At 40.4% G+C, this 288,358-nt stretch overlaps 3 protein-coding genes across 7 annotated transcripts; 1 reads left to right on the forward strand and 2 right to left on the reverse strand.

The window, feature by feature from the left end:
* Window positions 1-37,258: 37,258 nt before the first annotated feature.
* Stxbp4 (syntaxin binding protein 4) lies at window positions 37,259-189,770 on the reverse strand. 4 transcript variants are annotated; one of them, XM_027426265.2, is made up of 19 exons: window positions 189,635-189,719; window positions 170,524-170,623; window positions 169,439-169,520; window positions 168,893-169,020; window positions 166,734-166,866; window positions 158,680-158,786; window positions 158,317-158,536; window positions 157,024-157,102; window positions 151,282-151,379; window positions 146,759-146,855; window positions 144,395-144,486; window positions 135,588-135,677; window positions 131,293-131,358; window positions 108,727-108,903; window positions 98,627-98,743; window positions 97,152-97,201; window positions 94,536-94,669; window positions 58,000-58,057; window positions 37,259-41,561 (listed from the first exon to the last, which is right to left on the reverse strand). In XM_027426265.2, the coding sequence occupies exons 4-19, from the start codon at window positions 168,937-168,939 to the stop codon at window positions 41,447-41,449; spliced, it is 1,680 nt and encodes a 559-aa protein (XP_027282066.1). In that variant the 5' UTR covers window positions 168,940-169,020; window positions 169,439-169,520; window positions 170,524-170,623; window positions 189,635-189,719; the 3' UTR covers window positions 37,259-41,446. The 4 variants fall into 4 exon arrangements, 3 of the variants coding, with proteins under 3 accessions (XP_027282066.1, XP_027282065.1, XP_035303301.1); XR_004770715.1 differs by lacking the exon at window positions 170,524-170,623 and adding an exon at window positions 77,686-77,798 and having other exon boundaries at window positions 41,514-41,561; window positions 189,635-189,770; XM_027426264.2 differs by lacking the exon at window positions 170,524-170,623 and having other exon boundaries at window positions 189,635-189,768.
* Window positions 189,752-197,428, forward strand: LOC100763079 (cytochrome c oxidase assembly protein COX11, mitochondrial). The gene is made up of 4 exons (XM_027426269.2): window positions 189,752-190,108; window positions 191,792-191,947; window positions 193,520-193,645; window positions 194,307-197,428. The coding sequence occupies exons 1-4, from the start codon at window positions 189,788-189,790 to the stop codon at window positions 194,487-194,489; spliced, it is 786 nt and encodes a 261-aa protein (XP_027282070.1). The 5' UTR covers window positions 189,752-189,787; the 3' UTR covers window positions 194,490-197,428.
* On the reverse strand, window positions 196,786-241,516 carry Tom1l1 (target of myb1 like 1 membrane trafficking protein). 2 transcript variants are annotated; one of them, XM_027426267.2, is made up of 15 exons: window positions 241,459-241,516; window positions 238,506-238,590; window positions 236,267-236,345; window positions 229,188-229,337; window positions 228,210-228,332; window positions 227,254-227,358; window positions 225,774-225,890; window positions 214,780-214,913; window positions 211,305-211,365; window positions 210,869-210,986; window positions 209,264-209,363; window positions 203,388-203,439; window positions 201,224-201,329; window positions 200,600-200,675; window positions 196,786-196,849 (listed from the first exon to the last, which is right to left on the reverse strand). In XM_027426267.2, the coding sequence occupies exons 1-15, from the start codon at window positions 241,514-241,516 to the stop codon at window positions 196,786-196,788; spliced, it is 1,428 nt and encodes a 475-aa protein (XP_027282068.1). The 2 variants fall into 2 exon arrangements, with proteins under 2 accessions (XP_027282068.1, XP_035303302.1); XM_035447411.1 differs by lacking the exons at window positions 227,254-227,358; window positions 228,210-228,332.
* Between the last annotated feature and the right edge of the window lie 46,842 nt (window positions 241,517-288,358).

Genomic DNA, 288,358 nt, shown 5'->3' on the forward strand with positions numbered 1-288,358 from the left:
GATGTGTGTCTGGGGTAGATAGTCTCTTTCCCCAGCTATGGGCTCGGGAAACTAGAACTGCTGGCTTCCATCTTACTGGTTCTGAGCAGAACAGAAGTGGACATTGTAAGAACAAAACACCTGGATGACCCTAACCCCGCCCCCTAACAACCCGGGCACTCACCCACCATGCCTTTCGACCTTTGCCCTACTGCGCATATGCAACCTTCCCTTTAAAAGGTCCTGCCCCACACCCCTCGCTCTCTCTTCCTTTCAGCAACCCTAGGGTTGGCTGACTGCCCATCCCCCCTTTCCCCTCTTCTGGTAAATAAACTCCACGTGGGTTGCTTATCCGTTGTTCCTTTCTTTATTAGCAGCTGCAGCTTAAACAAAAGAATAACAGACATACATGTGGTGACTTCTGTGGATGACGGGAAATCTGAAGTGTATCTATTACAGGTGAATGCTGGATTGAGTAGACATTTTTTTCCTGTATCAGGAAGACTGAAGACTGGATAGTTATTAAATTGAGCTACAGAAAGTTTGCAAAATTATGTTTTTTTGTGTCTATGAATTTTGTGGTCAGATAATTAGTGCCTATTGTTTATGTTATAGTTTCTCAGTGCCAAATAAGTAAAATAACTACGCAGTAACTCCTGGTTTGACTTAAGCTCCCTTCTTAGCAAAGGGTATTTGCTTTGTTTTTTGTTTGTTTGGGACTCCTGCATGCCAGGCAAGCAAGTACTCTTCCATTGAGTTAAGCCACAGTCTACCTCGAGGTTTCCAGCTGATGTAGATGGTGTGATTATAACTTACAGAGAAAGCAAGTTGATAACATTAAGGAACCACCCACAGGCTGACTGGTTTGACATCTGCTGCTGTCTGTACTCTCTTTGATTAATTAATTAGCTGAATTCCAGTTTTCCAATGCATTTAACTCCCTTTATGATTTATTTATTATTGTATAAACAGTATAATTTGAAGAAATCTTCACTAGAATACTGAACATCTGTATTTGAAAGCAGCTTACACTGTTTTTCCTCTGCTTCTACATCTCCATTTAGGAGGGAACACTCTTTCCTGCCTTTTTGGTTGAATTCTGAGGCACACATGATGCTTCAAGTGTCTTTCAGATCATTAAGAAGTCTTCAGGTCACATTAGACATCGAAACATTCTCAGCCTAGTCTAAAGTCAGAACTTTGATTGAACTGAAAGTACCTTCATCTGCTGGGGTTTCTGTCCCTCTGCTCTTTAGAGCCCAAAGACTGGGGACAGGAGAGGGAGTGGGTGCTGTCAGGGGACAGAAAATGTCCTATTGCATTGGTACTGTTCAGTACCAATGTACAAAGCCTGTTGGAGGACTCTGGAGCTGCTCTGTGGAGCTTCTAGTTCTGAGGACAGGGTGAACTCTTTAGACAGCTAGCCAAACTCTTTCCTCAGTGACAGTCGGTAGAGCATGAGACTCATAATCTCAGGGTCGTGGGTTTGGGCCCCACATTGGGCGCCAACTAAAGATTATAGTGTACAGTGTGCACTCAAAGATAAATTAGTCCATGACGGTAAGATCTCTTTATTCAAGAAAGCACCAGGACAAAACACAGGCCAGAGCGAGGTCACAGGAACCCAGGTAGGGTGGCCAGAAAGAAGGGCTAGGGTCTCCACGTGCAGCCTTTAAGAAGCTTCCCTTACGTCACCCCGGCTTTCCTTCACCATGCCCTTATGGGTGAATCCCGGGTCCACGTGGCACCTGTCCCAGGACTATTGGGTGGGGCTAGGGTGTCTCCCTACACCTCAGTGCCCGAGTGTCATGCCACCCACCTCCAGCATCCTTCGTCAAATCTTCTTGTACTACTAGATGGTCCAGCTAATCAGAGAATCCTTCCATTTTACATACCAACCCCATTTCCCCACCCTCCCCTTCTCTCACCTCCCCTACCTCCCTCCATCCCATCCCCATCTACTCCCCAGAGGGGCTATGGCCTCCCTTGGGGAGTCAACAAAGTCTGGCACACCAATGTGAGGCAGGGCCAAGCCCTTTGCCCCTGTATCACAGCTGAGCAAGGCATCGTTCCATAGGGAGTAGGCTCCAAAAATCTAGTTCATGTACCTGGGATAAGTCCTGGTCCCACAGTAAGCCCCTCCCCAACAGATTAAGCCACATAACTGTCACCCACATTCAGAGGGCCAAGTTTGGTTCCCTGCAGGTTCCCCAGCTGTCAGTCCATAGTCCCTGAGCTCCCAGTAGCTTGTGTTGTCTGTCTCTGTGGTTTTCTCAATCATGCTCTTGACCTCCCTTGTTCATATGATCCCTCTTTAACTCTTCTCCTGAACTCCAGTGCTTGGCTGTGGAGCTCTGCATTTGCTTCCATCAGTTAGTGGATGTAGGTTCTATGATGACAATTAGGGTAGTCACTAATTTGATTAAATAGGAAGGCCAGTTCAGGCACTCTCCACTATTTCTAAGAGTCTTAGCTGGGATCATTCTTGTAGATTCCTGGAAATTTCCCTAGTACCAGGTTTCTCCCTAACCCCATAATGGCTCCCTTTATCAAGATCTCTCTTTAATTGCTCTCCCTCTCTGTCCTTCCCTCAACTTGGCCATCTTGACCCCTCATGTTCCCATTCCCTCATCCCCCCTTTTGCTCCCCCTCACAGTCTACCCAGGAGATCTTAACTATTTCCCCTTCCTGGGAGCCTCCATGGAGACACTGTTTCTTTTAAATCATAACCAAGAGCTCCCAATTTCAGTTCTTCGTTCTCATGTGCATGAAATATAGATTAGATTCCATACAGCTGGGTCCCCACCTCCAGGGTACACTCTCGGTGTCCAGGCAAAGCCTCTTCTAGAGTATGGATGGCAGCATCCATCCCTTTCTCCATTGTGTATGTAGAAGGTGAGGCAGGCTGGGATGGGATGCAGAGTGAGGTCCGATATCTCCTCTAAAAAGTTTCTAGTGTCCAGACAGACTCCATTCCACCCAGCCATAACCTTCCTGGGAGTCATGGTGACAAGCTCCGTGGATGTGGGGTGCATCTCCCAATAAGAGCTGCAAAGGGTTCAGAATGTGCATCACTCTGAATGTAAACACTCCACTAATGAGAGTTTAAAGAGATGTCTGGTGTCAAAATTATATTTGAAGCCAGCTACAATGGCCTGCACTTTTAATCCCAGCACTCATGGAGGCCGAGACAGGTGGGTCTCTGGGAGTTCAAGACCAGACTGGTCTAAAGTTCCAGCACAGCCAGAGAAATCCTGTTTCAGAAAAATATATATATATATATATATTTGAGTAGTGTCTCCTCCTCATGAAATGGTAAAAATGGGCATCATCTCTGCAGACAGTGAGAAGGAACTCTCAAGTTAATGATGATTTACGACTAGCTGAGGATGGGATGTTATTTAGACATAGAACATTGGTTTTCACAGAATATGTTCAGTGGCAAAAAGCAAAGGTAACAATATAAGATTAGTTGGAAGTAGCAAAATAGAAATTTATGCATTGTATATGATATCAATTTTATAACATGCATGCCTATTTGTGAGTTTCTATGTTTATATCTTCATAAAATCATTAGAAAGACACAAACCTGGCATATGTCTACTCTTATTTTCAGTGGGCAAAGTCTGCCCATCAGAAATCAATGTCTTCATCTTTCTGATTTTGCCATCTGATGAAACCATTATAAATTGGCAGCAAGTGGGACCACTTGCTTGTTTTGGGGTTTGTTTTGTTCTCTTTTAAGCTGTATCAAGAGTGATGCTACCAGCCTTTTAGATGGCAACTTGCCAGCACTGCAAATCAGGATTTTAATGAATTCCCTCCTTCTGAGGCCTAATTTAAGCCCAATTTAAAGTGAACAAAACAAACATATTAGCCCATAAAGGGGAATGAGAGCTCCTTTGTTGTCCTGGCTTTGAATCTTGGATCTCTTTAGAACAAGAAAAATAGAACAACAAAAAAATGAGCTTAATAAGCCCGACTCCTCTTCTGTTCAGGCTCTTCTCATTAAGGAGGAATGCCATAAAGTGACATTTTAAAATGCAGCTTTATTAAGTATGTATTTGATTCGGTTTCTTTGCCTGAAATTTGAGAAGGGGAAATAGTCTAGATTAGCAATTCTCTACCTGTGGGTCCTGACCCCTCTATGTGGGGGGGTGGTGGTTGAAAGACCCTTTCACAAGGGTTGCTTAAGACCACTGGAAGACACAGATAATTACATTTTATGATTCATGATAGTAGCAAAATTACAGTTATAAAGTAGCAATGAAAATAATCTTATGGTTGGGGGTCACCACAGCATGAGGAACTGTATTAAGGGGATGCAGTGTTCGTAAGGTTTCAAGCTTGTTCTAGATATAAAGTTTAGGCACGCTTGGGAGATATTTTGTTCTTAATCATTTTTATCTGGCATCTTCCCCCCACACCCACTAAGTGTCATGAAAGGAGAGGAATGGAGAACCACCAAAAGGAATAAGGAAGAATGTGTAGCCCAGGTTGGCAAACATAAACATTCATGAATGCATACAGGCACAAATTCTCTCTGTGTGTCTCTCTCATGCACACATGCTGCCTTCCTTCTTTCTGTATGTATATGAACATACTCTGTACTAGTCTGTCTTCTAGATGCTCTGAGTCGCACAGAATGATCAACTGTGACTGACCCCAAGAGAGGAAACTCCTCAGAAGAGGCAAGTGAATAGCAAGATGGAAAGCCACCATGTCTGGAGGCTACATCTATCTTTCAACAGAATGTGACCAACAGAACCACAGTGATAAGATGTCCACCCTGTCAACATCAGACAAGAAACTGCACTAACTGCTTGATCGTGGGACAGAGTCTGTTATCTCTCCACTCGGGACAGATGAGATGCTGTTTAAAAACAGTGATCAGAGACTCTAAAGATGTGTGGCTTCCACATAGTTTCCCAATTGTTCACAATAGAGCTAGTTATTCTCATTTGTAATAGATGCATGAGAAAAGGTGGGTACCACCAGTCTTTAATATGACTCCCCAGCGTGGGACCTTCCCACCAGCTCTCAACAGAGAGGACAGGATGAGGTGACCTTTGGCTTATCTAAGCTGAACATGGAGTCTCTGCTGCCTCCCAGCATCCTTTGGCACAAACTCCTGTCAAGGGTCTGATCTCTCTGCTCTCTTCTCCTCCCAGACAGATGAGTAGTCTGCGTTCCAAGGTCATTGTGTCTTCCATCTGTCTTCAGTCTCCTTACACACTCATTGTCTGTATGAGTTGAAAACAAGTGGGATCATTTCCTTTCAAGCCTCAGACTCTTCCTTGCATCTTTTCTTCCTTATAGCTGGTTGTGGTGGGGCACGCCGGTAGGATTTGCTGAAGGAGGAAAAGGCAGGAGGATCATGAGTTCGAGGCCAACCTGGGCCACACATTCTTCCTTATTCCTTTTGGTGGTTCTCCATTCCTCTCCTTTCATGACACTTGACATTGTTAACTTTCAATAATGGCACTCATTTATTTAAACATGCCCTTTCTCCTGGGTCTACTTTATTTTCAAGATTTTTAATGGTATAAAAATTAGTTGATTATTTAAATATCTGCATACAGAACACATAGATATGTCCTACCTCTGTTCTTCCCCCCTTCCCTCATCTATCCTTTCCCCCTCTGGCTCTTCCTCCAGCTGAGTGAACCATACAATCATCTTTGCCCCCAACAGTTGTGAGGGTCCTGAGGAGCTTCTACTCTCACACTCAGAAGTGTCCTGGTTCAACTGGTAAGTTGTGTAGTCAGTAGCTACAGCAGCGTGTAAAACATCTAGTAGAAATCTACACAGGACTCTGTTGACTGCTCCACAAGCAATGGGGAAGCTCACTGTCTGCAATCAAACCAACAGTCCTGAGTGTTCATTACCCATTACCTAGCTAAGCACTGCGAAGGATGAGAAAACACTGTAGAATTGTCATGGATCCTTGAGAGGCATGGGACACAGGTTTCCAAGCTCAGCACTCACTAGAATGTTCGTCAAGCTGGGCAAATAATTTGACCCCTTCTTATGACGAAGGTGCAACCGTAGAGCTGTGGGTACCATCAAAATGGATAATATTAGTAAAACATGCAGCCTGGTGTTTTCCAACTTATAAATGGCTGATGATATCAGTGCAACCAAACCCCAGCTTGTAGGGAGACACTGTAGCTCCGCCTCCTATTAGCCTGGACACGCCCGTGAGGGCGTGGTGAGGGGAAGTCTAAGGTGATGCAGGTTCTTAAGGGACCACGCACACGTGGAGACTCTCTCTGCTCTTCTCCCTTCTCCCTACTCTCTGGCCTGGCTGCCTTGCTGCTCCTGGCACGCTTTGGCTTGCGCCTGGCTGGTGTTATCTGAATAAAGAAACCTTAGCCATACGGACTGCGGATTGATCTCTTCACCAGCTCACAGACATTCCTGTGAAATCTCCTTTTGCATGAAGGGACCCAGTTGTAGTCATCAACCAGGAAGAGATGAAAGGAAAGATGAATGAAAGAAAGACCACTTCTTCTCTACCACCTCCAATGCTGGTTCCCAAACTATGCTTATGCATGTGCTGGGAAGAGGGGAAGAGATTTTCAGTGAAAAGTGAAATAGAAATTTAATTTGGACTAACTAGTTCTTAATGCTTCAGGGTGGCCCAAAAGGAAGCTATCTGTGTGAGGAAGTAGTATGTGAGTAGGGGGTGACTTGGAAGTGTGTACAGCTTGGTTATTGAGTTCAACGCTCAACTTATCCAGCACACACACACACACACACACACACACACACACACACACACACACACACACAGAGAGAGAGAGAGAGAGAGAGAGAGAGAGGGAAAGAGAGAGAATTTGCAAGGGTAGACATTTTAAAACTATCATACTATATTTTTATTGCACATTTATGCATGAATATATATGCATTGTTTGTGTGTGCTATGTGCACAGGTGTGTGCAAGTATAAAGAGGCCAGACAAAGAACTTGGGTGTTCTGCTGTATCATACTCCACCTAATTCCTTTGAGATAGGTTTTACTCACCAGCCCTAGTGGTTTGCCCTCCTCTTTCTGTTCTCTGCAGAGCTCAGGTTACCAGTGTGTGAAGCCATACTGGCTTTGTACATGGGTGCTGAGGATCTAAGCCCAGGTCCTTATGCTTATATAGCAGACATTCTTATCTTTGGAACTATCTACCCTAAAATTTCTTAGTACTTACTTACTTTAAAAAACAAGTGGCCGGGTGTTGGTGGCACCACGCCTTTAATCCTAGCACTCGGGAGGCAGAGGCAGGTGGATCTCTGTGAGTTTGAGACCAGCCTGGTCTACAAGAGCTAGTTCCAGCCTCCAAAGCCACAGAGAAACCCTGTCTCAACCCCCCCAAAAAACCCCAAAAACCCAAACCCCCCAAAAAACAAAAAAACAAGTGAAGATATTATAAAGTGATACTTATAGATACATCCTGTATTTTAATAGATGCATAATGTTATTTAATATATGTACCAGCAGCTAATCCTTCTTTGGAACTATAAGGTAATTTATAATTTTATGCTAATAGAGGTAACGCTTTAATATATCTTTTTATCCAAGTACCAAAAAATTTAAGAGACCCTCTTATAAGATAGTATACTTAGTTTAAGTTTGTTCAATTTATTTCTGTAAAACTTGTATCAATTTACCTTACAAGTGTGTATAAGAACTTCTTTATGTCTTTATACCCTTGTTAAGAACTTCAATAAATATTTGTTCTTGGAGGTTAGCAAATTCTTGTTGGGCTGGAGAGATGGCTCAGGTTAAGAGTATTGCCTGCTCTTTCTGAGGACCCCGGTTTGATTCCTGGCACCCCAGGATGGCTCACAAACATTGGAATGCCTTCTTCTGACCTCTGCAGGCACCAGGCGTGCCTGTGGTGGACAGACAGACATGCAGGCAAAACACCTAGACACATAAAAATAATAAAAGAGTTAAAGCAACGAGAAAAAAAACAATTAACTTAAAAGCCTGATTGCTATTTTTCAGATCATTTACTGTCATGAAGTTGAGCATTTGAGTGGGTTTATTGCCTACTTTCCCTTTTATAAAACTGTTTACCTGTTCTACCTTTTGACTGGACAATGTGTTTTACCTTTTCTGGACTTGTGTAAGTGTTCTCTCTCCATCTTCGCTTCCCTCTCCATAGCTGGTAAATGTATGTGCTATGGTTCTTTCCAGTCTGTTGCTTGTTTATCGCTTAATACTACTTATAGCACTTACTTACGATTTTTCTTTTCTTTTCTTTTTGGAGTCCATACAGATTAGCGCTTCGTTATTACATTTCACACACTATGTTATTATCCTTTGTTCAGGCCCCCAAACATTCTACATTCCTTTTTCTTCTCTTCCCTTTGGTCTGCTCCCTAGCTCCAAACAGTCCTCTTCCATGTCACACCCATGTACAGTTAGGTCCTGATTATGACAGAGAACATGATTGTCTTTTGTCTCTCCCATTACTTTATCTTACTATTCCCTTCCTCTTTCTTTAGAGCCCTAGCTCCCCTACCATAGACCCTTTTTACTTTAATACTATATATAAATATGTGTATATACATGTGTATATATATAGTAGTATGGATATATAATCTAGTTTTCACATGTGAGAAAAGACATACTTACATTTATCTTTTTGATATTCTTTTTGTTAATAATTTTTTACTTAGCATACAAGATAATAATGGGTGTCTGGTGACATTTTCACTCATATATGTAACCCTACTGTGCTCACACATGCTCCCCCACCCCTCTTTCTCTTTTGTCCCCCTCATCCAGTTCCTTTGCCTTCTCCAAATGCCATATATTTATGCATATATTTATACTAGACATAGGTCTATGTATAGTTAAATATCGATTTCTCCTATGTGAGGAAATGTGTGGTATTTTGTTTCTTCCCCACATTACCTTCTATTGTTTACTCTTTTTCCTTTAGACCCTCTCTTCCTTCTCAAAGGCCCCATTTTCCTGCCACGTATTTATCTGTATGACAATTTGTATATTAAAAAGTAGATTCCATGTGCGAGAGAAAATATGACAATATGTGTCTCTTTGAGTCTGCATTTTATGCAAAAGATTAATTTGATTCTTCTTTATGACAGACTACAAGTCCATTGTGCATATATACTATGCCTTATGTGTCCATCTGTCTATTGATGAGCATCTACGCTGGTTTTATATCTTGGCTTTTGTAATGCTCATGATGCCTTTGGTCCTCTTAAGATTTCATTTAATGTAGATATGTTTGTTATTTGCTTTTCTTGTGTGCTTTGCAAGGCTGGAGGTAAACCCAGAGCTTTGCCTGTGCCAGTCAAGGGCTCCATCAGTGAGCTGCATCCCCAGGCCTTGTCCTTCGGTTTCACAATGTGCACAGACCTGTAAGAGTTTATTATCTTAATGTAACTAAAGGTTTCGATCTTTAATTCAGCTGACATTCATTTTGTTTTGTGTGTAATATTTCTTTCATATATAATATGTAACAAGTACGCATGAGCAAAATTTTTTGGTTTTTCCTGTTATATGGATCTATTTTTTCATTCCTCCTTAACTTTTAACATTTTACCTAATTTCATGAGTAAGCTGGGATGTAATTTGCAATTTTAATGACATATAATATTTCATTAAAAGAGGACATTAGTGTTTATATATCTAGTACAAATTGATGGACTCATGAGTTTAAATCATCCTGTCATAAAATTTCGTAATGAGTCAACCAGTACAAATTGCTTACTCTTATACTTTATTTAGTATTCATTAAATATCTCTTAAATACAAATGTAAATTATTGTACTTTATTAGGATTTTACAGTCCTCTTAATGCCATTATGCAGATTCAGAAGAAGCTCAAAGTGTTTACTTGTGTGAAATTGCTGTAAAATGTTCCTAAAACTATAGAGAACAATGTGGGGGCATACGTCTTCCCTGACTATTACTGTCTCTCACAAAACAGGAAGTCTCTTTTGAATCCTTGCCTTCTCTACTTTTCTTGTTTCCATTGTCCTGACTCAAGCCATTGTTACCTTCGGCACAAACCATTTCAAGAGTTTCCTTTGTTATCCTTGTCTTCAGGGTTCCCCTAACAAGATATATATTTCACATGAGCTGAGGGCAGAGAGACTGAAGCTGCTAGGTCCACGGCAGTAGGAGTGGGAGGCTATTTGTTCACATCTCTGTGGATAAGAAAGATGAGAATGAACCCCGGCTGAGACTAGGGTGAGTGCTCGACCCAGTAACTTACTTCCTCCAGCTATACCTCATCTGCTAAAGATTCTCCACCCTCCCAAAACAGTGCCACTAGCTGGGAACCATTTTTTTTTTTTTAAAGAAAGATTTTAATGGTGAATTAAATGCAATGCTATGAGTGTTACATGAAACTTATAAAAAGGTTTACATATCCATAGTGATAGAAAATCAAAAGTAGAGAAAAATTTCTGAAAACAATAGAGTATGGGGAAGGAAATGAAGATAAAAATAACTCAATAAAATATGATACATATGAATTACAACAATTAATTATTTCAACGAAAATTCCAGTTCCGACAAGTGATGGGGCATTTGAATTTCTTGTTTGATGTATACAAAGAACAGTGTAATGTTCGACTGTGGTGACATATTATGAAAATATCTCTGGAGCAAATTTTTAAACACATGACTTATTGGAGGACATTTCACATTCAAACTCTAACAAGATTCCAGGAAGTTAGAGACCCAGGGATGTGGGCTGTTAGTCAAGGAAAGCCATGAGCAATGAATGAAGCCAGTCCATAAAAATGGCTATATGGTTTTCAGACAGAGAGGCCAGAAGGTACAAACTGTTTAACCCGGCTGGAGCTCACATCATACTGTTGATGCCGTGGATTCCAGATCTATACTTTCAGGACTGACTGTTTATTCTTCTGGGTTTTCTTTGTGCTTTGGTCCAGTACTTCTTTGATCATCTCCTATTCTTCCCTTTTGAAATTAGAATGTCTGCTCCACACCATTGTACTTTGATACTTAGCAAGATTTCTGAAGAGACTTTGGACTTTAACTTTTGAGCAGTCTTGGAACAGTTGAGACTTTGAAGACATGAAGATATATTGTATTCACTTTTCATTATAAGATTGATGAGAGCAGGAACAGAGTGTTGTGTTTTAATATATTGCTACTATTTTTAAAGCAGAGTCTTGCTATCTGGTCCAGGTTAGACTCAAACTTAGAATCTTGTTGCCAAAGTCATTCAAATGCTGGGATTAAAGTTGTCTGTCACCATCCTTGACTTTGTATGTTTGGTTTGTATATGAAATGTTCCCTGATATGTTTTAAAGACAAATCTCTCTTCTCTGTCTCTGTCTCTGTCTCTGTCTCTGTCTCTCTCTGTCTCTCTCTGTCTCTCTCTCTCTCTCTCTCTCTGTGTGTGTGTGTGTGTGTGTGTGTGTGTGTAACTGTAAAGCATTAGGGAGCTGCCAAGGAAACAAATGTTTGAATAAAGAAAGCTCATAGAGTTGAGCACAGTTATTGTCACTTGGTTACTAAAAATATAATCAAATTTTTCTTTTTATTTCTACAGGGGAGATAAAGGTTCAACCCCAACAAAGAGGACTGGACCTGGTAAATAAATACTCCAGGCTTTCTTTTCAGATTCTTGAAGAACTGCAAGTTGGAAGTAGGTATAAAAATGTAGAAAGCCCAGCTGTAAAGGCTTAATCAGGGTTATATTCTATTATGACTGTTGTCACAAGCAAAATCAATTTTTTTAAAAAAAAATTCAAGACAGGGTTTCCCTGATTATGGCAAGTACAAAGTTAGACATAATTTTTCAAACACTGTATTTAGACTTCAACAAAACAAAAACAGGTATGCAAAATCATGAGGCTTAACCAAACACCACACACACATATATATGTGTGCACGTGTGTGTGTGTGTGTGTGTGTGTGTGTGTGTGTGTGTGTGTGTGTGTGTATCAGATCACAGACATAAACCCAAAGGTAACTAGAGTTTGTAAGACTTGAATTTTATGTGTTGAGAAGATTAGATGACAAAATGGAGAATTTTAGTAGAGTATTGGAGTCTAAGACAAGGAATAAATAACAGCAACAAGAAAACCACATTGAACTAATCAAATACCAGAACTGAAATTAAGCTAAGCTGTTTCATAACAAATTAGCCAAAGCTAAAGAGGAAATCAGTAGATTGGAAGATCAGAAGAAAATATCCAGAACAATACAAGATCAACATTAAGAGTGGGCAGGCGTGGCAGAACTGGTGGGTGTGCATGTAACCAGAGTCTTGAAAAGAAGGGGAAGGGGAATGGGGCTAAGGAGTATTGTGTAGAGACAGTGGCTAAGATTTCCCAGACATGATTTTAGAAAATGAAGTCATATTTTCAAGTAGTGCTATAGGCTTTATAATATGTATCAAAACCCTACACCTATACACAACAGAGTAAAACTGCTAAAGAGGCAGAGAGAGAAAGAGAGGGGGGATAGAGGGAGAGAGAGAGAGAATCTTGAAGCAGTAAAAGAAGACATAAAGGAGGCTCCTTCCAAAGACATCCCTAGGTCTGCTGGCATATTACAAATAGAAATAGGAGAGGCTGGAAGATGACACGATGTCATCAAGAGTCTCACATATACACTCTAGCAGCTTCTCCTTGAACAGCTGTCATCAGGTATGAGAAAAGCAGCTCCATTTGGATCTGTATATAATTCACAGAAGCTAATTCTTACTATATATTATATAATAGTATATTAAGATGTGTCTGTGTGTTTGGTTTTAATACGTACTGGTTCCAGTTTTTTTTCTTCTTCTCACGAGCACCTCATAGAACATGGAGCTAATTTTCCTGTGTGTATGGAAGGTCATTTTTCAATGTTTTTGAGTTTGAAACATTCAAAGTCAACTTCAGTTCTCTACAACCCACCTGTTCTCCAAACACTCAATGGCTTCTATGTACCAGTTACTTTCCTAAGTGCTGTTAATACAGTAACTGTGACATATTCATTTTCTGTGACAAGCTCTTCATGAAAGGGGTGGAAAGGTGGTGCTGGTGACTTAGTCCTGTGTGCTGATGTGAGTTATACAACATAAGAAACTGTAGTATATGGCAAGGTCATCCAACTCAACTGGGAAGAAGACCCAGTTCTTACAGGAGTGACAAGTGGGATCTGACCAAGACTCAACTGTGTTTTGAAAAAAATTATTACTTATTATTTATGGGTGTTTTCCCCGCATATATGTATGTGCATTGTGTATATGGAGTGCCTCTGGAGGACAGAACTCTCTGGGGACTGGAATTACAATTATAAGCCACAATGATGGGAATTGAACCCAGGTCCTTTGGAAGAGCAGCCCATGCTCTTAACTGCTGAGTCATCTCTCCATCCCCATGTTTTCTTTCTTTGGAAGGAAAAGCAGAAGAAGTGTTCCAAGCTTTAAAACAAACTCCTTTTGCAAGAGCAGAAGGAATTAAATAGGGATTCATCTGGCCTACCTTGTTCTCAACAATAGTAGCCAAAGTTCTTCCTGCAGTTCCAATATAGATTCCAGTACCTGGAGAATGACAGTGCTCCAGCTTAGATCGCACAGGGAGAGGATGGAACTTTCTCCTTACTACGTTCCAGAGATGATTACTGGATGGTCTTGCTTGGCTGTGTGCCCATGTTCCTGTAGATGTGCTAGAATATACTTCCAACACTAAACAGTTTGGAAGTCTGTACACACTCGCAAATGCATTATGGGTAGAAAGTGATCAATAATTTCTGCCTCCAGCAGAATCACACACCGTAGTGAAGTGACAGGACCATAATGGATAAAATAGTTATTAGAAATAAATGAGGGCAGGTACACCCTTTCTGTGCTTTTGTAGCTAGTGCCATTTGCAATTCCATTCTGAAGACTTTTTCTGTCTTACTGTAGTGAGAAAATAGGATTTGGCATGTGTGTTTCTGATCTCATCACTTACAAACATTTGCATCATAACCAACAAGTCATTTCAATTTATTTGTCTACAAAATTATGTGTAATGTCACATTGGCTAAATTCTTGAGAAATTAAATGAGATCATCAATACATACCCTCTTACTCCAAGGCACAGTACCTATGTAGAGTAGATTTCTCTTGTTCTTCTTAGACTTTCTGGCACCTAAGTTACCATGTTTGAGGATGATATATACATATATACATATACATATACATATACACATACATACATACATACATATATATATATATATATATATATAATATATATATATATTTCCTGAGATCAGGAGACCCCAGGGGTACCTGGAAGGGGCTAATTTGGTGAGAGTGAAAATCTGAGTCATGATGAAGAAGAGAGTGTGGGCTGGAATAGAGGGAGCTTTCTTTATCTTGTGAGTTGATTCTGGCACCATTTCACCCTCGTGTGTGTGTGTGTGTGTGTGTGTGTGTGTGTGTGTGTGTGTGTGTGTCCACAAATAAAGGATGGGAAAAGAATTTCATGATGCAATTGCAACCCCATCCTTTACGTAAATCAATGACCACTTATGTTAATTGCCCTACAACTTAATGAGAACTCCAAACATCGTTATGAAATATGCCTCAGACTGAGTTTCCTGCAAATTGCATTGACGGCAACAGTTATCTAGGTTCACACTCGCTCAGCCTTGCTGGGTTGTTGCTCTTGCAGCCTGGCTCTCTGTTTTGAACATTCGACTGTGAAAGAAAACTGCTGAGGATGCAAATGCAGACAGAGCAGATGTCCTAGGGAGACTTATCTCGCTCTTCCCTGTCTTTGTGGTGAACCTTTCCTCCTGTGTGACCTTGGCAGTTACATCTTGATTGGATTTCTTCCCTGGAATATGTTCAAATTTCCTAGGCATGCTGAGAGGAGAACTGAGGGCTGATGGGAAAGAGAAATGCTGTAATTACTGAGTATCTTAATATTTAGAAAGGAATTAGATCTTTAAATTTATTTTCATTAATAACAAAAACAGTGGTAGCCTCCTCTTTTACTCTCCATTCCATCTTGTCTATCAGGATCCCTTCCTCCTCTCCCTTTCTCTCCCATCTTCTTCCTCTTTCTTAATTCTAACCTTGATTGAGTGAAGATAAACAACCAAACAATAATTTAAAAAGAGGTGTTTGCTGTTTATATAGAGAATGATACAATCACTGTGTAAAAAGACAAGGAAGCCTCGGCGATTTGAAAACTTGCTCTTGCAATTATCGCTTTAAATACCAGCGTGGCTGTGGAGATGATGGTTGGCTCTGCAACCCCGGCTCACATGCTGCCATGGAAACATCTGGGCTGCAGTGTTAACAGTGAAGCTTGTCAGAAAAAATCAACTCTGGCACGGGGATGTGACAGAAAATAATTTCGACCATGGGGGAACTTCCATTAAGCAAAGCATATGTAAAACCGTCTCTGGAGGCAGAAGAAAATACAGATATGCTCATTCCTTCAACTGTCCTTATTAAGATGGATAGAGCAGCACTCTAGCGAGGGAGGGAGGGAGGGAGAGAGGGAGAGAGAATGAACTTTGTTGACTTCACGGTCCTTTTTAAATAATCGTATTGCTTTTAATATATGCATCACATTTGTTAATTGTTAAACATGAACCCTGAAAACACATTTCCTCTTACAAGCTGACTTCGCTGCACATTCAATCATATTTGAAAGCAAACTGTATTATTTCTCCTTTAGGGTAGATTTCTCCAAAGAAAATCATCTCCAGATTTTGGCAGGAGCTAGTTGCCATCAAGACAGGGAGAATGATGGGACAAGGAGGAAGGCTGGTAGGAAGGACCAGGACATTAGGACCTCCATCAGAGTCCTTCTGCTCCTTAGTAACTGGTGATCTTAGGCCAACCAGAATAGCTAGCAGCTCTGCATTTTGGGTTCATTTTCCCTTTTAAAACAGGAAAGACTGTAGGGTAGGAGTCCAAAGAAGTGCTTTGTGAGTTACAGCCTGGCTGTGATTGCCTGGTTGAAAGTGTTGGCTCTCTTTTTCCAGGGAAGAGAGAACAAGGCTACCTGCTCCCCTCCACCCCCCCCAAAAAAAAGCATGGTGTGGTCACACCCTGAAATGATGAAGCCTTTTCTCATAGAGGTCTAAGAGAAAGGCACTGTGCTAAGAATGAGCCAGGATGAGTCCCAGGAAATTAATTAAGCTCTAATTACCTTTAATGGACAAAATCGAAAGTATGGAAGACAAAATCAAAATCTGACACCCTGGTAAGGGCAACAGAGAGAGGATTGAAATAGGTTAGTGTGTCTGGGTATGGGAGCCAAGGGAAGAGAGGTGCTGCTTAAGATGAGGGCCAGGAGGTGATCGGCTCAAGCAGTGTTATTCTGAGTGAAACAGGAAACCTTCAAAAGGTTGAAAACAGTGGAGGCACATCCACTGCTTTCCTGGGCTATGCTGCAGTCTTTTTTTTTTTTTTTTTTTTTTTTTTTGAGTTCAAATCCTAGTTATTTTTGGAGTACCTTGACACACCCTTTCAAATCAGCTCTGGCTCTCATCACTAAGGGCAATCAATAGATTGGGCTGAGTTCAGTTTACTGTCACCTTCGAAGTTTCCATTAGAGACAGGAGATTTTTTTTTTTTTTTTCTGTTTGAGGAGTCGCTTCAGCTTCCATGTATAGTAGATGGCAAGCTTAGGATGCTGGTGGCTTTTTAGAATTGAGGAACAAGACAGAACAGACTGAGGCTTTCTATCAAGAAACCAAGCACTATGAACAGAAAATCTGAACTTCACTGCATGTGGGGGAAAAGACACTATTGGAAGATTTTGATAATTCTCTGTAATTTTTTTCTAAAACAGCCAAGAGTTTACAGAATAATGTTTTCAGCAAAAAAAAAATGTATAAAACTCTGTTCTATTATGCTTTCTGTTTTAAGATTTTCTTCTGGGCAGAGTCCTGTCACAGAAGGAAAAGAAAAAAAGCTAATTGGACATTTGATTCATCTGGACAGCTGTGAATGGAATTTTTGCTAACCAGCAGCAGATGCCGACCCAAAACAGCACAGCAATGACCATTGGCATGGTTAGGATGCTAGCTGCATACACCATGCTCAGATCCACAAATGTCTCCGGGTCTCTTTATTTTCCTTGAAATTTTTTTAAATTAAATATATCTATAAATTAATTTTAGTATTTTTAAAGGGGCATATCCAGTCCTCCCTCTGGCATGGAGAGACCATGTTTCGGTTTTCACAGTACTCCAGAGAGGGAATCTGTAGAGCCTGGATGGGGAATGCTTGCTTTCCAGTTGGAAACACATGGCAGATGCTGACTGGTGTTAAGAACACTACCTCCATGGGCTTCATGTCCTGGATGGAATATGGTCTACATTGGTCTTTGAACAATATTTTTTAGTTTATTTAGGAATAGATTATTTTGATTTGTTTTGGTTTTGGTTTTTTTTGAGACAGGGTTTCTCTGTGGAGCTTTGGCTATCCTGGAACTCACTCTAGACCATGCTGGACTCAAACTCACAAAGATCTGCCTGCCTGCCTCCCAAGTACTGGGATTAACAGCATGCACCATCAATGCCTCTAGAGACCAGCCACCTCAGAGCTGGAATTCTGGGTGCTGGGAAGATGGGCCTTCTAGTTTATGGTGGATGAATTTGTGAACCAAGTTTGTGTTGGATGCTGGTGGTTTTAAGCAATTGCAGTAAATTTTGAGTGTGCTATGAAAATCACTTGTGCAGCTATAATACAAAACAAAAATACACGGGATCTATCTCTAGTGACTTCCCCACCCCTGCTCACCGAATTTCAACATCTTGATGATTATGAAGCCTTAGTTGAGTCTGTCTTGTCAAAGCTAAGACTGTGGTATATTTCTAAGCCTCACCATTAGTTCAACGTGGTGGGTGTGTATGACCTGTTCAAATCATCAGATATTTCCATGGTTTGGCATCTCCAATCCTGCTTTGCCTTTCCCTACAACGCTCTTCCCTGGCTATGTCTGGAATTTTGAAAGCAAATGAGATGACTTCCCTATTGTACTTTGGTAAAAGCCAGAGGCTTGCATCACGTTGTGAAGGCCGTCCTATCTTCCTCCTGGGCATTGTGAAGCCGAAAACTTTCAGTTGCTGTCCTTTTGAAGGGAACCACATTTTCCTGTGTCCACTTGAATCTCTACAGTGGTTTCCTGGAGGCAGAGTTTCTGAAGAAGACCCCAGAGAAGTTCCCAACCTTGTTTGCTATTCAAATCACACAGTGTTCACTTTTGAAACACCAACTCTTCGCTCCCCACTCCTCAAAAGATTCTTATTTAGTTAGTTGGGATGAGGTGTCTAATTGTTTTAATAGTTTCCTAGGTGACTTAACAGCCAAATTTAAGACCCGACTGGGCCCTAAGCATCTGTTTCATTCTCCACAAGTCTGAAGATTTGGACTATTATATTAAAGATTCAATAAGGAGAATTTAATTTCCATTCAAGTGCTAGTTGGGTTTGTCAGAAACACACTGTAATGCGTGCATGTTCTTCATCATAACATTGTTAGGGCTTTGCTGTTTGCTGTTTATGTTATTCTGAACCAGTTGATTTGCCTAACATCTGTGGGTTTTGACTTCAAACCTCAGAGAATAGTTGTCAAACCTATTTTAGCACCAGATAGAGCTATTCTGTTTTGGGGTTAGGGGAGGCTGTTCTTGTAATACCCACCATCCATCCATCCATCCATCCATCCATCCATCCATCCATCCATCCATCCATCTTTTATTCACTCATTCACAATTACTGAGTACTTCCTATGAGCTAGAACTGGTGGTTGATGCTAGGGAAGTATGTACTTTTAACGAGCTTACAGTCTAGTTGTTGGAAGATGGGTGAACAAATAGTCATGGCATACCATAAAAATTCTATCCACGAGGGCAGGCAGCGTGTCTCTGTAGGTGCTTGCCACCAAGCCTGATGATCTGAGTTCAAATGCTGGGACCCATATGGCAATAGGAGAGAGCCAACTCCTTCCAGTTGTCCTCTGACTTCCACTTGCATGCCATGTTTATGTCATTCATAAGCAAGTCTATGCACACACAAACACAACACACACTCCACATGGAGAAAAAGAGAGAGAAAAAGATCTTAGCAAAAGTAAGATAGTTAGAAGGCTATGAGAATTCTCAATGGCACTCTGTGTAAACTGAATTGAACTTGGAGCATGAGGTGTGTAGGTGGGTGATTGTAATACTAGGTATATCTTGATAAAGGAAGGACTTCCCCATTTAAATAAACATGCTTAATAAGTTTTATGTCATCCCAGAGCCTTCTTAAGGAAATGAAGACCCCAAGAAGATGCACCTGAGTATATTTTAAACGAGATTTGGTAATGGGTAGATCATTTTAGACAAATATAAAAGAAAGACATGAACTGATAGCAACAGATGGGGAAAATTTTAGTCTGTCCCGTTTATTCCAATTCTTCTCTGTATTCTTTCATTCCTTCAGTTTCAGAAACAAGGATGCTCCTTACCTCTGAGTGAAGGAAAGACACTTCCTACATGAGGGTCAGGGTCTCCTCTGGGGAAGGTTATAAACATCCTTCCTACATTTTAGGATGGATTCAAAGAAGAAGGGAAGGGTGAAAGTCAGGGAGACTTCTTGCACTGCTGTCTTCCATCATGTCAAGGTGGTCAAGGTATTTGGGGTCATGTATTCTGAAACCCAACAAAATCCTATTGTTTTAGTCCTTGATGTCTTAGGCTTGTCCCAAACTGACTTGAGTCTCATTTCTGGGAAGGTGATCACAAAACACTAAGCCTGTGGAGCACCTGATGAAGCATGTAATGACTGGCTAGCCACCTGTGAGGGTAACTCTTCTTTGTTTGCTGCATAGGAGGGCAGCATGATAACTCAGTCTTTGCTTAAGGAGGCAAGGCATATTGAAAAAAGTTAAAATGTGAAAAATCCTTGTGTGGCATAAATGAAGTATGCATTTCTGTGTCGTTGGTTGCTGGCACATAACTTCTTAAAAACAAAACAAAACAAAACAAAACAAAACAAAAAACTCTTGGATCTCCAGAGTAGCAGGAATGTCTTCTGTATGCTAATAAATAGACTAGTGGCTGGGGTTCCTAGCCTGGAATGGGGAGAAGAGCTGATGGTGAAGTTCACTCATGATGGTTAATGGTTTGCCCACAGCTATGTGAGAAACCCTCTATTAAACTCTCTAAACATTAGTGTTTAGGGAGCCTCTGTTTGGTGAACACACCAACATTCTGACAGACAGAGGTGTCCTCAGAAGGTACAGGAACTCTGTGCACTAATGTTCTATTCTTCATGTCTATTTAGCCATGACTAGTATGTTTTCTTTATAATTACCTAACAATAGCCAACAGTAGTCAGTAAAATACTGTTTTCTTTAGTTCTAAGAATTTTTTTTAGTAAATGTTTGAATCTGTGGAGATCATGAGAACCCATACTTGGTAACCAGTTAACTGTGTTTATGAGAGGCCCAGGGCTTGTGACTGGTAAAAGAAGTTGGGAGAACCGTGGAGACTAAGCACTTAAACTGTGCAGGTCTATTCTAACAGGGTAATTAGCCTCAGAATTATGCTGATTTGTTGGGTGTACAGTCATTGTCCAGTGAGTCAAAGACTTAGTTGTTATGTTGAAGAAGGCTTCAACTTGTCATTGTGAAGTCAAAGACAGGGTTTGCTGGTCAAACATGGGCAGTGACAGAAAATTAGAGACCAAGACTTGGATAGGGAACATAAGAAACCAAAGTCAGCAAAAGAGCCCTGATAGATACACTGTGACAGAACATCTAGAGTCCAGAAATAGCAAGCAGCTAGAGATAGGTGCTGCCTGAGAAAAAGGCATTGAAGACAACGATGTATTATTTTGAAAAATAGGAAGGATCATCCACTGTCATAATCATTGAAATAATTTCCCCTGAGAAACAGACTAAGATTACCTCTGACTGTGAAGACTGTCCTTTTTCTGGGAACACTGACACCCTAGAGCCAGCAGAGCTGCCTGGAGAAGCAGATTCTCCTGTCTCAGCCTAGCCTCCTGAATCTCATTTTGGATTTTGATTCACAGGTGTCTCATAGGCCCCAATGGTTTGAGAAATCCTGCCCCTGTCTGTTAAGAGAGCGTTAGGGTGAAAACTGGAACACAGTTCCCACCATTTCACCATGCTTCAGGAAGATCACTCTAGAAATAACCTACTCCCACTCCCAAGCATCATCTTCCTCACCCATGCAGTGGGAATGAAAGATTTGTATGTAACACTTGTTTTTAGGATTTGTTGGGAAGAAGCAATAGAATTTTTGTGTAGAGATACTTTGAAGGGGCATGGAGAGTTGGTTCAGTGCGTAAGAGCACTTGTACAAGCACAAAGATTTGAGTTCAAACCCCATTGCACCATTTTTTTTTTAAAAAATAAAGTCAAGTCTGGCTACGTGTGCTTATAACCCCAGTGTAAAGGATGGAGACAGGAGGATCCCAGGAGCTTGTTGGTCAGCCAGCCTAGTCAAAATATCTAGCTTCAACTTTAGTGAAGGACTGGTCTCTATAGGACACCTGGCGTCCACCTTTGGCATCTCTGATTACACATAAACACACATATATACCAGACCCTCATACTCTGACACCAAAATCCCCAAGGCATGAACAAAGATACTTTAAAACTGGCAAGGGCCCTGGATTCAAATAAACCCTCATTGCTTCGTTCATGGTGTTTCGGAGGAGGCAATGACCTTTCCCTGGGCTATCATTTATGGACTTAAATTGACTGCTGTAGTCTTTCTTTGTAGCTCTGAGTAAATCTCAACATGTGTGAAGATGCAAGCGCGTCAGCAGACGAAGCCTTTATTTTTGAACACGTTAATTTCTTCATCAGCTCTATTTCTTTTCTGAGGGCGTCGCTGTATTACATTAATGCTTCAAGTTGTTAACAATACCAGCTGGCACTTCGAGTATCACTTATGTTCACAGTGCAAAAGTTCGGGAGATAGCGTGAAAATTGTCACCTAAACCACAATGTTGGACTACCTCCTGGGTGTGCTTGCTGGCTCCCTTTGGGGACAGAACCACCATTGCCTCATCATTTTTCTTTTTCTTTTCTTTTTTTTTATTGATAATACTATTTGGCAGCAGTACAATTTATTTCATTCGTTTTCTGTGGATTTTGAGTCCTAGGCCAGACAGCAATGTTATGTCTTCTTTTCTATTTATTTTTGAGAGTTTGGTGTATATTAAGAAATAAGAATCACCTGTGAAAGAAATAAAACAGCTGTCTTCTTATTCTTACGTTTTCATCCCTTCTCAGTGTGGATGAACTTTTGTCTCATAAGGCCACCGTTACAGGGAAGAGAAGACACTGGGTACCCATAGGATCCCAGGAAGCCCATTCAAAATGCTACCCACACATGCATATGCATTTTTTTTTCTGTTTTGAGCTTGTAGTCCAGGCTGGTCCCCAACTCACATAGATGAAGATGACCTAGAACTTCTAACCTTCCTACCTCTACTTCCCGAGTTTGGAGTTATAAGCATGGACCAGCCAACATGCCAGGTTTTATGCAGTGTTGATGACTGAACTTAAGGCTTCCGAATGCCAGGCAAGTACTGGACTACATCAGCTGAGCCATAAACCCAGCCCCTGTGTGTGCACAATTAATGAAGGTCTTGATAAGTAGCTTGTGGACCTACTGAGGGTGTAGTGAGTAACCTGTTTTTCTACATATCCCCAGGACTAGGGCTAGCACTTATCATAAAATAGATGTTTAATAACTATTTTTTGATAAAGCCAGTGACTTGAAGGAGATGTCTGAGGATTCTTGCCTCTGTGGTTCCATTCTAAAACTAGCTTATCTCAATGATAAGACTGCTCCTGTTTGAAGTCTGGCCAATTTCTTCCCATTTTGGTAAGTGTCTCTCTTTCAGGCAGTTTTCTGTCGTTGTGACAAATTACACGAGGCAATCAGTCTACAGGGAGAAAGGTTTACTTTGGCTCATGCTCTCAGAGGTTACATTTCATGGTTGGCTGTCTCTATTGATTTTGGACAAATGTTATGGCAGTAGGAACGAGAGGTTGAGAAGGCTGCTCTCTTATGGTGGCCAGGAAACAATGATGGGAAAATGAAGGGGTTGAGGGGTCCAGTATCACTTTCAAGGCCATGTCCACAAAGATTTAACCCCTTCCCTTCCCACTAGGTCACATATCCTGTCTCAACCCTTCCTACATCATCACACCAGATGACCAGGAATTTAGCACATGAGCCTGGGGGAGGAATATTTAAGACCCAAATCATAACACACAGTCAGTTTTTCCCTTTCGGCCCATTGCCCAGTCGAAAAGAGGGTAACAACTGTGTCCCTACCTTAACTGATACATGAGACTTCTTCTTTTCTCCACTCTCCTATACAAGAAAATGATCTGTGACCAGGGTCAAGGAGCCCCTAAGGTACAGGAGAGGATTCCAACTCAGATCAACTCAGTTTGCAGCCACTCCTCCCAGTGGAAGAGACCGTAGGTTCTCTGTGGCATCTATTCCTTGTGGGGAATCTTGTCTGAATTGAGCCATGGAACTGCTAAAAGCTATCGAGGAATGACAATCTTCATTAAGCTCTCTTACTGATTCGTCTTCAACAGAATCATGTGGTAACTGAACCCTCCACTCTTTCACTCTAACCTGTCTCCTCCTAATGAGGACACGAAATTTGACCCTGGACTTTCTGTCCTCTCAGATCCAGGGCAATGATGCTTCTCCATGGTGCCTGTGGATGGGGAGGTTGATCCTTTCACCCATCTGTTGGGACTTTGGTGAGACTTAAAGTAAGCTCTGTTGTAAATGCACTTGGATTTTCAGAAAAAAAAAACAAACAAACAATCTTTTCCCCTCCCAGCTACATTGTCTCTGGCTATTCTGTACACACAGGTTGTTTATGGCACATATTTCATGAAACTTCAAAAGGAAATATGGTCATTACTCTAAATACCATTTGTAGACAGCTTGACAACCTCTATTAAAAATGTATTCATCATACTATATTTTCATTTAGTCTATTAGTTAATGCTTCCCTTCCTACTTTGAAGTGCATTTTTCAGCATGTTTGCCAGGTATCTGTTGGATGGCTACCTGGATTCAGGCTTTCAGTAGAGTAATAAAAAACAAAAATCAAACAAGAAACACATGGGGATGAAATGAACTTTGGCTTATATAGGATTCATTCCCGTTAAGTGTGCCGATGTCTACCCAAGGAACTTGGAGACATAATCTCATAGGAGACAGGCTTCGAGAATCTGGGTAGATGAGTAAGAGTAGGTCTGAGAGCAGATAGCTCAGGAGTAAAGATGAAAAATGGGTAAGGCAGGGTGGGTTAAGGATGGATATAAAAGTCATTTGTGGTCCAGTGAATTCTGACCAATCACTTCTGAATGCCTTTAACGGCAAAAGAGAGCATTCTTTTTGAAAGGAAAGCAAAGGAATGTCTGAAAGTACTCAAGATGATGGTTTTGCTCTGCACACATTGTAACAGCTTTTTCCTGTCATTATGTGGTCATTTTTGGTGGAAAATATCTCTGTATTCCAGTTGCTAGAAAAGAGCCATGGAGCTGAGCAAAGAGAAAAATCCTCTGTGGGTCCTTCCAAGTCAGGAGTGGGCACAGTGTTTTTGACTGAGGCCAATAAGATCATGCGGTGAGTGAGAATGTAAGGTGGCTATGATGAAGGACCATACTGTTTATGGCAGTGCCCTTCCCAGCCAAGCCACAGGGGACTGTGGAGTGGAAGGCTTGTATATTTCCAGTCCCCACGCATCTTTGTTCTAGGGAAAGAGAAGCAATTTCAGGCAGCTGGAGCTTGGACTGAAGTGACAGTGGGAACTCTGGTTTAGACATGACACATGGCTTTGACTTGTTGGCTCACCATATGACTTATTCTTCATATCGTTTCCCCCAAACAACATCTAATCTAGCCCCCTCCTTTCTGATGAAGATAACGAAGCATAGATACACCAAGTAACTTACACCATGTTACATAACGGTTCAGGGCCAGCTCTCTGTTAATCCAGTCATGCTTCTATCTGGCCCGAACAACATGAGCTATCGTTCATTATTATTTGCCGGATGCTCACAGGGGGCTAAATTTCTTCATTGCAGAGGCAACATCCAGCAGTGGTTTTAATGCTCTGTTGTTTGCTCTTCCAGTTGCATGAGATCAAAGGCTCAGTTTCCTCACCTGTCAGGGGACAGTGACAACCATACCCACCACAGACGTCAGAAAGATTGAATAAGATAATGACTGTGGAGCTCTGCACAGCATCTGGCACACTTAATACCGAGGTTGCTCTGATTTAATCTTTCTGGGCTGTTATGTCATAGCCAGCGTCTTTAAATCTTATGCTTGGCTGCTGTAAATATGATAGGAAAGGTTGGTTTCCTCTTTACTGTTTTCTTGCTAAATCCCTCCAAATCCCTGATTGACAGTTCCGGAAGGCTATGATTTATTTTACTTGTACTGCCCTCTTCTGCCCCTTCCTTCAGGTTCTTGACAGCTTCCTCTTAAGGGAATTCCATGTGTTTCATGAAAGCCTCATCACCTTGGGAGGAGGCTTGGGCAATGGCATGACCTGTACTTCCTAAATCCTTCCTGGGAGGACAAGGGGCCAGCTCTTGGATATTAGACCGTCAGTCTCTGAGACCAGCCAGGTGTGTACCAGTTCACAAGATCTGTGACTTGTCATGATCTCTGACAGTCAAAGAAAGGTTTCCATAAAGCTCTGGAATTATTTTTTAAAAACCACACCGCAGCAAGCAGCATCAGCAGACAGCATGCAGGCAGTGCAGCTTAGCATGCTCTTGGCTGCAAGCAACTCTCAGCAGCTCAGTGGCCTCTTTGACTCCTGAAGCCTGACCACCTCTACTGTAAGAAGTCACCCCCTCAGCAAGGTCTCTGTCTGTGCATGCTTGTCTCTAGCCCCTTCCTGTTCATCATCCTCTCTGGGTGTGAGGGTGCTACCTACTTTTGTGAACAGCCAATTGGAAGGCAAGTTCATCACTCTCAGCGTTACAGTGATAGCAATACACTCCCGAGAGAGACAGAAGCTTCACTCAAGGTCTGGAACAAATTGTCAAAGCACTCTATCTACAAAAGGCAATCCTGGTCACCAGTGTATTCCTGCTGTGCCTCACAGAGTCCTTTTGTGGTCTCTTTTGAATTGACGAATGTGCTTTTCTTTTCTTTTGGGTCAGTTTTGAAGTTTCCTGTCTTTTTTTGACAACTGTAAAAATGAGCAGATGAATCTGAGGGAAGAAGAATGAAGAAAAAGAAAAGGGAAGGTGGGGAGATAGTTCTGTGGGTAAAGGGCTTGCTACACAAGCTTGAGGACCTGGGTTCGGATCCCCGGCATTCAGGTAAAAGCTAGACTGTATGTCTGGAATTCTGGCACTGAGAGGTGGGAAGGTGGATCCTATATAGCAATCCAGTCTAGCAGTAACAGTGAACTCGAAAAAAAGCAAGGCAAAGAAGCCACTAAAGGAGACAGTCTGACACCAGCTTATAGCTGCCACTCTTGCCTTCATGGGTAAACGCACACGAGTACCCCTATCTCCACACACCAAAAACTAAAAAGAGAGAAATGAAAATCATAGAATTTGGGCATGTGCAATAGATTCTTGAGATGCTAATGGACAGACACAAGGCAACAAGATGTTGTGACTTCTTCTCCAGGTTTGTATCCAAAAGACACACACTGCCCCACAAATAAAGTGAATTCACCATTTTTTTTCCTCTTCCCAAAGATGAGAATTCATTGTTTAGCCCCAAATCAGTCACTTTGTACCACTTTGGTATTCCTTTGATCTGAGTATCTTAACTCCTTTAAAACTGAGTTATCATAGTGTTAACAAGGAGGTATTTTCGTTGCACACCCCTTCCTTCATGAAACTACATGCTTTCACTTATCAAAGTCACTCAAGTCTATTCTACTATGTTTCATTTTGAAAGTCTTAGTATGCAATGAAACTACTCATTCTTGAAAACTCATTTCCTATATTTATATTAGCTTGAAATGTAGTCTGGCACAGGGGAAATGTTAGGAGATCCACAGGGATGATCCCAACTAAGAATCCAGGTAGTGGTGGAGAGGATGCCGTTGATGGCCTTCCCCAATAATGAGATTGATATCTACCTTGGTTACCACTGCTAGAGCCTTCATCCAGTAGCTGTTAGAAGCAGAAACAGGCACCCTCAGCTAAGCATTGACCCATACTCCTGGAATCCAGTTGTGGAGATGGAGGAGGGATGAACAAAGGAGCCAAGACAGTGCTAGAGAAACCTGCAGAAACAGTTGACCTGACCTACTGAGAGCATGGAGACCCTAATCATAAAGCTGGGGAAAAAGCATTGGACCAAATCAGGCCCTCTGAATGTGGGTGCCAGTTAGGGGGCCAAGGCAGTCTATGGGACCTCTAACAGTGGAGCCAGTGTTTATCTGTAGAGCACAAATGGACTTTGTGAGCCCATTCCCTATGGAGGGATACTGTTGCAGCCTAGATACAACGAAGAGAGCCTAGCCCCCCACCCCATGATATGAGGGACTTTGAAGGTCCCCTGTGGAGATCCTCACTATACCTGGGGAGGAGTTGGGGGATGTTTAGTGGGGAACATGGGAGGATGGGAGGGCAAGGGAATGGGGGGGGATGGATATGTAAATATGAGTGCTAATTAAAGGGATTTAAATTTAAAAAAATGCAGCTAGACCTTTTGTTTCCACACATTCCTTTGTTCTGAAAGTTTATCCATGGTGTCCACTATAAAAAACGAATTTCTCTCCTAACTACTTTCATTCCTTTTTTTTTTTTCTTGGACATTAATTCATTGTTGTTTAAAGGGTGAGCAATTGTTTGAAGAAGCACGTAGATAGATGGTGGCAGTAAAATCTCCATTTATAGCAAATGTGTGGCGAGATGGGCCAGGGTGGACATCTCACCCCACGACCCTAGGAAACTTGGTGCAGTCCAGCCTGACAAGGAGACTTGACAGTTCCCACAGCCATTCCCACTCCAGCAATCTCCTTCTGTGGAGAGGAATGGATACCACCTTTTTGTCTTTCCCAACCAGTACCGATTTAAAAACAGAGTGCTTTTCTCTCATCAAGGCAGGGAATAGGGTGGGAAAGAAGGTTGCAGGTGTGGAGACCTCATTAGCTGCCACACAGCTGGGTACTCATCTTAACTTAGACGACAACTTTGTGCAGTTGGCTTCACGACCACAGGAGAAGGTCCTCGCACAGACATGAGTATTTGGCTCGAGGTAGCATGGCCAATATGTGGAGGGAAGTTCTTCAGTTCTTTCAACCTTATCATTGAACATAGACAGAAGAAAAAAATGGGGTAATCTAGTAAATGAGATGTAAGTTGGAGTCAAGGAAAATAGCATGGGATATCGTGGTGTGGTGGTGGTGGTGTGTCCGGTCTTCTTGCCTCCATATTTGAGTTAATTTGTATCGCTACACAGTTTGATGTGGGAGTCTAGTAAGATGCCCGATGCCCAGAATATGCGATCTTAGCTGATTCTATGATTTTTCTAACAGGCCTAGCCTAAAGGACTAGTAAGAAGCTGTTTGTTCAGCATTTATTTAATTGTATTAAAATACTATTTTATTACTTATTTTATGTATAGGAGTGTTTTGCCTATCTATATGGCCATTGGTCATGTGTGTGCAATGCCTCTAGAGTCCAAAAAAGGGCATTGGTTCTGCTGGAACTGGTCTTACAGATGGTTTTGAGCTGTCATGTATATGCTGGGAATTGAACCCAGATTCTCTGGAAGAGCAGCTAGTGCTCTTAACCACCAAACCACCTCTACTGCCCCATATGTATTTATTTTAGATGGAGGGATCAGCATGCGGTATTCCCCTATCTGAATGAACATTTGACTTTTACCAAGAGTTTTGAGAAAATAGTCTCACTGGTATAACTGTTGCCGTGAACTGCTGAAGATCACACATCCAAAAATATTTGAGCGGCACAAGTAGGCCTTGATAGGGAAAAAAAGCAAACAGACATGAGGTTGTTGAAAAAAAGCAAACAACATTCTCAAAGAACTAATAAAAATTGTCCTAGAGGAAGAAAAATAAGTGTGTCTTTGCTTTCATTGCCATTATACTGATAGTTGATCCAGGTTTTGAGAAAATATGGAAAATGCTTCATAGAATGTCAAGTCATAGTGCCCGTTGATAGTGACATTGTTAACAAAGTGCCCTGTGGTGGAATGGTTAACTTTATGATTTGACTTTGGGGTGCTCAGACATCTCATTAAACCCACATTTTGGGTGTGTCTGTGGAGGAGTTTCTGGCTGAGAGTGGCACTGAATGGGCAGAATTGGTTAAAGGGATTTTCCTTCCAAGTTACAAAGGCCGGATCTACTGACGGCTGGATAGAGGGTGCGGTGGGGTCTGAAAGAGAGCTCTTTCTTGCTGCACTGCTGTTTTTCAGTTGGGACATTCTTCTTCTACACTTTGACTTAGCTTTTCTGTTCTTTGGCTTGCAAATTCCAGATACTAGACCTACCCTAGCAGCATTCAGGGGTCTCCAGCTTGAAGAAAAAGTGTTTGCAGGATCCTCAGCCCCTATAACCACATGTCTTGGTTAGAGTTACTATTGTTGGGATGAAACACCATGACCAAAGCAATGTGGGGAGGAAAGGGTTTATTTGGCTTTTGCTTCCACAACATAGTTCATCATCAAAGGAAGTTAAGACAGGAACTGAAGCAGGGCAGGAACCTGGAGGCAGGAGCTGATAGAGAGGCCACAGAGGAGTGCTGCTTACTGACTTGCTGGTTATGGCTTGCTCTGCTTGCTTTCTTATAGAACTCGGACAAACAGCCTAGGGATGGCACCACTCATAATGGGCCAGGCACTCTCCCACCAATCTCTAATTAAGAAAATGCTCTCTAGGCTTGTCTACAGCCTGATGTGGTGGCACCTTCTCATTTGAGGCTCCTTCCTCTCTGATGATTCTATTCTATGTCAAATTAACATCAAACTAGCCAGTACATCACACAAGTCAATTATTTATAATAAATCTTTGTAAATATTATCTACCTCCTATTTATGATTCTACCCATGTATATATGTATCTATGTGCTTACCTGTCTATCTTCATATTTATTCATACATTCATATATTTATATCCTTATCATCATTATCTGTCTATCACCTATCTACCTAGTTCATCATCCCACTCTATATATACACCTTTCTTTCTTTCTTTCTTTCTTTCTTTCTTTCTTTCTTTCTTTCTTTGTTTTTCTTTTGGTTCTCTGGAGAACTCTGGATAATGCAGCAAGTGATTAATATATAGCAAGCACTAAACCAATGTGCTGCATGTAATCTGTTTTATTCAACCCTGTGCCATCTTAAGATGTTATCTGCCTCCTGCCAATGAAGCTTAGAGCACTTATGTAACTTTGTCAAGCACACATGGCTTTCATGAGGGACAAGCACATGCCCACAAATCACGTGGCTTTGTGTAGGTCAACAAATTTATCATTTGAATTGATCTGTTAAATGGGAATGGTAATGCCCCCCTGAAGGACTGTTGGGTTTAAATGATAGGTGTAAAGTACTTGGAACAGGATTGTATGTATGGTAAGGGACTCAGAAACACTAGGCTTCATCACTTGATTTCCTATTTGTGTTAACAAAATTCAGAGGTTGTACAGCTTGTGGGCTAGATCTGATTCCTCCAACTTAATATATCACTAGCACTAAATTCGATCATTTGTTCATCTCCATTAAGCTCTAGTGATATTTCATGTTATCCTGGGGGGAAATGTGATTACTGTGACATTTAAAATTCTGCACAACCAAGGCAGAGGGAGAAGGCACACTTCTTCAAGCAAGAGGAAACCCTGGTTACACTGTCATCATCCAAATTTGGGCGCCACACTCTAGAGAGCTAGGCAGCTGTAAAGGTCACAAAAGGGGCCTTGTTTCCCAAAAGGTGTTTGATATTTACTTTTTCTCAAGCATGTTTCTTCTGCTCTGATAACCGTTGTCATCTTCCATTACAATAAAAGCTGTCAGAGGGATTTCACAGGCATATGGCATTAATTTAGTTATCCCCTCCGCGGTCATAAGAGGGTTTGCAAAAATGAAAACAAAGCACAACAGATCTCTTCTCAGCTGTGCATCAGTTCATATTGTTGGACGATGATCATACACCACACAGCCAAGAGGACAGGGTAACATTTGGAAAGCGATGGGATGAACACCCTCCTCTAGGGGGACCGGCTCCTGTGTGCTTCATTCTCCAGCTCCTCTCTATGCTTTGGGAAATAGGTCAGAGGATTGCACAGATTTCCATGGAAAATATAAAAGTGTCAGGCACATTTCACTTTTCATTGCAACATTAGATGGAATTGTGACTGTGTTCTGTAGTTGCCAAAGCCTGTTCATGTCCATGAACAGCTTCAGCAATCCATTGGGGCTGACAGTGCAGCTCTGACTCTTCTCATACAGGTAGAAAAAGGCTGAGGCACTTGGCCAAGGCACCATGGCCAGAGAACAGTCTGCAAATCTCCTTGTGCTTTTGTTGCTTGCCCATTGGTCCTTCACATCTGTGAGAAAAGAACAAGGGGCTCTGGAGGTAGCTCAGTTGGTTACTTGCTTGCCGTGTGAGTGTGAGGACATGAGTTCGGATCCTTAGCATCCGTGTTAAAAGCTTCTTGTGGTTGTGCACATATACAGACAGATCTAGAGTTGTAGGGGATGGGGTAGATGGCTCCCCAGGCTCACTGGACAGCCAGTCTATCCAATTGGTGGGTTTTGGATTTATTGAGAGACAGTGTCTCAAAAAATGAGGTCGCAGGTGATGGAGGATGACATTTGACATCAACCTGTGGCTTACACACATGTGCACATGTGCATGCACACACATAGCACATATACACACAAATATGAACAGTACACATGCATGCATCTTATTATGCCATTACCCAGTGCATTATTAATAGTTCTCCTGAGACACAGAACCAGTTCTATATGTATAACTACAGAGATAGAAATATACAGACAGATGAGCTATAGCTAAACATAGATGTAGGCCAGGTAGTAAGCTAAATATTTAGCAAGCTAGATGATAGATAGGTAGGTAGACAGACAGACAGACAGACAGACAGACAGACAGATAGATAGATAGATAGGCAGGCAGACAGACAGACAGACAGACAGACAGACAGACAGAAACCAGGGGATGCTCAGATGATTTTGGAGGCTAAGTTCTCCCACAATATGTTGTTTATAAACCAGAGATCCAGGAAAGCCAGAGTGTAATTCAGTGGATGTCTGTAGTCCTGAGAATCAGGAAGCCAATGGTGAGACTCCGAGGCTGGGGCCAGAACCTGTGAACTTTGGTGTGGGATGGCCTTGATGCGGGGCTTCACCTGAGGCTGAGGTCTCATGAACTGGACCCCTGATGTCTAAGAACAGATGATAAGAGTGCCAGCTCAAGAACAGGCAAAATAATCTCCCTTCTCTCCCTGTTGTTACTGGACTTGGGTACTCAGCATATACAATGATGTTCACTGCACTGGTGAAGGTGAACACCCTTAATTTAGTCTACTGATCTGAATGCTAACATTGTAGAACCACCTTCACAGACATATCCAGAAATATGTTTCCCCTGTTCTGTGAATATATCTCAATGCAGGAAAAGTGACACATAAAACCAACCATGGCACCCAGCTGGAAGTCTTTCCCTGCTTTACCCGTATTTTCAGGACAGTACCCAAGCTTCTCCAGAGTTTCAAGACCATCTGAGGTATGACCTCTGGAACCTTCTCTAAGATTATTTCAAACCATGCTCAATGTCTGTATCCCACCATCCACCTGAAAGCTATGTTCTGGTTATCCTAACCCACACAGTATCACACTCTCTCACTTTTCTGCCGTTACTCCAAAGCATCCTGTAGCTGTGCACTCTTCCATCTGGCTGGATAAAGCTCACAAATGAGTTCCGGGCCATGAACTCTCAAAAGATGAGAACTATGCACATCTTATCCACAAGCAGCACCGGTGTCCCTAAAAGATGTGCAGTAATTACGCATCGATGACGAAATAGATGCTTGGCTCATTTATACTTAGGTTCTCAGTTAATGTCTTCCGGCTTGCAAATCAGAAATCACTGGATTATTCCTTGTCCTGGCTGCTACCCATCTGCACCTTCAGTTTCGTCTGTGATCATCTCCACGTCCTGGAATGAGGCAGAGCCCTGGGGACCAGCTTCCCTGGGAATTCCTGCTATGTGTTTCTGGGAAACATCCAAAGAAGACAGGACAGGAAGGAAAAGAAAGGGTATAAACTCAAAGCTGCCCCCTATCTGTGTGCCCCTTGCATTGATGCTGTAAGTATGGCAGGAAGACTTCTCCACAGCTCAGTTTTCATTGTCTCCCAGAGATGTGTGTATCCATATCCTTCAATCCTCAAAGCGGAAATGGCTTCTACCTCTATTATGGTTAGTAGCTGAGGAGAGTTCTTCACCATCACTTGTTTGTTCTCTGAACCACCACCAACCTACCTATGAGTTGTATCTTCGTTCAGACCATCTGTGATGGATTCTATTTCCTGCTTGGGTTTTGGTACATGTAAAATTATGACTTCCAAGTTCTCTGGGATGGCTTCTGTCAACTTCAGATATTTGAAAGTCAATCTCAAGAGATCCCCAGATTGCTGCTTTATTATACATAGACGAGAGTTTCCAGAAATCTTGCTATAAGATTTCTACTCCCTGCTAAGTTTCAGCATTTCTGCTATGAGCAGCTGTCCTTAGAGCTCAGAAATCACACTCTTCCACACTGGTGTGGTATCTGTACACCTATATAATTCAGCATGGTGGATAATCTCTCCCTATTCTTTGAAATTGCTTCTTGGTGATTTCAAAATTTTCCTCATTTCATTTGACTTATCACTTGACTAGCCTAGTGGTTCATTGGTGGAGGTCACATCCACACCCCACACTTATATAATCCCAGTATGTAACTATGTTAGAATTAGACGTTGACATGCAAGTTGCAGATGTTGTGTGTCTTAGCATCAGTAGTTCTCTTTAAAGATGTATTTTATTATTTTAGGGTTGTTTTTAATTTTAGTGTGTGTGTGTGTGTGTGTGTGTGTGTGTGTGTGTGTGTGTGTGTGTTATGTACATTAGTGCAGATGCCTGAAGAGGTGAGAAGATGTCATCGGATCCCTGCAGCTGGAGTCTGTGTTCCACAGTGCATGAATGAAGGTCAGAAAAGGACAGGCTTACACCACAGGAACTACCATTGCCTACCCCTGGGAATGCCTAAGCTGATGCCAAATGAAATGCATGGGATCTCTCTTGGGAAGACAAGGCTGCTCACTATAAACCAATAGATCTGGCCATAAATGTCCTTTGGTTTGCTATCTTACAGAAAGTCTAGGCCTGGACTGCCCAGATTCCAAGGAAACATTATTATCCGTTCAATTTATATTTTTTTCCTTCTTGAAGAAAAAATGCTGAGAAAGGTGAACTTCCCCACTGTGAACTAGACTGGTCAGGAAATCCAGCGGGGCTAGTTATGTATGGGATGATTTCTGTACTTTCAGGTAACTATGGCAATACACAGCTCCCATGTGCCAAACCAATTCTTCAGGACCATGACTAATTAATTCACAAGAACAGAAGTTGCCTTGAAACACAACAACCTTGTCTTTTGGTCTTAGGGTTTATCATCTTCCCTTGCACACCAAAGTCATTCTGCTGTGACTTTTTGAATCCTTGGGCACATCAACACCGTCTGAGTATGCACTTTAAAACCTGTCACCATAATCAAGCTGTGCGTTTTATGGCCACACACTTCCTTCTTCATCGAAATCCATTATATTCCCACCATTTGTGGGACTAGTTAGTACAGACATGATTAGTTCATTTTCTCTTTTATTCAATTTGTCTTTTCCTGCCAGAGCAGAAAACAGTTCTAAGAGGTTTTGAAAGGTATAACTCACACTTTTACTTCCTTCTGTAAATATCTATTGAGTTTTATCTAGTGTGAGGTTAAAAAACAACAATATATGGACTCTGACTTAAAGATCCAGGGTGCAGAAGATGAGACACATGTTTTGCATTGACAAAATGAATTGCAAATTCAGTGAGATACACTTTTTATTGTTTTTTTTGTTTTTAAAGATGCGGGTTTCTTTGTATAGCCTTGGCATTCCTGGAACTTGCCACCCTGTAGACTCAGTTGGCCTTGAACTCAGAGATAGCCCCCACCCCTGCATCTCCAGCACTGGGATTACAAGCATACAGTGTCTTTTCCACATGGATTCCAGGAGGTTAAAGTTGCTTCCTCTTGACTGAATGTGTCATCTCCACAGCCCTTTACCTGACCTTTTACCATCAACCTCATATTACTTTTACTAATTTTAAGTTTGATTTTTATTCTTCCAGGGCAGGTTGGGCAATCAGATCAGTAGCTGTGTCAAAACCACCCCTGGAGAAAGAGATGTGGTTTCAGCAGTTAAGAGCATATAGCTGCACATAATTGGACCAGAGTTAGGTTCCCAGCTCCACTTGGGGCAGCTCACAACTACCTATAACTCCAGCTCCAGAGAGATTGGATACCTCTTGCCTCTGTGGGTATCTGCACTCACATGACAAAGCCATAATTAAAAATAAAAACATAAATCTTTATGAATAAAATACCTCCCTTGTTCCTAGTCCCTCATCGCCAAATTGCTCTCTGGCCCCTCCCCCACCCCATTTCTTCATCTTATGGTATTCATTGCTTTGTCATAATGTTGTTTTGTTGTCTCCCTTGGAAATGGGAGTAATAATGGACCAAGCTCCATGGGGGACCTATCTTATTCGCCTTCAGAATGCAGCACGGTGCCTGCTACACAGTAGATGTTCAACACGTAGTTGCTCAGTATAATGTACCACCCATAACGAAGACAGTTTCCAGTTTAGCTCCCACCCCATTGTGTTCATTTGTTCGGTGAAACACCAAGTGCCACACACTTGGTTAAGCATTAGGGGTGCAATGCAAGACTCGTGCGACTGTAGCCCTCGAGTGATTTGCATTTTAGGCAAGACATAGACAACTGAAATTAACCAAAGCCTTTTCCACTTATTTCCCTCCTTTATCACATATTTAAATGACTACTCCTTTTAACATTCGTTGCCTCGAGAGAAGATGCGATGTAAGAAAAGAGTGCCAGCACCATAACTAAGTGGGAAGATGGAAATGACATGCTTTCTAAAGCAGACCTGAGGGCACTGTCTAATCAAGACAGGCGTTCCTGTTTGTAGCTAGGAAATAGTTCACCTCACGGGCTGGGAGGAAAAACAGTCATTAGTGGGACTCAGAGAGGGACACCTGGACCTTATCCACCAGGCAAACTTTCAAGGTACCCCACTGATGTCTCTTAAAGGGCAGAGGAAAAGCTGTGTCTCACTGTTTTCTTGGGAACAGTGGCATGGTGTATCTGGGCACATGAAGATCCGGGCAACTTCTTCCATCCCATCCACAGTCCCTTCCAAGAATGGAAGCATTCCTGTCTGTTTGTTTCCAGATCTTTCTCATTTTGTGCCTTTCTTCTACACCATACCTGTCCACATGAACCTACCCCTCACACCTCTCAGAATTACCTTTCTAAAGCACACATTTGATTCTCTTGCCCCCTTGGTCCTCTTCATTATATCCCTGGCACCCTTTACTTAATGAAATCTTGATTTTTCTCTCCAATCTCTTTTTTCATCTACAAAACTCAAATATTCTGCTGTATCTGGAAAGTTCCTCCTGCCTCATTCCTTCATCTAATTCCTCGATGCTTATTGTATATATTCTTTGAAGTACAAGCACACCCATGTGCTGGTACAGAGCCCAGAGGAGAATATAAGGTGTCCTGTTCCATCACTTTCTGCCTTACTTCCTTGAGACAGGGTCTTTTGCTGAATCTGGACCTTTCGGTTTCAGCTAGACTGGCCGGCAAACCAGGGGAATCCTTGCTTAGCATGTAGGCACTCACACCTGGTTTTCTATTTCCAGGATTGTGGCTGCACTGAACTCAGACCATTGTTCTTGTGCAGTAAGCACCCTTCCTACCTAGCCAAATCTACAAGTCTCAGCTTCAGTGGGAGATGAATGTTTCAAAGATTAAGGGGGAGTGTGATCAAGGAAGCCAACACTTGACATCTGTCTCTGGTCTCTACATGCTCATGTACACACACACACACACACACACACACACACACACACACACAAATCCACCCCCCCCACCATGGGGTGAGAGCAGGAGGGAAGAGGACTACATTTAGTATTTATAAAATCGTTTTACTGATACAGTGATATTATATGTGAACAGCTATGGCTAAAACATCTTGGATAGAACATTCCTAAAGTTATGTTCCACAGACATATTCTGTTTAATTCTTTAAATTCCACAGGCATATTCTGTGCTTTTCATCATCTTGAAAATTATACACAAGACTGTGAAAGCTGTATTAATGTTTGTTCAGGTCTTTCTGCATAAGTATCATAAAAATGTCAAGTGTGTTGACCCTTCAAAAGTTACATTTTGCTTACCATAGAGAAATGTCCCATTTCTCCCTAGAAAAAGGCTAATATTTTCTGATTGTGCAAGCACTTTATGAATGTGCTATTTGACTCTCTATTTTGACAGCTGCCTTTCATTTGTTATTGGAGAACCTCTTCCAGCACGTTCCTTCTTACCCTTTTCTAGCCAAGGTAGTGGTGGTGGTGGGGGGGTCAGCAATTTCCATAATTATTCAAATTTAAGGGTTTCTTAAGGAAACAAATTCCTAACTTCTTACCCTATACAGAAAAACAAATCAGTAGTGTGTGTGTGTGTGTGTGTGTGTGTGTGTGTAGAACTATCAGGGCATTGACCGCTTTGCTTTGGGAAACTGTGCTACCCAGAATGCTCCTAACACCTTGGTTGGCCAGGCATCCAGTAGATACTTAGGTGATGCAAGCTGGGACTGTGGGAGCATGAGGAAGTATTGCTACTGTTCCACAGATGGAGAAGTAAAGGCTCTTGTACTGTATGCATAAGAGTGTGTTCTCTCTGCTAATTTAGAAGCGACTCCCCATCATCATTCTATGTAAAGTGGAAAACAATGAGAGCAGTGATATATTTGAAACACCGACTTATTCACTGCTGGACTCTCCTGTACAGAGCAAGTCAGTCTTGGATGCTAAAGAAATGCTACAACCTAATGATTAAAACACCACATTTTTGGATAGGGATGGACAGGCTCTTCTTTTGGGGACAACACGTTGACTGTACTCAGTCACAGTGGCTCACTTATAAAAGTCTCCACACTACAGACAGCAGCATTTTAGTGCAGGGACACTTGAAGAAAGGGTTTTAACGAATACACAAATGCTCAGTATGACACTTGTAGGAAGGAACTTCAAGTAGCCTAAGCTTTCATTAATAAGTTGTTGAACACACAGACAATGAGCATTCTTAGAGGTGGTAGCTTATGCAGATGTTTGAAATACAATGGAAATGCCTATAGTGCTATACAAAGATGGGCCACAATGTACTAACTCAAAGGTGAACTTTTGAGGTGGACATACTTGCCTTTGAGTGAAAATATTCATTGAAATATTGGTGATGGCAGCTTCCAGAAAGTGAGACAGGCTATTTACTCAACCCAATTTATTTCCACAGTACTTTCATTTTTCTGAAAGGAAAATAAATTATTTTTTAAAATTTATAAGCTAAAATATAACTATAATTCTGACTTTCAAAATAATTTTATTTTTAAACCAACCCAAGAGACGGTCAGCTGTTGCCCTACTTTGCCCTGGTACCCAGAGTGCTGGTCACATTGCTAGAGGCACATGAGCATTTTGAGGGAACAAATGAGTGAGGATGGCTAGGCCTTCCCTTGTCACACTAGGAAAATGAGGCTTGTTCCACAACTGATGGCCAATGCCACACTAAAACACGCACTGGGAGGGATGTAATCATATTTTGCTCCTATAGCCCAGAATGTGAGTGGGTGTATCAGTGAAGAAGCATTTCTGATGGGTGACCACGGCAATAGGGCTAATTTAAGTTGAAAACTATCAACTTCCCCATAGGAAATTCAGGGTTCTATCTGCATCAGAAAAGCATTCCTACTGAGCCCTCTTGAGATTCTCCAAGCATCCCGCTTATCTGCTGTGTCTCAGTGGGTGTTCACCTGACTCAGCTAATTCAGGGCCCAGGAGAAGCTCAGATGCACCAGAACCTGTTGGAATGCTTCTTTCTCCCGGGAATTCTTTTCTGTGAACCAGGAAGTCTCTCTGACTGAGTGCTGGAGCCTTGTAGAGCTGATTGAATGCAAGCAACTCTTCCGAATGGTTTACAGGAACCAAAGGCTTGCCTGGAGGTCCAGCGTCAACACATAGGCATGGTGGGATCTTTGGGCCACGACCACTTCTTTCTGAACCTAGGCTTCTACACAAAATGGGGATGGATCCCTATGCTTCTCCACTTATGGGTGGCTTTAAGAAGATATTTGGTGCTGAAATCCCAGTGCTTGGGATGCTGAGGCAGAGGGGTTTCACAGGGAGAAGCTACCTCAAAATAACCTTCCAAAAGAAGATAATAAGCTAATACATGTTCATAGTACACATGAACACATTGCTATGTGTGGTATAGAATGCTCAGTGAAGAGCACTGAGTTTTAGTCCTTTGATTATATATTTGACAGAAACAGGGAGGGATTGGTACATGCAGCAGAGAGGTGTGGAGTGCCACACACACACACATGAACACATGGATTAGAGACTGCATCTTTCAGGATCCCATCTTAGTTCCCCTTACAAACAAGGGAGGAAGCTCTCCAGTGGGCTTGGGGATCTCCTAAAAAGAATCCACCTTTCACAACATAGGTACTCTCTTATAAAAGAGTGTGTGTTCACCTCTTGGAGACTTGAGGAGACAGCTCCCTCTGGGGCTGATCTCAAAACTGTCCCCTCTGAAGCTTCCTAGTTAGTATCCAGACAGCGGGTGACAAGAGGGGTACATTTGCTCCAGCCACTTTGTCTTTCTCAGGGTTAATGACTCCTTGTCAGTCTGCATTTGACTGGCTTTATGTTTGTCCTCAAGACCTAAAGTAGGAATCCTAAGTGTGTTCAACTCAAATCCCCAGTCTTTCATGTACGTAGAGAGGTATAAGTGAGTATGATGCCCATGTGTATTCTCCATATCCATGCCATATACCAGGTGAAACTCAGTAGAAAACTTAGGAGCTAGGAACCGATGCTGACTTAGGTGCTAATCGACTGTAGGAACTCAGTGACTCATGTATAATGTGCCTTTCTTTACGTCAGGGTTCTCACTCTGTGTTCTCGGGAGAGCTAGGCTTGCCTAAGCAATGCTGGGCTGCTTCACTTGGCTCCAGGCCTTCGTTCTGTTACAAGCAGCCTGGCAGGATTTTAAGAGATACCTTTATTGCTATCAGCTCTCCTTAGATGCTCCTACTGGCAAGGGTACCCAAGCATGGCAAACCACTGGCATGATCTTTATTTTAGAAAACATGAGCCATGGGACAAAGCCTGCTGACAAGATACAGAACAGTTGGTGGGTATCCAAGGGTGATGAGGGGGTGGGCCCACAGAAGGAGAGAGTGGGGTTAAGAAGAGGCCATGATTGACTCGGAGGTGTCCTCTGGATTGCGTGGAATGCACAGCTGTGGACCCAGCTGCATCAACAAGGAAGGTGCTCTGCTGGACTACAACCTCTCTCTGTGAGGCCAGTCAGGAGCAGGGCAAAGGGGACTGACTGGACATGGAATCAGAAGATGAGGTGTGAGTCTTAGCCCTGGGCCAGGATGCTCTGTCTCTCTGAAGCACTGTTCGTCCAGCTGAAGTCATGAGTGGAAATGGCCAACAGATCAGCCCTATCCCCATGCTGTCTGGTTTAAATAAGATGAGGGTTGAAAGCATATTATACATGATAGAAGTCTCCTAACAATGCAAGTTAGATTGGGTCTTATGAGTTACAGATACAAACAAAAAACAAAGGTTGTATTCAGCAGCCAATGGGGTAGCCATATAGCACCCTTCCCAAACTTTCTCAGATCACTTTCCTAAACTGTGATTAGAGAGAGGGGATTATCAGAAAAGAAGTAGTTTCCTATGTTCATATAGCTTTCCAATACAAAATTTTGGTATAAAAACCATTGCATCTAATACCAAACAATGAACTACATACTAAGTTACATAGACCTAATTATATAGGAAAAATTAGACACAGACAAAATCTAATTATATATGACTTCAACAAATGCACCTAAATTATTTTCAAAGAACTAGTACAGTGGGCAGCTGGTCTTTAACATGCGCATAGAAATACCACAGTTCCAGGTTGACATCTCGCCTGGCAGAATGTGCTGGATTCCTGTTTCTAAAGCTGTGGCGTCTTGTGTATGGTTGTGCACCTGGACGGCAAAGCCGGAAGACTCTGAAGTGCCATTTCCATCAGCTTTTCTGGTCTGTCAGCTCTCTGGGACAGTCCTCTTCATTCTCCTCTGAGCAGGACAGGTTCAGGACACTCATCACAGGATGGATCCAGGATGTGGTCTGTGTTACATGACTTGAGAAGAATGAAGGGTGCTGATTAGAATGGGAAAGACTCTTTCTACCAGCCAAACAAGTACCAATCCTGGGAACACTGCTTCTACCCGGTTGCCAGCCCTCGGGACAGGAAGCAGTTAGAACCGGATCCAGTGGTGTTAGTAAGTCTTGGAGATGTTTTAGGGGTCTTCAGTAACCATGAATGCAGATGAATGTATCACCTTGAACTGCCTTTTCCTCTCCCGATGTTGTCTGTGAGCATGTCCTACGGCTGTCTAGCTGTGAGCATCATCTCTGAAGTCTGTTTCCTTTTCCAATGTAATGGTCTGGTACGCTGAAATAGCTTCTCTGTCTCAGTTCCATTTCCTTCCTAACTCACTCTCCACTCCAACCCAGAGACCTCCCTAAATGAAAAAGCATACACTGTCATTTACCTGGGAAACTCTCGGTTCTAACCGACTCTGGGTCATACACATTCTACATACGGTATGATTCTGGGCCACATTTCTCCTCCCTGGGGAGTTAGTACACACTAACTTCAAAGAAACAAATTCTCCTTAAGATTCCTCCCATCTGAACCCATTGTCGCCTCTCTAATTTTCCTATATTATAAATGCATGTCTATTGTCAGCCTGCTTGCAGCTTAGGAAGCTCCCTGACAGCAGGAACTAGGAACTGTTTTTTTTTTTTTTTTTTTTCCCCTCTCCATTTGTGGTGCCTGATGCATTCTCAGAACAAATGACTAGGGTCCTGAAGAGCACTGTGGGAAGAAGGAACAGAAGCAGAGGTGGGGAAGAGGCACGAGGGTACGGGACAGTTTAGGGAGTGGCAGAACACCATAAACCACACCCCCACCTGGTGAATGTGTATTTCAGGTTCCCAACTCAGCTTCCAGCTGTATGATTCTTCTATGTCCATTACCATTTGCCTAGCCTGTTGGAGTGAGGGTGGGGTTGGAAGGACATTTTATAAATGTATCTTTCTATAGGAATAGATTGCTAATAGTTTCACAATGGGGTAAAGAACTTCAAGTAGTTCAAGAGTAACTGTGGACAAGGCCCGGGTTATGTATCTTCAAAGTTTCCAGAGTTTGAGTGTACTTGGTGGAGGGGGACAGATAACACTTAAGATCAATGAAAAGCCTATATAGACACCTACTATTGTGGAAGCTTCCTAGAATACATCCAGATATAAAAGCTGATTAATGGTACATGCCAATCCCACATATAATAGACTATCAAATAAAAAGCTCAGTGTCACTTATGGCTTACTTACTTTTGAGTTATGGGGTTCCATAGATTCCCCAAGCCCCAAACATAACAGACTGTAGCCATTGCTCTTATTTTCCTTCCAGACAGTAAGATCCTATTGCTGAAGACACTATATATTTGAGTCATGGGACATGGAGGAATTTAAGCTGATATGGACCCGGAAGGTTCTTCCCTACTGGATAGCTTTCACAGTGCTGAACGCGTTCTATGCATGTTACCAGGGAGAAGTGTCATGAATAGTCTTACCCAGCCACGAACCCTGTGAACTTCAGTGACAGGTCTGGCAAGATACACCCATTGGTGACACCAATATTACAGGAGTAACCAATATTTTCTGAATGGATTCAAAGCTTGTTCCGTAAGATGGAACTCATGCCTGGTACTGTCTATGGGGCTAAAACCCCATGGCTGTCTGGGCCATAGGCTGTAGAGAAGAACCTTTACCTATTATTCTGCTAAATGGACATAGTAATAAAAACTGCCCCCTAAATTCTTTTTTTTATTAGTTTTTCCTATTTTTTTAAAATTATTTTTAGTTTTTTTGAGGCAGGGTTTCTCTGTAGACCAGGCTGGTCTCAAACTCACAGAGATCCGCCTGCCTCTGCCTCCCAAGTGCTGGGATTAAAGGTGTGCACCACCAACGCCTGTCATGCAACACCACTGCTTGGCTAAGTTCTTACCTTCATTCCATATAGATGAGCACATCTCTCAACCCTCATCATGTGACTAATACAGAAATCCACAACTGCTTAACATGCAGACAAGAAGAGACTGTGGGGTGTTCAGCTCTAACTGAGACATCATTTCCCCCAACCCCCCAAAGGTTCAGGGATCATTGAGAAAGAGACGCTAGAAAGAGTCACAGGCAGTGATTGTCTGCAGTGGAAAAGTACTTGCTGGACATGGCAGAGACGCTGCACATATGAACTCCCAGCAGCTGCGACAGCATGCATTGGATCTGTACAAGATCAAGCCAGCCGAAACCCCTGCCTAGACAGGAGCTTTTGGCACCCGACGGCTGTAGGAAAGGGCAGAGTCAGTTTTCATCAGGGATTTGGCCCCTGAGGGGCTACTCATCCTCTAGGGGATTGTCCTACATGTTCTACATGCATGCATGTATATACAGATAGTACTAAGTAGACTCAGTGAGCTTAAAAAAAGAAAAAGAGAGCATGTGAGGTTGTGAGGGAAAAGTCATGGGGGTGGTACAGGAGGAAAGGGAAAGAAGGGAATGGGGAATGGATTAGACCAAAGCACACTGTCCACATGTCTGAAATTATCAAACAATAAACAAGACATTAAAAAGGAACCGTTATTCAGGAACTCTCAGCAGTAATTCCTATGAACACTGTTTTAAAAATGTTTACAGGGATTTCTTATGAAGGTTAAACTTACTGGGGCATCAACTCAGCCTGGACTCAGCTCCTTTCAAGGACCCTTTGTGGCCTCAACTGGGAGGACTGTTAAAGAAATACTAAGGAGAGTAACCAAGAGGGCTGGGACGCCACGGCAAGGTGAGAGGGACAGGCACCATCCTGCACAGAGTTTGCGTTCAAAAGGAATGTGCTGGATAATATTGCTTTGTGGGTCTGACAGTCTCAGAATCCAGAGCATTTGATGCTTACCAGCACAGTTTCAATGTATTGGTGCCGCTCAGAGAGTGTCCTTTAAGTTATTTTAAACACTCATTCCCTTATAACGTTACCCGAATGGGGAGAGTAGGAGGCAATAAAACCCAAAACAAGTATCTACAGGATACATTCAGGTAAGTGCTTTGCTATTTAACTATTTAACAAGTGATAGTCTCATTCTTGAAATATTAACTATGTAACCATATAGACATTGGTAAATCAGGCAGTTAAAGGCTAGATGCCTAAGAAAAACTATAGATACTGACTCTCTACAATTGCTGTTAGAAAGTTCTGCCTAAAATCCGTTCTTGTTAATAACCTCCATCAAGACACCTTTTAAAAATTAAATCTATTCATTTACTTTACATCCCAACTGCAGTTTCCCCTTCCTCCACCTTCCCTCTGTGCTCCCCTCCCACACTCCCCTCTCCAATCCATGAATCCATTCTTCCTGTTTCTGTTCAGAAAGAGGCAGGCCTCCCATGGGTATCAACAAAGCATGGCATATCAAGTTGAGGTAGGACTAAGCTCCTCCCATTATATTAAGCCTTGGCAAGGCAACCCAGTATGAGGAATAGGTTCCCAGAAGCCTGCCAAAGCATCAGAGACAGGCCCTGTTACCACTGCTATGAGTCCCACAAGTAGACCAAGCTATACAACTGTCACACATATGTAGAGGGATAGGTTGTTCTCTTAGCTCTAGAGTCTGTGAGCTCCTATGAACCCAGGCTAGTTGTCTCTGTGGGTTCTCTTGGGATGGCCTTGACCCCCTGGCTTGTACAACCCTTCCTCCCCTTCTTCAACAGGATTCCCAGAGCTTGGCCCAGTGCTTGACTTCGAATCTCTGCATATGCTCCCATCAGTTACTGAATGAATTCGGTCTGATGACAATTAGAGAAGTCACCAATCTGATTATAGGAGATGGCTAGTTCGGGTTACCTATCCATTATTGCTTGGGTCATCCTTGTAGATGGAACAAGAAAAAAATCAACCTGAGTGGGTCACCGAGACCCAGAAAGACAAACATGGTATGTACTCACTCATAAGTGGATATTAGCTATACAGTAAAGGAGAACTATGCCTCAGCCCACAGCCTCAGAGAGTCTAGATAACAAGGAGGGTCCAAAGACAGACTCATGGATTTCCTTGGAAAGGGGAAATAGAAGAGATCTCCTGAGTAAACTGGGTTTGGGTGGGGATGGGAACATGAGGGATTGGGTTGGGGGAGGGATAGAGGGTGAGAGTAACGAAAGAGATGTCTTGATGGGGGCTTATTTTGGGGTCAGGTAGAAACCTGGTGCAAGGGAAACTCCCAAGAATTATCAAAACTTTTTATTGACAAAATGTGACCTCACTCAAAGGTCAGACTGTAACATTTGATTAACCTTATATTCATGGTATACTTTTCTGTAAAGATAAAAGCCTAAGATAATAGCTTGATTTTATTGGTAAAGAAACAAGCACACACAAACACACACACACACACACACACACACACACACACACACACACACACCACCACCACCACCACCACCAACAACAACAACACAACAAAAACCTTACCTGCATACACATCTCTGAATATTAAACGTGTAATTCCAGTAACTGTTTATTAGAAAAATAAAACCAAGGCAATAAGGAACAGTTTTTGGTGTCTCAGAAGCTATAATTGGATCTTTGTAAACAAAATAATACAAAATACTTAGAACCCATGAGACAGAACTTCTGAAGCCCAGGTGGTGTGTGTAAAGGGCCTGGCAAAGAGTAGACATTCAAAAAATGATCATAGCTAGTTTTATTGATAATTAGGGCTTTTTGATTAGTACAAGATCACCTTGGAATTCTGCCTGCAATGCTGGAGTGGAGCCAGTCTTGAGTCTGCCATTCAATTTTATGTCTTAGTGAGCACAGTGGCTAATGCTCTTTGACATAATCAGTATGATGAGATAATCTTAGATTTACTGGCTTGGAGAACATTCTAGTATTAGAAATATTCCCCCTCACCCCAACTTGTGTGTTTGGTAATTCAGCTAAGGATGGAGAATTAATCAGTCCAGCTGACTACTCTGTTTAATTAATAAAGACCTCATGGTTCAAAAAGGGAGATATTGCTGTATGAAATAAAAAATTTAGAGGGCTGGTAAATAATGAAGCTGACTATGAGATGCAAAAAGTTCTCATCTGAACACCCAGTATCCCTGGCAAATGTTTCTGCAGAGAGAAGGCATCTGACTTGATTTGGGGAGTCATCAACAGTGACTCAGGTGCATTTGAAAATCTGAAAGGCCATTTGTTTTTGATTGGTTGCCATATCTGTTGCTGGAAATCGATAGCTATCGAGTAGTAGGTTGCCAGTGTGGTGTGTTTTTAAAAATAATATTAGTAAATTGAAAGACATATTGTAGAGTTTATTTTAAAAAGCCCAAGAGAACATGCTTTATTTTATTGGCAAAGAAATGTTAAGTGAATTATTTAAATCTCATTATAATTACCCTCCTTCTGTTTCTTACCTCTTAGCTAGAGAATCAAAATGTGTTCTTTCAAAAAAAGCAATTTTATTTCTTTCAAAATAAAAATTAAGGAAGGCTCTAGCAAAAAGTGCCTTGAGCACAAAAAGTACAATAATCTATTCTTATCTATCGGTCATGGTGAAAGATGTCCCCTTGTTCATTCTCCATTGCAGACATGGTTCTGCATCACTGTGAGTTGACTTGCCCGGGTTATTTTATCATGCCTAAGACAAAGCTGTAGGATAATGTAAGGTAATAAATTCCCAAAGTAATTTTAGGGGGAAAATATATATATATATATATATATATATATATATTAGTAAAATATATTTATATATATGGTAAAAATAGGCAAAGACTTCTTAATATCATTTGTTTCGAGACCCAGTAATGTTGGAGTACTGGAGAGAAATAATTAAGTGGCTACAAAATGTAAGTATTAATGACACCAAAAGAGCTATACTTAAAAGAACATTTGTTTTAAAGGTAAGAAATTAGAATTTGATTTTTAGACTGTGTTTATGACAATTGTATGAAATATATAACAGATGTCAAATATTAAGATTCAATTAAAGCATCTTTATACCTTAGATATAAAATTGTTTACAAGAATCTAAAGATGTGTGTGTGTGTGTGTGTGTGTGTGTGTGTGTGTGTGTGTGTGTGTGTGTGATATTAGAAAAACTGTTGTCACTGAACTAGTAAAAGATAAATATTGAAAGAAAATTACTGGCAAAAATATTCGCTTTAATGAAGATTTAAGGGAATGAAAGAAAAAGGAAAACCCCAGGAGGTCCATTAGCTTTAAACGTTGGCTGTTTTTGATGATGCCACCTTTACAAGTACAACCAGGTGGGCTAACTGATAGGAGGAAATGACACTGAGCAGGCAGCATAGTTTATTCCTGGCCATAGGGCTGGCACACAACAGAGCCAGTGCCTAGATCCAACTAATGACTTCTGTGAATTTAACCATTCTGTTCAACCCCTCTGTATCCAGGCTGGTTTCCATAGCAATATGTGAAGAGACTCTGGGATACATTAAGTGACCTCCAGAAAGGGGCTCTTCAGCTTTGCAAAATGAAATTAATTAAAGGATTAATTCAATGATCATAGATTATATATGTAAAGCTATTATGTCTTTCAAAAATTCCCTCCTATTGCAATTCATGAAAAAATGTAATGTGAGCAACTGAGAAAATAAAGAGCCTGTGTGAAGCCTGAGCCAGAAGGTCTTCCCAAGCAGTAATACTTTGTTGTCATGTGTCCTATCTGTGTCCACTAGTCTGCTGGCTTCCACAGGGCAGGGCTGTTTCTGTCTTTCCCATCTCTTCCTAGCTGTATCCATGCACCATGGGTGGCATCAGTGCATGCTTGAGGCATGCATCACTGTAGTCACACTACTGGGGACAAATACACAATGGTGGACTAGCTTACTTACAATTGAAGATCAGGTAATTCTCAAATGTGATCATGATGTGGATTTCCCCTAAGTGGCTTAGGTGTGTTTATAGAAATTGAGCATTATCAGGGAAATTAGAATTATCCAAATAAAACCAACATCACCAAATAATTAGCATTGCTATTTCCCTTTACCAATAGTCTTATTTCAATTGACTTGCAAGATCTATTCACTAATTTTGGGGCAAACAATAAAACTGTAGGGATAATTTAAACAATTTGGGCTAGAGTTTATTTTCTAAAAGGCATTAGAATCCCAGACTTTAAGGTTTAATTGTTCATTGTAAATGAATACAATCCTTAGTTTAAAAAAAAAATCTTGTTTTAACCACTGGAGTACAAAATGTTACAACGTTACCAGAGATAACAGTGATGATGAATTGTCTGCCTAAACCTTCTACCACCACACTGGGATTTCTCAGCCTCTGAAATGAGCAAGTAAACCCCATCCATATTTCCAGACCCGAGAGGCCCCCACTGCCAGCCTGAGATTTTCTGAGATAAATGCTGATACACATTAACAAAGTGCAGCTGTGAGCCAAGGAGATGTAGACTTTAAGTCAGCGTGGTGGTGCATCCCTGCCTTCCCAGCACTGGGATTTTGAGACGAGAGGATTGTGAGTTCAAGGCCTGCGGAGGCTACCCAGAAACCTCATCTCACAAAGCAAAACCCCAAACAGATGTCTTCCTGTATGAGGCAGCTGGATGTGACTTTCTGTCCGGTAAGCATTTTCTGGTCTGCAATGTTCTTTGATACTTTTTCCCTATTTACTTTTTATAAAAATCTTATAAACATTACTTTTCTCTGTAATTTCCACAGTTGACACAGTTGAGGCTTACAGGGTTGAAGTGCTCTGCCCAAAGTTACACAGAAGCAGGCCTGGGATTGAGATGTGGGCACCAATCATTCTTTCCTATTGGCCACATCTGTAGACAACTCCAGCTTGCATATTAACAGGGATGCCTGTGCATCTCTGGGAAATTACGTATACCCTGAATTTCAGTTTTTAAACCTCTGTGACATATAACACCTTCCTCAATAGTTTAAGAGATAACGTGTTAGTCCCCTAGATCTAGGCCTGACACATTTCTACATATAGTTAGACAGCCCCTTCTCACCCCTCTCTCACACCCCTGTATGAATTTTCTATTGCAATAATTTATCACCAAAAATCTGATAACTTAAAATGACTTAAATTTACTGATCAGAAGTCTGACTTGGGTCCTACTGCGGTGCACTAAAGACATCAGCAAATGGCTACAATCCCTTCTGGGGCTCAAGGGGAGAATTGTTCCCTTGTTTTTCCAACTTGTGAAGGCCTGACACGTCTTAGGGTCATGGTACCCATCTTCAAAGCCAGTGGCATTTCTTCTTCTCTCATCACATTGGTAATAACTCCTCTATTGGTAAGGACTCACGAGGTCAGACTGGATTGAGTAGGACAAGCCCGGCTTAGGGTCAGCTCATCAGTAACCTACATTCCCTTTTACTAAGTAACCCAACACTGTCACAGGTTCTGGGGCTTTTCCATACCCAGTGTCTCCTCCCTTTCTTTTTCTGCAGAATAGTACCTAAAGGAAAAGACACCATCTAGGAGAACTTTTTGTAACTTGTGTAAAGCTAGGCAAATATTTGCAAGAGTAGATCTGAAGGAAACTAAGTTAAGACAGGTAGGTCTTTGCACAAGCCTATAATCCCAGGTACTTAGAAGGCTAAGGGCAGAGCAGAAGTTCAAGGCCAGCGTGGGCAACACAGTGAGATCGTGTGTCAAACTGACAGGTAAGAGGAACTGGGGATGTAATTCAGTGCTTGCTTCTTGCCATGGAATCTGGGTTCAAGCCTCCGGTGAGGGAAAGGAGTAAATTAAGGGAAAAGTGACCTAGGGACAATGCTATGGCTTACAAAAATTCATTGAAAGCCCTGCTTTTGGAGACTGTATGCAGGATGAGGTAATAAGCATTAGATGAGGTCACAGGGTGTGACTACTGACCTCAAGAGATCTCTGCTCTGGACCCTTGTGATAAGAGAAAGAGATAATAGAGAGCTCTCTCTCTCTCTCTCTCTCTCTCTCTCTCTCAGACAGACAGACAGACAGACAGACAGACAGACAGACACACACACACACACACACACACACACACACACACACACACACACACACACACACAGAGCGCTATGCCATGAAAGGATGGGGTGAGAAGGGCAGCAACTGCCTCACCAGGAAGCAGCCCTGCTGATACTGGACTTTGGCATTCAGAGATGGGAGAACCACTTGTGCTGTGTTTAAGCTCCTTGTCTCTGGTGTGTCCTTATAGCAGCACCAGCAGACTAATTCAGCAACCAAACCTAGTGGAGAAAGTTTTGATGAAAAAATTCAGTATTTGTTAAAAAAAGAAATCTAAAAAAGAGGGCCATGGAGGCAGAGACAGTTCTAAGTCGGACTAAAAGAACAACCCCAGAAAGGTGACGAGTCCAGAGTTGTCACGTGCTCTCAAGGAATGTGACACTGGAAAACATGCTTCAGGAGAAGCTATACCTGTCATCGCCTAAGTGAGGGCAGAACTCGATGATGCTGGGTGTGTAGGTCTAGATGTTTTATTCATTTCAGGGGCTTTGCCATCCTGAATAACCCAAGCCAGCTGGCTGGCCTTTCACTTAAATGACAATTTCTTCTCCAGCGCTTCATATTCCTACACCTCTTTGTAGGTATTTATAGAAAATCCCGGGCAAGCTGTCTTGGGCTTGCGATCAATGCAGCCTTTCTGCTCCCCTCCCGGGGCTGCTGACTGGCCAGAGAGCAGTAGAAATGTAGGTTTTGGCTACCGTTTTCTATTTGCAGCTGCACAAATGTTGTCATTGAACACTCTTTCTCTGGCATGTAGCAGCAGAGTGGGGAAGGCCTGGAAAGCTGACGTCTGTCTGCTTAGCCCTGCTTTGCCAGGGTCTTCATACCTCCGGGTGCATCCAACTCTCAAACACTTGTTGTTTTTAGGTAGGAATCGGGATGACAGAGGGACTGAAATAACCTACCAGGTCACTCTCAAACATGGTGGTATCTATGTTAAAATCCAGGCCTATCAGATACCCTCTTTACCCCTTCAATGGCTTCTCCAACTTGTCAACAATATCCATTCACTTGAGCTTTAGTTGCCAAGCACGCCCTAATCTGTGTCAGGTAACGAATTGCTCCTAACCACTTATCACATAGGTAGCTGGGCCCTGCCATTCAGCTTTGGGTTGAGATGTACTGCCAGACAGCTCAGCATAGGTGGAGGAACCCCCTATCAGGTGCAGTCTCATTTCAGGCCTTACCACTTACTCATCGGAAGAAGTGGTTTGGGAGAGCCATTTGGGAAGGCCAACATTTCCCACTTTAGGTCTCTGTGCACTCTCTACGGTAGTCTTGATTCTTACATACGCAGAAGTCCTCAAGGAGCCTCAACATATTCTCATAAGCCCTGAAGTCAGTGGCATAAAATCTGTCCTGACTTCTCATCAGATGAGCCACAGGATATAATAATCTGTCAGTGGCTACTACGTAAGCCACTGAAAAGGAATCAAAACAGCTCAATTCACGAGGCTTTGGGGTGGGGGAGAGTTCTTGACAATGTCCACTGAAGAGAAGCCGAAATAATCTGCCAAGAATTTACAAAGCAAAAATGAGTAGCTTTTTATTTCCAAACAGAAACCACACTTCCTCTCTTTCCTTCCCTCCATAACCTCCTTAATTTCTACTGGTATTACTAGTACTTAGGATAACAACTATTTGCAAAAGAAAGTTAGAATCTATTATTGAGAATGTTAAATTGTGCATTTTGAGTTTTCTATTCTTTTAAATTCCATAAACAAAGGCCGGTGAGATAGCTCAGTGTGTAAAGGTGTAGGCTGCCAGAAGTATAATTTGCTATTAAGAGCAAGGATCTGATATTAAGATTCCTATATTATTTATTTACATTCCTAGGTCATTGCCTTCTACACTGCACCAGGTTGATCCTTGTGACGGATAGCTTGTAGCAGATGTGATGGCAAAACATTTGCTCTCAGACTGGCTACAGAAGACACTCGGCAGCGTTTGTCTGAGTGCCTCTCATGTCTTGCTCTGGGGAAAGACTGTTGTTATGTTGAGAGTAACCCTTTATCCCTAATGCCTGAGACATGATGGGGAACTGGAGCATCCTCCAATAGTTTGGCACAAGTGTTCTAGGGAGTCCACTAAGCTATGCTTCGTTTCCCAGTCTTTTAAACAGACAGTTTGACAGCTCCATGGGAGATCGAGAGAGAGAGAGAGAGAGAGAGAGAGAGAGAGAGAGAGAGAGAGAGAGCACAGGGGAGGGAGAGGGAGATGAGGGCAAGATTGCCAGAGTAATCTAGTGATGCCATTCTTAACACCCCGGGACTCTAAAACTGATTGAGAAAATAAATATGCTTTGTTTTAACCCTCAAATTTTGGAAAAGGGTTATAATGCAGAAATAGAGAGTTAATGATTGACAAAAGTAAATCCAAATCTTCCAATATGAAGATATAAGCAAGTATAATGAAATCAATTAGTAGCTACATCCAATTTACAGCAAATTCAGTTTTACCAACAGAACTCAATAATTTTGTCATATTACACAATCCATATCAAACGTGTGTGTAGTTCTAACGTAGAATCATACTGAACAATTCCAATAAACTTGTCATAGTACACAACTTCAAGAGAATGAGAAGGGGCTGTGTAGAAGGGCTGGGAGATGGTTCAGTGGATAAGGTTCAGATAAACGTGCCCTCCAACAAGCCTGACAGCCTGAGTTCAGCCCCTGGGACCCACCGTACAGAGCCAGATATAGTGGCTCACACCTGTAATCCCAGTACTCCTAGGGTGAGATGGGAGGAAGAGACAAGAGAACCCTCAGGAAGTTTGCTAAACACAGCTGCACAAACAAGAGGTCTTGCCTCAAGAAAGCTAACTAACTCTGTTGCGGGATATTTGATCACACTGTGTGAAGATGTACCGCTGTTTTACCCCCGCCTGTCTAAGGCACCTTCTGAATGGTTTAATAAAGAGCTGAATGGCCAATAGTTAGGCAGGAGAGGATAGTCGGGACTTCCAGGGGAAGAATCTGAGGGGGGCTGATTTGCCAGCAACCAGCAAGATGCACAGAAGTCAGATGTAAAGAATTGAGGAAAGGTAATGAGCCACATGGCGAATGCAGATGAATATAAATGGGCTAATCTAAGCTTTAAGAGCTAGTTGGGAATGAGCCTAAGCTAAGGCCAAGCTTTCATAATTAATAAAAAGTAGAGACTTTTGCCATTTGGGAGCTGCCAGTCCAAACAAAGACCTGTTACACTACTCCTGGAAAAGTTGTCCTCTAATCTCCATACATGCATGTATGTGCTCACCCTATCCATGGTAAAACAAAATGAAAACAATAAAGAAAAAGTAAGTTAGGTGAAAAAATGACTGTCCATCCAGATAATTTCATTATAGCGTGCTTAAAGTGTTGGTCATTTTATCATTAAGATTAAGGATGCTACAACTTTCTTATAGGAATAAAAAAAACTTTCCCAGAATGCAGTGCTATATTTTATACAAATCGATGTGTGTAGATTTACATATTTATTTATGGGAAGTGAGTATGCCTACATGTATATATGCATACACACAGAAGCACATGTCTGTTAGTTCTATGAAACACAGGCTCTGGTGATGACAACACCAATTATTCGGGTTTACACAGGTCGACAAGAAGCTCTCTTCCCTTTGTTAGAACTTAAGTAGATGACACAGTATTAACAGAAGTGCGATGGTCATGTGGACGGACAGAAATATTCTACAAGGACTATAAGTGCCTGGGCATTCTCTAGGCAGCACTGACAGTCATTCTCTTGCCCGAGGCTTGGCTTCCATCAGATGTAACAGTTCCATTTCTGGGATGACAGTGACAGGTGCCAGTTTCTGTCAGGAGATCTATGTATGCAGACCATCATCTCCCCCAGAGTCTTGGTGGGGTAATTTTAGTCATCCTTTTTAAGTGAAGTTATTTATTGCCTGAAAAGTATCATCTACCTATAAGTGAACCATCCATCCCTCAAAAGATTAACAGGCTGCCCAGGCCTAAAAGTTTGGCTGGGGTGGAATAAAAATTAAAACACCAAAAAAACCATCATATTCCTGAAAATGATATCAGTATGATTGTACTTGCTCTGCTCATCTCTGAACAGCCTTGACTGTGGCTAAAAACCATGCAGACACCCCATCAAAATGTCAGAGAGTGGCATAAACAGGTTAACCTTTATTCGAGGTTAACACATATGTTAAGCAGCTATTCTGTGGAGAGAGCATTGTTAGAATCTAGGTTTCTCTGGATCCAAAGACCATTCTCTCTCTCCTGACATCAGAAGGCCTTCTTTTGCAATCAGAGCCAGCTGCACTGGAATGATGCACTTGACTCACAGAGGACCCCTGCAGACCCATATTTAAAGTTTATTGATGAGCAATTCCAGTAAGTCTGCACATGGCCTTACAATCCCCTTCAAACAAACAACTCGTGGGGGAGAGGATGGCTTCTGCAGAGAAACTAAAGAAAAACTCGGTGAAGACAAAAAGACACATGAGTGATGGGTGGGCACATCCAGGTCAATGAGAGATGCGCTGAGCCTCTGTTCTAGTGAGGAGCCTAATGATCCCCACAAAATCCACTGTATCTGTTTAGTGACGGGTGTTCAGAATGACTTTGTACAATGGGCTCCCTACAAGAAGACAGGGATATAACGGTTAGACTAAATCCATCTTGTTGGCTTTTACACTCTCAGAAAGAGAGACCTAAGTCATAGCAAGCATTCCACTCTTCTAGGAGGCTGGGTCTGGGACAGTGTTAGATTTTCTTATTTTTACTTTTTGACCTTCCAATCTACAGAAGATCACGACTTGTTCTTAGAAACAAGTTCTGCTATTTTAAAATGGACGAAGCATAACATTCTACCTAAGTCAACATCTGCTTAAAATGTCCTTCTTGTCGCCTCTCACCAGATGACCTTAAAACAAGGAAGGCAATGTGATGCAGTCCAATGATGTGACAATGATACCCATCCATGCTCTTTGGAAAAGAAATCTGTCTTCTCTCTTTTTTGCTTTCCTCCTACATCGTGATTAAGGTCAATGAAAAGAGCTGATGAGTTTCCAAAACACACTTTGGGCTGTTTTCTGAGTGCAGCAAAGGAGGGTGGGTAAATGTCCACTCTTTTTACTCCTTCCATAGGAACTAAGCTAGATTTTGGAGTGGCCAGAACTTGCTGGCTTTCCTTTTTGGTCCTCTCCTTATATGCTCTACTCCTTTTTGTAGTGAAAGTCCAGCTTAAAAAACTGTTCCATTTTCCAAGGGCCAGTGGCTCATCCAGTTGGGGACCAGGCAGTGAGACAAACTGATTCACTGGCTGGCCATATCTGGGTCTGTTTTAGCCTGTGTTATGGGAACTCTGCCCTTACTACCCTTTTTTCACAGAGCATTAGTGACATCCTGTCACTCAACTCTGGGTAGGACACACTGACAGACAGCTCAGTTTAGGTGAAAGAACTCTCTACAGGGTGCAGACTTGGACATTTTCAAAGGCCTTTGAATGCAGAATCCCAGTTTTTCTCCTTTGGATCACGACTTTCCTTGTGGGATCTTTTAGGAGGCACAGCTGAGGGAGGGATGAAGCTTGTCATCAGCATGGCACCATGATGACATGATGTCATAAACATGACACCCTGTGGTATTTACCTTTCACATTATTAAGAGGATTAAATAATACAACCTATGGACAATTACATTTAGTGTCCTCCTGGTCACTGAGCATCAGCTGACATCTGATGCAAATTACAATATGGTGTTTCCTTTTTCTACCATCAATACAGCACGGGGTAGAGATTCCCCTAGAAAGCAGACATGATCAATGCAGTGTATCAGACAGTAGGGAAATGTCTCCAGAAGGGAAATGATTCTGGAAGTGAGCAGTGGGCTGCTGAGTGTGATGTACACACAGGATTCCAAGACTTCTCTCTACTTCATGCTATAAACCACATTTCTGCTTTATCACCCACCAAAAAGAACAAGAAAAAAACAAGTCATGAAAACACTGTCAGGTTTATCTACAATTCTTCCTTACATTCTTACAAATATGAAAATTTGAAGTTACGATCTTTTTAGATGACAGTTTGCAGGCTTTGTGCTTTTTCAACATGATAGTCATTCCATAATGAAAAATAATGCTATGTAGTTATTAGTCATTTCCTGGATTCAGGGTGCATGGTCAGTAGTTAACATAGCAACTCTACCATGGCAACATACTCTCCTTGTCTGAAGAGAAACTGAAGTTAAGAGAGATACATGGCTGGGAGGTGATGGCACAAATCTTTAATCCCAGCACTTAGGAGGCAGAGGCAGGCAGATCTCTGTGAGCTGGAGGTCAGTCTGGTCGATCTACAGAGATAGTTTCAGGATAGCCAGAGCTACACACAGAGAAACTGTGTCTCAAAAATTGAGGGAGACTGGTGGGGGAGATAGCCTATGTAGAGACACAAGGTTTGGGGAAGTAAAATCTGCATATTGCTTGGAAAGTATGTGCGTATTTGAAAGGTCAGCAAGGGCATTTCTCTTGTAGTACTTGCCAAAAGGATGTACAGGGGGTTTTCTAGAAATCTCAGCCAGGAGGTGGTTTCCCCTGGCAACTCCCATAACACTGGTTCTGACATCAAAGGGTTTATTCAGAACATGGTAGAAACGTGACAGCCTACTGTATTCAGTGAAAAACATCCAGTCTTGTATAAGAGAGTCTTTTCCTGCTCAGGCATTCAAGGGCTCTGTGAGTGACAGTCTAGTGCAATTGAAAGGTCTTGCCTAGGAGATGTTGTTTCTGATTCTGGTTTGGTAACAGCAGCTGTGGATTTCCTGACAACTCAAGCCTCTGATTTCCTTCATCTACAGATTAAGGAGAATGCTAGGGTGGCACACATACCCAAAAGGTTACTGTTAGCACACTGGATCTAGGCTGTTCAGATACTGTCCTATTTATATCTTAGGTTATTTAGTGTCTGCCATTTCCTATGACCATACAAACTGCATGATATCAGGTATGCAGTCTATATATTTCATGACTAACGTCCAAGAATATTGCTGTCAAACAGAAATGACCAAACATTGTTTTCAGAATGAATGATCTGTGTGTACTGTACAGCATTTAAAGGTAGTGACTGCTGGCTGTTAGCATTGGTTTAGGGCAAGATAAATGGCTTTTTAATTAGATATTGGCTTTTCAAGAATAGTAATGGTATCATTGTGCACGTGAATTCAGACAGGCAACACTCAAGTTCAAAGCACGATTCTGTTCCAGTTTTTGGTTCTTTCCCTAGAAATTGTTGCCAGGGTTTTACCCCCTCCAGTGACATCTGATATCAGCATTTAAATCACATGAAATGAAGATGGTGAGGCTTCATTTCTTGTTTCTAATTTTTGTAACCTCCATGAGGGTTTCTTGGTTTTGCTGATTATTCTGCAACTTCCAGGTTCTCTCCAGATGTGAGCAAAATTGCTTACTTGGTTGAGGGGCGTGGACTTACTTGATGAAGTACTTGATTCCGTCTGCTGTGTAAGCTTCCTCCCACCCGTAAGGTAAGCCTGGAGTGAAAGGAAACCAAAAATACACCTAATAAGATGAGGAAGAGAACTTTATTTTCTGGACACAAACCTCCCCCATGTTGACAATTATCCGAGTGCATTTCTTGCACAAAATTATTTTCTTGAAAGGCAGAATTAAGACAATTCAGATAAGCGCTGCTTCTCAGCATCTTTACAACGAAATAAATAAAGGCTCAAACAGTTAACAATCTGCTTTAGTTGCAATAACCGGATTATGACTTATCATTTACATGTGGTGAACGTTTTTGTCAGCAGGATTCATCCAGAAATTTGTGTTTGCAGCGGACGGCTTTTGCCTGGAGTCAGGAGGATGGACAAGATGGCCTGTGCTTGTCTATTCTGGCTCAAAGTTTCTTTAATTGGCTCCCTTTGCATGCTTTCACTCAGCTCCACAGGGAGTCGGGCATGAGTGCCAGATCAGCAGGGGTTGGAAAGTAGCTTTTGGACAAGACAAGATTCCTTATTAAGTTGGAAAGTTTAGCAAAGTGATTTACAATGGATGGTGGCATTTTACTTTGTTAATTAAGAATTTTGTGCACTAAACACAAAAGGCCAAACAATTTGCTAAACTTAGCTTCCATTTCTGTAATGGGATAGAGAATAGTTAACTAAAAAGAGATATGGAATGAAGTAAGCAGGCAACATAGGGGCATCTCCTATGTAGGAGTTCTGCTCTCTCTCTCTCCGTATTTATTATCCATTTATTGAGGTTTCAACCCACAGCTTATGCATATACTTGTAAGCGCTCTACTATTGAGTTATCACTTCTTCTTTTTAAAGACAAGGTTGGACTAGACTGGCCTTAAACATGAGATTCTTCTACCACACTCTCCTAACTAGTTGAAATCATAGGTCTGTATCAGAGGGCTGGGCTGCCATATTTTCTTACACCCAGATTGTGGGTGGCATCTCTTTAGACTGCAATGGTTCCTACCCATTCTGTTCTATCACTCGACTGTATCTTATATGTTGCTAAGAAATTTTCAATAAGTTCTATGACGCTGGGTTATCACAGCTCTTTTGATATGTGCAAGATACATTAACACACTGAAAAAAAGGTTGCATTGCTCAGATAGCCTAGTGTTGTGGAATGTACTAAGTTAACAATAAATACTTGACTTTTATTCCTCAAAATATCAGCAAAGGGGAGAGTAAACATGTCAGGAAAACTTAATATGGATGAAATAAGACTTGCCCTCATTACCATTTAATTCTTAGAGAATATACTTCTTTGAGAAGAAGCTATTATTCTTTGTGTGTGTGTGTGTGTGTGTGTGTGTGTGTGTGTGTGTGTGTGTGTGTGTGTGTTTAAGAAAATCAACAAAAGATTTTATTTTGATTCCATTCTATAGGCAAATTTTATAGTTATCTCTCCCACACATCAACAGGCTATCTTGGGGTCTCTACCCTCTCTTCATAAATGTATGTTCCTACTTTTAGTAATAGTCAGAGCTTCTGAGAACTCATTATAGGCAAAGCTCTGGAAGTGACATCCTGTGACACAGGAAGTGACACCCTGTGCATGAGTTCTTTCATGTCCACTGCTCATCCATGATACAATATTGCTGCCCTACAAGACTGAGTTGATTTATTTTCTGCCTTTACAATTTCTGCATATTTTTTAATAACAGCTAATTTCATCTGACAGTGATGAGCCCTTTACCTACAGGAAAGCATGATGACTGTAAGGACCTTGCCTACATGACAGAAACACTCTGATTAGCTTTTGGGTAAAATAGCAAAGTCTGGGAAAGTGGAGAGCTGTTGTAATGTGACTAAGGTTTTCGTTTGCTAGGTGAATTGTTCGATTGGCACAATTCCATGTGTTCTCCCAATTCTTCAAGTCACAGGCATTTTTTAATGAAGTAGAAGAAAGAGGTACACTTTAATGATAGTCCTTTTTATTAAAGAGTCTTAGACTTTATCATTGTGTGTGTGTGCAAGATGCATGTGTGGGGGGGCTTGCACACACAGCACATGTTGGGGGTCAGAGGCCATTTTGTGGAATTATCTCCTTCCACCTTTATGTGGGTTCTCGAGGCTGAACTCAGGCTTTTAAACTTGCATGGGAAACTCTTATCCTACATTCTCAGCCCCAACATGGTATCTTTTGAGATCAATTTAAAACTGAGTTGGCCGAGAATTCATTTTCTCAGCCCTAAAGAAGACATTTATACCACCCCATCAAGACTCAAGGAATATTGGAGAAGGGGGGTAGAAACAATGTAAGAGCTGGAAGGTAGGGAGAGAAACAACAGAGAGTCTTTTTCTGGGAAAGACATAATTAGTACAACAAGAAACTCATGGCAGCTGTGGATACTTACACTGGGTCTGCATGAAAAGGTCCATCCACAGTCAGATGGAGGAGGGGCTGGGGAATCCTACCCTTCATTGTTGAGCTATTTGCTAAAGGTGGTCAGTGGGGGAGGACATTGCCTTCTGTTGTATACCCACTGATGACTCCATCTGCTTCTAGTGGATAATTTGAATTCAGTGATAATAAGATGACCCTAGTTAAACAAAGGTCATGATTATAAGAAAGGGACTCTAGGGAATGGGGAGGGGTACTGATAATTTAAGAGGAAAACAGTGAGATAGTGTGGGGAGAGAGAAACCAGAATTCAGTATATACATGTATGGAATTGTCACATAACAGAACCAATAAAAGTAAAACTGATAAATTCTCTGCCCCGAAAAAAAAGTAAGAGCTTATGTTTCAGAAGATCAAAGTTTCTTATTTTTTTTATAGACTTAACATTAGCTGGAAACAGAAGTGGAGACTAAGCTGACAGTGATTAATCTCCCTGTGATATCTCAGTAATAGAGACACAATCACTGTCTAATTTAAAGACAGACATGCAAATAGCCTACTTCATATAAAAGAGCTCTTTTGGTATTCACAAGCATATATGATTATGATATACTTGGTTTTCCAATGGTAATGATTTTATTTCTTCACAATGATGATTTGGAAGTAATTATAACAGAATATAAATACTTTGAAATAATCATTATTGCTACAAATGAGGAAATAGTTGTATAGTTTCAAAATCTTTACATATTTGTAAATATAGAATGCTTCTAATTTTTCCTTTTCATATTTTTTTAAAAAAAAACATTATTGACAACTCAAAGCACCTGCAATTGTTTCTGATTGAAAGTGTTTGTCTCTGAGTTCTCACATAACATTCTTTCCCCAGAGATCATCTGTTTCTAATCAAAAACTTCATGGTGATGACTCCAAATCTGCCTGAGTATCTTGCCAGAGTGAAAGTCTGGAACATATTGAACTTAAAATCCTGGCTGTCACCTAAGACTCAACATATCCAAATTCAAACTCATCATGTTTCCACACAAGATAATTTCTTTTCTGTTTCCCCAGTCTATTCATCACCACACACTCTCTTTGTTATGTCTGCCCCAAGTACCAATTTATCAAACATTTATTCATTATCATGTATTCAGACTTTTGCTCTGGTGTTCAATATATAATGATGAAAAACACAATGGACCTTGATCTCAGAGAGCTTTAAGATAAGGACGGGGATATAGTTCAGTCAGTAGAGTGTTTGCCTAGCACCCACAAACCCTGGCTCTGATCACCATCACTGCACAAATGGGGACTGGGTGTGGTGGTGCACACCTGTAAATCCCAACACTGGGGAGAAAGACACAAGAGAAACAGGAGTTCAAAGTCATGCATGGCAGCAAAGCGAGTTTGAAGAGCCAGCCTGTATGAGACCATGTCTCAAATATAAACAAAAATCCTCTCAAAACAGAAAAGTCACAAAACCCAAACACCCCCTCCCCAGTCAAAAACAAGCACATTAACAAATATAAGTTCAAGTAGCATGAAAAGCACAGGGTAGTGTGAGAGAGTAGCTCAGCATACACAGACCATGCTCAGGCATAGAGGAAGAACTGCAAGCCAGTGAGAAAAGGTCAGCAGGGGTCTCCAAGAGGCTGCAGCTGCAAGCTCAGACCTTGGGAAGAACACTCACTCTAGGAAGCTGGAAGCTGGCCATGAGGCCTTGAGGTGACAGGCTGGCACTCTGAGAACTGAGGGAACCGCTTCCCTCCACACAAGTAAAAAAGATGCTGCTGGAAACATTATTCCACAGATTTGCAGGCTGCAGAGGGATTGGTACCCTTCCTTCCTTTCTCCTCCCGTCTCCCCCCCTTTCCTTTCGAGACAGGGTTTCATAGCCTCAGCTATGCAGAGAAGATGACCTTGTACTGGCAGTTTCCTAACAAGAGATCTGCTTCCATTGAGGATGAAGAAGCTGCAAGGATAAGCTGCTTCATTATACTTGGGAAAAGGACACACAATCAAAAAAAAAAAAAGAAAAGAAAAGAAAAAGAAAAAGAAAAGAAATACACAGAGCCCAAGTGTTTTGTTTTGTTTTGTTTTTATCTGACTGAATTCAAGGAAAGCAAGCCCTGTGAGGAGAGAAGGTGCACACACTCTTTCTTGGCAGAGCACAGAAGAAGAAGTACTGCCAGAAACACAGCCAAGAAAGCAACGGACACTAACCCATTTTAAAGTGTGATGTGATGATCATGGACCATTGCAAGTTAGCATTTCTGGGAGCCCTAAATGCAAGCACAACTGTTTCTTCCTGAAATAGCTCTTGACCCCAAGACTTGACAGGGATGCTGTACCCATGGCATCTCAAAAACAAGACCTGCACAATGATAACACCAGTTGACATGGCAATGTGGGTGGTGGGGATTTCACAAGGCGGAATCTTAGATGAAGAGCTACAGCCAACAGTGTGCGAGCTACCTTTACCTGTGGCTATAAGAGTATGAATTTAGAATACAGCAATGCTCCTGTTTGTTTGTATATACCACGTAGAAGGTGGTGATTTTCATGTGTTGAGGCTTGGAATCCTGTTAAATGGTGTGGCGTAAAGAAAGAAGGCCAAGTGAGCTTAGGGGACTGTGAGGAAGACTGGAATAATGGACCGTAGCCTTTAAATGGAGAGAGAAGACGAGGGGATTGGGAGGTGGTGAGGGTGATCACTGTGTCGTAAGCTGGGACGATGTGAGGTCTGAGTGAGCTAGCAGGGCACTCTTGCTACCAAGATTCATGGTGGGTGTGGAGGGGCTTGGTGAGGAGGGCACCAAAAACACTGACAAAACAAACTGAAGGGCAAAGGTGAAGGATTCAGATGGAGAATGGCAGGAGTGGGACTAGAGTTAAAGGGAGACTGAAATTTGATAAGTGACACTGACCAAGGCCACATTGCACAGGGAGTCTCAGGCCGACCTTAGCACAGCCAGGTACATTTGAAAAGCTCTAGTGTCATCGTCAGCTCATGGAGAGTCAACGGTAGCATAGGACTTCCTAGGATTGGAAGGGCGAGGGGAAGGAGGCAGGGAGAGATCTTGAATTGAGTAGACAAAGCTTTATTAAAGATTATGACATCCATCACATTCAAGGAATTTTCCACCCATTTCGAATCACAACATCTAAATCCACATGCACTACTTTTGATTCTAAGTTGAACAACGTGGTAATAACTGTGCAGGCCCTCAGCCTTCTCGTTTATATGAGTAATGATCATAGCTATCCTGCTAGCTTGTGGCGTTATCATGAGACTTTTATTAGTTAATATATAATGATACAATTATATGCAAAAGGAGGCCATTTTTATTAATAGCAATAAAACAGGAGCTTCTTCCTTGCCCATGATTCTATAGATGTCATGCAGACATCTAACACAGGGAAAACTTAAATACCTATGGGGTGAATTTTATTAAGAGGAAGTCATATTTTTTCCACAGTCCTTTCCTCCGTGTAGGGAACTGCATGGTCTCCACGTCACTGTCATGGTGCTAGCAAATGACACAGTCACTGTCTGATCATGTGTGACCACTGTCTGATCATGTGTGACCTGACACTGGCACTCACTCACTCGAGCATCATTCTGTTTCCACAGCCTCAGCCTCTGCATCTCTAACAGCCCTATCAAAGTGATTAAACAATACTTTTTCCTAACTCACTAGAACACAAAGAGAAACAGAATCCCCAGCGTCCCAATCTATGCTTTGCTGTGCTAAGTAATGATCTTTTAAGAGGAAATGAACTGGATTCTAGGCTTAAAGACAAAATGGTCTATCTTAGAGCTGTTTCTGTTAGATTTTAGGATTGTAGGTCTGAAGTGTGATGCCAATTTTAATATGAAAGAGAAATCTATTATGCTAAGTGATGTCGTGACCTATAAATAACCAGATAATTCAGTAATTCAAGGGCAAAAAAATATTCCTAAGGAAATAACTTCCAAAAGAACCAAAGTTTTGGAATTGTGCTTTAAGTGTTCCTGATTGTTAGACTTGTATAAATGCTTCAACATTTATACAAGGAGGCATGATTTTGTTTCTGTGATTTGGTTACATATTGCCATTGTCTGGGGAGCAGAGAGAAGACATTGCAGCTATAGATATACAATGTAGATGTTACATATTTTAAGTTAGAAGCCACACATCCACCCCCCAAAAAAGACTCTGATACACAAAAGGAAAAATCCTGAAAATAGACTCATAGGCAACCTGGTTGCTTATGGTCCTCCTTAGATAGGTATCACTACTTTTGGGAAATGAATATATTCTGAAATAGTACACAGTTAAGGTGGAGGATGAGAAGGCTATCAAGCATCTTCCACATTTCCCTTTCAATACTTGTAAACCCTGCATTTTCATAGCATGTACTCCCAGTGTCGTTTCTTCTACTGTTCACTCTCATCCCATGACCTCCACTGTAGGTGAAAACATAGATCTTCACTCACAGTTATCTCTGGGCATTTACTCAATGTTAGGGGAGCCACCTGGGGGTTTGGGTTTGCTTTGCTTAAAACCAGTAATATCTAGTAGACTTTATACATTGCCGTTTTCCTGGCTAAGGTATGTGACCTCATTCTGTATAACCACCCTTAAGAGACAGGCTAGGAAAGGGATTCGAAGGTCCTTTCACACTTCTTTGTGTTCTGATAAGTTTTACTTATGACAAGTCAACTCGTCTGACTAGATCAGTGTAAAGAGCAGTAATGGCTAACAGCCCAGAGAGCTGTTCCTACCCATGTCCATAGCTCGATCTGCTGCCTCCTTTAGGGGTTGGCTTAGATATCATTGAGTAGTGGTGTCTTCCCAGTCATTCAACATAAAACAGCCTTCTCTGCCACCTCTGGTACACATAAGCTGCCTTAAACAGCTTCCCCGTCTCCATTTTTGTTCCCTGTCCTACTGCCAGTGGTATAGTGCACACATACGATTCTTAATTGCTATTTGCTGAATTAAGGAATCAATGTTTACTATGCCAAATGTCAAAGGTAATAACACCTACTATTTCATCAGACACCAGATGAGAGGAGAGGATTTTAGAGAAGGGTGTTGAAAGGGTGCTAAATTAAGATGAGAATTTAAAAGTGGTGCTGTAAGGGTGTACTTAATGATTTGCATTCTTTTTCTGAGAAGACAGTTTCTTTACAGGTCACCGAGATGGAGGGAAAGATGGAGGCTTCACCTCATTGTTTTAAAGGCAGGCTTTTTTTTTTTTTTTTTTTTTTTTTGTAATCCAGGTTGGCCTGGAACTTCTTAAATAAAATGGGCTAGTCTTGAACTCAACAGAGATCCATATGTCTCTGTCTCCCGAGTGCTGGGATTATAGGCATTCACCACCATGTCTGGTTCTAAGTCCTAACAAATACAAGCGACATCTCTTTAAAAGTATTGTTTCATTACTATGATAAAGATATGAAGGGGTGAGGGGTTGCTGAACATGAATTAGTGGGTCTACTGATGGGGAGGGGAAGACACCCCGATAACAGTGTATTCTCCTTCCTGTTCCCTTCAGGCAAACTTGTTTGGTGACTAGAGGTTGAATGTTGCTCTTCAGCAAGCTTGACTGTCTCTGTTGAAGAGTGACAACAGCCTAGTGGGTAGTCTGGTGGTGATATTTTGTTTGTGCCTTAACAAATAAAGCTTGCCTGAAGATCAGAATGTAAAGCTAAGCCACTAGTTAGCCACAGAGGCCAGGTAGTGTTGGCACACACCTTTAATCCCAGCACTAGGGAGGCAGAGGCAGGCAGATCTCTGTGAGTTCAAGGCCACCCTGAGCTACATGAGATTAATTCAGTCTAAAACAGAAACAGAGCCAGGCAGTGGTGGCTCACACCTTTAATCCCAGTGCTTGGGAGTAACACACCTTTAATCCCAGTACTAGGGCACTAGAGACAGGAATGATATGGTTGGGAGGAGAGAGGAACATAAGGTGAGAGGAGACAGGAGCTCAGAGCCTTCAGACTGAGATTCCTAGAGACAGGATCACCCATGCAGCCTGAGGATTCGTAGGGACAGGATCGCCCATTTGGCTAAGGATTCAGTAGATGAAAGAACTAGTGACTGGCAGCTCTGTTTCTGTGATCTTTCAGCATTAACCTCTATATCTGATTCCAGGTTGTTTTTATGAAGACCAGTTAGAATTAGCACCACATCTCATCCAAATCAGCCAACAAGTGGACGGAGAGTAAACATGTAGATGTTGACTTACCCAGGAAGAGAGAAGACAGGTTAACTAGTTCAAATGCTAAGAAGACTTTGAGAGTATCTCTCCTGAGTGTCACTGTCTGTTGCCTCACCCTCCACCCGAGAATATACCATATCAGATTCCCCAAACTCAAGAATGAAAAAGAGATAAATAAAAAGCTATTTTGAAAGTAAGTCTTTAAGAAAACATTTTTCCGGTGCACACTTGTTTAGTTTTCCCCTCTTGCACAGCACACTCTCACAAATGTAGCACACATGTATCAGCACAGAGCTCCATGGACAGGATGTTTACTTAAGGCATTTTCAGACAGAAATGAAAATACCACCTGTGGAGACTTTTTTATCTGGATGAACTAGGAAATTACGTGTTTCTAAATTAATTTGTTATGGACAGAATTCAATTTGTAGCTGTAGGACATAAGCTGTCCCCAAACCTGCTTTGTCAGGCCTAGAAGTGGTGACTCCTTCAACCTTCAGATTAGCCTTGTATTTCCAAGGGACTTCCAGGTCTCCAATATCTAGGTTTTAAAAGCTTGTAGAGGTCTGTCCACAAGGAGAGCCTCTTTGTTTCCAGGTTAACTACTTACACACAGGACCCTATCACCGGTGTACTTAGGCTAGTCATTCACGGACTAGCCTGTGCATGTCTGCTTGCCAGGAGCCAGGAATTTGAAGGGCTGCTTTTGAATCCTGTCTATTGAAGTGCTCACATGTTACTTCAGGGGAACCTTCTAACCATCTATGTTTGTCCCTAGGAAGGGACATATCCCCGAGAAAACTATGTGAAAAGCCACATCCAAATAACAACAAAACCTTCATAACTAAGCTCTGCTTTTTTTCTTTAGAGGCATAAAACATTAAAAAAATGTATAATTTAAAAGTCAAAGAATTATGAAACTTCCCACAATAAATCCAGACTATTTAATAAAAGGTTTCTGAGCCGGGCATTAGTGGCAAACGCCTTTAATCCCTGCACTCAGGAGGCAGAGGCAGGTGGGTCTCTGTGAGTTCGAGGCCAGCCTGGTCTCCAGAGCGAGTGCCAGGACAGGCTCCAAAGCTACACAGAGAAACCCTGTCTCGAAAAACCAAATCAATCAATCAATCAATGAATAAAAGATTTCTGTTCCATCTTGTGGTTAGTAGATGAGAGAGGAAGTGATAAAAATGGGAAGAAAATGGGGAGGTAAACAAGGGACTGAAAGGTGAGAAGGCAGGGCAAGACAGATTTAAAACATTTATGGCTCTTAACTGAAGTTTGGTAAAACCTACAGTTGTGTGCATGATTATGGACTGAAGAAGGAAAATAAGTAACTGGAATTGTCAGAAGTTAAGTTTGGGGATAGTACCCTTGGGCAGCTAAAGTGAGTTTGCAAATGGTTGACTGAGTTTCCTGATTTTTACCTCCCAATCAGCTTTGAACTCTTATGCCAGCTATCTCTGGAATACCGGCCAACATTTTCCTGACAAGTCTGTCATGGCAAAACTCTGGTCTAGCCCCTAACCTGTCCAGACACTGGAAATGTCAGAAACTTCATTCAGGATGTATTTTATTGGCATTTGCCAAATGTCTACTATTCAAAGCCTAGGAGACCTATTTTATATCATGGCACCTAATTAACTAGGCTGGTTAGATTTTTCAATGATGACCTGCCCTATAATTTTCCCATAGTATCCTTAGGCCAACACAATATAGTCATGCCAAGTCATGAAACAGTAATAGCATTGTGTTTACAACCACTCACAACACATAATTATCAAGTAAAAGACATCAACAGACATCAAGATGCATTGTATACAGTAGGAGAGTATTGTCTATTAGAACCTAATGACAGAATTCTCATTTTACCCTGTCCTTTTATCTTCCATCATGTTCCTTCCTTCTGTCCCTATGGTCAGGCTGTTCATGTTAGTTATGTTAAGTAGGAATATTCCATCTCAACATTTCAACACCTTCTTCTTTTCTCCTTGCATGGTAGTCCTTAGCAAAGTGGAGCCATATCAAAAGAAATGTAAGTCCCTTCTCCTTCAGACAGTGACAGTTACTGATATTTAGTATAAAAATGCAATGATGAGTAGTTGTGTTTTACATCTGCATACTGATTTGCTTTGTAAGACATAGACAGCCAGCCATTCCAAACCAGTCAGAGGCTAGTCCTGTCAACTCTTTCCTTAACTTTATATTGTCTTTTGAATACTGGGTATTCCTCAGTGCCTGCAATTCATCTGCTTATCTCAACTAATAACTGAAGAAAAACAAAAGTTGTTTGTTGGTGGGTAATCCTAGTGTCAAAGGTCACACAATCTAGATAGCAGGTATTTAGCTAGCCCAGTTTGTAAGAATGAGTTTGTCAATGGGGAACATAAGCAGTCAGTGCAAATGAGCGCAGGGATTCGTATTGAAATAGATATTTAGATATTTTTGAGATGGCAGTTGCTTATGATGGCATAAATAAGACAGGAGTTTCAATCTAGCATGCCTTATCTTGTGTGCTTTTTAAATTATGATGGTTTCACTTCCACTTGACTTTGGCTTTATCACGGCCATTTAAAATGGCTCAGAGCTCAAATCTTCCACGGTTCCTTCTAGATATGCATTTCCCCATTTAAAAATAATTTCCCTCATTATTGCTCTGAGCTATTTTTACTTGGTATCATAGACAATATATTTAATCTATTAAACTTTGCATTATGATTAGTTTTACAATCATTTTCCTAGATTGCTAGTCCCTTCAGGGTTCTAAGTCATCCTCACGCACAGCAGGTTTCAAAAGAGGATTCTTTGTATAGAATAATTAATTCATTTCCTTTTTTTAATTTGGTGACTGTTGTATTGGTTCTTCTGTGTTTGTGTGAAGACATGTATACATGTGTGTGCAAGTACATGTATGTATGTGAACATGTCCTATCCTGACTTCTTTCAATGATGAACTACAATGTGGAGGTGTAAGCCAAATTAACCCTTTCTTCCCCATCTTGCTTTTGGTCATGGTGTTTCATCATAGCACCAGTAACCCTAACTAAGACAGCTTCTGAGGATGAAACTCAGGTCTTAAAAGCACTTTGGCAACTGAGCCATCTTCCTAGCTCTACTACTTCCTTGAGAGGATGCTGTCTTGCCCCAGAGCACACAGTTGGGTAGTCCATCAGAACTGAACTCTAGTTTCTAATGGATACTTCTGAGTTCTCCTTATTACACAGACCGATGGTGCTCTGTGGCAGCCATACAGGGAGGATTTCAGAAGTTTCTTTTTGATTCTGTGTATATTGTTTTTCTTGATTTCTCTTGCCTTTAAAAAAAATAGTAATGGGAATCCAGAACTTCACATTCCTTTGAACACTTGAGATAAAATTTATCCTCATACTGTTTCTGTGAGTCTGAAACATAGTTTCTGGTGCTAGGTATCTAGATATAATAATCAAGACTCATATCCCTGTTTGTTTGTGTCTCTGTCAGGAAGTGGCCTCCTAAGCAACACACATAATAGAACATCATAGAACTATATATAACTATCCACTAATTTCTACCAATCCAGTCTACCTTAAGCATATGATTGAAAAACATGGAGATCCTAAATGTCCCTTTATTCTTCCACATTGGATTATTAGATCACTTTCTATTGTCTTTCTTTTCGGCACCTAGCCATTTCTAGTGATTGATGTGGGGTGACTTGACATCCTACATTCTTCACTGATGTTATATTAGATCTGAAAAATTCACCTTGAAAGTAAAAACAATCAAATGCTAATGACTAAATTACAGAAAACACGGACTGGCACATGAAAGGAGATATTAAACACCACTCCTTCCCATGCCTTCTAAGAATCTTAAGAAAGGCTGAAAACTAATTCTAAAGAGAGTTTCAGGCAATTGGTGGAAGAAAACTTTAAATTCATTTTTTAAAAAAGATTTTTAAAACAATGTTCTGCCTGAATGTATGCCTGCAGCCCAGAAGAGGGCACCAGATCTCATTATAGATGGTTGTGAGCCACCATGTGGTTGCTAGGAATTGAACTCAGGACCTCTGGAAGAGCAGTCAGTGTTCTTAACCTCTGAGCCATCTCTCCAGCCCCCATAAATTCATGTTGTCTACTTGGAAAAAAGCATGCTTTTATTATCTTCAGTGTGATTAGGCCTCCATAATAGAAGGAAGAATATGGTGTTGACTTTATCTAATGACTAGTCACACATACACTTAAAAAGTTAATGTGAAACCGAGGAAAATAAAGAAAAGGCTAGTTTCAGAAATATAATATATATACACTTAGCAAAGTGAAAGTATTCAGGGATGTGCTGTCCTTATTTGAGGTATGACTGTCAAAAGCATAGAAGGAAGAACAATCTAACTTGTAAAATTCCATTTAGTCAATGATGGATGGACCTATGTTTTAGTTTAAATTAAAATGTATAGACAGGTATGTCTGTTGACCATTAGGCCAAAATAATTTTCTTGCTAATTAGACCTCTATCTGGGATCTCTATTGGGTTCTGGATTATTCTTATGGAAGCCACACCCCGAATGCAGCAGCTGTTATTCCTTGTGCTGGCTGCTTTCAAGTGGACTGAGAATTATAACTGGGAAACAAATCTGAAGCAGAATCTAGACTTCTATAATTTTGCTGCATCTTTCCAGATGACTCCCTCACACCCTATCAGTGGCATTGTGTGTGTGTGTGTGTGGGGGGTCATTATTAGAACTGTCTCAAGTTTTCCATTTTTTCTAAACTTTTATTTCATTAACTTAGTAATTATGTAATTAATTCATAGTGAGTGTAACTAACACTTTAACAGGGAGCTGTGGAAAGTTTAATGTAAGTAGTGAGAAGTCTTTTAGATTCAGATAGGAGCCCATGTTCGTATGTTATTGACAGAGAATTGGGGAGGTGCATAGATGGGCAAGTGGGTTAAACATAGAGATTGGTTGCTCCCACTTTTTTTTTTCTTTTTTTTTGAGAAAGTAAAGAGAGGGGTGGGAGGAGAAAGAGAAACATTAATGTCCACGGAGTCTTCAGTACTTATTGAGGAAAAAAAATGACTATCAGATGACTGAAGACAAGTGCAGTTGGAAACATGTTATTTTTCTTGGTTTCCAAAAGACCAACATGTAGTTGCTGGATTGTCCTTCTTTCTGCTAACTCCTTCTTGGTCTAGCACCTTCTTTCTTGTAGACCTCTGCAAATGTTCCCAGTGTTGTTCTACCTGGGTACTCTTTCTCTCTGCTTACACTTCTGTTCTCTGAGAACCCGCCACGGTCATAACTTTAAATATTTCATGTATGTCAAAGAATCTCAATCTGATTTCTCCAATCCAGCCATTTCTTACTCTAGACTGGTAACAGCGACTCTGTGAGAATGCCTCCTCTTAGACACCTTTTAGGCATCCTATACTTCTTTTCCCCAGATAAGTTCAAATGTATATCTCAGATCCTTCTCTCCATCCCACAGTGTCACCACGGGGTCCTCTGGATGAACAGGAGCTCTTTGGCTCAGCCCCAAAGGCTCATGTCCCTAACTTGCCAGAGGTTGGCCTCACGTCTTCTCTGCAGACAGGCCTTCCTCATCCTCTCCATTTCTGTCACAGCAATGAGTTCACCATGCAGACTGCTTTCTCAGGTTCAGATGATAACTTCAGCTTTCTTGTTTACTATTTGTTCTCCCCAACTCTCCCCATAAATTCTATGAGGGTAGGGATGAAATACTCATTCTCAGGTACCATGAATCTGTCCAATTCCCTCTGTCTGGTAGGCCATCGAAAGTGTTTGATGAATAGTGTTTTATTTCTATTTTTAAGAACTTCTTCATGTAGATAAAAATATATTGTCATTATTTTAAGAAGAGAGGACTGAATGTTTAAATATTTCCCATGAAGGAATGTCCCTAAAAGTATTCTTGGTTATACTTAGTTGATTAACTCATCGGCAGTATACCAGAACCATGTACTTGTTTTTCATTAATAAAAGGATTGCTTAGAAACCTTACGCAGACAGCTCCTCTATCTGCTGACACATAGCTTTATTATTGGTGGTAGGAGCACAGAGAGAAGGCATTGGTCTTCTACAGGAAATACTACAGAGATCTGAAATCTAGGTCAGACAACACTGCTCTAAGAGTGCAAACGCCCACTTAGCTGTTGTTGCTGCAATTGCTAAGATAAGAAAATCATGTTTAAACAACAATGAAAAATTACTTGCCCTGCAATTCTATCTGGTTAGCTTACATGAGAATGATCTATTATCATAGCTATCTTTGGACCTTTTACAATTTTAACATGCTACCCAGGTCTGTAAGAAAGCTTGCAGTCAAGTGTCTCCTAAGGGGAACCACTAGATGGAAAGCTAGATAATAGTTATGCCTCTGTGAACAGTTTGATCTGGAAACCCCAACATAGTTTTATATACCAATTAAGTTTCTGTAAAGCTGCCTTGTCACATGTCAAGTCAGTAACTAAACAGGAAAGAGCTGCCTGGGACATTCCATGCCTTCATGGTTTTCTGCATGTGACAGCATGGCACATGCATAGCTGTGTGCTGTGGTCCAGGCACTCACAGCCTTCTGAAACAATGCTAACTGCAGTGCCACTCTCTGATGGCTGCACACCCAGTGCAAATATCCAAAGTAGTGTTTGAGTGCATTTATCGGATTGTTGGGAAGTGGTAATATTTCCTTTGAATGTTTAAACAACTTTGGTAAATGTACATATGCTCATTGGGCTTTTCTGGTCCCGAGACATAAGGGGCTAAGGTACAACCGTAGACATATAAATGATGCAGCAAGGTATTATTATTTCCTAGGGTTTGTATTTATGTCTATACTGGGTTACTAAGTCTGGAAACTTAAACAGACTAAAATCTTTAGCAGTTTAGAAGAGACATGAAGGAAAGTGAAGGTTTTTCTATCATTTCCTACTACAGTTAAATCTAGTCCATGAATCATGTCTGATTAGTCAAATTTAGCTCAGACATGAATCTTGGTTGTAAATTTAAGAACTAGTCTGAGCTTTGGAGGACAGCAGCATCCCTGCATCCTAACACATATTCCTGGGCCACCTTAGCTTTCAGCCCTTGCTCCAGCTCCACTACTGAGAGAATTTTTCCCTGGAATGACTGTCTTTGACTGCCCCTGGCCAGGAGATCCACGTTACATTAGTGATCCTATTTTGCAACGATTTGTCATTACATTTTATAAAAGACCAAAATAATGGTTTCTACTTCCAAAGATAAAAATAAAGGTAGAGTTAAAAATTCAGAAAATGCATGAACAAAATTTGCACTTCTATTTGGGAAGCAGCACAGAATCAGTTCCTTTAAAAGAAAACTTCAAGATGATGAGAGGCAAGATGCCACACACATGTAATTTTTCTCTTAGTCAACACTGAACAAGTGAGAGCGTGCAAAGCATTGTAAAAGTGATTACACGGGCAACATCTTAAGTTTCGTGTTCTTCAAATAGACACCAAGCCACACTTCATCTTGATAGATTTTTCTTATCTTTGGATAACAAAAGAGCTATGTGGTTGGGAGGAGAGGAGGGAGGGGAAACTGTGGTTGGGATGTATTGTATGAGAGAAGGCTATTTTCAATAAAGAAAAATTATGTTCAGTCTATTACATTTATATTTTTTTAAAAGGGTCAATGTGTTTCCTAAGGAAGTCTTTGGGAGGTGATTTACTGCAAGATACTCAGAAAAACCTGCAATGGTTTATTTCCTGAAGTTAATGATAATTTACCATCTACCCAAACAATAAAACGATAGCTTAAAAACAAAACAAAACTGTACAGTTTACAAATACATGCCACAGAACCTTGCCTGTCCCTCACCAATGCAGACAGGTCCAACTTCAAATAACTTACACTGCAATGCCAGGATATAGTAAGCCATTTTCTATAAAGGCGAAGGCCAACAAAACTTTTATTGATACCTCTTACTTTTTATCTGTTGCTTAAAAAATTAGTCTCCCACCCCCAGTAACAAAGGAGAACTATAGACAGGGTACTTTAAATTCTTCAAACCAAGGCTGATTTTGAACAATATATAAAATAGCCCTGCCACACCCTAAGAACCCAGTGTCTTTGATGGACAGAACTTATTTTTGTTTTCAGCCATGAAGCTGAGAAAGGTATCCCATTTTTGATAGCCATGTTCTGCTGTTTAATGCTATCTGACCAGTTGTTTTAACCAAAAGGCCAAAGAGACCATTTCTCTTAAGCTCCCTTTTACTTAAAGACATGGTACTTAAAATAAATGTTAAGCCTTTCGGGAAACAAACAAAGGAGGAAAACTGTTCTCCCACAGAATCATCATCAGTGAAACACGTAGCACTTAGCCTGGTCCCAGAATCAGTTTTATCACTAAGTCTGCACAGAGCACACACACAGAGCAATGTGGATCCCTTAGGGACATATTACTGTTAACGGCCCATCCAGTCATTTGATTATCATTGTATGGTTAATGGCTTTTTAGGATAATAACTCTGATACAGACAATAAAATGCCTTAATTAGTTTATCATCCTTCTTTCTCTGAGAACAGATCCAGGCCACATCTGACTTTATGAGAGGGCACAGTGCGATGAGGCTCTGACACTGGGTCCCTGCTTTCCTGGTTCTAGGAGCCGAGGTGGCTCCCAGTCTAGATTATATTTGCAAATGAGACTTGTTTATAATGATTTTAAAGAAAGAAACATGCCAAACCCATAGGACACCATGGAAGCAAACGATGATAAATAGCAAATGAGATGTAAAACCTTCCAAAATAATAAAGTGGCAAGTAAGGGTAAAACAGGACAGTGAAGTTTGGGAAGGTGGGAAGAAGATGGGAACAGCTTTGTTTTCTTCTTTTAAAGTATTGATTTTTGAGTATGTGAGGTAGGTGTGTGTGTGGGGGGGGGGTAGAGCATGCACTTGCCACAGCATATGTGTGGAGGTCAGGGGTCAACCCTAGGTGTTTGGTCATTTTCTTCCTCCCTGTTTGCGGCAGGATTTTTGCTGCTACACTTTGAACACCAGGCTCAGCTCCTGCAAGTTTCCAGAGGATTCTTTTGTCTCTGCTCCCATCTCACAGTCTGAATGCTATGATTACAGAACGCACGGTCCTGTCTAGATCTCACACAGGCTCCAAGGACCTCAGACTTGCTCAGCCTGCACTTTTACCCATCGAGTCATCTTCCTGGCCTCACAGCTCTGTTTGTATGCTGGCTATTATAACAGGAAAGCTTCCCCATTTTATGGGTGAGAAAACACAGGTAGGGACAAATCAAGAAACTCATTGGAATCATGAAACTCCTAAGAGACAGAGGTAGGATTTGAATGTAGGTTCTTTCAGTCTTGAATTATTAGCCACTATAATTTAAAAACCATACAAATAGCAACAAAAAGCTCAGTAAAAATGTTTTAAAAAGTAGAAATCAATGACCACAGGTCACAAACCATGATTGGCTCTGGAAGTAGGCTATGCCTAAGTTTTCTTAATGGTTCATTCTATTCTGTAATCCTTCAACAAAAAGTCTACTACCATTCATATGTCAGCAGAAGACAAAATAAAAACATTGCTGGCTTAAGCTTTTCCTCCTTATCTTAGCAACTCTCTATTTAGAAGAGGGTGTGAATGCAGGGCATGTCAACTTGTTGACAGCTCTCAGAGCATAGCTCTCAGGAGTCACAGGAATCTGGACAGAGACAGAAATTTGTTAAAAATCAAGTAGTTTTCAACATATGTTATAGAGTCACAGTATAGATCCAGTTGAATCTTCTAAAACTTTCTCTTTTATTTTTCATTGTGTATATTTATGATGTATGACATCCTTTAACACGTACACACATAGTGAAATAAAGTATCTGCCCCTTTTGTAGTGCATGTATATGAAGCCTCTGGAGGCTTCCCCTTTTGTAGTGCATGTGTATGAAGCCTCTGGAGCGCAACTTTGCAATATGCAATATTCTATAGCTCTTTTCTTAGTCCTCTGGAGCGCAACTTTGCAATATGCAATATTCTATAGCTCTTTTCTTAGTCCTATAACTTTTAAACTACAGTTACATAGCTGATATTTATAAATGAGTTCCTAGCAGGTACTGAAATACTTTGTGATCACAGAAGATTAAACTGACATTCAAAACAGCATTGGAGTGAAATGTATTTCTGCCCTTAGCAATCTACAGGAACTTGTCTCTTACAGGTAGGTCAAAGTGCTTATACTCACTGTCAAGCATTTCTCATGCATCTTTTTGACTAACAGCGTTTACCACCGATAATCATTCCTTAGAAATTCTCTCCTCTCTAGTATCCCCAGTCCCCAATGATCAGATCTTCATTTAATTCTGTCAGCTTGAATGCTCCCCATCTGGCCCCTCTACTCTATCTCTCCGAGCTGTCTCAAAGGGCTTCTCCTTCTGTTACATCCTTTCTCTGCAATGTCAAGAATTCAGCAGTCACTAGGGCACAGACATGGACATACCTGGGTCATCTCTCTATCAAGAGCTCTGCACCCTTACCTTGCTCCCAAACCTTCTCTTTACATCTAGCAGCTCCCCAGTGTTTCCACTATTGGTGTTTGTGGTCCCTCTTCCCGAATATGCCTTTTCTGCTGACATCCTCAAGTGGTACAAGTTTTGCAATCTCTTAAGATACCCAGATGAGAAATCCAGTTTCTCTTTCAATTGTTATATACTCGGACACAACCACTTCTATGAAGTTATTGATTATTTATTCACTAATCCTTACTGAATGATGGCTAAGGTACATTCTGGATCTGTAGTAAGGGTGAAGTAGTTCTAATGGGGAGGCAAAGCATTGGGTGGCAAACAAGTCCTGCAGGAGAGCAGATCAAGAATGACTGACTGTGATGGTGGTGATGGTCAAAGTGCCATCAAACCCGACAACTGAATAAAATGAAGGAGTGAGCTTTGTGAAGGAAAGAATTTAATTCTGGGCAGGTGTGGTAGCCAATGCCATAGGTCTGGTTTAGGAGTAGGCTTGGTACAGCTGCAGGACTACAGAAAGATGAATACAGCTAGTAGGTAGAGTCAGAGTGACAGATGAAGATGTCAAATAGCTGTTAAGGCCCCATACCTAATAAAGCCCTTCGGTACTCCAGTGCTGAGCAGACAGAACTTCCTGAAGCAGAAACGCAGCTCCAATTATACTTGCTCCTTGCTCAAAAAGCATCAATGGTTCCTCATTGTCTATTAAAACAAAAATACTTGAAGACATGTTGTCAGGTGTTTATATAGTCCCCGACCAACTCCTAACTTATTTTCAATCACTTCTTTCATATTATTTGTGCTGAAGACTGACACTTGAAAAACCCAGGGACCAAATATGGCCTGTTATCTGCTTTTACAAATAAAGTATTATTAGAACACAACTCAACCATTTCTTATTATCAGTGACTGTTTTCCTGCCACAATGGCAGAACTGAATGATTGCAGGACAGACACAGGGACACTCCTTTAGGTCACAAAACCTAAGAAGTATTTTGCTGAACCAAGTTGTAAGCCAAATGAATTTTAAATTTTTCTTACTTATTTCTCACCATAAATGTTTTAGCCTGTTACTTTGTTATTCCTTTCATTTACAAAGAAATTCCTGTATTCTTCCTTCTACCTTCATGAGCCTACATTCTATCCATCCTTCAAAGATCATCTCCTCCTCATAAGCCTTTCTTCTGTTCCTAAGGCAAGTAGAATAATGTCTTCTTGTGGTTCCCATCCTAATCCACGGAACCTAGGCTACACAATATTAAATGCAAGTAGTTGTCAGCCTGCTCATCATCTCACCTGAAATTACAGAGACTGTGTTTGGTCAACAGAATGACAGGGAGCCTTAAAAGGGGGTGCTGGATGTAGAAGGTTCAGTACTGGAAGGAAGTGATATGGAAAAAGGTGGACTAGCCAGCTGACTTTGACGATGGAAAGGCCAGCGGCCAAGCAATGGGAGTAGCCTAGAGAATCTGTGAGGAAAGAAATGAAAAGAAAAACAAAACAAACAAACAAACAAACAAACAAACAAAAAAAACCCTCAAGAACTCCTAGAAGATCGAGAAGCGTTTTGCTAAACCTCAACTTTAGCCTAGAGAGACCCATTTTGAACTTTTGGCTTTCAGAACTATATGATAATATATTTGTATGGCTTTAAGACACCAAATTTGTGGTAAGTTGTTACAGCATCTATGGGAGACAAAGGTATTTTCCCTCCTTTCAAATCCATGAACATCTGAAACTCTTCTGGGGCCCTTTGATGCTACGGTTGTATCATATTTATACACATTTGATTCTGTCTACAAATGGCTAGCTCCATAAGGGAGGAGTTCATTCTACCCTTGTATCCATTATAATGACAACCACAGTGCCTTGTCTGGAGCAAGAAATCAAGAAATGATAACTAATGAATATTTAACATGTTGGAAAATTTGAAACGCATAATGGACCATATAGGCTAAGGTCAAGACTATCCACATGACCTGAATACTACATCCCTCAACTATTTGGGAGAAATGAGAACTTACTCTTAAAATATCTTAAAAATTTGGAAAATTAAAAAAATGACAATAGTTTTAGTTACCCATGGTCATCAGGTTACTTGTCATCTCACTTTGGAAAATGAATTTTTGAATAAACAAACATCCTAATGAAGAATGAATGACATTATGAGTTAAAATGTTTTTTGCTAGTTTAGCAAAAAAACAATGGCAATTGATTCTGATAGACAGCAAAAGCAACGGCACTTGTTTTTGTCAATTTTCTACTTACAGGTCACATGAGTGAGGCCAAATTTGGGCATATTTTTGTTATCAGTGATGTCCAACAAAGGAATAGGGAATTAAAGAAAGTATCTGTTAAGAATTCACAAATTGCTAATGGTGAGGTATAATGCTTAGGTATTTACTGTGGTGAACAATAGGGGTCTTCAAAGGAGGGCACTGAGAATGAAAATGAATAAAAGATAAAGGCATTTCAGTTATTTCCAGATTATGAAAGGTTTGTGCCTTCATGTGCTGAGAAGACACAGAATAGAGACAGAATAAATGAGCCCATTCTGCCAGCATCATTTGGAACCTGACGAGCTTATGGCATCTACTCACTCTGAAGCCAAAGCTCATATAAAACGAAACACAGCTCTGTAGACCGAAAAGAAATAAAGGGAATTGTGAAATGATTCACTTTCATAGTAGAGGTTTCAAATTCTTCTCATTTACACAAAGCAAACCAATCATTTCTGTATCTTCACAGCTGATCCATTGTTTTTCTGTGTATACGAATAGTTTTTCTCCCCCCCCCCAGGTTATAAGAAGGGGATGTGTCCTTGTAGCTAAAGGTGACTTTTCTCCATTTTTATTCGCTATGGGTGAGATAACTTAATAGGGAGTTCATTCATCAATCACTGAGCATCAACTATGTGTCAAGTGCCATGACAGGTACTGGAGGATTGAGGAATAGAGAGGGTGTTTGTAACTTATGAGTCTGAAATTGGACTCAGAGCTTTAAGAATATAATTTTTGTCTCTGAGTCCAATAGAAAAGAATTCCGTATTCCCATGAAAACTCAGCATTTGCTTAGAAAGGTCATTTCCTCACTAGAGAGTTAGAAGGAAATGACAAGTGTCCTGTGCTATTAATTTTCTTTTGCAGTGTAATCAATTATTACACTCTGCAGCTACTGAAAATAATACCTCTACATGGTCTTCCACATTCTGCAGTGAAGGGGATTGGCAACGGCTCGGCTGGTCCTCTCTATAAGATCTCACAAGGCTCCTATGTGTGGAGCATGAGTTGGGTCTTATCTGTGGCTTGTCTCAGGGAAGATTGTAGGCTTCCGTCAGACAGTTTGTAGATCCTGGCCATGAAAGTCTCCCAACACAGAAATTCAACTCTTTGAAGCATCCCAGGAGCAAGAAAGCCCAGCCTGAAACAGGCATTAAAGTCACGTGCAATATCATTAGGCATATCCTGTCATCTGGAAGGCATTCTACCAGATAAGCCTATACATGTCCTGAACATGTTTCAGGGGAGGAGATCACACCAGAACATTAACACAGGTAGCCCAGGCCATGAGAGCCACCCAGAGTGTACCTAACACATCATTTTAGATATTTTCCCTCTATGCTACATCAGAACTCACCTGTTTTATTACTTCAAATATGCTTATTTTTAATTATGTACAACAGTATGTTAATAATTAAGTTAAACCTGGCTTTAGTATTTTGACACTGTTTTAGTTCTTTATGTAGGTGTTTCTCCACTCATTTTTTGTGCATTTGCTTAAACAAGTTCATCAAAGAACTTTGTGAAGTTGACTGTGTACTACTGTCTTCTTTTGTGAAGACTGTAATTTTATACTCTGGTGTTAACTTTTTAGAATTATTGCATCTACTCCTTTCTATTCTCTAAAATGATACTACTCAATTATTCCAAGTTTGAAGGAAACAAAAAGTTAAAACATCCCTGCTTTCATGGAGTTTGTGGTTTGTAGTCAGATATGTCTATTATTAAATGGCTGCCAGCCAACAGGTTAAGAATGCTGAAGACCCTCATGATTCTGACAGCCTGGCTAGCACTAGTTAGCAAATGACCTGTTTTGAGATTTGTGTACTGGTTGGTCCAAGTCTACTCTTGTTGCTTCAGCATGGTTTCATTGTTTTCTCACTTCCAATGCCACTGTGGTGTATCATCTACTCAAATCCTTGACTTTCTGCTCAGGAGCCTTCCTCTTTCTTACCCTCATTCTGTCAGATCTATGACTTTGAGAACTGGCATAACCTTCCACAGACATGCTGTAACTAGAAAGTCACAGCGTATCCAGTTAGGGATGTATAAATGTAAGAGAGGTACTTTCGTTCTTCCACCGTTTTATCTGAAAAGTAAAATGTTAGTCTCAAGGTTGTTTTTTTTGTTTTTGTTTTTGTTTTTTTTTGGCTCTTTCTGTTTGTTGTTTTGTTTTTCCATTCACTTCACAGAGGAGTAGCTGGATAATGATAGATTATGTAAATCTGTATTAACAGACACCCTTCGCTGCTTTCCAAGGCTTCTAGGTCTCATTAGGGAAAACAAAAAGAGGAGGGAAAGAGAAGGAATTTGTTTAAGACTTACACTGGGCAAGGAGCAATGGAGACTGAGAAGGTATGTATCAAGTCCCAGCTGTTGAGAGATAGTAGCTGGCCACTTCAGATGTGCCATCTCTACTCCTCACCATGAACCTGAGATACTGTTCTCGCCTTCTGCACAGGTAAGGAAATGAGGCTGGCAGAGCTCACAGCACCCCAAAGCACTGGTCTATCTGAGCAGAGCTGGGACCACGTAGCACACTATACTGCCCTGCCTCCCCTCCAAAAAAAATAAAAAAAAAATTATGAAGATGTCATTTAGGAAATCAACAACTAATTTTTATGTCAAATGTAAAAGCAACTGTCATAATTTTTTTTTTTTTATCCCATGATGGTTAGGAAGACAGGTGCACTAATTTAAAAATTTTATAAATGTATAATATCAAGTTTTAGTTATTCATCTAAGGTTATAAATGATCTCCGGGAAGGATATTTTCTCAATTCTGCTTTAACTTTCATTAACATTTGGGGCAATAAAAGAAATGAGCAGCATTAGCACACACATGGTCCTAAGCATGAATGGCTTTTAAGTCCGGCTAGTACAGAGTCATATATTCTCAGCAGACATACCAGAAGAATTCCTTGTGACTCTGCATCCTCTCTCAGTCAGTGAGTATCAGAGAGGCCCTCTCCCCATTCCTTCTATATCAGTGATTCTCAATCTTCCTAATGCAGAGACCCATGAACAGTTCCTCATGTTGTGGTGACCTCAAACATAAAATCATTTTCATTGCTTTTCATAACCGTAATTTTGCTACTGTTATGAATTGTAATGTAAATATCTGTGTTTCCCAATGGTTTTAGGAGACTTCTATGAAAGGGTCAATCAACCCCCAAAGGAGTTGTGACCCACAGGATGAGAACCACTGCTCTATTCACATTCCCTGCATGGGCCCAAAGGCATCTCCTATGTCTTGCAGTGAGGTTTCGATGCTGTTTTAGAATTCTTTTTACCTTAAACAGATGCTTTACAGACATAGTAAATGATTTCTCTTAAGAAAAAGTTCAGAGGTGTCTAAGAAAAACAAAGCAATCTCCCGCTTCTCTTTTCCGAGCAAGCCAATGTCATCACTGAGTGAGACCTTGCATCTGATCTAACACTACAGAAGCATCACAAGCTTCATCACAATGGGTGACTACCCATTGCTACATCCTGCACATTTACGTCTAAGTCATGAAAATTAGACAAACTGTATTTTGTCCCTTGACTTTAATTTAGAAACCTCTCTCTGGCTCAATCTTACAGAGTGCTTGACATTTTGAAAAGCACTTTCATGCCAAGTCCCTTAATCCTCAAGATGACCTGATGAAATGATATCCCTTCTTTGAAGTCAGAAAGCTAGACTACAGAGACAGCTCATAAAGTTTTCCCTGCTCTTCGCTGTCATTGGTTCTAAGGCCATATGGTTTTATACAGTTACAAAAATGAAAATCAAAACAAAACAAAAACAACCCCCCACAACAACAACCATAAATCAAACACACAAAAATCCTGCCAATGAATTGTGACAACTACCCTTGTTACACTCAAAGGACCTACTAGGTATCCTAGATTTAAAACACTGTTCTTTCTAAGCTTGTGATTGAAGTAAACTCTCTAAGCCTTAATCTTTTCATAGTTTTATAGTGTGTGTGTGTGTGTGTGTGTGTGTGTGTGTGTGTGTGCGCGCGCATGTAAGTGTGAGTGTATGTGGTGTAGCACACAAGAGTGTTGTTTGCAGAGACCAGAGGGAGAATTAAGGCATCTTGATCTATCATTCTCTATCTTGCTTCCTTGCTCTCTCACTAAGGGGGTCTCTCACGGGGGTCTCTCACTAAGCCTTGAGCTAGGTTGTGAGCCAGCAACTCCCAGAAACCCTCCTGTCAGTATCTCCTCCTAACCCCCCAGCACCAGGGTTATAGGAATCTACATAGACATGTCTTGGCTTTTTATGTGGGCAGTAGGGATTTGAATTCAGACCCTCATACTTGTTCAGCAAGTGCTCTTAACTCTTATCTTCTAAAATGGAAACAGCACCTATCTCACAGGGTTGCTAACAGGGCGGTATTGAAATAAAACTAGTGCTTAAATTACAAGACTGTAAATTGCAAATGTTAATAAACCTTCTATATTGATGACACACATTTTAAACATAATATCTGTAATGATAATATTAATGTTATGAAGGCAGGGGCTGAACTTTGAGATCTAAATTGAACTGTCTTGTCATATTAAGTAACTAAGAAAGCTGTTACTGCATTTTAATAAGTTGTCACCCTGTTTAGATGAACCATTAATTCTTTGTCCTCATATGAATTCTGGGGAACATCTATTATTATCTCAACAGAATGCCTTTAGTCTGAATGGAGACATTTTCAGGTCTTGGGAAAAACCACTTCTGCCTGACATCATATACAGTCTCTAGCTACAAGATGGAAGGGTGAGTTATACTTTAGGCATTCTATGATTAAAATTAGTTTTATTTTAGTCATAAAACTAATTTTATTATTTACTATTATTACTAGTTACTATTACTAATCACTAGTTTAATTTTCAGCTCAGAGAAGAGTGGTTCTTCTCTGCCTATTGCCATCAACATGGAACCTCTAATGCATTCTGGAATCTTAGGAGCAGTCTTCATTTGCTCTCCCTCTTTGTTAACCCAGTGCACGCTAGAGTCTGTTAGCCACATTCATACTAGGGGTTACAGGTTTTTTAGTTGATAAAACCCTAGACTTTGAACATCCTGCAATCCCCTTGACAACCTTACTCCTGCCTTGAGAGAGAAATGAAATCTCTCTCGCATAGCCATGCCTTCATAACTCGAGGCTACTGATAGCACACACGATTAAAGTAAAGATCTGAGATAAGTTCCTGGAAATGATCTTCTATGAAAACCCATCGTATGTGGTAGCTTTGGGATTGACTCACAGTAGAAATTGGTTTGCATATATTAAATATAAGAAACATGATGATTTCTTGATTTTTATGACTCAAAGGCTGTATATATTTACTTCCTGTGTAGCAACAAAAAATGGTAGGTTGCTGCTATAGATCTGATAGTATTGAATAGTTTCAGCATCCAATTTCTCAGGATTTCTTTATTGAAAAAAATCACAAATTGTCAATTGTTTGATAGATGAATGGATAAATAGGGAGGCACATAGTTGTCTAAGATCCAAGGTGCTAAGAGACAAGTGTTCACTGCTACTGGACTTTATGGCATTCACTAATGTAACCCACATGAATACCAAGCTAAAACATTAATAGTGAATTTCTGGTTTTCTACCATCTAATACATGATGGAGCAGCACCAGTATCTCTTCAAAATAAAGTAGTCTTTGCTGCTCAAAGTGTCCATCATCCCCATCCTCACCACTGTATCCAAATAGTCTTCTTGTTACCTTCATTCTTGTTAGTCTTATGCTTCAGTGTAAGAATTGTCTAAAAGACTTTTCAAATGTAGGTCATATTATTTTATCACTGCTTTAAACCATCAATGGCTTCCTGTGACTCTTAAAAGACAAATTCCTTTGCATGCCATTTAAAAGCTGTACCCGATCTAGCAGTTGCCCTACATCTCCAGCCTTACCACATGGTACTCATCTGCTTGCTCATATCTGGTGGGTACACAGCTTAGTTTTACTGTCCCTCACATATTTCAATGTCATTACTGCAACCGAGCTCTGTGCTGGGCTGGAGAAGCTCTTCCCAGAGGTATTTTCTAGTTGAGTCGGGACTCCAGTCCTACCTCTTCAAAACAACTTTCCTAGCTGATTTTCTGATGTGTATACTATTTACCACTTTCTAGGATTATGATATTTGCTTATTTGATCACTTGTTTATACAGCTTTCCCTGGTACATTTATCTAGGATGTTGGAGAGCAAGGAAATGTGAATAATACTTGAGGCATTCTGTGTTTTATATTGCTATTTTATTGTGTAGGTCAGAGTCTGTCTCTGAGACTTTGATGAGCTCTTTATATACTCTCTAGTACTGGGATTAAAGGTGCGAGCTCTGTTTCTCTTTTAGAGTGATTCACTCTCATGTAGCGCTGGTGGCCTTGAACTCACAGAGATCCATCAGCCTCTGGGATTAAAGGTGTGTGCCACCACTGCCCAGCTATAGCTAACTAGTTTGGCTGGCTGGCTTTGCATTCTGATTTCCATTGGCTTTATTAGATCATAAACAATATATCACCACACATAATGAAATTATTTTTCTTGACGCTAACAATAATTAAATTGTTCAAGATTAAATTCGATGCATTTTCTTGGTAGAAGCATATGGTACTGACCTTTCAATTTGCAATAATACAAGGGAATATATATTTGCCATTTCTCAAATGGTTAGGGTCTATGAATATCAACAGTCTTAAATATCCAACTCCAAAAAATGAAGTCATCAGAGAAGTAACTGACTCTGCAAAAACAGCTTAACTTTTCTCTCTGCTGACACAATCACAGGATAAAGCACTCCCTGACAGACAGAACTCTCCTGCCAGTTCCAAGAGAAGCAGGTGAATAAACCCATGTGACTATTCTGGCACAGACAAATTGCATAATAGCAATTCTGCACAGCATGGCTGACTTCCACTAAAGGAACATGGTTTTTCTCTTACAAATTCAGGCTAATAATTAAAATACACTCTCAGGAGAAATGAAAAAAAAAATAAGATAGGAGTATGAGGCACAGAATGGTGGTAATGAGAACATGTGAAGTATGAACTTTTTTTAGTTGAATTATCTTTTTAGAATTTGTTTTTGATCTTGGAAAGGAAGGCCTGAGACTTGACAAAGGTGTTAGTTACTGTCTCAGAACATAAAGAGAAGACATACTAAACAGGCATCCTACTTTTAAGAGTTAAAATCCTGGGCTCAATGGTTAACAGTTCTGATGGGGAATGTGCTTCTGTGTATGTTCATCTTATTGATTGTTGAATAAAGTACTGTTTGGCCAATGAGTCAGCAAGTTAGGCGTGACTAGGAGTCGAGGAGGATTCTGGGAAATGTAGTAAAATATCCAGGCAGGAAGTAACACAGCAGGCAGACTCAATACATAAGCAAGGACAAGAAGGAAGTAGCCCCTTTTCTCTTGCTCTTCCTCCTGGTCTCTGCTCTGGAGTTGCCACGTGATCTACCAGCCAGAGAGGACGCCAGCGGGAGGCATCCTCAATAAGATAAGTCTTATAAAATATACAGATTTATGATAATTAATACTGAGTTAGCAAGTAAGAAATCCTAGGGATTGGTCAGCAGCATTGTACCTAATATAAATCTCTGTGTGTTACTTGGGACCTTAACGTGGCAGCGGGTGGAACTCAGGCAGCCTGGCAGAAAGTGCTCACATGGTGGTAGGGCTCGGGTGGCTACAGTGGAAAGACTTATTGTTACACAGTTCTACTGCTCTAGCAGAAGAGTGGGTTCAGTTCCCAGCACCATCATGGCAACTCACTAACACCCACGATTGCCGTTCCAGGTGCTCTGATTCCCTCTTCTGGACTCAGTAGGTACTATGCACATGTGGTGCACAGACATACAAGCAAATAAAAACACATATACTTTGTAATACAAGTAAATTTAAAACATGGAGTTAAATTATAGCTAATTAATTATAATTAATTAATTAATGGAGGATGCTTACAGAGACAAGTATATATCATCTATTTTCAGATGGCTAAGTAAAACTTAATTAGTCAACCAATTTGTAACAGTTGGTCCTTCATATTTTTATAAGAAATGCTGTAATCAAAATATTTATACATATATCTCTTATTAATCGCTTTGTAAAAATACCAGTACTTGAGATTAGTGAGTTAAAAATGTGATACTTTAAGACACTTTTAACATCAAAAAACTTTTCAAAGGATCTTTTAAATGATTGTGTGTGTGTGTGTGTGTGTGTGTGTGTATTCTCAAGAATGTTGTGCCAAATTACATTCCCACCTGTAGTCGATGGGAATATTTACTTTCAACTTTAATTAGTGGTAGGCCCAGATGGCTCCTAAATTGTTTCTTTTTTGAAATGCCTAATATATGAGTAATTTAAGGGAGCAGAAAGTGTATTCCTTACAACATGATCCATGCCCTTCGCTTCCTTTTCTGGCATCATTTAGGTCCTTGTGGGTGTAGAAAATTTAGCCCCAGCTGCATCTCAGTTCTGTGAAACGCCAAGCTTAAGACACCAGCTCTGATGTATTCATCTTGTTTCCTATGTAGATACATCTCTCTTCCAGTCTTTTAAAGAGCACACCCAATTGTAAATGCCAATTTAAGCAGACAGGCAGAATTGGAAGGTTTTAGCATAATTGCAATCTTAATTCTCAACTCTCCCAAGTCTTGACCTCTACGTTTTCTTGCTTTAATTGCAGTGGGCCTTTCCATAACCATGTATTCATATGTACCTGTTTCTAAGAGCTTGAATGATATATATGTAACAGAGTTACATATTTCTACTTCTGGCTTTTGACTATTGAAAGGATGTAGGGGCTTCTTGGATATCTACACATATAACCAGGTTGCTGGAGTTGCCCAGCTCAGGATGGGGGTTGGCTTTGTGTGTTTGCACTGTGAACATTAGGATGACACAACAGTATGAATGAGTAGTTGGTAGTAAGATAGGTCCAGAGGTGACTATGTAAAGTCATGTGCACTTGGTGCTAGCTCCTTCCACAGCGATGCCTGGGTAGTCCCATGTGCATTGGATATAAAGCATAGTCTGTGCTTCTCAAAAGATCAACACCCACTTGGTCTTCTACTTGACAAAGAATCTTGGCGAAATCTGCAGTGTTCAAAGAAGCCACCGCCTATCACAATGGAACAGTAAAAAGAGTTTCTCACCCCTCGGGTGTCTTGTACTGTATTCATTACCTTTCCAAGCCAGAACACTCTCCCAAGCTGGTGTACACTCCTGTTCAGTAATTCCTATAATTACCACCATTCAACTGAGGGAGTAACAGGTTAGCCCTTCCTGCTTTCCTACCATGAGGCCCTATCTACCCCACCCTGAAAAGGTATGAGGATTCCTCTGTAATTTTCTCTCTATTTTCATAACCTATTTTTCATTTCTATGAGAATCTTGGAGGCAGGTAGTTAAATGAGTTTTCTTCTTTAGTTGTAAGCCTAGCTTTTAGGAGCTGAGCCACCTCTCCAGCCCTAAACGCTTGTTCTGACACTAATGCACCTGAAACTCAATGAGCTCTCATTTTATTAAAAGTCTCCTATGGGGTAACAGGTAAGAAGTTTTAAAGTTAAATCAGAACTGGGTATTTTTGCTTTTGCTTCATAATAATTCTGTCAATCTATATGCCAATCAAGCATCTGAAGCAGCAGTTAGTTCACATGAAGATTACAATTAAGTTACCATGGAACATTGGCCATGCAGATATTGATGGAGATTGGGAGAGCGTTTCTAGGGTTCCACTGAAGATGTCTCTGTTCCCTCCATGCTGTTTTACTAAACACAGCAGAGCAGACCAAAGATCGTCGTGGTTACCAATAGACAGTTGAAAGATAAGGTGCTGATGAAGACACTTTGCCGTAGTTCCCCATGGTGACCACACTCTCAAAAGCAGTAATGCTAAATGCTTTGTTTTCAGAAGAGCTCTCATCTACCTCCTTTCCAAATGCATCCAAGTTGAATGAAGCTTTAGACAACAACAGACAGAAAGGGAATTTCTATTACTTGCTATACATAATCACCACCTAACACCCGCAGTCACCACAGCAGTAGCATTATCCAGACATGGAACATCTTCAGCTCCTGCTCCGTGGAGCACTTTATATGCATTCCATTGGACCCTCCAATTTTGATGTGAGTCAACAGAGCTGAGGGTTAAGTCATCCCACAGAGTGGATGAACAGCTACAATGCTCCCTCGAGCACTTCTAAGGAAGCTCAGAGACTGCAGAGCTCCAGTCTACTCTACGTGGAATCACATTTATCTTGACATATGCCTTCACAGGCACTCTGACAAGGATCGGATGGCCATGCTTACAGTGCTGTAGAAAGCATTCTGTGCTCCCTGGGATTCTACATCCGGGGATCCTAGCCTAGGTTTCAGGAATGTTCTAAAAATGGATGCAAAATACAATTATTCTTCATTTCTGGAAGTGGGATTCATCAGAGTTCAGAGGAATTGAGAACCTAGAACAAGTTCAGGGTTGTCTTCTGTTGTGGGATATTTGCGAACGGTGAGAAAATAAATTGCTGTGATCGGTGTAATAAAGAGCTGAACAACCGATAGTTAGGCTGGAGGTACAGGCAGGATTTCTGGGGAGAGAAAGGAAGAGAAGGAGAAAGTTTGGCACAAGAGAGATGCCAGGAGATCCGGAGAGGAAACAGGAGGTGCATTATGGAAGAGAAGTAATATCATGTGATAGAGTGTAGATTGATATAAATGGATTAATTTAAGTGATAAGATGTAGTTAGGAACAAGTCTAAGCTATAGGCCGAACTTTCATAATTAATAAGAAGTCTCCTTGTCATTATTTGGTTCCGGTTGGTGGGTTACAGTCTTCTACACAATCTTCTGAGCTTGTCTTCAAGCTATAAGGTCCAAGAGAATATATTCTACACATTTTTCAAGAAAAAAACTTTAGTGTAACATCCCAGAGTATATTTATATTAAAAGAAAGTGGAGTCAATTGCCCAAGTGAATATTTCAAATTATAGCTTGACATATGCAGATAACTAAGGCAAAAGAAATGAGGTTTGGGGTTTTGGCTGACTGAGCTACCTCACTCTAGTAGTTTTCTGTTTCTTATTATATACATGAAAAAAATCAGTGCTTACAGAAAAAGTAAGACTCATTAAACCTAAAGAGTTATGCTTATAAAGTTGAAAAACACTGACAAAACATGCCAACATTAGCAGCTATACTTTACATAAGCAGTCAGTGTAGAAACTGTTTCTCTGGTTTTAAACATCAAAGCACATATAATCTTACAAAGGATAAAAAGTGCACACGTCAGTTTTCTGTTCTCTTACAAAGAAGTTCTGCTGAATTTCAAATATTTTCTTTGAATAATCATGTTTGACAGCGATAATGGTTAATGTTAGGGAGGTAATTAAAATTAATGGCAGCGATGTCCACTGGGCTATGTCTATGCAGGTGTTTCCCTCTCCTGCTCCCACCTAAACATAAAAATGTCTAATACATAGAATTTCGAGTCTACACATATTTATTAGAAGCGATTGGGTTCAGCCCTTCCTAAAACACATAGAGATATCCTCTATATAATGAATTATTATATTTTCTTGACATACAGCTTTATTTTTAAAATGTATTAGGTTACAAAAAATTTAAACACACTCATCATATAAAGTGAGCAGGCACTTTAGAGGCATGGTTTCCAATTTTCAACACTGTATCTGTTAAGTCAAATGTTACCAAAGTGTGTGTGAATGTTAGTTCATCAAGACAAGCAATGCTACTTACTAGGCAAAACTGCACCCACAAGTTAATGTTCTGACAATTAGGAGGACATTATCTCTCTCTTCTTCTCTTTTCCTAGCTACTTATTTGCATTCCCATCTACCTATTTATCTGTCAGTCCTTCCTACCATTGATCATCTACCCATCCATTCAGTCATTCATCCAGCTACCTTTATACATTTGGTTTGTAGCTTAGAGAAGGTCAGGAGAAGGGAATAGGATGGACAGTGGAATGTTGGAGCAAAACAAACAGCAGGTAGTGTATTAAGGGAAGGGACAGAAGCAAAGACCACAGGCTGTTCTGCTAAATGCCACATATTAACAGACACCAAGATGATGTTATGTAGTCATCATGACTAAATTATATCCCATATATTCTAATGTTGAAAATTATATTCTTCAAAGGTGACCACAAAACTAACATCTGTCTACACACTCCTTTAAAATGTAATCGTGGTACCTTTTCATCCAGGGTGGAGCCCTAGCCCCGCCCTGGAATCATCTGTGCGGATGTACAGAATGTAGTGGGTGTACAGAATGCCATGTTGCTTCTGAGGCTCAGTCACAAGGAGATGCAGTGTCCTGCTTGCTCATTTAACCATCCGGGTGGGAGCTTTGTGCCATCATGTGTGTTTAACTACCTAAGGCCCGCTTGCTGGAGAGGGTATAAGAAAAAGGTATTGGAGTTGACATCCCAAGTTGAGTTGCCACCTAGATGTCCAGCCTGGTAGAATTATCAGAAGACTGTAATTTCAGATGTTAGCTAACTTTGATCATATCAGAGTTCCCTACTAAGAACTGTCCAGCCAAACCTAGCTACTCCACAGGATCATGAATACTAAAATGCTATAGTCATCAAGTTTTGGGGTGATTTGTTATAGAGTAATGATTAATAGGATAGTTAATAAAAACATTAGCACTAAGTATAAAGTTTCATTTCATTGTTCTTTCTTCATTGTACCTTTTATGTCTATATATTTAGAGTTGTGAAGAGAGTGCAATTTACAATCCAATCATGTTGCTTGCCAATATTATGTTAGAGAAGTAAGTTCCTCTACAGCAGTGGTTCTCAACCCCTTTGGGAGTCACATATCAAATATTCTGCATGTCAGATATTTACATTACAATTCATAACCATAACAAAATGACAGTTAGGAATAGCAATGAAAGAATTTTATGGTTGGGGGTTCACCACAACATGAGGAACTGTGTTAAAGGGTCCCAGCATTAGGGAGGTTGAGGACCACTGCAAAAATCAGCTATCTGAGGTGGGCGTTGGTGGCGCATGCGTTTAATCCCAGCACTTGGGAAGCTGAGGCAGGTGGATCTCTGTTAGTTCGAGACCAGTCTGATCTATAAGAGCTAGTTCCAGGACAGTCTCCAAAAGCCACAGAGGAAACCCTGTCTTGAAAAACCAAAAAAACAAACAAACAAACAACAAACAAACAAACAAAAACACATGCACAAAAACAGCTATCTGGAACCCTCAACAACCAGACCCTCCAGCTTGAAGGATAAGGGTAATAGAACCTCTGAAATGAGTCTTAGCTGTTAATAAATCCTTGCTTTTCTACTAATTGATGGTGTGACCATAGGCGGACTCGTTAACCTGTTTCTTCAAATTGTAAAAAAGAACAATGGACTGTTAATAGGTGGTTAGGTGACTCTGGGATGATGGATATCTGGGTTTCAGCTGAAGCATGGTACCACACAAGAGCATCTAGAGGAATGCATGAGGCATTATTTATAAGCACACTGTTGGGGTGCACACTGGCATTTGAAGAAAGGCTGTCGGATCCCATCCTAGTCTAACATATAAAATGTATCTGCCTGTCTTGAACATCAAAGAATTATGCTGCCTCATATGACGTTCAAATGTCCGGTAAGAAATTCAGGCTGCTAAAAAATTTTAAGCTGCATGATCCTGGAATGTGATTTTGTTTTTAGATGAACACAATACATTTGCATAATTTAAATATCTCCTTGTACAGGCTTGGTACCACTGAGTAAATTAATAAAACACCGCATTTTCCTTTGTTCAGAACTTCGCTGGGAGTTGCTCACCATTTTAGACAATCATGGCACAGATGCCAGTGAACTTGTGGTACTTAAGCGGAGACCCTCAGGTGGCTGTGTTAATTTACCCTCATGGCTCTCACTTTTGTAGGGACTCTGTGTAGGTCACAGCATTATATTGTCACATCACCTAGTGCTGTTGGGCAAGACTTTAGCTGTTGAGATCAGTCTGTCATGAATCACATTCCTCTCATTTTTTCCTCTGTTTTTCAGGTTGGACATGTTATTATTGATTTTTATAAATGTTAGAAGAATCACCTATAATCTTCATCATAGGAAAATAGATGGTATGTTGAAAATAGTTATTAAAAGTTGAGATTCTCATGAAGAAGCAGATGGGGAGATGATGAGGGAAAGGCAGAAACGTCCAATCACTTGGGTATTCCCCCAAGACTCTGTGATGGGTGTGGGGAGCTGCTTAGAAACTGGTCTGCTTCTCTTGAAACCATAGTGTTGACTTGAGAGATCCTTAGAACTGATTGCACGGCCCCATACTAGTACTGATGCCACAGTTCCCACACAGCGGATTCTCTCGGCCCCCACTTCTGAGGAAATGCCTGATCCAGCAGCGCTGAAGGGCTGGGGACTGCTTCATTAATTACAGACATTTCATTGATTACCTGCTCACTGCCACAGTCTGTTTTCAGTCGTTACTCTGTGTGTGTGTGTGTGTGTGTGTGTGTGTGTGTGTGTGTGTGTGTGTGTGTGTGTGTTGCTTTTCTTTAGTTTGATCTTGGGAGAAAGGTCTTCAATGCTTAGTCTAGGCTGTGTGAGCAATCATTACGTAGCCCAGACTAGCTCAAAATCACAGAAAGCCTCCTGCCTCAGGCTCCCAAGGGCTGAGATTTTAGTTAGAAGCTACCATGGCTGGCTATGTCTCATCAGTCCTTTCTATTTCATTGTTGTTTGGGTGTCTTCTGTTGAAGTTGGTCTGCCTCTGTATTTCAAGTGCTTGTACCATCAGGCCTCATTCAACTTCATGCAATGTTACTATACCTGTTGCACCTTTTTAAAACTTGAAGGGCATTGGTTTGCCCTTCAGGGTTCTAGTGCATTTTATTTGGTATTATTTTCTAATGTCAAAGATACTTAGGAAGAAAATAGAAGACACATATTAATTAGCTCTCTTGAGTTAGACATCATCTTGGGCATTTTAAATGAAGCCAATACTCTCCCACAATTGGCATGTCAGCGTTTTTTAATGAGTAGCTATCAATTTTACTGTAGACAAATGTATTCCACGCAATTAAACTATCAGAACTCAGTTTTTTCTTCTGCTTTGTTTAATAAATTATCAAAAGAGTGCAAAAAAATATGAAGATAACTTACAGTCCATATCAAGTATGGCACGAACGGATCTAACGAGCTCCTTGGATTCCAGAAGCAGGTTTGCTGGGAAGCTGCGCCCATTCTTTCCCAGCAGTGGGAGTGAAGTCTGCGATGAAAACACAGCTCTCCTTTCGCTGCATGGGCAATGAAAAGGCTTTGAGTGTACTGCACAGAAAGCAACACCAGTGCATCTTTGCTAAACCTGAATTGGTGTCCATTATGTTTGTGCAAAAATGTTTCTGATTCTAGGAACATTATATTCATAGAGCCATACAAGAACATAGAATAGGATTTCTGCTTTGACTAGCTTATTCTATAGTAAATAGGCATATTCCCCCATCCCACCCCCTGACAGGGTTTCTCTATATTGTTTTGGAGGCTGTCCTGGAACTTGCTCTGTAGAGCAGGTTGGCCTTGAACTCACAGAGATTCCCCTGCCTCTGCCTCCCAAGTGCTGGGATTAAAGGCGTGTGCCACCAACGCCCAGCAATAAATAGGCATATTTTAAGAAGTACTTTTACTTTATATGTAAGGAGGAAGTAAAGGAAGGATAGCTTACATCTTAAATAATTTGCTGGGTCTTTTTTTTTCATTTTGTAAAATTTCAAACTAAACATATAAACCTTAGTTTATTAAACAGATGTTTTCTATTTTTTATAGTAATATTGAATATAAATTCAATATATATATTTACTTAAGAAATTATCTTTTAAATTCTCCCATTTGTTTTTCCTAATTACAGAACAGCCTAAAGAATATATATATCCTTTATATATATAATATATATATATATATGTATATAATATATATATATATATATGTATATGTATATATATACATATGTATATATATACATATACATATATATATGTATATATACATATATATATATATGTATATAATATATATATGAATATATATATATTATATATATTCATATATATATTATATACATATATATATTATGACATTTGAATTTACTTTTTATTAATACATTTTGTTCCTTGATAATTTCATACCTGTATATAGTACATTCTCGTTATGCTCCTTATCCTTATTTCCCTCCCACCCCGCCAGCCCCCCTTCTCCCTTGTAAATGTCCTTCCCATATTCATTACTTTTTGCTTTGTGTTCCAGAGTTTAACTAAGGCGTCATCTGAAACAAATGCATTATGACACAATTTAAAATGAAACATTTTCCTCAAAAAATTACAGTAATGCTTTTACTTGAAGGAGACAAATGACTTTGTATTGAAAAAAAATTGGTATTTACAGCCCACCTTTTTAAACATGATGACATTAATTCACAAGGATAAACTTAAGAAATTTCCAATTCAAATACATAGCCTTTACTCTGTGTTAAATGACCAAAGCCAACCCATACAGGAGATGTGGTATATTAAGAATGGCCAAGATCTTAACAGTGTTTAACCTACAAGACACAGCAAAAATTGCTTACTGTAGCTTTTAAAGTGGCCTTTTTCTTTTTCCTCCTTCTAAGAAGTGCTTTAGGGTAAGGTTTGGCTTTTGGCTTTTATCTACTTACTTTTAAACCTGGTATTTAATACCAAAAATTTGAATTAGTAAAGGTCAAAATGAGATTGAAGGGGTGGGGCACACTTAATATGTAAAACAGGAATATGGCTACCGAGTGGTTTAAAATCCTTACTAAAACAACATTCATAGAATTCACAGGATTACATTGTAAGCAGCAGAGTTAACAACAAATATGTCTGACTCTTTCATAATAAGAAATGAAACATTAAAATGAACACAAAACTCAGCAACTGTAGACATTACTTCTTTTTTTTTTTTTTTTTTTTAAGAGATGGTCTCAGTGTAGCCACACTGGTTAGTCTTGAATTCAATAGAGATTCTCCTGTCTCAGTCTCCCAAGTGCTGGTATTACAGGCAGAAGCCACTGTGTGTGGCTCTTGTTCTCTCTACTGTACTACTGTTTTGTCAGTAATAGTGGTTTCTGCAAGAGCTGCTGGTGGAGATGCACGCGTATGAACTATGGCAGTCATAGGAAACAAGTACTTTCAATGTAGACCAGCAGGACTGTTTCTTCAGTGTATGCCCGCCCTTCATCCTGTATCAAAGTCAGTGAAGAGCTGGGGCTTGAGACAAACAATCCTTACTTGGATGTTTGTAGCTCTGAGGGGGAATCCTGAAGACAGCAGCATGCTACGAATAATAACAAATCAAGGTGCAGTCTACAAACATCCTTCTTTTATTTATATCGCCGAATGATGCAAATGAAAGAAGCTGATTGTGTGAATATGCTTTGCAAAATTGTATTTGACAGAACGCATCTGCCAGGCTGAGCCGTCTTCAGCCGTGCATCTGCCACCAGCAGCTTCCCCACACACAGACAGGATGTGTGAATCCGAAACCTTAGAGTACAAAGTGACAATGGCTGTCTAAATGCTTCCAGCAGTTTCTTTTAGAGAGATGGAACCTAAACAGTATGTGCTTGCATTTCCTTCCAAAAAGTTAAAAAACGAGCATTCAGTGGGAATCACGCAGCACCCTAAAGCCGACCTAGAGTATCTTAGCCACAATATACACAAAGAAATTAGTGTTCATACGCTGCCGAAAGCAACACATTCTTACCTTAAATTTGAGAAAGGAGCAGAACTATCCAAAAGTACTTCCTGAGCAGCCTAGTGACAAATAAGATGGTAAAGGAGATTCGTAAGCTTGATAGCTTGAAAACAAACTAAAATCTTCGCTTGATTAATTAATATTTATAATGTCCTCCTTCATTGAGTATGCAGATGTTCCTATTATAGTGGGCCAGTCAGTTATGTTAACATGAAATTCTGCTTGGAGATAATTATAAGGTATTTATTTAAAATACTTAAATTTGTGTGTGTGTGTGTGTGTGTGTGTGTGTGTGTGTGTGTGTGCAGATACCTTTCGAGGATAGAAGAGGGTGTTGGGCTCCTTGGAACTGGAGTTTAGGTGATTGTGAGTCACCTGACATGGGTGCTGAGAACTGAATTCACAAGTGCAGGAAGCACTGCTAACTGGTAAGGTAAGTCATCTAGCTAGTACTTCATGATAGCGTGAATAGTTACCAAATTATGTTTACACAGTATGAGGATTTTTAGGAGTGTATTCATTAAAGCGAAGTACACTTTATTATATGTATACTTATTACTAACCATCTATATAATGTTAGCTATTCTTCTTATATACTGAGGCAAATCTGAATCTGACTGTAAGTTAGAATTGCTGTATTGAAACAGAGATGTTTCTGTAGTCTCCAAACCGTGACATTTTTCTGTGACAGTACTTATTCCCTCTCCCTCCCTCCATTCCTCCTCTCTTCCCTCTTTTCCTCTCTCAGTACTGAGGATAGAATTTAGGATCTCAAATGCTAGGCCAGCATTCTACCACAGAAGTATATATCCAACCTTCCTTTTCACTTGTTATTTTGAGACAAGGTCTCATTATAGCCTTGGATTTGCTATTTTTCAGCATCGAGATCCTAAGAAGCTAGGATTACAACCTTGTGCCTTCAGGCCTGGCAAGATTTTTTGAAAAACAATGTAATATAGTTATCCCTCAGTATGTACAGAGGATTGGTTTCAGGGTCCCCGGTTCTATCAAAATCCACAGATGCTCAAGTGGTTTACTATGTATGTATGTGATCTACATTGCCTATGGTTTCTTCACATTGTCTCTAGATGACTTGTAAATAATACAATATAGCTTCTATGCAAATAGTTTTATAGTCTCTAGTATTCAAAATAAGGACAGGACTTTTTCTATACTTGCTTCCTACTGAAGCAATCACCTTAGGCCTGAGCACAAGGTATACAAATGAGAAATGAGATAAATGGCACTCTAGAGAGCACTGGAGAAAGGCAATGGTGACTCTAGTGGGGTATGACTACATATCACTTCATTTGCAGAGATTCAACACAGAGCTTGGCGTGGTTTGTGGGAATCCCTGGAGTTTTTGTTCCTGGTTTGTGGAAATTCCTGGAGTTTTTGTTCCTGGATCTTTTCATCCCATGGTTGGCTGAACTCACTGCTGTGGAATTCAAGGAGACAGAGGGTCAACTTCTGAGAAAACTTACCTCAACAAAATGAAGGAGGCTTTCAGTAGATGCCTTGAAAGTTTTCCGAGCCACTTCTGATTTTCGCAATTGGCAGTCAAGAACTGTGACTCTCTTTCTCAAGTCCTGGATACTTTCCTAGACAAAGATGGCAAAAACAACACTGTCCACATTTCTTCAACTTTCAATAACTTCTTCCTATTTTTAACTTTCATAAACTGCTATCTGATACTACCATTTCATGTATTGTCTCTCTTTTTTACAAATAGGTTCTGATTTTGAGGACAGGTAGAATATAACTGATGAAGTGTTTAAAAGTTAATTTCCACACATATACTTTAAGTTCTATGACATATTTTACAACATGACTTTTATTGATTTTTACATGACTTACATTCAGCTAACATTTTAAAAAAGAACTTGTTTTAACACGGGGTTAACAGAAAGTCCTTCATGGATAGCATAGCCCAAAGTGCTGAGTGTATACACACATATGCACGCATACACATACACACTATTGACTATTCACAACAGAGGAGTAAAAGCATTCTAAGAAGAACAGCAGTAGTGCCCAGTGAACCACAGTGGTAGGGGATGCTGAAGCATCATTTGCTCTGAGGCACATCCTGATCCTGGAGGTCCACACTGTGGGTTTCATCAGACACACATGACATGCTAAATGAGTGATACGGTTTTCATAGAACTCATACTCTGGTCAGTAAAGAGTCTGTTCTGTGTAAGTCCCTACCCAGTAATGCTCAAACAACAACTGCTAGAAAAACAGAGGAGATTTGGGGACTGAGTTTATATTACTTAGATGACATGAAAACCCATAACCTGAAATTCTTACTTAAATTGGTCCTAGGTTAAGAGGAGCAAAAATAAAAATTCTCTGGAAGCTATTTTGTAAATTTCATAGAATTTCCATAATTGTGTGTCAAAAGAACATGAACTTACCATAAAAAATAACTAAAAAATGAAGAAATATCTTTTATGAATTGGCAATTAGATAATCATCAGATCTAAAAGAGTCTATATTAATTAGGTACATAAGCATAATTGTATTTAGTATGTTTAAAACAGAGAATTGAAAATATAATAGGCCAGGTGGCAGCTCAAGCCTTTAACTCCAGCACTCAGGAGACAAAGGAGACAGATCTTTGAGTTCAAGGCCAGTCTGGTCTACAGAGTGAGTTCCAGGACAGCCAGGGCCACACAGAGAAACCTGTCTTGAAAAACTGAATAAATAAACAAACAAATAAACAAAAAACACAATAAAGAAAAAGAAAATATAAGAGGACAAGGATATAAAAAATAGATCCAATGACATAAATAATTTTAAGAATATAGTCATTAAATTAGAACACAACAAATATGTCCAATTCCATACACCTAAAAAGACAATGGAGAAATTAGAAAACAGAACTAGTAAAATTTCTGAGGACTGAATAAAAGGTAAAATTTGAACTACAAATGAAGAAGAGGTAAGAGAACACAAGCGAGTCTCTTGAATTGCACAGAGATTACTAGCATCAAAGGGAAACAGCACTGGGGTTGGAGACATGGCTTATTGCTTGAAATCACATTCTGAGCCGGGTGTTGGTGGCGCACGCCTTTAATCCCAGCACTCGGGAGGCAGAGGCAGGCAGATCCCTGTGAGTTCGAGGCCAGCTTGGTCTCCAGAGCGAGTGCCAGGATAGGCTCCAAAGCTACACAAAGAAACCCATCACTTTCTGTTCTTACATAGGACCTGGGTCCAGTACCCAGAACATACAAGGCAGCTCACAGCTGGCTATAACTCCAGTTCTAGGGATCTGACACCCTTTTCTGACTTTAGTGCACCAGGCACATACACAGTACACATATGTGCAGGTAAAATGCTCATGCACTTAAAATGAATTAGTAAATAAATGTTTTTTTTAAAAGGTGGGCATTGTGGATTGTGTTGCACACCTTTAATCCCACACTTAGAGGCAGAGACAGTGGGATCTGTATGAGTTCAAGGGTAGGCTGGCATACATTGTGAGAACCTGGACAGAGGGAAGACGGAGGGAGACAGAATGAGAGAGAGAGAGAGAGAGAGAGAGAGAGAGAGAGAGAGAGAGAGAGAGAGACAGAGAGAGACACAGAGAGAGACAGAGAGAGACAGAGAGAGAGAGAGAGACAGAGACACACACAGAGAGAGACAGGGTCAGAGACAGAGAACAATCAGGATGAAAGTATAGGACTTTCCAGAAATGGCAAGACAATGATCCTCCGATTAGGAAGTTGAATTAATTCCAAACAGCATAAATTACAATAGATCAGATCAACAAATCACTCACAGAGTTAAAACACTGGTATCAAAGCCAAAGATGTTTTAAAAATCATTTAAAAATCATACAGAAGGAAACACATTACAAATGATTGATAGCTGACATGATAGCATAAAAAAACAATGACAAAGTTATATGACAACACAATATTATAAATGTATCTGAATATAAAAAGTTGAATCAAAATAACTTTCAGAGAAACCAAATGGAGAGTTTCTTATCAACAGATAGTCACTAAATGAATCTGAAGCAACTGTTTCAGGAAGTAAGAAAGCCTGAGATGTAATAAGGAACTATGAACAAAAGGTCTAAGCATAGGGTCTATCCAACTTGGACCACATTAAACAAACTGCAAAAGTGATAAAGTCAAGACAGAACTAAAATTCCACGAGTAATAGAAATTAAGGAGGGAGAGATAATTATGTTTATGTTCAAAAGTGCTTTTAATATGTAGATGGGGGAAACATCACTGATTAATTTCATAACAAGTTCATACAGAATGGCAAACATTCTAGCATAATCATTAAGGAATCAGAGACACAGGGGCTTGAGAGATGGCTTAACAGTCAAAGAGCACTGGCTGCCCTTGCATATGACTCAGTCTTGAGTCCCAGCACCCACATGGTGGATTGTAACAGGATTTTTGCCAAAATAGTGCCCAGAGTGAAGGAAGTTCCTTCCTAAGTTGTGGCCAAAGCACAGGTGTGCTGGAAGGTGTCTACCACACAAAGAAGCAGATCTTCACTCACCACCTTCAGTCAAAGCCCAGGACCCCGTGGCTGCAGAGGAAGTCTAAATACCCTCACAACAGAACCTCCAGGAGAAATGGGATTGCCCACTGTACCAGCATCAAGTTGCCCCAACTGCTGAGCCAGCCAGGAAGAAGACAGAAGATTACTCACTTGTGTTCATTGTGAATGTCAAGTCAGCATTCATCAGATAGGAAAGGCTGTGACATTGATCAAACCTGATGCAGAGAAGGGGATATCCATCTGGCTCCTGATAACAACGCTCTGGATGTTGCAAACAAAATTGGAATCATCTAATCTGAGTCCAGCTGTTAATTCATGTTTATTAACATAAAAATATTGGAGACTGAGACCTAGGACACAAAATTCAGAATGGGCGAGTGACCTGCTTGCCAGTGGAACTGTACCCCTCTCTGGATTCTGTCCCCTGTGACCCTTTCCTCAGGCAAACTCCATCCCAGCTTGTCCTTGGCCCTTCTGCTGTTGGGTCTCCACCAGCAACCCCAGTGGATTTTTGTCACTGAGGTGCAGACCACACCATCTACAACTGCCTCACCAGTAGACAAGCGGCTCTTCCCCCAGAACTCCAGCCGCCTCCATAAGCCGAGAAACATTCCACACCAGTTGGAAGAACAGATGCCACAGGCCCATGCAGAGTCCATGTCAGTCAGGAGAACGGCACTAGTAGCACTACCGGAGGCCAGGCTGGATCTAGAGACCCAAGAAGACTTCAGTTTTCCTGGATGCCAGACCAGATCAAGGGACACAAGGCCCCCAAAACTCCAGCAGAGACATCCTACAGGACCTGAAGACTCACCAGTCACTAGAATCCTTGGCCACTTAGGCCAGAAGACCAGAGAAGAAATAGAAATCAAGAAACAAAACACCCATCCAACAAAGACGAACACAGGACCCCAAATCCACACGACTAAACTCAAGTGTAAGAACATAATAACAGAAAGGGCAATGGTACCACCAAAATCCAGCTATCTTACCACAGCAAAACCTGAACATTCCAGTGCAGCTGAAGCACAGGAAAATGACCTTAAAATAACTTTAGGAAGATGATAGAGGTCTTTAAAGAAACGGAGGAAAAGACAGGCAAAAAAATTGGAGGAAATCAATAATCTATTAAAGAATGTCAGGAAAACCAAGTTGGGGGGGGCAAACAGTTGATGGAAACAAATAGAACTGTTCAAGACCTGAAAATGGAAATAGAAGCAATAAAGAAAATACAAATTTGGGAATATATTCCTCATACTGGAATACCTTGCCCAGCCTAAATACAAGAAGAGTTGCTTAGTCGTACTACAACTCGATATGCTATGTTTTGTTGAAACCCATGGGAGGCCTGCCCCTCTCTAAACAGAAATAGAGGAGGAATTGACTGCAAGGGGTGGGGGTTGTGGGAGGAGAGAAGGGAGGGGGAACTGTAACTGGGATGTAAAATAATATATAGATAAATGAATATTGGAGACTTACATAAGTTTGAAAATAGCAAAGGGAATTACATGTAATTGGGCAGGGGTACCCAGAAGATACAAAACTCAAGTTAAATAACTTGAATACATGGGCAACTACATTTAACAAGCCAGAGGGCAAAGATGAGCCAGGTGCTTTAATAGGTGGAAATCTACAAATGAAAAGTTATTTCCAATTAAAGCTCAATGCTAATACATAAATGTTTTTGTACTTGGAAGGGGAGGTGGTGGTTTCCAACTTCATGTTTGCCACAGACATAACCGAAATAAATAGAAACTTAAAAGTTAAAAGTAAATACATTTTTAAAATATGTAATTAAATATCAACAAAAGTATGTAGTTATTTTAGTGTCAATAGAAAATGGTTGTAAGGGGCAAGATTCACCGATGGAATCCTAGCATTTTCATAAGAGATGGTTGTATAATCCCAAGCCTTAAAGTACCTAAAAACATTGTTTTAAAATACATAAATAAGATTAAAAAAGGGAATTCCAAGAGTGATATTAGTATGTTTCTCCAAATACTGATGGTTTAAGAACATAACAACATTACTATGAACAAAAAGGAACTGAACCCCTGATGTCCTCCACCTTGTTAACTACATGAAAAAGTACATGACATGGCAGATATCTTTTCAAGTTCACGTTGACCACCTGTAAGGATCAAATGCACATAGAGTCAGGAAACAAATCTCAGCAAATGTTGCTGGGTTGTGATCCCATAAGCTAGATTCTTTAGCCACAGACAAGAACCTTTCTGTGCCTCAGTGGCATTCATAAATAAGGGCAAAAAAAAAAAAAATCTTCCCAAGTTAATCTATATATTTGATGATCTTACAGTAAAATTTGCAATCCCAATCTTTTGGTTTTTTTTTTTTTTTTTTTTTTGGTGGTATGGATAAGCAGTATACAGAATATGAAATAAGAGGGCCACATTGCCAATATACTTTTAAATAAAAACAAGTAGATGGCATGATCAGACTATCAAAAAAGACACTGTAAGCAACAAACTGTGTTATCAGTGGTAAAAGGTAGGCTAGTGAAAGAGACTAGAGAGCCACGCCCACATGGAACCTTATAATAGGACAGAGATGACACCAAGCTGAGTTAGCAAATGAGATTTTCACATGAAGGATCAGATAGTGTTATTCATGTGGAATCATGGAAGAATGAAATGATTCTCCACCCCCATGTAGTGCTACAATACCAATCATAGATTTATCAAAACCTCACAATTTCTAGAAGCAAATATAAATAAATATCTTTGTATCATCTAAGACTGAAGGACTTTCAAAAAGATGTAAGAGGGAAACAATCGATAAATGTGGTGGTCTGAATAAGAATGGCCCCATAGGCTCTTATATTTGACTTTTTAGTCCCCAGTTGTAGAACTGTGTGGGAAGGATTAAGAGGTATAGCCTTGTGGTAGAGGAGTGTCACTGGGGGCAGGAGGAATGGAGGCTTTAAAAGTTCAGCACAATCCAAGTAAGCTTTCTGTCGGATGCTCGTGGATCAACATGTAAGCTTTCGGCTACCACTCTAGTGTGATTCCTGCCTATCTGCTGACATGCCCCTTAAAATGATGGTCATGAACTCCAAAACTCTGAGACTATAAGCCTCAGATAAACTCTTCTATAAGTTGCCTTGCTCCTGGTGTCTTAGTAAAGTAATAGAAAAGTAACTAAGACAATAAGTTTCCATGAAAATAAAAGTTCCTTTCTATTTCATTATAGAGTAGAAAAGGCAAGTCACAAGTTTGAGAGGGTAGTTTTATAACATATAAGTCAATAAAGGATTAGTAACCAAGAGAATCACTACATGTCTCTAAGCAAAAGACAAACAACCCAATGGGAAAATAAAAGATACAAAAGCACATTTCACTGAGAAAAATAAGTGACTACTGAATGCATAAATATATGCTCAACTGGTTATCTCAGTCAGGGAAGGACAAATTGCAGGTTTACAGCATTTAGGGATATAAATGACTCCATCATGGTTGATTTCAGGCTTCCAACCTCCATCAGTGAACACAGCATTGAAAGAGACAAGTTCTCATGAGCCAGTGCCTATGGTTCCCAGCACACCATTATGTTAGTCATTAGTAACTAGGGGAATTCAAATTAAACTATACTGGCATAGCAATTATTGTACCAACCAGATGGATAAAAATTCAAAATAAAAGAAAGCCAAGGATCAGCAAGGGGTGAATGGTAATTCTAATCCATTCTTCATGAGAATACAAATTGGTTAAAAATACTTTCAGTCACAATTAGGCATTTACTTATAAAGTTGAACATACAATTATCCTTCAACCTGGCAATACTACTTCTCATAGCTAACAGTTACATATACGGAGAAAGTTACATATATCAGAATGTTCTCAGGAACATAATTCACAGTAGAATAATACAGAAATAACAAACTGCCCATCAGATACAGAATGGATAACTGCACGGTGGTAATTCACACAAAGAAGAATAAAGATGAAAAAAGATACCAACTAGCTACATATTAACCCGGTAATCAGGCAAAACTAAACAAACAGTGAGTAGATATGTAAGTAGTAAAACTATCAAGAAACTGGTAGACACTAAATTCAAGAAAGCAGCGAACTCTGAGGGCAAGGGTAGTAGATGCAATCTGGAGGGGCGGGTGTTGTGGTCCCTCACAGGTATTAGTAATGCTTTATTTTATATTTTAAAAATACTTATTTTTATTCATGTGTGATGATTCACATGTAGTGTACATGTAGGTGTGGTTGCCCAAGGAGGTCAGAAAGGGCATCAGGTCCCCTGTTGCTGGAGTTAGAAGTTGTGAGGATGGTGGGAACAGGTCTTGGGTCTTCTGCAAGAACAACAAGTACTCTAACTCCTCAGGTCTCTCTCTCTAGACCCAATAATGTTTTATTTCTTATGCTTCAGATAGTTTTTTTTCAAATACAAATTAGAAAATATATTGATAATTTAAGGGAAGTTATAGTAATAAATGAAAGCATCATTACAGAAAGGATCTATGTCTAAACAAATAAATACTTAGGAGCTGCAGAGATAGCGCAGTTGGTAAATTGTTTGCTGTGCACCTCTGTAAAAAGCCAGGTGAAGTGCCACATATTTGTCATCCCATCTCTGGAGAGGTGACCAGAGGAGGGAGGATCTCTGGTGCCAGTAAAAATCTCTATAAACACTCCTCTCCCCTCACCCCCAAAAGATGGATAGCTTTCTAGGAACAATACCTGACGTTGACTTCTGGCCTCACTCACACACTACTCAATATGCAGCCCCCAAGTGCAAAATAAGTAAACAGAGATAATTAAATCTTTAAATATTCATTCTGTAGTACCTAGTCAATAGATTCTTAAGCAATGTCGCACACAGCTGAAAAAGTTACTTTTTCCCTACTGATATCAGAATTGGAAAATATTGAATATTGAGATGCTTATGTTTAATATCTCCTCTCAAAAAGAGAAGAAAAGCATTTTAGAGAGGTAGTTTAGGCTCTTATTAAAAGGGATGTCATGAGATCTCACCTAAAGCTACAAAGAGAGAGAACATGAATTAATTATATTACCAGGCAACTTGGGACTAAAATATTTCTCACTGGAGAAGAGAGGATGCAATAACCTAAACTTTATACAGCAGAAACCCACACCCGGAGCTGGAGAGGTGATTCAGTGGGTAATGGTGCTTGCTGCATGAGCCTAGGGATCTCAGTTTGTTCCCAGGAACCTATGCAAAGACTGGGAGAGAAATGACTCCGCAACACTGACCTCTGACCTTCACATGCCCTCCCACCTCCAAATACCTCCTCACACAAATGCTAATAAAAGATTTAAAAACTAACAAAACAAAGCAAAAATCACTGGATAATTTTATGCAAACCTCTTAAAAGTATATTACTTAAAATTACAGGGCTAAAGAACAGTTCAAGAGGGGCTGGAGAGATGGCTCAGAGATTAAGAGCACTGACTGCTCTTCCAGAGGTCCTGAGTTCAATTCCCAGCAACCACATGGTGGCTCACAACCATCCATTATGAGATCTGGTGCCCTCTTCTGGTGTGCAGATATACATGGAAGCAGAATGTTGTATACATAATAAAGAAATAAAATCTTAAAAAAAAAAAAAACAGTTCAAGAATAGAGCTCTAGCCTAACATACGTAAGGTCCTACTTCAACCTCCAATGCCACAAAAAAACAACAGCAAGAATTCTGAACTATTACACACTGGCAACTCTTGCTGCAAAAGTAACTAGTTATTTTATTAAAAGTATCCTTAATAATTTGATAATTTCTACGATATTTTCATAATTAGGTTAAAGTTACGTGGCATAGCCACAACTGTTTAAAAATGTACATAGATAAACAAATGTCTGTAACTAACATTCCTAAGTGCTGCTGCTTGCTCAAGTGCTATGTATGGGTTCTTTCCAGGTCTCCTCCATGGTGGGTGGGTCCTCTGGCCGGCCGGCCTTCTGTGAGCTGGTTTACATGAGTAGATATATGGGGAAATGGATAGGGTTTTTCAGAGCTGAGCAAAGAAAACCTCACATTTTCTGTTAAAAATCTTCTTTTCTAAAACTAGCTTCATTTTAATTTGGTATGTTAAAGAACTTATATGCTTAAATATTCATAAATAGCTCAAATTTGTTCTGTTGTTGCTTGAAGGCTGAATGGGTTAGAGCTGTAAACAGCCATTACTTATAAGTGAAGAATTTTTACAAAGCTATAAAATACCTACTTCAAGTCATTGTAGTTTATACTACACACACGCACGCGCACACACACACACACACAGACACACACAGACACACACAGACACACACACACACACACACACACACAGACACACACAGACACACACAGACACACAGACACACACACACACACACACACACACACACACACACACACACACACACACACACACACAGGCCTACTATGGTTTTTGAAGCTTAGTCATAACTAAAGGTACACTGTGGACAATTCCCACATAGGGATGTTCAGCTTGCTTCCTGCAAGGTACTCAGTATTGTATTGCAAATGAGCGTTCTTCTGGAGGAGCCCAGGTTAGTACTCCTTAACTTTGAAAGAAGCCAAACCAAACCAAACAAAACAAATTCAAACTTGGTTTCTTCTCATTAGTCATCCAGCCTCTCCTGTAAGAATTCATTAGCATGTGTACTGCTATACTGCCCCAGGTTCTCTAATCAAAGAGCAAAACTCATCCCTTTAATCCCCTCCTTCCACCTCCACAAAACAAATTAGCAAACTCAAAGACAGAAAGAGAAAACCAGTGCCATCAATTAAATGTTAAATAGTTCCAGGCCTGAATGGCTGAATGGAACAATGTTGACCAATGACCCAATTAATTCGGGGCCCGTGCTTTTCCATCGCCAGGCTTTATGGATAAAGGCAGGCTCACAACTTCCATGCCACCCTCTTCACGACACAACATCCTATCATGGAATAATAGAAGACAAACACTGACCTAGTTTAGACGTGCAGATGAAAAGAAAATGAAAACAGGATACACGACAGTGGCGAGGGAACCATGGTAACTAGAGAGGGCTGTTTGCTTACTTTATTTTGGTCAGAATAATGAGCAAGCTGAGCCTTTAGCTCTGAGATCTCAGTCTCCAGCAGATGGATCACTTCTTCATAGTCCATTTCCATCCCATGTGCCTGCCTCTGTGCAGCTTCAGCAAGATGGAGCCGGCTTCGCAGAGCTCGGGTTTCTTCAGCTACGGCTTTGGCTTCCTAAGGAGTTAAAAGTTAACGTCAAGTGAGAAAAAAACGCAAAATACACTTCTGTGGTCTATACAAAGTGTTTTTTTTTTTTTCTTCTCATTTTGGCAGTTATGACTCCAAACCTTAACATGTCTATGTTCTTTATCTTCCACCTAAAAACTAGAAAGTACATTATTTCATTATGTGACCTAGCTGCCCCGTCTTTTGTTGGTTTCTTGAAGCTTCTGTATGACTCTTTAGAATCACACACCTAGCATCACTTTGGGAAAAATGAAAGAAGGAACAGAAAACTGAAAATCCGAAATAGATGAATAGGGAAGTATTCAGAAGACAAAAGGAGTAAGCTACAGAAAAAAGGGGCTGGTGGAGTTGCTGGTGTTATCAGAAGTCTACTGCAGCTTCATCAGATGCTGGGAGTCCGGTTTCCACGTGGACCAAGCCCCAGAGGCAAAGTTTTCTCTGGACATCAGACTGTTACTTCTTGCTTTGGTAGCAACATAATACATAATTGTTTATCAATTGGATACAATGTTCAGGAGGCAATTACTAAACACACAGTGCGTGCTTCATCTGTCTTTGCTCTTTCAATTTTTGGAATAACATGCGGAGAAATGGATTGAAAACCATTTACATAAGCAATCAGCGACCCAGAGAATAAACAAGATGAACAAGGGCATTGAGTACACAAAATTTTGAGCCCAGGCTTGCTTGACTTCAATACTAATGATTGCTTTTCTTCACTTCACAGTCTTTGGATGACAGAATAAAACAAAACAACAACAATGCTCCAAACACTAGCTATACTCTTTATCTTGGAAGGTAAGGGTGGCAGCAGCCATGGGCTCTCTCAAAATGTACCTTGGTGTCAGGTCACAGTCCCCTAAGACACCCACATAATTTAACACGGCTGCTATTATAGTGTAGAACTCTTTTTTAGAGAGTGCAGCAATCTCTCTTCTCTGTAATGGAACTTTCTGCTCCAATTGCTATGGCTAATATTAAACTATAGCTATTCTGATGTTCTTGAAGCTGTTATGGAGCATTTGCTTTTGTTGGAGCATGAAGTGCTGAGAGAAGTAGGGTTGTGGGGATATTCTCAAGGGTCTGTTCAGCATCTACTAACTGTTCATTATATGTGAATTCCTGGAATCTGCATGGACAGTATACATGGAAAATTCTCACCCTTCAAAACTTACAATCTACAATTGGAGAGACAGTAGCTTAGGCATGAGTTACGAGCTCAGTGAGAAGGCACTGACTAGAGACTCGAAGAAGGGACCACCATGCTATGATTTCCTGAAGAGAAGCTTTCTGGGCAAAAGGAGCACATGGGCAAAGGGCCTGGGACTGGATTGGGCTTTGTATCTTTGGAGAACACCAAGGCAGTCAATGAGGCAGAAACAGTGAGAAACAGTGGGAATGACAGGGAAGTAGGAAGACACCAGGACAGAGAGGAAACACCAGTGTGGAGACAGGATGACCTGGAGAGGCAGGCCTTAGAGAGCATTCACAGGCTTCCCTCAGAGTGAGGAAGGAAGGAGGGACTTAGCAGGGGAGTGATACAAACTGGTGATGTGGGATGTCCTTCTGTATGCTGTGAATATGCGTTGCTTTTATTGGTTGATGAATAAAGCTGAGTTGGCCAATGGCCAGGTAGAATAGAGCCAGGTGGGAAATCCAAACAAAGATATGGAGAGAAAGAAGGCAGAGTCAGGGAGATGCCATCTAGCTGTGCTTGGGGTGAAATGCCAGAACATTACCAATAAGTCATGAGCATTGTGGTAAAATATAAACTAATAGAAATTGGTTAATTAAATTGTGAAAGCTAGTCAGTAATACACCTGAGCCATTGGCCAGACAATTATAATTAGTATTAGGCCGTAGAGTGGTTATTTGGGAACTGGCGGGCTGGACGAGAAACCTCCGTTTACAAACTGGCTTAAGTTTTAAGGGGGTGCATTTCATTGATCAGTGAAGAACAGACTGTGTGGGAGACACAGGTGGGAGCAGAAAGAGGAGGAAGGGAACAGGTAAAGCTAACTGCGGCTGGCCAGGGTGGTTGTAGAAGAGGCGGTAGATGAAGTGGTTAGAGTTCCAGTACAGTTTGGGAGTGGAACAACAGGCTGGGTCATCAACAACATGAAGTTAGCATCTATTTCATAAGACAACTGTGGAATATGATGTGAATACAATACAAAGGGGCAAATAATACCTACACCTTTTCTGGCTCAGCCTAGAACATAAGGTGTGATGTACATAAATGGAGTAAGGAGTGGTAAAGAAGATAAAATAAAACAGAAAAAAAAAAAACCAACATGAACAAATGAGCGGGAAGGAATGTGGCGCATGAGAAATGATGCCAGGTGGGTTTTGATTGAGGTAGAGGGGTCCTGTTGGAAGATAGTTTTTGTTGGTTTGTTTTTAGAAGAGATATATAAACAGATGAATAAATCAAATTAATTTTAAAAGGTAAAGCTGGCAGCTGGGTGCAAAATGGAATGGTATGGGATGTCCCCTGCCTTCTCTACCTGCACTCAAAGAAGTTGAGTCCCTTCAAGTAAACGATAGTACTTGTCTTCTACTGTAAGGGTGCCTTTAGAAATGAGAGTATGGAAGAGAGAGGGATTACCTAATGCACAGCACCTGTCAGTCCAGCCCAGGTGACCAGGACAGTTACCAGTGACATACCGGGGTCAGTTTCACACCAGATTACTGTTGAGTACACTCCAGGTAACGGCTTAATATGCCAGCCCTGTTCTAAAGGTTGTATGTGTCAAGTCAGCTAACTGCATATCGTAGTATAAGGAATGTCTAGAGGTATCCTCATTTCAAAGACAGGGCACCAAAGCACAGAAAGCTTAGTGCTAGCCAGGGCTGGGATTTGAACTCACACAGTTTAGTTAACAGAGCTTATGCTCTTGGTTACTAGTCTATACTATTTGGTTAACTACAGAAAACATTATTTAAAAAGAAAAAATCATTTGTAGGTACCAGTTATCAACAGCACCAACCAGCCCTGCACTAGCTTAGGATGTGGTTATAACAACAGACTCTCAAAAACATTTGAGGATCCTGAACTGTTCCCCATTTTCTATCCCATCAAAAAAAAAAAAAAAAAAAAAAAAAAGCCTCTGAAGTGAGAGAGGAAGGGCAGGAAAATCACCCCAGCTGCGGTGAAGAATCACTAATTTGATGATCTGTCCTCTTCACACTCAGTCGTGCAGCTTTTATTCCTCCATAAAAACAGCACTTTTATTTTTGTTCAAAGAATGCTGGTTAATTAAATGAAGAATCTGGACAGGATTTATGCAGCTATCGCAGTGGAATGACGGTAATACGGTGTGAAATACGGCTGGGTGGTAAGAGATGCAGAGGTTTTGATGCTGAATAAATTCGTACCATTTCTTTTGTAAATGTCTAACTGTCAGGCTGGTGAATGTGACCCCTTAGCAAGGTTCTAGCCCAGTTCCTGCTGAATGGCTGCTTAAAAGATTAGTGCACTGAAATGATGCCTTTTAGAGAAAGCAGTAAAGAAACGATAACAGCATTGGGCCGGATTTAGCAAGAGAGGATCACAACAATCCATTTTCTCTTTTCCTCTCAGGCTGTCTTCTAATAAATAACTGCAAAGCCTCCTATGTCAGTAACATCTGAGTGACAATTTTCTCAGGGCCTCATCATCAACCTGAAGTCCCAATTAGGACAAATACAGAAGTCATTTGCTCAAACACTTTATGTGAAGTAGAGGTTAATTCAGATCACCAAGGTAGATCTTAAAAGAAAAACAAAGACATAATAGCTGATCAGGAAAGCCAACCAAAACATGCTTTTAAATATTTAAGTAGTGGCTGGGCAGTGGTGGCGCACGCCTTTAATCCCAGCATTTGGGAGACAGAGATAGGTGGATCTCTGTGAGTTCGAAGACAGCCTGGTCTACAGAATGAGTTCCAGGACAGGCTCCAAAACTACAGAGAAACCCTGTCTTGAAAAACCAATGAATAAATAAACAAACAAATAAGTAAGTAAGTAAATAAATAAATATTAAATAGTATGAGCAAACTCAGTAGAAGAAAATGCTGAAATGTGAAATACAGTCAGAACTTATCTAGGGACAGCAACGAGTCCACAGTGCCTCTTTGTTAAATAAAGGTTTGCCTCCCCCACAATTTTGCAGTGAATCTTTAGGAAAGATAAGACCAAATTCTTCTTTGAAAATGTAATTCAAGCCGATGGTAATCTTTGTAGGCCACAGATACTTTGTCCTTAGCTAAAAGCTGCTGTGCTGTATGTTTTCATACATGCAGCATTTTCACCTACAAAGTAACATGATCTACAACGAAACAAACAAAAACACTTGCTTAGTACAAAAGCGTATGCTTTGGATGGGTCCTAGATAGGTCAGTATCTTAGATCTGAGATTCATCCTCCCAACCCCCACTTTCTGCCTATATAATTCTCTAAGACTCGGCATATTCATTTATAAACAGGGCTCTAACAATGATAAGACCATAATAACTCTCACAAGAAGGTTAAAGAAACTATTATCATTTTGCTGGTATTTCCTTTGTTTCTTTTTACTATGTTGGAGGGAAAGGTTCATATTATGTATGCCATTACACAGCCTGACAAGATAATTTATTAAGTAAGGGCTTTCTTGAGGCACTCAATTGGTAATACTAGCTGTCTGGAAATGTAATTTGCACATGTCTTTTTTAATGATTAAAAAATTACGTGAAACTATCCTCTCTCTAGGTATGAGTGTTAACAGTTCCCTAAAGTAGGGGAAGCATTAATTGCAGTTGCAAATGTGTAATTAGCTCAGAAGTCCACAACATGTACAAGCTCTGTAATTTATAAGCTGATCAGTAAATCTTTCAAATGTCAGTGGCTCACAGGAGAAAACAGCAGATTGCAAGGAGATACGCCTTTAGTAAGTTATGCTACCAAGCCTTGAGAATGCTTCTCTTATCAGTTTCCGACATTCACTCACTGGAAAGCCTTTCTTAGTCTTGGGTCCTATTTACAGTTTTTGAAAAAGATTAAGGCTTACTGCAGGAAGAAGGCTGTTTGGTGAATGAGAGTTATCTAAAAGCAAGTTATGGCCAGTCTCCATAATTTGTGTGTATCTGACTTATTTATTTTTAGCTGTCTGAAAGGATGATCTCAAAGTGTTTTGCAGATATATTCGTGAATGAATGACTACACACCCAAGCTGGACTTGAAATTCAATGTAAAACAGGATAGTCTCCAACTTCAGTTGATCCTCAGCCTCCCAAATGCTAGGACTAGAGGCATGTAAGATCAAGACCATCTCACAGGAAACTTATCACCTGTCTCTATGCCCCCTCCTTTCTTCCTATCTTCATGGGTAATCCAAGTCTATTGACTGTACCACCTGACTCATTAGTCAGTCATTAAACACTTGTCAAGTCTTTATGATGCAACTGGCAGCCATTTCTTAATCCCTTTTGTATCCCCACATTGGATTTGTGTTTTTACCACCTTGTGCATGGGATGAAACCCACATAAAAGGTCACCTTGCCTTGTCACTGTATTTGTTATTGCAGGGTGCTCTTCACATTTCTCAGGGACCGGTTTACCTCAGTCATCGGTCAGGTTCCACCGTAAGTTAACAAACATGGTTCACAGTAACATGCATCCTCCCTCTCCACATTTCAAAGTTCTCCTCTACCGGCTTGCAAGTAAGCTTCCAGCTTTAGTATATTCACCTGTCTTCCATGATGGCACACACAAAGATTCAAACATATGTCTAATGCACATCTACGTAGGAATGTAAAGGATTCAGATTCGTTTCATAGTATTTATCAAGCAAACGAGAAGATATAAAATCTAAATAAAATGAAGCAACGTTAAAAGAAATGTTATACGTCACTTGTTTGACAGTTATGTTATTTTTGCATTAAAGATTTAAAAATTACAAATATTTGTCTAAATTTCCTTTTTCACCATGTATTAATACAGTAAATACCGTCAACTTGATAAAATCTTAAAGGTTCATTCCAACCCCACCTAATCCTTATTCTACAAAGTCTGAAGTAACACTTTGTGTGTGTGTGTGTGTGTGTGTGAATGTATGATATGGATAATTTGTAAGTTTAGGAAACAGGGTTTAATTTATATGAAAAAGTAAAATCTTTACTGTGCAAAGAAAGAACCGCTTAAACTTTCTGGAGGAAAATTAGGTCAGTCATATTATAATTAGCTCTAATTAACCTTCCCAGGGGTTGTCAATTCCTTTACCTGAAGCTGCCTCACCCTAAGAAGTATAAAACTCATTTCTGCCTCTGAACAGCAACGAAAAATCAAAAAAATACCTTTCAATCTCTACATAAGGAGGAGTTCCTAGTCAAGGACAGGTATATCAGTACATGACTCAGATGAGTTCTACCATGTGATGATCTTTACGACATAAATATTTGTTAGTTTAAACCATGTTTTAACATCAGGATGGTGTAAACCTGAACATGTAGCTTTCTGGTGTAATGAAGGTTGACATAAAACAAAAAACTATTTGCCAATTTTAGTTACAAATGTGCCCAAGGGGTATATTTATAGTACTGGAAGCCTTTCATAGAGTTTAAACCCTTTTTATAGACACAATGCAGCTCAGTGGTTAATATCTTTAGACATTAAACATGGAGAATTCCTCCAAACTTTAGGGCTTCAGGAGCTCCGTTGTTAAAAGAGAAATGTATTCCTTTCAAATTAACCATGAGAGGTTTAATTGGGATACAAATTTTATTAAACTTTTTTTTTTTTTTTTGGTGTGTGTATGTCTGTGTGTGAGAGAAAAAGAAAGGGAGAGAAAGGAAGAGAGAGAGAGAGAGAGAGAGAGAGAGAGAGAGAGACAGAGAGAGAGAGAGAGAGAGAGAGAGAGAGAGAGAGAGAGAATGAGAATCCTGTCTTCTTGAAGTTCAGAAAGGGGTGGGGACACAAAGTAGGACACACCCTAAGGATGTAATGCCCATATAAATAATTATAATATCTGATTCTAGCCAGAGGTAAATAAAATAATCACTTATCCAACAATTATTCAGAAAGTACTGTTAAGACTGAATAGCTGAAACAAACCTTAGACTATGTTAAGAATTGAGTCTATAACTAAGGGTGATGCCACAAAAACAATAAATGGATGCTATAGGAAGCCTTCTGGGGGGAAAGTGTATACTCTCATCTTACACTATAGGCTGACAAAATACTTTCAGCATTAAATAGAGATAGGAAGGGGATCTGGGTAAATATGCATCTGAAATAAGGCCAGGAATAAACTTCTTCAAATATTTTGCAAAGAAGAAAAATAGAAAAATTAAAATGACAACACAAAACCACCAGTGTTTATAAAATGAGAGGGGATTTTTGTAGAGTTAAATATTTGCTTCAGGGTTTGGAGAAATAAGAGTCAACATCTACCATGTAAAGAGAAATGGGATATGGCAGGTCTTAAGAGTATGAGAGAAGAAGATGAAAAACCGAGAGAGGAGATGCAAGTAAGACAAAGGCTGTGCGGAGAAACTATTTTAGAGCATCATTTCTGTCACATCAGCAAGGGCAAGTGAGATGGGGCAAGTGTGAGAAGGAAAGGAGCACATGAGAACACCCAAGGGTGTGCCCTATGACCTAAGGCTCTTTCCACTTTTTAATGGTTCTATTGCCTGTTTAAACCTCTCCCCTGAACACCGGGTTTCCAACACAGGGAACTCTGGAGGAGATACAGCAACCATATCGTAGCCATAGCAACACTTGAGTTTGCTAAAGCTTGCTTAAAGTGCTGCATTCACTTCAAGTGAATCCCTAAGTGCAAATGCTGCCTTCAATACTCAACATCGATGACGGAGATCTCATTATTCTGGAATTTAGGCATAGACAATCTCTTCCTATACAATTCAAAGACAACAAACCAATGTACATTTTTCAACAGAGTAGTTTGCTTATGTGGGGTCTGTTTTTAAGTCTTCAACGTTTTGTGAATAAATCATTACTCCAATGTCATGAGTCCCATATGACAGTAGGAGTACTGAAAGTGTTTCTCACACAGCAAACTGCCAAGATAAGACTTTTATAGCATCAGCCACCTTATCGCTACTTCCTCCTTGAATCAAATGTTCTGGTTTGTCAGTCCAACTATTATATATTGCTTCAACATTAAAAAAAATGTTTGGCACCTACGCAGATGTCTAAAGTGTAAACTTAAAGGTGCTCCTTCGGCAAATGATCATGGGCTTTTAGAAGTATGTATTTCTTTGTTCTTAGGAAAATTATGGAGGGTAAGGTCACTTGGTTTTATATACAAACATGCCTCTAACAAGCCACCAGCTCCAAAGTACTTATTAGGAAAGTGCACTAGAAAGGAATGGTTTTGGTCTAGTTTTTTCTCCTATATTCCTAAAGGCTGTATAGTTAGCTCTCATGTTGTCTTCATATAAAACTCACATTTAATGAATTATTTAAAAAGTCCCTGTCAATTCTCTCTTGCAAATTACTATAGGCATGTGCAAAGTGATTGATAGGAGGACGGCATGTGGTCCCCTGCAGAGCCAGACCATAAAAGACGTATTGTATGGAACCCTATCTTCACCAGTTTCCCATAGGGAAATGTCCTATAGGTAATGGCATAAGCAAATTAACTGCAGGTCTCCATGAAGAATACATCTCTTTCCTTCCAAATTCCTCCAACACTGAAGATGGTCTCTAATTTAGCCAGCACAATTCAAAGGAGTTTATAATACAGACAAGACAGAAAAAAATGTCTCTTAGAATTCTTAAGACACCAAGATCTTTTCTACATTAAAGGAGAAATGACTATTTGGTAATGGAACTTCTGAGATAGACACTTACATTAGTCATTCCTGCTATAAAATATCTGAGTGATCTAACTTGTAAAGAAAGGTTTAGTTAACTCACAGTGTTGTAGATTCAAAGTTCCAACAGCATGATGATGACTGACAAGGTCACTTGACTATGTCACATCATAGTGCATGGTGTTATGGTGGAAGTGCAAGCGAGATGGGGCATGTGTGAGAAGGAATATTTGTGTGGAAAGAAAAGGCTCCCATGAGAACATCCAAGGGTATTATGACCCATGACGTAAGGTCTTTCACTTTTTAACGGTTCTGTTGCCTGTTTACCCTGAACACTGGGCTTCCAACACGGGGAACTCTGAGGAGATACTGCAACCATATCGTAGCCATAGCAACACTTGAGTTTGCTAAAGCTTATTTGGAGTGCCACATTCACTTCAAGTGAATCACTAAGTACAAGAGATGCCTATACAAACAGGATGATGACAGGGAGTCTGGGAAACCACATATCCTGCTCCCTTTTCAAGTAAGCTTTCCTTACCTTAGGCAGTTTCTAGGGCAGAGTCTAATGCTAGGAAAAAGATATGTTACTTTCTGATCACACACACACACACACACACAGAGAGAGAGAGAGAGAGAGAGAGAGAGAGAGAGAGAGAGAGAGAGAGAGAACTGACGCTGAAAAATACATCCAAGTATATTTGTTCTATAAGCTTCTTTAATCACACTGTTGCCTAACATTATAAGTGCTTTATAATTGTTCTCCAAGTACCTTTTTTATTTTTAAAAGCTTTTCTAAGGTTAGGGCTGAGCCACAATTCTAATATCAGAGAGAGATCTCATGTTCATAAAATCTCACCCAGTGGTCACGGCCTGCATAATAGTAGAATATCACAACTAGGAAGGTAACGGTGAAACAATCCACCAACCTCTTAGAGAAAACTAGTTTTATAATGCTCTCATCAAGAAAACAGGAGCAGCTCGTGGATCGATACAACAATCCAGGTGGATCCAAGAGAGTTAAGATGAGGGAAAATTGATCATTATGAAAAGCGGCTTGCTAGATGGTTCCATTTGAATAGCATTATCAAATGACAAAAAGTAGGGTGGACAACAGATTAACAGTGGTCAGGTATTAGGAGGGCAGGTGGAAGGAGGTGGTAGTAGCCCCAAAGAGTAGCATGAGGTATCTCTCTGTAACAGTTCTTTAGTGAGAATAAGAAGTTGTCAGTCTAAGAGGAGGAATAGTTTACTATAGCATGCTTTTGAAACAGAAAGGACTGACACAGCAAATGCATTATTTTTTTTTATTTTCTTCCCTCCAATAATGAGATGGTATTTTAGAATAACTACTAGTACTGTTATTGAAAACTATTAAAGCTAAGAAGGTCACACTGATATAAAGATTAGAGGTGTCCCTGTTTCTTTTTTTATATTATTTTTTATTTAAATTAGAACCAATCATCTTTTACATACCAATCCCAGTTCCCTATCCCTCCTGTCCTCCCATTCTCCCCCTCTCCCCCAACCCCTCATCCCATGCCCCATCCACTCCTCAGGGAGGGTGAGGCCTCCCATGGGGGATCATCAAAGTCTGTCACATCCTATGGGGCAGGACCTAGGCCCTCCCCCGTGTATCTAGGCTGAGAGAGTATCCCTCCATAGGGAGTGGGCTCCCAAAGTCCGTTTCGTACACTAGGGATAAATACTGGTTCCACTGCCAGAGGCCTCATAGACTGCCCAGGCCCTCCCAACTGACACCCATGTCCAGGGGGCCTGGTTCAGTCTTATGCTGGTTCCCCAGCTGTCAGACTAGGGTCTGTGAGCTCCCACTTGCTCAGGTCAGCTGTTTCTGTGGGTTTCCCCAGCATGGTCTTGACCCCTTTGCTCATCACTCCTCCCTCTCTACAACTGGATTCCAGGGATTCAGCTCAGTGCTTAGCTGTGAATCTCTGCTTCTGCTTCCATCAATTATTAGATGAAGGCTAAGGGAGTCATCAATCTCATTATAGGGGAGGGACATTTAAGGTAGTCTCTCCACCATTGCTTAGAGAGAAAGCGGATGGGAGAAGGGGTGGGGGGGGAGAACATGAGGGATCAGGAAGGTCGAGTTGGGGGAAGAACAGAGGAGAGCAAGAAAAGAGTTACCTTAATAGAGGGAGCTGTTATGATCTTAACGAGAAACCTGGCACTAGGGAAATCTCCATAAGTCCACAAGCATTGTTTCTTTAAAACGTAAAGGAACACATTCCTCAGAAGTATGGGACTATGCTTCTTTTTAGAGATAGTTAACTTGTTCTCAAAGTTATCTTCCTTGCCTCATCCACAAACCAAGACAGAGTTGCTAGCAGTGTGTACTGTGACGAAGTCCATGTCAGAGAATCCCGTGTAGGGAGAAACCCTGAACTGATTTGACCTCCTATTTCATGCCCTTCTGAAGTCTTCAGCCCAAACTCTGCACAGGTGAGGAGACTACAAATGGGCTTATCTGATCCCAGTGAAGTTGCCAAATAAACAATTTCCCATGTTCCCTCAGAGCAAAGACTGGTTCAGACAAGCTAAGTATTTTGGTGCTGGAATATTCACCAATTCATGGTTGCCTGAGGTCATAACACTGCCTTGGAAGGACTTTTAAAAACAACTCCAGTGAGAGGGTGGGTTTTAGAAAGTTGTTGATCAAAGGGAGATGCTACAAGAATGGCTCATACCTGTTAGAAGTTGTTAGAACTTGAAGGAAAAAAAGTGACAAGTTTAATTTCATGGGAAATTGTCCTCATAATTTTAAACAGCAGGGCTGGGCTATTCTGTAGGGCATGAAATCTCACCAAGAAAAAAAAAAGAAGGAGGAGGAGGAGAAGGAGGAAGACGAGGAAGACGAGGAGGAGGAGAAAGAGAAGGAAGAGGAGGAGGAAGATGAGGAGGAGGAGGAGAAGGAGGAGAAGAAAGAGGAAGAAGGAGGAGAAGGAGAAGGAGAAGAAGAAGAAGAAGAAGAAGAAGAAGAAGAAGAAGAAGAAGAAGAAGAAGAAGAAGAAGAAGAAGAAGGGTTTCAGAAAGTAGTAGAGTCAATTCATTACAGAATATGAAGTGCCATGGCGATTCCTGGTTGAAGAAAAATAAGGGGCCAGACCCTTTCAGTGGAAAAGCATGTCGGGGCCATGCTTGTTCTTTTAAGTCCTTCCTCTCTCTGCCTTCTACCCACTATCCCTTTCTTCCCTGTAGTCACTCATTGCTTTCTTTTTAAGTCATTACACTGAAGGTAAGTCAGCTTCCATAATTTCAAAATAGCCAAAGAACTTTTGAAAGGGGGACACCATGATGCTTTTAGGATTGCTTCATCCTTTTATAATAAGATAAAGTCTCAAAGTGAGTTAATAAAGGATCTTTCCCTATGAATTACTGGTCAGAGCTCCCTGCTCCTTCAACAACACATGCTATTGCCATTGCTCTTGCTTACCTACCATAACTTGCTTGTAAGATGCTATTGCTGAAGATGTAACACACTTTGGATACAGGATACAGAGAAAACAAGCTGGAACTGACCTAGAAACTTCCTACTGGCTAGCTTTTATATTTCTGAAAGGTGCTATGCAGGTAAGTGAGAGAGAAAAGTATCAATGTACCCTCTATGCCATAATACCCACCTGCCAGACAATATGTGCCTACAGGTACAGCAGCATGACTGTTATGGACATAGTCACTCACTTTCTGATTAGACGGGATGAAAGGCATGCGCCACCACTGCCCAGCAAAAATTTCTTAAAAATTGATTACTTTTGAAGTGTTTTAAAGATACACAGAATATGAAAAGTTGTGATTTTTAAACATTTTATTACAGTTATTTATTTATTTATTTATTCTGTTTACGTGTGTGTGTGTGTGTGTGTGTGTGTGTGTGTGTGTGTGTTTGCATGTCCTGATGCACATGTGGAGGTCAGAGGACAATCTGGGGATTCCATCCTCTTCCTCTACCATGTGGGTCATGGGGATCACACTCAGGTCATTAAATTTGGTTACAGGTGCCTCCACCTGCTGACCCGTCTTGCCAGCACGCTTCACATTTAAATTAAAAAGAAAATTTTTGAACATAAAACCTTGCCCTAGTTTAATAATTTTCTCATTCTTTGTTCTTTTGTTAATATTTTAAGCTAAACCCAATCTAGTTCTTACTGACATAAGACTTTCCCATTATTTCCTGAGCAAAATTAGTGTTTGGCTAGTGAGTAGTCTTGAGATAGAAAACAGTCCAAGCCTGTTTTCTGAGCACTATGCAAATCCATGGACTCACAAACAAACAAACAAACAAAACATGGCTGAGGAGGCCACAGGCCTTAGAAGGGAACTTATTAATGCTCTTTTGTTAAATGGACATAGTGACCAAAGGCCTTCTAAATGTTTATGTTTCGATGCACAGGTTAGTGCTGCTTTCCCCCTTGCTTAGAGGAATTTCTTTTTCTGCTGAGCAGCAGCCATTGTAGACTGCTCATTGGAATTGACCCAAGAATTGAGACTAAGTGACTGTAGAGTGCTCAGCCCTGAACCTTCAAGGCTCAGGGAACCTAAGAGCTGAAAGATGGGCAAGTGTTGTGAGAGGCTGTCTTCGGAACATGGCATGGCCATTGCACTCATGAATTCACAGCAGCTGCGGTTACCCACACAGAGATGGCAAAAGATCAAGATAGCCAGCATTCAGATATGGATGGAGGAGTTGCTGAGCTCTATTCCTAGCTAATGAGCGATTGGCAACTTATGGCTACTGAGGGAGGTGGAGTCATTACTGTTCGTGGGTGTCATCATCGTAGGTAGAGGGCACCGTAACTGTCAAGCATGCAGGTATCACTAATTGGACTCAGAAAAAGAGAGAGGGAGAGAGAGAGACAGAGAGAGAGAGACAGAGAGAGAGAGACAGAGACAGAGAGACAGAGAGACAGACAGAGAGAAACAGAGAGAGACAGAGAGAGAGAGAGAGAGAGAGAGAGAGAGAGAGGAGGAGGACATGAGAGTGGGATGGGGAAGTGTAAAGGGTAAGGGAGGAGATAGAGAGCAATTTAGGGGTAGGAATGATCACAGTGGAGGTACACACATGGAGGATATTGCCAAAGAAATACATCAAAATATTAAGAAGAAAAAATTAGGATATTCTAATGATAGAGAATAAACAGACTAGCAATATTACCAGGATGGAAAAAGAGACTGGAAATGAACATTTTACGAAGATATTTGAAGTATAGTATTTTTTTCAATATATAAAAACTGAGCAATACTGAAACAGAGTTTTGTAAGAGTACAATGAATTTGCTAGAAAGTTCTCTTTAACAATCAGCAGAGAAAAAATGGAATTAGCCATTAACTCAGAAGTAAATGCCCCACATTTGTAATCCTGACAGCTGTAGAACGGATTTGGTTTGTGCACAAAAGGAAGCCATTTTTTAAAGTTAAACTTGTAATTTCAGTTATGATAAAGATAGAAAAAGTACTTTGTATAGCTAAAGTTCTTTAATTAAGTCACAAATTCCTACATACTCTAGAAACTTTCTAACAATACCAGTGATCAACAGAATGAAAATGTGTAAGTAAATCAGTTACTTTTCTATAGTTTCAGATAAATGGTGTAACAAAAGAGAAAATGTCTGACTGAGATTTCATGAACATTTATCTCAAAGAACTTTCAAATTTTGATGAAATGTTAATTTTTAACCAGAATAAAAAAACTCAAAATGTTTAGAATAGATATTTTAAAGAAAAAAATTTCAGCTAGATAATGAAAAACAAGTTTTTATTACAGCAGATGGTATTCCAGCTTTGTTAGAGCAAGACATTGAATTTATTGATGTTTTTAAACAAGGGTTTTATTATTTTATTACACCATAAGATAGATACATATGGTAAAAAACCCACAAACCTGTGCTTAGCTTTCTGATGCTCACTGTTTAAAACTGCTATGGGCACAGTTTTAGTGCCATTATCCAGTAATCAAAAACAACAACAGAAAAGGCAGTGCGATTTACATTTTTCTCATTAATATCACACGGCATATGAATGAACTAATTCACACGAAACTCTTACTAACAGCAAATCTGACTTCTGAATGTAAAACAGTAAGAACTTAAATTGCCAATGAAATTTGCAACAATACAAACCATTATAATTAGTTTATATTTTCATCATAAGTATTCACAGGTAAATCCTAGTTATCAATGTATGTATCAATTTGCTGCAAAACTAAATGGATCTCAAAATAGGTTTTGTAGCTGATACTGTTTAGAGCTAGGACCAGTATATATACTGGAAAATGAGGCTACATTACTGAGGTGAAAAGAATTACTGGATATTCTTAAGCAGATGTAGTTATGAAAAGATAAATCATTCTAAAAAAACCTAAGTTTTGTGACATGGACACAAATATTAAGATACTTTGGGATTTAGTTCAGTTATAAGAAACTTTTAAAGTAAGTTTAGAGAAATTTGAGCATAAGAATCTTTGTTTTCACATAGATTTTATTATGTTAAAAAACAGATCCAGTTATTTCCAATCAAAAATTAATATAATAAAGATGTTCTAAAAGTATAAAGTAATACTATTATAAAGATACCATGCAAAATATAAAATATCTCATTAATAAAATTGTAATATTGTTGCATGCCATTTTTTTTTTCCAAGACAAGAGTTTCTCTGTATTGCTTTGGAGGTTGTCCTGGAACTAGCTCTTGTAGATCAGGCTGGCTTCACAGAGATCCGCCAGCCTCTGCCTCCGGAATGCTGGGATTAAAGGCGTGCACCACCACTGCCCAATAGATTAAATACATTTAAGTTTTTGTTTCTTTCTGCTAGTACAAAATTTAACTGTCTGTAAGTGGCTTTTATGTTTCTATTGGATGATAGACTGGACTTTTACAGTCACCTTTTATTTGGTCTTCAGTCACTTCCTAACCAGATGTTAAATTAATCTCTCGTTTTTTCCTTCTTCCCTTCCTCACCTTCTCAAACATCTGAGTAACTAGTTTGTGGCAGCTGTTGCTGAAATCAGAGGCGACTGTCCCCAAGAAACACTCTCTACTCAGGAGATAAAGCTAAAAAGAAAAACCTAACAAGTATATTGTTAAAAATGAGTGGAAGAGCTTAGTGTTACTCAAAATCCTTTTACCCACAGTTTAGGTGACGGTACAGGAAGACGAAGGGACTGGAGAAAGTGGATAGAAGGGATGAAGAAACACAGTGCAGTGGAGGTGAGGAGAGATGAGAGAAGTCAGTTGGGGCAGGTAATTATGTAGCCCACCTGTCAGCTTTGGCATCTATTTTGGGATTTCTGCAGCTTGGACGGAAAGGGATCCTGGCATTTGGGAGCCAAGGAATACCATAAAGTCACATAACCATAGCAGTTTAGAGCTTACAGTCCTGCTCCAGGGAAAGGTTTCCTAGATATAACAATTCAGCTTCACTGGGGGATGGTTTCCCCAGTGAATCCGTTATAGTTCCGCTCCTCTCTGCTCTGGTAAAAATGGTTACTTCTTTCCTCTGCCCTTGAAAGAAGGTCTCACCCAAACCTCATTCAAGAGATTTATTGGGAGTGAGGAATCCAGGAGGGTGGCTGCCTCTGCCAGAGTGCAAAAGGCAGCTCCCAATTGAACAGGCCCAGGGCTTATATAGAGTTTCTTAGGGGTGGAGTTTTTCCAGGGTGAAGATTTTCAGGGTGGGAATTGGTCAGATTTCAATCCCTGAGTATGGACAAGAGATTGGCTGGATTTCATGCTCAGGGATTGGCTGGTTTCCCTGCTCCGGGATTGGTTGGTTTTTGTGCTGCGTTGGTCAGGAGCAGAGTATGTTTCTTTGGCTTTGGTTTCAGGGCCAGGGTGTGTTTCTTTCACTGGCTTTGGTTTCAGGGCAAAGCGTGTCTCTTTCACTGGCCCATTTTAGTCTTTTGGCTCTGGTTTCACAACCAGGGTGTGTGTTTTTCACTGGCTCTGGTTTCAGGGCCAGGGTGTGTTTCTTTGGCTGGCCCTTTTACCCTACACCTACAGAGTTTTTGTTAAGTTTTTAAAAGGATATTTATAGCTAATCATTCAATCTGGACTATTCAGGGGTGGGGCAGGGGTAGAAGTATGATATGGAAGGAAGCTGACAGTATCAGGAAGATGAACTTGGACCAGATAGGGCAGTGGTAAAGAGTGGTAAATACTTTAAGCATTCAGTTGACCTCAAATTCTTTGGGTCAACAAGTTGAATGCAGAGTGAAAAGGAATGTGGTCAGATGAAGGGTGGAGTAAGATGCTCGGTTTTCTCATTTGTCAAATACCATTGGGGGCAGTTGATCGTTGAACCTGTAAGTTAACTAACACTCAACTGACTACATGATTTGGCCTCAACATTTCAATTTAAATGTCATTTCCTGTCTTCTTTATTTCCATGTTTCTGTTGAACCTGTAAGCTAACATTCAACTGACTACATGATTTGGCCTCAACATTTCAATTTAAATGTCATTTCCTGTCTTCTTTATTTCCATGTTTCTGTTTATTGATTATGGTGATGATGTTACAAGAATACTTAAATACTGTTTTCAAAGAATCAGCTAACCAAAGTTAACACACTTAAACTCTGCAGTTCTCTGGATCAATTGCAGGATGACATTTATTGTTACTTAATTAGACATAAGGTACAAACACGGATCGGGCGTTGGTGGAGCACGCCTTTAATCCCAGCATTCGGGAGGCAGAGGCAGGCGGATCTCTGTGAGTTCGAGACCAGTCTGGTCTACAAGAGCTAGTTCCAGGACAGCCTCCAAAGCCACAGAGAAACCCTGTCTCAAAAAACCAAAAAAAAAAAAAAAAAAAAAAAAAAATACAAACACGGTAAAAATTAAATACACAAAATGGCTTCTCCCTGCTATGAAAGAATGTTCCCATTATTAGAAAGCCCAGCTTTTACCCTACCCCATCTATGAGAAATTATCTAATCCTTCAGTTAGAATTTCATTTCCCTCTAAATTAATGGCTAAAACAAATTGTGTCCATTGTTTAACATTTCTCCTATCACTTTTGACAGTCGTATTAATACTCGAGTGCTTGCTATGGGTGATATACATCATCATATATGGATTTACTCTCACTCAGTTCTTCTGACATTCTTGAGAAGGGTCCTATTATCAAACGAAGGCTTAGGAAGGCAAAGTAGCTTGCTGGAGGTCAACAGCCAGCTAGAGGAAGGGTTGGGGTACAAACCTACATGGTCTAATACTGATGCCCGTGCAGGAGCCCTTATCTCCCACACTTGTGCTTCTGCAATTCACCCATCAGAGAAGAGCCAGAACCTCTACTCTTCACACTTTCATCTCTATCTCATTCCCATTTATTCATATTAAGTTCTGATACAGATGGTTTATTGATATAGATTTGATATTTTTATATAACGGAAGACAATTATTTCAGAGAAATAAATACAGAAAGGCCTTATGTGGAAAGGGAGGGAAGTTATTGCTGGGAAAAGACAGTACAACTGTTGGTTGGCTCTTTCTTTCCTTCATGTCTTATGTCAGCCTTAATGTAACGATTACATCAAACAGAGTTGGTATTCAACAACTAATGCGCCCCAAGAATTTAGGAAAACAAAAAGTTTTGATTAAATGTAGTGAGAACATCCCTTAACTTATTTTACACATATTTAAATGGGAAGATTCACAAATCCAAGTTTCAGAACACAAAGAACACTGAAATGTAAAGCACACAAGATAGAGGTGCTGAAGACACAGAAGTAAAAGAAGTAAAAAAAAAAAAAAAAAAACCTTAAAAGGCATACCAACTAAACACTTAATAAAATAAGGGTCAGGGGCCAGTTTGGTAGTTTGGTGGCCCAGAAGGTAAAGATGCCCATGGCTAGGCCTGATGTCCCAAGTCTACTCCTAGAACCCAAAAGCAAAATGATAAAAGGCTCTAAAGTTGTTCTCTGATCTCCATATGCCACTCAGGCACCATGCATACAGGTGCAGGGTGTGCATGGGCATGCATGACCGTACACACACACACACACACACACACACACACACACACACACACATACACACACACACACACACACACACACACACACACACACACACCCTTTAATTAAGAACTAAAACAAAAAAAGGATATTTGAACTGTAATTCCAGCAGTTTGGAGACTGAGGCAGGAGAACTGCCATTAATTTGAAGCCGGCCCAGGCTAGAGAGTAAGCCTGTTTCAAAACAAAAGTCTGAAAAATTGGCTGAACTATAGAGGACTTGAATTTTTTTAAAGTATGAGAATAGCATGAAGAGGGGTTGGAAAGATGTCTCAGTTAAGAACATTTGCTACTCTTGCAGAGAACCCAGGTTTGGTTTTCACCACCAACATGGTAGCTTACAACCATCCATAACTCCAGATGTAGAGGGCCCAAGGCTTTTTCTGACCTTGGACAACAGGCATGCATGTAGTATGATATGTACATGCAGGCCAACACTCATCTACATAAAATAAACAAATTTTAAAGAAAAGAAAGAATAATATTAAGAATGTTCTTATATTCTCCACCCAGATTTACCAAACATACCAGATTCAGCTTTTGGCCAATATGTTGCTGAATAAGACACAAGGAATTCTTATATTTTTGGTTATTAGCCTAGCCTTTAACGGCTGAGCCATCTCTCCGGCCAGACACAAGGTATTCTTACGAGCATGAATATTTATAAGCTGTTGCCAAAACATTACATGTTTTCAATCTCCTCTTTATTCAGCATGTATATGTATGTGTATGCAACATGCATGTATGCATGCATATGGTTTCTTAACCATGTAGAATAAATTACATATGTCATAGCCCTTTATCCTTAAGTACAACAGTATTCCTAGTAAAGATATGTAACTATAGCGCATTTTGGAGTGTCAAGTTCTACTCAGTATTTTCATTGATCTACCTTCCACATTCCAGATTTGTCTAGTCACCCAGTAATGTCCTTCACTATCCCCCCACCCCCCACTCCAGTATAGGATCAGATCTAGGGTCAGATTTAGATTTCCTGTTTCTCGACTCCTCTTAATGTCCAGCATTTTATCAGGTTAGGATGTATGGCTCTGAAGAATATGACACATATATACCCCCTTGACAGATGTCCCCCCAAGGTTAAGGTTAGACTTAGGCTCTACACTCTCAGTCAGAATAGCACATAGGTGACACTGTGTCCTTTTCAGAGTATCACATTTGAAGTGACAATGACTTCTTCATTGGTGAGGATAACTTTTAGCATCAAACTGGCTTCTCAATTTTCCACTGCATAATTACTATTTCTCCCTTATAATTAGCAGTGGTTTGGAGAGTTACTTTTAAACCACATAACTATGTAGATATCTTCTTGTTCATTAAAATTTCCTCCTAAATTTAGCATCTTAATTTGTCCCTAATTCAATCCTTACGAAAACATTCAAAACACTTCTTTCCAAATCTAGCAGTATCACTGCCGTTTCCAGTCCGCACTCCACAATCACCACGAGCCAGAGTGCTCCTCCCTCCCCGTCCATTACCTAATCTAATTATACAGGGTATGGACTTGTGAGTTATCATTATTCCACGGTGGTGCATCATTTACAACTGTGATTAATGCTTTGGTGTCCTGGTTCATCCAGATGCAGGCCCTGTCAGGAAGCTCCTCGTGGTATGGCTCTGTCAACTTTAGCACTGCTTACTTTGTGAAGTTGCTCCAGGCCTAAAGGAGCTGACCTCTCTGCCCTGAAATCTGGCATCTTTCTAGGAATGCACACGTGGTGGTGGTGGTGGTGGTGGTGGGAGGTTCTGAACCAGTGAGAGAGGCTGCTCATTCCATGCAGCGCTTCTAATTCCGCAAAGTTTGGCAGTTTCTTGTTCTCACTGGTTTCTTTAAGAAATTATACAATTTACTATCATGTTCCCAATGCACTTGAATATAAATCTTGGGAATTTAATTTCCATCTCTGTTTTTTTACTACATGTTTGGAACTGTCAGGCTTGTTAGCAAGCGCCTTGACTCCATGAGCCATCTTACTGGCCCTAGTCTTCTCTTCTTAATCCTTTTTAAATTTCAGACTTGAGGCCTATTTCTCTTAGCTCCAATACTTGTTGAAGGCATTCAGCTGAATGTGGAATGCTACATTACAGCTGTCTAATACTTCATTTATTCAATTGCTGTGCACATTTCACCACGATGGAAACGTTTTGTTTTGTTTTGTTTTGTTTTCTAAGACAGGGTTTCTCTGTGTAGCCTTGGCTGTCCTGGAATTCACTCTGTAGCTCAGGCTGGCCTGGAACTCACAGAGATCCACCTGCCTCTGCCTCCAGAGTGCTGGGATTAAAGGCATGTGCCACCACCAACCAGCCACCAGGACAGAAGCTTTAATTCACATTAATTCACATGAACTTTTGCAGTTTGTTAATGATGTGTTTTTTTTTTTTTTTCTGCTTAAAAAACAATCATTTCATAGAAAGGTCTTGGGTCAAGAGCACTCTTCTGTGCAGGTGCCTTACAGGTTACATTACTGATGGTCCCAGGGTGAGAAATAGGCGGATTAGTCTGCCTTCTCTTTCCCTAAGACCCTTCATTTTCTTCTTGGGGTTTTCTTTCCAGTCACTGCCTAGTCTCAAGGTATTCTGTTAACTTCAGTTTACCTGATTCTCCCTCTGAAGCAACAATCCTTAGTGGTTGCTACTTCTGGTGTACACTCTTTGGAATCAAGTCCTGACCAGCGTTCAGGATCTGGACATTAATTAGTACACCTTTTTTTTTGTCCCAGGGCTGATTTTACTTGTGGTTTGTTGGATTCTTGTTTCTCCTTACCCCTTTCAGACTCTTTAATACCTTGTCTGGTCTATGAAGCCTGGACTTCAGTGGCAGGCCGGCTTCAGGACTTACTCTGATAATAATTTACTCTCCTTATATGTACTTTCAGAGGTTTACTCTGGTCTCTGTCACGGCCATATTGAAGATATGAGTCACACATGGCTCTGTTTGTCTTCTTGGCTTATTTAATGCAGTGTGAGGGGGTTCAGAATCAAGCAACCACTCTTCTCTAACAGGGTTCAACTGACACTGAATTCTTGCTTAGCGTGTATTCACTGTTTGTGCTTCTACTTTTTCATATTGCCATTTGTCTTGTCCTAATCTACTTCCAGTTTGGTGAAGACTATGGAAAGTGAAAGCAAATATTTAATCATCTATTATTAACAATTAACTGTAACAGTGCTCTTTTGGGTGAAGTTTTGGGGAGGAGTGCTTGTTTGGTTTTTCTTTAATAAAAATCTCAAAGTACAAATAACGAAAGAAAGGAAGAGAAACAAAAGGGAAATGAAAGAGAATAGAAAAGCAACAAGACTGGTCATTTTGGTTCATGGAAGCCATTTCAGAGTTTTTACATTTGTTGAGTAACAGAGCAGGACTCTAGTGGGGATAAACTCCAAATGTTCATTTTTAAGAGTTCTACAGTTTCCTCCTGTTCCATTTGCAGCAGCAAATTCTGAGATATGATGAAGTATCACTGCTTTAAAATTTGGGTAGGCTCATGCATCCCACCTTCATGCACCCCCCCATCCCCACACAGACTTACCTGCTTCACGTTTTGGAGTTCTTCTGTTAACTGCTTCCTATGTCTCTCTGATTCAAGTAGTTTCTCCTGTGTTAGAAACCACTGAATTAATAGCATGTCATTGTGACACCAAGTATGATTTCTAGTCTTTTGTTTCTAAGGTTATTCTCCAAACATCAAATTGCTAAAATCTCCTAATGCAATTCCTGGTCATTTTCCTGGTCTCACATAATACTAACTAGTAGTCACCCAAGTATAATTATGGTGAAAATATTCTTTATTACTGTAATGTTATACAATGTCAAAATCTGAAATCCAAAAGAAGTCAGTCAGGATTGAAATGGATAGATAGCAACTAAATTTTGGGTGATGGCTATCATACCAAGGAGCTACCAGATAAAGGGCCTTATTATTCTGAATTGAACATAAAAAGCTTCTACTAATACCAAAGAAAGACTGGGTTGACTTAGTTTCCTAATGTAATTTTAGCCCATTTCCAAACAATTAAGTCACAAAACGGATATAACTATTATAGCCAAAATATGAAATACATAGTTGAATGTAACATAAAGGTAAAATATTATCATCTTTGAACCTAGAGCTAAACCACACATGTTCTCTTAGATGTCCTATCTTGTTGAGTGGTCTAGTAAAAAATGGCTAGTGTCTTAGCCAGCTTACTGAAAATGTGAACAGGCTATTTGGACCTTAACTAGAGTGGTGAAGATTCATGGCAACATCATCATGTTTAGAAGAAGCAAAATCTGACCTCTGGAGTAACCCAGCCTGCTATGGTCTAGGAGGAGAAATGAAGGCAAGTGAAGGTGAATACAACATAGGGGTCTAATAACTGCCACAGGTCAGCAGCGGAGAGCCTGGGGCCTTCTGTGGGTTTACACTCTGCAAGCCCCCTTCACTACTGGTGCTCTGCTCTGTTTTCCTTTGCACCTGTAAATGGGAAATTTACCTATACCCACTCTTCTTTCAAAGTGGGAACAGTCTGAATTCTGTGAGAGTCTTAGGGTTAAATAGTTCCCATAGCACTATTAAGGAGAACTTCTTCGAAATAAAAATTAGCCATGGGCCAATTTGTACCTCAAGTGAGACACAGAGACTCTGAGCTGTCGAAGGATGCTGATGAGTGGTAGCAGACCATTTCTATTCTATGGTCCTCACTTAACGAGCTCTGCTGCTCTCTCTCTCTCTCTCTCTCTCTCTCTCTCTCTCTCTCTCTCTCTCTCTGTGTGTGTGTGTGTGTGTGTGTGTAGACACCTGTAGCAAACAGGTATAATGACTAAAAATGCAAACATTGTCAAGCAAAACGTTTACTGCTTGACATACCATTTATACGTTTAAGTTTTAATTTAAATTAAATTTTTTCGTTTTATTTTATGTGTATGGTATCTGACCTGCATATATGTGTGTGCACCACATGTATATTTGGTGCCCACAGAGGTCAAAAGGGGGCATAGGATCCCCTGGAACTGGAGTTATAGATGGTTGCAAACCATCATGTGGGTGCTGGGAATAGAACCTGGATTCTAATGTCTGGAGAGCTACAAAAGATGACACCAACTAACAATCTAAGCAACAGAGGAGAGGCTACCTTAAATGCCCTCTCCTGATAATGAGATTGATGACTAATTCATATGCCATCGTATAGCTTTCGTCCAGCAGCTGGTGGAAGCAGAAGCAGACACCCACAGCTAAACCTTGAACTGAACTGAAATCCAGATGCAGAGAAGGAGGACTAATGAGCAAAGGGGTCCAGATCAGGCTGGTGAAACCCACAGAAACAGCTGACCTGAACAAGGGGAGACTCTTGGTCCCCAGACTGATAGCTGGGAAACCAGCATGGGACTGATATAGACCCCCTGAATGTGGGTGTCAGTGAGGAGTCCTTGGAAATCTATGGGGCCTCTTGTAGTGGATCAGTACTTATCGCTACCATAGGAATGGACTTTAGGAGCCCATTCCACATGGAGTGATAGTCCCTGAGCCTAGACACAAGGGGGTTGGCCTAGGCCCTATCCCAAAGAATATGACAGACTTTGAAGACCCCCTATGGAAGGCCTCACCCTTCCTGGGGAGCAGAAAGGGTATAGGATGAGTAGGGTGTTAGTTGGGGAGGTCAAGGGAGGAGAGGAGGGAGAGGGACCTGCGATTGACATGTAAAATAATTTTCTTTCTAATAAAAAAAAATAAAAAACAAAAAAAGACAAAAAAAAAAAAAAGAACCTAGATTCTCTGTATTGAACAACAGGTACTCCTAATGACTGAGACACCCCTCCAGCCCTCATGAAACTTTAGAAATGAATGGGTCTCAGAGAAAAGATTTAATGTAGAAGAAATTTAAGGCAGAGTCTTTTTATTCTGGGACTTCGGGTTTTGCAACATTAAAATATGCTCAATTATAGTTCATGAACTTGAAAGGGGATCTTGATTAAACAGCTCCTCATGGGGCCCTTGCTTAAATGTTACATCAGTGTGGTTTTCAGTTTTAAAGTTAAAGTTCTAGCAATTAATATTGGCATTAAAATAAAACTCAAAATATATCATTAAATCTAACAGTGATAAAATTTAGGGAAACCAAAAATATCTAAGACCCTTTGAAACCTGTGACATCTGTGGATTTTGTTTGCATAAAGATGAATCACATAGAAAATTCTGTCTTGCCAATGGAACCAACACTACAGGGCTGTTCCAAGAGAGTAAGAAGAAACTAATGATTTGAAAAATGAATTCTCTATTTCCATCTAGATACACCAATTTGTGGAAAGGTGGTGTTTTCAGAGTTATAAAATATAACCACAGTTGTGGGATACTCATTTATATTCAAAGGAATATGAATTGCTAAAGCCTTATGAAAGAAAATTGGGAGAAATATATAGAATGTTTTACATTGGTATTCTCTAATATTGCAATTCCATTTTGGCAGATTTACTGTGAATTTTCACAAGTGCCCACCCACACATCTACAGTCACTAAAAATGGAATTATCATTATCTTTACAAATTTACTTTTCTTTCATTTTCATGTGTGTGTATCTATTGTGTGTATGTCACATATGTGTGGGTGTCCTTGGAGGGTAGAAGATGGTGCTACGAGCTGATGTGGTTGTTGGAAACCTAACTGGGGTCCTCTGTACTAGGATAATGTTCTCCTAACAGTTGAGCCATCTCTCCAGTCCCTGGAGTTAGTTTTGATAATGGAAAACTGAAGATAACCCAAATATCCATTAACAGAGACATGGCTAAAAACCCTGTAAAAGAAGCACCTGGTATAGGGGATCTCCACCATGGAAGACACAGGAGCGCTGTGGTAGAAGTTGCCATGACTCATCTTGAAGCATGGGCAAAACCGAAGCCAACCTATAATAAAGTGGTTCTGTAAGAACTGATCTATGCTTCTTTTTAATTGTTTAAAGAATTCATTTTTTTAAGCATTTTTTTTTTGGTTACAGTTAAAGGTAGAAGTTGGTACAGAAGTCCCTATGTGTCTCTGACCTCTACACATATTTGTTTATTTAAAAAAAAATGTGATTTGGCTGTCTTCATATCTCTGAGAGTATATGCTAAAATTTTTTAATATCAACTTCCTCTAAAATCTGGCATTATAAAACAACAGTAGAAAGAAAATGGTGTTTCTCTTTTTGAATAAAGAATTTATACCAATGAAATTAAATAACTAGAAGGACTTCTAACAAGAGTTTAAAATGCATATTTTTATGGTAAAGTGATCATAAAGTAATTATGTTGTTTTCCTTGTAAAAGTCAGGATTTAACTTAAACCCAACATTCCACTAAGAACAGAATGCCACTCTAGAGAGTGAATCAAAATGTTATCGTGTATTTGGAGCATATGTGATTTGTTCTACCCTGAAAACACAGTGCCTTCATTTTCAAGTTGCATTAGCAAAACACATCGGCCCTCAGACATGGCCCTGCACCTGGAAAAAAAAAATTCATTTCCTACGAACAGCAGAGGATTCAAAATTATCACAGCTTGCTTCGTTTGGCTCCTCAGCTACATCTGCTGTTGCCACCAATATGAGAGAAGAGGAGGAGGAGGAAGAGGAGCCAGATCAGACACGAGAGGAAACCTACTGCACACACCGGATCTTATGTGTGTATCACAAGGTGGGGAAAAGTGAGTGGAAACTACAGGATAGCTCTCTAAAGACAATTAGACAGGCGATTTGATCCTATCTGATACTAACATACTTCATTAAGAACAAAATGAGCTCAATACTGCAGAATCCGGGACGGGCTCATGTTTTTAAAAAGGAAACATAAGGAAGCCGGAGGGATGGTTACCTTAAGCACATTCACTTCTGCCCGGGCAGCATCTCTTTCTTGTCTAAGTTTTCCCATTTCATCTGCTTCTAGAGAATCACAGGGAAGAAGCTGTCAACATTAAAACACACAAGTTATGCATCAGGTGCTAACCTTGAAAACAGAAAGTCATTTTTCACTACCCTCAAACTTTTGCCCCATGACTAAATTCAGGTTTTCTTTTGGGGTTGTTTGATGAGGTAAAAGAAAACTAATGTACATTGTTCTCTTAATGGACACTGCTCTCCCAAGCTTTCCCTTATACTGTTGTTACTTATAATTTATATGATTAAAAGACACATGTTTATATTTTTATATTTTAAAGATGTATTTTTTATTTTATATGAATGAGTTTGTGCCTGTGTTTATGTAGTGCATGTGTGCAGTACCTATGAAGGCCAGAGGAGGGTACTGGATCCTTAGGAACTGGAGTTAACAGGCACCCTATAGGCATTGGTGCTGAGTCCTGAACTCAGGTACTCTGTAAGAGCAGCCAGTGCGCTCAACTACTGCACCATCTCCAGACCCAAGCTGTCTTGAAATGCTCTCTCCTGCAGTGCTAGCCACTGCCTCCCGTGCTTTCTGGAATTTCACGTTATGGCTAGTGGGATTTATTCCTATATCTTTACTAGGAGGGGAGTGCTATGGTTCCCTTTCATCCATAAACTAAGTGACCAAAATCACTGTCATGCTCCAATTTGTGACTTTTCAGAAATGTTCAAGTCCCTCTCTTGCTGTACAGATATTTCAAATAGCTTTGATTGTTTGTACCTGTCAGAACCTTTAACTTGCATACTATAAAGCACCATCCATCCATCCATCCATCCATCCATCCATCCATCCATCCATCCATCCATCCATCCTAATCTCCTGAATAAGGGTTTCTTATTTCCCAATATCCACTGAGGTCCCATCATTCATAAACATACTCATGAGAAATTGAATTATTGCTAGCTCATTCCTCTCCCCTGGGTGTCACATCTAAGTGGTCAGCAAGTTCCACTGATGACATACTTGTTTTGTGTTCATATCATAATCTGTCACTCCCATTCTTGACACAATTGCTGTACTTTAATTCTCCTGTATTTGGATTTTCTCTATTTCCCTACATCCTAACCCCAATTTTCCTTTCTCATAGGATACACACAGTTACTATTTCTAAAAGGTCACTTTGATTATGGCACAATATTCTGTTTCATGGATTGCTGCTACAGATTAACATATAAAATTATATATTATATTGGGCCCTTTAAGATCTAACATATAACCTTTATGAATATGATTATCATTTTTGAAGTCTACCTTTTGTCAACAATCACATTTTATCTTTTTTTTTCTGTTTCATTCTAAGATTTTGTATTGGTGATGGTCATTGGTGATGGTGAGACAGGGTTGGTTATGAACTTGTCTCAACCTCCCAAGTGCTGAGTACAGCCTACAACACCACACTCACTTTCATTCTAAACTCCTTGGTCTCTCCTCTGAGAAGACTCAATTTAATCTTTCTTTAAAAAATGAATTCAAATGCTAACTTTATTATGCACCTCCTTGAATGTTCTAAGTTCTGTTACTATTCTAGCCCAATGTCCTTTGAAAATTATAATTATTTGTGTACTTGGCTCTCTGGAAAAGTATAAGAAGCAAATTTTATCTATCTTAATTAGCGTGTGCCATGGCGCCTAACACAAAGTTATCAACATTGTACTTTATCAGTATATATCTGATATCATAAGATGGTTCTTTAGAAGTAATAAGGAGTTTATTGATAAACACAGTGCGAATTATGATTTATATCCTGACCCAGTGTCAGTGAAACATTACAGTCTCATCACACATAACTCTGTTTGATATTTTCATTCAGTGTTATGTCATTTTTTAAAACAATGGCCTCAATACACCAAACTAACAAGAACTTAAAACTGTGAAAAATCTACTTTGGGGAATTTACATTTACATGTTCACTGCTGTTTGAAAATAATCCATTTGTGATACTTGATCACACTAATACATCCATCATACTCTAATGAACTTCAGTCTGTTGCCAAGTCTGGAGTTGTGTTGGGTATGGATGTAGGCTCCAACCTTCCCTTTTCTGTGTATGACCTTGTACTGGTAGCAGGTGTAGCACTGTGTGAAGTTTTTAATATAGAAATGATTATTAGAATCACAGCAAGATACTTATATTTTGGGTTCTAAATGCTACATTCTCCTAAATCCAAAAGTTCATTGTCAAATAAACAAGAGCAGTACTGACAAGCACTGACTTAGCAATTCCTCCTTAAAAAACACGAGAGCCTGACATCTGAATCAGAGAAAGTGATGATTGGAACAGCTAGTTACAGGGCACACACCCTGTGATTCTAGTTATGAAGTGCAAGAATGATGGACTCCTCCTCTGTAAGGTCAAAGCAGCAGTTCCATGCCCAGGTGAGATTGGAAGAGACTTTTGAGTGGTGATTTCAAATGAGATACATGACAGGGCTGGGTGGTTGGTGACACACACCTTTAACCCCAGCACTCAGGAGGCAGAGGCAGGCAGATTTCTGTGAGTATAAGGCCAGCCTGGTCTACAGAGCTAGTTGCAGGACAGCCATGGCTTTTATACAGAGAAACCTTGTCTCAAAAAACAAAACAACAACAAAAAGATGCATGACAGACATCCATGAAGCTGTAGACTTATTGCTGTGTCTCATCATGTGTTTGTGACAGTTCAGTAAAGATATTAAAATATTAAGAAGCTGGATGTGGCAGTACATGCCTGGAATCCCAGAACTTGAGGGTAAAGCCAGGAGGAACAGGAAATCATGGCTAGCTTAGGCTACATAGTGAATTTGAGGCCAGCCAGGGTGGCAAAGAGCTTCTTAAAACAAACAAACAAACAAATAAATAAATAAACAAATAAATCAATAAGTAAATAAACAAAACAAAAAATCCAAATAAAATAAAACTAATAAAAATAAAACAATGGATTATGAAACAACAAACTAGGACACAGTTGCCAGCAGAAATTCCCTGCAACTTTTTCTGCTCTTTTCTCCTTCCCTTCCCAGGTGTGGCATAAATCCTAGTGCTTCTTGCCTTAACACTCTTAAGGACTCCTTCCCCAGGACAGCAATCAGACTTCCACTCAGAGTCTCTCTGCTTTCTTGACCTCTAATTCAGAAAGCATTAAATATCTCATCCTCTTTCCCACATCCCTTCCAGAAGTTGCCAAAATCTCCAGCTGGCCTGCTCTGTTGCTTTCTCTCAACTCTAATAGAAACATCCTCAAGTTTTCTTCTGAATCCATCTTCAAATTCTTTTATTTGTAACACAGACCTTGTACCAGGGATCCTCTGTCTCCCACTCCTATACTGTTTGGTGGGTCTAAGTGATGCAAACTGAAACTGAAGATCTTCTTAGATAGAACAGGCCATCCTATATGACTTCAGACACATAAATGAATTTGTAGACCCGTGATGTGTCACTTTAGCTTTTGTTGTTAATCTATCTGACAGCATTTGTGTTCAACAGTGTCCCCACCAGAATCCAAAAACCCAACTTTTGGGTGATGATGCATCAGAAAATCCAGCCTGTGTTCCAGATGAGCAAAATCTGATGCTAGGACCTTTGGATAGAGAACGGACTGCCTTTTACTCCTCTGCTCCTGTGGCCCACTCTTATTTAGCAAGGATTAGGAAGTATCTAAAGTACTACTCAGCAGAAGATGAAGAACCTAACATTCCCACCTACCCCTCTATCTACCCTTCTATGATTATGAAGGTCCTTATTCCTCTAGGAGGAATTGTAGGGGATGGTAGGTAGGGAGATAAAAACTGAAAAGGACCATTTGTGGCCACCAGCTTTTCAAGTACCAGTTACAAGATATGCATGGTATGATTTATGGATGACATCTTTCCTAATACACACAGTAAGTATGCCCCATGTTGGAAATCCCCTTTTGAGATATACAAATACCAACATAGTAACATTCTCTAATGTAAACTGCATGGTTTATGGGTTATGATTGGTAACCTCCTCTACAAATAGTTTGGCTGGAGGATGACAATACCTTTTAATGTGGTCAAGAAAAGACCTTGCCCAGCCAAGGCAAGTGGATCTCCTGTAATGAGCAAAAAACCTTGTTTTACAACCTCAAGGTGGGTACCCTGATGTCAGAAACATATACTTGGAGTCATGGCAGAAATGGGGGGGACTAACATCCTCTTAATGAGATATGTATTCACATACCCCATAAGCTCCTCTTCAACCAGCTGCTTGAACACCCGCAATGCTAAGCTTGTTTACCTTCTGAATTCTGACTCTCTGAGCAGTAACTTTTTGTCCTGCCCCCTTTCCATGTCTCTTCTCTAGATACTATCCAGAATCCTAAGCCTCATTGTTCTGATACTCATGGCATTTTCATTCTCTTGTAAGTCTCCACCCACTCCAATACAGTGACCTCTGACTCCTTTAGGAGGTGAAGCCTAGTGGAAGGTCAATGCTTTTTGGCTGGGCCTTCCTCGCCTTCTATTATCCATCTCTCTCCCCACAGCAGCTGAGACCTGCAACTTACTTGCTCTGTGTTTTCCCTCTCAAATGCCAGTGAGATTGACCTTAGCCTTAGTTTCTGATTCTGTTTTAAAATTCTTTTAGCTATGTGACTAAGAACCTGAAAAGGAGACTCTATATCTCTTGGTAATATTCCCACTTTTAGGTTTAAATATGTGTCTTTCATTTTTCATTCCATTCCATTCTCCGTCTACTTTCGCTCAGCTTAACTTTGCCTACTTTATCTTCCTTCAAGGCTGAAGGCACAGAGACAAGTCACTGTCCTTAACCTTTCCTCTTAAAATGCCTTACAGTCCAGGGACAATGGGACTGGAGACAAGTGACTAAGTCTACTCTCAAGCAACAATGAACCTATAGGACACACCACCCCAGAATGAAAACAACTGTCAGCAATACAGAGCATATTCCCTGGAGCAGATTCTTTTATAGAAACCAGTCTCCTGGGTTGATGATATCCAAGGACCATCTTGTAGTGCTATAGCTCAGGCACAGATAGGTGGGCCCACACCTTGACCAGGATTACTTAATTATTCATATATCCTGGCCATGACCCAGTACCTTGCTCTATTTAAATCAAAAGCTCACACCAACACCCTGAAGATGGACCTGGGAACCACTAGACCCCCTTTATATGTTCTTCCTAATGTGCCACAGTTGAATAAAACTCCTGTCTGTGCTTTTCACACAGAAAGGGAAGAAAAACCAACTATCTTTATCAGCCACAAAGAACATATGAGTTCATCAACTATCTTTATCAGCCACAGAAGGAGAACACAGGCACCCCATGTAAAATAATTAGAAACTTGACCCTATTATTGTGAAAATATGGCTGGGGTAGCCATAGTGGAATTTCCCCACCTTCACAGATTGTCAACATCATCTACCACAGACACTGACTGTTTCAGAGCAGGCATTCCACTGTTTTTGAACTTAAACACTTTTGGGACTTACACAATGAAACAATAACTTGGTTTTCATTTGTTTCTGGTGAGCTACTTAACAACTGGTGACTTTCATAGTGCTCTTAAAATTGTGGTATTTTCTCCCCTCATGAATTGTAAGATGAAATTTTTAATGAAATAGAATTCAATAATATTAAATGAGAATTCAGTGTGTGCTTTGGGAGACTTCTTTCATTGTACATGTGACTGGAATGGGAAATGTGTTCTTATTATGGATTCAATTGGAGAAGAAAAGGAAAGCTCACACTTGACAACAATATCATCTGTGTGATTATAAGCAGAAGGCGACAAATAGAATTCCATAAATTAATAATGACTATTGCACAACATTTTGATCTACAGCCTCAACAGGAAATCATTGGCACACAGAGCATGTTGCACAACTGCCATCAGTATGGTGCTTTTGCTTTCAAAGCATTGCAGACTGACTACACTCTTATCTGCCCTAAAATCCTGTTGGTAAGAAGGAAACAAATTACTCATTCAGAGCATGTGCATCGCTTTGCAGCTGCTCCAAAAGCCCTGCATGCTCATACAGGTCTCCATGCTACTGGCACACCATGAAGAAGCGTTGCCTTTGCTCGAGAAATGGGCACATCAACCTTGAGAACTGTTTAGCAGAAAGACACAGATTTGCAGGGAATGTTCGCTAGCTAAGTGCCTAGACACAAATCTGCAAAAGGAAAGAGGGCTCTACAGTTCAGCTTTTTGCTAAATGCCAAAGGATTCCTTCTAGTAAGTTTGTGCCTTCATTCTGAGTCAGGTACTCTCTTTGGAGTAACTGAATAGCTAGGCTTTTGGAAGACTGTGATGAGTAAAATGATCAGTGGTAAAATAAATTACTTATTGAATTTTTCAAAAAGTGGTTTGAAATGTTAAAAAATGTGGCATGAGTAATCTTTAAATGAGAGGATCAGATTCATTTTTACCAATAAATTAGTCATGCAGCTACTCTGCATTTCTAGCAACATATAAACTAATACCAGCATTGAAGCTCCCTGTCAATTAGACCTATTATTGAAAAGCAATCAGGCTAAGGTTTCGATGTGGTTTGTTCTTAAAGGATTCACATTTTGGAGACATGGTGCTCAGTGCAGTGAAGAGGTGGGGATGTTTTCAGGAGGTGAAGCCTAGTGAAAGGTCATTGCTTTTTGGTTTTTAAAATGTGATCCCTTAGTCTCACAAGGGCTCCTTCCTTTGTGATGCAATCTGTCTATAGGCCTTCCCCAGAGGTCTGTTCACTGATCCTCTCCAATATTGGACTTTGATCTGTAACCGTAGAGCTGGTAGCTAAAGAAACTTCTTAGTCAATCTAACTGGTTATAAGCAGTTCATTATAGCAACAAAAAATTGCAATACTACAATTAGAGCTCCAAATATAATTATGAAAAGTGGGACATGGGAATTTTCTTATTTATAAACTTTAATTAAAATAGAAAATATAAGACTTCTAAATATAAAGTGATATCAGGATATCATTCAAGGCATATAGAGAATAGAAGAGCTAACAGATAAAATGAAAGACCAATTTCTGAGTATAAAGTATTGATGTATAAATTTAAAAGAATAGTTATAGGCACCAAAAACTACTGTGTTTGGATTCTACTAGATGTACTGTAAAGTATTACAAAAAGTGTAATTATTGGAAACCAAACAACACTAGGATAATATACCATTGAGTTAGGTAGAAAAGCATAAGAATGTATTATAGAGTCAGACACTCAATAGTTGCACATATCCAATGTATAAAAAAATAAAAATTCTTTTTCTAATAATATCACAAAGTATATCAAATTTGGTAGTTAATTTGATAGACATATTTGAGGTGTATATGAAACATGTCATACTTTTTTCAAAACAAGAACAAAAATATAAATAAATAAGGGAAAGTAAGTCATGCTCAGTTTGCAACCAAATCATTCAGTGCAATTACTATAAAGTAAGTACCTCAAATATTTGATATCATGGAAAAATTATTTAAAACTTCATTTTCAGATCAAAGAAAGAAGCTAATAACAACATCCTTAGCTTGCTAATATCAGTGAACCCAGTATTAACTAAATATAATGCACTAGCAGAGAGAAATAAGTGAATAGAACAGAGAGCGGGACAAAGAACATATCTGCATACAGAGTTAGATATTTACTATATGCTTAAGTTTGCATTTCAAGTCAATGGGAAAATCAGAGAAGGATGGGTTACTAAGTGACTGGAACAAGGATGAGTAGTTATACATACATAAGCATGAGTACCTTCTGGCTTAAGGAGATATGTGAACTACATATAGTATGTATTTGGGCTGAATGTTCAGTAAATATCAATAATCCATAACAGAAAGTACTAAAAGATTTGATGAGGAAGATTTCAAAGTTCTGTAGATTAAATCATTTATGAAGTAAGTAAGCTTCATAATTCAATCTTACTAAGACACAACAGCTGGCAAAACTTTGTTTTGTTTTAGGAAGCGCAAGTGTGGTTGCCCTGACTTTTCTGAGTAGGGGCTTGCCACTAGTAACTGAAATGGAACACGCATGGAGGAGAGAACCTGTGGGTTTAGAACTGTATGCCCTTAACATTATACCTCATGGGAATGGCTCAGATTGTGACATATAACTGGGTGTGCGCTCATAGGCACTTTTCTGTGCATATATTATGATGATTCCAGACAGACTGGGATGGGTACACACTCTACTCTGTGTTGCTAGCTAATGATAACGCATGCCTTTCCACATGGCAGACTGTCAATACTGCTCAACTAAGGGGTGGAACATAGCACAGGGGCCTGAGGACAAAGAAGACAGAAAAACCTTATACTTTTGATTAATCTGTAGTTTTACATATTTGTTCAAGGAATGTGTTTTGTTCGGAGAATTTTTGTGTGTATGCTTGTGAACCTGTGTGCACTTGTCTACACGTGTGTGTGCATTCATGTGGATGCACACGGAGTAAGAGGCTGACATCAGGTATATTTATTTGTCCCTTCTTCTCCACCATAGTTTTTGAGATCAGGTCTCTCATTGAACCCGATATTCATCAAGTCAGCCAATCGGCCAGCAAGGTCCTAGAGATCCCGTCTGCCTACTGAGCACTGCTGATTGGTGGTGCTCAAGTCCTACTTCCACGTGAGTACTAGAGACCCAAGCTCAGGTCTACACATCCAGACAAGTGATATAATTTGAGAAATTAAAATCCAGTGTAAACTGGAGAACATGACCCACAACATTCAAGGATGTGCCCTATGTTCAATCAAAACATAAAACAGAGGGCATACTCTACCTGTGAGTCCAAGATGCTGGAGATCTCATGGGCACTGACATTTACTTCATCCAACTGCAAGCAAAACAAATTCCTGGCAACCTGGACGAAATCTAAAGTGAACATATTATGATAAGAACGTAGCATTTATTTTCTTATTTTCTTCTTAACAGATACTACTTTCTTCTCTGGAAAGCTAAAGTTATGCGTTTCAGGTTAGCTTACACAAATTATCCTAAAACAGTACTGACAAAAGTGACAAGTAAATATAAATTTAGATAATAGAAATGCCATGCTTTATATCACTTCAGTTAGCTTTGTCACATAATTCAGTTAAACCATAAAGCAAACACATATCACAGACATCTAATTGCCTAATTCTCACATTATGCACACAATGCTTTTTGGGGAAAAAAAAAAGAGGCAATATTATGACAGGGCTTTTCAGGCTGAAAGAATCTTCATCATAATAGCAACAGTCAGTTTTTTTTAACAGCTGTATGTGTCTAGGGATCATCCTCACACCATCCCTTACCTCCTTCTGAGGCAAGTCCTTCCTCTATTCTACAGATGAGCAAATCAGGGCTGAGACAGGCTTTCTTAAATTTACCAAGGCCACTCGGCAAGTTGAGCATCAGACACTGTGATGGTCCACCGGTCAATGTATCCTAAGTAAGTTTTCATTGTAGCTATTGCATTGTAATTTCAAAGGATCCTTATAAATGGCCTCTGTTCTGACTTTACAAATTTCTGCTCTTTATGGCTGCATTATCGATTCTCATCTTTCTAAGGGTATTAGTTTATCTAAAGTTACTTTCTGCTCTCACCATTTCTTTTTCTTTCTGTTTTCCTGATACTTTTGGGATGGATCTTATCAAAAAAACCTTGATTTTTGAGTTTACATTTAACAATGAATGAGGCACTAAAAAGTTTCTTGGAAATTATGTGTGCATAACTTGCCTTGTCAAATGAAAGGATTATTTTACTATAGGAAAAACAGTCTGGTGGTCTGCTGGCATTTTGTTTAGATTCCTCAAAGACACACCCTCCTATGGTTATAAACATGGATGCAAACGTCACTGAGCATCTGGGTACGTGTTTTGAGCAATGACTCACCACAGACAACTCCAAATTCCCTTGCTTCTAGTAAGTACAGTTCCACAACATCTCTGGTTTGATTTATTAATGAAATATGTACATTTTCTCCTGGAAGTTTAAGCCAATAATAGGTGCTACAGTGATTAAGAAAGGGAGAAGGTAGCATGGATAAATGTCCGTATCAGCATTTCTAAGAAATCTGATTTTAATGTGCAGCCTAAACCAGCCTAAAGTTGTATTTACTCCAGACTAGCTTGCCCTGCCTGGGAGCCTTCCATCTTCAGGTGCCTGTGCTTCACCTGCCTCTGCACACTAACGTAGGTACTGCTCTCTCTGCACTCATCTTCTGTCCTTACAAATACACACACACACACACACACACACACACACACACACACACACACACACCCAACACACACAACTTATAAGGGCAGAAGACGGGTGCAGAGACAGCAGTGTGTGCTGTGGGGGGGGATTGTTGTTGTAGTGGAATGTATATTTCCGTTTCCTGTTACTATTATCTGCCGGGTGATTTTCAAGAAGAGATGGGACCCCAAATATCTGTTTTTCCTCCTTTCAAATATAAAAAAGGAAATTTCTTTATTTTAATAGAGATGTTTTAAAATGATACAACGTAGCATTTATTGTGTGCACTATAGAACAAATGCTAGGTAATCGTTACATTCAAGTAGTAGAACAGACAAATAGGAAACTGTTTTTGGAACAAAGCTTAGTGGTAGATATCAAAATTCCAAACCATTGTGGGGGTTATCCTATTAAAAAAAAAAGAGAGAAGAAATTGCTACATTTGTAAGTATAAATGCAGATCTATAAAAGCTGCAACAAATATAAATTTGTAATAACAGCTACCGAGAAACCATCAATATGCCAAGAGTGGAAAACTTGGTACATTATGCCATAATTACTCAGTGGACAAAAGCTTCCTATTCCCCTAGCTGAAAAAAAGGAGGTAGGAGTAATTAGTAGTGAAATTAAAAAATATATTTTGCACTGATTCCTTGTGTTATTATTAAAGCAACGATTATGCCATTAATAAAGCATGCAAAAAGAATGTGATGTGATGGGTCCTGATAAAGGTCTCTCTTTTGCTGACCCAGCCAGGTTAGTTTCAATGGCTGTTTTTAAAGTGCCTGTTAAGGAATGTGCAGTGGCATGTTGTGAGTTTTCATTCTCCCTCTGAGGAACAAGTTCTCTTAATGAAAGTGGGTCACAATGACTTCCACCAACTGTCTGTGATAGTACATCATGATGCACTTAAGACATTACCTCCAAAAGATACTGTCCCCTTTGAGTCTGCCTGGATTTGCTGTCTCAGGGCTTCGTGTTGTTCCTTTGTTGGCTGAATACCGAGGTAATTGAGAGCCTGGAAGGAAACGGACTTATGTGAAGCAATTTTCGAACTTCCAAAGGGTAAAACATTTTACTAGGACAATATTTTACAATGCAGTGGAAAACCAAATCATCAGGGGGAACCGTGACCTGAATTAGATCCCATGGAAAGTCTGTTGACCGTAGGTTAACTATCTATAAATGATCACCTTCCTGAGTCTGCCACACCCCATCCCCACAGCAAATATCTCGGCTAATACCATATTTACAAACATGGCTACAGGACCAGAAATAAAATTATTTTCTAGTTTATGTGACCTTGCCGAAGAAAAATAACAGAAAATTTTTTACTGAAGTCAAATTTATATATAACACTCAAACAAACAAACAAACAAAAAAACCCCATGACAAGCATTTGGTTGTTATCTTGAGACTAGAAATGAAGTTGATAGAATTGTGTTAAATGGCAAATATTCTTAATTTTGGCTTTAAATATTCTTAAAGTTTTCCCTGAAACCCATTTCTCTATCAGGCTCTTCCCTTTGGGTAAAGTAACTTCTGTCTTTAAAATTGAAAAAAAAAAATAGAAACTCCCATGTACTCTACTGTCCTTTCTATGATCTTTAGTCTTAGACAGAACCAACCATAATTTCCTGGTAAAAGATATTGGCAGCCCACTTTGCCCTTTGATGAGGTTCTGGGGCTATGAGCTAGCCAGTGGAGAAGTGCTGGAGAGCATGCAGGAGGTCTCCTCTCAAAAGTAGAGGACACAGTTCTCCCCTTTGCCTTAAGGAAAAGGGAGAAAGGATAGAAGTGATCAGGTACCTTGACTCACAAGGAACCTCAACATGGCAGTCTGTCTGAAAGGCTGGAATATAGGTCCCTGACACCCTAAACTTTTCTTTATTTTCTTTTGTGTTATGTGTAGCCCCAAGCCAGCCAAAACTAAGACATTAAGTTTCCAATGGAAACCACCGCAATTTGGGATTCTCTAGTTATATATAACCCAAACTAATTTTAATGCACAAGAACTGACTGGGTGCCCTATCATTGGATTCTACACACAATGTCGGTCATGTTAAAGCTAAAGAAATCACATTAAAACTAAACAATACCCTTGACAGATCACCTTCTCATTTGGAATATGTTCAAATGGTCACCAGTTCTTTAACCAAATACTTATTTGTTGCGTACTATTTGTCAGGCATGTAACTGTGTAATGATATCGACAAATAGCGTCCAGTCTCTAGTCTCAAAAAGAATAATGTCTTTAGGGTGAGAATGATGTGCAAATGATTTTAGTAAGTAAAGTGTTTTATTTGATGCAAATGTATAGAGGACACCGTACCACTAAAAGCATTTGTTTATCATATAGGCACAAAAATTGATTGGGCATAGTGGAAGGAAATGGGAAGTAGACTGCGTATTCTTAAAGAGTTTTAAAGGCTGGTCTAGAACCATCCATCTACCCCATCAAAACCAGAACAATATTGTTTACATAACATTCGTGAAAGATTTTTAGCCTTTGTGCATGTGTATTCCTTTCGTCTTGAGAAATTACAAATACTTTTTGAAAAGAATACAAAGAACACCTAAGCACTTGGCTATCTTAAAATATTCAACGATATTTGTTTAAAATCTACACATATCTTCAAGAAATAAGGCGATAGATTGGGTTGAAAGCTTCCTGTATCAATCTTCACAGTGAATGGTACCCAGAGGTCATTACATTCTCCTTGCCCATTCTTTAGTATTACTTAGCGTGTAAGTACATGTCTCCTAAGCAATGTCCATTTTAATTTGTGCATTTAGAATTTTACATACATAGTGTAACCTTAAAGAATAACTACATTTTTTCAATCTTAAGGATTTCACAACTGTTGAGTATTACCTATGTACATAGTTGACTTTTTTATTATAAAACACTATACTTGTCCTCTTTTATAAATGCCGGAGAGGGGAGGGGCTGAGCCACAGGCGCAGGGCCAGCTTCACTGCTGCTCTATTGTTCTTCAGTTGTGGGTACTCATTTACGCACACCAGCAATATATCAACAACCCTAGCTTCCTATATTCCTAACAGACTTTGACGTTTTCACATCTTCGTTTTGTCACAGTATCAGAAATACGCTGTTAATTTGAATTCCTCTAGTTACCAGGAAATGAGACATATTTTGCATGTTTGTTAGCAAAAACTGACTCCTAAGTTGTTAGAAACCCTATTTAGATTTTAGGACACAGAGTTTTAGGGTGCAAGTTTTAGTCCTGGTTGGGGATCTGGATTTGGTCTTCACTACTACAGCCAGCACAGTAGCTACTGCCAAATGTCCTCTGAAGAAGAAAATTATATTCCTGATGTTGACAACTAGTGCTCCAGGTCAATCACTATTGCCAATTTATGTGGTTTTCCAGATTTTTTCCTTCCGAATGTGGTGCCGAATGTATAAGCTTATACTCATTCCATATTTTACAAATAGTTTTACTCTATATAATGTTTAAAAGTTATCTCTACATAAAAATTTATCACAGCTTACCATGTTGTATGTTTTCCATCTGCTGTATGCTTTTTGCAATTGTTCTAACAGTACACTGTTAACTGGAGCAGCCATTCGAAGTTCCCCCTTTTATAACTATTAGGTGATATCATATCCCCATTGCCTAGTCATCCTTCTACAACACTGGCCACTCTTTGTTCTAAAGCTAACCATAAATGTACACAGATTTTCAGGCTTATTTGGGTTTTCATTTCTGAAGGCTCCTGGGAGAAGTAAAACCCGTAGTTTCCTCTTGTTGAACTCTCTTTCACTAGGGTGCTTCTGCCTGGAAAATAGTAACAGGCGAGAAGAGACACATGTCCTCTTCTATATGGCAAAAGAATGTTGGCTTAAGCAGGTAGATATTACACGTGAAGAAATATTCAATTTCATTGATAAAACAGAACATAAAAAGAGATGGTAAGGCAGTACAACAGAACGGTTAGTGCTACAAATATGTTAAATATGGCAGTATTTGCCCAAGCAATCATAGTTGGGAAATTCTGGGAAAAGGGATAGATTTGATCATCATTTAAACAATAGGAAGATTTAAACTGGTGATAAGAAAGGTACTGCTTGGAAATAAGCAAAGGTAGAGAGATGAGAATGAATAATTATGATGTTTATTCTAATTATAATGTGTTTATTCTAGCTGTGCAATTTCATATTCTTCCACAAACATGAAAGCCACAGGAAGACAAGGTGTCCAGTTCCAGCACTGTATCCAGATGTGGTGCAGTTTTCTTCTCAGCGTCTCAGGAATGTCATCAATTCTGAAGTGCTTTTCATCTTTAATTTTTCTGTTTCAATCATCTTCTGTTTCTTGTACATGATGCTCTCAATGCTTTAGGATTATTTGCTAGTACTTAGCGCATTGCCACCATCTCTTTCCATTTCATGTGGACCCGACTACTTTTCATTGCACTTACTGCTACCATATACGAAGGCTACTAAACTTCATCAGAATTTTGATTATAGTTAGTAAGATATTATTTTTTTTGTGAGTGGGTGAGTACATATGTATGGCCACACACCTCTGCATGGACACCAGAGGACAATATTGGCTGTTGTTCCTCAATCACTTCCCACCTTGTTTTTTTGAGGCAGGGTAGCTCACTGGCTTGGAGCTTGTGAAATAGACTAAGCTGGTATTTTAGTGGGGGTTCTATTTCTGTGGTAAACATCATGACTAAAAGCAGCTCTGGGAAGACAGACTTTATTTCAGCTTACAACTCTCAGGTCAAACACTATCATGGAGCATAGTCAGGGCAGGAACTCTAGGTAGGAACCTGGAAGCAAAAACTGAAGCAGAGGCCATGGAGCAGTTCTTCTTACTGGCTTTCTGTCCATGGCTTGCTCAGCCTGCTTTCTTATATAACCCAGGACCAACTGCTGAGGGTTGGCAGTACCCAACATCAACCATTAATCAAGAAAATGCCCTACACACTTGTCTATAAGACAACCTGAAGAAGGCATTTGTGTTTTGTTTGCTTTCAAGTAAGAATCTTTCTTCCCAGATGACTTCAGCTGTGCCAAGTCGCCATAAAAGCCAACCAATATGACTAACTGGCCAGTGGACTCCAGAGACCTGCCTATCTGTGCTTTTTAAAATGTGAGTTCTGAGGGCTTGAACTCAGATGTTTACATGGCAAGCACTTTACCCACTAAGCTATCACCCTAGCCAAAGAGAAAGGAACTCATATGCATGGCAGTTTAGTAACCAAAGGTTTTATTTGTATTTTACACTAATGAACTACTATGAACTTCCAAATTTAAATGTTATTAAATAATTGAAACACAAACTGTCACTCATTTAATTAAATGAGCTGCTTCAAGAAACCAATGGCTCCACAATATTCTCCTCTCCAAGAACGAGACAGCTCTTTCCTGCTGCCTTGTGAAGAAAATATAATTTTAAGGGATTTACCATTTCCAGTTTCTCTGCCTTCAGGCGCACAGAAGGATTTAGGGAAATCTTCTTTCCTTGTGGTCCAGAATCATCATCAGTCCAGGTAGGAGCAATATCTAGGAGACAACAGGGTGCACATTAATTGGAGATCTAATTGGAATAGAACTTTTCATTTGACAAGCTGTGTTCTGGGCTCCTGCTGTTCAAAAATAATTCTGGTTAAACAGTTGGCAGGTCTTACTTTTGTTTTTATGAATTTTTCCCCCTGTAAGTCTAAAATGTATCATATAAATCAGCTTTACTTGAGCGCTGAGAGATATAATATGCAGCACAGTAAATTATGCATTATGGACTTTATGGAAACATTAGCCTAAAAGACAGACTCTTAACCATTATGATGCTCACCACAAAGCCCTGGTAACTGTAGGGTAAAAGCCTCCGTGTTCAAGCAAGTGAAATAATATTAGAGTCAGAAAGACCATGCTATTTCCATGACTGGAAAAGATAGTAAGTACCACTACAGGAACTGTGGAAATAGTCTAGAAAAACTAAGTGCAACTTCTAACATTTATGCACAGAAGGACAATGTAGGCATGCAACTTTCTGAGCTAAAAATCCCCTTCCATTTTACACAAGGACTGAGTTTCTAGCAGTAAAAGTGGACCTGTAAGAGTTAAAGGAAATGCTCTCCTCATCCATTTCCCTGTATGTTTCCAATGCAGCTTAATTATGCAGATATGCGTTTTCCTGTTTGCAGGAATGGGAAATTAGGTGCCACCAGAGGCCAGCCCTTGAGAGATGATTTAATATGCCACTGTTTTAAAGACAAATTTCAACAATTTATGTCAATCCTTCCTATCTAAGTTGTCAGTGTTCTAAATACACTCTTACATGGTATTTTACTAGTTCTACACAGAAACAAGAGGAAGAGAAAAAACTTTTTGAAATGTCACATCTTTATGCAGTGTTTTAATTTTTTTTAATTTCTCAGAGCATCTGTCTCTAAGTACAGAATGATTTGCATTCTCTTTCTTAAGAACATAAGAAGCACATATGAAAATAAAGAGTCTTCCTCTAAACCTTTAACACATCCTCAACATTCTATGCAAAATCTTTAATATAGCTTATAGGTGTTAAGAATATATATAAAAAATTGTCACTGACTTTTAGCTCCAAATGGAATTAAACCTCGAGAAGGGTTGATTTTTAGTGTGACAGAATTTTTACAGTTCTGGTAACAGCACGAAAGACTCTTTTGTTATCATGACATCTAATTGTTGGCCATGAGGTTAAAAAATATTAAATCCCTATTTTTAAGTATTAAGAGAAACTCTGTAGCAAACTTACAGTGTGGCAGAAAAGATTACCATGGGCTGAAATGGAATGGAAGAGCAAAGAGAGGTAAGGAAATTCTATTTCTCAACTGCATCTTGAGACCTGTTTCCCAGTTGGTGCCTGATCTGCAATTACGGGTCACTAACATCAGGTAAACTGAAGTTAACCTGTCAGTGGTTTCAGCCCCCCAAGTCTAACTGGCCTTGAATGAGTCAGTTCAAATTTATATGTGTGAAAATGTCACTGAGTAGATGAAAGCAACGGGCAGAGGAGAGAGAAGGGGACACACATGACAGCCACATATACCAAGGTACCCAGTTTTACTGTTTTCTTACAGTAAATCTGATATGGCAAAAGGTAGAAATAACAAGTTAGCTCTGTTTTTCCTCTAGGCAGATAGTGAATGAATTAGACTTGAGTTCATTAACCTTCATCATAACCACAATGGCATAGGCGTTATTCTCACCCCCAAACGAGGGCCTGACAAGGTAAAGAAATTAGCCCAGGCTGCACATACAGGCCATGACAATGCTACGGCTTTCATCTCTAGTGACTCCACAAACCAGTGTTGCTCAGAGTCCACGTTTTTTTCATCATCAAATTTTCATCAAAGTAGAAAGACTCAAAATGGTATTTGACAAGGACTATAAAGGCAAAAATCAGTCAAGTCATGGAAATAACTACAAAAACTGAAAAAGAGATGTTGTGTGAAGAGGAAAAGGAAGACAATATAAAACTATCTCAACCCTCAGTTTTGTAGCAAGCAAGTACTGTGCCTTGACAAAAGCTTGTTTTCTTCAGACTACCTTCCTCTACATACTGACTTCCAGGTTAATTCTTGAAGAGACACGTGCACAACACCAATGGGTGTTGACAACTCAGAGTTGTTTAAATCATGAAGTCCCTCACAGACCTCAATTGCCAAAGACTCTTTCCCTCTCTTTCTGTTTCTTTTTCTCCTTCCCTCCCTGCCTTCCCCCCTCTCTCCTTCTCTGTCCCCACCTCAAGCCTCAACCTCCCATTTGCTCCTCTCCGTGGATCCTCTATTTCTGTTCTTTTTAAGATGAGAAGAAAGGAAATGCTTTGTAAGAGTATGATCAACACTGTAAAATTATTTTTTATAATGTTACACAAAGCCTTAGAAGATCCATTTTCCCCATCAGCACCATTTGGGTTTTAAAAAGACTGAGTGCAAAGGAATTAAGCCTTATGACACTGCTAACCTAATAACACAGTTTCTTTTCCCCTAGGAATAGCTTCAGTTTATTTGCAGTTCACTCATAAACTTGCCTATCGTTTAACTTACTGCCATAATAAACAACTCTGAATTCTCAGACTAATAAATAGAATGGACAGATAATCTTAAATTATATTCATGTATAATAGTGGTCTTAAATATTCTAACTAATTTTATACTTGCAAATATCTCTGAGATGGAAAGAGAGAAGAGCCATCTTCTGTTTATTTTTGTTGAGGTTAATTATTAAAACTTGCTTACATTTTTAAGATAAATACTGCAATGGTTTGAATGTGGAATATCCCTGTGGGCTCAGCTCATAGGTTGAATTCGTGGTTCTTAGCTATTGGTATTATTTAGGGATGTAACTGAGGTGGGAAGTTTTAGCATGTAGGACCTAGCTTGTGTAGGGAAGCCTGGAGGGCTGTGTACAACTTTGATGGTTTACATTCACTTCTAATTTCAGCCTTCTCTGCAGCCTGATAGGGTAAAACGTGTGGGAAGCTTTGCCACATGCTCCCACAGTCAAATGGCTTCTTAGCCACACCTTTCCCACCATAATGTACTGACTGTTCCCTCGGAAACTGTGAGCCCAAATAATCTTGATTTCTTTGTCAGGTATTTGGTCCACTAATGAGAAAATGAACTAATGTGACTACAGACTGACTAAAGGAGTCTAGAAGGAGATACTTAAGGATCTAATATGGGAACTCTATGCTGATGTACTTATACCAGAGAAACCGTAACATGTGCAAGTTAACATGTGCAAGTTACCTGGAGACAAATTTGAGGGTGTCCTCCTCCCTGTTCTGTGTCAAATCCCATCTAGTAAATCTCATCACTGCATTTACTTAGAGATAAAAACAAGTATCTGAGTTAATGCTATTTGTAGTCTAGGAAAATATTCTGTGTTAATATTTTAATGTTATAAATGACACTTACTCAAATATATTTCTGAATAGCTACTTTCCTATTCCAAAATCAAGCATATTTTCTAATAGTCATTGGTACAAATCTCACTTTATTTACTATTGCAAGATCTGTGCTCTCATCAGACCTGCCTCTTAGGGTCCTTTGCACTCACTTATCTGAGCTCTGGGCTCTTGCTCTTGGCACCTCCTTAAATAAGGATGGTCTTCGGCCTGCTTCCTCTAAGACTTAGATGGTGTCTGATTTTTGAGGAGGTAGTTTTTTTGTTTTTTTTTTTTTCTTTTGCTTATTACGATGAGTCCTTTGCTGTATCCCAGTTTTGGAGGTTGAAGGAAGGACATAAAATTGGCTCACCCGTAAAAAGCCCTCACTTCTGCTGTAAAACCATGCTCTGGCTCTGGAATGTCATCTGAACTACACGCTAGCTTATGTTTCTGCAATGTGATTAATGATAAAAATACTGCTGAGCATATACCATGTACCAGTCACAATGCTAAGTGCATGACATGTGTGACCTTTAGCCTGTAACTTCCCCTTAAGCAACTGTCTCAGGGTCATGGTGTCTTTAAGAAACCAGGATCAAGGGATTGGACCTCCCTGCTGCTCCTGTGTTTTCCTGTACAACATGGACATAACTAGCTGTTTCCATTAATCGTATCCTGGAGCTTCTCGATCACCCTGTCCTTAGTCTACTTTGTACATGTCTTTACTTTGTTTGTGTACAATATAAATCCATATGCATGTGCAAATCTATGAAGAAATATACACATTCTTAAATGATTTCTGATTTGAGTAATGAGGATGTTAACCTAATCATTTATTTTACAGAAATAATAAGTAACTCACAGAAAGATCCTAGATCTCTCTGGAATTCCTGCTGTGCTGTGTTCATTGTTAACTAGGTAACATTTAGCAAATGTACACTAAATAAATGGCTACAGGGACTAATTAGTTTGGTTACTTTAAAAATTGAAAATTTATTACACACATGTTGCATAATTAATGCTTTTCAATATAATCAAGGCATAAAGGACCCTGACTTTCATCATGGAGCAACTCTGACTGACCCTGCATCTTGGAGTATCTACTTCATTCATCTATCTTCTTCTTTCCATGTGAATTCTCAACTTAAAATACAAACAGTCTATCAAGAGACTGGATGTTAATTACGTGAAAGGAATACTAATTAATAGTATTTCTAAGAATCACTAATCTCAGTAATTAAAAGGTATATAATTCTGGCTAAAGATTACTAACCCATTGGAAAGTACTTCCGCCAATCAGAAGAAATATATGATGAATGGAGCATAAATTCCTGTGAAGTCTGTCTGATGGTGGCTCTTTTCTTCCTCCCTTCCTCCCTCCCTCCCTCCCTCCCTTTTTTTCTTGTGCTGGGGACTGAATACAGGCATTCATGCCTGCTAAGCATATACTCTTCTACTAAAATATACCATTTGTCCATGTTCTAGTAGCTATTTAATCTAAACTAGTTCTCTTTATTTTGTATTTCTTAGCAAAAATAATGGCATTAAAAATTAATATACGTGGGCTTCACTTTGAATTATAATTTAGCACTATGTAGTTAGCATTTTAGTTATATTACATATAGTTTCTAAATTGTCTTCTCTAACTTTTGGAGATGATTTCAAGGGAGGAATTATTTTTCTTGATATTTGAGACAATAAGAACTTTATGGTTTGACTAAAAAATCATTTTCTATATGTATCTTAGACAATTTTAATTTTATTTTATTTAAAAATAAATCACCAAGTCATTTTAGGGTAATTCAAATCAATATCAAAGCCAATATGGCTGTCCTTTCTAATTTGTATTCATAAAATATCTTCCAAGACAAACAGACAAGAGGCGAACAGACGTTTTTCTCCAGTTCTGTTCCCTCTATACTGTGTTTTCAAAGGTGCAATGGAATATCTCATGAGTACTCAAGTAAAGGGGCAATAAATTGCATCTTGACTACAGAAACCTTTCATTACTTGATTACAATCTAAATATTACAGCTTCATTTTTTATACATTTTTTATAACACACTTCTTAAAATTACAACTGTATCTTCAAATAAATTCCTAGAAAAATTTAACAGAAAGCAGCAAACAATACATTCATTTTGCTTGTTTATACATTGGAGGGAAAAAACCATAACATATCTTTCTTTAAGGTCTATTGAAAGTCATATTATGAATTCATTATTAAGAAAGCCTAATTGAAGAAAAAATAATTGGAATTAAATGTGAATATACCTGAATTAGATGTATTTGTTGGGCTGTTGTCTAAAGAAGTAATTGGAGTATGTTCTGTTTTATTGTATCCAGGTTTCGTCTGTGGAAGAAAATGAGGGAGATGATGTGTCATTTTCTAAAGTAGGTCAAAGACCAAGGTAGATATGCTCATGTTAACATAAATAGAATGTTTAAAGAGATCAAAGCAATATTTCAAAAAGGATGAAGCTCCTAATATTTGGTATTTTCATCTTCAAAGAAAGCATTTCAGAGTTGAAAGTAATAAAGGTTTCAGCTCTACAGTGTCTAAGGAAAACAGAACAGAAGGCCATGTCCCTTGCCTTTTAAAAGATACCATCTAAGGGCTGACAGGAAAACAATCTCTCTGGTCACCATAACACCTTGAAGGGACCTTGCCCTTAAGGAACTTATCCTGTTGACCAAAAGCCTACCTGTTTCTTGTTTGATTTTACTACCGCAAATTTAAAGAATCTTACAGTCTGCATCACATAGCAGATTGAAAGCAATTACATTAACTTGAATATATAAATTCCCCACTTTGTAGGAATTAAATAAGTAAGGTAAACTATTTCACAGGACACACATGCGAGGGTGATGGGAACACTCACTATAGATAGAATGGTCAGGATTTGCATTAGAACATAAGGAAGAAACTAAGGACACACACACACACACACACACACACACACACACACACACACACACACACACACACAATCTATCTTCCATGAGATAGGAGTGATGTCTAGTTGTATGTTGATGCTTTCTGATTGAGTTTTTAAAGAAAGGATATATTGGCTTGAAAATCTGCATTTTACTTCATAAAAATCTAAAGAGCTTTGTTGTTGTTGTTGTTGTTTGTATTTTTGTTTTTGTTTGTTTTTTTTTTTAAAATGGAGTGTGCTGGATGTCTCTACAATTTTGTTCAAAGGACTACAGAACCTCGAAAAGCTGTTGCTGCTATTGATGCATAACTGTGAAATAGTTCACCTTACTTATTTAATTCCTACAAAGTGGGGAATTTATATATCCAAGTTAATGTAATTGCTTTCAATCTGCTATGTGATGCAGACTGTAAGATTATTGCTCTTTTTATATAAATATAAATATATACATATATATATAAGCAAAATAAAATAAAATCTAAAGAGGAAAAAAGTCTTTCAAGGAAATACTAACTTATTAATAAGTATTATTAATGAAACTACAATTCTATATTGACTTAACCAACATTAGAGAAGAACATAAGGGATTGATTTATGGACTGAATATTACGATGGAGTTTAAGATTACCTGAGCTGCTTTAAAAGAAGGTAAATCGGAGTCCTGAGTCTTGGGAGTGGATGAAGTCTTCGGAACTAGTGTTTCACGGGGAGAGGAAAAAGGATTAAATGCTGAGGTTTGTGGCCCACAGTCTTCCGAAGCTTGTAATGGGGATGGACAGCAAATATTTCCTGGATGGCCTATGTAAGACTTCGGTCTGATAAATGCTATCTCCCAAGGAGATTCTGACCTATGATGAAAAGAAATGACTTTGTGAATATGCAACAAATGCAATCAAATAAATTCAAAGATAGTGTTTCTAGCAGAGTAAGTAAAAAACCTTTAGATATATATGTTAAATGATTCATCCTATCATATGGAGGGAATTATTACCTCAACTTGGCTCTGGTGATTATGTTTTTTGCTTCTTCAAATGATACACCAATCATAGATTCCTTGTTTACCCAGACAAGTTGATCTCCTGGCTTCAAACGTCCATCCTAAAAAGAAGAGTCAAAGGGAAAATTATGAAGAAAGAATAAGGTAGTTTTAATAAAATTAACATAATAAGAGCAATTCATTTTTGTGAATAATGTCATAAACACAAAATAAAATAATTTAGAGCATCCCAAGAGCAAAATGTTTTATTAATGCCTGGTTAAGTAATCTACATAAGTGAAACAGTGTGGTTTATCCATGTAGTGAATACACTGTCATGCTAATGAATATGCCTATGTAGGAAACAGGCCTGTGTGCCAGGAAAGGACACCTGTTGTCAAAGCTCAGCACTATGAGTCTGATAAGATTCTGACTGACAAAGCAAGCCAAGCACTCACTGCACATTGAATATTTCAGAATAGCAGACTCATCCACCCTAGTGAATGGACATTCTTCTATCCTTCCTTGGGTTAACGGAGATGTGAAGATACACACACACACACAGCATGTATCTATACACACACACACACACACACACACGTAATGCACACACACACATATACATACATACACATAATACAAACATACATATATATTCACATACACATGCATGTAACACACACACAATACAAACATGCATACACATTCACATACACTTACAATGTATACACGTAAGCACAAATATGCACACTGATTTTTTTTAATTGAGGTTAAGAAACCTAATTATATTGATCCTACCAAATCTCAGTTAATAATCAAGCATCCTCCTTACTAGACTTGCTAGTCCTCCTGTGGCCAGGCCTACTAGGCTGTGCATACAGCTTCATAACCATGCCATGCTGATTTAACTGGCTGTCTTTGTTAAGCTCTGGCCCTGCACATAACCATCCCAAGTACATAAGATCCAGCATTATCAATTAAGATTGATGTGGTTGCTGAGCCAGTATCTCGGTCACTTGGTTTGTTTGTGTTCCCCCCCCCTCTTAATTTAACTGAGAAGGAAAGTTCGGTTCTTTTACAGACTCTAAGGTAGTTCTCTTTTCTTATCAGTACAAACACAGAAAATATTATTTCCAGTACTACAGAAAAAAAAAACAAAAAAAAAAACCAAAGGATCAAATTCTGAGTATTCTCCAAAGCCCTGTGTGCTGGAAGCTTGGTTCCCACTTGGCATTACTGGAAGCAGTTGAGAAGATTTTAGGAGGTGGGGTGAGTGGGAGGCACTGGAAACACTGAGGACAATCCCCAAAGGAGGACTATGAGAGCCTGCTTTCTTCTCTCTTTTGTTTCTTGGACGTTAGATGAGCATTTTCATGCTGTCACATCCTGCCCAAGTATGTTGTCTTATGCCAAAAGCAATGGGCCAATCAATCAAGGACTGAAACATGTGTGAATTCAAACAGACCATCAGTTGACCAACTGAGGGATCTAGCATAGCCACAGAAGGCTGACGAATACACAAGGTTTAAAAAGTTTAGTTTTGACTTTGATGGTGTTGAGACAATCTCTACAAATTCAAGATACTTGACGTAAAATCTAACCTGAGCCAGGAAAGTGCTCAGCCACAAATGGGACATCTGTACCACCGCCTCCCATACAGCTCAGGGACACAGCTGAAGTTAAGGCAGAGATATTCTAAGAGGTCAGAGAGAACTGGATTTGAAGCAGTGTCTATTGAACATGAGGAAACCACTACCATCATGAACTCACAGCCACTGTGGCTCTCTGCAGAGCCCCCCCCCCACCTGAGAGGGAATGGCATGGAGGCTGGCATCCAGATAGATCTGAATTTGAATGTGAGCTCTGCAATGACTAGCCCGAACAATGAGAATAGGGGAGGTGAGAGCACATCCTCTCACCAGGAACCAGAAATCAAACTCCGGGCAGCTGGAGCTAAGGCCTGTACTAATGCCTCTTACAGAAAATCACTGCCGGAATACAGAAGAAAAGGCTACAAAAGTCCAGGTGGGCAAAAGGGCTTGGACTGACCTGCAGCCTCCCTCATTCTCTGCTCCAGCCATACAGTATTTTACCTGTATGCGTTACAGGAACATTTTTCAGAGTGTATTGGGAGGAGGAGAGAAGGCCTCTGGCTACAGGTTTCTAGTGTGCACACATATTTTTACTCCTGAACATGTATTTGCAGCAGTGAGTGTTTTTCTTTGCCTTTTAGAATAAGATATTAGCTGATCATACAAATTTTTGAACCTGTTTAAAAGTCAGAGGATGGGAGTGAAAACAAAGCCAGGTTTGTAAGTCTGGCATCCTAAGCCGGTGAATTCTGCCCCAGATGGGTTAATATACAATATATGTGTAGACATGACTCGAGGGAATGCCAAGGCCTCTTCCATTCACAGGTTACAGAGCAGCTGCAACACGTGGCAGGTAAAACGCCAGGCATGTCTAAATGTTGAACTTCAGTTTGAACACTCTCTCATTTGACAGTAATGTACCTGTCGAAATAATATGTTCCTGGCCACATAAGTTCTGTTGTAAATTACCATCACTGTTCATTTCAATTAGGATTATAACATAAAGTTTTCAAATAACATCTTATGGCATAATCAGAAACCATCTATTGAACCTGGTTCTGACAGAACTAATTACTCAGAAAGGCAACGTTGCTTCTGTAAGTCTTTGGATTCCTTTCCCAAGCTATGAACTAGATGTAGCCTTCCTTTAACTCTAGTTACTACTGTAAACACAAGTTGCGGTGATGTCCGAGACTCCATTCATTTTCCTAGCAAAAGTATCTGCAATATGAGCTTAGTGTAAGAATCAAAGAATACACGCAAAACATGTTGCAGGTGGTAAATAAAGCAAGCTGAATCAGTCTCACATTTCCTATGGTACATTTCAGGAGAAGCTCAGTTCTACTGCTCTTGAGATGGAGCCCACAGCTAGGAAAAATACGAAAATCCTTAACCTTCCAAGCCTGCTGGAAACTAACTACAACTATCTTTCTCTAGCTTCATCACACACCTTTTATCTTAGCATAAAGATTCCTCATCCTCTTTTCAGAGAATGGTCCTCACACCAGCTGTCATCTTTCCACCTCAGTGACTTTACACATGGCCACTTTGATCAAGAATGCTATCATCCACTCCCATTTCTCTAAAGGACAAACCCTCTCACCTCGAAGGTGGGCCTCAACACTATCTTTCCTAAACAAAATACACATTCATTTACCTGTGTCTTCAAACTTACTTTATACTGTCCTCATTTACACTTACTTTCACACTTTTGCAAATTAGAACACATTAATATTGATACAGCTAACTCTCAGACGAGTCACACTTACTCCTTTGGTTGGCTTGATCATGCTACTTACTACTAGATTTCTTTGCACTGTAAGCTAAGGAGGTCCAGGAACTACCTTGAGGAAGTTAACGTGGTTAAGTGATAATAGAAACAATAACGGTAAAGAAGAGAGTGATACTGCAATGTGAACCATGGCTGCTGCTTCCTCAGTGTTCACAACGGGACTTCTTTCTGTCTTCCAGAAGCCTTACTGTCCTGTGCATCCAAATGCTTTGATTATAGTTCAGCAATGTGCTCAGCATACCTTCCTCAGGAAGTGAAATATGGCCTTCCATGCATTGTGAGCCATGACTAACTGGGGGCACCTATGTCAATGGGACTTTTGTCTTTACTTACAAGCTTGACAAAAATTCCTCAGTTTATCAAACCTAAGATGACAATCACTGCAAGAGATCCTACATCTTTAAATAGTGAGGAAGAATACTGCCAAGTACACCGTGGCATGGTTGGTGAGGGGCATTCCAATTTCAGAGCTAGGAGAGGAAATATACCTTTATAGGCAAACAGGTATAGTGCATAGCACTATATATATAGCACATATATAGCATAGAGCTTATATATGTATTTTAAACATGTCTAAGGATCAGCTAAATGAAATATGAAATGCTACTTCATATATGCAGAAGCTTTCTTCTTTATGTTATTATAAATGAAAGAAAAGAAAACATTTGAAAACTTTAAAAAGTTACCCGTCATGTGACACACCGGGCCAAGAAGGAGACACATCTTGGTCAGGAGTGCAGTTGATAGCAGTGGAATGGTAAACAGACAGAAAGGTGACAGAATGATCATGGCAAATCCACTCATTAATATCTGAGTGAATCACACTAAGGAAATTACTGTAAAGAAATCAGATGGAGTCCTTGCCTTTAGGAGGAATAGTGACCAATGGTTCAGCCTAGTTAAAATAATCAGAGACATGGATGTCCCATTACAAACTGAGCTAGGTGACAGGAGCATGGGAACAAGACCTAGCCACACACACAGGAACAATAAAAACCTGTCCTTATCTGCAGTTGCACTGAAGGACAGGAAACAAGTCCTCTGCCAAGTGTTCTTTAAACTGACACCTGGAATTGTAGTACGGAAGAAGGTGCTGTTCCCAGCTTAACGGAACAATATACCTACACAGAGATAAGGAAGGGTAGGCTCTCTCAGAAAGAGGGAATGCAAGTTTGTGAGTGTAGAGATGGCAAAAAAGAAGGGCAGAAGGCAGAAGGGGGTCTACACAGAGGCCTGTAGGTTACTAATAGTAGTTCAGGTAGTTTGGTGGGAGAGGAAATAGGCACAGTGCATTAAGAACAGATAAAGCCACTGAGTGTGCCAATGAAAACCAATGACAGACTTAAAGCCTGAGAGCTCAGAGAGACTGCTCAGCCAAACACTGCCTGCTGTGTAAGCAGGAGAAGCCTAGTACAGACCCCCAGCACCCACAAAAAAAAAAAATCAAGCAATTTCAGTGCTGGGAAAGAGGAAAAAGGTGGATGCTCAGAGCCAACTGGCCAGCCAGTCTAGCTTAATTAACCAGTTCTAGTATCAATAAGAGACCCTGTCTCAAACGTTAAGGTAGAGATATTGGCATTGACTTCTGACCTCCATTTTCATGTGCACATACATGTACCTGTACCAACATACACATACACTTGTACACACATACCACACACACACACACACACACACACACACACACACACAGAGAGAGAGAGAGAGAGAGAGAGAGAGAGAGAGAGAGAGAGAGAGACTAATGGGCTCAAGAGAGTCAAAAGGTCAATAGCATGTGCTAAAATAAAGTGGACTATGGTTGTTATGATGAGGGAAAAAGGAAATGATTGGGAAAGAGCTTTGAAAAGCGATTAAGAAGAGACTATTATTTGGGAAGAAATGAGAAGACGGTATGAGGTAAATACCATGGATTGTGCCATTGTGCCTCAGAAACATTGGTTCTGAGATACCTCTAGGAGAGCTAAGTGGAGATTCTCATCAGGAAATTAGAAAGCTGAGTATGAAGATGGAGGGAGTGTTGAGGTCAACAGGTTTAGGAATGTTCTCTGAGGACTCTAGACTGCCAGGGACTACTAAGTGGGGCGAAGGGGCTTTCAGACTCTGCTACAGGGGATCTGATGCCCTCTTTTGGCTTCCATAGGTACTGCATACATATGATAAAAGAGAAAACAGGTACTTGCACGCCTTCCCCGCAGTTTTTTAAAAATTATAGCCAACTTAAAGCACACATGAAATTGAAATTCAGAAAATAACTAACATAACAATGATAAGCCTGGAATTCTAGTAAGGAGAAGTTTGTAGCCTATGTTTCTATGAATATGTGCTTGCACACCAAGTAGGCCATATACAAATTCTGTACAGATTAAAGCTGAATTCTATGTTAGATCTGCTGGGTCAAATCTGTAATAGCAGCTACTCAGGAAGCTTAGAGAAGAGTTCTACCTGGATTCTGGAGTGAGTTCAAGGCCAGCCTGGGCAACTTAGTGAGACCATGTCTCAAAAACAAAAGACTGCCAAGAGTGATAGGATGCTTTCTTAAAACAGAATCTAGGTTACTAGAAGCATATTATCAATAAAATGTTTACAGTGAAAGTGCATCTCTTTTGTATTTACCTATAGCATTCTGTCTCAAGGAAATACTAAAAAAATAAATAAATATAAGGACCGGAGAATTACTTATTCATCTATACTTTTTTTTCTAGTTGGTTTTCTTGTTTTGCACATATCCTGAACATTAATAACTTCATGCTGCACTCTAGTGGTAAATGAAGAAAACAGTCCACTAGAAAGTTTTGTCTTTCAGTACACTTCAACCAATAAGAACAGATATATATCATGAGCAGAGTATCTTAATCTGCTGTGGTTTAGCAGTTAGAAAGCCATTTAAAATTACTGTTTTCAATTTATTAGTCTAATTTAAAATATTTATGGAAATAAAAGGGCACAATTGTTCTTGTTTTAAAAGCAAATTTGTATTATTATCAGGACTTGTAATATGAACATTTGAGAGTCTGAGTTAGGAGGACTGGCATGAGTTGGAGGCCAGTGTGGGTTGTACAGTTGAGGTCCAGGTCAGCCAGGTCTAAGACAAAGTCTCTGTCTCTAACAGGTAAGCTAGCAAACAACTTAAACTATACTAAATGCCTCCCGTCTCCCATTCTCCCCACCCATATCTCTAAGCTTCAAAATTGAAGTGAGAGTGAATCTCTTCATTCATACCAAAAAAAATTCTTGGGGAGAGAGGGCTTGAGTTTGTTTAATGTTAACATTAAACTATGCTATCTGGTTAGTGATTTAATTTGGATAGCTAAAATGTATATCAATATAATACCTTAAACTGGTAATAATTTACAACTTAGAAATATATTGGAGAGACGCTTAGAGTTTCAATTGTTGTGATGAAACACCATGCCCAAAAGCAACCCCGGAAGGAAAGGAAAGCATTTATTTCACTTACACTTCCTGATAACAGCCCATCACTGAGGAAAAAAGTCAAGGCAGGAACTCAAGCAGAGAAGTAACCTAGAGGCAGAAACTGATGCAGAAGCCACAGTACTTTTAACCTGGCTTGCTCCTTATGGCTTGCTCAGCCTGCTTTCTTAGGGCACCTAGAACCACTAGGCCAAGGGTGTCCCCACCCATGACAGGCTGGACCTACATGCATCAATCACTAACTAAGAAAATGCCCTAGCTTTCCCACACCCTGAGAGCTATGGCGGCAATTTCTCAACTGAGTTTTTCTCCTCTCAGATTACTCTAGTTGTTAGTGTCAGGTTGACATAAAATGAGCCAGCACAGATGCCTTGTGAAATAAACAAACCTGAAACAGATCAATCTTTACAATGGTTTTGGTGAAAGTGTTTTTTTTTTTTTTTTTTTTTCCTTCCTGGGGAAATAAAATCCAACTGAAAAGACAAACAGTTTGCTCTGTAAGTGTCTTCAGTGGGAGAAGGGCAAACTGTAATTATTCAACAAAACCCCCAAAGAACAACTATAAGAATAAACTTAGAAGATCCTTTATCAAGATATCTAGGTTGATATAAATAAAACCTCCAAGAGGTGACAATGCCAGCAGCATAGCAGGTTTGTTAACTGAGTTATTGTAGTTTTGCTTAAAATTTGGCCCTGAGTTCCTTAGCTACCAGAAAAAGAAATGGGTGCTCTATCACATACTTTGTATACCAAGGATGAGATTAAGAAAAAGGATAGACACTGTCTGCTCTTAATTCTAATCTAGTTTCTCTCTCCAATGCTGACTCTAGTCTCTTGAGGACAAATAATAAGATCCACTAGTGAGTCAATGAGAATTAGTGCAAATCAGGAAATGAGACAGTTCAGTTTGGGTTTTCTTTCCTTTAGCTCAAGGTCAGGTGACCAGTGTGATCCAAACTCAGCAGGCACATAGGAAACATGTCTTCAGATACAACTTCTCTGAACTCTGCTTCGGAGACGGTTTGAACAGCATGTCACTAAGCAATGTACAACCTTTAGTTAGAGTCTGACATATTTATTATTTGCATACTTGGAGAATTTATTCACATGATAGGGAAAAGCCCTTGAGGGTAAAGGCCCCCCTTGTATATTTCATTGAGAACAATCAACTCATATAAAAACAATTTACTGAAGGAAGAAAACAAATCTTAGCACTGGTGGGTTTTTGCCATTACTGTTTATTTTATGTTTACCTTGTAACAGTCGCCTCCAGGAATGATTTCCTGAATATATACCAACGGTCCTTCATTTCTGTTAATTCCACCTAGGATCTTTAAACCTAGGCCTGTTTCCTTAGTAACTGTAATCACTCGGCAGGCAGGACCCCTAGGATAAAATATATTAGCACTCACAGGTTAGGCAAGACATCTATAAATAGAAGTTTCTGTCAGCTATTTGCTAGATCAAATTGTCAGATCTATGTAACCCAAAATGTTACTAGCAAGAACATTTGAAGAGGATCATAGAAGAAAAGAAGCCAAATGAATTTTTATCAGTATTTTAAATCATCACATAAAGCATAAACAATTAGTGAGAGCAGTGTGCCTATTTCTTAGGTGTATAAGAAAAGCAGTTTTTAAATGTTACTTAAGTAAATTCATGGATTTATTTAAAAGGACCTGAGATTTGTTTTTTCAGCTGTTCATAAGATTGGTCTTAAAATCAATGTTTTACTGTACCAGGTAAACAACTTCATGATTATAGGTTCTTACAGCAAAATAAATTTACATCCACATGCATCTCAAAAAATTATCCTTTTAATTTAGGAAGAGAGTTTTATTGTTACAAAGCACTTGTTTTAGTTGTTATTTCTGCTACACATGAGAAATGCCACCAAAAGGGAAGTATCAGAAGAACTCTACCAAAGGTATGTCACCAACTTGTATTTCTGAACATGCTGGTCAAACAAAACTTAAAGTTAGAAACAAAGCTGGGCTTCATGCTCCCACATTACTTAGTGAGACCTGTGTTAAGAGGTATAAACATAAAAATGCTAATATATTTAATATTTATAGAACCCTTTGTTTTAGTTGTTTTCACACACACATACACACCCTTTCATTTTAGACTATTCTGGAGAGAGTGGACTATATGAATGCATACATACATGCATACATACATGTCTATATAGATTTCTGTATATCTACACATGTATGCATTTGTTTATGCAAAAAGGAGAACCAAAAAGAACTAAGAATAACAATGATTATCCATAGAAAGACTGAGGGCATGGGACAGGAAGGATTAGAGGAGACCTTCCCTCCTTAATGCTTGTAAGGTATGTTATATGTTTACAAAATACTAGTTTCTTTGGTTGATGTCCACATGTTACTTGGTAAGGGGCCTTTCTAAAAGTCATAGTTATCTTTACTACTTGAATTTGGCCTTGCCTATTGGATTGCTTTGGTGTCCACAGGATACCAGCAAAATCAAATGTGAGGAAGACAGATATTTGTAAAACACTTAATGCTGCCTGCTAGGGACCATTCTGCCACTATTTGACAAGGCCTAAGTTAGCCTCCTGAAGGATGAGAGATTAGATGAAAGGAAGTGAATTCAGTCACCCAGCCTTTGAGCTGAGGTGTCAGACACTGTTATACCATCAATTATCCACCGGAATTTCTCAGCCAGCCCATAGAATTATAAGGAAATAAAGAATGCTTATTGTTTTAAAACATGTGGGGACAGTTAGTCAGCAAAAGCTAAACTTAGATCAATTTCAAAAGAATCAAAGCAGATTTAAAAAAAAAAATCCAAAAAACAAAAACTCCACAATCTGTACAAGGAATTTTAAAGAGAATGCAGGGTTTACTCTGTGTATTGATTTACATTTTACTACGGTTTGGAGCTGTGCCCCAAAGGCCTGTGTTAAAAGGCTTGGAGTGCTATCGAGAAGTTACTGGTGGTACCCTCAAGAGGCAAGGCCTAGTTCTAGGGCACTAGAATACTGGGAGAACGGCCCTGGAAGCAACACTGAGAGCTGCCTCTTGGCCACTCTGCAGTGAGGAGACCAGAAGGGCCACGATGTTGCTGTGCCTCCACAGGCTCAAAGAGAAGGGAACACACACAGAAACCTGAGGCAAGAGTCTTTCAAGTTTCAAAGTTGATTATCTCAGGTGTTATTACCACTGGGATGGAAGGCTCACCAGCACACACCAAAGCCCCAGTAATTCGACGGACGAATGTATCACTTTGCTCATTGCTCAGTATTGCTTCCCTAGGCCACAGAGCTACAAAACAAAACCTGACGGTGTACACATTTCCAAACATATTAAATAACATTTAAAAATTACATGGCTATGTAAATATGAGTAGTAATTAAAGGATTAAAAAAATAAAATAAAAAAATTACTTTTCAAGTAGGCTGGATGATCCTGCAGCAGATGTAGATCTATTCATGCTTTCACCACAGTTGCCTTGGATTTCACAGCTGTGTAAATGCAGAACTTGGAGAGTCTAAATATTCTTCTTTTCTTCAGACTGGAATAACAGAAAATAAGTTTTCAAGTCTTAGGCCATTCCAACGAAATTCCAATGCCACACAAAGACATTATATATACTTGGCAATAGACAACATCTGCCTGTGTATTTCTACTGATGTATTTCTCATGGGCTATGACCTTGTGGCCATTGATGGTAGCATGAGGAGCATCAAGACAGCTTTCGACACAGATAGATGGACCTATCCCTGCATCACTGTGAACATAATAAACCCATGTTCTGTAGAACAGGTGAAGACTACAGTGATGTTTTTGGCAGTGATTACAATTTCTCTGAGTGATAAGCTCAAAAATGCAAAAGACTGGAAAGTGTCTTCCGTGAGCACAAGGCTGTGGAGCTAACAGTCAGAGAAATAATTATACTATATAGTTGAAGAAAACAGAAATTCTGAACTCACCAATTCCCCCGAGGGTCTTCTTGCAGATTCTATATGACTCCAGCTCATATTACTCCACTTCATGAGTTTCTTAAACACTTTCCTATGAAAAGGAGAAAGGCATGGCTTTAATGTCTTATATAACTCCGCAGTGAACAATACAGAATTGCTTAATTAAAACAGACTACATTTGAGCAGAGATTCACTACCTGTGAGTGAGAAAGAGCTGAGGAACTTCCCTTTAACACAAGGAATGCACATTACATGCAATCCTTTAACTCTCCCTCAAGTGTACTCCTGGGAGGTAGAGAAGATACATTCTAAGGTCCAAGTGTCATTTTTTACCAAAATGCAGGTTTTGCTTATTTTTTTTTAAACTGTGACATGGTATACTTGATAGAAAACAGCCAATAATTTAAAATTGAAAACCCTATCTGGATCATCCCGTACAATTCTCCTAACTAAAGAACTGAGGGAAGAAATTCAGAGGCATTGTGCTTTTCCACACTGATGCACAATGCTTGCCTCCTCAGCCAGAACTTGGGCTTTGGAGTCTACACAAGAAATCTTGGCATTCATTACCCCTGGCTCCAATTGATGTTTCCAGGCTTCACAAAGCTGATGTCTCAGCTTCATTGATACAACAGGCCCCTTGATAGTAGTGATGTGTCCATCAGTGTACACACACATAGTAGAAACTTACCAAACATTTCGTTTATCTCACATTTGCTGTAAATCAATTACAGAGTCAGAGAACCAAAACAGGGGGCTTATCCTACCTTTCTCCCAACCACTGTACATGAGAGACATAAAAACCTCTTCTCTATATAACCCAAGGGACTCTGGACAAAGAACCAACAATCAATCTTTAGGAAGCTTAGCCAAGAGTTATACTCCCTGGGCCTTACCAACATAGCTGGACCTCCCAGCACCTGCAGCAGCAAGTGACACAGTGGAGACACCCAGGTCATGAATGGCCAGAGAAATGATGCCACCAAGCCACTGTACTGTCATCAGCAAAACTCCAGTGGCAAGAAAGTTACTCAGTACTACCGCTCAGGGAAGGAGAGATGATGACTTGTAGAAGAGCTTTGATTGATACTAACTTAGAGTCTGGAGCCACTGCAGCCACAAGAGTTCAATTCTAAGGGTGTTTGCATGGACTTTTCAGATTGCTTTCATAGTGCAGCACAAGCGGTCTCAGCCCTAAAGAGAGGACATTCAGACAGAAAATCAGAGTGGCTACTGTTTATTGATACTGTTAGACCCCCGGAAAACTCAGGTATCCGGGGTCCCAGGCCACAACTGCGGTCACCCCAATCACCAGGCGAATTCGAGAGCTTGCTGCAAACTGCACGAGGCTTTATTGTAATTTAACGAGATAACCCCATGTTAGCTCGGGTCTTTCACCCACCCGCCATGGCGGATGGCTAGCAAAAGACCGCTCCTAGGGCCTTCCAAGAGATCTTAAAGGGCAGCGTAAGGGGAGTGTCTAGGGGTACGCACAGGCTCACTATTGGTGTGCCTCCAGGCTTGGAGGGCTTGCCCTGTGTTGATTGGTCAACTGGTTGTTATGGCCCATAGGCCCTCTCAGGGTAGTTGCTATGCTTTGTGCGTCATTGCTGTGAGTTTGTCCGTAGAGCACACCCAGGGTCGTAAAGCATAGCACCACCAGCTAACTTCTGATTGGTTCCTTGTCACGAGGCAGGCATCTGACTTTCTAGTGACTAACTTTAACTTCTGATGGGTTCCTTGTCATGAGACAGGCATCTGACTTTCTAGTAACTAACTAACTTCTGATTGGTTCCTTGTCACAAGGCAGGCATCTGACCTCTAAGTGACCAAGGCAAGTTTATGGCAAGCACGTGTTTGGCTGTTTTGGCTGCCAAAAGGGGAGCAGGTCCCTTCAATACCATGAGCCACAGATTATATGAAATGTTTCAGATGCATTTATTTTACTTTATATCACAGAAAATGTAAGAGATGTGAGTTAGAGAATCAAGTTCAAATGACAATATTGCCATGAGATAGTGACATGGCCTCAGAAGTCAATTAGTCTTTTGGGATCATCTCATACTAATGTAGGAATAGCAACACCTAGCCCAAAGGGGAATATGAAAAAAAGGGAAAGGGGGGAGGGAGAGAGGGAGAGAGGGACGGAGGGAGGAAGGAAGGAAAGACAGGAAGGAAGGAAAGAAAGAAAGGAAGGAAGGAAGGAAGGAAGGAAGGAAGGAAGGAAGGAAGGAAGGAAGGAAAATCCCAGCAGCTTCCTACTGTTTACTAAAGTGACTAAGATCTCCATCTAGTGGTAGTTTGTCCTCACAGTCCATAGCCTCCCTGGAAGACATGCAAATGTAAGCGTGCATTAATGCTAGCTAGTCTCTATATTGGATTTCATGTAATGCCAAAATTGGCATTTAAAAAGCAATTCTATTTCAAAGTATTAAAATTTAAGTGCCCAAATTATTTCACTCACTTAAACATGCTGAGCAGTGCATTACCAGGTTACAGATGAGCAAGAAGCAGAAACTAGCCTCACAGACAGTCAAAAAAATACCAGAAGGTGTAAGTGTGCTGAAAGTGGTGTACACAAGGGGGCTGAGAAGTTTGGAGGAAATATACCTATCCCAGAATTTGGAGTCATCAATAAACATCAATAGAGCCCGTGGCCACTGTAGATTTTCTTCTCTAGGAGTCTCACAAGGCAAACAATATTAAACTGATTTTATATAAAAGTTACAGAGAAACTACATGACTCATCTATTATCACAAGCCAGATACAAAGTGTAACTTATTTTTCCTAGCATTAAAACCCAAGCCTTTTCTATTCAGCGTGCTATGAAATAAACTTATGTGGACAAGTTCATTATCTCTTTACATGAAGACACCAGTATGGAAACTTTTGCACAATAGCACGAGTTTGATCTTATCCATCCAAACAGGTGTGTGTGTTTGTGTGTGTGTGTGTGTGTGTGTGTGTGTGTGTGTGTGTGTTCACACTGACTGTAAGGGCTTATCTTGTGTAGACAGAGAAGGAGTGGAAAGATGCTCAGTGAGGCTCTTCCTAAAGGAGGGTACTGTTCCTCTTTCCAAGGATATAGGGGAGAAATTTTACTAGGGCTGGGGATTCACACTATATAAAGTAACTAGCTTCCTGGTAGAGCAGTAAGGAAATAAGGAAATATAGGGCACAACATGACTTGCTCAAAAAAGATGTGGCGTGTGTGTGTGTGTGTGTGTGTGTGTGTGTGTGTGTGTGTGTATGTTGTGTGTTAACACAGCTCTGCAAATGTGGGTGCACATACACATGAATATATGGTGCCTTTAACTGGAGATCAACATCAGGTGTCTTTCCTTGCCTGCTCTATCTATCTATCTATCTATCTATCTATCTATATATATATATATATATATTGAAGCACATGTCTCAGTGAATCTGAAACTGACCAATTCAGTTGGCTAGCTGGCAAATGAGTTTAGGGTTGTGACAAGCTTTTAACATGGATTCTGGGGATCCAATCTCAGGCCTTCTGGCTTGCATGGTAGGCATTTTACCAACTAAGCAATCTCCCCAACTAAATCCAAGATGCTTTTATATTTTTTTATGTATGTCCCTTCTCCCGTGTTTGTTTCTTACCTCTTTTTTTTAATTTATGCATGTGTAGTGTAAGTGCATTTGTGTGGATATGTGTATATGAGTGTGCATGCAAGTGCCTGGGGAGAGGTTACATCAAGTATCCTCCTTAATCATTCTCCATCTTCTATTTTGAGGCAGGGTCTCCCACTAAACCTGGGGATCACTGATCTGCTTGAGAGATTTGCCTTTCCTGTTCCTCTGCAAGGGGATGGCCAAAGGATGCCATCACACCAGACTTTTTAGGTGGGTACTGGGGCTGACCAACTGCGCCATCGTACCAGCTCTGAACCCCTTCCCTTTCTTGTACCCTAAGCTGGCAAGCCTTTGATCAATCAAGGTTCTAGTAATGTCATACACATAGTCACATGTACAAGTATGACACACTTTCACAGAACGACACGAAGCAAAACTTTTTTTCTTTTACTAAAAATATAAGCACTCCATGAAAATATATTGCTTATCCTGTTTGCTGAGTCAGAAGAGAGAAAAGATCAGGTCAGCAAAAACAGAAGCTGGAACACTACAGAAAAGCATTTTGTTTTATAGGATAAATTTATTTCATAAAATTAGGCTTTACTTTAATAGATCAATCTCTTCTCTTACAACTTAACTAAACTACAATAAATCAGAAATCTTATCAGATAAAAAAATCTGCCCATCGTGCACACAATTTTTTGTTAAGACTTGGTAATTTATAACCTCAATAATTTCTAAAATGAGATATTTTAATATATCAAAAGCACAAAAAAAGTAAACTAGGTAGGCATAAAATATATCAGAAAGGATGAAATTACCAGGCATATCGTAAAGAAACTGATACAAATTTCAACTACGTCCCCCCAAAATAGTGTCTGTTATTCTAAATGTCACCATCGTGATTAATTTCTAAATCTTTTTGAAGTCTTAATGAAAACTGTATTGTAAGGAAGCTAGAAACTTTTGCTTCCTTCTTTTTGCTTTTAAAACCATTTTAGCAAAAAAAAAAAAACCCTGCTTATTTTGTGTTTTTTTTTTTTTTCTGTTCAATATCCCTCCATCAGCAATAAAACTGCAAATATACTTGTTTCTCTTTATTCTGGGTTATGGAAATTTTTATGTAAATACATGTGGCTGTATTTACTGATCTTAGATGGTTTCTGTACTTAAGTCTGAACTAGAAAATCCTTTGCCACTCCAAGGTAAGTAAGTCAGTTTCAGGCATTTTCTTTTGGGGCTTTTATGACTACATTTAAAAATCCTTGAAACTATCTTAGGATGAATGTCAAGGACAGACCCAGGCCCACCCGACTTTGCTCCTGGAAGATCATCCACACGTCTGATCACATTTACAAGCTGTTTGCCACCTCTGATCTGAGATGCAGTTTTGAGACTAATTCTTGTATTTGGATCAATTCTTGTAATTTTCATTTGATTTTTTGATTACCTTATTTATTCATGCACCAAAATTAATTTATTGTAATTAATAGACTTTATAATATGTTCCCACATTTTGTTAAACCAATTCCCCCTTGTTATTTTATCTAGCCAACTTTTCTTAGCTTTTTTGGGGTTTTTATATGTACATATTAACTTCAAATATATCTTTTGTTTATATTTTCTTTTGTGACTTCCCACAGGGTTCTAAAGTTATCTTCATATCTACCTTGTAAATTTTAAGTTAATCTTTAAATACTTCCTTCCCTTAACTTAAGACCTTTTAAAAATCTATCTGGTGGGCCAAGCATGGGACCCAAGTTCCATCCCCAGAACCCGTGTAAAAAGCTGAGAGCCCTTGTAATTCCCATGCTGGGGACTTGAGAAAGGAGGGTCACTGAGCCTCGATGGCCTGCAAGTAGAGCAAATCTGTGAGCTCCAGTTTTAGTAAGAGATGGTCTCAAAAATAAGGTGGAGAGTGATAGAGGACACCTGATGGCAACATCTAGTCCCCTCCAACATGTGCATGCACCCACTTCTGCATGCTCACTCACGCATGTACACATATGAATACACACACTGGCACTCATGGGTTGTAAATGACAAAAAGGCTTAACTGTAGTATCATCTAAAAAATAATTTCCTACTCCAAGCTCTAAAAACAAATAGATGTCTTAAATGAAAAAAGTTACTTGCAAGCCAACAGATGGCAGCACAAGTACACACACACACACACACACACACACTCTCTCTCTCACACACACACACACTCACACACACACACACACACACACACACACACACACACACACACACACACACACACACACACACACACACACACACACACACACACACACACACACACACACACACACACACACACACACACACACACACACACCACACACACCACACACACCACACACACCACACACACACACACACACACACACACACACACACACACACACACACACACACACACACTCACACCACACACACACACACACTCACACACACACACACCACACACACACACACACACACACACACACACACACACGTGTGTGTGTGCCCTTTTGTTGTTAAGTGCACATTTTGCAATATGTTGATTTATACACAAGCGCATCATAACACCTCAGCACACACAGGCATACAGACTTTCCTTATCATAAACCATTAGAATTTTTCTGCTGTCATTACAAATATTAAAATAACACATCTTGAATACTCCTAAGAGCTTTGTAAGAAGAGCCTAATTCCCACCCTTTCTTGACAGCATTTCAAAGCACTTTGCAAACTGTGAGGTCAAGAAACCCCAATGCCTTTCCAGCCATTTGCCCTAAAGATCACTAGAAGGAAAAGGAAGGACAAAGTGTGACACCCAGTCAAGGAGAGATTTGCTGGTTTAATAGCAAGACTCCACAATCTAATCATGATGATAATAACATCTATAAGTTAAGAAAGCTTCTTTCCAGAGGCTTCTGGCCATATAATAGGTCTCTGAAGATTCATATTACTATTCCAGTCAACCCAGAGGGGACGTTAGTTCACACTGACTGTAAGGGCTTATCTTGTGTAGACAGAGAAGGAGTGGAAAGATGCTCAGTGAGGCTCTTCCTAAAGGAGGGTACTGTTCCTCTTTCCAAGGATATAGGGGAGAAATTTTACTAGGGCTGGGGATTCACACTATATAAAGTAACTAGCTTCCTGGTAGAGCAGTAAGGAAATAAGGAAATATAGGGCACAACATGACTTGCTCAAAAAAGATGTGGCGTGTGTGTGTGTGTGTGTGTGTGTGTGTGTGTGTGTGTGAGTGTGTGGTGTGTGTGTGTGTGTGTGTGTGTGTGTGTGTGTGTGTGTGTGTGTGTGTGTGTGTGTTATGGTTTAAAAAATACTCTTTGAAATAAAAATGTAACACATTAGTAAATAATTAGGCACACTAGGAGGGGGTGTTAGTGGACACTCTGCTACATCTCTGTGACACCAGCACAGGGAGTTGGGGAAAGCGTAGGCTCATGAATCTCCAGCCAGGGAGACCCTGTCTCAACGATGTAACAAAAAATCCCCAAACAGAAAAAGGGAAAAGAAGGGTGGTTAGAAAAAAACGAGAGGGGAAAACAAAACATTTTAAGGACAAGCTTTCCAAGACCCATAATGGTGGTAAATGCAAATCCAGGGTTTTTATTAAAGGCAAGATATCTTTTTAAAAAGATATTTGTATTTATTCTTTGAGAATATCATACATGTATATAATGTATTTTGATCATATTCAACCCATTTCTTTCTCCAGGTCTTCCCACACTCACTTTCCAACCTCATGTCTTCTTATTTCCCTTTTCTCTTTTCTAAAAAGCAATCCACTGGATCCAATGAGTGCTGCCCATATGTGCACGAGTATGGAGCCCCAGGATATCTTCTTTTTTAAAAAAATCAAATTTTTTTAGATTTATTTATTTATTAAGTATACAGTGTTCTGTCTGCATGTATGCTTGCATGCCAGAAGAGGACACACCAGATTTCATTACAGATGGTTGTGAGCCACCATGTGGTTGCTGGGAATTGAATTCAGGCCCTCTGGAAGAGCAGCCAGTGCTCTTAACCTCTGTGCCATCTTTCCAGTCTCCATGATATCTTCTAAAGACAGGTATTACAATAATTTATGGCTGGCAAGAGGTGACTTAGCAAACATATAGAATGCCATCATGGATAGTTCATCTAGCTGGTACTTCTTGGCATATATGTGCGGGTATTTTTATGTCAACTTGATACAAGCTAGAGCTATAAAGGAGGAAACATCAACTGAGAAAATACCTCCGTAAGATTGGGCTGTAGGCAAGCCTGTAAGGCATTTTCTTAATTAGTGATTGATGGAGGAGGGCCCAGCCCATTGAAAGTGGTGCCATCCCTGGACTGGTGGTCCTGGTTTCTATATGAAACAGCCAGAGCAAGTCAGTAAGCAGCAGCTCCTCCATGGACTGTGCATCAGCTCCTGCCTCTAGGGTTCCTGCCCTGTTTGAGTTCCTGTCCTGATTTCCTCCAGTGATGGGCACTGATGCCGAACTGTAATCCCAATAAACCCTTTCCTCCTCCACTTGCTTTTGGTCATGGTGTTTCAACACAGAAATAGTAACCCTAACTAGGACAATACAGAATGTGCAGTAACTGAAAGAGTGCTGTCCCAGAAGGCTGAGCTCCACTTCTGCTGTCAAACTAGCCAAGACTTTGGAGAAGCTGCTAACTCGCCCCCGGTTTCTCCATATGTGGGATAGTATGCCATAACTACATGCGATCCCACATACAAGTACTCCCTTGCTTCTTCTTTTTTTTGGGGGGGGGGTTCTGATATACACATGCCTCTCAAGATGAGTCTGGCATGGAGCAACCTGCAATCAGGCCATCTGTGAGGGACCACAGCGGGAAAAGCATACTAGTGTAACCACATCACTCTGCAGTCATTTCAAGAGAGAGTGAGGGCATAGCAGTGCTGACTATCCAGTTTAAAAAAAAAAAATTCTCAGTAACACATGTGACTTGACACTTTGTGATTCATTGACTCTCATATTAGAAAATAAATAGCCCTTGTGAAGTAAGACCTACAGGTTCAGATCATCCTTGAAAAACACAAAATGGACAGCTTTAGAATGGAGGCAAGTTATTGTCTAGCACACCAAAGCAGAGGTTCTACAAAGTAACCAGTCAAATATGTGTAAATCATCAGGTATTTAAAAATACTGGCATGGCATTTTGCCCAATCGGTTCCTTACTTTGTCTCCTCTCTTAAAAAAAGAAAATGATGGGGGGATTAGGGATGCCTCCTTTCACTTTACTTAACTGATCCTCTTTCAGTAATGTGAAATTCTCATAGAGGCAAGATATAAAAGAGGAATGAGAGAGTTATTTCACTATGTCCTTTACTTGGCATCCAAAGGCAACATTCACTCTGCTAGTGCTTTTTTTTCTTTTAAGGACTCAAGCTGCTCAGGAATGCATCTCGTTTTTTTCCTGGGGCTGGACACATAAGAATCTGCCAATAGCAACACACAGCCTAATCTTAAGGAAGATACTGGAAAAAGCTTCAAAAAAGGACTCTGGGGCTTTGTGAAACATGAGCTCTTCACAGCACAGTTTCCTGAAACAGCCCCAACTTCATCCTGTTTGCTTTCATGTGTGTGTTCCTCCACCAATAACTAAATTCAATCACATGTAGCTAATGTACTAAATTCTTGTCCTTGGTGGACAAGCCAAGATTTCTGCTCTCAGTGGTGTGAGAAAAGCAATAAACAGTTACAATAAAATGTGTTATGTTTCGGATACTAGCAGGTAATGTCAAAGGAGACTGGGCAACGAAAGGGAAATTTACAATAGGTAAGACCTAAACAACCATAAGTGAATCTTGACCGGGAATAGACAAGTGATTCTTGAACAACAGCACACATTTGGGCATCTACAGAACATGAAGAAGTGCAGCTGGACCATACTGAATAGACACAGGGCAGGGGGGTACAGAGGTAGGCAGGGTACACTACCTAACCTTGTGCACAGGGGTAAGGAGCTTGGATTGATGATTGATTTTAATTCAAGGAATAGCTTGACTGTTCACTGGAGGCTAAGATTTGTGTTGACTTTATTCTATCTTTAACCAACTAAGGTTGGGCTCTCTGATTCTGCATTTCCCCTTGGGTTTGTGCCTTTGTCTTTAACGTTGTTTATTCCAGTAGACAGATTGTTCTTTAGCTCCAACAGAAAGTCAGTCAGTCCATTTGAGATATGATAGGTGTGTGCTGTGGTGTGTGTGTGTGTGTGTGTGTGTGTGTGTGTGTGTGTGTGTGTGTGTGTGTCCTCGAGCGCACACTCATGTTTAATTTGATCAGGATTGGCTATAAGGCCTTAATATAAAATGAAAACACAAGGTTCCACATTAAATAACTATTAACAAATTCAAGGCAGAAACAAGCAGAGAATCAAATCAAGTTCAAGGACCACCTAAAATAGTGGGGCATTTTAAGAGCAGTGTCCTGTAGGACAGAACAAGCCACATATTCATGGAGAGGTTGCTTTACTATGATAAATGTTACTTGAATGAAGAGCATGTATAAATGAATGCTTTCTTTTCATCGTATCTGTCACTTACACAAGCTTGTTAAAGCCCATTTAAGAGTACCAGTCCATCAAAAAGGCATAAAAGCAGCTGTCAGGAAATAAGGAACGAGGATACCAAGAGATTCTGAGGCAATTTTATGGCATCACTATGCACTAATTGGGATATAGTGATTATCTAGCCTGCTTCCAACTAAATTACAACTCATTTTTCTTACTATTTATATAAATATGTATTCCTTCATACTGTGAACCCAATTATTATAATAAGTAGCTCCAAAATAAACAGCTGTTAATTCTATTAAAATAATTGTTAGGTATCTCACATTGCTGGAGGAATCCAGGAATTTTATTAGGCAAACAAACTGCTGGGAAATATAGATCAATGGCTACCATATTTAGGCTGAAGCTGCAATTATATTATGCTTTAAAAATACTGAAAAATATGAACCAGGCATGATGGTGAGCACCTTTAATCTCAGCACTGGGGTGACGGCGGGGGTGGGGGATAACATAGGCAGGCAGATCTCTGAGTTTGAGGCCAGCCTGGTCTACAGACTGAGTTCCAGGATAGCCAGAAGAGAAATCCTGTCTCAAAAAAACAAAGAATAAATAAACTAATTAAAATTTTTTTCTGATTATATATAAAATATAACTGCAAACCAAACTTTAAAACTACAGCTTCATCATCTTTAAGTTTTCAGAAGACCAACAACCAGGTTAGATGACAATATGTGAATATCAAAAGGTTTTCATGACTATTTTACCTTATTAGTGTAAGAGTAGACATGACCATAGCTAACTAGAAGTTTACCAGGTTTAATTATTTTCTGCTGAAGAATGACAATGGGCATTAAGTGTCAACCTTTAATGCCAGTCCAGGCTTTACATCTTAAATGTGTACTCCTACTTCTAGCTGCAGAACAGGGTTAGACTAGCCCCGAGGAGTTCACATTCCATTCACAGAGGAACACTACTCAGCATTAGTTACCACAGGGATTTATGCAACATCACAAACACACTCAGACTCACCAAATTATAGCCTAGGGTTAAGCATTCATTCGAAGCTTTAGAGGAAAACAAATACATTTCAGCTTTTTCTAACACAGCCTTATCTTCTAGCTGTATATGTCAATCTTGTATTATAAGATCCTTATCCTCAGGCCTCCACACAGCTTTCTGACTTCAATCTTATGTTTAATTCCAGTTTGTTCTAGCTCGGGGAAATCATTTAAAAATGTGCTACCTTATAAACAAACAACTTAGGATGTTAATGATTTTAATCAAGGCAGAAGAAACTTTTCTTGATAAAGACAAAGAAATGGTTGTTTTGTTGTTATTATTGTCCATTGCAAAACTGCTTTCTACACAGGGCATGGAAAAACACCAAGAACCAGGAGTCACAAACATTTTCAGCTTGACTTCCAGCTCTGACTCTACCCAGCTGACTAGGCTTGTACAAGTTACTTCAAAGCTCTCAGGTCTGTGTTTTTCTATATCTATAGACCAAAAAGATTGGCCTCAATGGGCGTTGAGTTTAGAAGAGGGTAGGGGAAGGGACTATGTTTCCAGAGTCAGACTTTTCCTCTGTGGCCTTCCTTCCTTCATCCAGGTGTTCAGAACTGCCTGGTACTAACTCCAGTCATTTTCTTTTGACTCTGCCTTCTTCAATTTTGTCTTGCTGAGCTTTTAGATGGTGCCCCAAATGGAGTACATTCTTTGGGTTGACATACTGGGCAGAAGTGAGCTCACATGTCTTGGCCAAGGTCTCAGCTATGGTGCTCTGCATACATGTACTGAGGGGAACAAACAGGTAAGTGTATGTGTTAAAAATAATAGCAGACTTATTTCTCATGTTGGGCACATATACACAACTGTAGCAGTATACATCCAAATTTTCTGGTTCTGTGCTGAGGTGTAGAAATAATGACTACTTCTGGGTTCCTGGTTTTATTTCTAAATATCACTCTCCACTATAGGAAGTCAAACCCCTGCAGTAATGGCTAGTGCCAAGGTTAGGGCAGGAAAAAAAATGGAACAAAAGTGTGATAACAGTAAAATTTACCCTTATTTAGAATAGGAATTCATGGGTCTGTATTGATATAAACACAGAATCAAAAATATGCAAGGGAGTAACACTCTTCTTTGAAGATAGTCCCAATAGCTTCTCCCCACAAAACATATTAATTGTTTCTTAAGGAGTAATAAAATGATTTTTATGACCCTTGTAATAAGAAACTTGGCCAGGAATGATGGTGTACATCTGCACTTGCAGTGCTGAAGGCTGATACAGGATTGTTGACTTGAGGTCAGCCTGGGGTTTTTGGGAGACTGTCTCAAAACAAAAATAAAAACAAAAAATTGAAGATACATGAACTGGCTGGTTTTGTGTGTCAACCTGACACAAGGTAGTTTTCAGAGATGAAGGAACCTCAGTTGAGGAAATGCCTCCACGAGACCCAGCTGTAAGGCATTTTCTCAATTAGTGATCAGTGGGGAGGGCCCCAACCCATGGTGGGTGGTAGCTTCTTTGGACAGGTGATCTGAGTGCTATAAGAAAGCAGGCTGAACAAGCCAATGGAAGCAAGCCAGTAAGCAGCTCCCCTCCATGTCCTCTGCATTAGCTCTTGCCTCTGAAGTCTTGCCCTATTTGAATTCCTGTTCTGACTTTCTTCAATGATGAACAGCAATGCTGAAGTGCAAGCCAAATAAACCCTTTCCTCCACAACTTGCTTTATAGCCATGATGTTTCATAACAGAAACAGAAACCCTAGGGTGGGCCAAGGGCTGTTTCCAGTTCCGGTTCAGCGACCCTGCTGGGAGGCATCTGACGCCAAGGGTTTGCTAGCCAGATCCCAGATGGGCAGCAAGACCTGACACACCTGGACAGTTCCACCTCCATCCACCTGCCCAGGTAGGCCAGGGGCTGTGTCCTGTTCTGGTTCAGTGGGATCCAACACACCCGGACACTGCCTAGGCTCCGGTGGCAATTCTTCCTCCATCCACAACAAGAGCAATGACATCAGAGTATTGGAACTGTTTGCATCTACCAGAAGGGAACCTTGGTCCCATACCCACCAAGAGAGGAAGAGACTCCTGCTACACCCACCAGAAGAAAGGATGAGAAGAGGTCAAGGAAAAAGCACATTCAACAACAGAAAACCCAATATGACACCACTGGAGACTAGGAACCATACACCAGCAAGACCTGAACATCACAATGCAGATGAAGCAGAAGAGAATGACCTTAAAAATATCTTCAGGAAAATGATAGAGGACCTCAAAGAGGACATGAGAAAATCCCTTAAAGAAATGGAAGGAAAAACAAACCAAAAAATACAAGATATCAACAAATCTCTCAAGGAAACAGTTCAAGACAAAAAAAAACTGAGATAGAGACAATAAAGAAAGCACAATCTGAGGGAATGCTGGAAATAGAAAAGCTGGGTAAATGATCAGGAACAACAGACGTAAGCATAACCAACAGAATACAAGAGATGGAAGAGAGAATCTCAGGAGTTGAAGACACACTAGCGGAAATAGAATCATCAACCAAATAAAATCTTAAGTCCAACAAATTCCTAACACAAAATATCCAGGAAATATGGGATACCATGAAAAGATCAAACCTAAGAATAATAGGTATAGAAGAAGGTGAAGAAATCCAACTCAAAGGCGCAGAAAATATATTCAACAAAATTATAGAAGAAAACTTTCCCAACCTAAAGAAAGACATGCCAATAAAAATACAAGAAGCCTACAGAACACCAAATAAACTGAACCAAAATAAAAGGTCTCCTCGCCACATAATAATCAAAACACCAAACATACACAACAAAGAGAAAATATTAAAAGCAGCAAAGGAAAAAGGTTAAGTAACTTATAAAGGCAAACCTATCAGAATTGCATCTGACATTTCCATGGAAACTCTGAAAGCCAGAAGGTCCTGGATAGATTTTCTACCTACATTAAGAGACCATGGATGCCAGCCCAGACTACTATACCCGGCAAAGCTTTCAATCATTATAGATGGAGAAAACAAGATATTCCATGACAAAGCCAGATTCAAACAATACATACCCACCAATCCAGCCCTCCAGAAAGTTCTGGAAGGAAAACTGCAATCCAAGGAAGTTAATTACAACCAAAAAAAATATAAGTAATAGATAATCCCACCTTACCAATAGCCAAAAGGAAAAAGGGATAGAATCCCACACATAATTTTGCCACCATCACCAAATCAAAAGAAAAAAAGAATGAACAAAAAATGGTCATTAATATCTATCAACATTAATGGTCTTAACTCGCCTATAAAAAGATTAGCAGAATGGATAAGAAGACAGAATCCATCCTTCTGCTGCATACAAGAAACACACCTCAACTTCAAAAACAGATGGTACCTAAGAATTAAAGGTTGGGGAAAGATTTTCCAATCAAATAGACCCAAGAAACAAGCAGACGTAGCAATCCTAATAGCCAACAAATTGGACTTTAAACTATAATCTATCAAAAGAGATGAAGGAGGTCACTTCCTACTCATCACAGGAGAAATCCATCAGGATGAAGTCTCAATTATGAACATTTATGTCCCAAATACAAAGGCATCCACGTTTGTAAAAGAAAGATTACTAGCCGGGCGTTGGTGGCGCATGCCTTTAATCCCAGCACTCGGGAGGCAGAGGCAGGCGGAGCTCTATGAGTTCCAGGCCAGCCTGGTCTCCAGAGCAAGTGCCAGGATAGGCTCCAAAGGTACACAGAGAAACCCTGTCTCGAAAAACCAAAAAAAAAAAAAAAAAAAAAAAAGAAAAAAGAAAAAAAAGAAACATTACTAAAACTCAAATCACACATAAAACGGCACACACTTATAGTGGGAGACTTCAACACCCCACTCTCACCACTGGACAGGAACACCAGACAGAAACTTAACAAAGAAACAAAGGAACTAATAGAAGTTATGACTCAATTGGGTTTAACAGACATCTATAGAACATTCCATCCAAATACAAAACAATTTACCTTCTTCTCAGCACCACATGGAACCTTCTCTAAAATTGACCACATACTTGGCAACACAGCAAACCTCAACAGGTACAAAAAAATTGAAATAACCCCCTGTATTTTATCAGACCACTTTAAAGTCAGAATTCAACAACAACACGAATTACAGAAAACCTAAAAACTTATGGAAATGAAGTAATACCAAATTGCACAATTACTGGGTCGACGAAGAAATAAAAAAAGAAATTAAAGATTTCCTAGAATTCAAAGAGAATGCAGACACAACATACCCAAACCTATGGGACACTTTGAAAGCAGTGCTAAGAGGAAAGTTCATAGCTCTAAGTGTCCACATGAAGAAACAGGAGAATAATCACACTAGAGAATTAACAGCACAACTGAAAGCATTAGAAAGCAAAGAAGCCAGTACACCCCAGAGGAGCAGATGCCAGGAAATAATCAAATTGAGGGCTGAGATCAATAAAATGGAAACTAGGAGAATAATACAAAGAATTAATATAACGAAGAGTTGGTTCTTCGAGAAAATCAACAAGATAGACAAACCTTTATCCAAACACAATGGAGTACTACTAAGCAGAAAAAAAAATAAAATGGAATCTTGAAATTTGCAGGAAAATGGATGGAACTAGCAGAAACAATTCTGAGTGAGGTAACCCAATCACAAAAAGACAAACATGATATGTACTCACTCATATGTGGATTTTAGACATGGAGTAAAGGATTACCAGCCTACAATCCACACTGCCAGAGATGCTAGTAAACAAGGAGGACCCTAAGAGAGACATACATGGTCCCTTGGAGAAGGGGAAAGGGTCAAGATCCCCTGTGCAAATTGAGATCACAGGAAGGGGGGAGGGAGCTACAGAAGAAGAGGAAGGATGCAGAGGTCATGAGGGAGCAGAAAGGTTGAGTCAGGGGAAGAATAGAAGAAAGGGTATGTGACAGGTAGGGTTTTAGTTAGGGAGGTGTTAGGGGAGGATGGGAGGGAGAAGGGAACTGGGATTGTCATGTAAAACAATCTTGTTTCTAATTTAAATAAAAAATGATAAAAAAAGAAATAGAAACCCTAAGACATTACATCTTAGTAAAGAGATAAAAAAAACTTCACAGTCATGAAGCAAGTTTATACTATATGACTCCTAAAGAAATTCAAAAAGACAAGCACCTTACTTCTGTTATGTTTCCATCAGAGGCTCAGAAACCATGAGAAAGCATCACAAACAGAAACCAGACAAACACGGAGGATCAACATGGTAACTAACCAACTGGTACTAGAAAAAACAAACAAACAAAAACAACTAAAGAACTATTTCAGACCGGAGAAAACTAAAGAGGCAGGACAGCTAAAACCAAGGGGCCATCTTGGATCACTGGATTATAGACCTAATTTGTAAATAACTGGGACAAGTGGTGTCTTAGACTTTCTATCGCTGTAAAGAGACACCATGACCATGGCAAGTCTTATAAAGGAAAACACTTCATTGGGTGATTTACAGTTTCAGAGTTTTAATACATTATTATCATGGTGGGACATGACAGCATGCAAGCAGGAGGAGTTACAATTTGATCCCACAGGCAACAGGAAGTGAGCTAAACTAGGTGTAACTTGAGTACAGGAAACCTCAAAGCCTGTCCCCAATGACACACTTCCTCCAACAAAGCCACGCCTACTTTAAAGAGGCCACACCTCCTAATAGTGCTGCTCCCTGTGAGCTCATGGGGGCCAAGTACATTCAAACTACCACAAGCTGTATTAACTTAGCCAGAATACATGGATACCAAAACAGGCGATGGTGGAGCACGCCTTTAATTCCAGCACTCGGGAGGCAGAGGCAGGCGGATCTTTGTGAGTTTGAGACTGGCCTGGTCTACAAGAACTAGTTCCAGGACAGCTTCCAAAGCCACAGAGAAACCCTGTCTCTAAACCCCTCTCGCCCCAAAAAAGAAAGAATCCATGGATACCATGGTGTGAAGTTCTGAAGGCACATGTGCCTTCAAATCCTCATGTGGAAGCCCCAGCCCCAGCATAGCTCCATGTGGACTAAAGAGCTATTAAGGTTAAATGAGACTGTAATGGAGAACAAGCGATCTATTGGATGCAGTTAGTGAGTGTGTCTATCAGAAAGGCATCACAGAGCTTCCTGACTTCTCCCAGGCATGCTAGCACATGAGTCTGCTACAAGTGAGGCAGCACCCTCATAAGAAAATGAGGTGAAACCATTTTCTCAGTGGTTTGATAAAACCAGTACCTCATTTCCCAGCCTCCAGAGACATTATATATTTTTTGAGTAACCTAGTCTGAAGTATTTTGTTATGGTGGCCCAAGATGCTAACATGGTAATACTGGACCAACACTAAGTGCCTGATTTTGATGGCTGTGTTGTGTCCTTGTAATCAATACTCATGTATGTATTAAGTATACAGTTCCAGAATAGCATGTCTACTGTCTTCTAAAATGGTACAGAGATCTTTAAGATTAGGGAAAGGAGGTGAAGGATAAGTGGAAATTTTATTATGTCTGCAATGATTACGTAACTTTTGAAATAATTTCAAAGTAAATTTTGGAAATTGAAATATTTTAATTACACACTTTAATAAACACGAACTGTCATTTTATATTATCATATAGGGATTGGATTGTTGCCTATTTTATTTTATTAAGAGATATCTAGGGGCTGGAGAGATGGCTCAGAAGTTAAGAGTACTGACTGTTCTTTCAGAGGTCCTGAGTTCAATTACCAGCTACCACATGGTGGCTCACAACTATCTATAATGAGATATGGTGCCCTCTTCTGTTGTGCAAGCATATATGGAGACAAAATGTTGTATACATAACAAATAAATAAATCTTTAAAAAAAAAAGAGAAATCTAGAAAGACCTAGTTCACTTTACTGCAATCAAAATGGCTGTACATCAGATATTCATTTTCAATTAATAAATGAAAGCATTCATGACTACAACTGTAATAATGACATACTTACACAACTGTTTTGAATAATCTGGAGAAAAAAATACCTGGAAGTGGGGGGAGGGAGTTGAAGGATATATACTGTTAGCTTCAAGCACATTAATGTTAGCATAGGATTTAAAAAAAATTTACAAGTATATTGCCTGCATGTATGTATGTGGAGCACCTGAAGAGACTAGAAAAGGGTAGCAGGGCCTCTGGAGCTGGAGTCAAAGCTCTGAGTCCCCAAATAAAGGCTGGGAACTGAACCCAGGTCTGCCTACAAGAAAAGCAAATGCTTTTAATTTCCATCTGAGCCCCCCCTAGTATGGAATTTGAGTCTCTGTTGTCAGAAAATTAAAATGAGAGATTTTATCCTGAATATCTGACAATCTGGCATAAGAATCAAGGTACATACAGAGGGAAAGGGTGATCAAACAGTGCCATAACAAAACTGAAGCAAGTTTGTGGAGTAAGAGTTTTGTAGTTTGTGTAACAATGCACCCGAGTGCTGTACTAGACAGTGACTCAGATCTTATGAGCTCTGCAATTTTGAAGCCCGGTGGCCACTGATGAGCTACTTATTCAAGGTCTCCATCTCCTCTTAGACTACCACTCCAGTTGCCTCTTTCCTTCTCATCATGTGACTAGCACCTTTGTCTTCCTTCAGTGTGAAGAAACTCAGATGGAACCACTCCTGTGTTCCTAAGTAAGCTTCCCTTAGACATGGTTTAAATGACTTTATCAGGTCTTTGTGTACCTGCTGTGACCCCATTTCCTTTCCCGTCAGCTCTGCTCATTATGCAAGATTCACACTGACCCTGTGTTTTGTTTTTTCTAATCCTACCCAACCCATTCCTGCCTCTGGACTTGTGTATGACCTGAAACTGTTGTTTTGTGGGTAGCTCTTTTTCAGGGTTCAGGAATAGGCTCAAATGTCACCTCTAGGAAGACCTTATTTTACCTCTTAGAGAAAGACATAACCTCAGTATCTCTCATTGTCACTCTCAATTACTTCATGCCACCAGCTATTTTGATGGCAGACACTGTTATCTGAAATCTCCTTATTTAAAGGTTTATTTTCTGAGTCCTTCAGTAGACAGGGCAATGAATAACAAAGGTGATTATGCCTGATTTATTTTTGGATGGCGCCCCAGGCAATTAAAAAAGTGCAAGGAATAAATGTTAACAGTTCTTTAGGGTTTCAGGTTTCTAACCCACAAAGCGGAGATAATTAGACCCACTCTAGCCATTAGAAATTAGACCTAACTTTTATGAAATTCTTACTATGCCTGAAGCAGTGGGGAAATCACTTTATATGTTCATCCTCGTAAACTACCTTGATTTCCAGTCACGAAATAACACCAGCGGGTTACAGGGAAGTTATAAATAACATAAAATAAAACAAAATAAAATAAAAGGAAGGACAAGACCTTAGGAAATTTATCAGTGCTTAACCTCAGAATCTGCTCTTAGCTGCTATTTTATAACTGTCTTTGTTTGTTCTATTAGAAAACTGAAGAAAGCTATTGCATATATCCCGCGGGGGGAGGGGGGGTGACTCTGCCTGCAGGATGCATAGATGCATAGCCTTATTCTTTTCAGCCCCTCCTTTAAGGGCCCTCATATCTTGGTCCTTCTGTTCTGAACAAACTGCAATTTGCGAGCGGTTCTCTGACTTGATTTTTGGCTGGGTAAACAGCAAAGAGCTATCAGCGCAGTGGAAAACTTCTGCCCGCGGGCTGAGGAGATGCAGACGCCCAGTGCTGGAGAGGGATGCGGTGTGCACAGTAAGCAGTCATCAAAGAGGGAAGTTTGTCTGAGCTCAGGTCCGAGACAGAATCCACAGGGCTAGTAAACTCCAAGTGGAAGCCCCGCGGGAGAGCCGCCGCTGGGAGCCGCTGAGACAAAGGCTGGTGGAGTTTGGGGTGTAAGAGGGGTGTAAGTGTTACAGCACAATCCCCAGGGAGGAGCTTGTCTGCAGAGGGCCCAGATGCACTTTCCACAAAGTAAATCAAAGAAGTATGAGAGGGAAACAAAGTGCAAGCAAGGCACAGCCACCTAGCAAAAAAACAAAACAAAAAAACGCGAACTTACCCTCTTCTGGCCACCCGGCCTCCGTAGCTCGGCGGCTACCTGAGGAATCTGGTAGTCAAGGCAGCGGCGGGGCTCAACCCGCGCGTGCGCGCGTACGCGGGACACGCGAGGCATCGCGAGATTCCGCTGAGCGGGCCCTGGTTCCGGGGGGTTATGGGAGGGTTTTGGTGCCGGGGATGGAGGTCGGTCGCTCTGTGCGGCCGCTGCTGGAGGCCGCCTGCGTGGCCGGGCCGGAGCGTGGAGAGTGCCGAGCGCGGACTGAGGCGGCTCGGGACATGGAAGCGCCCGAGCGGGGCCCGGGGTCCCGCCGCGCAGCCGCCCCGGCGGCCGGCGAGCAGCAACCCTTTCCAGCGCGCGCAGGAGGACGAGTGGCGGCGGCGGAACAAGACGGTGCTCACCTACGTGGCCGCGGCCGCCGTGGGCATGCTGGGGGCCTCCTACGCCGCCGTGCCCCTCTATCGGCTCTACTGCCAGGTAGGGAGGGACCGGGTGCGGGCCGGATGCCGCCGGCGCCCTGCGGGGCCTCTGCCTGGGAGACGGAGGTCAGCCCAGAAAGCTGCCCGCGGAAGGCCGGGTCGGCAACGATGGGGCTTGCACGGGGAGGAAGGAGCGTCCTGCCGTGCTGTGCAGCGCAGGCTACTCCCCGGCACTTAGTGAGTGCAGCAGGTTCCCGGGACACCCCGCCCCTCCAAAATAAAAATTAAAAATAAAACAAAACAAGGATCGTCCACCCTGAAATGCCAGTCGCACTGAGACCGACAGAAAGGACGTCATTGAGACTCCGGAGCGTGTCTGTGCACATGCTTTCCTCGGGCTGTGTTAACGTTAGGTTTTTAAAATGTCATCTTAGGATCAAGTTCCGTCTTAGAATCAAGTTCCATGTTTAGCACACTGGCCATGCAATCACCAGGTGTTAGAGCAAGAAATGAGGAAGTTAAATATAGGAAGACGTGGAACGCAGCGGTCCCTTTGGATGAGCAAATTGAAATACAACCCATCGAAACCTATTATCGCATCGAACTTGAGAAACTTTAATATAACACGTGCCCCAAGAATGAATGAATGAATGAATAAATAAATAAATAAATAAATATGGAGAATGAATATATATATGGAGTTTATATTTGAAGAACACTTAAATTGCTTTTTATCCAACCGACTTAAATTCTTTAGGAAAACGGTTCATCTTAAAACTCAGTCTCCTATCAGAATGATATACTTAACCTGTTAAATAAGGTCAAATACTTGCTCTCGATTTACCTTTTAGGATGAAAGTGTAGTTTTGACAATGTCGAGGGAAATTGAATGAAGCTAAGTAACTTGTGTAATGAGAGAAAGATGTCGATACAGTAGCTTTTTTTAGAGTCTTCCATTAGCCTCACGCTTGGCTTTTCGTTTAGGAAAGGTAAAATTATGTGAAAATCAGACTTCCGTTAACCTCAAGCAGCAGAAGGATGTCTTGGAAGTAGCATCACCCCCACATCTGATAAGGAAATAATAGCGGTGAAGAAATGTCAGATAAAAATTCCTGGTGCTTTATGGTAGTTGACTGGATAACCAAAAGTAAAAAGTTTTTTTTTTTTTTTTAAATAAAAAAGGTCAGGTACTGGTGACGAAGGATAGAATATCTGTGTGTATGAAGAGAATTACAGATAAGTGTCAGAAAATCATTGACCCACCTGCATGGGAAAACATTGATGATGCCCTGGGGAAGCAGAATATAAAAATAAATCTACGGACTGATTTCAACTCTAAAAGCTGTGTTAGAAAAGGATAAGCAGGACCATAGACAGTTTTGTGTTGATTTAAAATGACAGGGTTTGGGTAAACTTTTCTTAAGTGAATAATCACTCATGTAAAGTACACTAACAATGAAGGGAACTATTTAATAAAAGGTTACACTTCAGAAGTTTTGCTTACACTCATAATAATAGCATGTCTTCAAAATCTGCTTTTTAAAATGACTCGTTGCTGAAAAAAAAGAGGAATCACTTTAACAAATATAGGTAAGCCATTGACAACAGGAACTAATCAGGGGTAGTATACCTTTTGGCTCAGAGCGGAACATTCAGTTTTTTTCAGGTTTACTTTTAGCAAGGAAATAAGTGAAGGTCTAAAAACTGTTGCTTAACTAACGTATCCAGTGTCTTGTTCTAGACTACTGGACTGGGAGGATCAGCAGTGGCCGGGCACTCGTCAGACCAGATTGAAAACATGGTGCCTGTTAAGGATCGAATCATAAAGGTCACCTTCAATGCCGATGTGCATGCTAGTCTCCAGTGGAACTTCAGACCTCAGCAAACGGAGATATATGTGAGTGACTCGTGGGTTCATCTGTCAACCCAGCTAAACTCATTTCCAAATGCTAGGACATTGATAGTATTCATGGGATATAATTCACAAAAAGGAATTATTCAAGGACTATGTTAGTGTTTTGAAACATTTACTCTTTGGTAGTACCTTGTATTTGAATGGAACTATAACATTTTGGGTTCTCATGACAGTCTCACTGTGTAGCCCAAGCCGACCTCACACTCATGATCCTTCTGCCTCAGCTTAGCCTTGCTGTTATTCTTGATTTCCCAGAGCATTGACTTTTGTTTAAACAAAGGTTTTATTCACTCAGTTTTACTCTGGTTAAAAACTTACTGCAAATAAATTTAAGGTTAGTTTAACATTGATATCCCCTTAAAAATATTCAACCATAGCATTAGGATCTAAATGAATTAGAGATATGGACGAATGTGTTATGTATGGTACTGGCTATATTTTAATTTTTAATCGAGTTGAAACAATGTCATATGTGTATAATCATATGATTGAAAGTTGACTAAATCCTTTGGTCATTGATGTTGAGCTTAGCAGTGCCTGATCATGTCACATAGCTTTCTGACTTTTGCTCTGGTATAGGTGAAAAATAGAAAATATGTGGGGAATCATTGGTCATAATAAGTAATTTACCAGTTTATCAGAAGTATTTCTGTCTGTCAAAAGAAAAAATACAACTTTGGGAGGAGGAGGAGGAGAAAGTACTGAGGTATGAACCAAGGGTCTTGTATGTAAGCACTCTACATTGAGGTAAATCCCCACTAAGAAAAAATTTTGAAGATGTGAAGTAATTATTTCAGTAGTAACAATAGTCATATTATACTCGAGTATCATTGTATCTAAAATGCTTCTAAATTTTTACAAATTGCAGTCCTGCAAATATTTGTAATTGTAAATTACCCTTAAAAAAGGCTTAATTTCAAATGTTATTATTAACAAACCCTTATAAAACATAGTGCTTGTCCAGTTTAGTAAACATTATTTAACATTATTTAATCTTAATTAAGGGTTTTGTGGGTTATGTTTTTGCCTGGCAGTAAACAGTAATGGAGAATTGGTACAGGTGACAGAAGATTCTATGGAAATTCTTTACAGCCTTTGTTGCTGGGTTGGTTTTTTTTTATTTCTCGAAGTGTTAACTCCTTTTAGTTTAACAGATTTTGTTCAGTCAGTTTTATACTGGTTATAAATTTAAGTTATTCAGAATTGAGGTAAGCTTAATATTGGCATCCTTTTAAACATTTGCTTATCATGACATTCAGGTTTAACTGTTATAAAGTAGTTGGGCTTGAACTGTGGTTTTCCGGGCTTGTTCTTGGACACATTTTAACTGATTTGTAGATTATTGCTTGAAGACGTCAGACATCCAACTGGGACATTCATAACTGATTCTTTATTGACATAAGCAAATACAATCTGAAAATAAGATAAGCTTGTGGCAATATTCACAGTACATTAGGTTAGGTAGTATGGGCCAATGAATAGGAAAATAATATGACTGTTAATTTAGCAAGGGGAAAGAATAGCATCAGATATAATATGTGTTTATTGAAACAGGTGGTACCAGGAGAAACTGCACTGGCATTTTATAAAGCTAAGAATCCTACTGACAAACCAATAATTGGAATTTCTACATACAATGTTGTACCATTTGAAGCTGGACAGTATTTCAATAAAATACAGGTAAACTATATGTTAACTTTATATTAAAAGTATGTGAAACTGCTTAATATGAATTAAATGCTTTTAATTTCTAAAAATTCATTTTCTGGCCGGGTGTTGTGGTTCATGCCTGTAATCCTAGGTCACAGTAGGGTGATATGAGAACAATGCCATGAGGTAGAGTCCAGCCTGGATATGGATATATAATGGATTCTAGGCCAAGATGGGCTACTGTGTGAGACCCTGTTTCAGGGAAAATAAATAAAAGCCTAGATCAGTACTTATTCTTCCAAAAATAATGCCACTTTTGAAATCTTCGTTGCTTACACCATCTAGCTGGAGGGAAAGTGAAACCAAATCCGTGTTTGCTCCTTTTCCTGGTTTTGAGGCAGAGTCTGTGTATCCTAGCTGTCCTGCAGCTCTGTAGACCAGACTGACTCAAACTCAGAGATCCACCTGCCTCTGCCTTCCAAGTGGCATGATCAAAGGGCTGCACTACTACACCTGGCTACTGTATTTGCTTCTAAGATTAGAATTAAATTGTTTCCTAAACCTTTAAACAAAACTCAGTCTGTGATGAAAAGATGCTGCTGTCCTATGATGGTGTTTAAGGGCAGAATGAATATTGCTTTGTTTTAAGTAATAGAGTTTTACTAACCAAGTATCTTTCTATAATTTGTAGTGCTTCTGCTTTGAAGAGCAAAGGCTTAATCCACAGGAAGAAGTAGATATGCCAGTGTTTTTCTACATTGATCCTGAATTTGCAGAAGATCCAAGAATGGTGAATGTTGATCTCATCACTCTTTCTTACACTTTTTTTGAAGCAAAGGAAGGGCACAAGTTGCCAGTTCCGGGCTATAATTGAAGTAGCTTCCAAGACTTGCTTCAGATTTGTGATTTTTGGAAAATCATGTATTGTGCTTTCTCAGAAGAGAAATATTCTACAGTAATGTATATTGAAACCTTGTATTTTAAATGGTTCTCTTTCTTTCCAACTTCATTTATCCCATTTAAGACTGAGAGAATAGGTTCAAAACTCAGTCTGTAAAGAAAAGATGCTGCTGTCTTGTGATGGTACTTAAGGGCAGGAAAAGAACATTTGCTCTGTGTTAATAGAGCAGGAATGTTGTTCACCAAGCCTATGAAGAATATTTGACTGTCCAGTGTACCACATGTATGACTAGTAAAAACCACCTGAGGGGCCAGGAAGATGACTCAGTGGGTTAAACTGTTTGCCCCATAAGCCTGACAACTTGAGTTCTGGTTCCTGGAACCAGCTGTAAAAGAGTGAATGGAGTAGCTGGCATCTGCAATCCCAGAGTCCTTACAGTGAGATGGGAGGTTGAGGCAGGAGAACTCCTTGCCTTTATATGCGTGCTGTGGCTGCCCACACATAGACACACACAAACTGTTTTAGTAGTTGAGTTTAATTCTATAGGTGCCTTCCATAGTATTAGCCCTTCATACTTTTAACAATGTATCTGAAAACTTAGAAAAAGAAAATATGCACAGGTGGTTTGTTTTCGTTCATAGAACTTATCAATAAGCAAGGGTGGCTGCTACTTTCCTTCGGTGTAAACTGACACTATTTAAAAATTGTTTATTTATTTTGTGAATGCGTAGGGAAGATGAGTGGCACCCATGCTGCAGCACACATGTGCTGGTGGTCAGTGGACTTGCTGTGCGGGACAGTTTTCTTTCATCACATGGGTCTCGGGAATCAGGGTCGGCAGGCAAGGCAACAAATGCCTTTGCCTGCTGAGCCGTCTTTGGCTGAACTGACAGTTTTAAAAACTGTAAGTGGAAGAGGAATCACTCAGCTCTATCAGCTTGCTCCAAGTGTGCATTCTTAATTCAAGTGTGGCTTTTCCTGTGAAATTTCAGGTCTGCTTTATTCAGAGTACTGAATAGACAATGACTTGGAAATGGTGATAAAATCTGACAGAAGAATTTCACCTGCTAGACTATGCTCTATCATTTACTGTCATAATTCCAAGTTCATCAATGTAAGATGTAGGGATGAAATTGTGAAGACTTACTGATATAAAGCTCTTCTGAGGTAAAAAATGAAATAAAAACAACAGAACTCTGACAAATAATAGTCATTTAATTTTAAGTGTTTTCCAGTAGCCTTTGTTTCAAATCAAAATGTAATTGATAATAAAAGGCAAGAATGTTTAACATTATAAAGGCCACCTGATGCAGTGGCCTGCTCAGGCACTTGAAGTATAATTAAAAAAGTCATCAAGTTTAAACCAAAGTGTTATTTATAAACAAGTGCAAACTGACATCTACATTCAAATTCAGTTAAATGAAGGCACTCACTTTCTTCACTTCCTGCCCCATCTGTTCACAATGTTTGATAGCAGGACGATCTTCAAGTACCCTTGTAGGTCTGTGATGATTGCTGTTGGTAGGAATGCCTGCGCAGCGTAAGTCTACAATTCAACCAGCTGGACTAGTACCAGGCAGTTTTCCTTCTGCTGAAGTTGCCCTTGTTATATCCAGCTTCTGAAATCCTGAGCCATTGTCAGGAACAGCAGTGTTAGCCCAGAAATGTTAACTGTTCTGTTGAAGCTTCATTATAGCGGAGAAGTGGTCCACTGGCTTTCTTTCTGTTAGCAGGTCTTCTCTTTCAGGCCTCAGTTGAGCAGGGACTACTTTAAAGAGTGGGCCCTTTGTACTGCTAATGAGCCGATCATACATCTGAAATAAAGGGAAGACATTGGCCCATCTCCTGCACTCGTAGAAGACTGGAATGCCACAGTTAAGCAGAGGGAAGACTGGAATGCACTTCTTCCATGGTTGGGAATGTGAAAGAATAAAAGTGGAGAGCAGGCATTAAATAGTGTGTAAATAGGAAAACTGATGCAGGAGCATATTGATGCGTTCTCTTGGTCCACGTAACAGGTGTGGACTGCACACAGAAACCACCTTTTGTATTTCTGTGCCTCATTTTTAGATAAGGTCATGGAGATTGTCATTAATGAGCACTGATCAGTGTTGAGTAGTTCAGAGGAACTTAGTATTGTACTAAGTGTCAGACTTAAATGGTGCTTAGGGAATTTAATACAAAATGTGATAATCCTACTGAATTATGTGGAATCTTATGTTGCATAAGCTGGTGTTCCCCCCCCCCCCTTTTTTTTTCTTTTTGTACCTTAGCAGTCACTATGACTTTGGGCTCCTTTGTGGTGGTAATCATCAATTTCTTCATAAACAGCTCTGAAACAAAGCCACCAAGACAGAAGAATTACATATCAGTTGCAAAGTACTATATTAACACCATCAAAACTAAAAATACAGGCTGTTGGGAGTTGGGAGGAGGGGTGTGAGGCATCTTAAGTGAATAAAAAGATCTTTATGCTTGAGCTTATTCTAACATAAAACATCTACTGCTAGAGTTCTTTCCCATGCCTAGTAAAGGCCAATTTATTTTTACTTCTGATTTAAAGGAAAACTATGGTTCAAATTTGGGCAGTTTGACTTTTTTTTAACTTAAAAAAAAATCTAATTTAAAATATTTAAAAAATATTAGGGACTGGAAGGATGGCTCAGAGGACCCTGGCTCAATTCCCAGCACCCACATGGCAAATCACAAGTGTCTGTATGGGGGATCCCATAATCTCACACCGACATACATGAAGGCAAAACATCAGTGCACATAAAATAAAAGTAAATCAATCAAAAAATTAATAACAGTCTGCTTTATTTAACACGGTATTATATCCTAAACTTGGGAGAAACCTTTAGCTTGTGTTGGTTATCTTTGTACCTTTAATAAATTATAATTTTAATAACTTACTCAGTTTCTTATTTGTATTTTTATAGCTCAAAAATATCTGTACCCAAAGGTGGCATTCATATATAGAATATAGCAAAACACAGCTGGGAGAAACCTCCCAAAATAACAGCACTATGAAACAAAACCAAAGCAACCAACTCCATAAATTTTACTGTTTCTAAAAATTCTAGACTTATTTTCCATGGAGTAATTTTACCTTTTACCCTCTAAACCACTAATCTTAGTATCTCTCAGGAAGAAACTTCATGTCTTAATAAGTTTCCCATCTTAATGTGGAAACTTCACTGTTCTTTCTCAATCCCTACAATTTATTGTCATGTGAATCGCCCTTTACCTGGACAATCCTGTCAACCTATCTTCTCAAACACCTCTTCAGTAAGTGCCCTCTTATCCAAATCTTCAACTTCCCCCTCTATACTAGCTTCTACCCTCAGTAGCTCCACTTTTTATACCAGGCAGTCTTTCACATAGCTACTAGACCTGCCTCAATAATCCTCTATTTCCCAAGCCAGCCCTGTCTTTACACTTAAGTTCTTGTAAGTTATTTCTATGTATTTTCACTTAATTTTTACATTGAAATGCGGCTTCTGTCCCTAATTTCACTAAAATAGCTTTTAATAAACCCTATTTTCATGTAAATGAATCCAACATCTGATTTTCTGTTCTTGACCTGGTTGTACTGTGGGTAGTGTTCATTATAGCCAGGTGCAGGTTAAACTTCCACACCTGGCACTAGGTTCCCTATTACTTTCTTCATTGTCCTTGTTGGCATTTCCAGTTCACTGTATGTGCTAAAGCTTTCTTTCTTGCTTGCTTGCTTGCTTTCTTTCTTTTTTTAATTTTGTATAGAGTGTTCTGTCTGAATGTTTCCCTGCAGGCCAGAAAAGGGCATCAGATCTCATTAGTGATGGTTGTGAACCACCATGTGGTTACTGGGAATTAAACTCGGGATCTCTGGAAGAGCAGCCAGTTCTCATAACCGATGAGCCATCTCTCCAGCCTGTGCTAAAGCTTTCTACTGGGTTTCTATTCAAGTTATTCTGTAGATTTGACAAAAATTAATAATGCTGCCTCCTATGGTTCCCTCTAGCCTTCATTTACGTTAGTTCTTCCTAACATACTCACTTTAGTTACTAAACCCTTTCATACTATTGACACATGTATTTGCCTGCCAATTTGTTTAACTTCCTTCTCCACATTACATTTAATGTTATGAGAGCATGTCTTGTTCAAAATTATGTAACAGTAACATCCTTGAGTGTTCATGAAATGTTCAAGAGAATTGTGTATTCTGAAGATATATAAATACATGGAACAAAAAGAAAGTTTTTGGCCTGGGATTCCTGGCCAACCAGTGATGTGGAAACTCCAGAACTTCCAAGAGTCTCTAATTTTCCTTAGGAGTTCCTGGATTTCATGAGACCTTCAACAGAACTGAGGCTCTAAGTTTCCAGGAAGCAAAAACCACAGTGATAAAGAGTTTCTTCTCCAGCTCCCTACTGACCATCTCACCTATGGTACCTAGGACACCACATACCTACTTAGAGCAATTAATTAATCTAAATATGCCTGACATATCTGGACATGGAATTTAAGTACCAGTTTCTTTAACTACAAAACTACATAAGTTCAGTGACACAGCTACTTTATCAAGCTTGACCGAGAGAAATTCCATCATCCTGAGTTAAAGTGCCTAGCAGGTGGGTGTGGTGGTACATGGCTGTAATCCCAGCACTCAGGTCAGGGCAGGAAGGTCTCCTGGGTCCATTACTGTTTGCTAATAAATGGTGCCAAAATGGCTGTCTACCCAAAGGACTTAAATAAGTGACACTATATTGATGCTTACATGTGCCAGGACATGAAAAAAAAAAAGTACAAAGCACCAAGGCAAAACAGATGAAAAACAGGTTAAAATAAGTTTTAAGAGCTAGTGGGGCAAGCCTAAACTAAGGCTGACCATTAATAACTAATAATAAATCCCTGTGCCCTAACTGAGGGAGAGCTGGTGGTACAAGAAAACCTGCTCCAATTGGCAGTCATTGGTACATGGTGAACTTCAGAACATCTGTACAGCAGACAGATATTCGTTACAATCACCACCTTTGCTAACATTAGGAACACAGACTTGGTGCTTCTACAGTAATCCAAATCTTGAGAAGTACTATGTGGACATACTAGTTTTTAACTGTTGGTAATTGATTTTTAAACGGCACATTTTAAATTCTACACAGGCCAAACGAACTACAGCTGGGGATGAGATACCGACTCCAGGCTGCCAGTTTCTGAATAGTGATTTCCAAAAACTCATTTTGAGCATTTTTCACAATTTGGGGGGTAATCATCCCACTCAAGAATAGATACTGAATCTATACTAGAGGACTGGAGAGATGGCTCAGCAGTGCAGAGCACTGGCTGTTCTTCACAGGTCCTGGTTTCAATTCCCAGCACCACAAAAAAGTTTACAATGGCCTGGAGATCTGACACCCTCTTTTTGTCTCTGTAGGTAGAGGTACATATGTGCTGCTCAGACATACATGCAGACAAATAAATATAAAATAATGTGCTGACCATCCCATATACAGCCTGACAAACAGGAAATCATTAAGTGATGGTTCCTGAAGAATTTCAAGTTAAAGCATTTTTACTTTCCTTTTGGACAAGGTCTGTCACCTACACTGGCCTCACTTGCGATCTCCCTACTACTGTCTCCTACATGCTGAAATACTGTATGGCTATACCTGGCTATAAAGCAATTTAATATCAGTGGTCACTTGTAAGGATATTTTTGCCATGTTGAACACAAGAAGTTCTTTCACATGTCTTTTGATTCAGTTCAGGGGGAACAGTTTTAAAATGTGGCATTAACATGCCAGCAAAAGATAGTGTCCTTCTCCAGCTAGAGAAACACTTGCCACCAAATCTGTGTTGAATGTCGGTTCCAGTTACTTCTTAATATGTGACCCTAGCATTTTTATTTTTCAGTCATGGTCTGAGAACAGTAAGGCCATTAAGAGCAATAGCCACTATAAAACCTCATAAATCACTTTTAATAAGGCCATAAATTTCTGCCAAGAGCTAAACAAAGTTAAATGAATGGCTAAGCTCAGTTAGCACTGTCATCAAAGGGAACCGCAACCAAGCATAAATTAATAATTTTATAAATGACTTACTCTGTAGCAGGAGCTAAGGGATCAAACTCCATTACCTCGTAGTAATTGGGTGGCTGGAGATCATTGTTTGTTATCACTTCAGGTGCGTGATAGGAAAGAAAAAGACATGAGCAATTAATGGTCTGACATATTTAGAATATAAATATATGAGTCTTAACAAATACAGCCAAAATGGTTCAAATGCTACTAAGTTCCATGAGGCCTATACATAAAAAAATTTCCAAACCTCAACTTAAAATTTCATGTATTTTAGTGTGAACCAGATATAACATTCAGTTCAGCACATTTTTTTTTTTTTTTTTTTTTTTTTTTTTTGGTTTTTCGAGACAGGGTTTCTCTGTGTAGCTTTGGAGCCTATCCTGGCACTTGCGCTGGAGACCAGGCTGGCCTCGAACTCACAGAGATCCACCTGCCTCTGCCTCCCGAGTGCTGGGATTAAAGGCATGCACCACCAACGCCAGGCCACCACAAGTATTTTTATAATCTCCTAATCATAATGGTGGTCAGCCCTGTGTTTATTATGTGTGGCTTCGAAGTACAATGAGCTCTCCGAATTAATCTTTGGCAGAGTCCAGCATTCTCACAAAGTGGCTTATTTATTGCGAAGTATAGAGTCTTGTGTACCTGGATGATTGCTGGGCAAGGTTGGCAGCCTCTGGCTGGCTGGAGCTGCTGTGGCAGTCTGTAGGCTAACAGGCTGTAGTAATACTGAACTGGAGTGTTCCAGAAACTGAAGAAAGCATAACACATGTTCAGGCATACATTCTACATGAAGCATTTTTGTTACTTAGATTTCCAGGCTTCCTAATGGCATTGCTCCAAGAGCCATATACATTCAATTGGGTGCAAAGTAGTCATTTTTACTACTTTCATTTTAAAGTAATAACTGCTTGTAAAATTGTCTGCATGGTTTCATGCTCATTACATTCCATTTCCCACATAAGATGTAAAATGTATTTAAAAATACTGTCTTTAAGGAAAAATTGGAATTGTGTGGCTCAATATAGCTTCTGTTTTACCCTGAATATGAAATCTCAGCCTGGAACAGGAATGAAGTTTAGTTGACAAACAGCCGTGCAGTGATGCTATCAAATCAAGACTGATACAGGTAAGTAGCTCTCCTTCCTCCAGGTTTAGCTAGCATACACAAATAAAGATAGAACTTGAGAGGCCAAGACAGAAAAATGGGGAATTTGAGTATAGCTCCATCAACATAGCAAAACCCTTTTTCAAAAATCAAAAACACATTTTCTAATTTACTTCATCATAAAAGTATGTCACGTATTAGCTGCCAGGCACTACTAAGACAAGAAATAAAACAGACCAAACACCTGCTATATCAGACAAGAAGTGGAAATCGGTGTCCAGTGACCTGTTCTATAGTGAAAGAGCAGGATAACGGGGAGAAGAGAGGTACAGTGGGATTCTGTTCTCACAGCCTGGTGACACGGAACGCCTCATCATTGGGGACATTCTGGCAGAGCACTGACTGATTATTAGAGAATACATGTTTCTAGGCTCTGAAGTCAGGGAAGTTATTATGGTTGAAGCATAGTAGGCCAAGATAGGTCAGGGGTGAGGCAGGAGAGGTAATGGGTAGGGTAAGATCAGCATTCCAGGTATGTACAAAAGCAGTGAGGAGACAGCCAGGTGGGGTTTGGGCAGATGAGTGGCATGACTGGGGGAGAGTGCTCTGGTTTGTGTTTTAAGAGTACATTATGACGTGGGAAGGGGTGGGAGAGAAACCTCGGCAGGCAAGAGCTTAAACAAAACAAGCCCGGGGAGGTTATTACAGTGTCCACTGCATGATCACTTAAATTGGGGTGGGAAGGTGGAGAGGTGAGGTGTGGAGGACAGTGAACATACTTTCAAAACAAGGTAAACCGGGAGGTCAAGTGATATTTACCAAGGCTTGCTACCTGAGCACCTGATAAAGTGCACTGACCATTTAATGAGGTACAGAGTCTGCTAGAAGAGCTGGCAGAGGGTTCTGGGAAGAAAAGCGTGGGAGCGCATGCAAACTTGATAGAATTCTGAGTTCAGGGAGCAGGGGCTAGGCTGGAGATAAACATTTGTTGATTGTCAAGTCTTGGTTATTGTAAGGCAGGAACCAAAGCTAGGCATGGTAGTGCATGCCTTTAATCCCATTACTTCGGAGGTAAAGGGATGAGGCTGAGGAGCTCATGGCCAAGGAGACCCTGTCTCAAAGGAGAAGAAGGGGGGAAATAGAAGATTCTAAAGGAACCAGGTAGATAATATAGAAAGGGAAGTCTGGGCCTAAGGTTCCCGATACTGAAGTATCAGGAGTGAAAAGGGGGCCACAAAAAGAGACGGAGAGAAGTAAGGAGTGTGTGAGAGTCACATGTACACAAAAGAGCAAGTGACTAACTGTTAAGGCTAGGACGAGAGTTGAAGCACTAGTTTAATTACGTGAAACACACCGATGACCTTCACAAGGGCTAGAGATGGAGGGACGAACAACTCTGAAATTTTTCCAAACATAAACAATAACAATGTTAAAGGACCTATAACTTTTTTTTTTTTTCTTACAGTGCTGGGGATCAAACTTAGAGCTTGTGGATACTAGACAGGTGCTGAACCACTGAGTTAAATTCCAAGACATCATGATCTTTAACCCGCTTAAGAAAAGTAAAATAAAATTTGTCTATCTAAAAAGATTAAGGTTGCCAACAATGGCTGTGTCAACCCACTGTAAAGGTGTGTAATGCTTTTGGTCATGGTTTTCTCCTGACTAGGTGACCCGATAACAAAGGGTTTCGTTACTCACATTATCATATGTGTGACTTGAGGCGAGGTTTGGGCTGGTCCTTTGGGCAAACCTAGGATAGTGTGATAACACAGCATGATTACCCTACAGTGAGAACACAAACGCAAAAAGTAAGATGATTTCCCTGGTCTGAAAACAAAGCTTGCCAAACAACTAAGCACTACACAAAATGACACCCCACCTTACACTCACAAAATGATAAGAATTGCCATCTGGTTTCAGCACCCTCCAGGGCATGAAACTCAAAAGCAAACACAGCCAACACACCAGTCTTTGGCAATAGTGGACTTGAGGCCCTGGAGAGTGCACAGTACATTAGTGAAAACCCAGCATTCAGTCGTTCCATCTGTAGCTACCACCCATTAAATCTTGAAAGATGAGAAGCAGTGCCCAGCAAAACTTAGGAAAGATGGGAGAATTCCCATTCTGGTTAAAGTGGAGTGGAAAAAACATTTTATCCCATTACTAATGCCACTATAAAAGCTGGAAAACAAAAACCAGTAAAGCTAGTGAGGGTTGTGAAGATAGTAGCAGGCTGATTGGGAAAAGACCAAAATTTAAGTGCTGCTAAAGTATTACTGTCGAATTTACTTTTGATCTGAATGTAGCCTGAACCCTAGATACAGGCATAAGTGATAACACAACTCCAAGAAAAGCACTCATTTGCATATAGGGAGCAAGAAAGACACCCCAGCTTCCTCTGACCCATCTTTACATCCCAACATAGACAACCTCATGGTGGTTGCTGTGGCTTCAGAGGCAACAGGGATGGGCAGAAGAGTAAACTGGAGGGAAACTTCCTCTCAGTTGGCTAAGGTGTGACATCAAAAGCATGGGGATAGCAGTTGTTTCTTTCCATCCCCCCCATTTGTCTGGAGAAAGCACAGCAGAAGAATGAAGATTGGGTAATTAGATAATGAGATGGCCAGAGAACAGAGGAGGGGACCTCCGGGACACCAGAGAATGCCAGAGAAAGGACAAAGTGAGAGAATTCAGGAAAACAATCTTGTAAGGTTGTTATGAAATCATAAGATTGATTTGTTTTTAATGTCAACAATTCTGATTTTCATAATAATGCCAAAATATTGAGAAGTGGACACACAACCTGTTGCTAGACTTCTGATTGACCACAGGGTAGTACACAGGTGGGATTGATTTTCAAACCCCATATTACAGAGGCACGCTGAAATTATGAAGTGAATCTAACTCTTTGCTTAATAAAATCAAAATATCAACATTATAGAGTAGACTTTACCAAAACCTAGCATGTACTAATAAAAATTTTAAAATGTCAAAGATGTAACTCAAAATGACTAGGCAGAAAAAGAGCCAGAAAAAAAAAAAAAAGAAAAAAAGAAAAAAAAAAAACCTTAATGTAGTAAAAAGACAGCTAACAGAAATGAACACCAAGAGAACATGAATGCTGGAGTTATCCCAAAGAGATTTTAAGGCAGCCATTGCGGTACAACTATTCCAAGAAGCAAGCATTCAATAATGCTCTTAAATTGGAAAAATAGAAAGTGTCAGTTAACAAAGAGACCACATCAATAACAAAGTGGAAATTTTAAAACTGAAAAAAAGTAACAAATTAGAAACAAACTTCAAATCAGTTTCATTGTGAAATGGAGATGACAGAACAGTTAATGAACCTGAACATGGATCACAGGCATGATCCAGAGTGAACACGAGTGAAAGAGACAAATCAAGTGGCCCTAAAACACTTAGGAGATACCACCACCCAACAAGTGTTTCCACAATCCCAGCAGGAAAGCAGAATGTGTGCAGCACTGGAAATAATTACAAATAAACAAAGGCTGAAAAGTATTTGGTGAAAGACATAAACTCAGATTCTAGAATGTCTGTGTAGTGAATTGAAGGTTATAATGCCTAGAACTTGTGCTGTCTTACTCAGAAAAGAGATCTCCATGTAGTTAAAGATCTTCAGATGCAGTTGTCACCTGGATGATCTGATTTGGTTTCAAGTCCTAGGGACAGTGATCCCTTAGTGAGCTTAGTGAGATTGTAGTTGCTTATAAGAGAGGCCAGAAGGTGAAGGCACAAATTGGAATAGCCAATAAGCCAGTGAAGCCAAGGAATACCGAGTCACCAAGGAAGAGGCAGAGGACAAATTGTTACTGAAAAATGACAGAGAGACTCAATTCCAGACTTCTTGCTTGCATAACTATGAGATAATATTATCTGTGGTTTTGAACCATCTAATCTGTGGGAGCTTGTAAAATGGCAGTCATAGGAAACTAATGTACTCAGCCAATTGTACACAAGCACGTCAAAAGAAATCACACCCACACATCAAACTGCTCAAAACTAAAGAAGAGGAAACAAAACAAAAACTTATTTATTTACAGAGAAACAACTGTTCGACACAACTTTTTTTTTTTTTTTTAAGCAACTAGTAATTGTTGTGAAAACTAAGATTTGTGCTACTGAGGCAGAACCTATGGGGCTAGAAATATGATATGTGATCTGTGCTCAAGTTCACTATGTGACATTAGCAGTCATCTTAGTGATTTCCGAATACTGGAGTATGATCTGAAATCGTGTACATTAAACTGAACACTGGTAGCTGAGCTTTTGTTTCTTTAGTAAAGTTTCATGGAGACATTTGCTGCCAGGGAAATTTTTTTTCTGCATCACTCATTCATTCTCATATTACCCAACAAGGTTAGCAGGATGACAGGAAAACAGTTACTTAGCAAGCAGTTCAACTAGAAACTGGCCCACAACATTTCAGGATGTGCTTGTACTGTAGGCCCAAGACCAGAGATAGCCAGCCAATGGTGCAGTCTCAGTTTGACAACCCATGAGGTCGTGACCTTCATTTCCTAGCATATGACCTTTTCCCTCTTTCCTTATACTTGTTCCTTGCCTTTTAGAAGAAATTCCCTGTTTAATTGTTTTTCATTCTAGTCTCTACAGTCTTCTCTCTTTTAAGTATAGAAAAGCAATTAATTGTTTAACAAAGGAGAAATAAATTGATATTCTCTGTTACCTAAATATGTCTTGGAAAGATAACAATCCAACCAACTAACAGATGCAGTATAACACCAGAGAAAGGAAAGAGAATGAAATAAAAAAAAATAAAAAAATTGTGTTTATATATATTTATGTTATTTTGGTATCAGTTTCATGGAAATGTGTTACCTATTTCTTGAAATATATGGTGTGTGTGTGTGTGTGTGTGTGTGTTTGTGTGTGTATGTGTGTGTGCGCACGAGTGCTCACATGCATGCTTCTGTGTATGGAAAAATAAACTTTAGTGACAAATCCAGCCTATTTATTCTTTTAGTCTTATCTATTCTGCCTATCGCTACACTTAAGTCACCACCTTTTGTTTTTCTGCAATTTATGCAAAATGATACAAATATTAACACATATTATCCTTTCGCCACTTTCTTACATAAAAACAATATAGTATACTCACACTACTTGACATCTTTTCTCCTGTGTGACAGTAAAGATAGCTTCTTATGTAAAGAGCCTCCTTGTTCCCCTAGCTATACAGTAATCACATATTACAGAGCTATTTATTTGACCAGTCCCCAACTAATGAATCTTACATTTATTAGCTACCATTGCCCACCATATCATAAAGAAACATCTTATAAATACCTAAGTGTATGAGCATAACTTTCTAGATTTAAGATCACATGTCCAAAGTAAATGCAGTGTTCATTTATTATTATTGTCACCTGTCCCCTATAAAGTTACATAATTTTTTGATTGTATCTCTTTCTACAGCCAATGAATTCTTATCAAACATTTCAACTTTGGCCAATCTGAGAGGTAAAAACAAAATATATGTCAAACACGATGGTTCATGACCATAGTCCCTGCACTCAGGAGACTGAGGTCAGAAGGTTATTGAGAATTTACCACCAGCCTGAGCCTAGTGAGTTCTGGGTCAGCCTACACTAGAGTGAAACATCATAAAAGAAAAAAGATAAAATCAATCAACTAACCTATCTTTTTGTTTTACTGACAGTTCTCTAAGAAATCTCTAAGAAATCTGAAGATCAATACAAATGTTTATGAGCCACTGATACTTGGTTTTTGGTGATTTTTCCAATTACTGTGTCAACTTTGGCAAGTTCCATTCCTAAGTCCTAGTTCCCTCTTCTCTACAAAAGGAATAATGAATTATGACACAAACTAAAAAATACTTTGGCAAATAATTATATAAAATCAACAAAGTACAGAGCACTGTTATATGTAGGCAATTTCATGAAATTTGTGTGGCCATTGCTCTCACCAGTTTTAAAAATCATTGTTAACCTTCCTTTGTCACTGTATTTCCCATAACTGACTACCATGAACAAAATCAGAGAAACGGATATATTGAATGTTTATTATGGAGTGTAGTAAGTGCTACCTTAGGAATTTTATTTACATTTCATGGACGTTGTGTGAATCCTAGAAGTATTCTTAGAGGAAAATTAATTCACAGTGGCTAACATTTCCTGCTATGCCAAACTGCTAAATGGACGCATGGCTAAGACTTTGACACAGGTCTGTCTGACTGTTGTCTCTATTTTTCTGTACCATCTGTTGTGTAGCAGTTCCCTCTAAGATTTAAACCTTCCATCTTGGAGGGAGGTTCCTTAAAACAAAGGATGCTTAAGGGGCGGCAAAACAACAGGATATTCCAAGGGGAGGCAAAACATTCTATCCTGTAGGAAATCTTCTCATGCTTAGGAAATAACCAACTCAATAGCTTCAGGAAGTCACTGAAACTGAATAGATTCACTAGCTCCCCCACCGCCCACCCCAACCTTCCCAGTATATAAGCTGTAAGGGATGCTGAGGGACACTCTCAGACAAAAGGAGCTTCCTTGAAGAGCTGCAGACTAGCAGAGCTACTTGGAAGAAGGTAAGACCAGATAAGCCACTTAGAAGAAACAGAGAGAAGCCAAGCTGTCAAAGAATACCAGAACAATGAAATGCCTGAAAGAGAGACACTATCCTTTTGAGATGGCTGCAGGTTGTACAGTGATAGTCGAATTCCCAGCTTTCATGAGTGTCTGCCACCCATGCTGGGGTGGGCTTTTTGGTGATGTAGCTTTGAGTCATTTCTGCTCCTGTAAGTAACCCCTCACCAACGTTCCTGTAAGTAACACCAATAAAACTCATAGTTCACCAAGTTGGACTTGGGTAGTATTTGTACTTTGGTCTGTTGTAGCTTCCTTATCTGGGTAAGTAGATGCTTGATCCTGCCTCCCAAGAAACAGTGTCACACAACACCATGTTTTCTTACATAAGGAAGCAGAATGCCATTGTGGTGATATATTGTTTCTCATCCAATAAAGCTTGTCTGAAGATCAGAATGCAAAGCTAGCCACAGCTGTATAGGCCAGGCAGTGGCGGTATACACCTCTAATCTTAGCAGCTACACTAATTAGCCATAGAGGCCAGGCAGTCATGGCATCTACCTTTAATCCCAGGACTCAGAAACAGGCAGATGGATCTCTGTGAGTTCAAGGCCACCCTGGGCTACATGAGAGTGAATCAGTCTAAAAGAGAAACAGAGCTCACACAAAGGAGATGTTAGCACTTGGGATCCCATGCCTGTAACCCCAGCATTAGAGGCATATAAGACAGGAGCACGGTCTCAGAGCAATTAGTCTCCAGACATGCTGAGGATTCGTGGAGACAGAATCACCCTTTCAGTCTGAGGCAATTAGTCTCCAGCCATGTTGAAGACAGGATCAACCCAGCCTTGGTAGAGGTAAGAGCTCTCAGGTGGCTTGGCTGCTTTGCTTTTCTGATCTTTAGCTTAAACCCCAATATCTGTCTTTAGATTTTTATTATGTGTGTTACAAATCATAGCATTAGTTCTCTGGCATCACTGACATACTTACAGGGAGGGTAATTCTGTATTTTCCGAGGCTAGCAAATCCACCTGTGGATGAAGACTGGGATACAAGCTGTTTGTTACAACAGGACTTGGAGAGCTGACACCTAAAATATAAAATCCATTGGTTTAGTCTTTTAAAGGCAATTTTTACCATGTGCATGGCTACCATCATTATTATCCTCGGTTTTCCACAGTTAAAGAAGGAGATTGGCTTAGATACTTCTGTCGCCATAAAATCATAGGGATTCCTCTGACAGATTAAAAAGCCTCATTTATAGGGGACAGAGAAAGAGACAAAAACAATCCCTGCCACAAAAAGAGGCTGTCATAAGTGGAAAATATTATATATTGGATTTTCCAAAATCTCAAGCTGACCCAAAATGGAAAGGACTGCACATGTCTTCTGCCTAGCACAAAAGTGAACAGTTAGAATTTCTGCAGAGAGCTCAGCCTTCACCTCTAAGTTCTTAAACTCCCATACTATTAAAACACTGAAAGGGAATAATTATCTTCCTTTGCCCAAAATTCGTAATAAGAATCCGTGAAAACTCTCCAGGACAAGTGGTTCCACAAATCTCACTAGCTTACATAATAAGCAAGCCGCCAATATTTCAGACATGAAGAGAGCTGTAAGGAAACCACAAACTCCATACTGCATACTTTTGCCGTGGAAACACCAAAATGTAAGAGAAAAACAAATTACGGTTCGGCTGAACTAGAATTGTAGATCTCTTTTTCTCATCTTGCTTATTTTGTAGCATAAGAAAACTTACTGGAAACAAGGATAGGAGATACTAAAAGGTAGGTAGGGTGGGTGACTACAAGCCTAAGTGCATTTTGCTAACATCATTTCATACATCTTCACAGGGAACCACGGCTTCACTTCAGAACGCAGATGTCTCAAAGGTTAGGAGACAGAAATGGACTGGACCTACAACTTGCATTTCTAACTGCCTTCAAGTAGGGAGACACCATAACCACGCCTCCTAAGGGCTGGCAACCGGTGTGCCTGACCACGCCTGTCAGGGTGTTGTCAAGGTGAGGTCAGAATGACGCATGATAGGTTTTTAAGGGGCTGCAAGGCACATGGGGCCCCTGTTCTTTGGCTGGTCTGCCTTGCTGCCCCTGGCATGCTCTGGCTTACATTTGGCTAGTGTTTATCTGAATAAAGATATCTTAACCTTACGGACTATGGATCATCTCTCGTTACACCTTCACATTTCACTCCCATCCAGTCTTTCCTCCTAATTCCTGAATTCCTTTGTCCGCATCAGTTATTCCCTCCTTTGAGCTGTGGTACAGCAGAGAAATCTAACAATAATAGTCTATGTCTAGAGGAGATTTAAGTATTGGCTATCAAGGAGCAAAACCTGTGCAGGTCAGGTAAACTTCATGGGATTCTAAGCGATTGGGACGAGTTCCAAAACCCTCCCCCACACACCCCATTTGTTTGCTGAATCTAACCCAACCATTTTGCAGGGAAGTGATTACATCTCTGATAGTCAGACTGACGTCTGTCCCTCTCCAGAGGCATTCAACTAGGAAACCAAGGACAACTATCTCCTATCAGGCTTGACACTGGTGAGAGAAGGCCCAGTGGCTTATTTACTTAAGGCTGAAAGCTGAGAATTGACGGTGTGGAGTGCTTCCCCATTGGACATAGGCATTGGCACGATGGGACTAAGATCAAGAAGATCGCAGGAAGGAGCAGAGGGCTCGTTGGAAGTCTGAAAACAAAGCAGAGACAATTTAGGGGGGAAATCATGCAACTTCTTCTGGCTCTCTCTACACCCATTCCTTTGGAAATTTTCTGAGGAAAACTTCAGACCATGACAGCTCAAATTCCATCTCACTAAGCACATGAGTCCTTCCTTAATTAGAGACCCGTCTCACAACTTAAGATGGAAACCACATGGCCAAAGCCGTGGCAGGTTGTCACTGTGTGCTTCCTCTTTTAAAGAACTGTTTCTAGGGATTCTTTGCTTCCTGAAGGATAATTAATAAGATACTTGATCGTTTACGTTATGCCATTTCTAATCACTTACATCGGTGGCGTCCTTCGAGTTCCTATTCTGTTCCAAAAGCCTTTGTTGGTTTCGAGTGAACCTGTTTAAATCAGCAAAGTGCAACATCATTTATCAAAGAAAACCTAGCATTAGTAAATGCACAGATAGTTGCTGTAGTGATGCCAAGCCTCACCCCTCTCCAATCCTAGGGAAAATACCTTTAGTAACTAACTCTCTTCTAGGGGTGGGAATATGGCTTAGTGACAGAGTTTAAAGATCTGTATTCAGTCCCCAGTACCACAACACAGCCACCAAAACCCTTTCTTCTAGCTAATAGAGTACCAACCTTCTTAGAAAACACTGTGAGGAAATAGAAAAGTTTAGAAAACTTAATAAATCCTCTGTTCTAGAAATTAGCACTACTAGTAATATGAGCAGTTTGTGTATTCTCTAAGTGACTTAATTTCTATATTAATTTACTTACTTTAAGATAGTGTTTTGCTATGTAGCACAGGGCAGACCTATGATCGTCTTGCCTGAGTCTGGAGTGCTAGAGTTATAGGCATGTGCTATTGTGTCTAGCTACTTTTAAACTTAGTGGAAATTATACTTTATGCAATTCTGTATTCTACTTCCACTGTGTTGTATTTTTCTAGTCACTTAGAACTGTAATTTCTAATGCCTATAATGTTTTAACCATAATAATCAACAACACCCTCACCAGTTCTTATTTTCAAATATAAGGTTGTTCTTTACTTCACCATTATAAATAATTTCATGAAATCAAACCAACAGCTGCATAGATGGCCCTGATTAAACTAAATGGGTTGCTCAACTAAACAAACAAACAAACAAACAAATAAACAAAATCATGAGTTTGGAAAGGTACTGTGTGTGTGTGTGTGTGTGTGTGTGTGTGTGTGTGTGTGTGTGTGTGTGTATGCATGGGAGGATTAATAGATCGAGTGGAGAGAAAGACAGGGCTGAGGGAAAGAGTAACCAGGGTGAATTTTATGTATGTATACAACAGCCAAAGGATTAACTTAACAGAAAATATTCAAGTGCATGAAAAGTAGTCCAGTGTTCAGTGTAGCATCTTTAAATACTTGATCCGGAAAAAAAAAAAGACTGATCTTTTACAGTTTGGGCTTCATTTCCCATTGCTTGTCCACCAAGGTAAAAGGGAAGCAGTTAGAACAGTGGGAGTGTAAAAACCAGTGAAGCTGAAGAAGACCACATTACTCCCTACTCCCTATATGCCTGTGAATCTGACTGAACCTCAGTGTTCCATCCACTAAATGGGAATCTCATTTGAGCCATTTCTTCAGAGAGGCAAAATCACATAGCTATGGAGTGATAGATGATATATAGGCAGTAAATGTGGAGTTGGCTTACAAATTGAAAATGGCTTCAGAAACTTATGGTAGTACCATCATCACATTGAATTCAAAAAACCTAAACACTTCTGTACCTGAACACTGACTCCAAAAGCCTAAACACTTCTGTATCTGAACACTGACTCCAAAAGCCTAAACACTTGTGTATCTGAACACGCTCAGTTTTTAAACCAGCGATTCTCAACCTGTGGATTGGGATCCCTTTGGCAAACTTCTATCTCCAAAAATACATTACGATTCATAACAGTAGCAAAATGACAGTTCTGAAGTAGCAACAAAAAAAAATAATTTTAAGGCTGGGGGTCAACACAACAGGAGGAATTATATTAAAGGGAGGCAGCAGTAGGAATGTTGAAAACCACTGTTCTAGATGCTTCTAAATGGAGTGATGGAAATATTTTGCAGGTAGGATGGAGGTAAACCTTTGGAGACTTGGAGGCCAGACTGTTAGAAGAAGGAGAATAGTGTTCTCCTCTAATGATACCCATGTTCTACTTCACTTAGTGACTATTATAGGCTAGATTGAAACTGGGGGGACTGAAGACTGCAGAGGGAATGATGTCAGCTAGCAAGTTTACCTTGGCTAGGGGATTTTCTTGGATATAAGAGACACGCTCACTGTAGTCATAAAAACAGTACTTGAGAAGAAGGGTTTAGAAGAAGCAGGAAGAGTGTTAAGATGGGGGCCTTTCTAAAGCAGGTATTGGCACTGAAGATGGAATAAAGAGGTCATGGGCCAAGGAAAGCGGGCAGCCTTTATTGGCTGCAAAGGTAAGGAGATGGCGTCTCCTTTGGGACCTCCAAAATGAAAGGCAGCCCTGCTGCCATCTGGAGTCCAGTCCAGAGACAGACACTTGCATCTCCCAACCTGGAGAAATGAGTTTATAACCTAATAATAATAAATCTGTGCTGCTCAAACCATGGAGCTCGTGGCAGAAAAACAAAACTGGTAAGCATCTTTTCTAGGAGCCCCCTTTCTCTCTCTCAGAATTCAAGGACCACGGTCACCGTGGTACATGCTGTTCAGAGCAGAGTCAACACAAGCAATCCAAATGCCTGATGTAGAACAAATAAACAAAAGTTCCTCCTTGGAGAGGGCCTTTAACCAGTGTCTTACGGTTGGCAACAGAATTGTCCCAAATGAAAACCAGACATCAGCTCAAAGACTGAAAACCACGGGGTTACCCTTGGACATTTTTCTGCTTACAGAGATTTATGTCACAGGAAAGGGCAAGGACTGTGAGTCTGTCCAGTACTAAGAGCATGGTGACGGGGCTCACTGCCATGTTTTCTTACAAAAACTTGCCGTCCCTAAGAGGCAGTGAATGTGAGACTGTAAAGGAGAAAGGAACCACCACAGTACAGCTGCTGGCTTTCTCTTCCTGATTCTCTTGCCTCAGTGTTGGCACGGGGGAGAAAAAGAGTGAAAACCTTTGTGATTTTTAAAGTCTAAATGGAACATGAATGAGGATGGAAAAATGGTGATTCAGTGTGGGAAATATCAGGAGTATAATTCAGTGATAGAGCACTAGACTACCAGGACAGAGTCCCAAGTTCAATCCTAGCATCACACACAAAAATGTAATGAGTGTCAATATGCCACTGTGTTATTTGTTTGTAATATGCATTATCTCATTTACCCCTGAAAAATAAAATCAGCCCCTCCAAAGATAGAATTTTTGTGTTTTTTGTTTTGTTTTATGGGTTTTTTTGGGGGGGAAGGCTTCAGAATGTTAGGCAACTTATCTATTTTATTTCACATCATCTAGATTTGAGTTTAGGCCTGCTCACCTCTTTCTTATGCCACTCACCTCATTCTTCATTTGCTGGTTAGAAATGTAGCCACTGTACAATGAAATAGCCCTAGTAATTCTCAACAGTAACAGTACCTTCCCAAGGCTGTCTGTTGAGTCACCTCAACTCAGAGGAGCATCTCTGGCATTTGGGGGAGGAGCAGTGGCCACACAAAAGAACACTAGTCTATTCACCATGCCACTCCTATTGAGAAAAAAAGATCTAGAAAGACTATTCTCTTGTGGGTTCTCCAGACGGAATGAGGGCCCTATGGTGGTGAAACTACATTGAGAAGAGGGTGAAAGGGCACATTGTCTGCTCACCTCTCATATCCAAGGATGGCATTATTCAGATCCTCATTCACTTGAATTAGCTCAACAGTTACGTCTTCATTTTCCACTACCACCAGCAGGTCCATGATCCTCTCCTGCATCTCCCGACCAGTCTTGTAAAGTTTCTGTCAGAAAAAAGGAGGTTTCTTTTTCCATACTATGGATGCTCTTTATAAAAACAACTGACACTACATGCACCTGTGGTTGTCATGGGAATTCTGTCACCGATCTGCTTGTGAATTAAGAGGTGATGTTTGGTCCAAGAGGCTGGGTTCTCATTGGGAATGGACTTATCCTAGGTACGGGTGGCCCCACCCCTTTTTGGAGCAAGGAGCAAGTGGAGGCCAGTAGCTTGCAACTCTGTTCAGGTTCCCCATTTATTCTTTAATATTTGTGCACAGATCTTACACTTTAATAAATGATAAAAATAATTCTTTAACATGTGGTCACTTCCGTGCTGTCATCCAGCGACCATCAAGTTTTTCAAATGTGGACAGTTCATCCTGCCCGTCAGAGGGCAGTGAAAGGAGATGGATAATTTTTCTCTAAAACAACAATGTGGTACCCTGAAATGCTGTATGGAAATTCTAGAAGCCCAGCTTAATAACTGAGCTATTTGGGGGAAAAAAAAATCACTTGTTTTATAAATTTTAGTTTTCTCATTATAAATGAAAAATAACCACTTGTCACATTTACCTCCAGAGCGGGTGTGAAAATCAAATGAGATGCTGAGACCGGGAGCTTTGTAACTACAAAGCATAAACATGAAATGTTGTTGTCATTATTAGTGATGGTGGAAGTAGTTAAGAAGCATTTACAGCACGGGGGCATAATTTTACTTCCTGTTACATGTACTTAAGCCTTTAAAGTTTATGGCTACATCACATTCAATATAAACTGAACCAGGATTTAAAAACTCATCATGGATAATGACCTTATTTGGACTACTTAAAATCACTGCCTTGAGCTAAGACATTACCCCACAGCTAGCTTTTTCTCATAAGTATCAGAGCCATCAATAGAACACTTAACCGCCTCAGCAGCCCCAAGAATTAGTCTGGGGAATCTACATTTTTCTTAACAAGCACCGCCAAAGTGTTTCTTAAGTATCCTGACATTTGAAATCTGCTGCCTTGCAACTGACTTCCTTCTAGCAAAGCTCCAATAAACCCAAGGTGCATAGGCTGATATTAGCATCTTCTCCATCCATCTTGGCTGCATTCTCCCGTGCATTAGCACAGCAGCAGGCAAAGATGCAGGGCTATCTCTGCTCTCACAGCAAGAGCATGAGAACTTGCTTACACCTCACGTAATTACACAATCTGACTTCTCAAGAAAGTTGCTCCCCCCAAAAAATATGTATGCTTCATTAAACCGTTTAGAATCTCAAATAGTCTATTACAAGACTGCTGATAGGAAATCCAGATATAAATAAGTTACACTATTACTAACTGGCATTTAGACTCCTATGTAGCAGTTATCACCTCTGCAAAAACATACAAATTTTTTAAGATAAAATGAAATAAAAAGGAAAGGTGAGGGGCTGGAGGGAGGGGGTAACAGGTAGGTGGTAGATGAATTATTCCCACAATGTCAAGCCAGATAAATTGTCTTATTTGTTAATGATCTGATTGCTGTTCATGTGCAGTACAGGGGCTCAATTTGTTTTTAAAGCCCCAGATCTGAAATATTTTATGCTTTTAAGGCCATCTAGTGTGAGGCAACTTACTCAGCTCTGCACTGTAATATGAAAAGAAGCCAGGAAAGGAAGTCCCAAAGTAGGTGTGGCTGGTGGTAAGACAGGCAAAGAGATAAGACTTTGGACTCACTAGGCCAAAGGAAATGATGTGTTTGAAGACCTACAAAGCCTAGTATACAGCAGGGTGTCAATAAATACATTACCATTGCTTGAAGAGGGGTCACTAAGAGATTCCCTAGATAATGAATATGATCTGTAACACTTACACTATTGCTTAGGACCCAATATCACCAAAATAAGACTCCATAGCATCTAGTAGACCTCCCTCTCCCCCAATAATGAATGAGAGATATTCTTTTATTCTTTCTTCTGATGGTGCAGAAAATTTTCCTCTTGTTGCTCACAGGAAGCCTTGCTAGCATAAGGTCAAAAATCAAGCAATGCAATGGTGCTAGATGCCCAAGACAAAAAATGTAGACATTAATTGAAATGAATTTGCAGCCAGCATCAACAGCCCCAGTCATGTGAAGACCCTCCCTTTGCCCTTTGGAGAGACAGATGGAGAGGAAACATGAAAGGAACACCACATCTCAGCGGGCTTACAAAGCAGAATGTGAAAAAACTCTTCAAAAGCCAGCCCACTCTGATCTTTGCAATTGATGTCTGTCTCAGAGGACCGCCATGCCACCTGCAAACAGCATAGATCAAGCACTGAAGACAAAAAAAAAGTGTGTCTGGTGGGGGAGGGAGGGCGCAGAGTGCTGCACACAGACACTTGTGGAGCTCCGGATGCAGGATGCAGGGAGTGGAAAGAGAGCGACAGGAGTTAGTGGATGTGTCCATCACAGACCCGGGAATTGTCTCTCTATTGTAGACGGGCTTCTAAGCTACAGTGAAGTTTAACAATTCCAAAGACTCTGAAGCACAACAAAGAGGCTCATTAAGAGCTTTCTTTTACCCAACTGGCTCTTGTATTTCCACGGGACACTTAGGAATTACGAAAAGAGATCCCTTTTCAGGTTCAGCACCAACTACAGCCAGCCCACATTCACCAACAAGGAATATGCTAAAATGAACAAACAGACGAAAATACACAACAACAAAACCAGAAAAAGGAAAAAAAAAAGGCCAAATAGCCCCCTTCGAAAAAAGTAAAAACAGGAAATGGTATGTGCTCATGAAAACTTCTGTGGAAATAATATCTGTATGGCAATATCCCTATTATCTCGCCACAGCACATTTCCTCTGTCACAGCACTCCCCACCCAGCCTGCAAGAGACACGAAGCATGGCTCTATCTGCTCCAAAGGAAAAAAGTCTCTCACCCTAAAGCCCAAAGAACTGTTAACATAACCCTCATGAACTCATTAACTTATTAAAACTCTTAACTTCCTTACTCAATAACCTCAACAATCTATTTCTTGAATGCCTCGGTCTTCGGCAACTTCTGTTCTAACTTCTTTTGTCCTAAGGTGTTAATGCTTCAACAGAGCACTGATGTATACAACTCACCAGGCAGTTAATTAACTCATGGTAAACAACCACATGCAACTAGTCAAACATTAACTGACTGAGAGCTAAAGGTGGAAGGATTCAGGCATTATGCTGGCCTGCCCCTGTCACCTGGCAGAACACACTCAGACAGTACCCTGGTCAGCATGCAGGTGCAAAAGACCCCTTTAAAAGACAGACCCCCCGCCCATTTATGCTATCTTCCTACTTACTCAGATCTGTCTTCCCCACTCTCTCTCCTGCTGTTCCCTTGGGGCAGACAGCGCTTTTCCTGTCTCCCTCTTCTCTTCTGTCCTCTCTCTGTCTCTGTGTCTCTTTACCTCTTTTCTCTTTCCTTCTCCCTCCCCTTTCTAATAAAACTTCTCTCTTAAGCTCTGTCTGCCTGGCACGTTTGTCCCTCTGCCTTGGTCAACTTCACTGGCCAAGGAATCCACCAAGGTCCCCCAGGCAAGGTCTCCCTAGGCGCATTATCATAACAAAAGTGAGGATGGATAGTTCAGATAAGGGCCTCACTGTGTTCCTGCTAACACTAATTCTGAGGAAGGGGGAGGGGGTGTCTCACAATTGCCCCCCTTTAGAATTTGAAGTACTGCTAGTTAATCATAAGAAACCCCTCTCTCTCAAATAACTTAGTAGCTGATAACACCTTTTGATAAAGCAGCAGGAATTTCCCTTGCCTAGGCAAGGCCAGAACCTCCCGGGGAAGGAGAAAATCCTGTTACACAACTTCAGAGAACAGCCTGAAACCAGACTGTGAAGGGAAACATGATATATTCCTGAAGACATGTTAAGACCATGAAGGGAATATCTACCTATGTTAGATGCCATTCCCTCCTTGCATTGCTTCCTGGCCCTCTGAGCTAAGGCGACCCCTTGTAACTCATAAAGCTTTGTCTCCCTCTTTCCCATTTCCAATACCTGCCAGAATACTAAGCCTGTTTGCCCTGATTACTCTGGGCATTCTCACTCTCCGAACCCTCTCTATCCCCACCTCCCAAGCAGCTGCTCAGAATTCCCCTGCTGAGCCTGCTTACTTTGCAGACCTCTAACTGAAAAAGCATGACTTTCTTCCTAGTCCCCATCTCCCTCCTTGCAGCAGCTGCCAGCACCTCCAGCTAGTTTGGCCTGCTGTTGTTTTCTCAAACTTCTGAGTTAGTTTTGAAATTCTTTTATCTACCAGACTAAGACCCTGCAAAAGGGACCCTGTGCTTCTCAATTACACTGTGATGAATTTAAAAGCAAAGGCCTTAGTTACTGCCTTCAGGTTCCTTCCAGAGAAGTCCAAGAACTGATTCAGGCCCATAGCAAAGGTAATAGATTAGCCTTCTACAGCCAGTCCTGGGTTCCAAATGAGAAGTCAATTGGTACCAAGAGAGGGTAGCTTAGGAGGGTAGGTTACTCAATATGCCATCATTTGCTATCCTGCGCACAAATTGTCCTCTTTCTGATTATGCAACCTCATCTCTAAAGGGAAGGAGATGGACTCCAGGACACTACAAAAGTCTGTTCTGCTCAGTTTCATGCACATAGTAAAAACAATGAGAATTGCCAGAGGATAACTGTTTTCCTTCCTTCCTTCCTACTTTCCTTCCTTCCTTCCTTCCTTCCTTCCTTCCTTCCTTCCTTCCTTCCTTTCTCTTAGTTACTTGCAGGTTTTTTCCTCAACTGGCTTACAGCCTATCTTTCCAGGATGGAATTTTAGCTTCCCATGATCTTATATTTCTCCAGTAAGCTAATCCAAAGATTTCTCTACTTATACTTTCAAAATCTGAGTTCCCTTTATTCTTCTCCATCCCACAGAAGCCAGGCAAAGCAAAAAAGAAAAAAAGAAAAACCACTAGGTATGGCAGCACATACTGTGACTCTACTCAAGAGGCTGAGGCTGGAGGACTATGAGTGCAAGCACCACAAGACCTTGTCTTAAAAATGGAAAAAGAAAGAAAAGAAAGAGGGGTGTGGTGGTGGTGGGGGTTTCTCAGAAAGGGGAAGTACCAAGAAGAAAACTAGCTATTCAGGGTAAGAGCAAGGTTCCCAAAGCCAAGCCATGCCAAGGAAGCCAATGTAGAGCCCATACATTGCAATTCTTTACTCCCAAACCCAGATCAGACACATTGAGGACAGACTGATTGCAGCCTCTCAAGCCCCATACTCTCTACCCGAGAAAGGAATGCAGTCTCCACCCAGTGAAGGTCTAAGTCCACAGAAACAAGGCAGTAAGGAAAGGAGAGGCTGAGGCTCTACCTTAGGTTCTCAGGAAGGGCAGCAGCCCTGTGAGACAGCCAAGCTTTGGGATCTAATGGCTTAACATGGACTGGAGGAACAGAGAGGGAATGCCAGACAAAAGGACATGAAGAACAAGTTCCAAGTAAATGAAGCCACCATTAAAATGTGAGCAGAGGAGCAGAAAACTAGAGGTCTTAATGCTAGCAAATAGTTCCTGGTTATGTGAATGTGCAGGAAAGGTCCAACAAGTTTTAAGTGGACACTTCTCCTATTTGCTGATCACCTTCCTTGTTTCTGTCTTTTAGATCCAATGACCACACTTACCCCCCTCTTCTGTTCTGCTGGCTGCATCATAAGGATCTCAGTGGCCACTGGCTTCTAATTAGGTTCAACCAGCTGGGAGTACTGGCAGGTTATGGGAGGAAGGGATGAAGGCATGCTCTGATATTAGATGTGTCTACTTCTTTGGCCAGTGGTGCCAATGTGTTCAGGACACCTTCTACACATAATTTCTTCCTGTTAGTTCTTCCTCTCACCAGAATGCTCATCTCTGATGACCACCTAGAACAGTGTGGTTCCCAAGCTGTGGGTCCCAACCCTTTGGGGTCACATATCAGAGATCCTGCATATCAGATATTTATATTGCAATTCATAACAGTAGCAAAATTACAGTTATGAAGTAGCAATGAAAATAATGTTATGGTTGGGGGGTCACCACAACATGAGGAAGTGTATTAAAGAGTCACAGCTTTAGGAATGTTGAGAAATCACCGACTTAGGCTCTTGCTGAGCCTCTAGAATCTCCTGCAGTTTCTATGAAGGTGGCCAATCAGGAAGTAGAGCTTATCAGCCATCACCCAGGGTTCATCTACTACTGGTCGCCCAGTTCAGACAGGTGTAAGAAAATTTGAAACAGTAAAAAAATAAGAATCTAAAGAATCATTCTTTTCATCCACAGTCAATTTTTGTTGGTCTCACAATTATTTATCTTTAAACATAGGTTCCTAGTCATTTCTCTCCATAGACTATCACATCCAGTTCATTGTTTTAGATTAACCATAGTGGTTGATTAGAGTAAAGAAAGTTAATTAGAATAAAAATATATTTGGCAAAAGAAGTTAGGAACAGCTGGACCATGGTGGCACATGCCTTTAATGCCAGCACTTGAGAGGCAGAGGCAGGCAGGTTATCTGTGAGTTCCAGGCCAGCTTGGTCTACAGAGCGAGTTCCAGGACAGCCAGGACTGTTACATAGAGAAACCCAGTCTCAAAACAAAAAAACAAAAAAAGAAGAAGAAGAAGAAGAAGAAGAAGAAGAAGAAGAAGAAGAAGAAGAAGAAGAAGAAGAAGAAGAAGAAGAAGAAGAAGAAATTAAGCAGTGTTCACACCGAATCGTTATTTATTACTTACAAAAAAGTATGGGAAGAAAATGAAAGTTAAATGCTGTATAGTGTTTGTCGCCAAGCTGTTCTGTGTCAGTGCTGAGCATGGGATGGAATCTAACATTGACTCATCACCTCAGTGTCCTTGCTATGCAGAGAAATACACATCTCTGGGCTCTGGCATCAGAGTAGCAACCAGCAATCACACTTGAAAACCACTGCACATCTACGCCCACACACTGAGACAAGAAGACATTTGTTCCTAATGGGATAACATATAGAACTCGGGTCACATACTTAAACGGAGCATTATGGCACACATTTTCATTGAAGGATTGTTTGCCAGGGATGGGTGAGAACATGAGAGGAAAGTCATAGTCACTTAATTTTAGGATTTGGAACAGGATTGTAAAGATCATGGGAAACTAGGAATATCACTGTAGCAATTTTTTAAAATACCCTTTTCTATTGGTATTTGTTTTTAAATTTTAATTTAACATGCTTGCTAGCAACACAAGCCACAAATTTTATATCTAAAAATGGGTCAGTCAGGTTTTTCTTTAATGATTACTACATATGAACTCCAGTGATTATTTTTCTTTTATTCTCCTGCACTAACAGGATGCCATTAATGTTACTGTTGTCTACTAAATATCATGTAAGCTCTTCATGTCATACAATTAGTAAAAGTTCAAGGAAAGTAAAGACTCCCAAGAATGCTGAGCAAAATAACACAATGTTCCTAACTAAAATATTCTAAATAAAATATCCCTACATTGGTGATTGAATTTAATAATTTGAGCCAGGTGTAGCACCACATATCTCTAATCCCAGCATTTAGAAGACTGAGGCAGGAGAATTGCCATGAATTTTGACAGGCTGGATGTCACAGCAAATACAAAAATAGCTTGAATTATAAAGTAAGACCCTATTTTTTTTAATTGTTTGTTGCTTCAAGTTATATTATTCTTATGTTTCATATTACATATTTAGCAAGCAGAGTTTCTTTGGTCAAATAAGTTTGAAGATGCTGGATTAAGTGGTTTTTTTAAAAATGTCATAATCCAGGCCCAGTACAGGAAGATTTGGAGGACACTGCAAAGCCCCTGTTGAGGGCCCTACCCTGCCTGGGGAGTGGTGGGTGGATGGGGTGGGGGGCAGATTGGGTGTGAGGGAGGAGGGATGGGGGTGAGGGGAGGGAGAGGGAGAAGGGACTACATGTGAAACAAGCTTGTTCCCTAACTTGAACTAATAAATAAATTTTAAAAAAATGTCATAATGTATCATAACTATACATTTTTAAAAGGGTAAATTAGGTAGGCTATTTGTTTCATTCATTCATTTGTTCATTCATTTTGAGACAAGGTCTCACTGTATAGCCCTGTGTGGCCTGAAACTCACTATGTAGACCAGGATACCTTCTAACTAACAGAGATCCACTTTTCTCTGCATCCCAAGTGCTGGGATTAAAAGGCATGCACCACTATGTTGGACAAAACTGGTTTTGCAAAGTTTCCATCTATGTACTATTTTTACACCAAATATAAGAAAGAATTTTTAAGTTGTTTCCTGAGATGTGGTCTTCCTTTCCTAGAATTAGTGCCGCCAGAAGGATCTTTTAAAATTGGAGCTGGTTGTATAGTTTCTCAATTTCTATAATCATTCATGTACTTATTTTTTGAGACAAGGTCTCTCACTCTACGGCCCAGGTTGATCTTAGATTCACTATACAGGCCATATTGGTTTCAACTGGAGATATTTCTGCTAATATCTGGGCAGAAATGCTGGGCTCATAGGCTTGCAACTACTCACGGCCAGTTTATATGCTTTAGTGACTCTTCCTGGAATTATGATTAAGCTCCCTTTAGGGAATAACATGAGTTCCCCAGTGAAATAGAGAAGATATCTATCCCACCATATCTAGGTCTTGATGCTCCCCAAATGGGAGTTGAAATCATCTTCTTATCGTTATACAGATGTAAGCTCATGTCCATTGATTGGGGAGGAGTGTTCTGAAAGGTATATGTGAGGTCCTAGTAGTCTTTGTTATGGGCGTGCATAGATACAGACAGATTACCTGTGGAGATTCCTTTGTTTACTTTTTATAACAATATTTAAGGAAATTTGTGGAAGATTCATTTTCTTTTTAAGTGTGTGTGTGTGTGTGTGTGTAAATGTTTCTAAGCGGGAACAATGATTGGGACAGACAAGTCTTTTTTCCTACTTCTGACAATATCTAGGAAGACAGTGGAAAGCTTATAACCCAGAAGACCAGCTCTCACTGTATCCCAGCCAGCATCATCCATCCCATGCAGAATACTCAAATGCTGAAAACCTTGGCATTCTCTCAGCATGGGTCAACAGGCTATGCCCAACACCTGGCAAAGAGTCTCTCATAGGATGTAAGAGGTTACGAACAGGAGAGGATGTAAAGCAGAGCCCACACTACAGACATAAAAGCAGCTTTAGAAGTTGAACAGAGAAGCAAACAACCACAGCAAAAAAATTTGTACTGCTATAAATATCCACATAAAGTTTTAAACGAAAAGGTAATACTTGAAATAATGCATTATCGGGAAAGCTGATATTAGGGAAATTAATAACGTAAGTTTTCAAGAAACAATACATCAAATACAGAGTTGTTCTTTTGTTTTTTTGTTTGTTTTGTTTTCAGGAACAATAGCTCAAACAATGAAGAAAAGTTTAAAACAAAAGAGATACTAAAATAAGACCAGAAATCTCATTGTTTGCAACACTGTGTAAGACTAGAGAGAATGGAAGATAGATGCAATATCTTTGGTAAAAACTATATAGTTCCTAGAATCAAAAATACAACTAAGGCCGATAAGGACCTAGAAACTATCAAGCAGGATAATAAGGGAATTATTCATGCATGCACACGCAAATATCTGTTCGTAGAAGAAGAGTGAAATACCAAAACTATTAAAGGGAAGAGAAACCACAAAATGGCAAGAGAAAAAATTAATCAATTATGAAACAAATGAGGAGTCAGAGATCAATGACTATTCTCATCAGCACCACAGAATGCAGGAGAACAAGGGAACATCTCCTTCCAAGGAAGTCAGTGAAAAGAATGCTATGCTTAGAATCCATCCAGCTAAATTAACTAGCATTTAACATGGAACAAAAACTGTTCTAGGCTATGCAAGTACTCAGTTTACTCCGAGTGGGAGGGTATGCTTCAGCCACTGAAAATAAGAGTAAGTAGGAGAAAGACAAAACCAACATGGGAAATAAGGAGCAGGGCTCTGAAAAGAGTAAAAACATGAGGAGGTACTTAACTTTCTGGAAAGACTTAGGAATTGTTTTTTTTGTTTGTTTTATTGTTTTTCTCTCTGAGTCCTTTTTTAAAGCAATAAGGCTTAAATGGAATTATAGCTCTGATTGTTTCATTTTGTTAAAGAGTCTTGCCATGTTACTCAGGCAGTCTTGAACTCCTGGGCTCAAGAGATCTTCCACCGCAGGCTCTCTAGTGCTAGTATTACATACACGAACCATTGTGCCTCATTGCAGTTAATAAATTCTAAAAAGTAAAGTTAATAATTAAAAAAACAGTGGAGGGAAGGTGGACATATGTAGGTGCAGATGTGGAAAAAAAGTGTGGGGTATCCATCCAGCTACTCATGTGGGGTCAGGTACTAAATGACCCGGTATCTGCTCCTCTACAGCCTAAGTACTCTTTATAGCTACACTTTCACTTAAAATATTGTCTTCCCCACTCACAGTCATGCCACAGGCTGACATAGTTTTATCCCGGCACTTGTAATATTTTACTGTGTTGTTTACAAGCCAACCTAGCCAAGGCCTAGGACAGCGCCTTCATTTCTACAGCCCTAACACCAACACAACTACTCAGTGTTTGGTGAGCAGATGCACGTAAGGCAATTTTACATACTTCACGTGTAAGTCTGATTGCGCATGAGCAAGCTATGCATTACAGTGAATTATTTTTTTATAAAGGGGTTAGGGTTGATCACGTGTGTTACCACTGCATTTCTGACAACACGATTAAGTTTAGAAATCAAAGGAAGCCAAGACATATAGGGATGGGCCATTAGCCACTATTATGAAACCTTCCATCTCCGAAGTTCAGAGTTCCTTAGAAAAGGACATTCGGAACGCTTTGCCCCGATTGTCCCTGGGCTCATACCTGCAGCAGCTCTATGTCTTCATGGTTTTCAGACCCAGGAGTGTTCTCCATCAATATGGCGGTCATGACTTTCACGTTCATTTTCACCATATCCAATTCACTATGCAGCTTCCCGATCTGTGGAAATCCCCGGAACCCCCAGTCATTAAGTGTGACCCACAGACAGTTGGCTATCTTGCTTCCTTCCCACCGGACAAATGCTAGGGATCAAATGCCTTTGCAAAATGTAACGTTTTCAAACACACAGAGATCCACCTCAGCATATGTATAATTATTTTACAAATTATACCCTGTTGTTTCCTGAATAGACTTGGTATTTCTTATAAGAAATCCACAGATATGCCTCAGGAAAACTACAGAGGAAGAAACAAAATGATCTGGACCAATATGGATAAAGTAGGAAATACTTAGTAACAGAAGTTAATAGGAACCTGGAAAAAAAGAGAAATGCCATCACACATTATCCTGAGTTTCTGGCAAATAATCAGAAAAGAAAAGGAAAGAGAAAGGAGATGCAGTTTTAGAGTTATCATGATATTATAGGAGAAAAGACAAAAAGAGAAACATTTCTTTTAAAAGGTTTAAATTATAAGAGGAAGCAATCATGTGGCCTTTTAATAAAAGAAACACTGAATAATATTAATATGAAGCCTTCAAACTAATGTAAAGTCTTCAATGATAGTTTTATAATACAAAGATACAAATGAGCATCATAAATTAATTATACTTATCTAGACCTCTTATAAACAGAGACTAAGGAGAAAAATGCAACTCATTTGGTACAATTAACATAGGTAATAAGACAAGTGGCTACTAGGCTCTCTGAAATGAAAAGAAACAAGAGTCAGTGGTGGACCTCAGATCTCATCCACAGCCTAGACTGATCAACATTCTTTTCATAAACACATTATTTATTTATTTACTTACTTACTTATTTGAGATGTGTGTGTGTTTGTGTGTTTACCCCTTTTGGGAGCTGCTTCTATCCCTCCACCATGTGGGTTCTAGGCATTCAATTTAAGTCATCAGGCTTGGCGGAAGGCAACTTTACCTGCCAAGTAATCTCATTGGCCCCAAGCACAATTTTAAAATGTGTGAGCACCATATTCAGACAAAACTCAATGGGCTAATTTTGCATAGAAACAAATGGTGACACAGTTTCCCTAAGTGGCAGTCCCTCCTCCCACAGTAAAAGAAGGGGATATGTATGCATGCAGCCAATGCCTGTCACCCCAACATGTAGGAAGCAGAGGCAAGGGGATTATCAGGAGTTGTAGGCCAGCCTGGGCTACATAGTGAGTTCCAGGCCAGAAGAAGCTATATAGCAGACACCTCATCTCAGAAAGCAAAATAAAGATGTTACTTAATTAAAGGTTATGTTACATTATATTTACACATCATAATGCTAGTAAGAAAACTCAAACTCTTAAGTACAACGCTTGAAAAAGACATGAATAAATACAGTTGTCAGTGTTGTTACCTGTTCTGGAACTAATGAAATTGTCGGGGTCTTGGGAGCAATTATAGAGGAAAGAGCGGGTGCAGTAGGGACAGGTGTTGGTCGATGTGGTGAGAGCTGAGCAGCCTATCAACGTAAAATAAGGAAATATTACAACATGCATTAACAAAGCCACCTCAAGCCCGGCTCCCAGTCAGCTGATTCTGGAACTCTCAGAAAAAGTCCCAGGTAGTAGGTGTTAGCTCAAAATTGATCATCGGGCACAACTCGTCCAATATTTGGAGAAGAGCTCTAAGCAAATGGCATGCTGTGGCATGGGAGGTGTTCATAAATTACGCTACTTAATGAAATAACTAATCAGTAGAGGCCTCTTGGTTTTCACCAAGGCACCATATGATGAACCGCCATGTGAAATTAAGGTTGTCCCTTTTCTGTGTTATTAAAAATGGCAAACCAGCTGGGCATTGGTGGTGCACGCCTTTAATGACTCGGGAGGCAGAGGCAGGCGGATCGCTGTGAGTTTGAGGTCGGCCTGGCCAGAGCGAGTGCCAGGATAGGCTCCAAAGCTACACAGAGAAACCCAGTCTCGAAAAACCAAAAAAAAAAAAAAAAAAATCCCCACAGCTGGTAAGGCTTCTCCTCCATCAGTGAATAGCTCCCTGGGTCAGAAGTGATCTGGCCGCACGAGTGGACAGCCACACCAGCAGGTCATGAATATGATGTTCTAGGTCAGTGGCTTCTCAATATCAATGTGCACCGAAACACCCAGACCCTTTTCAGAAGCAAGATTCCAGCATGGTATAACACACTATGGTCAACAAACCAAGCCTCAAATCACACCGTGAGTGGTGAAGCCTAAACCCAGGTTATTCTGTGAGATACGGACATATTCTAATAAATTCATTTTTCTGCTAAGCTGACTGAGCTAGCGCTAGCAACATATATCACTGTACATGCATCAAAGAAAGGCCTCCTACCTCCTGCCTTGTCTCAGTGTCTGCATCCGACGGTGGGAATTGCACCCCTTTCTTCAGCAGGTCAAGGTACACTTCCTTCACTTCACTTACATCCACACCTCCTGGGAAGCCCTGTGACCAAGTCTAAATCCAAACAGAGTACCGGAGCGGAAAAACAAATAGTAAAAACGAATACACCTTAAAGCTTATGATGTAAAATGGGATTGATCCGACCAATCATCTACGGCTGCCCGAAATCTAAAATTTAAACATTCTAGATTCCTATCAGGAGCTTTTTTTGCCAAACAACCCTAGAATAAAGTTTCTGTATCTGCAGATGGATCTACACATGGCTACCTTTCCCATGTGACATAGATACAATAAAAACTGAAAGGAAATAAGGAAATGGCTACCAGAAGAACACTATCCAATGTCAAGGACTCTTACTCCACAGAAACTCTGCCTAGCATGCATGAAGCCCTGGGCGCAATCCTCACCACTGCATAAACGGGGTAGATCGGAGGTGGAGGCAGGAACATCAGAAGTTCAAGATCATCCTTGGTTACATAGAGAGTTAGAAGCCTGCCTGGGTTGGAGAGAGACCAGGTCAAAAGAAAGAAAGGAAGGTAGGTAGGAAGAAGAAGAAGAAGAAGGAAGGAAGGAAGGAAGGAAGGAAGGAAGGAAGGAAGGAAGGAAGCAGGGAGGGAGGGGAGGGAGGGGGAAGGGGGGGAAGGGAAGGAAGGGAAGGGAAGGGAAGGGAAGGAAGGGAAGGGAAGGGAAGGGAAGAGAGAAACCAAAAAAAAAAAAAAAAAAAAAAAAAAAAAAAAAAAAAAAAAAAGGAGGAGGAGAGAAGGAAGGAAGGAAGAGGAGGGAGGGAGGAGAAAAGGAAGAAGAGAAAGTGCTTTATGTTTCAATCCTAGGTAACTAAAGGATCATTTGTATCATTATCTCTCTATACTTAGAAATTTATCATCCCTTGACATAAGCCAACAGATTTACCTTAATGAAATTCAAGATCCTGTTCTGAATGTCCAAGGGCAGGGTATATCTGGGATTCAGCAGCTTCACTAGAGCATCTTTAATGAACTCCTTCTTCACAATCAGGGACTGGAAACTGGGACCACAGTTCTGCATGCACATGTCAATCAACTGAATAAAAGAGCACAGTCAGATGCTACAGTTCTCTAAAGAATCACTTCTTGAACTTAAGATCAAACAAATGCCACTAAAGGGTGACTTCTGCTAGCGTTCTAATTAACAAGCATCATTTGCTTACTAGAATACTAAGCTATATGGTGAAATCTTAGGTTCAAATATTATGAGGAAAAAGGAACCTAATGAAACTACCCAGGGCTAGAACTGATGAGGATTCAGGATACAAACAGCACGTGGTAGCAGATGCCACGTGTTAAATGCAGTGCCAAGCAAAATATACATGCCATGTGTGCTAAATGATGTAACATTTGCTGCAGGTCATCTAGAGTCAGCCTGGTACTTCCTTGTGTCCTGACTCTGTTAACAATGACACACCCTTTCACTCTTAAATGTTCTGCTTTAGAAAATAAATTGCAGTCTGTCTAGCAATAGATTTTCATAGGCAAGTGTGATTATTTAGAGTCAGGTGGTTGTGTGGGTGTTTTAGATAAAGCTGGTGCCAAGCTGGGCATTGAAAAATGATCAAGGAAAATAGAATTGAATATATAGCTATATTCTAGATGGATGAATACCGCTATGGAATGCACCACAGGCACCCCGTGTTTAAGGCTTGCTGCTATTTGTAGGATGTTCTGCATTGTGACAGGGATAGTCTCAAAGGGGATTATGGAACTATGATCTCTTTCTTTATTTTTAACCTTCCAGCCATAAGGTGAGAGATTTTGTTCTGACACAAATCTCTACCATGCCATGCTGCCTAGCCACAGGCCACCAGATCATGCATGTCTGAAACTACAAGCCACAATGAACCTTCTCTATAAGCTACCTTAGGCAGATAACATAGAGATTCCTGGAAAGAAGACTAATGTAAATCATGTGCAAAAATATAAAAGTATCAAAGTGTATAAATCCTCACAATGGGAGATTTGTACTCTGCTTTGTCTTTAGTAGTTAGTGGCTTCTTCATGTAGGCAAATTGAGAACACTGGAAGGGTACCATGGAGAAAGTCTGTGAGGGTACCATCTACATTATACAGATATCTATCTGGCAGGATAGACTCCAGACATTACCCAGGAACGCTGAAGGGAATTTGTTAGTCAACATCATATATAAAAGTTACTTTCTGGACAGGTACCAACAGTACTCTTCATAGGAAAATTGAAAGGTAGAAAAACCTGGAGTGATAGGGTGATCTGGTAGGTACTCACCAGTACAGGCCCAGCAAAGAAAAGGATGAAACTAGAATGGTGTGAGTTCATCAGGAAGAATGGATTATGAAGGAAGAACATTGAACGTGTATTTACTGAAGCAAGAAGACTGAAAGCTAAGACACTTTCATTCTGCCTGGGGCTGTGGGTACCCTTCATGGAGAGATAAGGGTGGGTGGGCTGTTATGTCTGGGGACCCTAGGGGTAAAATTTGTGGGATAAAATTTAGATATTTTAGGTTTTAAAGAGAAAGCAAACATCCAAATAGGCTTAGCAGAGAACCCTATATCCACAGCCGCAGGTCAGGAGAGTGAAGGGCCACCAAGGAAGAACAAAGAGGAGAGTTACCTTAGACATTGGGCCAGAGAAATTCAAGGAAGGCAGTGAAAAAGCAACAGAAAAGAGAGGAAGGAAGGAAGGAGGGGGGAAGAGAAGAGAGAGAGAGAGAGAGAGAGAGAGAGAGAGAGAGAGAGAGAGAGAGAGAGAAAGAAAGAAAACAGTGTTGATAAAATCAAGAAATGCTTCCAACAGGAAGAGTGTCATCAGTTGTCAATATGGACAGACAACTGAAATGTGTTCACTGATTAGTGGGGACATTTGACACTTTGAATAAAACAACACAGGCACAAATAGAGCTAATACAGAATGATCTGGGATGGAAAAACTTCATGCTGAAAGCTGATTTCTAAAAATGATCTAGAGGTGAAATTTAATCTCCGTGCCACTATTAGTTTGGGAGACCAAAGGAGCTATGCCTCGACCAAGAAACTGTCATCAGGAAAGCAGTCCTGGCACCTGACTTCTCAACATGTGCTATATTTTGAGTGTTACTTTCAAGCAATACAAAAAGGAACAGAAGGTACAAAAGTTATACTTTTAAAGCAATGAGACCATGGAGTAATCAAAAAAATGTTGAAGCTGTGTACATGAAGCTACTGAAATACAAAAAGCAAAGGGAGAGAGAAGCAGAGCCCACACCAAAGTGCGATGACTGTGTACTGATGTAAGCTGGCCACACAGAACTGGAAACACAAAGCAGAAATGATGCTGAGCTTGACCGGCTATTAAAAAGTGCATTTTGACTGGGTCAGATGCTGAAGACAAGCACCTCTATTCAGTGAGAGTTTACAGAAATACTTACCCAACTGCTTGTGGAGTCTTGGATAAGATATCTAGCTTTCACATCTCCCTTTCACTTACAGTAAAGTAAACGATTAATTGCTTGCTAGTTGTTGCCCAAACCAATTTTATCTTTGACATATTAATACGTTATGATAATAACATTCTTAGAAGGTTACATACACAAAAACCAGAGTCAACACACACTTTTGAGAGTGTTAACATCTGGAGATCAGCAATCATGCCCTTTGTGGCTTCCTGCTGGAATCAAGAATGTCAGAGCTCATTATTTCTATATCATTTCCTCCATTATATCTCCAGTCCTCATCCCCCAGCTCACTCGGATTCTAAAACGTACTGTGGTAAATGAACAAACTTGTATGAGTTGCTTAACATAGTTTGCTATCTAGTTCTGGTGACAATGTCCTCAGATAATCTATCTTTGGAAACAGGATAAGTAGGAATCCATAATCTGAAGTAGGAGAGAACTGTAGGAACCAAGCAACCAGGAAAAGCAGAAGTGAATGACTCAAAGCTTTCCCAATCTATTTTTGTGCTTAGTTGAGCAAATCACTTATGTGAATTTGTAGTGACCCTGTCTGCATAACGGGCATTGTGCCTCTTTCTAGGAGCTTGCTGTATGAAATGTGATGTACTCTGAGGGGGAGGCACAGAGCAGGGCCTCAGTAAATGGGAACCGGAGCCCACCTGTATCTACGGAGAATGTTCTAGTATGACAGAATGTGCTCATCAGCAGAAATTAAAAAAAAAATCTTCACAGACAGCTGGAAGAAAAAGTACTATTGTGCAGTTTTGCTTATCACTACAGGTATCTAAACCAGATACAGTGACAATATTAGACTTCAGGTCCATCAGAGCTATATTTGGACCACCAACAGTGATTACATCAAGGCAGGGCTACTCTATCATCCTAGCCACATCTAGGAGAAAGCTGTCTTCTCATCCTTTCTCATGGGATACATTACTGGATAGACACTCACCTTTTCATATCTCTTGAAATCGCTACAACTCATTATTAGTGCACATTCCATAAGGGACTATTACATTCATTGACTCTCAGGAACTTGCTCGACCACTTTGCATTTGACAATGACAGCAGTATTTACTGAGGTTAGTCACAATTGACTCATTCTAGAAAGGGCTCTCTAGCATAGAACAAGCAGGCTTAGAACCAACATTGAATGAAAGACAAAGCAGAGCATTGACTCCTTGGGCTTGGAGTGTATCTCAATGGTTAGAGGCCCTGTCTCAAATGCACAAGGGCACAGCGTCTATCCAAAGCACTGCAGAAGAAAAACACAAACACTACTAGCTTCTTGCTAAAAGTATGCCACTGAGTGTTGGTAGAAAATCATAGTATAGTCAGATTATGTCAAAGACTCAACCAAGGGAAACAAGTACATGGAGGACTCAAAATGACAGGCAATATTAAAAACATTCATAATTGACGTAGGCTCTCATCACTTCACAGAAATAAAATGGAAAGTTTACATATGGGGTGACTTTTTAAATAGTCTATTGGTAAACTTATAATTGCCTTTGACAGACATTGGGCAATTCCTTCTGTGACTAATTTCTTTCAAAATCCAATTTAGCCTCAGAGAATACTGAACCCAGTGCAGAGGCCTAGAGATCAATATGAAAAGCAATAAGTAAGCTGAGGTGAGGCACATGGGTCATTATGTGAACAACAAGAGGAAATCTACATGCAGCTATGAAGAGTCTTGTAATGATAAGTCTTTCCGCCAAGCCGCCTGAGTTCTGCCCGAGTTCCGTCTGCCGTCTTAGGGCCTCAAATAATATACAGAGACTTATATTAGGTACAATGCTGGTGGCCAATGACTAGGATTTCTTATCTGCTAGCTCAGACCTAATTATCAACCATAATCATAAAACTTATCTTATGGAGGACGCCTTCCAGTGGTGTCCTCTTCCCGGGATCACAGAGTCTAAACCCATTTGGGGAAAATTAAAAAAAAAAAATGTTTCTTCCTCTATCATGGCTCCTTTTCTATGTTCATGGCACACACACACACACACACACACACACACACACACACACACACAGAGAGAGAGAGAGAGAGAGAGAGAGAGAGAGAGAGAGAGAGAGAGAGACTTAAATCTGGATGCAGGAGAAAACTTGCTATTTATCTCTCAGAATCTGGCTTACTTTGTTCAACCCAATGTATCTTATGGGAATGGAGAAAGGGGGAAGGGGGGACAATGAAATAGATGTGACATGAAATAAGGGGAGCCACTGGGAGGAGAAAGGGTCTATCTAGTAAGAGGAGAATGATGGAGGAGGAACAGAGGAAGAGAGGGATGAATAAGAATAATGTTTAGTGACATATATATATATTAAAATGACATAAGGAAACCCATTGCTTTGTATGCCTAATTAAAAAACTAAGAGAGTCTGGAGGAATGGCTTAGTGCGTAAGAGCACTTGGTGCTTTTTCCAGGACAGAAATTCAGTTCCCAGTACTCATATCAAGAAGCTCACAAGTGCCTGTAAGTCTACATCCAGGGACCTAACACTTGCAAACATGTGCCATATACTCACACAGACACATACACATAAACAAAAATAATTTTTAAAATAAATTAAGGAAAAGAAAGAAAATTCAAGAAAAAGCAGGCATCTTCCTTGATCTTAATAAACTTGGATGGTAACAATGAAGTTGCTTTCTAACCCCTAACCCTTGACTTTTTATCTTATTGTAAGCATGGGCTTTAGACTCTGATTTTTCAAATGCTGGTTAGGGGAATCACAAGGCAGATTAGCCATTGTGGACGTGGGATGTAATAAAAAGAAACAGTTAGCTGGAGTAAAGATTGAAAGGCTAGACTAACAGAAAGGGAGTCTGATGGGCCAAAGAGAAATGGAAGATCCATCAGACGATGTTCTACAGAACCCATCCTTCTCCTCTGAGAAGGCTCTGTCCATTCCAGGTGAAGATGGATAACACAGACTTGGAGATACACAACCACTGAAACATCAAGGAGGCTGCCCACAACACTACCGGAGGCAAACCACTAAAGAGGGACAACAACTGTAAGTAAGTGATAACCACGTGGAATGCAGAAGGTGGCTATACATTCATCCCCCTCCTTTATCTTTCTCACTCAGTTTTCTTAACCTTGGCATTCCTGACAGACGAGTTCAGTGCTCTATTTTAGATATTTCATTTTAGTGCTGTCCATACTCCCTTTTACAAAGGTCAAAATACCTTCAAGTAGAACCCAAGTCTTCCTGAATAGTAGGAGCAATGGGATGAAGTTTGGGGAAGGGAGATAGGGGACCTAAATCAATTCATTCTATGCTGCATTCACTGGCGTCTCTGACTCAGTACTATGCACGTAAGAAGGTGTTAAAGACACAAAGGAAATACATGAGAGACCTGATTCATTCTGAGAAGAAAAGTGGTATAGAGGAAAGGGCATGGAATTTAGAATCTTAGGAATGGGTTCAATTTCCACACATGCTACCAATAACAAGTTAATCTTAGTATACTCACTGAACATCCTTTGTTTCATTATCTGCACAATGGAACTGATAAGACAATCACCTCCACTGGTGATAAGAGCATCAATCATATACCAGGCATTTCTATAGAAGCATTTTACTCCCTTCTCAATACTTTCCCTCAGTCTGTGGTCTTCCTGAGCAGGCTGCTAGCAGTTAAAGACAGAGGAGAGCCCCAAACCCAGGAAGGAGGAAAATGCCTCTAAAACTATCGTCAACTGAAGGGTCTGTCCCATATTTGTAGCATGGATGCTATTTAGTGATTTCTTTTCATTCTGTCAGTCTCCAATTACACAGGATGTGTTCCAGTGTGAACCTACAAAGTAGGAACTATACCCCTATCTGCCTCATAGCCTTCTGGTAAACACTGCCATTACTCCAAAAACCAGTGTGATGTTGGCCATACCTATGTGTGGTCTAACTTCGAGGAAGGCATAAGGCTAATTTCCAAAGAAAAATGGGCAACTCACCAATGAGACTGAAGAGGCATGTGCTCAAAACGGGGGGGGGGGGGGACGACTATTTCAATAGGAGCTCACATATGTATCACAGAAGAACCTACACAGGAGAACTGCACAGAGTGACAGGGAATGTTCTACAAGTTACATCATCAGAAGAACCTGGTTGCAACTTGAGGTGCTGCCAGTGCCTCAGGTTTCTACAATGGTGCTGGAGGGAAGTAGAAAGCTGCCAGGGGCCATCTTTCACAACTTCAATTTTCTCCTCCTTCAAACACGGCCAACAAATTCAAATACATACTTATTGATCCATTTGTCATCTACATTTTAACCACAAGTTCCAAGATCTTGATCAGGAAAAACTGATTTTGTGGAAATGTTTTGTTTTTGTTTTTTTTACAAAATTAGGTGGCCACTGTAGTCCCTTCTGCAGTTCTCAATAGATGAGGAATCTTAAGTCCCACAGTCCAGAACTCATTATTACCCATTGGTCATCTCTTAGATTATAATTGTATTTTTCAACTAACTAAAAATGTGAATTCTAGGCAAGGAAACCCCACAATCTTAATGATAACTTTAAAAGTACTCACTGACAAGGAAAGTTGTATTTCTTTGTGGTTGTAGTTTTTGGAAATTCTTTTCTTCAAAGCTTTTACTGCATCTTTTGGCCTATGGAAATAAACACACTGAGATGATCAATCTGAATTGTAGAAGTGGTCTCCCTGAAAGCAGTGTGCAATATGGAAATAAGAATGGCTTATGAGTAAAGACTGATGTGTGATTCAGCTACCACTTAGGCGGGCCACTTACCTTACCACATCTAAGTTTCCTTGTGAAATAGATAGATCATACCACCTGCCACACCCCCACTTCCCCGTGAGACACAACTAAGATGTTTATATAAGTATATTTATTACTTATACTTATATTACAGAACTCAGAGAGCTGAGTTCTGCTCTCTGACAGACTCAGCAAAATACGGTGATCAGTTGGATGTGTTAATTTAGATGAAGGATAGCTGAAGATACTAACGCGTGTAACTTAGTAGTGAAGTTAATAGCGTCATTAGCTAACATTAAAAAGCAGATTTAGAGCTGGAGAGATGGCTCAGGAGTTAAGAAACTGACTGCTCTCCCAGACATCCTGAGTTCAATTCTCAGCAACCACATGGTGGCTCACAACCATTGCTAATGGGATCTTGAAAGACCCCCCCCGAAGAGGTACTTTCGTAGAAGGAGACCCGCACCCAGGAATCAGCGAGACCACGAGCTTGGATGCAAAACCGCAAGAGGCTTTATTGGAGATACGGGTACCCGGGCGACTTAGAAAACACTGGTCAGGAAATGTATGCACACCAGCTTCTATCAAGGTTCAAAATCAGGTCACAAGAAACATAACCCCAAAACAATCAAAGAAAAGTTATCCATTTAAGATTCTTAGCATTTCCTGAGTATCCAATTGGTAAGGGGATATAGGAATTACAGCAGTTTGCTAATTCTGATGTGCTGCAACTTTATGTTAGGAAGATCTGAAAGCAGAGAGTCAAGATTCATTTTATTAGATTTCTCTTTTGCATGGTCAATGAAGAAATTGATAATGGTCACAAAAAGGTTCACTGAGAATCTAGACACAACATGGGGCAGAAATTGTTATAAATGTGGATCTGGGGAGATGCTGAGTGGGCAAAGCACTTGCTGTGCAAAGCTTGAAGACCTGAGTTGGGATTCCCAGACCCAGGTAAATTTCTGGTGGATGGATTACAGTCTGTCTGTCATTCTAATGCTTGCTTAGATGGTAGAGAGGGTCTCCAGAGGTAAGCTGGCTAGTTGGCTAGCCTTCCTGCCGAGCTTTGGATTCAACTGAGAAACTCTGATTCAATAGATAAGAAGGAGAACAATTGAAGAAGATTCTTGATATTAGCGTCAGGCCTCCACACTTTAGTGTGTTCACACACATGTGAACACACATGCATTCATGCATACCACATACAGAGACACATTAAAAAAAAAAAACCTGTAAATTCTTAGAAATGCCAACCATAGGCCCTTGCCATTAATATATAACCAATAATTATGGTACCACATTTTCTTCATCAGCATACACTAGACTGAATCTTTTTCTATCAGTTGTCCCTTAAAAATGTCCAGGGAAATGAGCACATTCCACCTTTTATCATAACCTTGTGATGACTGAATTCAAAGTAGTAGTCCTTGTCAAAGATTTTTCCTCTTTTTTTTTTCTTTTTAATGACCTCAAGATTAGATAGTGTGTCAATACACAGCACATCTTGTAAGAGTACAGCATGAACACGGGTGAGCTGGCATGATGAAGGATAAGCACTGTTCCCTGACAAGGAAAGAAAAGACTATTCAACTGTTTCCTGAATAATCAAGAGGGTTGGTCTCCACTGGCCTGGACACCACCAGAAGCCACTCAGCTTCCAGTTTCTGGATAATTCTTTTGTTACATAAAACACTGGCAATCAGAGCATAAGAATGCTCTAAAGGAAAAAAAAAGCAATTTATCTGTCTCTTGAAAAAAAAAAACTTTTTTAAAAAGGGAATTGGAGCAAGACAAAGACAAAATATAAACTAGTGAAGAAAAGGCAAAGGAAGGGACAAGCTCTAATGACCTCTTGGATGCTGTGCACGCTGGAGCAAGGACTTGTTCCCAGTGTTAGCCTGCCACCTTCACAAGCTAAGAGGTGCCTAAGGGGAAGCAAAACATTCTCTCAGTGGAACACTCAAAACTTGACAAGGGAAAACACTCAACTGCAGTTCTGATGTATCTTACCTGGGCACAAATACACAGACACCACTTTGAACTTACCCGTCCTGTGTTGTGTTAATTATGTCACAGATATGCATGAACTGGCCCCAGTCTTCAGTCTGAACTCCAGCAAATGTAGCCTTTTCTACAAAGATAAAGTTGCTTGTGTTGAGCCTGAGTCACAACAGAATAAAAAATATCTTGTCTCTTTGAAATAGTCTGCCTGGTGCACTAACAAGTACCATTAATTCTATGCTACCAAAGGGTACTGTGACTTTTTCCCCCTCCTAAACAATTCCCAGTAATTCAGGAATCAATCAGAAGTCAAGTTCAGAGGGCTGCTGTTGCAACAGTAATGAGTGAACCATTAAGAAAGCCTACAATAACTGGCCACAGGGCCCAGACAGACCATTTAAATCTCCATTCCCCTGGGCTCTTGCAGAAGATGCCGTAGACTGGGTAGTTATGGGCAAGGTGAAATACATATTGAAGGGACACTAGTCTGCCCGAACCTGGCATGCATGGCTCTGGCAGGCCTTGCCCTTCTCTCCGATTCCCCGTCTTTCTAAAAAAACCCATTAGATTACATTCCTGAAGCTAGCCACCAAGGTCTATTCCTTTATTTGACCACTTCCTCCTCCTACGAAGGTCCAACTACGGAAGTATTAGATTCTAGCAATCAGAAGCCTCCTTTTGCCTACCCTAATAACATGTCCAATCACAATTAAACACCTCATGGTAATACAAGGTTTCCCCTTTTACCTTTATAAACTGCCATTTTCCTATGTGCCACATCTGTCTCCTCTCTATCTAGAGGCAGTCCTTCGTCTCTCCAGAACAAACACCCTTTTTCTCCTCTCCCTTGTTCCCTTTCCCTTCTCCTTCTTCCGCTGTCTCCTGTGTTTGTCTCTTATTTATTCCCTGCCCTCTGTCCCTCTGGGACAGATAAATCTCCTTGGTGTTGGGAACTTGGTTTTGGGGGTCCTGAGCCCATACTTCTCCTTTCACACCTCACTAAGTCTTTTCTCATTTAACCCACAGTTACAGATGATGAAAGAATTTCAGAGAGAGAGAGAGAGTAAAGAAATTACTCATGGTTACACATCAAATAGAACTTGCATTCAAATCAAGCCTATTTGATTTCACTATTTGTATTTCTAAATTATGTATTCGGTGGGGAGATGAGAAAAAAGGAAGAGACAGCATAATAACGGAGCAAGACGGCTTCTGGCATCAAAGTTACGACAGGCAGATTTACACACACTTATACCCTTGACATTCCCTTTTCTAGATAGACTCTTTAAGAACACAGAACAAGGGTCAGAGAACCTCTAAAGCAGTGATTCTCAACCTTCCTAATGCTGCAACCCTTTAACACAGATCTTCAAGTTGTGGTGACCCCAATCATAAAATTATTTTTATTACTACTTCATAACTGTAATTGTGTTACTGTTATGAATTGAAATATAAATATCTTTGTTTCCCAATGTTCTTTGGTGGAAGGGCCATTGGAAGTCCAAAGGGATTGTGATCCACAGGCTGAGAACTACTGTTCTACTGTCAGTGTGTTTACTGGCTTCTATGACAAAGATCCCCAAGCATGGTACAAACCATAGCGGGACACTTGAATCTGGCTCTGAATGGACAAAGCTGAGCAATCCTGCCTGTGTTGTTGGGCACACATTATTCTTCCATCTGCCAGATACTTCTTCCTCTTCCCTCCCGACCTGCCTAGAGAACTCCTATTCACCCTTCAAAGGCCATGGCTGAGTTCATTTCTCCCCTTTCATAAGTGTTGCATGCCATGTTTTCTAGTGTTGTAAAGGTTCTTACAGTGGTTCCTACAGAATATGTCCACCTTCCTCATAAGCAAAGGCATTCCCTGAAGGTAGAAACTATGCCTTCCCAAAGGATAATTTGACATCCTGCTGGAGTTTCTTTTGCTTATGAAGATTCACGTCGTTCTATTTCTTCCCGGGAGTCATTTTAATATGTACCATCAAGCAAGGAGATAGGCAGTGAAGAAAGTGTTTTCCCTCAAGGGCAGCACTCTTCCCGTATTTTGAAGATGTGGAAACAGTAAGTTCAAAGGTGTTCCCTGTCCCTAAAGCAGTTAACTTATCCTCAGCCTAAACCCTCTGAGTCTAAGCCCTCCACAACCAGGTTCTTAGGATTTCATCACCCCATTTAGTTCCAGACAGTTTGTCATTAATACACGCTGGTGCCACACCCTGTCCTCAAGGGAGGGGTCGGGACAAAGACAGGAGCTGAGGTGGCAAAAGGCTAAGTGTAGTCAGTGACTTCTAAGTCCACCCCTGTAGTTCAGAACACAGGCACAAGGGAGAAGGGAAGGCAATGCTGGGTTGGAGGGTGATGCTTGTGGGCGTCTGTGACTCTGGATGGCCCATCTCCCCGTCCTCAGCACCAGCAACAAGCATTTTCAATCTCCGAGTTTAAGCAAAAGGTCACTCAGATCGCTTGAGCTGTGAGCTGGAGAAAATTGGTTTGGAGAAACCTGCCTCTCCAGGTGAGGTAACGCTAATTTGCTTCTCTGAGCCTTCGCCTCCTCGTCTGTAAAATGGGTATAACAATAAAGTGCCGGGAGTGAACGCACTTTATGAAGAGCCGTCCCCGGGTCAAGAAGTTTCCACTTTCTCCTCCCAGAGGTCCCAACACTCCATACAGTGCTGCGGGTCACCTGCTTGGCTCCACTCGCCCAGCTGACATCCAAAGGACGATTTTGCTTTTTTTTTTTTTTTTTTTTTTTTTTTTTTTTTTTTTTTTTTTTTTTTTTTTTTTCCCCAGAAAGGTTTTGGTGCAAGTGAGCCAAGAAAGAAAGGCGGACAGCTGCCGCAGGTGGCACACAGGTGGCGTGGGAAAGCTGCGGGGGAGGGTAGCATTCCCTCCAACTTGGTCCAACTCGGCCCTTCCAACAGTCGAGAATGGAATCGAGCGGGCAAAGCTCCCACGGTCCCCAAAGCCAGGCATACTGTTTCTCCCCGCGCCTCCTTACCTACGAGGTGACCCACGGAGGTAGCGTAGGGATCGCGGTGACTCTTCCCAAACGCCATGGTAGCTCCAGAAAACCCTCCCAGGAAATCCGCCTCCACCGCTCTCCGACTGGCGACTCCACCCGCTCGGTGCCCGAGGCTCCTCCTCTCCGCTCCAGCGCTTCGCGGCCGCTGCGAGGCGCCAGGCAGCGCGCCGGGCGGGGAACCCGGGGACTTGGCGCACCTGCCGCGCGCGCCTGGCGCTTCCCGCTCCGCGTGACCCTAGGTGGGCTGGGAGCCCGGATGGAATCCTGTGGCCCTGCACCCCATGCCTTGGAACTCAGAGCCCAGCTCCAATATCTCCATTTGAGGCCTGAAGACCGCTCCTCTCCATTTGGAGCCTAGGCTGTGCGGGGTGGGTTGCAAACACAGAGCAGAGGGATTTTGCTAAGGTTAATGGAAGGACGTAGACCTCTCAGGCCACTGTCACACACACCCCATCCAGAACAATGAGATTTCGCCTATTCCCATTCCCACACCAGAGATCCCTGAACCGATTCTTGCGCCCTTCCCTTTAAATCTACGGGACAGGGAGGAGGATGGGCTGATGAGGAGAGCGACAGCCTCCCTGGAGCCCGGCCTTTGTTTCTCTCCTGTTTCCAAGAGGGACCACAGGGCGCCGCCACACAAGCTCTTGGCTTCTAACTCCATCTCCTAGGAGCCCTGCTTTCCAGCCTACTGGTGAAAGGAGAGTGGGGCTTTCCTGGGGCTCTGGCAGGAAATATGTTTGGAATGTAAATCCACATTAAGAAACCAAACCCCTTTGTAGCTTCTCTATTGGAACCAAGATTTCTTTTTCCTTTAGTTCAGCTAACATCCAATAAACCAGGCTCCGATCTGTAGGATGCCTCCTGAGGGGTCTGGCTACTCTGCTGGTGGTAATTTTTGCTTCCTGTGGCTAACTGGAACTCAGTTCCACATATGTGGTGGGTTTATTTTCCTCCCTGGTAATGGTGACTACGAAGGGCAAGAGGACCTGGCCTGACTCGTGTTTTAGTCTTAAATATTTTAGCATAGATGCCCAAACCAGTTATATTGTGCTCCAAGTGACTAACATCTATTTTATTGATATAGAATCTTCTTCCTCCTCCTGAGTGAGTTGGCATCTATATCATCCGATCTAAAATGCAGCATTTTTGTTGTGATGATGTTTCTCATTATGAGGTTGTTCTTAGCTGACATAGGAAGTGTTTATCAGGCCCGCTAGCTGATTCATGTGGTGCCATTTATCTCCTCCTTAGTCAAATTGTCATCACAGCTGATGTTGAAAAACCTCTTTTGGTGACATCCGCCTGATCTCTGTTTCGTGTTCTAGTCGCTGGCAAATCCTTTGCCTTCACTGCAGAGTGAGTGCACTGGGGCAACATTAAGGAGAAAGTCAAGTTCAACACTAGCTCAAGAGCTGATGACCCTCTATGGGGAACAAGAAGTAGGAAGGAACCAAGTATCCCCATAGATCATTTACCCCCTGCTTCTACTGAGAGCGGGGTTAGGCTTTTTGTCTCCCTGTCTGATTTCCTTACATGGCAAGATTGAGAGAGAACGGAGGAAGAGTAGTGAGGAGGGTGCCCTGGGCACAGTGGCTACTGAGAACCACTGGTGTTGTTTCCCAGCTCTGCCTGCAGGGACTCTGCCCCACCCCCCAGGATGTTATCATGGCTGTAACCATTTCTTTCTCCATGATTCCACCCTTCCCCAAAAGTGTGGATCAAACCAATCGGTGTTACTGTGGTCTAGGAGAAGGACATTAGAAGCCACAGCCAAGTGGAGGTCAGAAAAGAAGCATAATTCTAGACAGAGACAAGGATTAAATATCTAGATACCACTGGGCTGGAGAATCGGCTCAGGGGTTAAGAGCACTCTAACTCTTTAGAGGTTGCTCCTCTAAAGAACCAGACTTTTCATCCCAGCACCCAGATGGCAACTCACAGCTATAGGTAACTCAAGTCCCAGTGGATCTGACACTCTATTCTGGCCTGCATGGGCATCAGGTACACGCATGTACACACATGGTGCACAGACATACATGCAGGCAAAATACTTACACACATAGAATAAAATACAGTTTAACTACGTGACTAAATAGATAGATACCAGGAGCCCAAACTTGTTAAGAACTCTTCCAAAGCATTTTTTTTATTATGTGTGTATGTATGATGTATGTGTGTAGGTATGCAGACACATAAGTACTGTGTGTTGGTCAGAGGACAACCTCAGAGTTTCTTTGTTGTCCTTGTCTGAAGCTTCCTTCCATAAGCCAGGCCAGCTGTGCTTCCAGGAGATTTTGTCTCTGCCTCCCACCCCAGCAGGATTGCCAATGCACACTACTGCACACAGCCTTCCATGGCTTTTGGAGATGCAAACTCAAGTCCTCACTTGTTGTGGCAAATGCTTGGAAACACACCAAGCCCTCTCTCTGGCTCTGCTAACCATTTAAGTGTGTGTACATCATGATGCTAGGTAAAAATGAGTGAGATACCACTTTTCAAAATGTGTTTAATGCCTGCAACTGGAAACCTTTCATTACTGTGGTAAGAAAAGTAGCATAAATTTCATTTTTATAAATAAGCTGAGATTCGAAAAGATAGAGCTGTCAAATGACGTGGCTACATTTTGAGCCATGGTTGTCTGATTCTGGAGCCTATATTACTGCCAATATTTGAAGCTGATGACTGAGTGTAGTATTTTACTTGTTAAAGGATTCTGTTTGATTCAAAGTAAGACCTTGACAAATGAGGCCGTCTACTGGCACAGCATTCTGCTTTGTTTTATTTTTTCTTTGTTTGCTCAAGAATGCTAGTGTGTTTTTGCTAGTACCATAAACTAGATGTGTTCTCTATTCATTACATGATTAATCCCATAGTAGGTATGAAACCAGATTTTACATATTAAAACAATTAATGCAGATAATTTTTCACAGTCACACTGCTAGTGAAAAACCATCAGACTACAAGATTCCGTGACTTTAACCACTGTGCTATAGCATCCTTTCGTGGTCCTGAATTGTAGGCAATGCACTTACCTAGTACACACATTGAAAAAAGTAGGTTCGTGGGGAAGGTGCTTGCAGAATGTGGGAACCAGAGGTGGTAAATGAGCACATGTGTAAAATGAAAGCTGCTACATCCGAATGAATTCCATCAGTGATTCTGTCTCTCACTAACGAAAATTTTAGTTTAACAGAACTAGATATGGCTTTGGAAGTCACACAGTCTCTGTTACCAGCATTTTAGCGTGACAGCCAATGACAATGAGTGACCCGCCCAAGGCTATCCAACTCCAGACTAGGATGACACAGCATAGGTTAAGGATAAAATGCTCACTCCTCTTTTTTGTGTTCCTTGTTTTGAGATTTAAACGTGAGCCTCCACCCCCTCTATAGTAGCTTCTGTAGCTTTCTTTCTCTGTACTCTTTCCCATTTGGATGTGTTCAGTTCTAAACCTTACCCATCCCTTCCCAATTAGGCTTCTATGGAAACTGCCTTCTGTAGCCATGTGAGAAGCAACCCTAGCATCCAGGCTTAACCTTTGCCTCTATCTTCCTTCTTTCCTCCAGGGACCAGCTCCTCCCTCCCTCCCTTTCTTCTTCTCTGCTGGTTCCCAATGATCTTTCACCTGGTTCCATTTTCCTCTTTGCTGTGCTAAACCTAATCTTCCACATCTTTCCACATCCTTTGCTTCATCTTTCTCCGCCATATTCTCCTTTTCCATTCTTTAACGGGGAGTCTTTTCTGACCCTCCCCACGTGACCTAAACCTTTCTTTCCTGCCTTAAGTGTGTTTCTTCTTTAGAATCTCCAACAATTTATGCTAGCTGATTATTCAGAAACGACTTGCCTGCCTGCCTTCTAAATAAACGTCTCTCTGGGGAATAGGACCATGTTTGCTGGGTTGTGCATTGTGCCACTCAACAAACTTGAAAAGATACATATTGAATGTATGAATATCCCTTCAAAATCTTAAGCAGCTCTGCTCTCCTTTATATCCAGTCCCTTTTCTGTCCCTCACCATACACATACACATACACACACACTCACACACACACACACACACACACTCACACACTCACACACACACACACACTCACACACATACACACACACTCACACACATACACACACACACACTCACACTCTCACACACACACACTCACACACTCACACACACACTCACACACACACACACACACACACACACACTCACACTCACACACTCACACACATATGCATGCACACACCCTGGATGGCTTGGAAACTGAACTCAGTGTGACTAGTATTGTGCTTAACGCCCTCCTCCACCATCTCTAGTTGACTGACTGTCTTGTTTTGACTGCACCAGTTATTCTCAAATTCAATGCACCAGCTGGCTGCAAAGAGTGTTGCTGCATGGGAGCCATCCCCAGACTTCTGCATTTAACTTGTATTGGGTGTATAAAGGGCATCAAGATATGTAAGTGTCCTCAGTTGACATCACAATTTCCTAAATAGGATATCTTGGCACTCTCTGACTTTTGTTTAATCAGTTCTGGATTTCTCTGTGTTTTATGCCACATCACTTTCTGCCTGTTTGTTTTTCTCCATGGGCCACACTCTTCACTCCAGTAGTTCTTTGACATCGCAAGTCTGTTCACGGGTAAAATTAAGTCTGAGTTTTCACAAACCCAACCAGTCCTCCTGAATCTAATGGCATATTGTTTCTCCTCAGCAGTAATGTTTTTGTTTGTTTGTTTGTTTGTTTGTTTGCACAATAAATCTTGCCCACTAATTTTGAAACCCATATACATACTTTGTTTCCAGTGATTTTTAACAGTGCTATAATTTTATAATTTCTGATTATAGAAAATGAAGTTCCAGGAAAAGCATTTCTACATTCTTCTTCTGCAATAGCTATCAGGTTCATGAAGACACCCCTTTCCCTCCACATCTTCCTTCAAGACCTTTTTGCTCCCTTTCTATGGGACTTGGCCTGAACTTACAGACCCAGGATGAGAAGGAGAAAGGTCATAGGGATAGAAAGGCAGCTGGCACTTGACTTCTTCAGACACAGTCCAGGTACTGGCTTTCCATTAATACCCAAGATGATCTTAAAATCATTCCTATTTTACTGATTTTCCTAAAGTCACTTAGAATTGAGAGGAGAATTCAAAATTTTCTTATCTCAAAGTGCAGCTCGTTTTCCATCACATCATAACCTCCTCTCGCCAAAGGATTCTGCCCTTGATCTTGGAAAACATCTGCAGCATTGGGCCCAATGTTCCTCATTCAGAAATGCAAAGGAGAAGTGTATTGACTTAAGGGACCAGCTCCCCATTTCGGCAGCCAAGACAGTAACACGTGCTTGTCTGACCTTGTCCTAGTCACTAGAAAGTCAGATCCCTGCCTCGTGGCAAGGAACCAATCAGAAGTTAGCTGGTGGCGCTGTGCTTTACGGCTCTGGGTGTGCTTTACGGACAAGTGCACAGCAATGACGCACAGAGCATAGCAACCACCCTAGGAGGGCCTATGGGCCATAACAACCAATTGGCCAATAAACACAGGGCAAGCCCTCCAAGCCTGGAGGCACACCAATCGTGAGCCTGTGCGTACCCCTAGACACTCCCCTTACACTGCCCTACAAGATCTCTCTGCAGCCGGTTCAAGCTGTCTTTGCTAGCCATCTGCCATGGTGGGTGGGTGAAAGACCCGAGCTAACATGGGGTTAGCTCGTTAAACAAGAATAAAGCCTTATGCAGTTTGCAGCAAGTTTTTGAATCTGCCTGGTGATTGAGGTGACCGAGGTCCTGGGCTGGGACCCTGGAGGCCTGAGTTTTCCGGGAGTCTAACAGACTGATCTGAAACCTTTGCTCTTCCACAACCATCAAATTTTAAACCACAAAATGATTCAATGGCTTCTCTCCTCATTACCAAAATTTGAAAAATTCCTCTGATATCTGGGGTTCAAGGACACCTCTTAGTTAAATTTGTCATCTCAGTGGCTTTATGTAGCTCAAGACCATCTTTTTTTTTTTTTTTTAACCTGGAAATAAAGGAATCAATATTTTCATAACCTAAGCCAGCAAGCTTTCTATAGATTTTACAGTATTACCAGGCTCCACTTAACTCATTTGGGATTTGTCATTGTGTGTGTGTGTGTGTGTGTGTGTGTGTGTGTGTGTGTGTGTGTGTGTGTGTGTTCCTTTAGAATTCTGGTTTAGGCTTCCAAGTCAGATTAAGTGATTTGAAATTGCAGCTCTCAGGTGAGAAAAATAAATCCAACTTCAATAACTGTTTTTGAAAACTTTGAGATAATATTAGTATAGCACCTAAGAAGATTCTGAGCATATAACAAAGGTCAGCAAACATTAGCTGGTGATCGCTGCCGTTTCCTCCTTTTAGGCTATCAGGTGGTCCTGATATTGATCCTGGAAGTATCTGAAAAAAACCTGAGAGTCTCTGGGCTTGGACAGTTTGGGCTGGGACTAGGACAGGCTCAGTGGGATGCTTTTTGGAGGTTTAGGTCTGGGGCTAGGACAGGCTGGAGAATTTGGGGCTGGAGTTAGACAGGCTCAGTGGGATGCTGTTTGGAAGCATGTTCTGCAGGAACGTCTTGAAAGAGGCTGCTCATAGGAAGGGTAACAAATATCTAATTTCAAGGTCAAACTTGGTTCAAAGGTCAGTGTTCCCATTTGCTGACTCATTGTTGACAACCCCACATCCCCCAAAAGAATGTGACTCAGCAGTAACCAAGGTAATATTTATATTAAGCAATGTTTAATACAAATGCCTGCCATATAACTGTTACTCAATAATCATTAAAGCTAAAAATCTAAAATTGGCTCCCTTGTCCCAATTCTACTTCCCATCACCTTGGCTGCTCTCTTTATGACATTCATTATGGTTTGAAATGGTCTTCAAAATTTTGTTTACTTCCTGCCTATTTCTAAGATATGATACTGTAAGGCCCCCGAGAGGGAAGATCCTACCTCAAGTCTCGGGATGAACCAGCTAGCCACCCTATATCCAAGGCCTTATTTTGTCTGCTGAGGGGGGTCTTCTTTTTCCTGGCCTTTCAATACTGCCTTTTCAATGGCTTGGGTGTGGTCCTCTTGGCTATTTCCTTCAAATCCTCAAGTCAGGTCTACCCTATGAGAAAGAGATTTGACTCTCCAACTCCCAAGAATCCTACAGGAACTCTTTGGTTGTGATATAATATGCAACCCTCTTTTGAACAAACAAACAAAAAACCCAAACAACAACTTTTTTTTGTTCTTTTTTTTTTTATTTGTTTTTTGTTGTTGTTGTTTTTCTCTGTGGCTTTGGAGGCTGTTCTGGAACTAGTTCTTGTAGACTAGGCTGGTCTCGCACTCACAGAGATCTGCCTGCTTCTGCCTCCCGAGTGCTGGGGCTAAAGGCGTGCGCCACCAACGCCCGGCCCAAACCACAATCTTTCTATACAACCCAGACTGATCCAGAACTCACAATGCTCCTGCCCCAACAAATTGAATATTGGAATTACAGATGTTCCCACTCTGCAGCTACTCAGTGTGCTCCAAAACTAAGGCTTCATGTAGTCAACAGATGTGGACGGTCCTCTTTCCTCATCTTCTGCTACCGTTTGTCCTCATCTATCTCGCAGACTCCCTGAGTGCATTTCTTCTCTTCCCTCTGGAGATAGAAAATTACTGTTCTGGACTTCTACCTTCTTCCACAGTGCTAATTTACAGCTTCTACCTCCTCATGTCTTTTCTTTATTCTCTTTGTCTTACTCTCTAAATAGCATTTAGTACTATGGGAAATGGCTTTTTATTTGATTTGCTTTTGTACGCTGCCTTCCTCATCCGGCTCTCTATTGGGTAAACAGAGTCTCCTTTGTCCATCATTGTATTTCTCTATGACTGCAGACTGGGGCTCCTGGAGAGGGGACCTCCTGTTGTGAAGTCATGCTATCAGTTTTGAGACTTTGAAGACAAATGAAAAGCTTCCAACACAGCTACAGGAGACTGCCTTTAAATTATGTAGAACTCTGCTCCACATTTGGTTTTGGTTTTGAAAAGATTTATTTATTTTGCATATGGATGTTTTGCTTGCATATGTATATGTGCACAGTATCTGTGCCTGATTCCCACATGGGCTAAAAGAGAGCGTTAGATCCCTTGGAATGGGAGTTACAGAAAGTTATGAGCCACCCTATGGGTACTAACCAAACACCAGTCCCCTGCAAGAGCAGGAGCAAGTGCTCTCAACTGCTGGGCCATCTTTCCAGCTCTAATGCATGTTTATTTTAAATTACATCTTTAGATTTATTGGAGATATTTCTTTTTTGCATGGATGACTCCTGTGCATTCAGGAGAGAAGATGTATAAACAAATAAGTTCAAACAGATGCATCTCTGATACAGAGGCCCAACTCTCTGGATTCACTCCATGGCTCAGAGTCAGGAAAATACTAAGTCTCTCTTTTCGAAGCCAGCTAACTCATCTTTTGAGCCACCATGAGTACTGGTGATCCAGCAGTTTGGGGTGAACCATGCTGCTGCCTCTTTTCCTGATCCTCTTTCATTGAAGTTGCTGACACTCACAACATGTTCTGAGGATGGTACTTTCTTCATTTTACTAGAAAGGGTTCATGAAAAAGTTGTTGGATCACAAATGGGAGTTATTTTTCTTCCCAGACACACCCTTAAATAGATCTCAGACTGAAACATCAAGGGGGTTTTTAGTTATCACATGAGTCACCGGGAATGACACACATATGTCCAGGCACTGTCAACTCTGAGAACATCTCTGCCATCACCCTGGTAACAGAGATTGTAACACATGATAGGGTGTAAGATGAGAACTTGAATATTAAAGATATGGAAGGGTCTGTGTCTCAGGATTTTTTATTTCCTCCTGTAGGTGCTTTATATGAAACCACTTATCAGACAAATCCTGTGTATGTTAGAACATCACTCATGGGCTTTTAAATTCTGGAACCAATGATAAACTGACAATGGTTTTTGTAAGTCAATATATAGAGAATTTTAAAATTGTGACTTTAAGCTTTTACTTTTCTGCCCTCAGAGACATGGTATTACTGTGTAGCCTAAGCTGGCTTCTAGTGTAGACTTCCTGTTCAGTCTCTCAGATGCTGTGACATTCAGCTACAAATTTCCCTATTCATGACATCTTAAAAGTCCACAGTTGTATAATTTATAGAATCTACCTTTGAAAAGGTGTAAGTACTGCTCAAAGTTTCTTTTTTCTTTTTATTTTTAATATTTTATTTTAAATTCCTTTTCCATACCAACCACAGTTACACCTCCCTCCTCCCTCTCCCCACCTCCTTCCCACAACCCACGGCCATCCACTTCTCAGAAAGAGTAAGACCTTCTATAGGGAGTCAACAAAGCCTGACACATTCAGTTGAGGCAGGACGAAGAGCCCCCCCCCCACCACCACATCAAGTTTGAGCAAGGCATCAATATGGGATGGGCTTCAAAAAGCCAGTCATGCACTAGGGACAGATAGATCCTGGTCCTACTGCCAGGGGGCCACAAACAGACCAGGCTGCAAAACTGTCACCCACATGTAGAGAGCCTGTTAGGTCCCGTGCCCGCTCCCCAGCTGTCAGTTTAGAGTCCGTGAGCTCCCACAAGTTCGAGACAACTGGGTTTCCCCATCATGGTCTTGGTCCTCTTGCTCACATAATTCCTCTTCCCTCTCTTTGACTAGACTCCTGCCTAAGAATACTCTGCTTTGTCTTTGTATGGCAATTAGAATGCATTTAATTTTAGGGAATGACATTTTTTTTAAAACCATGAGAGGGCAGTCTTGTTTAACTTTTTACACTATTCCACAGCCTAGCTGGAAAGCAGTTCTTGGGCAGAAATCACTGGAGGGGGTGGAGGGCTTCAGGAACCCAGCTAACTGCGGTTTCCAGGGTTTCACCACTAAAGGCTAGCTGTTCATTGCTTTTCCTTCAGGGAATGTGTAGTGTGGAGAGGGTCTCACACTGTCATGAAACCTGCCATTACTTATTTGCCAGACCAAAAGAGGCCTAGAATGTTAATTGTTTGGCAGGATAGGTAGAGAGACAACGTTTAAAGAGTGTGTTTGGGATTTGAACATCCTGGTGACAAATACATGCCCAGAGTTGTGCAAATGTTAAAATACAAAAAAAGGCTACCTGAGTGGCCAGATGAATGAGAAAGATGTGAATTCAAGGGGAGTCTGTGTGGAAAGGTGCTCTGATTAGTCAGTCTAAATGACAGGAGACAGCATCTTATATTTTATATCCTTATTAGAACCTGTCTTCATTTACTCCATCTCAGTGAATTTTATCATATGGAGGCATAATGTGAACATCTAAGCCAGCAGGAAAAGCTGTCTCATAGACAGATAATTGCAATTCATTCTAAGTGATAAATATTTAGATGCAGAATCATGAGAGTACAAGGTGAAACCGACTTAGCAAGGAGAATGAAATCTAGGAGCCAGTTCTTATAAGGTACTTCCAGCCAGGTCTGTTAGTGTAGGTCCAAACACAAACACACACATACACACAAACACACACATACACATGCACACACATGCTCTGTGGTGACAAAGAGGGGACTACAGTTCTATCTAGTAAGTAGATAACCCACAAGCTCTGCACTTCAGTCTCTCAGAGGCATGATTTAAATCCTTTCCCAACTCTGTAGAAGCAATATAGAAGTGGTAGTAGGTTCGAAAGCTTAATTTTTAGCCTTTTATGACAGATTCAGTATAAGAACACATGGCAGCTTTCATGCATTCATTCTACAAATATATACCAATGACCAGATGTGACTGCCACTATGTTAGGAGTTAGTGATATGCATGCATAAGATATAATACAATCTCTGCTTACAAACAAGTCAAGTAAGGAGGAGCTCACAATCAAGAGGATAAAGTTATTTTGTACAGATGTATGGAAAATACAATTTTCATCAAGCCTTACTTAGTTATCATGAAGCCTATTGAATCATAGAAAGGTCAGGGTGAGCTTCAAAATGACCAAGATGTAGTTGTTGAAATCACAGTGTTTCGTATCTGTCTTTGCCTTAATATGCAAGGTGATTTCCCCACCATGTTCCTTACAGACACAGCAGAATCAATTGCATTCCACAGTTAAGTAAGAACACTGTTCAGATTGAGTAGTGCTTTGATATTTCTCTATGGAGGTTCCCAGTGTACACAGAGGTACATTTATTCATGTAGATGAAAGATACTAAAGAGATACCAGGATCAATATCACTTCAAAATGATTTTTATTTTGTTCACAACAAAATAATCCATCTATAATTGAATGTTTATATGATTCTTTAGGTTTAGTGTACTTATGAACACAAGGGCTTAACCCTGCTGCTTTCTGAAGCCTTTGGTCTTTGAACACCCACAATACTCCTGAGCTTCGCCCAAGAGAAACCCTTCACAGTCTCTTCTCAGTGAAGGTCCTTGCTCTGAATGAAAGGCATCCTGTAAAAGCCAGATAATAAATGTGTGAGGCTTTGCAGGCAACTACTCACTCTGTCACACATACACAAATTGGAGGGTAAAAGCAGCCTGTTCATAGATAATATAAATAAAATAAAAGAATAAGAAAAAATAGGAGTCAGGCTAGATTTGTCCCATAGACTGATTTCCTACATGCTTGTTCTAAATCATTTAACTCCCCTTTTGAAGTTGATTGGACTAAAAGAAGACACACTGAATAAGGGTACCAAATGTGTTAGCCACTCTCAAGGTGATTTATAACAGCTATGGAAGAAACGTAATAGGAGATCTTTGTACCAAGTCATGTTTCTCGGCAGACAGACAGACAGACAGACCAATTGTTGCTAATGTCAGAGTTGTAAGTAAGCTGAATCTATAAGTAGAGAAAAAACCCAAAGTTAGAAAAGTTGCATGCACAAAGAAGTTGGTAAACGGCAACAGGAGTGGAGACTATGGGCTCAGTAGTGATGGGAGTTGTCCAGTTCATGATACTGAACTTCTGATACCACAGAAGACCTCGGGAATGATTATGTATCTTTTAAAAGATCCCATTGCTTTGAAACTGCACTCTAGCTTTAGTTCCCGGGTTCTTTGGAGTTTCTATTGTTCTTATTGCTATGGATAGCCTCACAGCTTATTTCTTATTGCTACAGAAAACATCAATGGATATTTGTTGCTGAGTACCAAGGGAACACTCTCCCTTGCCTGTAGGTTGGGAACCAGAGTTGTTTATCAAATATTCATTACCCAGTATTGGCTATACTAAGAGATTTCTCTGTTGATCTTTTCTTTTTATATTTGTGTAGTCTTTCGGTGGGCTGAATAACCATAAGTAGATTTTTTTTTTCTTGAAAATGTACAGGTGTTTTCCCTGAGGCTTTTGGCAAGAATAAGAATGGATGTGTACCCTCGAAGGCCCCTCAGAGTTGCGCTGTGAGGTGTGAGGACTCCATATGGTTAAAAATTGTTTCATGACAAGTCTAGTTTATTCCAGTTGTTGCTTCTATTGAGGACTTGGTGAAAATCTTTTCGGATTTCTCACCTGAGTGCAGTGGACGACTTGGGGCTGCCTAAGAACAAGTTTCAAAGGTTACATGATTAATCAATATGCCTTTATGTCCAGCTATCCCCAGCCTGAGACCATCCTTCAAGTTGTGCTTAACAGTCCCTAGAGCTTAATTCAGTACTTGTCATAGCTGACAAGATTTAATCATCCTCTTTTCTGACTGCCAATCTTAAAATAACAGATTTTAGAAGAAAATTTTGTCTTTTCTTCTACAATATGGGTAGAGAAGAAAGTGCAATTTTATGCCATTCAAGGTGAGAACACATTTTTGTCTTGGAAGGAATGAATTCTTAGATTTGTTAACACATCTCCTTGCACAGTTATGCGATGGGGGAAGTCCTTCTGTGTATGTGTTTGTCTTATTGGTTGATGAGTAAAGCACTGTTGGCTAATGAGGAAGCAGGATAGGTGGGACTAGGATTCTGGGAAATGTAGTAAGGATAGAGTCGCCATGTGATCCCAGGAAGAGTGGACCCATGCAGCCAGCTTCCTCCATAAGATAAGTCTTTATAAAATATATAGATTAATGGTTATGGTTAATAATTAAGACTGAGCTAGAATATAAGAAATCCTAGTCATTGGCCAGCAGCATTGTAATTAATATAAGATTCCATGTGTTATTTGGGGGCCCTAAAGTCGTGGAGGAACTCGGGCGGCCGGTGGTAAGACTTATCATTACAGTTATGCTGTTGGATATTTTATTTTTCTGATTCATTCTTATTAAAAATATAGTCTTCCTCAGGAAAGAGCATATCAATTGATTATGCAATACCAAATGCTTAGCACTGAAAACATATAGACAAGTACCTTTATACATACTGAGCATGTTATGTTTAGGAATATATATATATACATATATATATATGTATATATATATTCATATATGCATATAATAATACTTAATGAAAAAAGAGGTTATTAATTTGAAAGAGAAAGACAGAAGGTATGTGGAAGACTTGAATTAGAAGTAGGGAATGCTATAAATATAATATTAAAAATAAAATAAACTATTTTTGCTAATGCCAAACATTGCCTAAAACATGGCACCTTGCTTTGGAAATGGTTTCTTATAGATTTAAGAATACATTTAAATTATTAATATAGATCTCTTAAGCATTACATTTTGACAGGGGAAAAAATAGACACCACTACAATTATCATTGTCACTGGCCAGAGTTCCTTAATCATATTGTTAACATTTGTAAACTCAGAGTGTATCTGATTGACCCAAATCTCACAGAGAGTTACAGATACTTTTGAGTTCAATTTGGCTTCAATGTGTGGAACCATTAAACTTTCCTGCTTCATAATCTACAGATTCAATGTAATCCCCATCAAAATTCTAACAAAATTCTTCACAGACTGCGGAGGACCATGGGGATATGAAGCAGAAAACAACTGATTTCCATAGCCAGTAACACCACAGATTTGCCAAGTGGGGCTTCCCAACAGAGAATCACTCATCTGGTTGGTCACTTGCAGAAGAAAGCAAATAGTTCCATATCTGCCATCCTGCACAAAACTCAAGTCCAAATGGATCAAAGACATCAACATAAATCCAGTTACACTGAACCTGATAGAAAAGAAAGTGGGATGTAACCTTGAACACATTGGCACATGAGACAACTTTCTGATAATAACACCAGTAGTATAGACACTGAGATCAATAATTAATAAATGGGACCTCCTTAAATGGAAAAGCTTCTGTAAGGCAAGGGACACTGTCAATACGGCAGCCACAGAATGGGAAAAGATCTTCACTATCCCCACATCTGTCAGAGGGCTGATCTCTAAACTATGTAAGAACACAAGAAACGTAGATTAGAAGAAAGGACATATGATAGGTAGGGTTTTAGTTGGGGGGGTAGTAGGGGAGGAAGGGAGGGAGAAGGGAACTGGAGTTGTCATGTAATTCAATCTTGTTTGTAATTCAAATATATAAAAAATAAAAATACCCTCCCCAAAACACAAGAAAGTAGACACCAAAATACCAACTTATCCAATTAAAATATAGGATAGCAGATTTAAACAGAATTCCCAACAGAAGAATCTCAAATGACAGAGAAACACTTAAAGAATTGTCCAACATTTTTAGTTATCAGGGAAATGCAAACCAAAATGACTCTGAGATACCATCTTACACCTGTTAGAATGGCTAAGATAAAAAAATGCTAATGACAGCCTATGTTGGAGAGGATGTAGAGTGAAGGGAACAATCTTCCACTTGTGGTGGGAGTATAAATGTGTACAGCCACTTTGGAAATCACTATGGTGGTTTCTCAGAAAACTTGGAATCAATCTACCTCAAGACCCAGCTATACCACCCTTGAGCATATATCCAAAGGATGCTCAATCATGCCACAAGGACTCTTGCTCAACAATGTTCAGAGCAGCATTATTCATAGTATCCAGAACCTGGAAACAACCTACATGCCCCTTAATCAAAGAATGGATAAGGAAAATGTGGTACATTTTCACAATGGAGTATTACTCAGCAGTATAAAACAATGACATTATAAAATTTGCAGGCAAATGTATGGAACTAGAAAAAAATCATTCTGCGTGAGGTAACCCAGACCCAGAAAGATAAACATGGTATGTAGTAATAAGTGGATATTAGATGTAAAGCAAAAGATAACCAGGCTACAATCCTCAGCCCCAGAGAAGCTAGGTAACAAGGAGGACCCTAAGTGTGATGCATGGATTTCCCTGAGAAGGGGGAATAGATGAGAACTCCTGGGTAAACTGAGGCTGGTGTGGGGGGATGGAGGGTGGGTGAAAGGGAGGGGATGGTGGATAAGAACATAAGGGATCAGACTGGCCAAGTTATGGAGCGGATGGAGGGGGAGAGTAATGAAGAGATATCTTGATAGAGGGGGACATTGTGGGAGAAACCTGGTGCCAGGAAAGTCCCAGGAATCCACAAGGATAACCCCAGCTAAGACTCCTGGCAATAGTAGAGAGGGTGCCTGAACTGGCCTTCTCCTGTCATCAGATTGGTGACCACCTTCATTGTCATCAGAGAGCCTTCACAGGCACAGAGATTCACAGCCAAGCACTAGGCTGAGCTCCAGGAGTCAAACTGAAGAGAGAGAAGAGGGATTGTATGAGCCAGGGGGTGAGGATCATGGCTGGGGAACGTGTAGAGAAAGCTCAAGTACTCTGGACCGACAGCTAGAGAGTCTGCTTAGGACCTAGCTAGGACCCCCACATTCGGGTGACAGTTATGTAGCTTCGTCTGTTTGTGGGGCCCCTGGCAAGGGAATCAGGACCTGTCTCTGATGCATGAGCTGGCTTTTTGGAACCTATTTCCCATGTTTGGATGTCTGACCCAGCCTTTATGAAGCAGGAGGAACTTGGTTCTGCATCAACTTGGTATGTCATGCCTTGTTGACTTCATGGAAGGCCTGTCCCTTTCTGAACAGAGGAGCGGATGTGGGAGTGAACAGGAGGTGGGGAGGGAATGGGAAGAGCAACTGTAGTTAGTATGTAAAATAAATGAAAAAAAATAATAAAAAATGAAAGGCCTTTCCTGCTTCAATGGTCATATGCCCATAAGGTTCCAGAAAAGTATTCTCCACTCACAGAACAGGAAACCTAAAGAAGAAAACCCAGGTATTGCCAGGCATTGGTGGTGCACACCAGCACGAGGGAGGCAGAGGCAGGCGGATCTTTGTGAATTCGAGGCCAGCCTGGTCTCCAGAGCGAGTGCCAGGATAGGCTCCAAAGCTACACAGAGAAACCCTGTCTCCAAAAACCAAAAAAAGAAAAAAAGAAAAGCCAGGTATGAACAAGAAGACATTTGGTTTGCCGTCCTCTGTGTGTGTGTGTGTGTGTGTGTGTGTGTGTGTGTGTGTGTGTGTGTGTGTGTGTGTGTGTGTGTCCTGTTAACAGGAGAAGTGCCCTACCTGAGGGTTATATTTTAAATAGCAATTCAAATCGTCAGTGTGTCACATTGATGCCCTGTGTAGTTACCTTCCATTAGGCACCTCAAAATTATGCTCCTAATCAGAAAAAGTGTTCAGGGACTGGCTGATGCAGAGATAGTCAGAGACCTAGGGTCTGGCTTTGTCTGACATCAATCTAGTCTTTTCTTTATGGACAGCTGTGCTCCATGCTGCTTACATGGCTGTCTCCTGTCCTAATTAATCTGGGGGCTCTCTGTTGGATTTTAATTACAGACCTATTAATTCATGAGAAAAGCTGATGGATGGAGGTTTTTCTTAGCAAATTGGTAGGCAAGTGCTGGGTACAATATTCTGAAGACTCACCAGAAATCGATTTACAGGCAAGTAGCTACCTGGAAGTGGGTGGGATTACAAAGGAGTATCTTTAGTTAATTGGAGTAGCATTTTGAAGGAAAGGAGATATTAAAGCAAAACACATGTATTTCCTACTGAGGAAAGGTGAGCCGTGGTTGCTATTAATATAAGGAATGACAGTAGGGTTGAGATGGGCCACTCGAAAAGACTTGAATAAATTCCCTTGCAATAAAATAAACACAAAAGAAGCCAGAGGCAGGGAGAGGGAGAAAGAGAAGAAGAGGGAGAGAAGGAAATGGCTTTTTTTATTTAATGTTTAGTTACTATTATTATTTGTTTTTTTCAGAACAGGATTTCTATGTGTAGCTCTGGCTGTCCTGAAACTCTCTCTGTAGACCAGGCTGGCCTGGAACTCAGAGGTCTGCTTGCTTCTGCCTCCCAAGTGCTGGGATTAAAGGTGTGCACCCCCAATGCCCTGTCATGCTTGTTTCTTTAAATAGGGTGTGTTCTCAAACATAAAATACTCCTAGAGAGAAAGCTTTCTTCAGTAAAGCACCTAGAACCCAAGCTAGAGAGCGGCAAAATTTTTATTTATTTATTTATTTATTTATTTATTTATTTATTTATCTTTTAAGTTCACTTTCAATTTTGGAACTCCTCTTCTTATTGAGAGAAAAAGCCATGCCAAGGAAGAATGTATAAAATCCTCTGGCCCATGAAAAGTTGTCTGTGGCTTGCCTTTCCTCTGGCCAATTGTAAACAAGGGGCATCACACAAGATATAGCCTCTTCCCATTTAGAAGTAGACCTGGCTATGCCCAGTGCTGTCTGAGGGACCCGCAGGAAGAGGAAGACCATTATATTTTAACATAGTGTAAGACTTCTACCCTTACAAGCAATTTGTATTTTTACTATGTTATTCAGCACAACACCGATGTCCCTGGAAGGTTGAAATGGCTCTCCTTAACCCTGACTCATTCTTGGGAGGGATCAAAGGAGGAGAGAGAAGGAAGGAGCCTAGAGTTGTCTGTGGAGGTCATTACCTGTTTCCAAGGAGCAGTCATTCAAGTGATACACCAGTAGATGGAATGGGTGTCGGGGGGGGGATGGAGGCAGGAGGGGAGGGGCGGGGGTGGGGACAGGTTGTGAAACAGCCTCTTAGGAATGATTTGGACTGGCATAGAAAAGGGCTTCATGCATTCAAGAAAAACTTCATAATTACCGGGCGGGGTGGGGGGGCAAGATCATGGAACAAACAGACTTAATGGAAACATCTCCCTACCACTTAAAGATAAAACAAATGTAATAAATAGTATTTAAAAAAAATTCTTCCTACCTTTCCAACATAATACTTATCCTTCTTGTAAAAGTCCCTGGACAAAAATCAGTGGCTCCTTAAGGTTACTTCCTGTGTGCTCTTGCATGTTTACTTACGTGTTGACTGTGACATGCCACTTATTTGTGAGCAGAGGATGTAGTTTAGTCTGTCCTTTAACATCCGTTACATTCCTTAAGGAAAGTGCTATTTTTTTGAGAGGATTGCTAAAGTATGAGTATTAAATGGCATTAAGTGCAATGAAATGAATTCATTATTTTTCCTGGAAATTTTCAACAATAAGGGCACACGTATAGGCAAAGCACGAACTTACAATCTCCAAACATCGCCGAGCAGATGCAGCCCCTCATTTTCTCAAGTGACGTGCTTCTGTTTTCCCCATAACCCCCAGTCACCTCGTTAGTGGAGCATCCCTTTTGCTTTTTGTAAATGACTTGTAATCACTGCTACTGTAAAACCAAGCTGAAGTCTCCTCAAACAAAGCAGCCACAGTAGGTCAGACAACTCATTTATTTTATACTATGTGGATTGGAGGTTTCCCCTTCTGGGCTGGTGTCACTAGTTCCTGGTTATCTTTTCTAACCAGCACTCATCCTCACAATGCTTACTGTATTCACTCAGGTTTCAGTCCTATGGCAGACACACGAATTGTGAGAGAACGGCCAGTTTCCAAGCTGTCCTATCTGCTACTGTACGAGCATCAGAACCTGTTAGGTGCCATGGCTTACCTGTGCATTACCTGCTCAGAATGTTTGACATTGGGTCTGGGAATCTACATTTTCCAGGAAGCTCTCCTTAGGATTCAGATACACAGCACACAGTTGGGATTCTGCTTTCAGTGTTGATGTATGTGCCCGCCTGTCCCTACATGCATCAATTCTACATGGAGTTACTGTGGAGAACAAGAGAGGTGTCAGACTCCCTGGAACAGGAGTTACAGGTAGCTGTGTCCTGGAAATTAAACCCATGTCCTCTGAAAGGGCAACAAATGCAGTTTAACTGCAGAGTCATCTTTCCAGTGCCTGGAAAAACACTTTTACGTTATTATCTCATCAAATTCCTTAGCCAACATGCTTGGCCATGTTCATTTTACTGCTAGTTGGAAAACACTTTGCATGCTTATCACACAGAAAATTACATACAAGTTTTTCTAAAGCAGTTTTGCCTAAGGATTGATATACAAATAAATGAACAATAAGGACTGTGTCCCTTCCACTGTGATCTTGGAGACCTTTATTTAATGTATTTTGATCCTATGCACTGCCCACTCTTCTCCCAACTCCTCCCAGACCATCATCCTATGTCCCTAACCCCCCCAATATATATAAATTTGTCTTGATGGGATATATATATATATATCCCATCAAGACAAATTTATGAAGTAGCTATTATTTGCAAGAATCTTAAGAATGGAGAGCTTTTATTCTTTTATTTAAAATATTTCTTCACATTGGGTAAATAAAATGAATAGAAATAAAAAAATCCTTCCTTGTAAATTTTCGTTTATTCCACATTTTCTCCATGCCTCTGTTTTTCTCTGTGTATACATAAACTCACTCCCATTTCCATAAATGTGAAGACTAAGGCTGTTTTAAAAAATGACACAGTGCTAACCACTAGCCTCTGAGATGTTATTGAAGCTAAGTATTACATTTACACTGTTCCGTATCACTGACTTCCAGTACTTTCTTGGTTAGTCCGTATTGGATAATCCTTCTATAGTAACAGGTCACTTTTCTCTATTCCTGAATTTAGAAGTCCCAGACCTCTGCTGTTTTGTTTCTGTTTTTCCTTTAGATTACAGATAGATCAGACAATATATCAATCCCCATCTTCACTCTGATCTCCAGGCACTTTGTATCTCAGCTGTAGCCATGCCACACGCTGGCTGCTTTATTTTAATTAAATCAACATGCCTTTATCTTTCCTTTTGATTACTGTTCCCATCGCAGCACCTTAGCCACCGCAGATGCCCTCTAACGCTTCCTCTGTTCAAGCATTTATCTCAGCTATGATTGGTCAGATGTGAGGATGCTCTTTGCTTTCTTCCCTCTTGCCTTCTGTTGCTATATGGTAAAGGTTGAGGTGGGCAATGTATTTTATTCAGTGGCCACAATGTGCAAACTTGCTTTGACCCCTCCACTCTCTTCCTATTTCTCTTTTCTACTTTCTTATCACCCAACCTTTTGAACCCAAGCTGAGTATCCTTCTTCCTGTCACTAAAGCTTCTCTCACTGTAATCACCTATGACCCAGAAAGGTCCACAGTTCACTATGTTGTATCCTTTGATACTCATTCAAAATGGTTGTCTTCTCTGAGACATTCTTTTTGCTTGGTTGAACGATACCAATACACTTCACGTGGTCATCAGATTTCTGTTACCATGACAAAATGCCTGAAGAATCAACATACTGTGGTGATACAATATTTTTGATTTATTAAAGCTTGCCTTGGGATTCAGAAAGCAAAGTCAGCCACAAGCTATAGAAGTCAGTGGGAGTGGCACACACCTATAATCCCAGGACCCAGGATTAAGAGATAGACGGATCTCTGTTAGTTCAAGGCCATCACGGCCCACACAAGAGTGAAGAGTAACAGAGCTCATGCTTTTGATCCCAGCACCTGGGATCACATACCTTTAATCCAAGCATTAGGGAGGTATATAAGATAGGAGCAAGGTCCCAGAGCTGGCATTCAGTCTCCAGCTGCACTGAGGCTAGGAAGGCGTTGAAGTCTCAGGATTCTCCAGCCACATTGAGGAGAGTATAGCAGTCTGAGGAGCCAGGATTGCCTTTTAGTAGAAGTGAGAGTTAGTGGCCAGTTACTTTGCTTTTCTGATCTTCATCTTGAAGCTTGAGTCACAATGCCAGTCTCTGGGTCTTTTGTTTTTCGTACTACAACATACAAGGAGAAAAAAAACCTATTTGAGGGCTTATAGTGTCATAGGTTTTTGGTCCATAGTTTGTGGGGCTGTGAGGCAAGGAGTGTGTAGTGGAGCAAAGCTGCTTATCTCGAGTCAAATAGCACACAGCAAACAAGAGAAAGAAAAAAAAAGCTGGGGTCCCTGCAAGGGGCCAGCAATCTGATATTGCCCTCTCGAGCTCTTTGCAAATGACCTAACTATACCCCACTGCACTCCAAATCGCCTAAAGGTTCTATTGCCTCCTAGTAGAGAGCAAGCTTTTAGCATTCAGGTCTTTGGGGACATTTGGGATCCAGTAAGCTTTTTTTTGTTTACTCCTGTCTTACAGATTACTCTTCTAATGGCCTCACCAGTTCAAGTCGATAATTATTACATGTCCCCAGGGCTATGTTCTGAATTCTTCTAATGGATTGTCCTGCTTGAATTCTTCCTTATTATTTATTGGTAGTAATGTTCCTTGTGCAAAGCAGGGGTTTATTAGTGTATTTCTATGAATGCATGTAATATACTTCCATCTTATTCATCCTCTCTGTTATTCTTTCTCTTCCCTCTATATTCTTTCTTCCTTCACCTGCCACATCATAGAAGCACTACTTAGTTGAGGTTTCTACTGCTGTGAAGAGACACCATGACTACTGCAGCTCTTACAAAGTGTCCCGACCTTCAGGACTTCAACCTGGGGCAAGAGACACAGGGACTGGGGACAAGAGACACAGAAAGAACGACCACAAGACAGGATTCTGATCAAGTGGCAAACTTTACTTTTTTCTCAGGCTAGCTTATACAGTCAGCAGAGCAGGATATGGGGAGGGGTAGAATGGGTTGTTTGTGAGCCAGGTGTTAGTGTAGGCAGGATATTAGGAAGCCACAAAGAGGGTGTTTGTCAGGGTATGAGTAAGAGGCCCAGGAAGGGTTACCTAGGTGACTGAGCCTGTGGGTGGAGGACTGGGTCAAGTTGTTTCTTTTCTTGAGCTGAGGTTCTAAGGAGCTGCTATGTAAAGGTTAACTATGTGGCCTGCCAAGCATGGCCTAGGATCTCATGCCAAGCTCTGAGATTTGGCTCCCAACAACAAAGGACAACATTTGGAATGGCTCACTTACAGTTCAGAGGCTCAGTACATTATCATCATCGTGGGAAATGGTGGTGTGCAGGCAGACATGGTGCTGGAGAAGCAGCTGAGAGTCCTACAGCTTGCAGGCAACAGGAAGTTCTCTGAGACACTGGACTGTAGCTTGAGAATATATGAGACCTCAAAGCCCGCCTCCACAGTGATACACTTCCTCCAACAAGACCACACCTATTCCAACAAGGTGACAACTCCAAAGAGTGAAGTGGGGGCATTTTCTTTCAAACTACCACAGTTACCCTCCTTTACTTTTACTTCTTTCTCCATCCCTGGATTCCACATTAGAGAGAGGAAACATGTGACGCTTTTCTTTGCAGGACTGGATCATTTGACTTCCATCCATTTCCCAGAAAACAGCACAGTTTCATTTTTTCTTGCTGTATAAATTTTCCTTATCCCTACTTTCATTGGTTGGTCACCTAAGCTGATTCCATAATTCAACTGTTTGTGGAAATTGTACTGATAACGCCATGGGAGCAGGCTGGAGAGATGGTTCAACAGTTAAGAGCTTGGGCTGCTCTTCCAGAGGATCTGGATTCAATTCCCAGCACCCACATGGCAGCTCACATCTGTCTGTCACTCTAGTTTCAGGGGACCCAACACCCATGTCAAAACAACAATGCACATAGAAATAAATCTTTAAGAAAGACAAAACAAAACATGGGAACATAGACATTCCATTCTTTTGGAATATACCCAGAAGCCATATGGCTGGATGCTATAGAAATTCTATTTTGAATTTTGTGAGTAATGTCCATATTAGTTTCCATTGTGGTTAATTTACATCCAGCCCGGCGTTGGTGGCACACACCTTTAATCCCAGCACTTGGGAGACAGAGGCTGTGAATTCGAGACCAGCCTGGTCTACAAGAGCTAGTTTCAGGACAGCCTCCAAAGCCACAGAGAAACCCTGTCTCGAAAAACCAGAAAAAAAAAAGAATAATTTACATCCCAACAAGCACTGAATAAGCCCCCACCCCTGTCAAATAGCCAGCCACATTCATTGTTTTTATTTTTTTGGGGATAACTATTCTGTATTCTGAGAAAGAATCCCAGAGTAATTTGCAGTTCCCTGTGGGCATAGGATCTTGAATACCTTTGCATGTTTTTGTTGGCCGATTATTCTTTTTTATTCGTTAAGTGTCTGTACAGCTCAACTATAAATTTGATTTGATTATTTGTTCTTTTGTTCTTTGTTTAATTTTTCCGAGTTCTCTTATTTCCGGACGTCCATGCCCTGTGGGTTGATTACTGGAAGATTTTCTCCCACTCCTTGGCTCATCTCTTTACTCTGTGAATTGTTTTTCTGCGTAGCAGCTTTTTAATTTGAGCTGACCCCATTGTCAATTCTTATTATCCCTGAGATTCTAGAGTCCTATTCCAAAGGTCATTGATTCTGCCTGCATCTTGAGCAATTTTTTCTTTGAGTTTCAGAATTCCTGGTCTTATATTATGTCTGTGATCATGAAAGACCCGCGCAGAGGTACTTTCGTAGAAGGAGACCCACACCCAGGAATCAGCGAAACCACGAACTTTGGATGCAAAAGCAAGAGGTTTTATTGGTGGCGCGCGTACCCGGGGACTTAGCTTCTGTTAGGCCAAGCCCTGAGCCCCGGAAGGGGAGTCCTTTTATAGGGGAAAAAGGCACAGTAGTAGTCAGGCGAAACGGCCTTTATCTTCTGCCGCGTCCAGATAGCTGACCTTGGGACGGAGCGATCCGGCGGGGCCGGGGCCGGCCTTGTGCGGCGGCGGGGAAGTGGGAGCCGGCAGCTGTGGGAATCAAGGGTCGGGGAGTGCAGGGGAGGATGTATTCCCCGCGCGCTCCGCCAGCTGTCGACCGGAGAAGGAGGCAAACTTAAAAGAAAAAGCTAAGGGCGGGGGTCTTTCATTTGGAATTGGAATTTTTTTGGGGTGGGGTACAGTATGAAAGAAGAAGATGAAATTTGAGTCTTCCATGTGTGGATATCCAGTTTCCCCAGGGCTTCTTGTTAAAAAGGCTGTCTGTTAAGCGACATTTTTTTGTTGTTGTTTTGTTTGCATCTTGGTGTTTTTTTTTCCCTTTGTCAAGAATTCAGGCTGAAAAAAAATATTTCTTCCTCCTTGAATTCTTGCCTCCCTGCATTCCAACGTCTCCAACATAGTTTGTTAAAAACAACCTACCAATGTATCAGCCCCTCCTCACATCTTACAATAATCAATGGCTTTGGTTTCTTTATTGACACTACCTGTGAATCACCTACCTTGACCTACATAACTCTGCAACAGTGATTCATGCAACTTCAGCATGTACTCACCTGGAGAACAGTTCAGAGTGCTGAACTATGGAGATCATGGCCATGAGATCTGGAGTGGGTGCAGAGCTTTCATTTCTTTTCAGCTGAAAGGATTCTGATCAATACAGTACAGACACTCAAAGCTAAGGTTTTGTTAAACATTTACATAGAGATGTGACATGGCCAAGCACTCAGTTACTAAATCCTAAAACCTTTGTTAGCTGGTATGGCAGCACCAGCAAATGTAGCAGTGTCATTGGGGACATGGTTTAACCTCTGGTCTCTGGTCTCCAACTGTGGAATGGGGATACTACTGCCTATAATATCTCTACATGATAAAATATGATAATATGTGTTTTATACAGTATAAGTCTTTGATGCCATTACAAGTATAATGACAGAAGAATAGGATTCATCTGTAGAGGAGGACATCATAACCACACCTGCTCGGGGCTGGCTACAGGTGTGCCTGACCACACCTGTGAGGGCATAGTCAGGGTGACATGGGGAAGGTTTAAGAGTGAGGGGCATGCACGTGGAAGCCCCTTCTTCCTTTTCATCACCAGCTCTGTAAATAAGGCATCTCCCTAATAAATACCCTTATATTTTTACCTGACTCAGTATTGGTAATTCTCCCATTATTCATCCAACAGATAAAGCATTAGAAAGTATTTCTGATGTTTCTCAATGAAACAATTTATAAACAGTGTAAGGTTTCAATGCTCCTGGTTGTGTTGTCTACAAATGTGCACTGAATTTTAGCAACAAAGAGTGAGAGTAGAAAATACACTTTTACCCTTCGGTGCTTATTTCTTATTCTAGCTTGGGATAAAAATATGAGGGAACTAAATCAAGGGAATGTGGTTCTTACACTAATTGATAGGTGATTTGAAATGAATCATTGGACTTCCCTGGACCTCCATACTCCAACACAATGAAGAGTTTGCTCAGCTCTCTAAAATGCCTCTGGTTCAATAAATCAATAGTCCTAATTGAGTAGACAGGGCATACACACATGGACAGACACCAGGAAGCTTGCAAAGTAATTTACCAGCAAGTACTCAAAAGTACAGACAGTATCTATTAAGTATTTAGGTAAGTCAACCGGAAGAGTGACCCGACTTGGGTGGCCCTACTCAGTAAACATTGACATCTTGACTGGTGAGTCTCAACACCAACAAATTGCTTACAGTAAAAAATGAAGAACAAAGTGTGCCTTACACAGGACTGACCTACGTGCATTAAAATCTCTCTGCTAGGGAGGAATGAAGATCAAAGGGGTCTGGACCAGGCTGGTGAAACCCACAGAAACAGTTGGCCTGAACAAGGGGGAGCACATGGACTCCAGACTGCTGTCTGGGAGGCCAGCACAGGACTGATCCAGACCCCTGAATGTGGATGTCAATGAGGAGGCCTTGGCACTCTATGGGGGCCCTGGTAGTGGATCAGTATTTTTCCCTGGTGTAAGAAGGGACTTTGAGAGCCCATCCCACGTGAAGGGATTCTCTCACGGCCTGGACACATGGGGGAGGGCCTAGGCCCGGCCTAGGATGATATGATGGACTTTGGGGAGCCCCCATGGAGGGACCTATCCTCCCTGGGGAGCAGAGGGGGTAGGAGTGGGGGAACGGGTGGGGGGTTGGGAGAAGAAGAGATTGACATGTGAAGCAAGCTTGTTCCTAATTTGAACTAAAAAGAAACTCTGCTACATAAACTGACCAGTGAAATTCTACTAGTGTCTGTAAACGTTGGGTACTTTTACACTTATTGTTTTACTTAACTTCAAAATGTTCAGTGACTTGTTAAACATCATCCAGCTAGCAAATGGAAGAAAGAGAGTCCAAAGAAAAATCTTGATTCTTAGTCCATCCTTCCACAATTGATCTCATCCCATTTTATATAAACTGGTTTGATGCTAGACCTCAAAGAACATGTTCTACAGGCTGTGTCTGTCTCCCCTCAACCTTGGACTTGTATAATGTATTCACATTTTTTTAAAGTTAACTTTTTTCTATAATTGCACCTTCATTATTTTTTTTTAAATTAAATTTATTTGTTGATGAGTTTATACATGTATATAGTTCATTTGGATTATCCACACCTCACAGCCTTCCCATCCACAAATCCCTTTTCTTATATTCATGCCTTTTTATATTGTGTTGTGATCTACTGAGTTTAACCAGGGCCATCTGCATGACTGTTAGTGTGTAACTATGGAAATCAGATGGTCTCACCCATCAGTGTATAACTTAAAGACAATGACTCTTCCTCCACCTGGATCCATCAGTTTACAATAGTTAACCTGGGAGGAGTAAGGCCCCTTAAGTTGATCCATGATTGACTGTCTATGGGAGTCAATATAGTTAGAATACCATGTTAACTTAGCAAAATAGTTAATACCATGTCAACTTAGCAAAATAGCACATTCCACCCTAGAGCCTATGACCTCCACTGCCATGGAGAGTTTTCATCAAGTTTACTGTACCAGGGATGGATTCCCTTCTATGGAGCAGACCTTAAATCTAACCAGAGTAATTGGTTACCTTCATAGCTGCAGTGCAACTGTTGGCAACAACAGAGGTATTTCGACTGGCAAGTTGGTATCATAGCTTGCAAGATTCACAGTTGTCAAAAACTGATGTGGCCTCTTCTCCACCAATAGCCTTCACAGCACACTCTGACACTCTGAACACTAGCCAGAATGGAAGGAGATGCTAGTTCAGTTCCAGCCAGATCTCTCTGTTCTACAATCAAGGTGTGTGGTTTCTTCAGTGAAGGGTCTTATAATCTCATTCTCCTGGGTAACTGAAATAGCATGTGTGGTGTGGGGAGGCTCTGGGCCCTTCCTGACTAACAACCCTGAAGGAAGCAGCCCCTGCCTGACACTTCTGTTCTTTAAAAAAAACTTTTAATTAGCTGATAGAGTAATTGATTTCCATTTTTTCTGTTACTAATATCCCAGGAGCTAACACTTCATATTCTTAGTAATTCTCTGTGCACCATGAAAGACCAATGATCACGAACAACCTCTCCTGCTTTGGCCACAAAGCCCAACTAGATTAGCCTACCAGCAACAATTCTTTTATAGTGAAACTTTCTTCTCCGTTTTGAAGACGGAGTATTGTGTGTGTGTGTGTGTGTGTGTGTGTGTGTGTGTGTGTGTGTGTGTGTGTAAAATGTCATCACTAAGTTTCTTTGTGATGCTTTCCCCCCATCCATCTTGTTAGTCTTCACTCTCTAGTTTAGCCACTGGAGTATTTCTTTGAGTTGATACTAACAAGTGAATGCAGGGTGCTTTGCTAAGATGTATGGATGTGTCACCCCATGCCATGCTAAGCATCGGCTTCTCTGGAGGGCAGCTGTGGTTCTTCCCTAGAAAGGAGTCCCTCCCCGAGCTTTCTGGGGGAAAAATCGAATGTTCAGGCCATTCTGTTAGTGCCTGAAGCAGCTCCCTGCCTTTCCTGTCATGAGTCCTCTATTGGAAACCTTCCATAAAACGAGATGAAAATAAACAGAGAGAAGACTGTATCTGTCATGCATCAGGCCAGATACCCTGGTTTAGAAAGCTCAGAAACAATAAAATGAAGTCATATTCTTTCTCAGTCAGAGGCAATTGCAGAGTTTCGGATTGCACACAGTGATCTGGAATCGGGGCTGGAATGTCAGTCACACAGGCATGCATGTGTGGCGCTCGTTCGGTGCTTCTCCCTTGAGTGTGCGACTCTTCTTTCAACAGTGCTCATCAGAGGGTATGCTGCACGGTGGTGACATCTCATGCAGCAAGCTTGAAATCATTTTAAAAGCTGGAATCGCATGAACATGCTCTTACAAAGCTCTACATTTTGTTCATGCACAGAAAACAGAGCTTTAGCTGATGGAATTCACTTAGTTCAAGTTCTCATAGTGTACAGTGCCCAAGTGAGATGTGTAACTTGGGACTGTCTGAAGATGAAAATAAGTTGGCAGAGGATGATCGGCCACAAAGTGTTTAATGGAGAAACGTATATTCAGCCTGTGTATTCTTTTCTCTGAAGCTCATAATTAAAATATTAATTAATATATTAATATATATGGCATTTATCAGTAAATTAAAGTAGGAAATTTTTTTACTGTTGAATAATTGAGTTTTAAATGTTTTCTACACCAGAAAATCCTATTTGAAATCAAGTTGTTTGACATGCTTTTCTATGAGGAGATTAAAGATAAATACAATTGACTACTGCCTATAGTAGTCGCCCTTATCCACATAATCTAAGCACCGAAGCTGTAGATATTCCTGAACCTTGCATAACATGACTTTTACCATGGAAGCACATGATAAAGTTTAATGTCCAGATTAGGTAAGGAAAGGGGTTGGCAGTCATCAACAAAATGGAATAATTCAAGCAATATGGTGAGATGAAAGTTATATGAATGTAGACAGTCCTCTTATATATCTCCTTTTTACCACATTTAACCTTTTTCTTCTGGAAACATTATGTGATGATCTAATGCGTATGTGATAAGATGAAAGGTGTATTCATTGTGTTGTAGTGAAAGGCTGCTGTGGGAATGGTATCTCATAACCAAAATGGCTATTAAGTGAACAATACATACTGTACGAATGATGACCGACATCTCAAGTAGGCGGAATGACTGCAATGGTGGTTTCAATGATGGCTTGTGGTGGCCATGAGTGCCTTGTAGTGGCATGAGATTTAAAACTTACAAATTGTTGTCTTCTATTTCCAGACTTTAGTTATTTGAGGCTAACAGAAACCACAGAAAGCAAAAGTATTGTCAGGTGAGGTGGTGCGTACCTTTAGCCCCAGCCCTGGGGAGGTGGAGGCAGTCAGATCTTTGTGTGATAGAGGCCAGCCAGGTCTACTCAGAGAGATCCAGGACAGCCAGAGCTACATAGTGATACCCTGTGAAACAAACAAGTGAACAAATGAACAAACAAACAATCAGACTCCAGGAATAAATGGAGACTCTGGGATGTTTTCATTAATCTTTATTGAGTAAGACATAATGATGTGGAGTAGAATTCACCTCTTTTTGGTGTGTATTTCTATGAATTTTGATAGATGCAAACAGGTAACCACTCTCACCACAATATACATATTTTTTTATTTCCTGCAAGACTTCTTTCAAGACTTCTATAGCTAATCTGCCTTTGCTCCATTCCTAAGCCGGTAGCAACTACTGATGTCTTTCTTAAACTAGCCCTTTGCTTTTGCAAAATGTCACATAACTAGAATCTGCTCTCTTCATCCGGAATAAAAATGTTGAGCTACATATTTTTGCATGTTATTATATTTTCTCCCCTTTTTAAGCACTATTCCATTGTTCATATATATTATACTTTGTTTTGTTAATTTATAAGTTATCAAATACTTTCCTGCCATGTTTTTGGCTATGACTAATAAATCTGCTGTGAACATTTTATCTGACTTATGCTTTCATTTGTTTTGGGTAAATTCCTACAAGTGTAAGAGTTGAGTCATATGATAAATTTACATTTCATTTCTTGAAGTTATTATATATTTAATGTGTGTACATGTGTGTATCTTTAAGTAGGTATGCATTTGCCTATAGAGGGCAGAGGTCGATGTCAGCTCTCTTCCTCGGTTTCTCTCCACCTTATGTTTTTTTGAGATAGAACGTTTCCTTAGACCTGGCAATTCCCAACTTGACTAGACTGGCTGGCCAGGGAACCCAACGGATCTATTTGCCACCCTCTGTCAGTCCTGGGATTGCCAATGTGTGCTGTGACAATTTTTTTTGTTTTGTTCTTTTTCAAACGTGGGTAGTTGGGATGCAATTCAGGTCCTCATGCTTGCACAGCAAGGATTTTACAGAGTTAGCCATCTCCTCAGCCTTGTGTGTTTTAATAGATAAACAGCTTTCCAAATGGTGATATGTTGTGGCTAGTCTTTTTTTTTTTTTAAGATTTATTTATTATGTATATAGTGTTCTGCCTGCATGTATGCCTGCACACCAAAAGAGGGCACCAGATCTCATTAGAGATGGTTGTGAGCCACCATGTGGTTTCTGGGAATTAAGCTCAGGACCTCTGGAAGATCAGCCAGTGCTGTTAACCTCTGAGCCAGCTCTGCAGCCCGTGGTGGCTAGTCTTATGTCAGTTTGACACAAGGTAGAGTTATCTTAAAGGAGGGAAACTCAGTTGATCCATAGGATCCAGCTATAAGGCATTTTCATAATTTGTGATTGATGGGGGATGGTCCAGCTCACTGTGGGTGGTGCCATCCCTGGACTGGTGGTCCTGGATTCTATAAGAAACTATAGTGAGCAAGCCATGGGGACCAAGCCAGTAAGCAGCACCTCTCCATGGCCTCTGCATCAGCTCCTGTCTCCAGGTTCCTGTCCTGTTTGACTTCCTGTCATGTTTGAGTTCCTGTTCTGACTGCCTTCAGTGATTACCAGGAATATGGAAGTGTGAGCCAGATAAACCCTTTCCTCTGCAACTTGCTTTTTGGTCCTGGTGTTTTGTCATAGCAATAGAAACCCTAAGTAAGACATGGTGTGATTTTATATTTCTAATGTCATTGTATGAGAGAGAGATACAGTTTCTCTATTCTCAACAAGTAGCATGGTTAGCTTTTATAATTTACCCAATATGACAGTTGTCTCATAATATTTTATAGAGGCTTTTATTTACATTTTCTTAGCAACTTTTTAAATTGCTAGTAGGCACTCAAGGGAACATGAGATAACAAGCATTTCCCCATGTTTTTTGTTTGTTTGTTTGTTTTAACCACCTGTATGTTTTCATTAAGTGGCTATCTAAAACTTTCACATTTTGGGCTGGAGAGATGGCTCAATGGTTAAGAGCACTAGCTACTCTTCCAGAGGTCCTGAGTTCAATTCCCAGCACCCACATGGTGGCTCACAACCATCTATAATGAGACCTGGTGCCCTCTTCTGGTCTGCAGCCATACATGCAGGTAGAACACTTTATACATAATAAATAAATCTTAAAAACAAAACAAAACAAAAAACCCCAAACAAAACAAAAAACCTTTTACATTTTAAACATTTATTTTTATTTTTAATTGTGTGTATGCATGTCTGTCTATGTGTAAGTGCACTTACATGCAAAGGCTATAAGGGGGATCAAATCCCTTGGAGATGAAATTATAGGTTGTATTGAGATACCTGACTTGGGTGTTAGGAATCAAATTTGGGTCTTTTGCAAAAAAAGTGTGTTCTCTTAGCCACTAAACCATTTCTTCAGCTCCTAATCTTTCCCACTTTTAATCAGACTGTTTGTTTTATATTATTGACTTCTGAGAGTTCTTTATATATTCTAGATATCAATCCATAACTGATAGGTATTTCGTAAGATTTTTTTCTTACATTTTTACTTTTCTAGCCCTTTCTTAACAGTGTTGTTCAAAGAGTTTTTGATTTTTATTGAATCAAAGTTTTCTTTTTATCTTTTTCCTTTGATAGTTTATGCTTTTTGTACCTATACAAGAAGTCTGTCTAACTTTCATATATATTCTTTGATAAAGAGAGTATTTTTTTTTTTACAAAACCTAGAGAAAAGTTGTCTAGACTTCAAAACTTTCTTGAAGTTCACTTCTATGTGAATGTCTTGAAGATGCTTTTCACAAATAAAATAAACCTTTCTGAGTTATTTTAGTTCACAGAGTTCTTCCCTTCTGTTAAGGACTTGTTTTTGTTTGTAGAACCCCCTGTCCTGATAAGGTTTGACTGTCGGGATGGCATGTCTATGGGATATAGTCTTAATTATTAATTGATGCAGGAGGAGACCGCCAGTCCAGGCAGTACCATTCCCTAGGCAGGTACTTCTGAACTGCATAACAAAGCTAGCTTGTAAAGAACATGTGAGTGAGCTAGCAAGCACTGTTTGTCTGTGGTTTCTCATTCAAGCTCCTTCTTGAGTTCCTTCCCTGACATCCTTCAGTGATGGGCTGTGACCTGGAAGACTAAGTTGACATAAATCATTTTGTCCTCCAAGTTGCTTTTGGACAGAGTATTTTTATCATAACAGAAAGGAAACTAAGACACCATTTTTAGATAGTTTTATTGTTTTTCATCTATTGATCATTACATTCTAAGGTATTCTGACTTCTTTGCTCAGGTCAATGTCTTGAAGCTATTTTCTGTTGCAATAAATTATGTTCCTTGATATATGTATTTTTATCAGTCATTTATAACCATGTTATAAAGGGACCATTAAGGATTTCCATGGATGCCTGATAAAAGAATACCAGGTATTTATTTGGGGAACACTCACACAATGAAGGTAAATAGCAGCTGTAGTCTTTTGCTCCTCAAAGTGCAGGATGCTGTGATGTAGGATGCTCAGGCCACCACCCAAGAGAGATTGAGGGAGACCCCCTCCTCTTCCTTATAAAGGATCATATCTGCACACCAAAGCCATGCCCTAAGGCCGGTACCCCAACACTGTTGCCTGAATGAATTCCCACTACAACATTAGGCTGTAGTTTAAGGCTATGATGATAACCACAGCCCATTTCTCTTTTGCTTTATGTAAAGTTTGGATTAACTCCGTAATGAAGGATGTGTGCCTTCCTTTAAGTCATATCTTAGGAAAATACAATGGTGGCATTTTGTTGTTGGTAATAACTATCATTGGGTTATTGAACGTATTTTCTTTTTGTTTCAGTTTTTCAAGGATTCTTTTCCTACAGATTTACCCTTGAGATGGGATAATATGTTCTTTTCCTGAAATATCTCATAATCATCAAGAGCTCTGCACAGAAACAAATCTTAAAGGACAGAATCTGAAACGTCCCTGTCTGCTGGCCCTTACACTGTTTTCTTGCCTTAGTGCTTAGTCCTAACCCTGGCTATGCCAGTTAAGAATACTCAAGTTTTTGACAAGAAAAATATTCATCTTGAATATTTCTCTATTCAGTTATATCACTAGGGCAGCCATTGGGTCTCCATGATATGTGTTGTTGTCCACATGTCTATTTCTTGAACTAGATCAATAGTTTCTTGAATATCAGAAGTACTCTCTCCTTCACTTCCCCAGTAGCACAGCTCAGGACTTTAACTCAGGTACCAGGGAGGTGAAAGTATATGATAAGTTATGTCAGGATTGCTGTGAGCTAATAAAGCACTGGTGTTTCTATATTCATTTTTCTTTCTTCGAACAGACACATGTGGAGCTGAAAAGCTAAGTTTTAAAGTCACATTTTCTTGGCTTCTTTCAAATGCAAACTTCAATTCTGTCACACCCTGGCTATGTCACTTGTTACTTTTTTCTTTTGTACATCTACTTTCTTCTTTTAAATTTAGCATTATATTATTGTATATTAGCATTACTAGTAGTATATGTGTGCATGAGAGACAGAGAGAAACAGAAACACAGGGAGACAGAGAGTATGTGCATGCCACAAATGTATGTGTGGAGATCAGAGGACAACTTGTTGGGCTTGGTTCTCTGTTCCTCTGTTTGGGCCCTGGGATTCAAACTCAGGTCCTCAGCCCCAGAAGCAAGGCCTTAAAGTTTTTAGCCCTATTTATGTGCTCATATTGATTTTTCTCCTTGTAAAACCAAGGACGCCAGATTTCAAGCTTTTTTCAGTGTTAGCATGAGCCACACAAAGTATATAGCATAGAGTATTCAATATGCGGTAGATGGTAGATGTTAATTGTGGGAGCATCAAAATATATTTTGAAATATATGTTCATATCAGGACAGTTTTTCTGCCTCACAGAGCCTTATAACACATTGAATTTTATATGAGCAACTATAAAATGCTGTATTAGTTCATAGAAATAACTGTATCTCATGAGCCTTCTAGAATTTTCCTTATCTGTTTGGCTTTTACTTCTTGTGGCCCCTATTGTGTCTTGTTTTGTTCATTATACCTAAGTGCTGCAATTAAATTGAGTCTCACCAACTCCAAGGACTATCACTTCCCAAATGGAAAGTTCACATGAGGGGTTCATAGATGCCATTCACAAAAGTAGGACTGTTGTCTGTCTAACCAAAAAACTGGGATATTTCAGTGTTCATAGCCATTTGAAATGTAAAAATGCTCATGCAATTTAAAGTATTTTTAGAACATCACGTGTCCGCATCCATATGTATTGCTGATGTTAGAAGCGAATGCACACGACAGCATTCATTCATTTACCCATGCATCTAGTTTTCTTTTGTGTGTTGCTTTTTTCTTTCCATTAATATCTATTAGCATAAATGTTTACATTATTTCACTTTTTAGCCTTTCTACTCATTAATTCTTTGCTTCCTCTGCTTTTAAGGGGGACTCATTTAAAAATCAGGCCACCATCCTTTCTCTTGAGGACCTGTTTCTTGACAGCCATGATGTTCAGCCCCAGAATGCTTAGTCACATGCAAAACAGCTTCCTACAAAAGCCTTAAATTCTAAGACTGGGGTAAAGTTCATCTGGAAAAAGTAATACTATTTTAAAAGTAAGAAAAAGCAATATTTGGGGAAGGATGGTTTTAAATTAGCTTCTAAAACATGCAGGTGCCTTTCAGGCAGACACCAAGAATACCACCAACCCCGTTCAATTTCACATCCTCTAACCCCCATGGACAGTAAGGCATTGTGTATATACCATCAATTTTCAAGTTCCTTGCAAACTGAAGAGTTCACGCGCGGCAGACACTATCTTTCCTGTTACTTATAATTTCTCCAGAGTGTGTTCATGCTGATCCTTGGTCTGGCTCAATAGATTTAAGTCCGCATCTTGTTGTATCTGATAAAGTAATAATCCAAGTAGGCTGAGATTCATGGAATCAGCCGGGTGTTGTTTGACATGAAATTCTGCTGTTATGGACAGATGTCTTCTATACAGAACAGTCAGACAACCTATTCTTCCATGATGAGAGCTTTCCCTTTCCTGTCTTCTACATTCTCAGCACCCTGTTCTCTGCCTCCCTCTTCTTTGGAAAGCACCCAACACCCTTATAAAACACACACATCTGGAGCATCAATTCTCCAATTTTCTGGATGTCTTCAGCTAATGTTTCCATTAGTTTGTGTTTGCTTCCTTGAAGCAGGATAATTGATTTGCCCATATCCAGATCTATACATTATGTATTAGTAGATGAGAAATCACATACAAATGGCAAGACATGACAGGCGGCAGCCACACAGATTAGCTTGAGCTGATCAAATAATAACCACAAGTCAGCTCTGCACTGGGCTCAATGAGTCTCCAGAGGGAAATCACAGGAATCTTTTCAATTTTTCAGAATGGCTTTCCCTTTCTTGTACTCTTAATAAAAACATTTATTCCCTGGGCATCCTGGGGTAAAATTTAGTCCTAATCAGTAATAGTCAGCATAGAATTAATTATTAAAAAGCAGAAGTACGATGGTACTGTCAGAGTTCAGGGAATAAGAGTGGGAGAATTCAATGGGCATTAAAACAGCAATTATGCACTTCCTAGGCAAGTGTGGGCTTCTAGCAAAAGGAGAGAGGTGGCTGACAGGTTGGCCCTGAGAACTGTACCTATGCACTCTCTGAATACACAAGCAGAACTGGAGAAGAGTATTTTTTGGCTGAGAGAAAATGTTTTGTCAGTGATGGGCTGGAGGCCAGCAGCCTGAATATCTGAAAAAGAGCTTGCTCTTTGTGTCTGTCATTTAACAGATAGAATCCATATGGATGTTTGGGGAGGCTGTGTTGTGACCTTTGCCAGAACCAAAGCAAAGCGGATATAGGATGTTTGACCTTGACGTCACTGGAACATCTCCATTTCTAACTGGAATTTCTATCTAGCCCACAGGTTCAGTGTTGTCTACACAGTGACCTTCTGCTTGCTCCATAACCCTGCTGCAGGGATGGGAGGGATGTAGGTAAAGCCAGAAGGTGAAAGGAAGCCAGAAAATCAGGGAGGTCTGCCAGTTGAAGTTTATAATTAGGGTTAGCAAAACAGCCTTGTCTCCTAGGAACGTCCAAGGTGGAGCTTGCAAGATGGAGCTAACATTCCAGGTAAGTGTAGTGAAATGGAATAAAGGAGCAATCAGAGGAGACAGAAACACAGATTATGAACCATAGAATGTGGATGTTGGCAACTGGAGCTCGAAGAAACAATTGAAAAGCAAAGGGTAAAAAGAGACTTGAGAGGGTAGTGTGTGTGGGTGTGTGTGTGAATATGATCAACGCACATTATAAACCAGTGTTAAAATGTCTTAAAGAAGCTCATCGTTGTGCATAATTAACACCCACTAATAAAAATATTTAAACTGTAATGTGTGGTCTACAGGGCAAGTTGTCAGGTTCCATTTTTTAAGCATTTGGCCGTGATAGAATATTGAAAGGTCAAATAGTAAAGAGGCAGAGCCTTCTCTTGACTTTTGAATATCATTTGTTTGTTTGCTTGCTTTTAGGTGTATGTGTCTGAGTGGGATTATGTGCACCACGTGTATGCAGTGGCCTGTGGAGGTCAGAAGAGGCAATGGATCCCTTTGAATGGGAGTTACCAATAGTTGTGAGCCACCACATAGTCATAGGGAACTGAACCTGGGTCCTCTGCAGGAACAGAAGTGTTGGTAACTACTGAGACATCTCCCCGGTGCCAGTCATTTGACTTTTGAACACTTGACCTCTTGTGTTTGTGATTTTGCTATCTCTGACCTCTTGTTGGTCAAGTCTGTGCATAGGTTAAGTGCTTTACAAATAATTCATATTTCACCCCTCCCCACCACCTTAACAAGCTATGTCACCCTATGTGAATTTGCTTTTCCCTCTGGTCTTCCATCCCTTTGTCTGTAAAACAGAGGAAATGATTGCAGAAGTGTTATAAGGATTCAGTGGACTGAGGTCCTTACAGCCCTCTTATAGGATCAGACATGTGAATACACAATACCACTATTAGCTGTTACTATGGCGTCCTATAAAGAGTCCAACAGAAGCTGACTTTCTATTTTTAAAACCATACAAATACATTTGAAGTCAGCATGTAATATTTTAGATGCCAATATGACATTTTTAATGAAGTCTGATTTTATGATTCTCCTTCCCCCATCACTCCCAACCCCATTCCCTCTGTTCCCCCTTGTTGTCAGTCAATCTCCATCACACATTATTTTTCTCTTTCATGAATCATGTGTCCCTTTGCTCAATTCCCATCCTTCCTCTTACCTAGTGTTCTTACATGGTCTTGTTCTCCTCCCTAGATTCTAAGAATTTACCCACACCTGTCTATGTAGGCTCATGCATATATTATAGGCTCGAACTGTCTTTTATCCTTTTCTTTATAAGGGTTGGCTAATTTGTTGGTTTCCTGTTAGAGAAAGCTATCCTTCACAGGCATCAGTTCCATGGATGTTCTTTGCCCAGAATTCGATACTTCCTAAGCTGAAGGCTGTCACTCAATATGAAATGCTCCTTAGTTCCTTCAATTGTTTCAACATTGCTTTACCCCCCTGGGCTACTATTGATCCTATGAGATATAAACTCTTTAGGAATAGTGTACACATCATCCCTTCTCCTGGGTTAAGTGAGCTCAGAGGCTACTCAAGGCAAGATCCAAATTACACTGGATGAATACTAGTTAACATAAGAATTGGGAAAGCCTTCTGATGTCACCTGTTTTTAACCTGAAGCTGTTAAAGTCCCACACAGTTTCCCTGGTCATTTCAGCATTTGGGTAAGTTTTTCAGCATCAACTGGTGTGTAGGGGAAAAATGTGCTTTGGATTCAGTACAAATAGCAAATTTGGATAACTCACCCCCATCATTTAATATTCCCAGACAAAGAATAAGGGGTTTCTGCCTCCTCCCCTTTCAGTAATTTTTATACACGAGGCAGAGCAGACTCTGTAAACACAGACAATAAGGAACACACTTTAAAACAAATAGTTGGTTCCAATAGCTGCGGCGTGGGAGGGATGGCTGACCTTTCCTGGCATACAGTTTGTTTTGCCTGAAGAGATTCGATTTTTCAATGTGATCATCTTCTCGGGCAAGTCTCCCCTCTTTTTTTTTTTAGAGCATTTTTATACTTGTGGGCTGTCAGCTCTTGCCTTGCTCTCCCTGCCCTTGTTTCTCTTTCACGGGAAATTGAAAATATCCTATTCTAAGCACTTCATTTCTGGTGTCTCTCCAGCTCCTGCTGGTAAAGAGGCCAGTGTGCTCTATGAATGATGATGTCCACAACTGAACCCAAGGACTAGGCTTTGACCTAGGATGCTGCCTGCTGGCTTGGGAGGGCTCCTTTATTTGATTGGATATTGTAAAGAGAGCAATAGCACATAACTGTATCATTGTTACCCATCTATTACTTTTTTTTTGGTAGGGCTTAAGAACTGTGCCTGTTTCGATATCATCACCTTGAGGTGAGACTTTTAAATCCAGGACAGAATGATGAGTAAGAGCAGATTTATTGAAGGTTTGGAAATGTGGAAAGCGAGAGGACAGCCATAGAAGGGGAATTACTTTTTAAATTTTCAAGAATTTCAAAACATTTCTAAGAATTCCTTTTTGAGCTGGCTGTTGTGGGCTTGCCTGTAATCCCAGAACTGGAGGAGAATGAGTTGGAAGTCAGATTGAGCTGAATAGTAAGACCATGTCTCAATCCCTCAGTCCTAACCCAGCCACAAAATTAATAATGATGATGAGAACATTTTAAAAAGATGTGTTTGTTCTAAGGACATGGCTCAGGGGTAGATTACTGTGTAGCAAGTGCAAAGCCTTAGTTTTGATCCCCAATACCATACACGTGTCAAGGCAGTGCTGCCACAGTTACAGGGGAAGTCGGAGAATTGGAAGGAGAGGACAAGAGGGGAGACCTTTCATTCAAGTGGTCCCACTGGCCTGGAGGGTTAGCGCCAGGTATTTGAGCAATGATTCCATTAAGTTGGGCCCATGTGCAGACATGTGTGACTGTCAGGTGGCATACACAGATTTGTTTGAAGACTGATGATTATACCAGATGCCTTCTTAGGATGCCTTCCATTCTATAACTCTGTTTTTTACTTCCCATGATTGACAGGATCCAGACATTTTGGTTTAGTCACTTTCTTCTTGAGGAAATATGGCAGACCTCTTCCAGACAATGGATAGAAGCAAATATGGAAGATGAGCCAATTCTGACTTGACAGAATGTAAGGAGATAAAGAACATGGTGCCCTGGTCTTTGGTGGGCTGTGTGGCCCATGTGTTTCCCACCCATCAGTTCATCGACTGCTCAAAGGAACTTGGAAAGAGTCAGCTATTTTATTGATAAGAAAGCAGATCTCAGAGATGGTTAAATGACACTACTAAGATCTGTCTGTAATAAGAGGCAAGTTAAAAGATTTAAACCAAATCTAACTCTAGAACGCATATCCTATGTGGTTGGTACTGGGGTGAGCAGGGAACAGTGCATGAATGGTAGAGCCTAGAGACAGAGGCCAATGCAGCGCCTGTGGAAACTCCCTTGAGGAAATCCAGGGCAGAAGGCAGGGGTGATGAGAAAGAGATGTGGGTTAGGAAGAAGTGGGAGAGAATAGGCTGTGGAGCACAAAAATGAGCAAACAAATGAAGCAGAGGAAAAATAGTGCTGAAAAATGGCCCAAAATTCAGTGTGACTCAAAGCAGGGCTATGGAGAATGGGCAGAACTGTGCAGGGGATGATAAGACTAAGAAGGTGGCTGGGCAGAGAGCTTTAGTTGCAGCTTGTGACTCTATTCCAAGTGGCTTACCCTGTCGGTGATGTGAGTTCAGAGGCAGTTAAATGCAATATGAGCATTGGCTCCTTAAGTCACCTTGGTAGAGGTAACACTGTGATGCTATGCCTTTCTAGCCTAAGTTTTCCCTAGTGATCCTTAAAAACAGCCCCAGCTGGATCTGTGTGTAGCTGAACACTTACTGAAGCAGCAGATTGATCAAGGAATATTCTGTTGTCCCCCAAATTTAGGGTTATCTCTTCCCCCAGTCAACAGAGTTGCCAGAGCCCCTGGAAAAGCCTGAAATGGTTTACACCCATTGACAGGCTTATCAGGCAAAGCAGCTCAGAGACCACTCCTGCCGAAGACAAGATAGCAGGCTTCTAAAGGGAAGGCAGGATATGACAGGTGGGGCAAAAGAACTCTGTCAGCATGTGCATTCTCAGATGTCTATAACTCTGCATGTCCACTCTACATTTATTTTGTTATTCTTAACTAGCCTTTATCATTTATTTAGGTATCTTTACTATTGTGCACGTGCGCGCGCGCGCACACACACACACACACACACACACACACACACACAATGCCATTGGGATTAAGGTGAAAGCATTCTTCATTCTCACTCAGCTGGAGCTGTTTGTTTCTGAGACTAGGAAACACAGTCCCAGCTGGGGTTGTGCAAATACCAGCTCCAAGAGGTTCTAAGCAAGGCACAGTAACCAGGCAGCCTATTTATCAGACAGAGATCTGATCCCTGTCCATTATGGAGAGAGGAATGTGTAGCATACAGACAGGGCATGAAATGAGCTGGCGAGGATGCTGGAACTGTGTGTGCTTGTGGGGCAGAGGAGAAAGGGGCACACAGACTGACCGGGCAGACCCGGGGTTAAATGAATTCATTGATTTAGCAGATGACATGTTAAGCACTTACTATGTGTGATGTGGATTACATGTCAGATGTGGGGTTAGAGTAGAAAACAAAAGAGAAAGTGTCCCTTTGTGTAGAGCTCATGCTCATTTTTAGATTCAATCATCTTTTCAACACCATTTACAGGAAAAGTCTTACAGAAAGCAGTCACTAGACAGGGCTGTATCTTTTGGCCCACTATTCAAATCTGTTCTAGCATCTGTTTTTATACATAACACCCAAGAGGAGTGCTTTTTTTTACCTTTGGGAATAGTTGGGAAAAATGGAAAGTTCCAATGTAAAACAATATGCAATTTGAAATCCCAGGTATAGAATTCCATTGGAACAAGTAAGTCCATGCTCCTTTGCTTGTGCACACATGTTCAGTGTCTGCTTTCCCTCTGCAGTGGCTGAGCTGAGCAGCTTCCACAGAGACAGCAAGGCTTGAGATGTCTACATTATTTGCTCTTTGGCCCTTTGCAGATGGAATGGAGCCCTGGTCTCAAGTCTGCAGTTCTTTATGACCTTCTCCTTTTGGTTCTTTTGGTCTCTGACCTTCCACTATGATTGCTCTTGTCAAGCAAAACAGTATTTTCCCTGTTTCCAGGTCCAGGGATTACCTGTTATTTGACCTTTCGGCAGTTACACATGCGAGCTGTTTCTCTTCTAACATTTTTTTTTTCCTCTTCTGGCTTTTATGACATGACAGTGACGTTTTCATTCCTTCTCCTTATTCCTATTGTCTCAACCCACCCATTCTTAATAATGTAGAAAGTACAGAAGAGTCAATTATACATATCCAGCCTATATTTAATGTTTCATGAGGTATTTTAATATTGCTATAAAACTCCTCCACGGAGTTACACCCACCCTGGCCTCCATCTAATAGAAACTGGTTCTCCGAAGCCCTTCCCTTCCCTTTCTGTCAGCTACACACATGAGAAATGCTAGTGCATTTGAGGATGACGGTGTCTTGTTTGGTGATGCTCTCTATTTCCTGTTCTGGTCAGGAACACCTTGGATCTACAGAAAATGTGGGGGTCTCTACAAACACTAGGGCCACCGGAGTAATGATCCACTTGAGGCACGAAGGAAGTCCCGCTCAACGTGACTCAAGAGCCTGTGATGGTTCAAACGTCTCAAATCTGACACCAGGCAGTGTATTTTAGGTATATTTAGTACAATTTGGAAAAAAGTTTCCTGGTGCAACGCAGTCCCATGTGAACAAGGATTTATAATCACATCAAAATTCTTCTGTTGTTGGTTGTTCCTTTTACTCTTTGCTTTTTGGGGGGCTTGCTACCCAGCTCTCAAATAACCACACTGAGGCTTATTCTTACAATGAATGCCTGGCCTTAGCTTGGCCAGCTTTTCTCATATTATCCCGTCCACCTTTTGCCTCTGGAATTTTATCTTTCTCTATTCTGTATACCTTTCTTTATTTCTTACTCTGTGGCTGTCTATGTAGCTGGGTGGCTGACCCCTGATGTCCTCCTCTCCTTCTCCTTTTCCCATTCTTTTGATCTTTTCTCCTCCTATTTATTCTCTCTGCCTGCCAGTCCCACCTATCCTTTTTCCTGCCTAGCTATTGGCCATTCAACCCTTTATTAGACCTATCAGGTGTTTTAGACAGACAAAATAACACAACTTTACAGAATTAAACAAATGCAACATAAAAGAGTGCAACACATTTTTGCATCATTAAACAAGTATTCCACAGCATAAACAAACATATCTTTTTTTTTCCTTTGGTTTTTTGAGACAGGGTTTCTCTGTGTAGCTTTGGAGCCAGGATAGGCACTCGATCTGGAGACCAGGCTGGCCTCGTACTCACAGAGATCCGCCTGCCTCTGCCTCTTGAGTGCTGGGATTAAAGGTATGCGCCACCAACGTCTGGCAAAAGGTGAATTTCTTTTTTTTTTAAAGATTTTATTTATTTATTATGTATACAACATTTGGCTTCCATATATATCTGCACATCAGAAGAGGGCACCAGGTCTCATAATGGATGGTTGTGAGCCACCTTGTGGTTGCTGGGAATTGAACTCAGGACCTCTGGAAGAGCAGTCGGTGCTCTTAACTTCTGAGACATCTTTCCAGCCCACAACAAACATATCTTAAGCTAACAGTCTACAGCACTCTTCTTAAAGTACATGTCATTTCTCCCATGAAGATGCATTCTACAGATAAGTTACATGCATTCTCTTAAAGGCCCAAGGAAGGATCTTGTGTGGCCTGTCAAGCAGATAGCACAGTGGTCACTAAGGCTATTAACTACCTCCAGTCTGGCTTGTGGAAGCCTGGGGAAACCCCTGGCCATGCAGATATCTCAGAGGTCAAGTAGGCTATTAGCCACTTCCATTCCCAGATGTCTGGGTGCGAAACAGGTTATGTAACTCTTTGTTGAAGAGATAACCCTTCATGTTTAACATTCCTGGTTTCCCTAGTACTTATCTATGAGTGCAAGAACCTTTGTGGTTGTTCAAGGAAACATGTGGAAAACAGAGTGAGGTAGTTGTTTTGGTCTAACATCATTCTCAAGATCATAAATTCAGATGCCTTAGTGGATAAAATGCTTGCCACACAAGCACCAGGATCACAGTTCAGATCCCTAGAATCCTAGTAAATGCCAGATAGGTGTGATGGACAACCTGTAAGTCCAGCACTCAGAAAGCAGCAACGGGAGATCCTTGGAGCAAGCTGACTAGCTAAAGCAACTGAATCAAGAAGCTCTGGTCTCGACTGGAAGACCCTGTCTCAATGAATGATGTGGGGAGAGTGACAGAAAAAGACGGCCAACGTCAATCTCAGATCTTTACAAGCATGAAAGTGCACTCACGCACATGAAAACACACGCCACATGTGTCTACATCCCTTCCCATGAACATAAATTGCAGAACAGTGGTAGAATGTCAGCCTTTAGTAGGAAAGTGCAAAACACTTTCAGTTCCCAGATGTCCAAGGAGACGCTTATATAATCTGTGAAGAAATACAACATAGGCACCTGCACCCCACTGTTCTTTCCCCGAACAGTCTCACCTCTCCCAGCCCCTGGCAATCCCATCTGCATTGTCTCAGGCTTACAAAGAGGATCTCCACTCACTGTGGCAGATGGTGTTTGTTCCACGAGACGTTCTCCACCTCTGCCTATTTGGATAGCCCAATTATCTCCCATCGTTTTTTTCTTATTATTATTGATAGTGCTTCAGTTTCAAAGCCCTGTGAGGCCTGTCCTAAACTCAGGCTACATGATTTTCTTGTTTATAAGTCTAATTTTGTTAAACTTCAGGGTGGTCAGGAACACACGTAGTAGTGTTTGCTAGTGGCACAAAACTAAAATGTTCAATCTTGGGGTCTGAGTGAAGCCTTCAAGAAACTCTTAGTACACATATTTGTGTCATTTGGACGACATGTGGCCTTTTAAAATCTGCTGTAAATGAACCTGGCTACTGTGTTGAATGTTTTCACTAGCAACTGAGAAGGTACCTTAAATTAAAACAATTAAAAGTTATCCTTTGGTAATTTCATCTGTGCATATAATGTATTTAAATCCCATTAACCTATTTGTCACCTCTAATTCTCAGACCCTTCTTTCCCTCATTCCCTTCCCAACCTTCTTTTCTTTTCTTTCTTCCTCTTCTTGTTGCTCCTCCCTCCTCCTCTTCTCTTTTTAAAAATAACCCACCAAATCCAGTTAGTGCTGCCCACATGTGCATGAGTGTAGGGCCATTCACTGGTGGATGGCCGGCTAACCTATCATGGATCACAATGCTGAAGACAACTGACTCTATTCTGAAGCAAGGATCAACTCCCAACAGTTCCTCAGCTAGAGGTGCATCTTCTCCCTTATCCACATGGGAATGTTGACTGGCTTGATTTAAAACAAACAAACAAAAAACAAACTGAAATTAGATATATTTCCACACAATATACTCTGATTTCTCTTTCCCAACCTACAATTTCCCCCAGATCATCCCTATACTCCTCTCAATCCAGATCCACAATCTTTCTCTCTCTCATTAGAAAACAAACAGGCATCTAAAAATAAGATAAAATAAAAAACAAACAAACCAGAACAGGACAGAAAGAACAAACGAACAAAAAAGAGCCAAAGATCTTGGGCAGGCAACAGCCGTTGCTTATTAATCCATGAATATGGTGGCCCTGTCATTCCAAAAGACACCATTTGGCAGCATTCGTCCCTGAACTCTGGCTCTTAGAAGCTATGTACTCCCTCTTCCATGATGTTTCCTGAGCCTTGTGGGGTGGGAGTATGTTTTAGATGTCCCATCTAGGGTGGAACACACTGCAGTCTTTTATTCTTTACACTTTGATCACTTATGGATCTCCATGTGAACCACCATCCATTGGGCGGGTTGGGGGGTAGGAGAGAAAGCTAGTCTGCCGAGGTGTGAGAACTACACTAATCTTCTGGTACAGGTTTAAGCATTTAAAAGGCAGTGTTAGACCCTGCCCATTTAACAAATTAATAATAGTAAGTTCTTCCACAGGGCCCATGACTCCCTCCCCTCTCCCTAGCCATGGGTTCCTGGCCAGGTTTATAATGTTAGGCATGAGTTCCTTCCTGCAGAACAGACCTAACAAACCAAGTTAGGAAGGGGTTTTGTGACCCAAGGAATGTTCTCTCCCTCTGACAACCAAGGAGACACCAAGCACCCCATGGAGTTTTTCAGGTGCACAGCATCTTCTACTTAATAGTGACTGGACTTTCATCCTCAACACTAACCCTTGGGAATGGCAGTCCAGCTAGGAGCTGTGGCCTTTCTTTGCTTGCCTGCTCTGGGAACAACAGATGATTTTGATCTTTATTGTTTTCCTGCTGGGTTTGGTTATTTCACTGAGAAGGATTTCCCTCTTGTTCGCTTGTTGTTTTCAGTGTGGATGTCTCCTCTCTCCCTCCATTTCACCAGAGAACAGTGGTTGCTGTTACGGTGTTAGAAAATGTGGCACACTGGTTACAGTCATTCTGAACCGGTATAGAGTGACTTTCTTCATTTCCGTCTCTGTTGGTTAGGGAATTGAGGAGTGTGAAAACAGACTGCTCTGAAAAGGCATCCAATCGATTTTGGTCTCCTACTTCACATGTGGCAAGGAGGCCATGATATGTGAAGAGGATTAATAATTGGTTGGACTTGGAGGAGAGATGGAAGAAGACAGTGACACACCTCAAGGTCCACACACTTATATCAAGCTAAGTCATAAAGTGTGAGGCTTTACTCTGAAGCTGGCTCTAGAAGATCCCCTAAAGGATCATGCAGAGTTTTTTAGCATATCTTAAATTATACATTGATTTCTCCCCAAAGAACAATTTCATTAATTGCTAGTGTTGAAAAGCTAGAATCACAGTGCTTTTCTTACATTGCAGAGCATGTTTCAACACAAGTATCTTCTTTACATAATCTCATATTAAGGAATAATTTTAAAAACAATAAACCTGAGATATCTTCAAGGATATTGACTTAATCTCACTTTCAGATATCATGAGAGTTACAAACAAGATATATTTATGATAACATTATCTCTCTCAAATTTCCAAAGGCTTTCACTTAATCTTGTTTTAAATAGTCAAAACATCAATTAGTAACACTTCATACTACAGGGACACTGTTACTCTGAAAGAGGCTACCTAGATTGAGGAAATGACAATTGTGTTAATGCCATATGATCATCTAGGATTATAGGGATGGGCCTCACGAGGAAATGAGCTGAGTGGGACACACAGATGGAATATTGTGGTTTAGAGTGTTTACAAGGTAGGACTGCTGTAGGTAATATCATGTTTCTTGGGTCTTATCACTTACTTCCTCTTGATAAGTTCTTGCATACTTCACCAATGCCCAA

Source organism: Cricetulus griseus, chromosome 7 (assembly GCF_003668045.3).
Source record: "Cricetulus griseus strain 17A/GY chromosome 7, alternate assembly CriGri-PICRH-1.0, whole genome shotgun sequence".
Taxonomy (NCBI): Eukaryota; Metazoa; Chordata; class Mammalia; order Rodentia; family Cricetidae; genus Cricetulus; species Cricetulus griseus.

Excerpts from the sequence above, each read along its gene's own strand:
- Tom1l1 (XM_027426267.2), bottom strand. The coding sequence starts at position 241,516 with ATGGCGTTTGGGAAGAGTCACCGCGATCCCTACGCTACCTCCGTGGGT. Across the intron at positions 238,591-241,458 it reads CTCCGTGGGTCACCTCGTAG|AAAAGGCTACATTTGCTGGA; the intron begins GTAAGGAGGCGC and ends TTATCTTTGTAG. Across the intron at positions 229,338-236,266 it reads AAATACAACTTTCCTTGTCA|TTGATTGACATGTGCATGCA; the intron begins GTGAGTACTTTT and ends TCTTTTATTCAG.
- LOC100763079 (XM_027426269.2), top strand. The coding sequence starts at position 189,788 with ATGGGAGGGTTTTGGTGCCGGGGATGGAGGTCGGTCGCTCTGTGCGGC. Across the intron at positions 190,109-191,791 it reads TCTATCGGCTCTACTGCCAG|ACTACTGGACTGGGAGGATC; the intron begins GTAGGGAGGGAC and ends GTCTTGTTCTAG. Across the intron at positions 193,646-194,306 it reads AGTATTTCAATAAAATACAG|TGCTTCTGCTTTGAAGAGCA; the intron begins GTAAACTATATG and ends TATAATTTGTAG.
- Stxbp4 (XM_027426264.2), bottom strand. The coding sequence starts at position 168,939 with ATGAATAGATCTACATCTGCTGCAGGATCATCCAGCCTACTTGAAAA. Across the intron at positions 131,359-135,587 it reads CAGAAGTGAATGTGCTTAAG|GAGAAACTACTTGAATCAGA; the intron begins GTAACCATCCCT and ends TTTCTAACACAG. Across the intron at positions 94,670-97,151 it reads GCTCCTTTCTCAAATTTAAG|CGAAAGGAGAGCTGTGTTTT; the intron begins GTAAGAATGTGT and ends TTGCCCATGCAG.